This window comes from Macrotis lagotis, chromosome 7, assembly GCF_037893015.1.
Source record: "Macrotis lagotis isolate mMagLag1 chromosome 7, bilby.v1.9.chrom.fasta, whole genome shotgun sequence".
NCBI classification, from domain to species: domain Eukaryota; kingdom Metazoa; phylum Chordata; class Mammalia; order Peramelemorphia; family Peramelidae; genus Macrotis; species Macrotis lagotis.
In genome coordinates, this window is record NC_133664.1 from 183841282 (window position 1) to 184129639 (window position 288358).

A 288358-nucleotide genomic window follows, 5' to 3' on the forward strand; every position below is an offset into this window, starting at 1 on the left:
TCCCTATTTAGCAGAGAAAAAGCAGTGAGGTATAGAGAGATAGTATGAAGGGATGTTCCTGTTGCCCAGTGAGGCAACTTTTTTAAGATTTTAGGAAATCCATGCAGCAAGGAAGGAATAAGTTAGAGACTGAGAATGATCAATGGAAAAACTGGAATAGGATCCTAGAAGACTAGGAGAAGGGCCAATGCATCCCATGAGTAGAACAAAGAAGGAGATAAGAGGAGGAGGAAATGTCCAGAGCTTCTGGAGTATGGGAGGATATAGTTTATAACCCATGGCCTTAATCTCTGCAAAATACAAGGTGAGATCATCTAAGAGATCTGAGAGAGGTGAGAAGAACAAATAAAGACCTGTGGAGAAAAGAGGAAGTTTAATAGACGATGAGGGGAGTGATAGGTATTCAGAGAGGAACAAAAGGATGATAATAGCTGATCTATGAGATAATTTCAGATTTCAAGTGTGTCTGTTGCTGTTCAGATGTTATGTATAATTTATTGTTCCCTAGCAAAAAGTTTTCTTCCAGCCTTTGTCCTCCATTTAGGAGGAATAATAATGGTGTGCGTTTTCCAGATGAATATAGTTCTTTTATATATTTTTTAAAAAAATCACCCAAGGCCAGAATTTTTATAAAATATAGTTTAATTTTGCCTTTCCATTACTGATCGCATATGTGTAAGTACAAACACATAAATACAGGTGAATCAGAAAAGAGCTAAGAAACGTATAAAAGGAAAGTCTAAACTAGACCTGCATACTGATTAGCATTCAGCATGATATGACTAGGGGTTCTGCCAGAGTATATCAATCCAAGTAACACTTTCCTCTTTAAAATATTAAAAATGCAACCATTTATCAAAAATATCTATTTACACGTGACAATATTGGGGTATGAAAATAGGCTTAATTTTCTTTTTTCTATTTCAAAAGTCCCTAATTTTTCTTTAGTCTAGGGGTAGTTCATACTGTCAGACCAGCCTTTAGGGACAAAAATATATCAAATGCCAAAGTGATCTGTGGCCAAATTAGTTAGGTAAACACTGGCCTAAAATAAAAATTGAGTAAGTTAGTTGCCCCTTACATTGTCTACTTTCTAATTGATAAAGTATGAAAAAACTTATCCCAGGCAAAAGTTTCAACAGACCAAAGGTTATCTCAACATGTGATCAAGTTATTTTTAATGCCTAGTATATATATATATCTAGGCTCTTCTCAGCAAATATGTTCCACAAAATATAAATATCCATTATTTTTAAAGATAGCACAGTGAAAGTTTAACTCAGAACTACCAGATATAAATTTATAATATATAAAGGAGTCACAACTACCTTTGTAGTATCCCATCTGCCTGGGTAAATTAAATTGCCAATTAAAAAAAAATAAAGCACTATACATAAAAATGATCTAGTGGTTAACTTAGTATTTGTTTTAAGAATGACTTTTAGGGGGTACAAGTTCCTTCTAGGAGCTCTATCTGTTCTGCTCACTAATGTAAACTTAGTAGATAAATCTAATCTTTACTTCTAGAGTATAATTGTCACCTGTGTTGAAAAATAACGATTGCAAATGAAACACATGCTCTAAAAATTAGTTTTTAAGCATATTTACATGTCTGTATCACAAATATACACCTGATGAATACTATGATCATCATCACCAAATCTATATTTTTTGGTTTTCATTACTGTAAATATAACATAACTTATAGAATTCTTAAGACTTTCCTTTAACTTCTTTTGTTTACCTAAGTGTCTGTTTTAAGGTCACTTTTTTATTTTTCTTTTTTTTTCTCAATTACATTTAAGCAAATTCACTACTAAAAGACGCTACACACCCTAAATTTGATTTGTTCATCTATCCATCCTGTTAAAAAAAAGTCTGATAATTTTCAGATGGCTTAATCTTCTATAATTTTAGAAATTCTTTTACAAAAACTTGGTGCATGAATAGTTATGAATTTATATCCTGACTATGTAACATATGAAGTCTATTCTACATAGAGATGTCATTTTGGTCTTCCTTAATAACAAAGGACAAGAATTAACCAACTCTACAGAGAACAATGTTTCACAGAACTGTTATTCACAGGTAAATAGTATGAGCTATTCTTTTGGCTCACCTGAATAATATAATCCTTTCATACAATATACTGGATTCAGACCCAAAAAGCTTTGAATTCATCCTGTGACTTTGAAGATCATCTTTTCTGACCAAGTGTTTTCATTAATGAAGAAACTGAGGCTCTGAGTGATTTGCTGTAGGTCACATAGACAATTTAACTGTACCAGAACAGATTTCTTGACTTTTAATTCAGTCATTTTTCTACCCTAATCTTCAGTATACTATAAAGTAGTATGTTGTTTTCCACCAAAATAGAACATATACATCATCTGTGGTAGGAAAAAATAATAAATTTGAAATCATTTAAATATCCTACTTTCTTTTAAACAGGAACATGTAGTTAAATGCACCTTTCTAGAAAAATCCCCCTACCAGCCACGATAAAACAATATTATACTGTGCACATTCAAGCAAATGCTTCTGGTTCCAGAGCCAGAGGACATACGAGAGGTCTGTCCTGTGCAATACTGTACTCAAGTACAGGGTGAACAACTAAGAGGCAGCTAAGTATGCTGGATAAGAGTGCTGAATCTGGATTCAATGAGACCTGAGTTCAAATCCATCTACACTTATTTTCTATGTGAACCCAGACAACTCAGTCTCTCTTAGCCTCTCATCTGTAAAATGGGAATAAAAATAGCACCTATTTTTCAGTGTTGAGGATAAAATGAGAGTATATTTGTAAAGTGCTTTGCAAACCTTAATGCATTATATAAATGTTAGTTGTTATTGTTACTAATTACTCCAGAAAATAATTGTTCTTTTCCCCAATGGCCCATATGAAAATCTATACTTTTGATGGAGGAAAAGTTTTATGGTAGGTATGTAAAGCAGGGATCTTCCACACTTGAAAACCTTGCTTCATGTTCTGGCATCTTCAAGAAGTTACTCATCATGACCATTCAAATCAACCATGTCCTAGCTGGGTTCATTAAGTTTTGAGGTAAACACTGGAGCCCTGGGTAAACTCACCAAGCCAATGGGATCCTTTAGACCACCATTTGTCTTGATACTATAGCTCAGGTTGTACCAGGTTAAACAGATCCCTCTCAAGATTTTCTGTGCCTGAAAATGGGCTGGCCCTTTCCCCCCTCACAGCAATGTTATCTTTATAGTTCAAGAGAAGTTTTGTTTAGTCTATACTGTTACTCATAAACTTACAGTACTCTGTATTTCTCTTTATAAAAATGGAAATTTAGAGCCTACATGAGAACATATATATCCCCTCCCACAGAGTCAAGCCTAATATTAGCCTTTCTAAGTCAAGGTTCCATCTCCTCAGTGGGAAGTTTTTGAGGAAGTTACTTTCCACAAAATCATCCTCAAAGGCTAAAGAGGTACCCCTAAACATTTCTCCTTAATTAATTTAATAATGAATCCCAAAAATAACATACTCTATTGTATGAATCTTTGATCTTATCTGTATAGGGACCTCCCTCTTCTAATCAATTAATCAGCAATGATTAATTACTTACTTCCAGTAAAGAAACTCTCTTTGTCAAGGTCTTGGCAATTGCCCTGAAACTTAGTCTTAAACTAAGAGAGTTGCCTGGAAAGTGGAGAAATTAAGTGAGTTGCTCAGGGTCATACAGGTAGTATGTGCTGTAGGTGGGGCTTGACTTCATGTCGCCTTGATTCCAAGAACAACTTTATCTACTTGTTTTTTTTAAACTTGAGTTTCTTATCCAACTTCAATGTCTAAAAATGGTGCTTTTTTTTTTATATTACTCTGATGAGAAATGGCGACAACTTATCCCCATGGATATAATGACGATATTACCCAGGCTCTGGGTTGGTGAGTGAGGTCCACTCCTTTCTCAACATGGAAAGTCATAAGTAATTACTTTCTGTACAAATAGTTTTCATGATGACTTGCTTAATCTATACATGGGGCAAGTTACTTAATCTTAATCTTTCTGGCCCTCAGTTTCTTTATATAAGGAGAAAGGATCACTAAGATACCTTCCAACTTTAAAATTCATTTATAATAATTTCTCGTCCAAAATTGACAGTAGGAATATTTTGTAAAGCAGAATCTATTGATTTATGAATAGAAAAAAATTCACAGCCTGGCTTGAAGGCACCTTAAAAACAAAACAACTAAAAACCTGTGAATAAAACAAGAAATTTCTCAATACTTTTTGCAAACTTTGATTAAGAAGTAATTTTAGGGACAGCTAGGTGGCGCAATGGATAGAGCACTGGCCCTGGAGTCAGAAGGTTCAAATGTGGCTTCAGATACTTAATAATTAACTAGCAGTGTGACCTTGGGCAAGTCACTTAACCCCCCTGCCTTGCAAAAAACAAAAAAAAGGAGTAATTTTACTCAGAAGCATAGGATTTTGAGTTAGAAGGGACTTAGAAACAATCTGGCTTTAAGCCTGCCATTTTAAACATGAGTAAGATGAGAAATGGAAAGATGAAGTTACTTGCCTAAAATCATATAGACAGATACTAAAGAACTGGATATCAAATTCAGATCCTCTGATTCTAAATGTGCTCTTTGCACTCCTCTTCTCTGAATCTATTTCAGAGGACCAGCATCAGCCTCTAATTTCTTGATTTGGTTCTTATGCTAGCCTAAAAAGTAGGCATAAATATCTTGTGTGATTGAGCCACAAACAGCACCATGGTGGTACTCACCTTGTCCTTATAGCCTGTAAACCCCATCATTAATTCAGAGTGACACACTCAAGTATTGAAAACATGTCCAATAACACAAGCTTGCCCTTATCAATGATCCCCCCTCGCCCCAAAAGAAAAATACCTCATATAAATCAAGAACTCAAATATCACACACAAAAAAAATAATGTCATATATAGAGCACAGATACTTAATATAATGCACATTTTGTGGGTATGGGAGAATAAGGACATTGTAACATAAAATAACTAATTCATAGGTATAAGCAATCTCATTTTACAAAGGATTAATAATAAACTTTGAGGTTTTCTAATGGTGGAAAAACGGCAGCGTTTCACCTATTCCTTCATCAGCAAGTTGCAATTCAGTACAAGTCAGTAGATCAATAACTTGAAGGAAAGGTAAAACTAGTATTAATACAGTACTGAGGACTATACAGTTGTATATGAAACACTTTTACACTCCAGTCATTTGCAGAGGACAGGAGCTAGAGTGTCCACTGGATGTCACTAAAGTCAGCTGGATCCCCCAGACCTCCTTCTGCTTCTAAATAATTCATGAAGGCAGCCATGGCAGTGTCATCATTTTCACACATTGCATCAAAATCCAGTTGTGTGTTGTCACCTAACAAATTTTAAAAGAGACAAAGAGTAAATTAAGAGGATTCAATAGAATAATATGGCAAGAGAATATTATACTTGATTCAACAAGGGGGAGAGATTGGATAAAAGGCATGGTGGTCCAGCATTACCAAGAAGATATATTTTTACTGTGTATTCTGCAAATGGAAGGGAGAAGCATAAGAGAGCTTCTAGATATTTGGAAGAGGAATAATAGTGGAGAGAAACAGGAGCAATGTCATGGTAAGAATAAAGTACAGAGCACCAAACCCACAAGGATGCAACAAATGAGGAATTCTAGAAGCACATTTTTAGGCTGGGATAAAGGAATGATACAATACTATTGGGAGACTTCAGTTATCTGGGCAGTAGTTAGAGGCCCCATCCTTCTTTTGTTAAAAATAGAATAGTTTGACTTCTCTTCTTGACTTCTTGTTTGGAAAATGTAGAAAACTACAAAGGCATTCTGAAGTAGAATTGAAAAGAACTTTGAGGGGCTGTGATCACTCCCATTGTTGATAATGCACAAAGAAGGCAAAGTGAGGTATGGGCTGATGTGCATTCCAAATTTGGGAGGGAGTGGACTTCAAAAAGTTCATTGAAAGCAACCTGTACTCCTTTTTGTGTTGGCAAGACCATGACATCAGGGAGGTGATTCCGTGACAAGCACATGAAATGGATTATTGTAAGAGGGATGCTGTGCTAAGTCCCCAGCCTCACTTTATCCTCTTGAGCCATCTGGGTCCAGTGGCCAGAATTGGAAATTGAGGGTATACCCATCAATTGGGGAGTGACTGAACAAGTTGTGGTATATGAATACAGGGGAGTATTATTGCTCTATAAGAAACAATGAGTGGGCAGATTTCAGAAAAAGTCTGAAATATGAGCTGTTGCTGAGAGAAGTGAGCAGAACAAGGAGAACTTTGTATATCTTAACAGCAACATTGTACAATGGTCAATTATTAGACTTAGCTCTTCTCAGAAATACAGAGATCAAAGATAAATCTAAAGGACCTGTGATGGAAAATGCCATCCATATTCAGAGAAAGAACTATGGAATCTGAATGAAGATAAAAGCATACTATTTTCACCTTTTAAAAATTTGTCTGGCCTCAGACACTTAATAATTACCTAGCTGTGTGGTCTTGGGCAAGCCACTTAACCCCATTGCCTTGCAAAAAAAAAAAAATCTAAAAAAAATTGTGCTTTGCTTTTTCTTGCAAGTGATTTTTCCTTTTTTGTTTTGATTCTTCTTTCATAGTGTGACTAATATGAAACTATGTGTAATGCATGTATAATCTATATGAGATCACTTGTTATCCTAGGGTAAGGGAGAGGGAAGGGTGGGAGAGAGAAAACTTTACAAAAATGAATGCTGAAAATTATTTTATTTATTATTAGAATAAATAATAAAAAGGAAGAAACAAAACAAAGCAAAACAAAAGGATACTGCAGATTCCATTAGAAAGACTCTATAGGGGAGCCCCAGCTCACAGCAGCGGGGCAGTCTCCTGAGCTGCACCCCGGGGAGCACCGGCACAAAGTGGGGGAACAGCGGGGGACCTCTGCCAAAGCAAGCACGTAGAGCCCAGCCCTTAGGGCACACAGCCAGCAGCCTGGTCTTTCCGCAGCCTAGACCCAGAAACAGAAGCAGGTGGAGCCAGTAAGCGGAGCCCCCAGGGCATGAGCCCATTGAGCTGAGGGAGGGGAGTGAAGAGAGACTACAGAGCTCTGTCCTCTGCCTCTGGAACAGGACTCTGGGGCTCTGACAACATTCAGATCCTGATAGAAGTCTAGGCCCCCCCCCCCCCCCATAGAACAGCAGGCTCCCCCCACCTCAGCCCCGTGGCAGAGGGGGGCGCTTATGGTCATTCACAGACCAGGAGGGAGGACAGAGCCTCACACACTGAGACCCTTGTGGGAGTGTCCCAAAAGCTCAGGAAGCACACCCCAAAAAAACAGGCTTAGGCTGGGAAAATGAACAAAGAAACAAAAGGAAGACCATTGAGAAATATTTTGCAAATGAGCCCAAGAAGGATCAAAATACTCAGTCTGAAGATGAGGAAGCACAAGCTCCTGCATCTAAAGACTCCAAGAAAAACATAAATTGGGCTCAGGCTATGATAGAACTCAAAAAAGACTTTGAAAATCAAATGAGGGAGTTAGAAGAAAAACTGGGAAAAGAAATGAGAGAGATGCAGGAAAAACATGAACATGAAGTCAGCAGCTTAGTCAAGGAAATCCAAAAAAATGCTGAAGAAAATAGCATGCTAAAAACCAGCTTAGGTCAAATGGATAAAACAGTTCAAAAAGTTATTGAGGAGAAGAATGCTTTAAAAAGCAAAATTGGCCAGATGGAAAAAGAGATAAGAAAACTCTCTGAGGAGAATAAATCCTTCAGACAAAGAATAGAATTCAGGGAGATTGATGAATTTACCAGAAATCAGGAATCAATACTTCAAAACCAAAAAAATGAAAAATTAGAAGAAAATGTGAAATATCTCATTGAAAAAAACAACTGATATGGAAAACAGACTTAGGAAAGATAATTTGAAAATTATTGGAATACCTGAAAGTCATGATCAGGAAAAGAGCCTTGACATCATTTTCAAAGAGGAAAATTGCCCTGATATTCTAGAAGCAGAGGGCAAAATAGAAATGGAAAGAATCCACTGATCCCCCGGAGAAAGAGATCCCAAAAAACCAACCCCTAGGAATATTATAGCCAAGTTCCAGAACTCCCAAGTCAAAGAGAAAATATTACAAGCAGCCAGAAGGACACAGTTCAAATATCATGGAGCTGCAGTCAGGATCACACAGGACTTAGCAGCAACTGCATTGGAAGTTCTTAGGGCTTGGAATATAATATACCGGAAGGCAAAAGAGCTTAGAATGCAGCCAAGAATGAACTACGCAGCAAGGCTGAATGTCCTCTTCCAGGGGAAAAGATGGACTTTCAATGAACCAGGGGAATTTCAAAGGTTCCTTTTGGAATGGCCAGAGCTGAACAGAAGGTTTGATCTTCAGATACAGGACTCAGGTGAAGCATGGAGATTGGAGGAGAGGGGGGAAATATGAGGGACTTAATGAGGATGAACTGCATGTATAGAAAAATGATACTGATAATATTCATATGAACCATCTCAATTAATAGAGCAGGTAGAGGGAGCTTTTATAGTTGAAGCACAGGAGAAAGCTGAATTCGAAGATAAAATATGGTGTAAAAATGGAGTCAATAAGAAAAAAAGGGAAATGGAATGGGAGAAAGAAAAAGGAGAGGGGGAATAGTCCAAGCTATTTCACATAAGATTTTTTTTTATTACAATGAGCTATTGCAATGATATGGAAGGGGGGAGGCAAGGAGGAATCAGGGAACCTTTGCTCTCATCAGAGATGGCTAGGAGAGGAAACAGCAAGTATACTCAATGGGGTATAGACAACTGGAGTAAGAAGGAGGGGGGAGCAGGGGGAAGGGGTGGGGATGTGAATAAAGGAGGAGAGGATGGACCATGGGGGGACAGTGGTCAGATATAACACATTTTCTTTTTTTACTTCTTGCAAGGGGCTGGGATTGGATGGCCTGCCCAGGACCATAGGGCCAGGTGGATTCTGGGCCTAAGGGGTGGTATGGGGGCTCAGGGCTTCTTGGCCCCAGGACCAGGGATCTGTTTGCTGCGCCACTCAGCAACCCTACAGCAGAGTCAGAGTGAAAGGAGAGAGAACATATAGTACATGGTAGTGGAGAAATAAGAAAGGAGGGAGTTGCGATCAGCAATGGCAATGTTGGAAAAATATGGAAGTAACTTTTGTGATGGACTTATCATAAAGAATGTGATCCACTCATGACAGAGTTGATGGTGTTAGAACAAAGACTGAAACACATTTTTTGTTATTATTATTTGGGGGGAGGGTGCAGGGCAAGTTGGGCTGGGTGGCCTGCCTGGGGCCACATAGCAGGGTGATCATTGGGTGTCTGGGGCCGGATTCAGACCCAGGTGCTCCTGGCTCAAGGGCCAATGCTCTGTCTGCCACCCAGCCATCCCTACTATTATTACTATTTTATTTTATTTTTGGTCTTTTTTTTTCTTTTTGGTTTTTGCAGGGCAGTGGGGATCGGGTGGCTTGCATGTCACATGGCTGGGTGATTATTGAGTTTACGAGGCTGGATATGGACTCGGGTGCTCGTGGCTCCAGGGCTGGTGCCTTGTCCATTGCACCACCTGGCCATACCTACAATTATTACTATTATTTTTTTTTTAATTTTAATCTTTTTTTCTCCCCCCTTTACTTTTTTGCCCAAGCAAGTCTATCTATATTAATGGGGGGAGGGGTATTTTGTTTACTTGTAAACAAGTATATTTTATTAATGTAAAGAAAAACATTTGTACAAAATGAGAATAAAAAATAAATTAAAAAATAAATAAATACAAAAAAAAGAAAGACTCTATAAAGGAATTTGACTCAAATGTGAAGGTATGCTCATAAAAATGAAATTCTGAATGTACAAAGACAAATTATTCCAATGAGGAAAAGGGAAAGTTTTATTTATTTAAAAAAAAACATGAATAGTTCCTTATACAAAAGGAAAAACAAGAAGGCTTGTATATCATACTTTGATTATATTGTTAGTTTTACTGACTAGGTTTTGGTTTTTGAAAGTATATATTAAATTTAAATACTGTTATGGCAGTTTCAACACTGCCCTGCTTATTTGTGCTCCCTTCTATATAACCTCCTGCTCTCTTCTTTGTGTGTTTTAATATTTCACTGATACTCTTTTCTTTTTTGTTTTGGTTATCACTATCCCTTCACTCATTCCCTTACTTATTTGTGACCCCTTCTGAATTAATTCCTGCTCTCTTTTTTGTGTATTATAACATTTCACTGATACTTTTTTTAAAAAAATTTTGGACATCACTATCCTGCCACTCATTCCCCTTGTAAAAAATATAGTCAAGCAATACAGTAGTAACTTTGCATAATACTCTATTCTTCCTTAAAATAAAAGTCTTTCCTTGTGCATCTCTAGTCAATCATCTCAGACTTTCTGATCAACTAGCACTGAATAAGTTTTTGATAATTTAATAATAGAGTCTTTTATTATTATCCAGTTTATTTCATTTTTATGTATGTCAGTGGTTTTCACAAAATAGTTGTCTTTTACAGATGTTTTCCTATATAACATTATAGTCATTACATTAATTGTTCTCTTGGTTTTTCTCCCTTCACTCTGTATCAGTTCAAACAAGTCTTCTCAGGTTTCTTTGGCATAATTTTTATGGTAAGTTAGAAGAAGTTAGAACAGGTAGCAGAATGAAAAACAAAAATATGTCAATAAACTTAAAAATAGCTGGAAAGTTTAAGTCCAGAATGAATTGAAGCTAGCAATGAAAGCTTACATGACAAGGGGAAGTTTTTTTCTTTATGAAGGACTAAAGCATAATTTAAAAAGAGAGAAAGAGAAAGATAGCAACCTGATGTAGAAGGAACAATGAAAATAGAAAGAAAGGAGAACTACTTAACACTTTATTTTGCTTCTATTTTTTTTATTTTTTATTTCCATTATGGAGAGTATATTGGTTTATGAGGAATTTAAAATGCAGATAAGTGGAAAGATTATTAGAGAGTACCTTTTTTTTTTTTACCAAGGAGAAAGAAGATAGTTAGATAATACCTAGAACAACTAGGTGGTACAGTAGATGGAGTGCCAGGCTGTAGTCAGAAAAACCTGAGTTCAAATCCAGCCTCAGACTTACTAGATGTGTAATTCTAAATCACTTAATCTCAGTTTGCCTCAGTTTCATCATCTGTAAAAATGGTGATAATAATAGTACCTACCTCCTGGGTTGAAATGAAAAGGCTCTCAGCTCAATGCCTGGCGAAAGTTAAGTGGCATATAGATATTTCATTATCACTATTATTATTATCTAGTTGGCCTCCTTGAGTTCAAGGCCAAGATGAACTGAATTCAGAATACTGTAGGAGCTTGAAGATAATTGAGCTACTCTCAAAATTGTGGAGTACAAGAGAAGTCATAGGATGATGGACTGGAAAATATCCCAATATTTAAGAAAGAATGGGTGAAGGTGACAGTAGTATTCAAATAATGAATCAATGCCTCCTCCCACTGTACAGAAGCCTTACCTCACAGGTGTCTTGATTGCCTCCTGTTCCCCAGGGCTTGGGCATGACTAGTTTGACATTTTAGCAAATTGTTTTGTTCCCTAATTGTCTTTTAAAAAAAAATTATAGCTTTTTAATTTAATTTTAATTATTTTTTGGCTTTTTGCAAGGCAATGAGGTTAAGCGACTTGCCCAAGGTCACACAGCAAGGTAATTATTAAGTGTCTGAGGGCAGATTGAACTTAGGTCCTCCTTGACTTTAGGACTGATGCTCTATCAACTGTGCCACCCAGCTGCCCCCTTCCTAATCATCTTAACCATAAAGTGTTTCACCGGATAGACAACTATTTTTAGTTTAATACCTCACTGAAATCCTTTGTTTGTATTCTAGCCCTTTTGTGGCTACATCAATTAAGTGGGAAAATAGGGAAAATCATTTCCCTCCACTTTAATTTTTAGCAAAATTCTAGAATGTATTATAAGCATCATAAAAGGGAACCAGAGACCATGAAGCATCAGCATGGGTTTATCAGGTCATGACAGATTAACCTAATTTTTTTTAATGGGGTTACTAAATTGGTAAACCAGGAAATTTGCCATTGACAAAGAATACTTAAATTTCAGCCATTTCATTGAATAAATGAAGGCCAAAGATAGCATGGCATATTGGAGAAAGAACTGGTCTTAGAGATAGGAAGACCAATATTCAAGTCAAGTTTCTGTCATATACCAGCACATTATATAATACAAATCCTTATGTCACTTAACCATTTCACTTCCAGTGCCCCAGGCATTCTAAGAGTATGTTTCAGAGATGTTTCCAATCTGCATTAGGACAGGAAGCTCCTGACCAAGAACATGGATGTATACACAAATCCAGCCCATATACATTTAAATTCATCTGCTGCTAATTTAAATATATATAATATACATGTGTATATTTAAATATATACATATATATTTATATGATATTTAAACTTAGAGGTTGTAGACCTCTTTAAAATCCTTTGAAAAATAAAATAAGATTTTTTAAAAGTTTATTTGGGATGATTTTGATATTTTCAACAGAAGGTTCTCCTTTAGAGAGGTCTACTGGACCTAAAGTTTTAGTCATAGATAAAGTGTCTTTGTAGAATGAAAATGATCAGTAGCAGCCATAGGCAACTTACTGAGCAGTGGTTCATTGCTGGAGAAAGAAATAACGCCAAGGTTTTGCTCCAAAGGCTCATGGTTTCCTATTTCAGAAGAACTTAACTGAATCAGCTCTTTGTTTGGCACCTAGAAAGATAAAAGGAAAAATGAATGGTAAGTAAGCTTTGCAATTAAATGAAATCAAAACCTTGATGGAAGTATAATTGTGGGTGGGTGGATAGGGAACCCAGAAGGGAAGATTGGGGGTGGTTTGAGATTAATATAGAAAGGAACATGAATAATAAATACTTCATGTGACAATTACTTCAGGATTAAGACAGGAAGTAATGAAAAAAAATCAAATGTATTATGAGCCTACTAAGGTGAAATACTATCTTAGAGAAAGAAACAGAATGATCAAAAAGATTTCATAATGCTTGGGCACAAAGCACTTAGATGTTTTCATCTGTCTTCTTATCATCTCAAAGGCAGGAAACAAGGAACTGGAAGTTTCTCATCTTCCTCTCCTTTTGAGACCTGATCAGTCATTACCTAATGGATGGGGAGTAGATGGGTATCCCACCCTTTCCTTTATACTTTTCTGAAAAAGTATTCACCTGTATTATCTAGTTATTATTATGTTAAATTATATATTTGTATATAATTTATATTATCTAATTATTATATATATATATACATATATATGTATATGTATATATATTAGTTCTAAGTACTTAGTATTAAGTGATGATGTTCTCAAAGAAGATCTTTGTTCTCAAAGAAGACCATGATATCAGGGAGGTGAAGTCATGACAAACCGGATTTGAGTGACAGGGTGCTATGCTGAGGACACCTCACTTCTCTGGAGTCTTCTGGAATGTGGATCAGGATGACTGGATAAGAGGCAGTCAGGGTTAAGTGACTTGCTCAGGGTCACACAGTAAGTGTCAAATGTCTGAGGCCACATTTGACCTCAGGTCCTCCTGACTCCAGAGCTAGTTTTTTATCCACTTCATGACCTAGCTTAGTACTTAAAAAGTGTCTGGAACATAGGTACGTGGTTGATTATTTGATATTGATTTACTAATGACAGAATGTGATTTCCTCTTTGAAATTTATTTCTTGTACCTATTCTCCTCCCTTACAATTCCCTCCTAATAAAAATTTGTACCTTTTTACTTCTTAAATTGTTAGCCCACTGATACTTTAATTTCTCATTTTCTATCAAATAATATATAGGGTTTTTTTAAAGAAAATCAACAAAAATACTCTTGTATTTTTCCACATTCATGAACTTACTTGTCCTCAGCAAATTAAAAAATTGTTTTTATTATTTCATTACTATTTGAAAATATTTTACTTTCTGCTTTTTGGTCAGTTTGCTTACCTCTGGATTTTTTTTTTAAGAAATTATTTTAATTCTTCTCTTTTACTGAAGTCCATTTTATTTTTTCCTTACATCTTTACATTATTTTGGTTTTTTTTTTCTGTGTCAATTCACTTTTGCTTCTAAGAATATCATACTTTGGGGGGAGCGGAGCCAAGATGGTGACAGCAGAGGACCTTCTCTCAGTTGCTCTGGAGCAAAACTTATAAACTAAGGACTCTAACTACATTTTTGAGAGACAGAACCCACAGAGGGATCCAGTGAGGCAATTCTCCAACCCAAGGTAACCTGGAAAAGAGCATAAAGGCTCGGCCCCACCAGGTTGGAGGGGCGGCCCACCAGAGGGGTGGCCCACTAGAGGGAAGGAACTTCAGCCTGGCAGCCCACCAGAGGGGTGGCCCGCCAGAGCGAAGGAACTTCAGCCTCCCAGAGGCAGCCCCAGGGTTCTGGGAGCTGTGGCTCACAGCAGCGGGGGCAGTTTTCTGACCTACACGCTGGGGAACATCAAGCACAACTTGGGGGAACAGCGGAGGGGACCTCTGCCAGGGTGAGCACATGAAGCCCAGCCCTCAGGGCACACAGCAAGCAGCATGGCTGAAGCAGCCCAGACCCAGGAACTAGAAACAGGCAGAGCCAGTAAGCAGGAGCCCCCAGGGCATGAGCACTGAGCCTAGGGAGGGGAGTGAAGAGAGACTGCAGAGCTCTGTCCTCTGTCCCTAGAACAGGATTCTGGGGTTCTGACCACATTCAGATCCTGATCGCAGTCTAGGTCCCCCCATAGAACAGCCCCTCCCCTACCTCAGCCCCATGGCAGAGGGGGGCGCTTATGGTCATTCATAGACCAGGAGGGAGGACAGAGCTTCATATGTGGGGATCCTTGTGGGGGTGTCCCAAAATCTCAGGAAGCACCCCAAAACCAGGCTCAGGCTGGGAAAATGATTAAGCAGAGAGAAAAAAAGGAACACCATTGAGAAATACTTTGCCTGTGATCCCAAGAAGGATCAAAACACTCAATCTGAAGATGAGGAGGTATCTGCATCTAAAGACTCCCAAGAAAAACAGAAATTGGACTCAGGCCATGACAGAGCTCAAAAAAGACTTTGAAAATAAAGTGAGGGAGTTAGAGGAAAAACTGGGGAAAGAAATGAAAGAGATGCAGGAAAAACATGAAAATGGAGTCAGCAGCTTAGTCAAGGAGATCCAAAAAAAAAATGCTGAAGAAAATAACATGTTAAAACCAGCATAGGTCAAATGGATAAAACAGTTCAAAGTTATTGAGGAGAAGAATGCTTTAAAAAAGCAGAATTGGCCAGATGGAAAAGGAGATAAGAAAGCTCTCTGAGGAAAACAAATCCTTCAGACAAAGAATAGAACTCAGGGAGATTGCTGATTTTATGAGAAATCAGGACTCAATGCTTCAAAACCAAAAGAATAAAAAATTAGAAGAAAATGTAAAACATCTCATTAAACAAACAACTGATATGGAAAACAGATTTAGGAAAGATAATTTAAAAATTATTGGAATACCTGAAAGTTATGACCAGGAAAAGAGCCTTGACATCATTTTCAAAGAATTATTACAGGAAAATTGCCCTGATATTCTAGAAGCAGAGGGCAACATAGAAATGGAGAGAATCCACTGATCTCCCCAAGAAAGAGATCCAAAAAAAAAACCAACCCCCAGGAATATTATAGCCAAGTTCCAGAACTCCCAAGTCAAAGAGAAAATATTATAAGCAGCCAGAAGGACACAGTTCAAATATTGTGAGCTGCAGTCAGGATCACACAGGACTTAGCAGCAACTACATTGGAAGCTCGTAGGGCTTGGAATATAATATACTGGAAGGCAAAAGAGCTTGGAATGCAACTGAGAATCAACTACCAAGCAAGGCTGAATGTCCTCTTCCAGGGAAAAAGATGGACTTTCAATGAACCAGGGGAATTTCAAATGTTCCTGTTGGAATGGCCAGAGCTGAACAGAAGGTTTAATCTTCAAATACAGGACTCAGGTGAAGCATGGAGATTGGAGGAGAGGGGGGAAATATGAGGGACTTAATGATGATGAACTGCATGTATTTCTGTATAGAAAAATGATACTGATAATACTCATATGAACCTTCTCAGTTAATAGAGCAGGTAGAAGGAGCTTGTATAGTTGAAGCACAGGAGAAAGCTGAATTTGAAGATAAAATATGGTGTAAAAATGAGGTCAATAGAAAAAAGGGAAATGTAATGGGAGAAAGAAAAAGGAGAGGGGGAATAGGCCAAGATATTTCATATAATCAGAATTTTCTTTATTACAATGAGCTATTGCAATGATATAGAAGGGGGGAAGACAAGGGGGAATGAGGGAATCTTTGTTCTCATCAGAGGTGGCTAGGAGAAGAAACAGCAAATATACTCAATGGGGTATAGGCATCTGAAGTAAGAATAAGTGGGGGGACAGGGGGAAGGGGGGGATGTGAGTGATGGAGGAGAGGATGGACCATGGGGGGACAGTGGTCAGATATAACACATTTTCTTTTTTACTTCTTGCAAAGGGCTGGGACTGGATGGCCTGTCCAGGACCATAGGGCCAGGTGGATGCTGGGCCTAAGGGGTGGTATGGGGGCTCAGGGCTCTTGGCTCCAGGAGCAGGGATCTGTCTGCTGCGCCACTCAGCTACCCTACAGCAGAGTCAGAGTGAAAGGAGAGAGAAAATATAGTACATGGTAGTGGAGAAATATGAAAGGAGGGAGTTGCGATCAGCAATGGCAATGGTGGAAAAATATGGAAGTAACTTTTGCGATGGACTTATCATAAAGAATGTGATCCACCTGTGACAGAGTTGTTGGTGTTGGAACAAAGACTCAAGCACATTTATTATTATTATTATTATTATTATTATTATTTTGAGGGGGGGTACAGGGCAAATGGGGCTGGGTGGCCTGCCTGGGGCCGCATAGCAGGGTGATTGTTGGGTGTCTGAGGCCGGATTTGGACCCGGGTGCTACTGGCTCAAGGGCCAATGCTCTGTCTGCCACCGAGCCACCCCTACTATTATTACTATTTTATTTTATTTTGGGTCTTTTTTTCTTTTGTTTTTTGTTTTTTGTAGGGCATTGGGGTTGGGGTGGCTTGCATGTCACACAGCTGGGTGAGTGTTGGGTGTATGGGGCCGGATATGGGCTCAGGTGCTCCTGGTTCCAGGGCTGGTGCTCCGTCCATTGTGCCACCTGGCCATACCTACAATTATTACTATTATTTTTTAATTTTAATTTTTTTCTCTCCCCTTTACTTTATCGCTCAAGCGAGTCTATATTTTTGAGGGGAGGGGGTATTTTGTTTACTCTTAAACAAGAATATTTATTAATGTATAAAAAAATTATTTGTACATAATGAGAATAAATAGATATTAAATATTTAAAAAAAAAAGAAGATGGAGGGACAGCCAGGTGATACAGAGAATAGAGCACTGGCCCTAGAGTCAAGAGGACCTGAGGCAAATACAGCCTGAGACACTAAATAATTCTCTAGTTTTGTGACTTTGGGCAAGTCACTTTACCCCATTGCCTTGCAACCCCCCCCAAACCCCCCCAAAACGATGCTCTACCTGCAACATAATAGGCACTTAATATATGTGTTTTATTCCTTCTTATTTTAATAGGCACTTAATATATGTGTTTTATTTCTTCTTATTTTACCATTGTGTAAACTGAGATAGACAGAGCTTAAGTGACTTGCCTAGGTTGACACAGCTAGTAAATGACTGAGGTTGGCTTTGAATTTAGATGCAGCACTTTATCCAAATTGCCTCTAAGTAATACCACTGGAGTTGCTGTTACTCAGATCTGTGATTTCTTGGGGAGGAAATTTCCTTATCTAAGGAGACTGGTGATTCCTCTGTAATTTAAAGTTTTAAAGAATTGCCTAGAGAGCATTGAGAGGCTTAGTGACTTTCCCGTGGCTACTATGGATCCCCTATGCCCATCTTGTCAACTGTTGTACCATTTAGCGAAGCTAAAAAAAAATTCTCTGAACCTCAGTATCCTCAGATTAACACAAGAAGTTACAGAGAATTTACATGTAATATTATAAAAAGAAAGTGAACAAGCCATATAGGAAATCCTAAAGGAAAAGAAAAAAAACAACATCCTCAGTTCACATTTCTATAGATCAGCATGGTTAGAAATCACTTTATAATCTTTTTTTTATGTTTTTGCAAGGCAAATGGGATTGGGTGACTTTCCCAAGGCCACACAGCTGGGTAATTGTTAAGTGTCTGAGACCGGATTTGAACCCGGATACTCCTGACTCCAAGACCGGTGCTTTATCCACTGTGCCACTTAGCCGCCCCTATCACTTTATAATTTTACAATAACTTTGTGAGGTGGATAGAGCAGGAATTGATACTGAAGCTCTTACCGATGTGGTGTCTTTGTCAAGGTCCCACAGTTAGTAAGTGCTAAGAAATTCTGCTAAAAAATAGGACTGTAATACATTTCTTCTAACTTCCAGGTCAGGGGCTTCTACTGCTCTCCAAGAGTGCCCAGCTTTTATTTTATCTTATCCTGGAATTTTATTGCCATCAAAGGCATCTGGGTGACAGTGAATTGAGTTGAATTCAAAGTCAAGAAGATTGGAGTGGGGTTGCTAGGTGGTGCAGTGGATAGAGCATGGGCCCTGGAGTTGTGAGTACCTGGGTTCAGGTCCTGACTCAGACACTTCATAATTGCCTAGCTGTGTGGCCTTGGGCAGGCCACTTAACCCCATTCGCCTTGCAAAAAAAAAAAAAGATTGGAGTTCAGATTCTTCCTCAGACACTTCCTAGCTGATTTATCATGGTCAAGTCACTTAACTTGTAGTTGACTTGATTGCCCCCTCTATAAAATAATTGTATTATATATGTATACCTGTATATTATTACTTATATTATTTATAATTTTTAATTTATTCATAATATTATTATTAATTATATTATGCCTACCTCGAAGAGTTGATGTGAGGATGAGAAGGAGGACTGGACTGATTTTATTGAATGAGGAAGCTCTCATCCCCAATTCAAGTCTGCCCTTTTCTCTGTAAACAATAGCCTCAGATGTTAAATACATTATGGGTGGATGAAGTCAGGACATTTCTCTAGCCATCATATACCACTGCCTCTTTTTTATTTTATTAGAATAAAATGATTTAAAACACTCTGTAAACATTAAAGCTCATTGTAAATGTTAAAAATAAAATAAAATAAAATGGCCAGAGCTGAACAGAAGGTTTGATCTTCAAATACAGGACGCAGATGAAGCATAGAGAGTGGAGGAAAAGAGGATAACATGAGGGACTTAATAATGATGAACTACATGTATTCCTGTATAGAAAAATGATACTGATAATACTCATATGAACCTTCTCATTTAATAGAGCAGGTAGAAGGAGCTTTTATAGATGAAGCACAGGAGAAAACTGAATTTGAAGATATATTGTGGTGTAAAAATGGAGTCAATAGAAAAAAGGGAAATGTAATGGGAGAAAGAAAAAGGAGAGGGGGAATAGGCTAAGATATTTCATATAATAAGATTTTTCTTTAGTACAGTGAGCTATTGCAATGATATGGGGGGGGAAGACAAGGGGGAATGAGGGAAACTTTGCTCTCATCAGAGGTGACTAGTAGAGGAAACAGCATATATACTCAATGGGGTAAAGACATCTGTAGTAAGAAGGAGAGAGGGGGGACAGGGGGAAGGGGGGAATTTGAGTGATGGAAGAGAGGATGGACCATGGGGGAGGAGTGGTCAGATATAACACATTTTCTTTTTTACTTCTTGCAAGGGGCTGGGACTGGATGGCCTGTCTGGGATCATAGGGCTGGGGGGGATGTTGGGTAAGGGGTGGTATGAGGGTTCGGGGCCTCGTGGCCCCAGGGCTGGGGATCTGTCTGCTGCACCACTCAACTACCCTACAGCAGAGACAGAATGAAAGGAGAGAGAAAATATAGTTCATGTTAGAGAAGTATGAATGGAGGGATTTGCGATCAGCAATGGCAATGGTGCAAAAATATGGAAGTAACTTTGGTGATGGACTTATCCTAAAGAATATGATGCACCCGTGACAGAGCTGGTGGTGTTGGAACACAGACTGAAGCACATTTTTTTTTTTATTATTATTTTCTGGGGGTGTCGCAGGGCAAATGGGACTGGGTGGCCTACCTGGGGCCTGTGCACAGCTGGATGATTGTTGGGTGTCTGAGGCTGGATTTGGACATGGGTGCTCCTGGCTCAAGGGCCAGTGATCTGTCTGCCACCCAACCACCCTTACTATTATTATTATTACTATTTTATTTTATTTTGGGTCTTTTTTTTTTGGTTTTTGTAGGACAGTGGTGTTGGGGTGGCTTGCATGGGGTCACACAGTTGGGTGATTGTTGGGTGTCTGGGGCCATATTTGGGCTTGGGTGCTCCTGGCTCCAGGACCAGTGCTCCGTCCACTGCGCCACCTGGCCATACCTACAATTATCATTATTATTATTTTTTTTAATTTTAATTTTAATTTTTTCCTCTCCCCTTTACTTTATCACTTATGCAGGTCTATATTTTCTTGGGGGAGGGGGTATTATGTTTACTCTTAAACAAGAATATTTTAGTAATGTATAAAAATCATTATTTGTACAAAATAAGAATAATTTTAAAAATAAAAAAAGAATATCATACTTTGATTTTTTTTGTGGTTTCTTATAAACTCAGAGGGCTAGTCTGATTGTTTGGTGACTTGGAAACTGAATATCTCAAAATGTTATTTTTCCTTGTTTCCTTAAAATTTTATTCTTCGATGTTGTTCTGGAATTTGATTAGAATGGTTCTTTGTGAGCTAAACTTTGTGTTTCTATATTCTGTGGATTTTCTGGATTATACTTTGCCATCTACTTCCAATATTTTTGGGCAATGTTTCTGTTGATCCTTTGAAGTATGGCTTTCAGGAATATCCATCTAGAGTAATTTTTTGCATCCTATCATCAAGTTTAATATCTTTGGTTTTGAGGGTTTTTTTAAACTTTCATGTATTCTTTCAATCTTGAGGTTTACAATTTTTTGTTCTATTATTTTTCCTCTGTTTTTACATTTTTTTTCACTCCAAATATTTCACTTACTTTTTTTAAAAACAGACTCTACATGAAAATGGAGTCTATTTGTTCTTATCAACTTTTAGACATAATTTTTTCCTCAAGAATCTCAACTTTTTTCTTTATTTCTTTGATTGCTCTCCTGAGCTATCCTGGAGTTTCTTAGATATTCTCCAAAGCCATTTCAGAGGTCTTATAGAACTTATTTTGATATTTTCAGCTTTCTCAGGAGATTTTGACATAATTTTCCTTTTTTAAAATTTTTTACAAAATGCTTATGCATTGAGATGACACTATCTTTCAAATGTTTATTCTTTTCTATTCCTTGGGACAGCTTTTGTCTGTATCAATCATTCTGCTGATTTTTCTATGGTGTCCTTGCTAGAAACATGCTTCTTACTGCCCATTCTTTCTTCCTTTTGAAAATGAAGCATGGTTCCCTCTCTCAGTCTTTGCTACCTCAGTTCTATTATCTCAGACACCAAAGTTGGACAAAATGTGAACAAGTGCTTCAGTGAGACTCTGAAAGGCTACTGTAGTTGGGCTTATTTTCTACCTTTGCCAGTCCCATGGGTGTAACCTCTTTGCAACTAACTTTCAGTACCTAGGGAACTAATCACAAAGGATTTGTGATCTTTGGAATTAGGTGCTCAGGGAAGACCCTTGTGACTCCTCTATTTCTCTCAATATTTCTGTTGGCTGCCTCTCTCTCAATTCTTTTGCAGATTACCTTTCTCCTAATCTTATTGTCTGCTTGTCTTGTCCTCTGTTTTATTAAATAATCCTAACTAATACATTTTTTGATACCTTACTTCTTTCACAATCCTGTTCTTCAGATTCCATACTCTTCCACAAATACTTTATTCCTTCTGGAATCATGGGAGTTCAAGGTTTGTATTTGTTTTCCAAAAGAGACCCCTTGCAAGGGGTTAATAGACAGAGTACGTGGCCATGAGGAGCTCATCCTGAGAGTCATTAAGACCGGGGACAACAGGAATGTCCACACCAGAGTGCTCTGAACTCATGAAGGAGCTCTGGCCCTTCTCTCTGTTTGTTCTCTGCCTTTCATCCTTATCCTATTGAAGATTCTCAGGAAGGAGCTTTGGCCTCTATCTCTCTGCCTTTCATCCTCATCCTGTTTAAACCAGGATACACACCTTTTGTGGCATGCCCATTACTCTTTCACAGTGCCTGGAGATGAGGAATGCTGATAACAGGGGGACTAGGCATATATATATATATATCCTTACTCAACTATGTGAGTTAGAGATGTAGAGATGTAGAGATGTAGTGTCTTGTTAATAAAACCTGTTATGCATCTCTCCTGGTTGAACTCTCATTATTGAATACACTGGCTGTGTCTGGGTAGCGCCATGAAGACCTTGGAACAAAGGTACGACCCGGCTGCCCGAAAGGAAAAGTCAAAGGACTTTTCAGAGACCACTGACTATCAATTTATTATTTGCTAGCCTAATTAATAAAGTGATTATTAATTACCCAGAAACTCTGTTTCTCATGCTTCTCATTCTTTTCAAGTGGGAAAACTGGGACACTAAAGCACCGTTGGTGGAGTTGTGAACTGATCCAACCATTCTGGAAAACAATTTGGAACCATGCCCAAAGGGCTATAAAATTGTGCCCATTCTCTGATCCAACAAGATAACTGCTAGATTAGTATTCCAAGAGATTAAAAAAAGTGGGAGGGAAGGACCTATTTGTATAAAATTATTTAGAGCAGTTCTTTATATAGTGGCTAAGAATTGAAATTCAAAGAGATGGTCATTAAATGGAGAAAGACTGAACAAGCTGTGGGTATGTGATTGTAATAGAATTATGCTATAAGAAATTATAGGCAAAACGATTGAAGAGAAACCTGGAAAGACTTATATTGACTGATACAAAATGAAGTGAACAGATTTAGGAGAACATTATATACAGTGACACAATGTTGCACAATGAAGAACTATGAATGACATAGCTATTCCTAGCAATACAAAAAACCAAAATAATCCCTAAGGACTCATGATGAAGCATGCTACCCACCTTCAGAGAAAGAGCAAATATTGTCTGATTACAGACTGAAGCATGCTGTTTTTCACTTTCTTTTCTTTCATTTCATTCATTTCTTTCATTCTTGTACAAAAAGATTAACATCTTTTTGTTTTACATGATTGCACATATAAAATCTATTTAGGATTACTTACCATTTCAGGGCAGGGGTGGGGGGGGAAAAGGAGGTAAATGTAGAATTTAGAAGTTAAAACAAAAAATGTTTAAAACTGTTTTAACATGTAATTGGGAGAAAATGAAATATTATTAAAAAAAAAAGAAGGTACATTTCATACAGCATGAGAAGGCATTGGTAGTTTGTGAACAGTCAATGGAGAACTCACATATCCACCAAAAAAATCAAAGTATGCATACTTACATTACTACAGTTAACTGTTGGAGAAACTCTTATGTTAGTTGGACTTGAATCAGCAAGAGATGGAGAAGAATGTAACCTTTAAAAAGGAATATATAAAGACATTTGTTCACTGACGACTTTGAAGTGATCTAAAGTTCCAAACCTGACAGACCCCTCCCTACTTATCTTGAAGGCTCATCTAGGACTATTGGATTTGGGGAAGGAAGAGGGGAAATAGACTTACACTTCCCATCCTAGGAGTCAGGAGTCAGGACAGTTCAGGAGAGACCCTTCAAGACTATAAATTTTCCGTTGTTTTTAAGGGTCATCTGTGTGTTTAGTCCTCAGAGAAACTTGCTGCCTTTTTTCAATCCAACCTCCATTTCACCCATTATCATCCAGTATATCCCCATCTGCCTCTTCTTGTCATTGGTTTCCTATGGGTATATCAGTTTCTAACCTCTCAGGACTCTCAGGACAATTATAAACTAACTCCAACAACTTATTCAGGTCAAATGCCCCCTACTCCTAATGTATTAATTTCTCCCTCTCACCAATTATCTCATTTCTGTAGTGAGTAGGAGCTCTGAGCCTGTGGCTATGATGTACTTTGGATTTCTGCCTTCTGGGATTAGATCTCCATGGACCTTTGAAATTTAGAGTGCTAAATAGTCAAGTTGCTCTCTGAGGGTTAGGGCAGAATGCTAAACACCTCAGAGTCTGTTCTATCCTTGTCTGAACACAGCTGCTCTGCAATAGTTGGAATTGGTAAGGGGGAGCCCTAGGCTTTTGTTGTCTCCAGGTACAAAGTCCTGAAGGTGACATGAATCTCTGGTTTGTCTCAGTTTGCTTATGTTGTTATCCCTGGCTTTTCTGGTGACCTTACTGACAACGGACTTCTAGATGACTTTTTTTTTTTTAACAAGGCAGTGGGGTTAAGACTTGCTCAAGGTCACACAGCTAGGTAATTATTATGTGTCTGAGGCTGGATTTGAACTCAGCTCTTCCTGACTCCAGGGCCGGTGCTCTATCCACTGTGCCACATAACTGCTCCCTTCTAAATGTCTTTTTAATGAATTTCTGTAGTTGAAGAAGTACTTTCTTTTAGTTTCTCTTTGAATCTTTATAATCATTAATTATTTCTGACAAAATTCAAATCTGCAATAGGTAAATGAGAGCTATGCTCTGTGCCTCTATTCAGAGAGCCATCTTGGTCATTAGGAATGGAACATTCTTTTTTTTTTTAGTTTTTGCAAGGCAATGGGGTTAAGTGACTTGCCTAAGGTTACACAGCTAGGTATTTATTAGGTGCCTGAGGGCAAATTTGAACTCAGGACCAAACATTTAGTGAGGAGCAACTCACTGCTTCCCTTCCATTTTTGGATGATGATTCCAGGGCCAGTGCTCTATCCACTGCATCACCTAGCTGCCCTGGTAATAACCCTTTCATAGAGAAAGCAGACATTCCCAAGTGATTTTTAGGGTTAAAGGATTAAAGACGTCATGAGAGGTGGGGCAGAGGGGAGGCACAAAGAGGATTAGAGATCTGGACCTTGACTTCAACATCACAGGACTAATGGAAGATTATTTATTCAGTAACTCTAAAGTTCCTTTGCTTTGGTGGAAATCTAGATTACAGAATTTTATTATAAGTCTATGAAGGACTGTGTATAAACTATATATGAAAGAGAGGTTTACCGTAAATGCCTAGGGGTTTCATTCCAAGGGGAACTTATGAACTATCTGGCATCTTTTGGTGGATTGTAGTGAGTCCTTTTTGTATTTTACATTTTCTAAAGGATAAAATAAAGACTGACCTTTCCTTGTATATTAACCTCCTGAGTACCCCAATAAGAGCTAGGGAGCATGGCGATTATCATTTGGAGAAATCTAGATTTGGGCCACACTATGAACTTATTAGTGAATAGAGTGCTGGTCCTTGGGAGTCAGTAAGTCCTAAGTGGAAATACAGTCTCAGACAGTTAACAGTTACTTAGTTGTGTGACTTTGGGCAAATCAATTAACATTGCTTACCTCAGTTTCCTCATCTGTAAAATGAGCTGGAGAAGGAAATGGCAAACCAGTACAGTATCTTTGCCATGAAAACTTCAAATAAGAGTCAGACACAGCTGAACAACAACAACGAATTTATAATAGAAATTTTTTCAGGAGTATCTCTAGGTAGGGGCAGGATTTCCCCCAAAAAGAGGCTTCTTGAGGTGGCTAGGTGGCACAGAGTGGATAGAGCACTGGCCCTGGAGTCAGGAGTACCTGAGTTCAAATCCTGTCTCAGACACTTTCTAATTACCTAGCTGTGTGGCCTTAGGCAAGCCACTTAACCCCATCTGCCTTGCAAAAAAAAAAAAAAAGAGGCTTCTTTTGGAAATCAGCTTCCAGGATAGAACCTGATCTATATTAGCCATGTTAGTCCAAGACTTGGAGAAACCCGAAGATCTTGGAGAGAAGAATTCATAGAATATATACCCTAGGCATTTTTAAAAATTTATTTAAGTCAATGGGTTGAGTGACTTGACCAAGGTCACACAGCTAGGCAATTTTTAAGTGTCTGAGGTCAGATTTGAACTCAGGTCTTCCTGATTCCAGGGCTGGTGCTCTTATCTACTTAGCCACCTAGCTGTCCCCATAGGCAATTGTTCTTAAACTGGAAGACTACAGTAAAGAAGGGACTATTGTGATTACAGTTTCAAGAGCAGACAGCAAAAAAAATAAACAAATATTTTTTCAGTGCTTATCATATGAAGCACTAGAGAATCAAAGTAAAAGCAAAAATAAACATTTCTCTCAGGGAATTTACATTTTAATAGAGGCAACAACATATATATAAATAAAGACACAGTAGATAGGTCATCTTTGAGGAGAACCCATTACTAAGACATTTTTAACTATAGAGATTTGGGGAGAGGGGATTCTTGAAAAGAAAACTTCTCATTTAACTAGGAAAGTTAGGGGTTTTGGTATCACAATACTATAGAATTTCAGAGTTGGAAGGGACCTTCCATATATGTCCAACTCATAATAGAACAAAATTTTCCCATCCAATGTTCCTGAGAAATTCAGTCTTTGCCTGCAAACATTTAGTGAGGAGCAACTCACTGCTTCCCTTTCATTTTTGAATAATGGTACTTGTGGAGCTATTTCCAGTTGTCCTAATCCTTATCTGGCCACTGGATCCAGATGACTCCAGAAGAGGCTGATGACTGTATAACCTTCTCTTACTTAAATCCTAGTCTCTGCATGTCATGGCATCTTTTCCTGATGTCATGGTCTTTTTCAAGAATGAAGGACAAACAACAACAACAACAACAACAACAACAACAAATGGTACTTATAGAAATTCCCTCATTTTACCAGGAGCTAAGACAAAGATCACTGGACTGTGGCTGGCAGTCCCCATTCTCTCTTGGAAATGTTGCCCCGCCCCCCAATCCTGAAGGACTGATCTTTCAAAGCTTAATAGCAGGGGCAGTTAGGTGACAGTGGATAGAGCACTGACCCTGGAGTCAGGAGTACCTGAGTTCAAATCTGACCTCAGACACTTTCTAATTACCTAGCTGTGTGGCCTTGGGCAAGCCACTTAACCCCATTTGCCTTGCAAAAACCTTAAAAAAAAAAAGCTTAATGGCAGAGGCCCAGAACTCACATCTTTCAGGTTTCACTGCAGCTAGTGACTTTTATGATCTTTTTTTTTAAACTACTTTCTCATGTGTCAATCAATAATTCCTCAAGGTTTTATGAAGTATCTATGAAACCTCTTTATGAGGCATTATGTTGGACTCTGGGGATACAAAAGCAAAAAAAATTTTAAAAAAATTAAAAAGTTCATTCCCTTCAAAGAACTTACATTCTATCAAGTGAAACGACATGTGCATATAAGTAAATGCAAAATATATGCAAAATCAAATCAATGTAATTTTTAAAAGGGGATGCTAAAATCTGGGAGCAATCATGAAAATTCTCATGTTGAAAATAGCATTTGAATTAAACTATACATGTAGCTAGTGATTTTATGAGATAGATGAAGAAACAGTGCTCTTTAGGCTGGGAGACAGCCTGTGAAAAGGCAGAGAATAGAGGCTCATTTAAAGGGCACAGCAAATAAGCTAATTTAGTTGGAAAAGGGCGACCAAAAAGAAATAATGTTCAAAACACCTAAAAGGGTAGTCTGGAGTAAGTTTAAAAGGGTTTAAATGCCAGCAGAAATGTTTGAATTTAATCTTAGAGAAGAGTCAATTCTACTCTTTAAACATGTTACTTTTGACAGATGTGGTGGAGAAATAAATGGAGAGAAAAGAACCATTAATAAAGGAGCCTGGTCAGGAGGCTATTAACATTCATAATCCCCCTTTTTTTGGGGGGGGGGAATTCTTGGTAAAGATAGTAGAGTGATTTGTCCTTTCCTTCTCTAACTCATTTTACAAATGAGGAAACTGAGGCAAGCAGTGTTTAGTGACTTGCCCAGGATCACACAACTAAGTAGCTCAGGTTGGAGTTGAATTTAGGCCTTTCTGACTCCATACCTCCTCCAGAACTCCATCCATTCCACCACCTAGTGGAATGGTCCAAGTACAAGGAAATAAAGGTCTGAACTAAGGTCATGATCATGTGAGTAAAGAGCTAGGGACATAAGTGTAAGATGTAGAAATAAAATTGATAAGGCTAGACAAATTAATGGATATGGGAAATGAGAGATAGTAAAGTGCTGAGGATGATCCCAAGGCTGTGTAATTGGTCCCCCCCCCCCCACCCCAATCTAGTTCATCTTCTACTCAGTTGTCAAATTCATTTTCCTAAAACATAGACCTGGCAATTTACTGAATAAACTCCAGTGACTCCCAATACTTCCAGGATCAAGTATCAAAACTTTTTTTTGACATTCAAAGCTCTTCACAACATAGCCCCCTCCTACTTTTCCTGTCTTTTTATACCTCATTTCCTTTCTCTCTCCTTATTCTTCAATCCAGATATACTATTCCTCAAACAAGATGCTCCATCTCCAGACTTTAAGCATTTTTCACCAATAGTCCTTCATGCACAGAATGTTTGTGTCTATCTCCTGACTTCCTCCAAGTTCCTACTAAAATCTCTTTCTCTGAGAAGTCTTCTCTCATTTCCTTTAATGCTAATGCCTTCCCTCTGTTTATTATCTCCAATTTATATGTTTTTATATATTGTGTTTGCATAGTTTTTGATTTTTTTCCCATGTTATCTCCCTCATTTGACTATGAGCTCCTTGAAAGCAGGACTGTATTTTCTACTTTCTTTGTATTCCCCCATACCTAAGACTTAGAACTGTTCCTGAACTGATACTGTGGCTCCTTAATAAATGCTTATTGACTGAATTACCAATGCTTTGGACAGAAAGAGGGAAATCAGAGTTTGGGGAAAAGATAAATAAGTTCAGTTTTGTGCATATTAAATTGGAAATGATTATGGAATACCCAATTTGTAAAGTCCAGTAATGGGGAACTAGATTTTAAAATGGACTCTAAGTCTCATACATATTCATGTTAATTGAACTCATGGGAATCTGATGACAGAGAAAAGAGAAGAGGATCTAAAGCAGAACCTTAAGGGAATGCCTTCAGTTAGAGGGTAGGATGTAAATGATGATCCAGCATAAGAGACCAAGATGTTACCAGACAGATTTTAAAAAAAGAATTCATAAAAATTCAAATAGGAAAGGGTGCATCAGAGGAAAGAAGGGTCAACAATGTCTGATGTAGCAGAGAAATTAGGAAAGAAGAATGCAGAATGAGAAAAGGCTACTAAAGGTAGTAATTGAGATATCAATTAGAAACTTTGGAGAGAACAATTTCTGTTAGTGATTAGTTTGGAAGCCAGGTTGCAAGGAGTTAGGAAATGAAGGAGAGAAAAAGGAAATAAAAATAATTAGAATCATTAGTTTTTTCTTAGGAGTTTGATTATGAGATAGCATGATAGCTTATGGGTGTGACAGGGTCAAAGGTTTTTTTGAGGGTGGGGAAGACTTGGAGATGTTTGACAGTCACAGGGAAAGAGCAATAGATAATGAAAACATACAAATTACATTTTAGCAATTTTTGTTCTATCCTTTTGAATCCAAAGATTGTTCTTTTTGGCAGAGGAAACTGAGAGGCTAGCAGTTCTGCTTTTTTTCATGCTATCTTGAGTAGGTGTCTTTGATCATTTTCTTGACATCAATGTGTCAAAATGCAACAAAAGTGCCCTTTCAGTCATCTTTTGCTTTCTTTGTCAGTCTCAGTTCTTTTAGCACCTTTCCACCCTTGCTATTCTTCTCACAGTACTGTGTCATTTGTAATTGTAGCTTCTTGCTTCCATCTTCTGAACAGACCTTTTAAAAATCCAAGTTGATTGATAATATCCTTGTGCATTGATAAGGATCTCTTTTGACAATTTCTTTTCTTCTTCACTAGAGCTGTTTCTCTTTGTGTCTTCATAATTCAGTTTGGGGAGAATCCCATCCCTCCTGAACCACTTTCTTTATAGAACTTTAGGCTATGGAATCTTACCAATCCTTTCTCTAAACCCTTTGTAATCCATCTTCCCAAATTTAGGATGAATGTCAAGATATGTCTGGTATTTCCTCTCAATTTCCATCATAAATCTATCATATCCAAATAGCTGATAACTTCTTAACTGAATATAATGACAATTTAATCCTTCCATTAATAGAGGAGCCAACAAGGAAGATTTATTCTTGAGCTGATTTCTCACCAATAAGGATGTTCTTGTTGCTAGTTTGAGAATCATGAAGACTTGTGAGAAAGTGATCACATCACTTATTTATCCATCTTCCAATCTCATCTCACAGTCAGAATTGCCCACCCTGCCTCTTTACATTCTTTTTTTTTCTATCACACACTAACCTAGAGAGTAGAAGGGAATTCTTTAGTCCTCTTTCATTTAGTTTTTCTTCTAGGAAGGAGACAAGCCTGTACTTTGGATATAGACAACAGTTACTTGGTTGTGGCAGAAATACAAATATCATACACTCTAGCAATTTAATTCAATTTATTCATCTTAGTTGAGTACAGAAACATAATAGGAGATTATTTATTGTCCCAGGAATCACAAAAATAGACAGCGAAATAAGCAACTGTAACATAAGAAGTCATTTGTTTTAGCCTATTAATGGAAAACTACTTCTAAATCAGTACCTTGTAAGGCAATAGCCTTAGTACAATATAATTTTCGGTAATAAATTTATTTGCCACCCCTATCCCCCCAAAAGAAGTTACCAATATGCCAAATTTTCACTGTAATATTTGATTCCCTGGTTTAGGTCCTGGTTCTTCAAAATGACAAAGAGAATAATAGAAACTTAAACATTACTCTATGTCTTAAAGCACTTTAGAAACAATAATTCTCATCACATCTGCAAGAGACAGCTGAGGAAACACACTAAAGGGAGAGATAAAAGAACAACAGGAGCTAAGGATGACACAAACAAAGAAAGTACTTGTTCAATTCATAGCCTGCTACCCAGCTCATTCACACCAGTCTAATAATGGTTGGATGCTCTCCGTCATAGATTTATATCTTGAACTCGTTACCAGTACAGATTAGGTTCCACTCTGCTTCAAACCATCCTACACATGGATATCAGATTTATTTTCCTAAGGGGTCCAAAGTAACAAAGCAGAGTAAACAGGCTTTATTTTGGACCTTGGCACCCTAGTTTCCTCACCTGTAAAATAAGGGTTTGGACTATTTCATCTTTGTCTTTTGAACTTAATAATTTATGAATTTTTCTGTGAGATAAATCCAGATCTGTTAGCTTAGAATTCAAGGTCTACTACAATTTGATTTTTACCTTGTTTATCCAGATTCCTCTCCTCCAATTTGTTCATTTCATTGCAGTTAGTTGACCTAACTCATAGTCCCCTCATCTTATGCCCAGGCTCTTCCTACCCCAAAAGCCCTGATCCACCTCCTTTCTAACTATCCAAAGCCTATTTATCTTTTTTTTTTTGGTAAGGCAATGGGATTAAGTGGCTTTCCCAGGACCACACAGCTAGATAATTATTAAGTGTTTGAGGTCAGATTTGAACTCAAGTCCTCCTAACTCCAGGGCTAGTGCTCTATCCACTGCACCACCTAGCCACCCCCCAAAGCCTAGCTATCTTGCAAGATACAGTTCAGCTTCACTTTCGTTCATAAAAATTTCCTTGGCTACAATGATTTCTTCCCCTTCTCTGACCTCTTAGAGGAAATTTCTGAGCCAGAAAGAACTCTCTAGAAATGACACTACCATTTGCAGATGAGAAAACAAAGATTTAGAGAAGTGAATGTCTTACTCAAAGTCACACGAATTGTTAATGTCACCATCAGGACTAGACCTCAGGTCTTCTAGTTCTCATTTCTCTTAGATCATGATCTTGCCTTCCTGGCAAGATGTTCAATGAGGACTGGACCAAGTGATGTGATAGAATGCAAGGGAGTCAGTCCCTGGACAATCCCTTTTTAAAAGTTAACAAATAGAAGGGCTGATGAAAGGGAAAGGGGTCCCCTAAAGAAAAAAACACAAGAAATAACTAATAAAATTTAAAATGACAGAGTGCTAAAATATACTATAAATGCCCCAAAGTCTAAGTAATGTTACAAAGGTCCTTTATCCCCAGGGAGATAATGAGAAGGGATTGCTTTGTTCTAAGAACATGGGATCATAGATGTATAGCTAGGAGAAACATTAAGGCTATCTAGTCTACCTCCTTCATTCTAAAGAAAAAGGTTTAAAAAGGAACTTGTTGAAGATTGCACAAACAGCATTATATTAATTCTGCTTTTCTCTAAGAAGTCAATGTAATTCTTAGCCTACAAATGGCAATAAATAAATATTTATTAAGGTTAATTGAAAACAGAAGATAAAAATAACACTAACACTTATAAAGTCCTTTAAGATTTGCATAGCTTTCTATATACATTTTCCCATTCAATGTTTAGAACAACTCTGTGATAAAATAATACAGTAATTATTATTCCCAATTTACAGATATAGAGACTAAGCATGACAAAGGCAAAGTGGCTTGCCCAAGTCTCACAAAACTAATAAATGCGTTAGGCAGGATTGGAATTCAGATTTTCCTGACTCCTGATTTCATATTCTATCTACTGTACCAAGCTGCCTCTAGATCAAAATCACATGATAGAAAACCATCTGTGGGTGCACGCATGCACACGCATGCACACACACACACACACAAATTTTGTATCATATAGAATTACCTCTGTAAGTTGAGGACTTCATTTTCAATCTCTGTTCCTATACTACCAGCACCAAGGACTGTTCCTGAAGATATTCCAGGCACACTAATAAAAGATTGTCTGGAAGCATCTAAAGTCACCAAAAACACAAACAAAAACATGGTGAAATGGTGAAATGATTCCAGTTACAAGCATGTCATCGATGTTAATTTTAATTTAGGTTCAGATGGAATACCAGCTCTTTTTAAAACTGAAGTCTGTCTGCCATAAAATGTGTTTTACCATTGAGTTTTAACCCCAGTTATGATATATCATGCTTCAATATTTCAAAAGAATAAACAGGAATTGATTATTTAAGCATTAAATAAAGCAACTTCACTTGTTATCCTTTCCTGGTGGTTCAAATGAATGTAGAGATTGATGCAATTATTTTAATACTTTAAAGAACTCAGGAGAATATAACACTAGTTTTACCTAATTCATGATTGAGTTAATTATCTATGCTACATGATCATTATCATCATAGTTAACATTTATATAATGCTTACTATATAACACTTAACTGTATTAAGCATTTTTTAATTGTTACCTCAATTGATCCTTGAAATAACTCTGAGAGGTAGAGGTTATAATTAGCCTCATTTTTACAAATGGGGAAACTGAGGCAAACAGCAAATTTTTTTAGGTGACTTGTCCAGGGATCAGATAGCTAGTAAGTGGCAGAGACTGGATTTGAACTTGGGACTTTCTGACACAAAAGTCAGCATTCTATCCACTGTGTCACCCAGGGCAAAGTGTCCTATCTAGACAACCAGCAAAATGTAGGCAAGGGTTAACAGCCAGGCTGCTTGTAATCATCAAGGAATAAGGCAGGCAGTGCTAGAATCAGCTTGAATGGGCTCAGGAAAGGTAATTATTAAACCTTCAGTGTGAGCATTCATGTGGGCAAACACTACAAATTAGAACTTGGTTCATTGTTTTCTTGATTGTTGAGCCAAGAAAGTGGTGGCGAAAATGATAATGATACAGGTTAAACTTAAAAATGTATCATGTGTACTTTTTTCCCCCTAGAGATCTGGTTAAACATTTGTCTGCACACCTCTGAGTAAGGGAGCTGGGCATTAAAAACTAGCAGCAGAGATAATAAATTTGGTCAGAATGGGAAAACTGAGGTTCTGGGAGCCTGGTGAGAAGCAGAAGAGGGGGCAAGAGCAAAGTACCAATCAGAAAAGGAAATGAGACTAGCAAAAGTGAGCACTATTTGCTGTGCTCATTGGTCTCCAGAAAAGTTTTGCAGATGTCTGAGTGGTCACACCAGTTTCTCTTTCTTAAAGGGAGTAATAATGTACTTGAATACAGGACTGCCATAAGATCATAGATTTAAAATTGGAAGGCATCTCAGAGATTATCCAACCCAAGCCTTTCATTTTATGAGTGCAAGAATGGGGGACTAGACTTGCCCAAGGTCATCCAAGGTCATGGCTGTCAGACCTAGAAGTCTAACCCAGAGACCTTCACAGAGAGCTTCAGAGATTTTTCAAGCAACATTTCCTAACCTAATTGGCTTATGTATGATCGCATTGGCAAGGTGATACTTCAGTACCAGAAGGCATGTAGATTGTCCATATTTCCACTGGATGTTTCAATTAACCACATGGCCATTGCATTCTAACATGCTATACCTTTGATTCACTGAAAGTCAAAACACCAAGAATCTTACTGGGTTTTTTTGAGTTTTCCTTGCCTGAGTCCATGTCTTCCCATTAATGCAAGGTTGTCTTTCCTTAGGCTACTATTTAATGATTCCCCAAAGCCAAGGACCAAGATCTTAGGGACATGACAATATACCCTTTGAACTCTTAAAACCAACCAACTTTATGGTCATAGCTGTTCCTGATATGCAAAGAGTAAGATTAGTGTAACATTCCAAGGTGAATATTTCAGAAAAATGCCACCACCTACATTAAGCCTTTCCTGAGCCCAGCAGCTACCATTGCCTTCTTCTTTCCAAATTACCTCCTATTTACATATTCATATGTAACATAGCAACATAATTGTCTCTCTCTTAATTGTATGTAAACTTATTGAGGGCAGGGACTTCTACATTTTTTCTTTGTATTCCACTCATCATTATGAGAGCATAATGCCCTGAATTTTTTTCTTCCAACTAGAACGACAAAAGGAAATCCTGGTAAAGAACTTCCTCTATGAATACAGATGGGCGCCTTTTCTGCCACTTGAGTTGCTTGGGTCATTTGCCCAAAGTCACACAATGAGTATTATGTCAGGGACAGAGTGTCTTCCTGATGCTGACATCTCTAACCATTATACTACTGCATTCCTAAAAGAGACAAAAGGTAAACTCTTTGAAGTATGAACTGTTTTGTTCTTGTCTTTGTATTTCCATTCCCTAGCACAGTGTCTTACTTAATGCCTATTGTGGATTGTTATACAAATAGTTTATTTTGTGTAATCATCATACTCCTTTTCCTATTGCTCCTTGCACAGCATTGCCAATATTTAGGAATCTTGTCTCCAAGCAGAGTTTTGGCTTCTTCTTCTTCCTATTTTGATATGGTATTTGGGTCCCCATTTTTCAGTATGAAATATCCTAAACTCTAAATTCTATATTTTTTTCTTCAGCACAGAAAAAAAGATCTAAAAACAAAACTCAAAGGCAGATTGGAACAGTGGATTTAGAGATAGGAAGATCTGGATTCAATGCCTGCCTTTTGAGACACACTAGCTGCATGATCCTGGATGATTACTGTAAAAACTCAGTGTCCTAGGTAACAATCTAAAACTATCTATTGCAGAGAAGTTGCTGATCTGCATTCATAAAAGGGGTTTCCTTATATCGGTATATGAAATCACAGACTCAAACCAAAAAACCCCCCAAACTCCCTAATCTTACCTTCTGATGACTGTGAACTGCAAGTAAAGAGTGATGTTTCTCTGGATTCTTTACATCCCCTAAAATTAAAAAATGCTAAAAATTTAGAAAAAAAATTTGATTCATAAACAATATAAAATAATTTACTAATTACCTACCATGTACAAGATTTTATTTTGGGTTTTAGGGAATTAAATTTACATTCAACTATTTTGTATAATCCTATTTGAAAGTATTTGGTTAGAGTAAAAAAAAACACATAAGTTTTAAAATTATTTTCTTTAATAAGCATTTGTTCCCCTTTCCCCAACTGGAAAAATACTCCTTGTAGCAAATACAATATATGTATATATATCTATATATATCTATATATATATATATGTTTGTAAATAAATATACATATTTGACTGTCATATCTCATTCTGTATCTATATGTTGTTGTTCAGTCACTGCAGTTATGTTTGACTCTTTTGACTCTATTTGGGGTTTTCTCACAAAGATACTAGAGTGGTTTGCCATTTCCTTCTCCAGCTCCAGTTTTATAGATAAGGAAATGCAGACCAATAGGGTTAAATGGCTAGCCCAGAGCCACACAGCAAGTAAGGGTCTGAGACCAGATTTGAACTCAGGAAGCCCAGCACTCTATCCACTCTGCCACCAAATTATCTCTTGTTTTTACATATCTATATGTACATCTTTATACACACACACACACACACACACACACACATATTGCCATATTGAAGCAGATAAATTTTGAACTATATGATATATAACTTTTTTGAGAGAATTTCAACCTATTAAACAATATAACTGGATCAATGCAGATTATTCTATCACCATATGTCCTAGCACTTAATTCCATGTCTTCCTAATTATATTTGACCTAAACTATGATATCATTGTTAGGAAAACAAGAGATACGTTTGTGAGAGAAGATTAACAGAAGGTATTAAATTCTCAGCTTTTTTTACCTCTTAGATAAAGAAAAGGATCACTATTTTAGAAATCCCATTGCAATTTCAAAGAGATATTTATAGAATGAAAAAGTCTGTAGGATAAAAAAATACAAGAAATGAGGTAATAATATGAGCTTTAGATTATAAATTATTGTACATGGTTTAAAATAAAACTAAAATAAAGCATTTACATGATCTGTTGATGGTTGGGGAGTGCAGGAAACAGATGTATGGAGAGTGAGAATGAAGTTTCTTATAAAGTACAAGCAACAACAACCGTAATAATAGAATTGATATATTGCTTTAAGATTTGCAAAGCACTTCACATTTATAATCTCATTTTTGAAACTCATAACAACCCTGATAAATAGGTGCTATTATTGTTCCTATTTTAGAAACAAGGAAACTGAGACACACAGAGGTTAATTGAGTGATTTGTCCAGAGTCACATAACTGGTTAGTGTCTGAGACTAGATATGAATTCAATTCTTCCTGACTCCAAGTCCAATACTTTATCTACTATGCCATTCTGGTTGCTAAGAATATGAAATATTCAGCAAAAACCTTCCTATATGTAATATAAAAATTTTATATACCACGGGGGGGAGTTAATCAAAATACAATTATCTATATAAAAATTTTTAAAGTAATCTGGGATATGGAAGGAAAGGAAATTAGAGACAAATTGGTAGAAAATATTACTTTAGAACTTATGGGATAAAAGAAGAAATACACTGTGATATTATAACTGGAATATATCATAATCCAGTAGTATGAAGGAGATGAATAATGTTTCCCTGATAAAATATAATAAAAGATAAGATATGGCAAAGTATTTCAATTATCTAGAAATTCTATTCTACCCTGAGATAACCTGATAAATTCTGGATATGTACTACTGATAACAGCATCTCTCAGCCGGCAAATATAGAGAGATGAGGTAAATTGTTCTTCTAGACACAATTATGGTCAATAAGAGTTGTTTGGTTAAAAGTAAATGAGTGAGAGTGGTTAAGTTGTCTTATAAATTATGAGAGCCAAAAAGGGTAAAAGTATTCTAGTCTTTAGTAAGTCAAATTTCAAAAAGTTCAGAGAAAAGATGATTTGGTCTATGAGCTAAAACTATAATGAAAGTTAGCCAAAGATGAACAAAGAAGAATTAATTTCAAAAATTTAATTCTGCATACTCTCTACAAATAGAGATGTTTTTCTGATTTCCATTTTTTTCCTTATTGGCATCACCAATACATAAGCCCCAGGTACAGAGCCTGACCCATAATAGATACTTGAAAAATGTTAAGGATCACACAGTTAGTAAGAGTCTGAGGCCAGATTTAAATTCAAGAACATGAGTCTTCTTGAATCATGAATTGAATTGATGAGCTTAGATTTTTAAAAATGCCTGACAAAAAAGGAAAACTGAACAAATAACTAAGACCAAATGTAGACAACAATCTGTAAAATATGTTAAGAAGGTTGAAGCTTAGAGTGACCTGAGGGTTTTTGAAAAATAGCAAGAAGAAACAAACCAAAAAAAGGAAGGAAGGAAGGAAGGAAAAAAGAAAGAAGGAAGGAAGAAAAAGACAGACAAGAAGGAAAGAAGGGAAAAGAAGAAAGAAATGCTGATTCTTAAAACTTATATTCCCACCTGTGCTTTTGACTTTGTGGACTTTGCTACCATGATTCAGTTGCCTTCTCACCCTGGAACATCTTTCCATTATGCTACTCCTTTCTTTCATTGAAGAATTTCTTTCAGGGACCTCCTTTTTGGGGATAGCCAGCCCTACTTCATTCCCCTCCTGGATATGCTTCTAACTCTCTGGATTTTTCCTATCATCATTCAGCTACCTTCTCACCTTGGAACTTCCCTCAGTTCTTAGGACCTCCTCAACTTAGAATATCCCTGTACCATATCAGTTTCTTCTCATTGGTGAGTTCCTTTTGAAACTTCCTTTTTGGAGGTGAGCCCATCATTCATTCCCCTTCTGGTTTTGCTTTTGACTCTCTGGACTGCTCTACTATGCCTCAGTATGCTCTCAACCATGCCCCTTTCCAGTTTCCATACTAGAGTACAAATTCTTCGAGGGCCAAGTCTGTTTTTCTTTTAGTTTGTATTTATATCCGCAGTGATTAGCAAGTGCTTGGTATACATTAAGAGCTTAATAAATGTTTCTTGCCTCATCATACTTTGCCAAATGACTTGTTGTTAAAATGAAAGATCAAGGGGGCAACCAGGTAGATACAGCACCGGCCCTGGAGTCAGGAGGACCTGAGTTCAAATTTGGCCTCAGACACTTAATATTTGCCTGGCTGTGCAATCTTGGGCAAGTCATTTAACCCCACTGCCTTAAAACAAAATAAAATGGAAGATCAAGCAGCACTGCTGATCAGTTAACTTGGAGAAAGGAGCAGGTGCTCTTTTAGTGTAGTTGACTACAAGCTCAATATGAATTCAGAGTATGTTGTAGTTGCCAGAAAAGCTAAAACTTGGGTTTATCAGTAATTCTCAGTAAAAGGTAGATAACAGGCTTATAGAGCACCATATTTTAAGGGAAACATTGACAAATCAGAGTACATCCAAAGAGACAACAGAGGAAGAGAGCTTGAAACCACAGCATCAAGGTGGTGCAATAGATAAGAACATGGGAAGTTAGTGTTTGAATTTGGCCTCAAATCATAATGTCATGTGACCATGGCTGAGCAAGTCACTTAATCTCTGTTCCTCAATTTCCTTCATCAAATGATGATAATAACAGTACCTGTATCACAAGATTGTTGAGATTCAAATGAGACAAGATTTTAAGGTTTTTTTGCAAACCTTAAAACTATTGTTCTATTATTATGCCATAGGAAGAGCCATTAAAGGAACTGGGGCTTTGAGTAGATTATGGTACTAAGATAATTATTTTTAAAATTACTTACAGAACTAATGTGTTGATAGATACAATATATTCCAGTTCTTTGGTCCAAGGGTTTATGAAACTAAACCACTGACTTTTTAAAGTTATAAATGAGCCATCTTTTGCTTTGAATTTGTAGGAATCAATAAAGATTTTCTCCTTACTCTGCAGGACTAAACAGACAAGAAAAAATCAGTATACTATAGTATTCTTAAAATAATAAGTCACTTATTATAAAATTAATTTCTTTCATATTCTTTCAAATTTATGAGCTTAAAGGTTCTGTATAAATTAGGATTCAATATTATTTGAGAGAAGGGAGAAGGAAAACAAGAGAGATAAGGCAGAGAAAAGCAAAATTGGAGGAACAATTTTACAGAGAAAAATTCAATTCATTGAGTACCTGCTTTGTGTTTGTTGGTTAAATTATTGTGATCATCTTGATGGAAGTATTCATAACAAGAAGTTCCCAAAAGTTCTTGTGGAAGATAGCCTAAAATTGCTGTTGCGCTTTTTAAACAGAAAAAATAAAATTCAGAAGTGGTGAATGCACAACTCCCTTGAATACTCTATATTCATTTAAATAATAGTCTACATGAGAGGTGTCAAATTTCCTACATCATGCATGTGGCCCATAAAGCTCCCAAATATAGATGAACTAGATTAAAATGGAAATGTGAAATGTTTAACAAAATAAATAAAAATAAAATTCAACATGGATAATGTTAATTCATGGTTTTCTAAGATAATATATAGTAGCCAGTGATCTGTTTTTATTTCCATTTGACTTCACTGGCCTATTCTACTTTTATATCATCATCATCATCATCATCATCATCATTATTATTATTATTTTTATTATGGCATTAGATATTATAATGGAAAGAGTATTTGATCTAGAATCAGGAAGAGCTCAAGTCAAATATAGCCTTAGATTCTTACTGGCTATGTGGCCCTGAGCAAGTCATTTAACTACTTTGTCTCAGTTTCCTCAATTGTAAAATGGGGATAATATTAACACTTCCCTTCCAGGGTTGTTGCTATGATTAAATGAGATAACATTGTAAAGCATGTCCCATAATGACTTTTCCTTTCAGCTCTTCCCCTCTCCAATCACTGGCTAGAAGAGAACCATGGTAGGACAATATATGAGTAACAAGCAAAGACTCTTGGGAGTATCATAGGATTATAGGAAGACAGATCAAGAGTTGGATAAGACCTCTCAGGCCATCTAGTTCAACCTCCTAATTTAATAGGTGAGGAAACTGAAGCCTAAGAAGTTAAGTGACTTTCCCAAGGTCAGATAGATCAGTAAGCATGTTCTTCATATGACCCTCTAGGCTCTTCAGACTTTCAAATTTAATACTGGAATATTGTAGTACAACTGGAAATTTTAAAGTGGGATGCAGATCTTCTCATGTCCCAACCTACTCAAAGATATAATAATTTTATTATTCCCAAATCAATGAAACTGTGGCCTCAGACTGCCTCTCCATCTCATGTCATTGACTAAGATACTCTATAATGATTATGCTTCAGGTAGAAGTTTGTTGACATATCAATAGCCTTATTTTATCTAAGTTTTTCCTTTATAAACTAAATCAATCCAGATGGACTACTGAGCAACTATTACTCTTGTAATCTTCATTGGCACTTGCAATTGTAATTGTTATTGCATTCGTTACCGTTGATCCACATAGACAAACTTTCCATTTGTGGCAAAGCGGGTAACAAATTCTGTTGGTTTGACTTTAATTTCTCCGCTGTTCTGTGGGACAATATATGGATGTGATCTTCCAATGGCCACGAGGCAGTTAAAGTTATTGCTGTTTTTCTGGCTGTCATTCTCTTCTTCCAGTCCCACTACAGTCAGAGGCCAACTTCTCAAATAACCCATGCAGTGAACAGTACAGAATTTCCTGTGATCTAATATAAAGGAAGGAAGGAAAGAAGGAAGGAAGGAAGGAAGAAGGGAAGGAGGGTAGAGGGAGGAAGAGAAGAAGGGAAAGAAGGAGGGAGAAAGGGAGGATGGGAGAAAGAAAGAGGAAAAAAAGAAAGGAAGGAAGAAAGGAAGGAAGAGGGAAGAAAGGAGAGGGAAGGAAAAAAGAAAGGGAGTGAAGGAAGAAAGGAAGAGAAAAGAAAAGAGAAGGAAAGAGAGAGAAGAAAAGAAAATAAATTGAAGTCACTGGGAAAAAAATTCTAAAACTTTTTCAGTCATAGCAATAATAATTGTGTTTTGAGACTAAGAATAAGCTAGAAAATGACAGATGAACTGACCCAGTTTTAAAAGAATTCTGTTTTCTTTTCTCCTTTGCAGTCTTGATAACTGAAATGATTCTGTCTCATTTTCTGGAAATTTAGTTATTCTTTTCACATGAAAAGAAGAGGAAAAAACCTGACTAATATATTATTTCAATTTATATTAATCCAATTCTGGTTCCATAGCAAATACAATTTTTTAAATGAAGGTCTTTAACATATATTGTGAAGTTTCACAACATACCTCAATCATTTTAACTGCATGTTTAATAATTTTTTCATTAATTTCTCAGGTTGTGTAAAAATGCATTTGAATATATTATGGGGATATTCCAGGGGCATTCAACAACTAATTAAAAGTTAAAAGGTATAGTTATAATGAAGGAAGAAGATTTCTTCTCACTGTCCTGATAGCACAGCTAGACTTTTAATTTCTTAATTTGACTTTGTGAGATCCTCGACAGAAGGATTCATGATTGGGTTAAATATTTTACACAGCTCCCAGATTCATATTAACAAGAACAAAGTTGTAGTCAAAGCCAAAAAATGCTTGAGTCTTCAAAAACACCAATTGTTAGTGCCCATAGATATGACCGTCATGGGCCCACACAAATATTCCAATCATTGCATAGTGGAGTACAAATCCTATTGGTCTGACTTTAATCTCCCCACAATTCTATGGGATTGCATATAGAGAAGTTCCCAAAGTCAACAAAACAGTTGTCTTTCTTATTGCCCCTCTGTTACCATCATAATGTAAATTAATATATATTTATTATATATATATATATCTTATGCTACCTATTTTATTATATATCAATATATTTATATATGCTTAGAATAATATCAAATACGATTATAAATAATAATCCTCTATAATTATTATCAATCCAGTTGTTACTAATCATAGTCTATATTTAAATACCATTTAAATTGCTACTTGAAAAAATAAATTAGCCCCCCACACAAATTTTCCATACTTTGTCCAATCCCTATCTCCCATCCTCACATCTCAAAATATTAAAGCCAAATTTCATGCAAAAACAGAATGAATATAGTCAACAATAGTTCAGAACTCCTGTATTTAAGAGATCTTCAGAAATTGGGATTATCAGCATGTGCCCCACTGAGTCCTTTTTCCCCATACTTTTTAAATGTATTCTACAGTGGTTTGGAAGCAGGGGTTAAGAAGAGGATAAGGAGTTATTGACTCACGAGTTAACCTATTACTATTCTACTGAAGTTACTCAGAATTATTTATGTTTACCCTGTAAATTGCTTTGAGTTATTTTTCCATATTGATATGTGCCATAAAAATGACCCATTCTTCCTATTGAATTCAGTTTGATAGCATACAGTATTAGTGTGTTTCCTGCCACATTAAGATCATTTATACTCCATCAAGGTATTAAAAAGGTAAACCTAGTGTAGAATTCCTTCACATCTTTCTATTTGTGTACAAGATAATGAGATGGTAATAAGAATGCACATAGAGGAAAATATATTTCCCTAAGAAATCAATTTGTCAGAAACTGAGGGCCTTATACTCAATTTGTTTAATATATAAGCCAAAAGGCTTCTGAAGATTCCTAAATTTCCAAACTAAGTGTCGTGGATAAGAATAAAAGTAATTCAGTATGAAAATGCCCACATAGAAAATCTGTAAATAGATCACAAGGAAATATAACCAGAAATTTAACCAAACTGGTGTCATGATGAAACACAAACCTCAAATTAAAAGAAATTCAGTGAGATTTTTATATTGGTATAATTTTCTAATTAACTTTTGGAAGAAACTAAATTTCACCAAAAAATTTTCAAATTAGAAAAAAAAAGTTTTTTTTAATTAGAATAGAGGGGAGTACAGAGAAGGGAGGCAATGAAATGATGAGATAAGTACATGAAAAAAGGATTAGATTTTTTTTTGCTTGACCCTAGAGGCCAAGACTAGAACTAGTTTCTAGAAGGTGCAGAGATAGGATTTAGCTCAATGTAAAGAAAATCTTCACAACAAATCTACTTCTTTGGGAGGTATTAGGCTCCAGTTAACAAAAGGTTTTCAAGAAAAGACTACTTGCTGGGGATGTCACAGAATTATGGTGATGTTTTTGAATTATGAGTTAGAACAGATGACCACTGAGGTTCCATAACATACCATGGATACTATAATTATAAAACTGTCATTTCTATACCATCTTCAATTTTTTTCTTTTGATTCAAAGTAGATTTTCATCAGCTCCTTTAAGATTGTGGGGAATAGAATGGAGTGTTGATTTCATTCTGGAGTGAATCTTTTGAGTCCGATTAGCCAATTTGGACAATTAAGATAATATATTGTTTTTGCTTGATTGATGCTGAGATCACATCTCATTTTATGTGGTTACTTCCTAGGGACATTAATTTTATTTTCAAAAACAAAGTCACTTGATATTTCAAAAAGATACCTTTTTTCTTTGAGCTGGGTAAGTATTCCTGTTCTTCTTTGATTGATGGTCTATAAGACTTTATCCGACAAAAAAAGGACCGTCGTGCACCAGGATACAGATGAGTTGTTCCAGCAGAGAAATTTGCCTGGACTTGAAAGCCAGCTTTGACAAAAGATATAAGTGAGAGAATTAATCAGAAGAAAATGTTTCAAGTAATAATGAAATATTTATTCATTAACACCTTTAAACTACTTCTTACGTTTCTTTATAGCAAATGAAAAAAATTGCCTTTGTGCTTTAATGTAATAAAAGTCAAATATTAACAAAGTATCTACAGTATAGATTAAAAAATGGCAATCAAAGAGAAATCTATTCTAATTTTATATATCTCATTTTGAATTTTAAAAGTTTTCATTTTTTCTTTGAGTTTAAAAAAACTGTGAACCATAGAAGGAATAATTAGTTCACATTTTAAAATATATCTCAGAGATGAGGGAAAAAACTCCCAAATAAATAGATGGGAGTGATCAACTGAAAAAAGTCCATAATTTTCTGCCCATTTCATATTTTACAATCATTTTTATCCTTCAGGGAGCTATAACTTCATCAGTAAGGAGCCTCTCTCCACTAATACAGATCATGATTAATTAATATAAATCAAATGATGTCCAAGATATACTAATAAACTTGATCATGAGCATATTTAATGATTCGTTTTGATCAAATAGATTAATAAATCATATGGTAACCATATTGCAGAGAGAAGCCTTCCTGAACTTAGCCAAGCTATTCCACATACAACATACTTATAGTCTATAACCAAACATGAATACAAAGATTTTCTGGTTTGATGAAGTCTGCTCATGTTCTCCTGGCAGAACCTCTGAGAATCCATAGTCACCACAACAAAATGAGGCTATCAGAAGAGATCTTTGGTAGAGGTGTTCTTTTATATCCTTCTTTCTCTCTACCTCTCTCTCTCTCTCTCTCTCTCTCTCTCTCTCTCTCTTTCTCTCTCTCTCTCTCTCTCCCTCCCTCTCTTCTTCCGCCCCTCTCCCCCTCTTCCTCTCTCTCTCTCTTTCTCTCTCTCTCTCTCTCCCTCTCCCTCTGTCTCTATGTATCTTCCTCTCCTATAATATCTGATATAAGAATCTTCACGTGAGAAACCTCCTCTACCATACCAATGCAGACTAGCAGCTTCTGTGCATCTTAATGTTAGAGAGTTTCCTAGGGATTTGAGAGGATAGGTGACTTGCCCAGAAACCCCACAGCCAGTTTGCTTCAGAAGTGGGATTCAAACTCAGGTTTCATGACTTTGAGGTCAGCGCTCTATCTACTATCAATTCTTTTCATATTCATTTGTTATAAAAGCACAAATATTACATGATCTAAAGACCAATGAAGTTTACTACTTAAAGTTCTGTGGCTCTGGGTGGGTAAATCATTATGCATTGGTAAATAAGTATAAGAATGTCACAGATCAATGATGGTTGCTGAGTATCCTGTAGACTTGTATTCTAATTCTTGAACAATGTCTTCTCATCTTAGAAAATATGTGAAAGCAAAAATATTACTTGTTATGCAAAATGAACTACTTTTGGATAAGGCATTTAATAGATTGTTAGCAGAGTCTAACAACATATGCATATTTGAATAAGTTGGTACTGAGATGTATGAATGCTTGATCTCAACTTTTAAACAACTAATCATAGCCTTTTAAAACAGTGATCATAGTAACACTTACTTTTGGCATCTATCAGCGTCTCTCTTGGCGAGATATCAGATGAAGAAAGCTGTTCCTTTACTTTGGCAATATCTTTTGGATGTAAGTAGTCAAATAAGCTTTGTCCAGTCAAACTTGCCTAATTATAAGATAGACTGTTCATTTCAAAGCAGTATAATAAATCATCCTCCTTTTTTCCCACTCCCAGGTACATGAAATAAATATGCTTAATTTTTTTAAAGTTCGTAGTAAACAAAGAAGTTTTCATGATACAGTATAAACAAACTAATCTATTTTATCTTTGGGGTATAATATTATTCACTTCCTTTACATCCTTTCTTAAGTCCTCCCCATTACCCGTCCACCTCCCTATCAAAAGTCAAGTGAACTGATAAATATTATTTAGTACCATATACTTTTAAATCTATACACTTGCATTCTGATCACAGTAAGATATATCCTAAAGTCATTTAGACAAGAAAAGTAGGAAAGTATTGTTCATTAAAATGTGATGGAGAAAAGTAGCAGTGATTCTTTGAAGTAATTAATAATTCTGGTAAAGAATAAATTCATTTCATTAAAAAACAAAGAGACACATAATGCCATATACAAACCAAACCAAATCTATGACCAAAATAACAGTCCAGATGTCTTTTGAGTATACCATGTGGTTCTTTCTTCAGAGTAAGCTCTTTTTTCATCATCTCTATTTCTTTAATTTCTACTCATCTCACTTCCACTTTCTTTCCTGATCCCTTCTACTCACAATGATGTGTTCTGTTCTCCCTTCCTGGAATATCCTCTCCTCTCTTCTCCAATTACCTAAGTCCTAACTTTCTGTATATTTGAGATAGAATGGGAAAAACATTGAGAAAGAGCATCTGGGTTCTGATCCCAGCTCTGTGGTTCATTCCCTGTGTAATACTGAACAAAAAACATTTAACCTTTCTACACCTCAGTTTTCTCATCTGTAAAATGAGGAAAATAGAAATGAAAAGATACCTTCCAGTCCTAAATCCTGTGACTATAAGACGTAACTTCTCTCAGTATCAGATAATTTCAGAATTGGAAGGAACATCAGTGGCCCCTAGACAAACATATACTTGAAAAAAACTACATGTATGGTACAAGTGATGATCTAACCTTGCATGAAGACCTCCTTAAAGAAGGGTTTCAGATAGACCCACAAACTTCTGAGTCTATTCCATGTTGGATAGCACTTATTATTAGAAAAATGTTTTCTTCACATAAAAAGAATTTGCTTTATTGCAACATCTACCCATTGTTCTTAATTTTGCCCTTTGGAATGAGAGAACAAGTCTCATTGTTCTTCCATCAGTAGTCCTCCAGATTCTTTTTTTTTAATTGAGGCTTTATTTTATTTTTCCAATTACATGCAAAAGTAGCTTTCAACCTTCATTTATTTGCAGATTTGTGAGTTCCACCCCCCTCCTCCCCATGGCAAACAATCCATAAAAGTTGTACTTGTACAATTATGTTTACCATATTTCCATATTAGTCATGCTGTGAAAGAGGAATTAGAACTAAGGAGAAAGAAAAAACCATGAGAAAGAAAGGAAAAACAAAAGAATTTTTTTTTAACATAGGGACCGTAGGGGAGGCTAGGTGGCACAGTGGATAGAGCACTAGCCTTGGAGTTAGGAGTACCTGAATTCAAATGTGGCCTCAGATACTTAATAATTACCCAGCTGTGTGGCCTTGGGCAAGCCACTTAACGCCACTGACTTGCAAAAAAAAATTCCTTAAATAAATTCCTTAAATAAATAAAATAGGGGACATAATATGCTTTGCCCTGTATTTTGACTCCATAGTTTTTTCCTCTGGATTTGGGTAGCCCTTCAGATTCTTGAAAACAGTGATCATGTCTTAGCCAAGAATCCTTGTCTGCAGACTATATATTCTCAATTATTTGAGATGACCATTCTCTATGAGGTCTTTTCTTTTGAGACTCCCAGTACTTTCTATATACCATCCTGTATGGTTAGATGTCTTTTTATGTATATGTCTTATTTTTCTAATTAAACTGTTAGACTCTTGAAGACAAGTATTGCATCATTTCTCTTGTGTGGCAGTGCTACTGTAACTGTGAGCAGCTAAAGGATGAGCAGGCGCAGGACAGTAAAATTCTAGTGTCCTAAGCATAGGGCCTTGTATTGATGATGAAAACAATAACACTCATTTACATTTTTTCATATGTTGCTTTATCACAAATCTTAAATTATATTATTGTTGTTTCCCATTTGATGCTTGAGGGATGTTAAAATATTATCAATTAAAGTTAATGTTGAGAAATCTGGTTGTTTTCTCAATAATATTAAAAAATTTGCCTGGCCAGAGATCATATCTTATTCTTCTTTGTAGTCCTTATAGTGCTGTGGAAAAAATAGATACTTGGGAAATATTTCTTGAATGAACGATCTGAACTAACACAATTATTCAAAAGATCAATAAGTTGAGTCATTGTATCCTAATTCCACCTTCATCCATATAGTTATTCCTTTTTACTACTCCCTGATGTCATGGTCCCCTTTGAGAATGAAGGACAAAAAAACAACATTAGAGGCTACCTTAGAAAGGGAGCAAAGAGAGAAAAGGCACTTAAATCAATCTGTTTTTCTGCTTGCTAGCAACTCTATCCAAAGTTAGGAGAATTTGATGGTTAGATTTATCAATGCAATTTAAAAGTCTATTAGTATTGATGTTAGTTTTTATTTATCTATTTGCTTATTTTAAACAAAGTTGTGGGTGGCTAGGTGGTGCAGTGGATAGAGCACTGATCCTGGAGTCAGGAGTACCTGAGTTCAAATCTGACTTCAGACACTTTCTAATTACCTAGCTGTGTGGCCTTGGGCAAGCCACTTAACCCCATTGCCTTGCAAAAAAAACCCTAAAAAAAAGTTGCTATTGCTTACTAAAAATATGACAGTGACCACTACTTATGAATTGTATTGAATTAATTTCTTTATCTCGATGTCAGTGATGGAATATCACAGTCTCTGAAGAATTAAAGATGAAGGCTAATCAAACAGCAATGGAAATGTGTACAGTTTGTGTGAGTAGGTTACAAAACATTAATGAAGAGGAACTGAGCCAAAGGAAATAGAATAAAAGATATCACAGATATGCGTAATCCAAAAAGGACATGGCCTTATCATGTAATGTGAGGAATAATTTATGGATATCCAGTGTGCTCTATAAAAATCTATGAAATATCAAGGGTCCTGGAAAACCAGCAGGTTGCTACAGAGAGGTGATAAACAAGAGACATACATTTTGGACATAAATAATATATGGATGGGGTAGCTAAGTGGTGCAGTGAATAGAGCACCAGCCTTAGAGTCAGGAGGATCTGAGTTCAAATCTGTCCTCAGACACTTATTAATTACCTAGCAGTATGACCTTGTGCAAGTCACTTAACCACATTGCCTTGCCAAAAAAATAAAATAATGTATGGATTTGTTTTGCTTGACAATGTTATTGGTTATTGGAAAAAAATTTGAGGGGAGGAATAGAAGTAAAGGGGGAAATAATAATGCAAAAACAATTAATGATAAGAACATCAGTGAAGCATTTTTTTAATTGCTCAGAACAGAAAAGTTCAGAAGGAAACCCTGAGAAGCAGAAAAATTTTTTTTATTAACATGTAGAATGTATTTATCTACTTTAAAAATTTAGCTATATATGATAGAAACTTATGATTCATGAATAATCCTCTTTTTTCTGTTCTCTGATTTTGGAAATGCTCATATTTGCTACTGTTTAGCAGATTTAGATTAAAATACATAATTTTAAAAGGTGGGGGAGACCTGGGGGAAGACTTTTTGTACTTTGAGAGGATCCCTTGTGGACAATTTTTCAGAACACATAGACAAAAACCTGTACAGGATGCAAAGTTGTAAATGAATTGTGGATAGATTATAATTTGTATTATAGGAAGAAACACCTATGTAGAAGAAATCACAGAGCTATAACAGTATGGAAGTTCAGCTTGATTCTGATTAGTATAAATAATGAACTCTTGTGAAGTCACATTATTTGAATTTGTGCTATATATTCCCACTGAATTAGAACCAATTACCATCTTTCAAATAATTACAACTTCAAATAGTGAAAACTCTGAATACATGCAACCTCTCTTCAGGAGATTTGGTATTCCCATTATCTGACCTTCATGTTTTTCAAAACAACTGTTTCTCAGTGAGCAATTTAACCCAAGGGTCATTCATTAGTTCTTTAGGAATGAAGCCACTGTTATCATAGTTTTACATAAGGTCATATTTTGAAATAGTATTATGCAAGATTATTTCAGGAGCTTTCTCATAGGAATATTGCTTTTGGAATTTTGACAATAATGTACAGAAACAAGTTATTTTAAAAGTTAAAAAAAAACCTGTTGCAAAACTACCCTTTATGAAAAACACTATGGCATACCTGATCATAATTAAGTGTTTTGGAGACTGATTTAGAGACAAACAGAATTTTCCCTCGATCACATCCAACAACAAAGAGGAATCCATCTGCAATCTATAATAATAATAATAATAATAATATTACAAATAATTTTTCAATTTTTGAAAGATTTGATCTTGAAGAAACTATGTGGACTATAGAATAAATCAAGTTTTTATTTTAATTTAGATCATAAGAGAAATTCATTAAACTGTAAAGATAACCACAGTATATAAGATCCTTAAATTAAATCTAAGCTCAAGTTCATGCTTTTGAACTAGCCGGAAAGTTCAGACATGGAATACATTGCTCTGTCTTAAAGATTATCTTATTTATTTTCATGCAATTATCCTAATAAGATTTCTAATGTATCAATGACATGCATTCAAGGGTCACAAATTTTAGTTTTAAAGGGGTTAGAAAAAGTTTACTAGTCTTTCAATTAACAAAACTTTTAACTTGACCCTGTTTGTTCAGAAGACAATGGGCAATGTATTATTGTAACTGGTTCACATTTTGAGGGGTGACTGAGTCTATGTAAAGTTAACCTGAAAATCCAAATTCCATTAAATGCTCTGCATTTCCTCTTCCCTCTGACCGAAGCAAATAGAAAGTGATTGCCATCACATAAAACATCTTTGCATTTTATTATAAGTCATTAGGTGGTGCAGTGGATAGATCACCAAATTTGGAATCAGTTCAAATTTGACCTTAGTTACTCTACTAACTGTGTGCCCCTGGGCAAGTTACCCTCAAGTAGCTAAATGACATAGTAGATATTACTATTATGCTGATCTTATACTGAACTCCATTAGCCTTTCCAATTTATGCTGAATGTCTTTCTAATTAGAAAGCATTGACTATACAGAGATTTTATAATAAGATATTGTTGTTCAGTTGTTTCAGTGTGTCTGACTCTTTGTGACCCTATTTGGGTTTTTGTTGTCTGAGGTTGGATTTGAACTCAGGAAGATTTGAATTCAGACATTAGCTTGCCTCAGTTTCCTCATCTGTAAAATGAGCTGGAGAAGGAATTGGCAAACCATTTCAGTATTTTTGTCAAGACAAGCACAAATGGGGTCACAAAGAGTCAGTCACACTGAAACAAGTGGACGATAACATTTTATTATAAAATCTCTTCATAGCCAATGCTTTCTAATTAGAAAGACATTCAGCATAAATTGGAAAGTCTAATGGAGTTTAGTAAACCAGATCAGCATACTAGTATATGACAAGAAAAGTAAGAACTGAAAATAGTACCAAATAAAATTGCATTATTTTCTTTAAATTCTCTATATGTATATTCAAAGCTCAATAGGGAATGTTGTTTAAGTTTAATAACTTCAATGGTAAGTTTTAACTAGAAAAAGAGCTAGAAAATTAGGCTAATCTCTTAGATATTATCATAGCTTGAAACTGATAGTTCAGAGCACATGGGTCAAAACAATTACCAATACATGTGACCTGGCTGGAGTTACTAGTCTTCCCTAATCATAGATAGGATCAAGTATTGAGGGATAATTCTAGGGGATAACTTTTGAGAAAGGTGAACCTAAAGCCCAAACATAGGAAGTGAATGTAATAAGCAAATGTAATAAGTCATTTTCTGATAATTACTTAATAAGAGATTATACATAGAAATATAGGTCCTGAAAGAAGAGAAAATAGATGAGTGATTTTTGAGGCATGAGGCTGGGAAAATAATAATTTAAAAATAATAATAGATATATTTTTGTGGTTGTTCAGTAATTTCAATCATGTCCTACTCTTTGTGACTCCATTTTGGAATTTTCTTGACAAAGATACTAGAGTGGTTTGCCATTTCCTTCTCCAACTCATTTTACAGAGGAGGAAACTGAGGCAAGCAGAGTTGTGACTTGCTGGTATCACACAGCTAGTAAGAGTCTAAGGGCAACTTTGAACTCAGGAAGATGGGAACTGATTCCAAACTCAGCACTCTATCCACTGTGCCAACTGGATGCCATATATATATATATATATATATACATACATATATATATGATATACATATATATGCATGTGCATATATAACAATGTATATATGCATATAGTTTACTTTAATGTTTGCCAACTATTTAGATACAACTATTTAGGAAAGATATCTGGCTATCAAAGCAATTGGTGGAGTGGGGGCTTGGAAGGGAACATGAAAGCACCATAACCCTTAGGTGGAATGCTGGGCTAATAGAAAAGAACAGCTACAAACTACTCTATCTCACAATTTTGCCTAGTCTAATCTATTCACACTCCTTCCCTATCTTACTGACTCTGAAATTCATATGCTATGGGCAAACTCACATTTTTTCTTTTTCTATAATAAAGAAAGTGGGCTCATTGTTTCAAAGAGGAAGGGGTTAAAGATCTCTTCCTCCTTCTCCCCAGTCAAAAGAAAAGGAAGGGCAAATAAGGACAAGGATGGAGGAAATATTTGTCTTGACCTACCTTGAGGATTAAATGTCTCAGTTCATCATCCTGTATAAATGTAGGTTTATAATTATCTGCTGCATAAGAACTGGTAGAGCCTAAAAGTAAGAAGCAAACATTAAAAAGTTCTGAAAACACATTCTAGGATGAAATAGACATTGTTTTCCAGAAAGCTTTGCAAAACAGTGGCTTTTCATGCAGCTCATAGACAACCATATATAGGACTTACAGTGGAGCTGGTGAAAGGTATTCTGCTACTGGAGGCAAACCTGTCCTTCCCCCCGCCCCCCCATCTGAAGTGAAGGAAATATAAATGACTTACTCTGGAACTGTGATTGTATGAGATCTGAGACTGTGTGTGATTTACCTTTTAGGGAAAGAATGTACAGACAAATTGAGGCAGATTGGTGGCTAGATGGAGAGGTGTCAGAGTTCAAATCTGACCTCAGATGTTTATGCTATTTGCATGACCCTGGACAAGTCACTTAACCCTGTTTACCTCAGTTTTCTCATCTGTAAAATGGAGAAAGAAATGGAAAATCACTCCTGTATCTTTGCTAAGAAACTCCATATGGGGTCACAAAGACTGATAATAGAAACAGTCAAATGATTTACCTAAGAATAGGACCTAGAAATTTCATTTTTACCAGTATGGTCCCTAAAAGATTTAGAGCTGTAAGGGAATTTAGAGACCATTAAGTCTAACTACCTCATTTTGCAGATGAAGAAGCAGGTTGAAAGAGGTTAACTGAGGGGGTGGCTAGGTGGCACAGTGGATAGAGCACCGGCCTTAGGAGTCAGGAGTACCTACGTTCAAATCCGACCTCAGACACTTAATAATTGCCTAGCTGTGTGGCCTTGGGAAAGCCACATAACACCATTGCCTTGCAAAAACCTTAAAAAAGAGAGAGAGAGAGAGAGAGAGAGAGAGAGAGAGAGAGAGAGAGGTTAACTGATATGTCTGTCCAAAATTACAAAACAAGAGTCTGAGTCAAAATTTGAATTTATGTCCTTGCTGACTTCAAGCTCAACTCTTTATATATTGTAGTACCTAGCAACCATGCTGAAGTTATTCTTTTTTCTTTATATTTTGTGAGAATTCTTTATTTGCTTTCACATGACAAATTCATGGATGGAATGAACTATGTATTTTTTAACTCATGTGCAAACATAATGAATATTTCACATGTTAAGAAAATGTTTAGTTAAATAGTTTTGGCACATAGTAGGTGCTTAATGAATGCACATTCATTCAATATCCATATAATAAAATTAAGTCCAGCAGCATTTTTACTTCTAATACTGTTTGGCTGACTGGGTAAGTAAAGTAAGGCAGACTTGGATACACTGTTTTCCTGTGTTCAAAAATGTCACAAAGGAAAGTAGTACCATGCAGCTGTAATGTTTTCTGGATTGTACTACTCCAAACAAAAATCAAATTACCTCCCAAACATAACACAAGCAAATTGGCATCATAAATTTAGAGGTAGGAGGGATCTCAGAGAATTTCTAGCCCAACTCTCTCATTTAATTTTTAAATTTTTTTAAGTTATTACATGTTACATTCAATATTTACGTTTAAAATGTTCTAATATTAGTTTTAGTTTAGTTTAGTTATATTTAGTCTAATATTAGTTTTAGTTTAGTTAATATAGTTTTAGTATTAGCTTACATGAAAAATGATTAGAAAGTCATAAGGTCTTTCAAAAATGTTTTTTTAAAAAGCTAAATTAATTAAGGGAGAGAATGGACTTTCAAAGAAATGGAAGCTTTTAAAAATAAGTTTTCATGTGCTTTTGAAACCATGTAATTTCTCTCATTTTATAGATAAGGAATTGAGACCCTTAAATGCCATGTAGAAGGTCATGGATAAGAGTAGATATCCATCCTAAGTTGTGTCTAACTCTTCAGACTCTGTTTGGGATTTTTTTGGCAAAGATACTAGACTGGTTTGTTTCCTTCTCTAGTTCATTTTACAAATGAGGAAACTGAAGCAAACAGGTTTAAATGACTTGCCCAAAGTCACCCAGTTGGTAAGTGTCTGAGGCCAGATTTGAACTATCCACTGGACCACTGGGTTGCCCCTAATAGCTACTGTATATTTGTCTACTCTTTTCAAGATCATTCTAGTCTTCAACTGATTGAGTAATTCAAAACTCAGGAACAAAGAATGATCCAAAGAAATTTTTGTAATCTAGGTAGAAATTATTTTAATTGTATTAAAAACAGAATCACCATAAATTCCAAAGGCACAATTACAAAAATTTCCATGAGAAATAAGAGCTGGAATTGCTAAAGAGCCCATATTGGGGAACATTCCACTGAATTCACTTTTAAAAAAATAGCACATAAAAAAGGCTCTCCTCAAACTGGTAGAATGAATGGAAGCAGGGAAACCCAGTTCTCTATTAATTACTCTAGGAGGAACTAAAAAAGAAGAGCTTCAGACCAAGAAATAATCATTAAACCCAAGGAAAAGCTACAGTTAAGTGCATTTTGCTAGAAGCCTCTTAGTAACCTGGGAAGAGGTTCAGTCAGCTAAAAGGGAGCTACACAGGGCAGCTAGGTAGCACAGTGGATAGAGCACCAGCCCTGGAGTTAGGGGACCTGAATTCAAATCAGATTAACTCCCACCACTGCCATCACGAGGGGTGTCAGGACTTTTCTTCTCCCATTTGACCTATAGTGTCCCTACCTTACTATATCTTTTTGTATGGCCCACAAACAAAGTATATAGCTATTTAGATGATGAAAACTGCTTATTAGGTCTCTCATGGACAGCTTAGTCTTATAGAAACTGCACTGAATCTAGAATGAGAGGATTTGTTTCAAACTTAGTCTTTGGCAGTTAGCTACCTGTACTGGCTACACTTTCCTTCATTCCTGATCTAGACCTATTGGGGAACCAGTTCAATCTACACCATCCTCTACTTTCTAATTCCTTGCCCCCTTTGCCCTATTTCTGATTAAGCCTTGCCAAAACTCAACCCTGGATTACTTCCACTTTCCACAACCTTCAGAAACTGGAGGAAGCCACAAATCCACACTGAATGAGATTACTACAAATTGTTACATAAACTCACTTGGGCCCTCATGTCAACAGGACAATCCTTTACCCATGATGAAAAAAAGTTATCCACCTCCAAAGTGACAGCTGATGAACTCTTGAGTACAGACTGAAGTATACTTTTTCACTTTTTTTTCTTATTTATATGTGTGTATTCTTTTGTAATATGGCTAATACGGAAATATGCTTTGCAGGACTTCACATGTAATTATGCACATCATCTTGCATACTTTCTCAAGAGGTGGGGAAGGGGTAGGGGCAGGAGAGAAGGAAAGAATTTGGGATTCAGAATTTTAAAAAAAGATTGTTAAATTTTTTTTAATGTAATTGAGAAATATTTAATGAAATAAAAATATTCATTGCTAAATCTTATACCTTGCTCTCAGTTCTTATTCCCTCTAATCTCTTTCCAGCATTGGACATTGCTGATCATCTCTCAATACTCTCTACTTTCTGAGTTTTCCTGGTGCTTTCTTCTCTTGGACCTCTTACTATCTATCTGATTATTCCCCTTTTACTGGGTCTCTACCAGCAATTTTATTCCAGAATTCTATTCTGGGTCTTCTTCTTTTTTAAATCTCTGATCTTATCATCTGCCATGGGTTCAGTTTTATCCCTATAAAGATGATTCCCAGATCCATCCCTCCCTCCCTCCATCCATCCATCCATCCATCCATCCATCCATCCATCCATCCATCTATCTTTCCATCCTTATTCTCTCTCTTGGGTCCAATCTACTATCACCAAGTGAACAATTCAAACTGAATTTCCCTAAGCATCTAATACTCAACATATATCATCATATTTCTCCCCAATACTCCTCTTCAAGGATATGTGGAACACCAAGTCTCTAATCACTCAGTTTCCTCCTCCAATCTTTTCCCTCATTCACCACTCATATCCAATTAGTTGCAAAATCTTAGTGACTCTTCCTTCATAACATTGATATTTTATGTCCTCTATCTTCACACAACCACGCAATCTAGTTACAATCCCCATCACTTCTCTCCTATATTTGAGTAATAGCCTTTTATTTGGTTTCCCTGTTTCAGTTATCTTCCCACTCCAATCCAACTTCCACAATCTACCAAAGTTATTTTCCTATAGCTCAATCCTGCTTAATAAATTCTATTAGCTCCCTAATACCTTTAGGATCAAATATGAAGCTATACACTTCACATTTGACTCTAGGGTCTTGAAATACTGATCTACTTGTCATTCCTCAAATATGGTGCTCCATGTCTCATTCATCCCTTTGGCTTGTCCCTCATCCTTGGACAACTTTTGTTATTTGTTGTTGTTAGGCATTCAGTTGTATTTGACACTTTATAACCTGTATGAGGTTTTCTTGACAAAAATATCGGAGTAATTTGTCATTTCCTTCTCTAGTGAATTAAGGCAAACAGAGTCTTGATAGGGGTCGCATAGCTAATCTGAGGTCACATTTGAACTCAGGTCTTCTTGAATCCAAACCCAAAGCTGGACACTTAACTGCCCTTCTTCCTCTTTACTTTGCAGCTTTTTGACATCATTGGCTTCTTTAAAGACTGAGATGAAATGCCACTTAGACTTTCCTAGTCACTCAAGCAATAGAATCATCCCCTTTATGGTTACTTTCCTTCTATTCTTGAAAATGTCTGTTCATTTACATGTCACCTCCTCTATTCATTCATAAAACAAACGAGATAGCAACACAACTGAAAAGTAGAAATCACTAGTTCAGATCAAGAAATTACTGAAAAAAACTGAAAAAAAAATGCTTTCCCGCTACTCACCTTTTAAAGACTTCAAATGTTGTACAGCCATTCTCAATACAGTAAGTTTGTCCAGTTTGCGAGCCATGGGATTGCACTGGGGTATCATGGCAGATAGTTCTTCAATTAAGTTATTCATTTTATCTCTCCTACGTTTTTCTGTCTGACTATGAGCTTCTCTGAAAAGAAAGATTTTCATTTCAGTGTAATATTCAAAAAAAATCTCAAGATAATGCAAGAGTTGTTTTGGAGGATAATTCTAGAAAGTGCATCTATCTAACCTTTCCTTTTATGCTGAAATATTTGGACAACAGGATCATAGGTTTATATATTTAGGGCTAGTAGGGCCATTGAGTCCAACTCCATTTGATAATTGAGGAAACTGAGGCACAGATAGATTGAATGACCTATCCAGGGTCACACAGCTGCTAAGTATCTGAGATAAGATATGAAATCAGGCCTTACAGATTCAAAGTCCAGACCTCAATTCCCTACTAATGGCTTTGGATAAAAACTCCTTGGGATTTCTATAAACTCATGAAATTCTATTTTTTACCTTTTTTTCCCCATTTCTGTAGTTCTCTACACATTAATTCTCAAGTAGCTTAGACTTTCCCACTGCATTTTCTATTAGTTCATATTCATATGAAAAAAATAATGGCCACTAGATTACTGAAATGGGCATCTAATTGGTACAGTAAACAAGAGTCCTGAACCCGGAGTCAGGAAGACTCATATTAGTTGTGTGACCCAGGGTAAGTTGCTTAACTTCTGGTTGCCTTAGTTTCCTCATCTACAAAATGGGGATTTTATTATTTATAGCTATATGGGGGATATTATAATAGCACCTACCTTCCAGGGTTATTGAAAGGACCAAATAAGATAATAATTATAAAGTTCTTAGTAGAGTTCTGAGCACATAATAAATGATATGTAAATGTTGCAAAAAGGATGATGATGATGATGATGGTGATTGTGGAAATGGAAGTTTAAGTTCTAGATCTGTGTTTTCCTCACGGTAGTAACTTCTGCTGTGGGAATGCCTTCTTCCAATAAATTAGAGACTCATTGTTTTAGAGAGTGGATGGGGCACTCAGAGATTACCCTGGTCACATAGTTAATATCAAAGGTAGGGAATGAACTCAAGTCTTCCTGATCTCAAAGCTAATTCTCTATCCATTACATCAGAATTATCAAACATCCATTGTGCAATTCTTCCGAGTGCTGCCTCAACTAAATAGGATATACTTGGAAATATTTAACAGAATTTTTAAAAATACAAGAGAGCAGAGATAATGTTGGTGTATGATTTTCTCAGTCAATATGAGGCCAAAAAGGATCCTTATACACTATTTAATAGCCCCTAGTTCCATTTGAATCTGAATTTTCACTATCACACAATGTTGTTGTGGGTTATTCAACAGTTTTCAGCTGTGTCTGACTCTTTGTGATTCCATTTGGGTTTTTTTTTTCACAAAGATACTAGGTTTCTCATTTCCTTTTCCAGCTCATTTCACAGATGAGGAAACTGAGGCAAACAGGGTTAATTTTCCCAGGTTAATTGTCCCAGTGCCTGAAGACAGATTTGAACTCAATTTTTCTGATTCCATGCTAGGCGCTTTATCCACTATGCTTCCTAGTGCTTCTCAATATTTGTATATCTCATTCAAATTCTAAACCTTCATTACAGATAATTTCTGAGTAAATACTGTTATTATTGCCATTATGACTGTCATTTATTCATTTTTCTCTTTGCTTTCTGATTATGCAACTCGATTGCCTTGAACCTATGGCCACTGCAATCATCCTGATTCATATCTGGTCACTGGACCCAGATGGCTCTGGAGGAGAAAGTGAGGCTGGTGACTTAGCACAGCTTCCCCCCCCCCCCCATCCAATTCACTTGTTTGTCATGGCATCTTCTCCCCTGATGTCTTTTTTTGAGAATGAAGAACAAACATCATCATTGGTCTTAACACCAAAATGGACCATGAAGCTAGACACCAGAAGATTTATAGAAAGGACTAAGATGATTGTTTTGAGAAGAAAACTTGAAATAAACTACTTCTGTCTGAAGTCCGCTAACTTTGGGAAGTAGTCAACTAAAAAAGATTTAAGGAAGATTTCATGGGAGAAACATCACTCAATCAGTTTGTGAATTAGCAGGGCCATGGCTTTTCTTGCTGCCTATTTCTGGATCATTTATTTTTATTTTTTAGGTTTTTGCAAGAAAATGGGGTTAAGTGACTTGCCCAAGGCCACACAGCTAGGTAATTATTAAGTGTCTGAGGCCAGATTTGAACTCAGGTACTCCTGACTCCAGGGCCGCTGCTCTATCCACTGCGCCACCTAGCTGCCCAAATTTATATATTTTTTTAGGTTTATTTCTGGATCATTTAGGTGTTTATTAGCATTTTTATCAGAAAGTGGGCAAAAATGAAAAGGAAACACAAAGGAAATGACTCAGTCCTGATAGATAATAGTTATGTTACAATTAGTTTATGGTTTGATGGAAGAAAAAGACAAAAATATTTACCAAAATAATGTTTAGGTATTACATAAGAATTTCAATCATCTTCCCAGGGATATTAAAGGGCTAGCTACATAACCCAGATCTGTTTTCCCATTATAAATTATTTAAAATAGCACAGTTTAAAGCTGTTCAAAAGAATTTTTACCAAAAAAAGTATTGATTATTTAAGCTGAAATAATATCTAAAGTAATCAAGAAGGAAAGCAAGTAAAAGGAAGTCACTACTACCCAGCCTTTTTTCCCTCTCTTAACAAGAATAAAAAGTCCAAGTTCAAGGTCAGGAACCCAACCCATTTCTGACAACTTCCAAGAACATCAACTAAAGATTGTCCATTAAAAACAAATATTACCAAAACATTGACCAACTCACATATTAATGTACCTGAAGGACTTCATTTTTACTTGTTCACCATCTTCCATTCTACAAGAGAATAGGATAAAACATGAAGCTATATAAAAAAAGATTTTCACATTAATTGTGGAAGAGAAATCAAGTGCCTAGTATCATGAAATCAAGTCTAATCAACCTGAATCCTCTTAAAGTCTTGGTTATAGAAGTCATCACCCAGCACACAGAGCTCTTAACATATAATCACATTCAGTCACTTCCTTCCAGAAAGACATGACTTACCATCTATATGCAAAATTTAAGCTATTTTCAACAATCTCTTAGGAATCATTCCTTTTAACTTCTTAAGTTCTGAGATTTCTGGAGAAATCTTCTAAGATCATTTTCTCTACTTTGTAATCTCAACAATAGAAACAGAATCTCTAGGAAGGGTACTACTTCTAGAGGTAAAGTGGCAAAAATATTTGGTCAATTAAAATAAAATTTAATATCTATTTGAGCTTGTGCTATCAGAGGGAGAAAGAAAACTGGGGTGGAAGATAATGTTTTCGTAAAAAAAAAGTTAAAAGAGGGTTTTTATATGCTAATTTCACAAACATCATATACATTTTGCTGTTGCTGTTGTTCAACCATTTTTTTCAGTCTTGTCCAACTCTTATTGACTGTATTTGGGGTTTTCTTGGCAAAGATACTGGAGTGGTTTGCTATTCCTTTTCCTATTTACTCAGATAAATAGGATTAAATGACTTGCCCAGCTATTATCTGAGGCAGAATTTGAACTCAGGTCTTCCTGACTAAAGGACCTGTGTTTCATCCACTGCATATTTATTAAGCATTCATTAAATACCTACTATGTGTGAGGCACTGGAGATATAAAAGGAAACAATCCCAACTTGCAAGGGACTTAACATTTTCTAATAGAGGAATTCTTTTTTTTTTTTTTTTTGGCAAGACAATGGGGTTAAGTGGCTTGCCCAAGGCCACAAGCTAGGTAATTGTTGTGTCCCAGGCTGGTGCTCTATCCACTGCACCACCTAGCCACCCCTATTAAAGGTATTCTTAAAGAAATAAAGATGAGTAGAGTCAAATAAATAACATTTACACTCCTGAGAATAACATTCCCATTCCCCCACTGAAATAATTAATAGTTAGTTTGAAAATAGTTGATGGTTTACCTGCTTTGTAGATAGTCCATAATAATTTCAACAGCTTCTCTGTAGAAATAAAATATGGTGAACAAATTAAAATGCAATTTTTTTCTTCTTCTTTTTCCCCTCTGATTTCACAATTAAGAGTAAAGGAGAAAAACTGAATACCAATGATGCTCTCCCATAGGCCATTTGGAATCATGGACACATATGTATGGACTGATGCATACAGTTAGATATTAATTTGTTTAAATTAAACAAATGAAAGTTTTCATCACAGTTGTTCTTTAAGTTCAGAGTGAATGGGACTCCAGAGTGTGGAGGCTAAACACACTATACCCAAATGTAAATTCACTCTCAGTTATTAATTATAGTTCTGTTTTAGGCAAGCAGGTCTTAAACTTTTTGGTCTCAACAGTCAATAAAGAGAGGAATACAAAGAAAGGCAAAAGAAAGAGTCCCTGCCCATACTGCCCTCTCCCCCTCCCCACCAATCACTATAAGCTGCTTGTGGGCAGGGACTGGATTGTTTGAAAATGATAATGGTTGCTTACATTTCTACAGAACTTTAAAGTTTACAAGATGCTTTATATAAATGAGTTTGTTTTATCTGGACAAGAATCACTTTTTCTTTAGAGATAATTTATAATTTTTTTTAAATTTTTAAAGAAAAAGTGATAAGAATATTAATTGTCTGAGGTAGAGTTCAAAGCCAGATCTTTTCCCTATTCATTACTAACATGGTGCTTCTTTTGTTTTTCAGTTTGGGATTCCTAGTGCCCATAGAAGAGATTTCCCCATATTGAACTATAAACTCCTTAAAGTCAGGAACTATCTTTCTTTTTATTTGTAATTGTATTTCCAGAGCCTAGTGGCACATAGTATAAACTTAGTTAATGTTTATTGACTTTTGATGAATTGAAGCTCAAGGATAATTAATTTTTTATTTGTTCCTTTCTGCTGACATTCAGTCTTTAGCAGTGATAGATTTGCAACAATCAGATGATGATTTAAATAATAAGTCAGTCAATAATCATTTGTTAAATACTTACTAAGCAATGAGGGATACAAAGAAAGGCAAAAGAAAGTTCCTGCCCTCAAGGAGCTTACATTCTATTGGAAGAAGCCAACAAGTAAACAGCTATGTACAGTCAAGTTATATACAAGATGAATTGGTGATAATTAACATACTATAATTAAGAGGGATTGGGAAAGGCTTTCCATGGAAGGTGGGATTTAAATTGGGGCTTAAAGAAGTCAAGAGATGAACATCAGGAGGGATAGCATTCCAGGCATGGAGGGACAGCTAGTGAGAATACACAGAACTGGTAATGAGGTAACTTGTATGTAAAGTGTAAGAGTAGAGTTGGGACATGAAGGATTTTGAAAGTTAAACAAAGGAGTTTATTGAATGGGAGGGATTTGTAGGGTGATTCCTGCATTTTAGCAGCTGAATGGAGGATAAACTAGCAGGAAGATACCTGAGGTAAGGAGACCCATTAGCAAGCTATTGCAGTAATACAGGGATGAGATGATGAGGGTTATCACTAGTGTGGTGGCAATGTCAAAAAAGGGAAAGGAGAAACATGAGAGAGATGTCACAAAAGGAAAATTGACAAGCCTTGGCAAAGCTTGGATGTGGAGGGTGAAAAATGGGGAGGGGTCAAGAATGAGGCATCTTACTGAAACTTTCTCTTACGTTGTAAAATGAATTTTAGAAAGCTATTATTTCAGAGCCATTCTAACATTCAATCATATGTTGAATAAAATTTGGAGATTAGAACACACTTGGAAGACAGTCTCCAGAATCAAACTTCAAGCAACTATGAATAAGACATTTCTTGTTGAGCTTGAACCTCTTTTCATAGGAGTCCTCCATCTCAAGTCAATGACTGAGATCACAGATTTAGAACTGTAAAGTACCCTAAAGACCATCTACTTCAACAGCTTCACTTTACAAAATGAAGAAATTGAGGCATAGAGAAGTTTTGGCTTGCCCAAAAGAAGAAAGAAAATAAGCTTTTACTAAGCACTTACTATCTGCCAGGCAATAAAAAAAAATGTACCAGGCACTTTACACCAATTAATATTCACAGCGAGGTAGGTATTATTATCATTATTATTATTATTTTATTGTTGTTGTTTCCATTTTACAGTGGAGGAAACTGAAGTAGGCAGAAGTTAAGTAACTTACTCACACACACCTATTAAGTGTCTGAGGCCAGATTTGAATTCAGTTTTTCTTGACCCTAGACCCAGAGCTCTATTGCACCAACTAGCTGCCTAGTCACATAAATAAATATCAGAGCTAGTGTTGATTCAGGCTTGACCATACCAACTCAGACCTAGTGCTCTTTCCACTACACCATACAGCCTCTTATTCACTGTGTTCATGAGAATTCCCATGTACACTGCATTTTTTTACTTTTAGAAATATCTGGCATTTAATCATTCATTCAAAAAACATTTACAAAATATCTACCATAGGCAAGGTATTGGGAAAGTAACAGAGATAAATTAGACTTACATTATTGCCCTATAAGGAGTTCAGAACCTAGTAGCTGTGATAAGATATCCTGTAGATGGGATCTTAGTTGAGACTTAAAGGAAGTCAAAAAAGGTTGTAGCTTGAGATGAAGAGGAAGCACATTCCAGGCATGGAGAATAGAGAAAATGAGGAAAGCTGAGAGATGATGATGATGTTGGTCCTTCATTCTAGAAGATAACCACGATCATGTGACTGGATTTAAGTAAAGGGGGGCTGTGCTAAATCACCAGCCTCACTTTCTTCTCCAGAGTCATTTGGGTTCAATGACCCTAGATGTGAGGCAGTCAGGGATAAGTGACTTGCCCAAGGTCACTCAGCTAGTAAGTGTCAAGTCTCTGAGGACAGATTTGAACTTAGATCCTTCTGACTCCAGATGTCCTCTCTCCCATACACCACCTAGCTATCTTGTTCGTGGAACATGAAATAGGTCAGTGTCACTGGACTGAAGAATATACAGGAGGAGGTTAGATGTAAGAAGTCTGGAAAGGTAGGAAAGTACTAGGTTATGAAGGACTTTGGAAGACAAAAAAGCAAAGCATTTTGGGATGTGTGTGTGTGTGTGTGTGTGCATGCGCACGCGTGTGTGAGATGTTTGGACTTGTACTTTAGGAAAAATCACTTTAGTAGCTGAATAGAAGATGGCTGGATGGATTGGAGCCAGGTGGACCTAATAGTAGGCTACTACAAAAGTCCAGGACTGAAGTTGAAGGTCTACACAAATGTAGTGGCAATGCTGGAGGAGAGAAGAGGGTATAGATGAGAAATGTTGGGGAGGTGAAATCAGCAGATCTTGGCAACAGATTGGATATGGGGGGGGGCAGTAGTGAGAGGTAGTGGCACTGATGATGGCTGCTAAATTGTGAGTCTGAGTGACTAGGAGGATCTTATTGCCCTCTACAATAATAAGAAAGGTAGGGAGGGGACTTAGAAGGGGGGAAAATAAAGGAATTTTGTTTTTTTCTTACATTTTTTCACATATTATCCATCTACCTATCATCACCATTTCAACCTGCAAAACTACAGAATGCCTTCTTCATCAACATGTGATTCTCGGGAACTTTCACTGATAAAAGAGCTTAGAGATTGTCCTCTTTTTTTTTTTGCAGATACTCTTCATTTACTAGTCTTCTTCTTCTTTCTCTTCTTCCTCCTCCTCCTCCTCCTCCTCCTTCTTCTACTACTACTACTACTACTGCATTCTTTAGTGTTTTTTTTTTTTGCAAGGCAATGGGGGTTAAGTGGCTTGCCCAAGGCCACACAGCTAGGTAATTATTAAGTGTCTGAGACCAGATTTGAACCCAGGTACTCCTGACTCCAGGACTGGTGCTCTATCCACTGCACCACCTACCCACCCCTAAACCTAGCATTCTTATCTTTTAAGGCAGTTTTATATGAAGGTTGGTGATTGATAATTTGCATATAAAGATCGGGGCAGAAATTATTAATTCCATACTGCTGCACACAATCATACCTTTACATCGAAATGCTGATCCACACCAAAACTCAAGAAATATAAGCTTGCAGACATGCTGGATGCAATTGAAAGAACGGGCCATGTGAAGAAATGTCTTTGAAGCTGCCTAACAGCTAAATGGAACAAAGTGATAGACTGCTTAGCCCGGAGTTGCAAAGACCCAACTTCCTGAATTCAAATCTGGCCTCAGATACTTCCTAGCTGTGTGACCCTAGGCAAGTCAATCAATACTCTTTGCCTCTGTTTTCTCATCTGTAAAATGAGCAGGAAAAATGGCAAACTACTCCAGTACTTTAGTCAAGAAAATCCCAAAAGAATTGGACAAGAATGAAAATGGCTGAACCACAGCTAGAAGGTCATCATTGGAAAATGTATTGAAGGAAGTTTTTCATGAAAAAAATTCTAGTTGAGTCTTATAAGAAGGCTATATCTGTCTAATAGATTGACACTCCAGGAGTCAAATAAAGTGGAGAGGAAGGGTCAGCATTCCATAGGATTAGGCAGTAATCTTACATCTTGAATACGAATGAATATTATGAATATGGTGAATAGTACAAGTGAACAGTGTTTAGTGAAGTGTATTACATAACATTAAAGCTGCAACAAAGTCAAATATAGAATGGCATACTGAAGTTCATACCAATTAGTTTAAAATTTTAAAAGCCATCTACAGAAGATGGAATGAAGTTCAGTTCTAAAGGGTTACCTTTCTATTCAGCAAAAAAGGTTGACTTTTTTTTTGAAAAAAGTATAACATTTTTTACATATAGGTCAGAATGAGCAGAGGTGGATAACAGGTTTTTTTTTTCCCCTTGGAGTGTCAGAGCTATTTTGGGAAATAATAAGAATTAAAGATTGAATTAAGACTATTGCTTAGAGTGGATGAGTGAATAATAAACAAATATTTATTAAATGTTTACTGTGTGTCTTATAAATATGAAAATGAGTAGTTTCTACCCTCAAAATCTTTTATTTGCTAGAGAAAAACAATATGTACATTTGTAAGTAAAGTTATGCATATATATTATGTGTGTGTGTGTGCACAAAATAAACATAAGAGGATTTGAGAGGAGAACTAGTAATAAGTGGGAGGAATCAGGAGAAGACTCCTGTAGAGAAGATAATGACTAAGATAAATTTTAAAGTAAACTGGGGAACATAAGGAGAAGTGAGGAAGAAATGCTTTCTAGGCATGGAGGGTAGCCAGTGTGAAGGCACAGAAAAGAGAGATGAAATATTGCCTGTGAAAACTAGGAAGAAATTCAGTGGATCACAGAGTATGTGAAGGAATAATATATAATAAAAGTTAATAGTAGGTTGGAGAAAGTTTGTGAGAGGCCTTCAATAAGAAACAGGAATTATTATTTAATAGGGATAATAGGAAGCCACTAGAGTTTATTGAGTAAGAAAGTGACATGGTGAGACTCAAATGAGATGATCAAATTTTGCACAATATCAAGATGGGATCTAATAAGGGAAGAGTCTGGAGGGAGAATATTCTCTTTACCTCCTGTAAGTTATGCTTTTCCAAATGAAGCCCAACACTGCTTTTAGTCATTTTTGTCTGCCACATGAAACTATTGACAGATAAAGTAGCAAAGTGGATAGACTTCTGAACTTGAAATCTGAAGAACCGAGTTCACATTTTGCCTGTGACACAAAGTTACTCAATCTAAGTGATCCTGGACAAAATGCCTAATCTAAGACTTAATTTGTTCTAAGGCTCAAACTAGATAGTCTATGAAATGCATTTAATGAATTTTCAAGTTCTATATAAATGCCAATTATAATTATTGTTCATTTCTATTGAGTTTGCAGTTCCCCCAAACTTCTAACAAACCTATCTAACTAAGTATGGCTCTCTGATCTTGTTCCCTTGAAGTCCATTTCTAAAACTAAGTCTAAGACTTTTTATTTGTTACTATTAGATTTCATCTTATAGATTGTTATTTTAAAAAATTATCACTATTAAAATTAATATAATTCTAATAAGTTATTTTTGGATAAAAATTTGATTTAAATATCTGTTGAAGGTGACTAGGTGGTGCAGCGGATAAAGCACCGGCCCTGGAGTCAGGAGTACCTGGGTTCAAATCTGGTCTCAGACACTTAATAATAATTACCTAGCTGTGTGGCCTTGGGCAAGCCACTTAACCACATTTGCCTTGCAAAAACCTAAAAAAAAAATCTGTTAAAAATCCAATATTCAAAGTACATAAGGAAATAACACAAATACCTAAGACTAAGGGCCATTTTCCAGTGGATAGGGGGGCCATAATCTATGAACCATTCTCAAAAGAACTGCAAACTATTTACAACCATATTAAATATCCTTCCAAGTTATAGACAATAAGATAAATAAAAATCAAAACTAGTCTTAGGTTTAGCCTTATACCAAGCAAAAGGGCAAAAATGACAAAAGATGAAAATAACTAATATTGAAGGATTGTGAAGAAGTAGGCATGCTAATACATTATCGATAGAACTGCAAAGTTCTGGAAAGCAGATTGGAACTAGACTAGAAAAAGTCACCAAAATATCCATATTCCCTGACTCAGAGACTCTACTTCTAGCTCCAGGAAAGTTAATGTTTAAAGATACATATTGCAACACATTTATAATAGAAACCAATAGATGACTGCCAATTAGAGAATGGCTCAACAAATTTAGGGGTATATGAATTTTATAAAATATTGCTGTGCTGTAAAAAATGGCAAATATGAATATAGAAAAGCAGAGGGACTGTTCTAGATTAACAACAATATATACAAAGAAAACAATATATAAAGTGACTAAAACAACTAGCTACCATGCTACATTGACTTTTCATAAGAGAAAAGTGAATTGTCTGTCATCTTTCCTATTGTTTATATATTCATATTTCATGTACCCTATGCAGTAGTCATGTCATAGGATCATAGATCTAGAAATTTATTGAATCTTGGAGATCAATTTAGTCCAATCCTTTCATTTTAAAGATGAGGGCAAAAAAGTCCTTCTTCTTGGTCTTAATAGTCATAGCTAGTCACAATTCATTCTGAGCATTAGAACTTCTGATTGTATTCTTTTGAATTCATCTTCAATTACCAGTCTCTTTTATCTTCTACATACTTCAGCAGATTAGTGATCTCATCAATGTAGGTATTCCCTTCATCTGTATAGGTTATCTATGCTTTTTCATTCATTCTTTTTTTTTTAATCCATTTTTTCCAAAACTCTTCTATAGAAGATCCAAACAGTTTACTGGAGACCCCACCTCAAGGTCCTTTTACATTTTATAGCAGTCAGTGTATCCATCCTTCATTCTCATCACTTGAGTAACCCACCTTTTAGCTGATCACACATTTCCTCAATGAGATTTCTTAAAACTTATCACTAGAAATATGGTACAAGCAGCTAACATCCATCATGAAGTTCTCCCAAAGTCTTTGGATCACTGAAAACTTTGATTGTTGGAAGTCATTATGTTTCAAGACTCACAATCATGGACCATCTCAGGTAGAACATCCATATTTATAACATATTTTTATGTATATCTTATTAAAATCCACTTGATGTTCCTTCCCACTATACTCTTTAAGTAAGTCTCTTTTTCTTCTACCTATTAAAATTATTTATATTTATACTTTTAGAATTTCTCTTTACTAATAAATATGAGAGTGGATTTGCTTCCTTGAATTAAGATTCTAGTTCATCCTGCTTATTACCAATACTTGTTGGTACTCTTCTTAACTATTATTATTCCTTGTGATTTACTGGATCCTCTCTGCTGACAATCTTCTTCTTGAAATGAATCTGCTTTTACTTAGGAAAGCTTTGTTATCATGTAGATCATTAGAATAATTACCAAACAGATGAACTAAGAGTGGAAGGAGCCAAAATGTAGTCCATTTTAAGTAAAAAAAAAAAAATTCTATATTTGCAAAATATAATTGCATTACTTTGTTCAGCTACAAATTTGGAATTATCTCATTTTTTCCTTTAAAAGAACTGAAGTATGTGTCACATATGCCACCTCACAACAATCTGGCAAAAGGGGAGAGATCAAAATATTAACCTATTTCCCCAGAAAATGAATTATAAGGACAACTGCAATTCTAAATTATATTTACCTAAATAAATAAAGCAATTTTCCTTTCTCCTCTCTTCTCTCTATTTAAACCTGCTGAAAACAAAAGGAAGCAAGAACATTAAAAGGGAATATTTGTTCTGTAAAGCATGAGACCACTTGAATAAATAAAAGACCATTATATCATGGTCAAATTGCTTCCGATACAACAGATCGTTTCTGGCAGCATTAAATCAGGATAAAACCATTCTACTAATCTAAAAACTCTCTTTGTATATTTAGAAAACCAACTTTGTTTTTTAATGTACTTTCACTCCCAAATAGCCAGGGAAAATTTTTTCTATATTTCTTAGATAAAAATCAGAAAGAAAATTGCTTAATTGATTGTTTGTCACACACACAAAATAAGATTATTTTCGTATCCTTTGAATAACCGAATATTTACTTATTATTAAGTATTAAAGGAGGCAGCAGACATTTTGCTCCTAACTATAAAATTCCATGCACATTACAAACTCCCTAAACTTCATTTTTTTTTCCATTAGATCAGGGACTCAAGCTGGGCACTGGGAACTTGTCTTGTTTTATCAATATTTTGATAATTGTATTTCAATGCGATTGTGTTTTAATGTAATTGTAGTTTCCTCTGTGATCTTATGTAGTATTTTTATATATTTAAAAAATATTATTTTGAGCAAGAGTTCACAGGCCTCCCCTAAATATTAAAGAAGTTTATAACCAAAAAAAAAAAAATTAAGAGTCCCTGGATCTCTCTAATCTCTCTTAGCTTTTCTCCATGTTTTCCAACACCAATTCTTTTTTTTTAATTTAAAAATTTTTTAATGTATCTTTATTTTACTTTCAGGTTTCTTTTTTTTTTTTGCAAGACAATGGGATTAAATGCCCAAGGCCACACAGCTAGGTAATTATTAAGTGTCTGAGGCCAGATTTGAACTCAGGTACTCCTGACTCCAGGGTCAGGGCTCTATTCACTGTACCACCTAGCTGTCCCTCAACACCCAAGTCTTAAATTTAATAAATTTAAATATGATACCTAGCTTACTCTAGAACTTCACTTTAAATATTCAACCTTAATTTTCTTTTCTAGAAAACAAATACTTCATTTTCCTCTGATTTTGAGATAATAAATAGAATTGAATCAAAACATAAGTAAACCAAAATCTAGGAAAGGATATTGTGTTAAATTAACAGCATTTTTAGCCAGTTTGAGAGATTTGTTTTCTATAGTTATCCCTTTCATATAGCAGTTTCAATATATCATGGGTCCACATAAGAAATTAAATGGAGGGGTAGCTAGGTGGCGCAGTAGATAGAGCACTGGCCCTGGAGTTAGGAGTGCCTGAGTTCAAATGTGAACTCAGATACTTAATAATTGCCTAGATGTGTGACCTTGGGCAAGTCACTTAACCCCCATTGCCTTCAATAAAGAATTTTTTTAAAAAAAGAAACTAAATAGAAATGGGGGGGGGGGGGAGTGTTATGGAAGCCACAGATGACATGTGAAGGTCAGCAGATGATACCAAAAAAGTTCAGAAACTCAGAAGTACATAAAATATATGTTTAGTATTATATAAGGGGGAAGGAAATAAGGAGAAGTCAGAAGACTTCTTCTCTAATACAAAAGGTGAGTCAAAATTTTACATGGATTTTCCAGATCTCAGGGATCTTCAGTCCTAATTCCTACACTGTGGAAGAGGTATTTTGAAATGAATTTCATTGATAGAGCAGAGTCTGAAATTGTCACATACTTACTGTATGTAATTTAATTAGAGAAGCAGTGGAAAATGAGCTAGATCCACAATTAATAAGAAAAGTACAGGCAAGAATACATTTGAGAAATTATGGGGCACTTCCAATGATCCTAAATTGCTCCATGACCTGAAATAAAAAATCCCTTCTTTAAGTTCATAAAAAAAGGGGTGGCTAGGTGGCGTAGTGGATAAAGAACCGGCCCTGGAGTCAGGAATACCTGGGTTCAAATCTGGTCTCAGATACTTAATAACTACCTAGCTGTGTGGCCTTGGGCAAGCCACTTAACCCCATTTGCCTTGCAAAAAAAAAACTAAAAAAAAAAAGATCAGGTCACAATGCAAATCCACCACAACAAATAGAAAAAACAATTAAAGAGAATCAACAGTGGCAATTGCTTTTACTAAATTGCTTTCTTTTCTTTTATTCATTTATTTATCTTTATTACAAAGGTTCCTTCTCTAAGAAGGGGAAGCCACTTATAACCCTGTTTGCCTTGCAAAAACCTAAAAAAAAATTATTAAAAAATCATTAAAAAATTAATTAAAAATTAAAAAAAAAGATCATAGATTTTGAGCTGGAAGGGACTTCTGAGGGTATCAAATCCAACCCTCCCATTTTATAGATGAGGAAACTGAAGTTGAAGGAAATTGTGATTTAATCAAATTTACATGGACAAAGCCAGGACAAACCAGTGCTATCTACCTTCATATTTTATTTTTTAAGTTTTGAGTGAGCTATGATTTCAGAATATAGACAAATCCAATTACCTGACAACTACTCATTAAAGGCATAGATAGTCCTGTGTGAAAAACTAATTCATTATTAGTAGTCATACCAGGAACTCAGCATAGAATTAAAGCACTTCAGTCAGCAGTGTATTATTTATCAATCAGATCTCAAGACTATTTTAAGTTTAATCTACATCATTAACATTTTCTCCAGCCCTTTCTGAAGTCTAAACAATCACAAAATATCCAGCCCTGATTTGTGTATTGTTTACTGCTGGATTTCCTAGGTAAAAATACCCAGAAAAAAATTTAACAGTTGGCTCTTGCTAGCTGATTTAAGCTGCCTTCAATTGGTTGGAGAGGAACCTGAACTTATTTTTCCTTTAGAGGAATTTCTTCTATTTCAATATAATATCCTAGGCAGAAGTAAAATAATCTACCCAGCATCACATTGCTAATAATTGTCTGAGGTCATATTTTGAATTCAGGTCTTCCTCATTCTAGGTCCACTGCTCTATCCACCATACTAACCAAATATAAATATGTACAACGAATCTCTTAGGTAACAGTTACCTAGTGACATGTGTTTTTAAAAGATCCTAACTTTGGGAAGAGACAATTTCTGAAATGGAGTCAGGGTTTTTTATTTTTTTGTTTTAACCAAAAAGTTTTAATGATAGATTAAAAATGGAAACTCTTTCCTTTAGAGTATTCTTCTGGATTTGAAAAGAAAAGCAAACTTCACATTTTCAAGTTCTTTTTCAACTGAGATTTTTGTAAAGCACTTAGTACAATAACTGGCATCTAGCATGCACACAATAATTGCCTTTTCTCTTCCCTAAAAAAAATACCTGGTTCATTTATCTCTTCTTAACCTACATAATTCTTAGTCATTTTCTTCTAGCAGTGTTCCAAAGAATACCTAGGATACTAAAGATCTTCTTTTATCTCAAAAGCTCCTAGGAATGTGAAATCAATTACTTCCTAAGGAAGCCTATTCTATTTCTGGACAATCTAATGGTTGAGAAGTTTTTTCCTTAAAAAACTTCAAGGCTAAAATTCCATCTCTTCATTTTTTGTTTATTAATCTTTCATCTTCACTCTGGAGTCAAGAAGGATCCTTCAAAGTACTTGAAGATCATTATGTCTCTTTTTAATGTTTTCTTTCCAGTTTATTCGATTGAACCTCGTGTAGTATGGTGATTAATTTCATCATTCTTATCTTACTTTAAAATGTAGCCCATAAAATTAAACAGTCTTCTACCTTTATTCTGCCATTTTGGCTCCACCTTCTCAACAACAGTATTCTAGATATGGTCTGACTATGGCAGAGCATAGTGTAACAATCATATTTGGTGTCCTAGATACTACAATTATCTTAACAAATTACTCACTTTGAATTTATTGTCCATTAAATTACCAGATTATTTTCCATGCAATGTTGTTATGCCATTATCTATCCCATACTATACTTGTTAAAGTGATTTTTTTTGAGTACAGCACTTTGCATTTATCCTTATTAAATTTTACCTCGAGAAGCAGCTTAAAATGAAGATCTGTGTTCAAGTTCTTCCTTAACCCATATTAGCTATGTGACCCTGGGCAAGTCACTAAACTTTTTTAGAATCCCCAGGCAATATTTAAGACTACATTTTAGATAAAATGCTGACCTGCATTGGTAGAAGGAGTTTCTTTATTGGGATGAAATTACAAGTCCATTCTCTGTCCCTAAATTTCATCTTCTTAGATTCAATCATCATTCTAATCTCTTTTTAAATCCCAAATTCATCATCAAATGTATGTTACCTTTCCCAATTTTGTGTCTTCTGCAAATTTTCAGGCATGCTTCTGATGCCTTTATCTAAATCATCAAGATAATAATGATGAAAGTGTAGCTACACAGGACATGCCACTAGACTTCATTTAAAGTTGACCAAAAGAAATCACAAACTGGAGACCATTTAAGTTTAGCCATTTGACCAACTTCAAAATTACCTAGCAGTACAGCCGTCTGACCTACCACACCGAATCATGTCTACATGGGATATAATATAACTTTCTCTTGAAATATTATTCTCTTGAAATCCCAGATATATTATGTTCATAGCCTTCCCTTGATTCACCTGTCCAGTTACCTTAAAAAAAAAGCCACAGAATCAAAAAATTAAATGATAGTATTTTGGCATATACTGTTTTTGATGAAGTTATATTTAGTGGCTACCACTTCCATTTCTAAATGATCAGAAGTTATCCCTTTGATAAAATTTTTTTATTGGTAATCGAACGACTAGCAATTCTTACTGTGAATTAAGGAACAATCACGAAATTCATGTTTGAAGGAAAATATTTTTAGGGCAGAATTAGAAAAGCATGCAATTTTTAGAGATCTATATTTTAAATTATAGATTTCCTCTTTTAGCGTAGCATGCCTATTAAATAATATCCCCATGAGCTCTGACAAGAACATGAGCTTTTAAATTATTATATCCACATATGCCCTCATTAAATTCCAATTATCATTACTACAGGGCATATGACAGATGAGCTGAATGAAGCACACATTAAATTTCAACTTACTTTAAAAATAATAATCAGAATAATATTCTGAAGAATTTATGTGGTATTACATACAGTACAGGTGGTAGTGAGCCAGACTCTAAGTTACAAAGACCTGGGTTTAATTCCTGTCTTTGGGTATGACACTTGGCAAGTCATTTAGCCTCCTGATGTGATGACCCTAGACAGCTATCTAAGATTTTTAATTTATAGAGCTAGTACCCATATGCATTGGGGGAGAGAATTTTCTCATTCAAAATTCTTCAAAAGGATGAAATAAAAGTTTGGATTCATAATCCTTTTAAGTGTTTTAAGAAGATCTTCTATATGCTTAAAACATACCCTATGGGGATAATATACCCTAGAAAACAATAAAGAATATTGTCCTCATTTTACCAAGGCATCAAAATCCAAATTAGGCAACAAAAACAATTTAATTACATTTAATCACAATTTAATTCCAAGATAAATATAATGACAATAATTGATATTATTTAGCATTTAAAGTTTGCTAAGACATATTCATAGACATTCTTTTGAATGATCCTTGCAATGAGCACTATTTGACAGATGAAAAAATTAAAAAGTTGAGAAGGGTTGACTTAAATGTTTAAGGTTGGATTTGAATCCTCAAATATAGTGCACTCTCTTTACTATTCCTTAATTTGTGCTAAGTTCTATTGAATATACACATGATGCCACACATCATCAATACCAACAGGGTTTTTCCATAGGCAAGCACAAACACTGAATTCATTTATCTAAACAAGATGATCTACACCCACATCATTAAATTGCATGCCAAAATACAAGTTGTGAGACACTATGAAATGATAATATGGACCACTGCCAGAATCAATTAATTTAGGGAGTCCAAAAAATCTTAGTGCACCTTTTTTTTTTTAGGATTTTTGCAAGGCAAATGGGGTTTAGTGACTTGCCCAAGGCCACCCAGCTAGGTAATTATTAAGTGTCTGAGGCTAGATTTGAACTCAGGTCCTCCTGACTCCAGGGCCCGTGCTCTATCCACTAAGCCACCTAGCCACCCCAGTGCAGTTTTAAAGTAACTAAAGCTTAAAGACTTCACTAAGACTTTTGGGATTGCGTGTATTTATTAGTCAGTTAGTATATGTTCAATATATTCCTTTAAATTTATGAGTTTCTAAGAAAACTAATTTCAGAAATGCGACATCTTCAAAATTCCCTTTAGAGAAATGCTTCGTGATTCATAAGAATATTTGCTACTCTGAATAAAAGTTGATTATTCCATAAAGAGCAAGAATGGAAAAAAGAGAACCTAATATTGGATGACAGATGTTCAACTCAAGAAAGACAAAGAAAATAAATCCTGAAATAAAATGTTGTAAGGAAATTGTTATCGTTGTTTGTCTTTCATTCTTGAAGAGGTCCCTGATATCAGGGAGATGACACCATGACATGCATATGAATTGGATTTGAGTGAGGGGATGCTTTGCAAAATCACAAGCCTCACTTTCTCCTCTAGAGCCATCTGGGTTCAGTGGCCAAGAATGGATCAAGACAACTGGAGATGGCCACTGTAATAATCATAGTCAGAAATGCCCTCATGTTCTTTCTGTAAAGGTAACCTCATTCAAACTTAGGATCTTAGTTTGAACATTGGAAGGGTCCTAGAGGGCATCCATCTAATCCGATCTCCTCATTTTATGTATGAAGAAGCTGAATCTGAAAAGTTAAGTTTGGTCATACAGATAGCAAGCCAAGTTTTGGAAGAATTTAATCAAGTAAAACACTAGTTTTTTTATTATATTTCCCTGAAAATCAGGTTTGTTATCTTTCTAGTTATGTGTTGTTGCCAGGGAGATGTGTCACAAAAGAAATGGTGTCTCTTAATGTAATACTTCATTATCTTCAAAGGAAACATGAGCACATCTAGACTTGTTTATTTGTTTTTTTTTTCCCCCTGGTTAGCAGCATGTCTGTCATGTCACTTTGAGAGATCAAGAAGGATATATAGCCTATTCCTTCTTGGAGAATGAAAAGTTGCAAAGATTCTGATAACTTCTGTCAGAATGAGACTATGATTGGATATCTGACATAATTCAATTCAAATTTTCCTCAGTGCATTATAATAACTTGAAGACCAGATCCTCATATTCTTTGCAGGGCTACCTCTTAGATCATTATTTTTGCATACAAATTATTAGAAAATATATCTATGTCTTTGGTATTCCCTAGAGTTATGAGACCTAGTTGTCTCCATTTATTCTCTTAGATTGGAGGCATAATATTATCTAGTTTAATGTTCCTACTCCTTTTTAAAAGGAAGTTCTGAGTCTTAAACTAAGAGATAGATGAATGTTCTCTGATGACCACAGACATATTCTCCATGAATCAGATCAGGAACATGTTTGAACATTATGAGTGCTGAATTCCTTCCTATTTATAATCCTTCATTATGCAATTATGCTGGATGTGGAGTGTGTGGGTATTTTTTCCTTCACTCTTTGTCCCTCCCTGGTTTTATAAGAAGGATCTGTGAGATTTTTTACCTAAATGGAACACATGTTCACCCACAAGGTACATGAGGGATGGAGAGATATTTTTCCTTATGATATTATAATATAACTCATTATATTTCAACAGCTTTGGGTAGCCCAAATGTCAGCCCTTCACCAGGCTGTGGTAGTGAAAAATAAATGAAACACATCTCATGTAATATCCTAAGTTTCTCAGAAGAAAAAATACAACTTAAGTAGGTGGATTTTAATTGGTAGAAGCAGACTTTTTATGGAAGAAAAACAAAAGAGAGTCAAGAAGAAGAATGAAAGTAGGAAATGGGAAGATTGAATCAGACATCTATTTGATTCCTATTAAAGCCTCTGCTTTGTGATTCCCTATTTAACCAGGAATAAAAGCTATGCATATCCTTTCTAGGGGATAGGACAACTTTGATGCTGAAGACTAACCAACCAAAAAGTGAATGTTTTCTCTTTCTGGAAGAGGTAAACAGTAATCACAATGCAAGTCAATCTTATCTTCTTTCATGATTCCCCATGTTATAAAATAGACCTAGCAAATAATGGTCAAGCTTAGTTTGTAATATAGTTAATCAATAGACAAGCATTTATTAAGCACCTAATATTTGCCAACTATTGTACATTTGTATAATGTAAATGAATCATTTCTTTGATGCTGCAATTTCTTTAGTTAGTTCATTTCAACACGTGCTCAAGTGCCTGCCTCTCTCCCACCTCCACCCCACTCTCTCTTTTTTGTTAAGGTTTTTGCAAGGCAAACAGGGTTAAGTGGCTTGCCCAAGGCCACACAGCTAGGTAATTATTAAGTGTCTGAGGCTGGATTTGAATTCAGGTACTCCTGACTCCAGGGCTGGTGCTCTATCCCCTGTGCCACCTAGCCGCCCCTACTTCACTCTCTTTTTTTCCACTTCTGTGCTTAACAACCTCATTACCCTTAAGACATATCCATTCCAGTATCCTCCTCCTCTGATTGGTAAGTTCTGTCCCAGGACTACCATTTCAGGAAGTGCCTAGGCCATTCATGCTTACTTCTTCCTTGTCTTTGCTCTGAACACTACACCTGTGATTTTATAGAAAGAAAACTATTAGGTAAGGAAGAAATGACATTTTGCTACATTCAAGGAGAGGTATTTTAGGAATAATGCATTCTAAATTGAACTTAAATTATAGTTCATCAATAATTAATCAAAAAATCATTATTGTTTCTACCTTAGAAAAGATGGACAGAAGATTTGCTGTTATTTTTTTAAGGCAAATGGACAACTGTGTCTGGCAGTCAATTCTGCACAAATCAGTTCCAAGAATGAAGTGAAAATATAATAATATTTATTCTTTTTTTTTTTTTTTTAGATTTTGGCAAGGCAAATGGGGTTAAGTGGCTTGCCCAAGGCCACACAGCTAGGTAATTATTGTCTGAGACTGGATTTGAACCCAGGTACTCCTGACTCCAGGGCCGGTGCTTTATCCACTGTGCCACCTAGCCGCCCCAATATTTATTCTAGAAAGAATACTTGCAACAACTCTTTTTTATTGCCATCTAATATAAGTATATAAGAGGCAGGTTGCTCTAGATTCCAGTGAACTTGGTTAAGAGAACCAAAGTCTTTGGTTGAGTTGCTACACAAAATCCATGCTCTGAATCTAAGAGGCAAAGGTAAAGAGGAAATGCCCTCTAGGTATATTGGATAATCTGTGCAATGTCATGAGGTGAGGGATGAAATTGTTGTACACAAGTCAATTTGACTGAAAAAATAGATGGGGAGTTATATGGGGAATAAAAATGGGGAGTGATATGAACTAAGGTAGGATAGAATCAGATTATACAGGGTTTTAAATTACAAACAAAAGAGGTTTGTTATTTTATAATAGGTGCAAAAGGTAGCCATTAAGCTACTTCAGCAAGGGAATGACAAGGTCATACCTGTGATTTAGTCTTATTTCCCCCCCTTTTTTTTGTTTTTGCAAGGCAATGGGGGTTAAGTGACTAGCCCAAGGTCACACAGCTAGGTAATTATTAAGTGTCTGAGGCCAAATTTGAACTCAGGTCCTCCTGACTCCAGGGTCAGTGCTCTATCCACTGCACCACCTAGCTGCCGCAATTTAGTCTTTCTGATTTACTATCTGCAAGCAAGATAGAATGGAGAAGGAAAGGAGAGAGATGGGGTATATTCCACATAGTGGTGGTAAACTTCCTGGCAACCATACATTACCAGTGCAAGTAGAGAAGGGACAGAGGGTCAGAAAATAAAAGACACTTTCATCATTCTTCCGAAAATAAACTATATTTTAACACTGCAGATAAATTATACTTTCTCTGCTAATGTTTCAAGTTATAGTATAGACCTTAAGGATTATTTGTGAAAGACAGTTTTGTGCAAGACAGATTGAAAAAACAAAAAAGACTGGAATTAGGGAAACAAGAAGCTATTAAAACAGTTCAGGTAATGGTTCCCATAATGATGCCTACACTGCTAGACTATAGTTTAGTATTATTTTGTATCATGAGACCAAGAATTTCCAAGTTATTGTAAATAGAATAATTGAAAAGCAATAAAAATTTTATTGAACAAGAAAAATGTCCAGGTAAGAGGTAAAGAAGAAAATTTCAAGTAGAACTTAAAACTTCTTGGTTTATCTTAAGTTAATTAATTTTTTTGCCACAATAGGCCTGGTGTTTTCTCTGATATACTGTTTAGTCTAATGATTGGGCTGGGTTGCCCAAGGATGCATTTCATGTATGTTATCTTATTTGGGCTTCACAGCAACTCTAGGAGGTAGGTACTTTTACTAACTCCATTTTACAAATAAGGAAATTGAGGTTCAGAAAAGTTAAGTGTTACATCTAGGGTCATACAACTAGTAAGCAGTCTAAGGTGGGAATTTCACCAAATTTTCTTGGCTTCAACTCCAGAGGATGTATGTCACACTCACTAGAAAGTGCTAATTTTTAATTTGAAGGTGTAAACCATACAAAATTTGTTTTGATAAATGTTGATTTTTTTCATCTCTGTCTACTAATATTTCAGTATCTGTAATGAAAAAGAAGATTCATGCCATTTTATTTGTCTATAGAGTTAGACCATTTTATTTTTGGAAAAAATGGTTTGGGGTTAATATCTTGGGGAGCTAGTATGAAATGTTTCAGTACAAATGAATATTAAGTCTTGAAAATCTGGATATGAACTCTTCTAATTGACTCCTGTGATAATTATTCTGACAAAATCCACTATTTTTTTGTTTCTCAAAAAAAATCTCTTTCCTTCTATACTTTTTTTAAAAGAGTGCTCAAGCCTAAATTCCATACCTCTGAATCAAAAAAAACATACTTCTGCAATTTTTTATGGTTAGAAGAAGCAATTTTAATTCTACAGCACAACTCACTTGATGGGAAATAGAGTAAAACATTATTGATAGGAGAGATTGTGACACAACATACATCAAAGTTGTCTGTCATCTAAGTTGTAAAGCTTTGGATGTCATTAAACTCAATGAACTTAAAGTAATTGTCTCTCATTTTGGTAAAGGATATTTGGATAACAAGAAAGCAATGCCATCTCTGACTCAAGGAAGTGAATTTGACATAAGGGAGTTTTGTTACTCCCTAGGTATGGGGGGTATTTGCTACCTCAAGTCCAAAAAGAGTTCAGGTCAAAGAACAAGTAGTATAGTGTAGTGTGTATTTCAGTGCTATCATGTCTATGACTGAATGATGAGTCTGTGTGTGTGTGTGTGTGTGTGTGTGTGTGTGTGTGCAAGAGCAAGAGAGAGAGAGAGAGAGAGAGAGAGAGAGAGAGAGAGGAATGAATATTAAAGACTGTTCTGCTTATCCATGACAATTAATACCAACTTTCATTATTATAAACCTCAATTAAATTCCTACTCTAATGCCTCATCATGGAATGGAGGAGCGTACCTTGACTTCTCCATGGTTGTACCAGTATTAAAGCACAAAGTTATACCAAGTTATACTAAGTTAGAGCCACATCAACAACAGTTTAGTGAGAGACATGTACACCAAGATGGCTCCAGGATGATGAGTATTTTAGTTAAAGTAATTGTGAAGATAGTCTGTCAAATCAAGGAGGGATTGTGATCAGAATACCGATACCAAGGAAAACATGGATCACTGGTTATGAGTACAGGTGGCAAAATGCAGATAGAAACAATTCACTAATCACCGTCTGAAAGAAGGCCCCAAAGAGAAAATACTAGGAACTTAATAACCCAAATCTAGACCTCCTATCTTAAACAAACAAATAAGTATGGGGGATGAAGGGTGGGAAAGTGAGGAGGTAGCAGCATCAGTACCAAGAAGACATAGTTAGGAACATACCAGACCTAACAAGTTCTACTAAAGATAAGAGAAGACCTTGCAATACAGCATTCCAAAAGACAAAAATAGATAAGTTTATAATAAATAACTTATCCAGTAAACCTAAGTTTAATCCTACAGGGAGGGAAATCATTCTTTACTGGAATAAAGGACCTTAAATATTTTCTAATGAAAGATCAGAGTTGAGCAGAAACTAGAAATAAACAGAGAAATTAAGAGAAATCTAGAAAGGTAAAATAATTTGAACAATGAGAAGGAGTTCAACAATGAGGTAGTGCCAACATTCTAAAAGAGGGAGAAAAAACAGTATTCTTTCAGAATCTCAATGTTTTCAAAGTTATCAAGAGATATCATAAGAAAAACTGTAGACCTGAGCATAGATTGATTTTCTTCTCAAGGGCTTAAAAAGGAAAAAGAGAAGTATGGACAAAAAGAATAAACAAATATAGAAAAGAAGAAGGGAATGCAACTTGCTATTTCTTATAATTAAAATGTATGAGAAGAGTATACAAACATGAAGGACAGATGGGTAGAGCAGACATCAGATTGTAGGGTAATTCATGTGCAGAAATCATTTGGTATAGAAATATATGAAATTCAAAAAGGAAACAAGGCAGGTAAGATGAAGGATAATGAGTAGGAGAGTAGAAAAACAAACTTCCTGATCTTGGAGATCTTTCTTCCCTTCTGTGGAAGAGTAGAAAAGATCTAGAATCCAATAAAAATGGCTGAACACACTTTAGTATGTGAAATGTAATTAAATATTATTGTGCTGTAAAAAATGACAAAAGTGATAATTTCACAGAATCTTTTGTGGCATGAACTGATGCAAAGTGAAGTGAGAAGAATCAGGATTACAGTTTGGTTAACAGTAACAACAATAGGGGTGGCTAGGTCCACCAGCCTTGGAGTCAGGAGTACCTGGGTTCAAATCCGACCTCAGACACTTAATAATTACCTAGTTGTGTGGCCTTGGGCAAGCCATTTAAACCCATTGCCTTGAAAAAAAAATCTAAAAATAAACAATTTTGAAAGAAAGTATAAATTTTTATCAATGTAATGGTTAATCATGTCTTCAGATGTCTTATGATGAAATATTTCTAATAATTTCCTGACAGATAAATGATGGGTTCAAGGTACAAAAAAGAGGCATACATTTTTTGGACATAACCTCCATATAGATTTGTTGTTATTCAGTTGTGTCTCTTTTTGATTCCATAAACTCTGTCTATAGGGTTTTCTTTTTTTTTTTTTTAAGGTTTTTGCAAGGCAAATGGGATTAAGTGGCTTGCCCAAGGCCACACAGCTAGGTAATTATTAAGTGAGTGAGGTCGGATTTGAACCCAGGTACTCCTGACTCCAGGGCCGGTGTTCTATCCACTGTGCCACCTAGTGGCCTCTTATGGGGTTTTCTTGGTAAAGACACTAGAGAGGTTCTCCAGTGGATAAAAGCAGAGAGGCTTGCCCAGGCTCACAAGCTATTAAATGTCTGAGGCCAGATTTAAATCCAGGTTTTTCTGGTTCCAGGTCCAATACTCAATCCACTGAGCTGCCTCCTATATAAATTATTTTTGCTTGTTTGTACAAGATTGTTTTTTCTCTGTTTTTAATGGGAGGGGCTAAGATGGGGTTTGCAATAGTAATATCAATATCAAATAAAAGTTATGGAAACTTTTTTTTAATGTGTGGCTAAGAACAGAAAATTCAAAAGGAAGCACAGATAAACAGATAAGTCAGTTTTGAAATTAATCAGTGAAAAGAGTATTTTATTTTTTAAGGCAAATGATATAAAATGGACATGCATAGTTTTATATACAAATCTTTTTTGAATTTTGTGAATATGAAAATGTTCTGCTTTTTCTAAGTTCAGAATTAAAAAAAGGGCTTTTTAAAGATGCAAGATTACACAATACTTGGTCACATTTGACTTTCATACTGATCCTGTGAGGGAAGTAGATATGGTTATCCTCATTTCACAGACACTTGTTATATAGTGTTTACTAGATTCCAGGTACTGTTAAGCACTTTACATTTATAATATCATTTGATTCTCACAGCAGTGCTGGGAGATAGATGCTATTAATAGCTTCATTTTATATATGAGGAAACTGAGCTCCAAGAGATGAAGACATTTGGCTCTGCCAATTCACTAGTTAGATTATCAGGGGCAAGTTTTAATTTCTTTGTGACTCAGTTTCCTTATCTGCAAAATAAGCAGAGACATTTTTGTCCTTGTATCCATAGCTCCTAGAATAGCGCTTTGCACATGATAGATACATAATATATGTTTGTCAAATTTGTTGCTGATGATGACTAATGACCTAGATCTTCTTTGGCCTTTAACTATCAACAATAAAAAGTGGAGCTCAATCAAGTAAATAGGTCACTTATTTTTTTAACTATAAGAAATGATCTTTTTTATAATTCAATCCATAATTCCATAACAAAATTTTGTTTTTTCCTCATTTCTTTTAAGGAATCTGTTTTAATCAAGTTTCACAGCACAGACAAATATTGGGTGTATTCACTATGACATTTTAGAGCTACTCATTTTGTTCTATAGCTTAAATGATGACTAGGCTTCTTTTCTTTATATTTCTGTGAAAGGTTATCAGACGCAGCATGGTGTGCTTATAAAAGACATTGGACCAAAACAGTAGAACTGAGTAAAGGTCTTGGATCTGCCATTATTGAATTTCTTTGGGCATATCCCTCCTCTTTCATCTATAAAATGAAGGATGGAGACAAGATTTTCTCAAAGGTCTTTTCTTATTCTAACATTTTGCCATTCCGTGGCAAAATGTTCTAGATTGACTTGGTGAATGTGTATCAAGGAAGAGATATCCTAACCCCAAACACAAGTTTATTTAGGATTAATTAAAATGGTTTCTGATTGCTGAGTCATGAAAAAAATGAATTTTAAAGCACAGCAATTACAATCTACCATGCAAAATGGTATCATTCCAGAACTTCAAGGTGAAATTAAGAAGAGATTAAGAGCAAAATAGTTTTACTAGGAACAAGACAGCTCTGTCTCCACTGTATTCAAGGCCCTCTCCTCCCATCAGATCTCAGTCTACTCTGCTCTCCTAGATGATGTCAAGGTCCCCAATTCCAGGAATTCTGAAGTCATCCACAAAGAAGACACTCACCCTAAGCTGGCAGAGTCTTTCTGTTTTTTCTTAAGTCTATCAAATAATGTTCTCAAAGGAAATGACTACCTGTAGTTTTCCCCAGGGGATTTTTGTGGGCTAGAAAGATTTCTTCCCTAAGATTCTACAGTCCAAACACAGAAGACATCTCCCTGCCCTCATTGCTTTCTTTAGACATTTTACCAATAAGGTCCTAATAGCAGATTATTTAGATGTAATCATACATTCAGTAGTTCTGCAGATGGAAGAAATGGAAATAAATTCCTGGAGTAGAGATCTGGTAATAAGGAACTATACATCAAAAGTTTCCTAAAACATCTTTTTCACCCAAACTGATGAAATAGACAAGTAGTCTGAAAGTGTTAAGTCAAGGAAGACCATGAAGTAAGATTAAAGGCAAAGATTTAGGTTATTTTATTAAGATATCTTAACAAAATGGCACACCTCTCTCATGGTGGGAGAGAGGGGCCGATTTAGGTTATTTTGAATGTGCCTCTCAGGTAATATAGAATGGGATTAGATCTATGATTTCATTAATAGCAGCTACTGAGTGAGGAAATACAATGGCTATCTGAAATCTGTCTCAGTCCCAAGGCATACTCAAGGGGCTAGATCAATTTAAAACAGTTTCCTGTGATTCAAAGTAAAGAGAATTGGGGATTGGCATTAAATGAGATGCAATCTTCATTCAGAATTTCAGAAGGGTGAACTTTCATTATCATAAACCACCAATCCATTGTTTATGCATAGTATTTAAACTTTTCTAAGCTAAATCAGAAGGATCATTTTAAACATGTCTTAACTTCACATTTAGTTTTCAACTGAACAATAATGTTAATTTATAATGAAAATAGTTTAAAGGGTATCTTGTCACTAAGGTTCAGGCTAGGCCATATGATTTAATCTAGAATCTGTGCTCACCTGGATTAGAATATATTGAAAGAATCCAAATGCCCCCTGGATCTGGACAAAACTGCTTACATATTTTCACAAGTATGGACAAATATTTTATCAGGAGACCAGTCTTATGTAAAAATAAATAGGAATGATGAGTTAAGAAATGGTTTATTCCATTCTTCAGCAAAATACATGGTGAAGTATATTCTGATGATAGTAAAAATTCTCAATCTGAGAATGCTAATGGTTTTCTCATCTTACAGTCTACTTTGGCAAATAATTGAATATAATTTTTTTAGGTTTTTTTTTTTTTGCAAGGCAAACGGGGTTAGGTGGCTTGCCCAAGGCCACACAGCTAGGTAATTATTAAGTGTCTGAGACTGGATTTGAACCCAGGTACTCCTGACTCCAGGGGCGGTGCTTTATCCACTGTGCCACCTAGCCACCCCTTGAATATATTTTTATTATATTAGGTAAAGCTTGTAGAAATCTAATCATCTAATGTTTCTGTAAACTCTCTTATAATACTTTTTTATTTCTCTGCTTAAATTAAGTAACAGATATAATGATGATTCCATCATTTTCACTAATGTTGGACTGACCACAGACTCCTACAAATAATTATACTACATGAAAGAAAACTGTGTAACAGAAGTTTTGTTGGTTTTTTTAAACAACAATAAAAGTACGGAAAGACAATGTATCAGCATTATAAAGTGAAAGAAGTACTAGTGTTACAGTGAGAGAAACTGGATTCAAATCCTGCTGGTTACTTCCTGTCATTCAAACACTAGACTTCAGTTCCCTAAACTGTAAAATAGAAGGGATTGACTAGGTAGTCCTTGCAGTTTTAAATTTACACCCTCTTCCTTTACAAAAAGGGTGTATTGGCTGTCTCATCATATTTTATGTTTCTTCTTTAAGGATATGATTTCTCTCTTATCACATTCAACTTGGATCAACGTATACCATGGAAACAATGTAAAGACTAACAGACTGCCTTCTATGGGGGTGGGGGTGGGGGAAGGGAAGCAAGAATAGGGGGAAATGGTAAAATTCAGAATAAATAAAATCTTTTTTTAAGGGTGTATTTGGGGAGGGGTATAGTTTGGTTTAATATTCTTGGGGCAGGAAACATAGAGGGAGAAAAAATGGTGTTTGTTTGTTTTTGTTTTTTCCTCATTTCTTTTAAGGAATCTGAACTAAAGCTCTCTTGCTTTTTAGCCTCAAAGTTGGTAAGTTCCTGAAGCCAGGAAGAGAAGAGAATACTGCTTGTTTTTCCTGTTCTGGAATGGCAAAAAAAAAAAATCTTTTTTATGAATGATGATGGCAGAGGGCCAAAAGAATCCAAGTAGACCATTCAAAATGACAGACAGAAAGAGGGTAGTAGGCAGGAGATCTGTGACTACAGATTTGCTCTGAAATAACGGAACAGATTTTCTTTCAGGGTTCTATCCTCATTGCAAGACTTACATCAAATCTGCAAAAGCAGTTCCAACACAACTTCTAACGTGCCTCTCAAGAAGGTATCCTGCCACGGGCAGCACCTGAGGCCAAAGGGTCAGGCTGTACAAAGAACAAAATCAGAGCCTGTTTCCCCCTTTTTGTGTTCTCTGCCCATTTCTTCATCTTCATTTGCAGCGGGTATCTCAAGTAGCGATGGGAAGAGGCAAGGTCCTTTCAGCCCCTGCACTGGGGCAGTAAGAGCTTGTGGCAGCAGAAGAGGCAGCAAGTCCCCCAGCTCCGGGTAGAAGGAGGGGGTTAAGCTCTCAGATCCCCCCAGTACACACACTCACTCACACACAGACACACACACAAGCATACCCCCCCCACCCTCTTGCCAGGAGCTGTCAGCTCCCCCCGACTCCGCCAGGCGGTCTCCCGAAGGGACTCACCTGCCTCTGCCCCCCGAGCGGGCTGGCTCCCTGCAGCCTCAGTCTCTTCTCCCCCAGCCATAGCAGGGGCCGGCCGGCGGGCTCTCGAGTCCCCGGGTCGGCTGCATGGAGGGGCCCCGAGTGCGTGCCGTCCACGCCGGAGGAGGCTTGTCCGGCCGGGCGGCGGCCGTGGGCACACCTGCGGGGCTGCGCCCGGCTCCGCGGCCGCCTCTGCAGCAAGCCGCCCCTCTCTCTGCCTCCCTGCTGCCGGAGCCAGCCACCGGAGCAGGCAGAGCTTCAGACTCGCCTCCCAAACCTGCCGGCTACTGAGCATGCCCAATCGGGCTGCCCGGGACCCGTTCAAGGGAATGGGAGGCTGCAGATTCCACTAACCGGGTTTTAAGGGTAACTGGGAAAAATGTGGAGGAGGAGGAGGAGAGGATGGAGCTGGGGGGGAGAGATGCCTGCGGCAGATAAAGTCTTTGAAAAAGAGATTATAGAGTCCGAGAGCTCGGGAGATAGAAGTGTGACAAAAGAAACAGACAGATCACAGATGCACTGCAGACTAGGCAGGCAAGGAAAAAAGGGATTCAAAGTGGCATCCTTGATCTCGGTATTAATGTTGCCCAAAGGGATCACTTAGAAGCGTAGAATTTAGAAATGGAAGGGACCCTAAACATCATCTAAGAAGCTTAAGTCTAACCCTTTCATGTTTACAAATAGGGAAAGTGAGGATTAGACGGGTTAAGAGACTTGCCCAAAGTCTCTTAGTTACCAAATAGTAGCAGAGATAGAACTGAAACCTAGATCTTTTAATCCCAGGTTCCAATATTCTTTCTATTGTGCCCTGCTCCATCCATACAACTGAAATTAATATCAATGAATGAGAGTTAGAAAATGAAATTTCTTAAAGGCATTCTAAAGGCATCCGTTGGGGAATGTTAAACCAAGCCTGACATAAGAATGTAATGAAATATTACTTTGCTGTCAGAAAGCAATGACTACGATGGAAACAAAGAAGCATGGAAAGATTGTTTCTTCAGACTATGGAGACAATCCTTAGTTCGAAGATATTTATTATCTCTGTGACCCTGAGCATTTATCCTCTCTTTGTCTCTTTTCTTTTTTTCTATGGGGGGGGGGTTGGACTTACTGACCACCAATGACCCTAAATCTATGGTCCTATCACACAAAGTGATTTAAGCAGAATTGGGGAAACGATACTCACAATGGCCACAACATTGAAAAATGGAAAGAACTACAAGAAAAAAATATTAAAAATTGAATACTCAGCAAGATGAGCAGAACCAGAAAAACATTATACATCCTAACAGCAACATAGGGATGATGATCAACCTTGATGGACTTGCTCATCCCTTCAGTGCAACAATCAGGGACAATTTAGGGCTATCTTCAACAGAGAATACCATCTGTATCCAGAGAAAGAATTGTGGAGTTTGAACAAAGACCAAAGACTATTACCTTCAATTTAGGGGAAAAAAAAACCCGTTATCTTATTATGTAATTTTGCTATCTCTTATACTTTATTTTTCTTCCTTAATGATATGACTTCTCTCTCGTCATATTCAACTGAGATCAATGTATACCATGGAAACAATGTAAGGACCAGCAGATTGCCTTCTGTGGGGGATGGGGAAGGGAAGCAAGAATAGAGGGAAAATTGTAAAACTCAAAATAAATAAAAATCTTTCTAAAAAACATTGAGTACTCAGGATCTTTAATGACCAACCTGACCCTAAAGAAGAATTATAAGGAGGCACTTTCCCCTATGCCCTTCTTTACAGAAGTTGGTGGTTTGGGGTATGTAATACTGGATATAAATAATGTCAGTCTTTTTTCAAAATGTATGTTAATTTTTTAAAAATGTGTTAATTTTGCTGAACTATTTTTTCCTGTTCTTTTATTCTTTTTTTTTTTTTAAGTAAAGGAAGTCCCTGTGAAAGGGATAGGGATACATTGTCAGGGTAAGTAGAACAAGAAAAAATTATTTTAAAATTAAAAAGAAAAAGAAAATGGCATTTCTTTTTCATAGTTTAACCCTTCCAATACTTTGGTCTTATTTTTAAGTTCTAAAAAAAAACTTTTGTTTTCACATTACCTTCATTTCTAGATATATCTTCTTTCCTCCTACTCAGAAAGTCCTTCCCTATAATAAACAATAAGAAAAAATGGGGAGGAGGGAAGCTGTTCAGCTAAATTAACTAACACATAAATTGGTTCAGAGAATATATACAATATTCTACAACCATAGTATTGCACCACTGCAAAAAAAAAAAGAAAGAGAATGGAAAAAATACTTTAGTTTGAAGACAATTGCAAAGAATTGCAAGGATGATGCTATGGGGTACAGGGAGAGGCAACAATGGCCATTGTAGTGAAGCTGTAGTATAAAAAGCTGATTTTAAGTTCCAACTTATCTGTTAATTATATTTAAGTAATAATGATATATAATTTATAAAATAATTATATAATAAGTAATATATAATTTCCTTGTAATTATGTGTAACCTTGGACTTAACCTTTCTGTGTTTAACTACATATATATACATATAATTTAAATGTATAAAAATCCTTTGTGATAATAATTTTTTTCTTTTGGGAAACTTTTCTGAATACTGATGGCTAGCTAACTCTGCTTTGGACCCACATCTATCACTTGTTTGTTTATTTTTTTCCTGGAAGAAATCCATTTCATGTATCTCACTGGCCAATTCTCATTCTCCCTTTGCATTTGACTTTAAGAATAGGAAACTTATCAAACCTGCCTGAGTGAAAAATCATGTTCTTTTACCCCTCAATAAAATCCATAGGCATCCTTCCTATCAAGAAGGAAAAGCAATGAGTTTGGTAGACCCTGGGTATGCTGGGTCCTCTTTCTCCTGCTAGAGTCTGAGGACTATTAAACCCAAGGTTCTAGTGATCTCTCAAGGTGTAGTCTTTTTTTGTTGTTATGCTTGCCCTTCCTTTTTTTCAACTCTCCTCTTGTTCCCCTTGCCACCTCAATAACCTGGTTTCTTATTTTAGGCTTAAAGTTTTCCCTTGTTTGAATTGTAGCATACTATTATAATAGCCCATGGCTTCATGTAGTTTTGGCTTCTCTTTCTTTGTCATTCATAGCCTTAGGTTTTCTTTTACTTTTTTTGGTTTTTGTAAGGCAGTGGGGTTAAATGACTTGCCCAAGGTCTCACAACTAGTAAGTACCAAGTGCCTGAGGTCACATTTGAACTCAGGTCCTCCTGACTCCCAGGCTGGTGCTCTATCCGCTGTACCTTTGAGTTCTCTTATGAAACCTGCTTTGTCTCCAAAACTGCCATTATAGACTATAATTTAACTGAATGGATAACATATGATTAATAGTTGCTCTATATCACTGAACCAAAAGAGAACAAAGATGCCACCGAGTCCAACCTCTTTATTTTACAGATGCAGAAACTGGGGCAGAGAGTTGAAGTGACCTGTCCAATGTTTGATTGTGAGGATCAAGTGACATATACTATTTATAAAAATTGTTGGGAGGAGGAAAAAATCCTATAGAGGTTTAAGGTATCATGCTTTGATTCTTCACAGCAAAATTAATGAAAGAAGGTTGGGTCAATCATAAGGAAAATCAGGGGATCATAAGAGATAGAACTAGAAGGAATCTAAGAGATTATCTAGTTTAACTACCTCATTTTAGAGAAGAGAAGAGAATAGTGAGGCTAAATGACTAGTCCAAGGTTGTATAGGTAGTGAATATGAGAGTCAAGATTTATATCCAGGTCTTCTGATTGCAAATCAGCATTCTTTTGACTGTACTGCAAGGGTTCACTTTAGTCTTCTCAGAGATAAAAATCCTGAAAACCAATATGGGGTAAATGAAACCTGTCCTAAAATTAACTGATTTTAGATTAAAACTTCAACTTGCTAGCTATGTGACCATAGGGAAGTCACAGTCTCTCTAAGTCTATTTCTTTAAAGTACAGAAAATCATGCTTTGTACAGTCCACCTCAGAAGAAAAGGATTTTGTTGAACCTTAAAGTGCTAAAAAAAAATGTATTATTCCTGGTCTGATGGGAATACAAATTGTCCCAAAAGTCTTAGTGTAGTTTAAAGTTTGAATCATTTAAATTGCCTTAAACTGCATTATGATTTGTGGGATGCACAGTATGTTATTGAACAAGTCAATCCTTTTCACACCTTAGAAAGTCTTTATTGACATTGATAGATACCTATCAAGTAGAACACTTTATGCAAAGTAGAGCATTGGGCAATGACACTTTTAGAAATCACTTACAGCATTAAGATCCTATGATGACTTTTCTAGAGATACAATCCAAGTTTAGAATATGCTATTTCATAGTCCTTAGGTTTCCTTGGTTACAGCTTTCTTAGCTGAGGTAGTGGCAAATGAAAGAGCCTAGAAAAAAATTCCAAAGCCTTGTATACAAACCAGATGACATTTGATAATTATGCTTCTGTGAATCTAACCTTAATCATGGGGTTCTAAGTTACCCATTAAGACTGGAGAACCTATTCATTAGTCCTGAGTGCTACTTAAAAATAAAGCCATGCTGGGGAATATGACAACTGAGGGCTCCCTTTTCCATTCTTAGAATCAAAGACCTGCACCAAATCTAGTAAGAAGGTGACATGGCTTACAAAATGGGATACAAGAGTTTAAGCTTTGGCAGGCTCTATAAATCTGAAAATGTTTTAAATACGGTGCCATTGATAGATAGGATGTTTTAAAGTAGAAGATTGACCTGGTCAGAGAAGGTCAGAAGGGACTGATATTAGAAGGATGGTCATCAAGTGATAATTTTTTCAGACACAATAACTCAAGGATGCCAGCTTCTGAGGCAAAAGAAGCTATGATCTACCATAAGGAGTACCTACACAGATCAATCAATTAATGAACAAACATCTATTAAATACTTAATTATATGTTAGGGACTGTACTAAGCCCTGGGTATACTAAGTAAATCAAAAAATTTTGCAGATGGATCCATCAAGAGTCCTTGACTTCATATTTTCCCTCCTGTCCCCCACTCCTCTACCAATCTCATCTTATACTTTGACATTGCTAATAAGGAACTCCTGGGCCAACTAATTTTCAAACTCTTTGTAGGAAAGATTGCAAAGAGCAGAAAACTTCCATGATGACAATTTGTATTGTCTGGATCCAACACAAATGGTTTCCTGTTTTTCATCTCTACTACTAAGACTGATCGGTTGGATGGTAGGCATGTAGTCTTTGATTAGGTGAACCATGGAAGCAATGGAATCCTTTGGACTTCATGATGCCAAGACCAGATAGTAGATCATCATTGCTGACTATGGACAACTCTCATAAGATTTTTTGGTTTTCTTTTTTGTCTTAACCAATAAACTATTTCTTTGTTGCTGGGGACAGTACCCCTGAATCTCATATGCTCTTGTACCCTATAAACTTTGTGCTTTACTTACTGCAATTCCCTTTAGATTTCATTTCTCTTTTCCTTCTAAAAATCTAACTAGAGTTAAGTTTATGATTATGAAATTAAAAATAAACTACAAACCCTCCCCCACAAAATCAAAAACATGCCCTTAAGAAGCTCCCTTTCAGTACTGGGAGAAAGGGAAAGGAAAAGTAGAATGGGGGGTAAGTTATTTATATAAAAGAGGCAAGAAAAAACTTTTGCAGCAGAGAGGAAGAGGGGGAAAGGGAGAGAGAGAGTGAGCAAGTCTTACTCTCATCATAAGTGACTCAAAGAGGAAATAACATATACATTTAATTGGGTATAGAAATCTATCTTACCCTAGAGGAAATTAGGAGAAGAAAGGGATAGGAGAAAGGGGACAAGGGGAGGGGAGGGAGATGTAGTTGATAGAAAAGAGGTTAGACCATGCAACACACTTTTGAGGAGAGACAAAGTAAAAGGAGAGAGAGACAGAGAGGGAGAATAGAATAAATGGGGGCGAGGGATAAAGTGAAATACAACTAGCAATAGAAACTGTGGGAAAAAATGTTGAAGCAATTTCTGTGATGGTCTTATGATAAAGAATGTTATCTACCCCACAGACAGAGCTTATGGTAGCTGAATACAGACTGAAGTATACTTTTTTTCCCCTTCAGTTTATTTCTCTTGGAGACATTGATGAAAAACTTTGCAGGGTGGTGGGGTACTTTTTACAGCATGACTATGGTTAGTAATGCTTTTCATGACTACACATTTTTAACCCACACCAAGTAACTTGTTTTTTTCAGTGGGGAAAGTGGGGTGGGGGGTGGAGAAAGGGAGAGAATTTGGAACTCAAGGCTTTGAAAATAAATATTGAAATGTGCCTTTGCATGTAGTTGGGAAAAAATTTAAAAATAAAAATAATAAAATTTAAAAAAAAGAAGCTCCCATTCAAATGGGGAAGACAACACACAAGCAAGTGTGTACAAATAAGATAAATATACTGTACACTCCCACTAGCAGTGAGAATCTAAAAGGGAGTCTTAAAGGAAAGTATGAGGCAGAAGTGAGTTGGGAGAGACAGTCAGAGAAAAGATACAGAATGAAACCATGGATTCGGAAAATAGGAATCATAAATGTTGTTGCCCTTAGAGTGCATCCAGTTCATTCTCCCTCATTTTATTGGTTTTTTTTTTTTTTTTTTTTTAGGTTTTTGCAAGGCAAATGGGGTTAAGTGGCTTGCCCAAGGCCACACAGCTAGATAATTGTTAAGTATCTGAGACTGGATTTGAACCCAGGTACTCCTGACTCCAGGGCTGGTGTTTTATCCACTGCCACCTAGCAACCTCTCTCCGTCATTTATAAAAGGAAGTCATTGAGGCGCTAGGTGGTACAGTGGATAGAGCACCGGCCTTGGAGTCAGGAGTACCTGGGTTCAAATCCGACCTCAGACACTTAATGATTACCTAGCCCTGTGGCCTTGGGCAAGCTTCTTAACCCCATTGCCTTGCAAAATCTAAGCTAAAAAAAAAAAGGTCATTGAGGTTGTGAAAGGTGACTTGTCTAAGAACAGGGGTGACCAAGCTACTCCTCAGTTCTTTTTCTTTTCTTTTCTTTTTTTTAAGGTTTTTGCAAGGCAAATGGGGTTAAGTGGCTTGCCCAAGGCCACACAGTTAGGTAATTATTAAGTGTCTGAGGCCACATTTGAACTCAGATTCTCCTGACTACAGGGCCGGTGCTCTATCCATTGTGCCACCTAGCCACCCTCCCCCAGTTCTTTTTCAATGATGACTTACCAGTAGGTTATTGCACAATGCTTCTGTCTGGTATTATGAAGTCTTTGACATTTTGATTAAGCATTACTTCCCCTCCTTATTCCATATTCTAGGAAAACTGGTATATTTACTGTGACTAGTCTAAGATGCTCCAGCTCTGGTTACTCTTAGGCAGTCAATAAGCATTTATTAAGCACCTCTAATGTAATGCATTGTGCTAAGTGCTGAGTATGCAACAGAAGTAAAAGCCAGGGTTCTTGTCCTTGAGGAGCTTATATTCTAATAGAAGAAATAGTATGTATAGAATTACACACACACACACACACACACACACACACACACACACACACAGAAAAACACAAACACACAGACATATATATATATATATATATATATATATATATATATATATACTTAGTATGTGGGAGGTAATATGGAAAAGGGAAAGGAAGAGCAGTAAAGACCACCTACAGAAAGTAAGATTTGAGTTGAATCTTAAACCAGGGAATGCAGGAGGCAGAAATGAGAAAGGAAAATATTCTAGGCATTGGGACAACAAATGAAAATAGCCTGAGATGGAAAATGGAGTGTTACAGGATGGTGGAATACCATTTTCCTGATCTTTGAAATTCATGAGATTAGTGTCTCTGATCTCTTCATCTGAAACAAAACAAAAGAAAAAATGCTTAGTCAGGCAAAGAACAGTTTTACAATAACAGACCACATAACAATGTCAGAAGGGAGTTCCCAAAGTTTCTTTCTCTACAGCATTGTGCCTTACTGGACACTGTCAACCAAGAAATTCTAAAGATTTATCAAGAGTGCAGGGAGAAAAGAAAATGACCAAGGCTTTGGTTGCCAGTTTTCCATCAATGTCCCCATTGTCCATCAAAGAACCTCCTGTTCACCAAGTGGTTCATAGAAATAATCCAGTTACCAAATGTCTACACATGCTCCATAAGTTATCCAAGAGACTTCTACCAAGACATTATAATATCTCCCTCAGAAGCAAGTTCTTCAGTTTCTTCCATATGGGGAATTTGAGTCCACCATATATATATATATATATATATATTTCTGCATATCCTGTCCCCTGTAATACCTAGTTAAGATGGGTTGATTTTAATGCCACACTTACGTATTCATGTAACACAATTTGTTGAACCATTTTCCAGTCTATGGATATCCACTTAGGCATCTAGATGGGATAATAGAATGTTAGAGTGGAGGGAGACTTGAATTCAAAGCCTACCTCAGCCTTTGCTTTGTCACACAGAGAAAAGTCATTTAATACCTCTCAGCCCAAATTTCCTCATCTGTAAAAGAAGAATAATAGCACCTGCCACATAGGATTATTGTGAGGATCAGATGACATACCATATGGATAAAATACTCTGCAAACCTAAAAGTGTTATTTAAATGGTAGTTATTGTCATTTACAAGTTTTCCTCTAAAATTTTTTCTATCAAGCACATCTATCTATTGAAATATACATAATACTGGGGTGGCTAGGTGGCACAGTGAATAGAGCATCAGCCCTGGAGTCAGGAGTACCTAAGTTCAAATCTGACCTCAAACACTTAATAATTACCTAGCTGTGTGGCCTTGGGCAGGCCACTTAACCCCATTGCCTTGCAAAAAAAAAAACAAACTAAAAAAAAAGAAATATACGTAATACACAGGTACAAATATGTTTATGTATGTGTGTGTACATACAGAAGTATATACGTATATATTTATGAAGTACATCGTTGACTGCTATTTATTAAGTATTGTTGACTGTGTAACAAAAGATAATGCTTTTATCTACTACACTGGGGAAAAATCTAGTGATAGAATTCTAACCAACTTCTTTCAATTCAATGCTCTTTACGATAAACCAAGCTAGTTTTATAATTCTGACTTGAATGATATCTTGGACTTTTGGAGTAAGAAGCTGGAACATTAAGACTATTCTCTCAAAAATAGCCAGATTATATCCTATCTGTAGTTGTTTTGGACCTTTGTGTCTATGTGTGTGGGAAGGGTAGGAGTGGGAGGAGAGTAGCCCTCTATGCTACAGCCTAGGCTTTGTATGACTGAACTCTGCTCATTCACTCCAACTCCCACCAGCCTCAATTTCTGCTGGCAAAGTTCTGGAACAGTAAATCAAAATAGAACTAAGGAGATACAATCCTTTAAAGCAGAACACAGCTTCCACCAAAGCTTTTATTCGAGAAGTCCATCTAGGGTAAATATACACAGCTAGGATTCACATTGACTGAATTATCAACTTAGTCCAAATAAAGTTCCATTGTTGTCATCATTCTTGTCTGTCCTTAAGTATATGGGATCTTCCCAAACTGGAATCTTGATTATTTTTGCTCTACAATAGAGCAGCAATAACAGTACTCAAGGAGAAAGGAATGAATGATAATTCTTTAAGTATCTATGTGTCAGACACTGAACTAAGTGCTTTCCAAATATTCTCTCATTTGAGTCTTACAACAACCCTGTGAGATAACTGCTATTACAATTTCCATTTTACATTTGAGGAAACTGAGGCATACAGTAATTATTTACTTAGGGTCACACAGTGTCTCAATAGTTAAAATACTCTTTATGTGTCACTTCATATTTTGCAAAGAGTTTTTATAACTATTTTTTTGATTCTTAAAACAATCCTATGAGATAGTTTGGACAGATATTCTCATTTTTCAGGATGGAAAAACTGAGTCTCCAAGAGGTAAAGTGGCTTATGAAGAGCATAGACCTAAGTGATGGAAAAGGAGTCTTCTTTTTTTTTTTGCAAGGCAAATGGGGTTAAATGGCTTGCCCAAGGAAAGGAGTCTTCTTGACTCCTAGTCCAGTGATCTCTACAATAAGACAGCTTCAGTGATCCACAAACAATCAACAAAAAGGGTCACATTTTTTAAAAGGATGATTCATCCTCTCACTGCAAGTCCTATTTCAATAGCCTAGATTCTAAAACAACAGAGTGGATGGAGAGAAGCAGGCAGTACTTAACATTTCAAAACATCCTTCATGTTCATTACATGTATCACTACATTGGTAAGATTTAAATGATACTCATTCTTTGTGTTTTAAAATGTTGGCTTTTTTTTTCTTTTCAGAATAACCAATTCTTTCCTTCATATAATAATATGAAACTAAGAGAGCCAAAGAATATCTTAACAGATGGTTTAGGAACATGATCTCTCTTTTTTAAAAAATGATTTAGTATTTTATTTTTCTCCAGTTACATGTAAAAACAATTTTTAACATTTGTTCTTAAAACTTTGAGTTCCAAATTCTCTCCTTTCTTCCCTCCCTACTCCTCTTCATAGAGAAGACAAGCAATTCAATATAGGTTATTGATATTGATAGACAATATACTTGTGTATAACCTTGTGTGTCATGCAAAACATTTCCATATTCGTCATGTTGTGAAAGAAAAAATAGAGCAAAAAAACCCCCCAAACCTCAAGAAAAATAAAGTTTTTTTAAAAAATACTTCAATTTGTAGTCAGAAACTATCAGTTCTCTCTCTCTCTGGGAATGAATAGCATTTTTCATCATAATTCTTTCAGAGTCGTCTTGGATCATTGTACTGCTGAGAATAGCTAAGTTCTTCACAGTTGAACATCTTTCAATATTGCTGTTACTTTGTACACAGCACATTTCATTTGGTATCAGTTTAAGTCTTTCCAAGTTTTCTTGAGACCATCCTGCTCAGCATTTCTTATGCCATAATAGTATTCTATAATAATTATATATCACAAGTTGTTCAGCTATTCCCCAACTGATGAGCAACCCCTTAATTCTTTGTCACCAGAAAAGTTGCTATAAATATTTTTATGTCTAAATATATATATACATATATATATATATATATATATATATATATATATATATACACATACATACATATATTTTTTTCCTTAAAAAAATCTCTTTTTGGGATACAGACCTACTAGTGGTATAGCTAGGTCAAAGGGTATGCATGAGTTATAGCTCTTTGGGTATAGTTCTAAATTGCTCTATAGAATGGTTGAGTCAGTTCACCACCTCACCAACAGTGCATTAATGTCTCATTTCTCCCACATCCCTCCCAACAGTTGTCATTTTTCTTTTCTGACCCAATACCTCAGAACTGGGTTTTTTTTTAGGTTTTTTTGCAAGGCAAATGAGGTTAAGTGGCTTGCCCAAGGCCACACAGCTAGGTAATTATTAAGTGTCTGAGACCGGATTTGAACTCAGGTACTTCTGACTCCAAGGCCGGTGCTTTATCCACTACGCCACCTAGCCGCCCCCAGAATTGTTTTAATTTGCATTTCTCCAGTCAATAGTGAGTTAGAACATTTTTTCATATGGCTATGGTAGCTGATAATTTCACCTGAAAACTGTTCACATCTTATGATCATGTATTTATTTATTTATTTATTTATTCATTTGTTTGTTTGTTTATTTTAGTTTTTGCAAGGCAATGGGGTTAAGTGGCTTGCCCAAGGCCACACAGCTAGTTAACTATTAAGTGTCTGAGGTCAGATTTGAACTCAGGTACTCCATACTCCAGGGCTGTTGCTCTATCCACTGTGCCACCTAGCTGCCCCATGATCATTTATCAATGGAGGAATGACTCTTATTTTTATAAATTTGACTCCACTCTCTATATGCTTGGGAAATGAATTTTATCAGAGAAACTTGCTACAAATTTTTTTCACTTTGCTAATTATATTGAAAACTTCATCCTATTACCCCCACCTGTTTATTCTCTCTCTCTCTGTCTGTCTCTCCACCACATCCTTCCCCAAAAGTGCTTTGATTCTGACTACCTATCACCAAATCTGCCCTCGCTATTATTCTCTCCCCCTCTTTGATCCACTTCCCCTCCTATTTTCCTGTAGGATAAGAAATTTCTATACCCAATTGAATGTGTGTTCCCTCTTTGTATCATACAGTGGAGGGCACTGTAAGTTTCTTCTTGTTTCTTTTATGTGAGATAATTTATTCCATTCTAACTCTCCTTTTTCCTTTCTCCCAGCACATTCCTCTACCACCCCTTAATTTTATTTTTTTAGATATTAATTCACACTTGTGCCCTTTGTCTAATTGAACTAATAAGGAGAAATTTCTTATGAATTACAAGTATTATTTTGCCTTGTAGGAATGTAAACATGATTTCTTATGATTTCTCTTTCCTGTTTGCATTTGGAAATCATATTTTCTATTCAATTCTTGTCTTTTCATCAAGAATGCTTGAAAGTGGGTCAGCTAGAGCACCAGCCCTGGAATCAGGAGGATCTGAGTTCAAATCTAGCCTCAGACACTTAATAATTGCCTAGCTGTGTGACCTTGGGCGAGTCAATTAACTCATTGCCTTAAATAAATAAATTTTTTTAAAAAAAGCAATTCTTGAAAGTCTGTATTTCATTTAATATTTATTTTTCCCCTAAAGGATTATACTCAGTTTTTTCCTGGGCAGGTAATTTTTGGTTGCAATTCTAGTTCTTTTGCTCTCTGGAATATCATAATTCAAGTCTTGTAATGCTTTAATGTAGAAGATGCTAAATTTTGTTTTAGTTAGTCTGACTCTGACTGCATGGTACTTGAATTGCTTCGATCTGACTGCAATATTTTCTCCTTGACCTAGGAGCTCTGGAACTTGGCTAAATATTGCTGGGAATTTTTACTTTGAGATCTCTTTCAGAAGGTGATCTGTAAGTTCTTTCAATTTCTATTTTATCCTCTGGTTTTAGACTATCAGGGAAGTTTTCCCTTGATCTTTTTTTTTTTTTTTTTTTTTTTAGGTTTTTGCAAGGCAAATGGAGTTAAGTGGCTTCCCCAAGGCCACACAGCTAGGGAATTATCAAGTGTCTGAGACCAGATTTGAACCCAGGTACTACTGATTCCAGGGCCACCTAGCCTCTCCTTCCCTTGATTGTTTCTTGAAAGATGATATCTAGGTTCTTTGATCATGGCTTTCAGGTAGTCCAATCATTTTTATTTGTTTGTTTGTTTTTGTAAGGCAATGGGGTTAAGTGAATTGCCCAAGGTCACACAGCTAAGTAATTTTTAACTGTCTGAGTCTGGATTTGAACTCAGGTACTCCTGATTCCAGGGCTGGTGCTCTATCCACTGTGCCACCTAGTGGCCCCAGTCCAATAATTTTTGAATGATTTCTCTTGGATCTGTTTTCCCAGTCAGTTGTTTTTCTAATGAGATAGCTTGTTGTCTTCTATTTTTTCATTCTTTTGGTTTTAATTTTTTAAAATTTCTTATAAAGTCTTTAGCTCCCATTTTCTCAATTTTAATTTTTTAAGGAATTATTTTCTTCAGTGAGCTTTGTACCAACTTTTCCATTTGGTCATTTCTACTTTTTTAAAGGCATTCTTTCCTAATTGGCTTTTTTGTACCTTTTACCATTTGGCCAAGTCTGTTATGTTCTTCACTATTTTTTTGTGTCTTCTTAACCAAGTTGTTGACTCATTTTTCATGACTTTCTGTACCACTCTCATTTCTTTTCCCAATTTTTCTTCTACTCTCTTATTTGATATTCAAAATCCTATTTGAGTTCTTCCATGGCCTGAGACAAATTCAAGAGCTTTATTATCTTCTTCTGAGGCTATTTTGATCTTCCTTGCAATATGGTAACTTTCTATGGTCAGATTATTTTTTTGGTTCTTTGATCATTTTCCTAGGCCACTTACCTCTTTCTAAAAGTAGGATCTACTTTTAGGCTGGATGGAGTACATACTGTCCCAAGGTTGATGTATTTTGTGCAACTATCTGAGATACTTGTAGGGATCTGTAAATTTTCAGTTCTTTCAAGGTGGTATGTGTGATCTAAGGAGAGGTGTGCTAACTAATCTCCTGGCCTGTGCTCTGGTCTGTTGAGTTACCACAGGCACATTTTTCTGCCATAAAACTGTGAAGAGGGTCCCAGCTCCCCCATGGCCACAAGCTTTGGTATGCTAGTATTCCTCTCCACCCTGGGACTGACTCCCAAGACTGTGATCCCGATCTGAGTGTCCTGACTTAGAGCTAGCATAGAGATCCCCTGTAATATTCTGACCATTTGTTTGTCTTCCTTTCTGTCAGTGGGTTGAGAGGTCTTGGAGTAGCCACTGTTAGTTTAAGAGCTCTCCACATCTGCTGGGTCCTGGTCTGTGCTGACACAGCCTGCACTGGAACAGCCACTCTTTCCTGGGTGCAATAGATCTTTCAAGTTGTCTTTGGCTAGAAAATTATTTCATTCCATCTTTTTTTGTGAGTTCTGATTTTTAGGAATTGTTTTATGTTATTATTTAAAGGTGTTTGGAGAGATTTTAGGGACAACTCAGGTGGGTCACTGACTTTTCTAGCTATCTTGACTCTGCCCTCAGAAACAGGTCTCCCCCCCTTTAAAAAGTGGTCTGTCTTCTCTTGGTGCTTGGAGCTGTGATGTCATTGGTAGAGACTTTCTGGTGAGTTTACTCTCTCCACCCATATATATCTCTGCAACTGTTCTGCCTCATAGTCTAAGAGTAGGGGCAGGGAATGCTGGCCGCAGGCCCTTTGGTCTGACACTATCATGGCAATTGCAGGTGAGGATTTAAAATTCAATAAATGTAGGAGTTTTGGGGGGTTGAATTAATTAACGTTTGACTAAATATAACAGGTAAAGTTATAAATATCCAAATGACCCTTCACAGAAAAAAAAGTTCCCCACCCTTGTCTTAGAAGGTTACCTTGAACACTGGGAAGGTAAGTGACTTGCTTTGGGTGTCATAGTCAGTTTATGTCATAGGTAAGATTTGAACCCAAGTTTTTCTTAGACTGAGGTTGACCTTCTACTCATTATGTCCCGGGTTTCCTTTATACATAAAATGATCTATCTGCCAGTAAAAATTAAATGAAGAAAAGCATACTACATTCCTACATGTCAACAAGACTCCTCCTACAAGAGTATAAAGTACTCTTTAGAAAGCATGTACTCACTTTACTGAGGGAAGTTGGTGTATGATTTCTTTGGTCCTGATGGTTATCATACTTATCAGGCAAATAGTGATAGCGATATGTCCATGTTGGGGAAAATTATGTAATAACAGTGATATGTCCAAGACAAGGAAAACTATAGGTAGACAGATATAAGCAAAGCTCTATCTACCTACCTGCCTGCCTGTCTGTCTTTTGTCATCCAAATTTTATAAAGCTCATTTTTTCAGTATTATTTAGAAAACAACTATTTTTGGAAGGCATTAGGAATATAAAGACAAAAAGCATGTTAAATCCCTGCTCTCCAGAGAAGAAGGATAGTTAATAGACTGGCAAGGTCATTAGTTCAATAAATCAATCAGTCTCTAGTTATTATTAAGAACCAGGCACAGTGTTAAGTACTGGGAAACAAAGAGACAAAAGACAGTCAGTCTCTGCCTTCAGGAAGCTTGCAATCTAATAAGGGGAGACAATGGGTAAATATATAGCCAAAGCAGGGTATTTCAGAATAAATAGGAAATAATTAACTAGAATTAATCAAGATTGGATTTTAAAGGAAATTACCTCATTTGGTTGATAGAAAGGATCAGTGAGAGTTTACTAGCAAATTAATTAGCCAAAGAAAATGCCCAGAAGATAGCACCTAGTACCTTTGTTTGCAGATAGGGAGTATTTATTTAATGTTTGTGAATTTAGAAGTTTCCATTGGTGCCTTTTTATTGCCTGAGGCAAAGATTTAAAGTGGTGTCTTGGAGTCACCAAGTCTAGAGATCAAATCCTGATCCTTAATAGTTGTGACCCTGGGCAAGTCTTAATTTGCTTGCCTTGGTTTCCTCAACTGCAAAATGGGACTGATAGCACTTACCTTAGAGTTGTAAGGATCAAATGAATATTTGTAAAGAATGCATAACACAGTGGCTGGCATAGTAGTAGGTTCTATATAAACACATTCCCATCCCTATTAAAAGATTTGGGAGAATTTTAGATAAGTTGAGGAGTTTGACTTTTATCTTAGAGGCAACAGGAAACTATTGAAGAGTTTCTGTACTGGGAATGACCTGGTCTGATTTCTACCTTGTGAAGATTATTTTGGCAGTTGTGTGACAAATGGATTGTACAGGAGAGAGACTATGATTAATAAAGTATTATAATTTATGCTAAAGATGATGGGGACCTGAAGTAGGAGGGACTGTGGGTGGAAATACGGGAACAGATGAAAAGATACGGTGTCAAGGTAAAATCAATGACTTGTAAGTGATTGCATATGGGAAGAATGGAAAGAGAAAAAAAGTCAAGGATGACCTTAAGGTTAAAAACCTGAATGACTGGCAGAATGGTGGTATCCTCAACCGAAATAAGAAAATAGTTTTTATTGGAAGGATGAGTTCTATTTTGGACATGGCTGAGTTTGGGATATCCACATAATACCCAGGAGGAAGGTGGTGATGCATCGCTAGCATTTGGATTAAACCAGGGTTACTTAGTAGCACAATGGATGGAGTGCTGGGTCTGGAGTCAGGAATCCTCATCTTCTGGAATCCAAATCTGAGTTTAGGCACTTACTAGCTGTATAATCTCAGGCTTATTATTTAACCCTTTTGCCTCAGTTTCCTTATCTATAAAATGAGCTTTGAGAAAGAAATGGTAAACCATGCCAACATTTTTGCCAAGAAAACCCTAAATAGGTAAGAAAGAGCTGGACATGACTGAATAGCAGAGATACAAAGACTAAAGCTAGTTGAATATTTAGAGATAGTCACCATGTACTACATAGACAGAAGTCAGAGAAGCATGCAAGTTTAGGGGGCAGGACGACACAACAAAGGAGATTGAGGAGTGATCAGTCAAGATGGGAACCAAGAGAGATGCTTTTTACTTTATTTCTACAGAAAGACTTTGAGTTCCTTCAAAAGGATTTTGATTTTCATCTCCATATATATATATATATATATATATATATATATATATATATATATATATATATATATATGTATGTTAGGTTTTTGTAAGGCAAATGGGGTTAAGTGGCTTGCCCAAGGCCACACAGCTAGGTAATTATTAAGTGTCTGAGACTGGATTTGAACCCAGGTACTCCTGACTCCAGGGCCGGTGCTTTATCCACTGTGCCACCTAGTCTCCCCCTTCATCTCCTTCTTTAAAGTAACCATTTGACAATCTGTTTGCTGTAGCATTAAGTCTGCAATTTCATTTCAGAATATAGTATGTATAGTAATTTTTATTATATTGGTACAATCTAATACTGAAAATGGAGCTGTTAATTTATTGTCTTTTATTCAGTAAAAAGCACCTTACAATCTTATTTACAAAAATTCTGAATGTGTCTTGGTATATTAACCACATGTTCAATAGTTTCCTATTGCCTCTAAAATAAAGACAAACCTCTCAATATTCTCATTTAAAATTCTTCACAATCTAACAGCAGCCTCACATTCTGAGTATATCTCACATTATTTTCCTTCCAGTACTGCATATTCCAGCTGAACTGACCAGAATTTGACTTTCTGCCTTCTAGTTCTGATGTTACATAGTTCCCCCCCCCCCCCCCAACGAGGTACTCCCTTCTCACCTCTGCCAGAGACTCACCACCTTACCGCAAGGCTCAATTCATGTGATTCTTTCTATGAGAAGCCTTTCCTCATTTCCTGAACTGTTAATGATCTTTGGGGTAAATTAATATTGATATACTTATTTACCTGTCATATTACCTGTCCCTCTTTTTTTCTCTCTCAATACTCTTACCTTTGATAATCTCATCCATTTCAATCACTTCAAGCATCAACTCAATGCAGATGACTCCCAATTCAAATCACTTGCTTCAATTCTTCCTTAAACTCCAGCTTAAAACTGCTAATGGTAATGTTCAAGCCAGAAGGGTGGTGGTGGTGATGGTGTAGTTAAATAGGCATAGACTTAGCTCTTTTGGACAGTGTTTTATGTGTGTGTTCATCCATATATAAGCACATATCATATATGCTATATGATCATAGATACTATATGATATTTTATGATATACTCTTACATAGGTATGCAACTATCCTGCATTATTAGAAAATAATCTCCACTATTTTAATGTTATAATGAATTACAATTTGAACATATAATTTTTTTCCTATTGAGTTGAGAAGCATAAACTGCCCTCCCAAAAACCCAAGACCAACTCAAAACAAACCACCATTCATCAGAAGGAATTTTGTAAACATAGCTTTTTATTCTTGTCTGACTCTTGAAAAAGAAACCTAAGCCCCACCAAAACCAGCATTTACAAATCTTAGTAACTGAACACAGAACCCAATGTTCCGATGATTAGTTTTCTACACAATTACTAAACTATGTTTTCAGATTACTTTTAAGAATGGAGGTCTATTTTTCTGTTTGTAACCTTGTTCTCATTTAAAATAACAGTATCACCCTCAAATAGTAAACTTTCATAGAAAACTGAAGTATTGCCTCTAGAGGTCTGAATGTCTTTATTTAAGTTTATTTTGAGTATTCTCATGTACATCTTTCAGAAATAAGTGCACTTCTAAAGGGAAAAGAAAAAAGTCTTTAAATAAAAATAAAGTGAAAATATTGGGACAAGAAGAAAATATTTATCTAAGATTTTTATGGGATTCAGAGAAGAGAATGCGTTTAGGGGAACAGAATCTCAACTTGTCAATACAGAGATCTCTACTTTCTTTGGAAATTGTAAAAAACTGTAGGGGTTAAAAAACAAAATAACCCAGAACATTAGACTTACATTTTAATTTCATTAATGTTTTGTATTGATCTGTGAAGATCAAAGAATATTTCCAATATTTTACAACTTATTTCTCATCATCACCAAAATAATTTTATTAAAATCAGTTTGCTAAGAAACCACATATATATGACTTCCAAGCAATTTCAATATTTTCTGACAGCTCTACATTTTGGTAAATTTAAAGGAGATTTAAAGCTGTTTTAATAAGAAATGTATATAAAGAAAAATAACATAATACTTTAATATAAAGGTGGGTTTTTTCCCAATAAAAAAGTCAAAGTCTACATTAAAATCAAGATATCAAGAAATCTGAGTTATACAGTTTTATATATATTTAGGAAAAAATAATTTATAGTAAAACTTCTGTTAATTCAAAATCATGGCAAATTTCAAAGCAAGTACTATAACCCCATTGTTTAGTGTTTTGCCACTTAAATGATGTGGTTTACCTGAAACATGGTACATGTGTAATAGTGAAATTCAGCCTCAATAGTACTTTGCAAATCACCTGTTTAATCTGCATCATTAATCAAATTGTAGGCTCACAAAGGACTGAGTCTTTAATTGCTTTTAGATAGGCACTTAAGAAATGCTTTTGATGAGATGATCCAATGAATTGTAAATCACCCTGTTACCCAGTGAAGGTGAGAAAAATGACAAGTGATAAGCTAAACAAAGTAAACTTTTTATGACTTCCACTGACAACGAATCAAAAACATTTATAGATTCTTTCCATGAAATAATCTGAAAGAAGCACATTTGTTAATTTTTCTGCTTCCTTTCTATTAAAATGAGATTGTGGACATTTCAGCTCCTTCCACTAGACATTATTATTTTATTTGGCTTCTGAATCTTGAATTAACAATGTTTTACTGTGCTAGTTACTAAGGTAAAAGGGGAAATTAAGAATTGGATAAGGTTGCAATCTCCTTGAATCTTACCAAAACTCCTTTATCCTATTAGGATAGCTCTTTAAAAAAATCAGCATTATCTAGTAAAGGATCCTGGAAGCTGAAAATATTTATAAAAGGCAGTTTTAGCTTTGAAAAATCAGAAAGTTAAGTCAAATTGAGATAACCCAAATCAAAATTTTAATAGCTTTCACCTTTAGGATACTCAGTCAAATGACTTAGACATAAAATAGATAAAATGAAATTATGGATGAACACATAGCAGGGGTTCAAATACTGGAACAGAACATTAGGTGGCAAAAGTAAAAGCCAGATGTTCTTGAAAGAGATGTGGGGGTTACCTAGCAGCAACAACTATAAAAGTTTTAAGCATTTTACATAATGTTTATATGTAATTTTTCCTATTCAAGAGCAAGAAACCTCCTAAGAGCAAACTATCAGTCTAGATTCTGGGAAACGGTCAGTTACAATAATTGTAGTTGTTGACTGCTTTCACTGTCTAGAAACAAATTATTAGGACGTTCTTAGATAACAGATTACTCTTTAACTTTTAGGCCCCTTATGAAATGCTAAAATTTTAGATAGTCATTTCAGAACTAAAATAGAGAACTATAAAAGATTATCTAACTTTCAGGCAAGACAGATTACAGGCCACATCATTAGAGTATGAATCCTTACATTCCCTCCCCCCAAGCCGATTGATAAAACCTTGGCCACCATTCACTTCCTGGAACCCATATACTTAAAACACAGTGATGAAATTAAATGTGAATAATATTGCCCTTGAATAAGTTAAACTCAATAAAAACCCTTTCATGTCTTAATATATTTCCAATGGAAAATAAAAATTCCTCTTAGTCATGAACACCCACTCAATTCAGGATCTTTGGTACATTTGGAGTATAATGACTAATGGCACAATAATACAAGTACTACCAAAGGAAAGACTTTCATTCAATGAAAGAAAAAATAACAGTTATGATATGTATCAACATCTTTCTGGAAAGCCAAAGTAAAGAGTTCTTGGCATCTCTGTAAGTTCATTATCATGATCAGAAGGTGGACATTTAAAAAAATAGTTTAATAAAATACACAAATTCTACAGACAAGCAGCTCTCATAGTCATTTCTTAACCAATTTGCTTTAATTAAATGAAAATAATGCCTTATTCTCTGTTAAAAAAAATCCTTCTGCCTTAAGGAAAGCAAATGGATGTTCTCTATATTATATAATTACATCTTCCTAAGTCAACAGTAATTCTGAATGAAAAGGAAATGGAGTAGTGTTGTGTTTGAGTGGAGGTGTTGTACTTCCTTATCCAGCTCATAAACTTGTTGCCCTGTATGGTGGAGTCTGCACAATAACTTGATGATAAACCTAATTAACTTTAAATAACCAGTATTTCCTATTTCTATTAAAATCATTATTTAAATTGTCTTCATATATGCTCTATGGATGTTTAAACCAATAGGGCAAATGTTCTAACAACAACTATGGAAGATGGCTTTTATCTTGATTATCTAAACCCAAAAAGTTTGCAAGAAAACAGCAATACTGCACCATGACCTACAGGTTAGCCTATGTTGCTTTAAATGATATGTGTTTCTCCTGAATTGATTAGAAGTGTTACAGTACAAAGCCACAGTACACAGAGGCAGAATGGACGTAATATGCGCGAAGGCAGTGCAGTTACAAAGGGATGTACACTCTTTTTATTCCAGTACCTTTGTATAATAAAGTTAACAAAAATAGTCAAATATTAAAAAAAATCCAGCTGGCACTGCCAACTAATTCCTGTAGAAGTCTTAGAAATCCTAATCCTGTAGAATTTCCTCTTGAAGTCGATGAGCACCACCGTCCTTGGGAATATTTATTTCAGTGTATTGTTATCTACGCCAAGCAAGCCTTGGTGATGCAGCTACCTGAGTTCTTTTGGGGTATGGGCATATGTGAGCTTCATTCATAATTTCCCAGCTTTCATGTAGGAAGGGATGGAACCACGCTGAGTCAGCCCTTCAAACCGCTTATAGGTATAATTGAGAAAAACCCAGTCTTTGGATTTGTAGTCCGGTTCTGTGGTATTTGGCACTATAAAACAGAGACAGCAAGTTAAGTACAAAGGAATTTCAAAGAAATTTTACAATGAAAGATAAGAATGTTAAAGAGAAATACATTTTTGTAGTCTTTACAATCAAGAAAGTTCAAAGTAGCATTTTCTCACCTGGTTGTAAGATATCAGATTCAGGAAATTCATCAAAATTTGATGTATCATCAATACTTTTGATTTCTATGGGAATTGCAGCTGGTCTTTCCCTACACATGACAAAGAAGAGCAATGAGCAGCTATAATCAATATTAATTTACATTTACTTGTCCATGAACCAAAAAGATCCCACTCAGGAACTCTGTATGCTATCCTCTGGGTTTTATAATAGAGATATTAGAAGGTCTGTGTTAGAAGTCAATCAGCTGTATGATAGAATCAATTAGTTAAATGCATTTTTAAATTTGTAAATAAAAGTCTTTCTATAATTTAAAATAATAGGCTTTATTTACTTGATAGTACTACTGAATACTGTCATGTATTCTGTTTCCATAACTGCTATTTCATCCTCACTCTTCCCATGGAAAGAAAGGAAAGAATGGAAGAAGAGGGTATTTATTGAATTTGCAGCAAATTGAAGAAACTCTTCTCCAGACAATGTCAAATTGTGCTTATGACCTGTTAGGTGTTAAGTAGTAGAATAGCTCCAATGTCATAACTAAGATTAGAACATTCTTTAATCTGGAAAGTGATTTTATCCCTTAGTAAATTTTGATCAGAAATGATCACTTCTTTTTAACATCCCACTTCTTTTTCACTAGCCTACTACCGGGGAAAGGGTGGTTTAAGGAAAAGAAAAATGGAATTACAAAGTTAAAAAAGGAAACTGAAGGCATCAGTTGGTTAAAAATACATGCTTACAGGGATGGATAGAAGAAGAGAATTTGGAACTGAAAATAAAATTGAATTAAAAAAATAAAAATAGGAAAACAAAATGCAAACATAGGATCATAGCTCTAGATCTGATAAAGAGCCATATAAGCAAGCTACCTCCTTGTACAGATGAGGTCTAGGGAAGTTAAATGACTTGCCCAAGGTAACCTAGGAAGAATGAGAACATAGGTTCCTCTATGTTCTAGATTCAATATTCTTTTTACTGTATGTTAGCAGTCATGCAGATTAGGATAAAATAAAATTATACAGCTTCATGATATCTATATATGCCAGTTCTCTTATATGAAACAATATATTTTAAAATGAGTAAAATGTAACATTCTTTAGTTCTATACTATTAACTTCCACTTAACTAATGTAAAAAAAATGCTGAAATTATTCTGAATAACAGTAAACTGAAACTCACAGAGAGAGAAAAATAACAAACAAATTAATCTAATGTGTTTCTAATGGTATTTTTTTACTTCAAAAGTGAATTGTTTAAATGAGATTTTATTTTTATAAATACACAGAAGTATCTAATGAACCCATTTCCTTGGTGAAAAATATAGTAACCATCACATCTAAATATATTTTCATGTGCTAATAGTCTTAATCAAGCAGAAGACCTTACTTAAATCAATAAAAATAGCTCTATTATAAAAAGCTCAACAGAGGCACAATTGTACACTTTCAGATTACTGAAAATGATACTTGGATTTAGTCAAATAGTTTTAACTATACATTGCAATGTGAATGTAATTATGAAAGCATGGATTTAATATTTTTAAAATTTGTTAATTATCTCCTAACATAATGAAATTGCTTATTTTGGTTCTGACAGGATATGATCAAACTGATTGTTAGAGTATATTGATTTTCTTTAGCTAACTTTTAAAAAAAAATCTTTCATTTATATTGGATGAACATACCTGATATGTCCCCAATCAACTCCTTCAAAAAAGGGATGATCCTTGATTTCCTCTATTCCACTGTTTCCAATTCTGTTTTCTGAATCAATACAAAATCTACAGTATGGAAGCAAGTTATTAGTATAACAATCAAGACAGCTTCAAAATATAAAATTATTATCAAATACTTTAACTGAAAAGCACAAAAAATTCTATATTTGTAAATTTTGAGGAAAAGCAAATATGTGGTTTTTTTTAAGGTTTTTAGAATTTTATTTTTCCATTTCCTTCTAAAACTTTCTTTGTTCTGTAAATCTCTAACACATTTAGTCGTGGGTCACATTGTGCCAGGCTATTGATGCTCTGGATAAGAAAATCTTGGTAGTGGAGAATGAAATCTACATTATCAGACGCAGTATTACAAAAATCCTATTTTAGAGTGTCATTAGCAATTAAAACTAAATGATTCCCACCCTCCTTTAAACAAAATGGGGGAAGGGGAGAGGAGAAGAAAAATAAAAACATCATGTAACAATTAAAATCAAAACATGTGTTTTTGGCAGGTAGACGTATTTAGTGGATGAATTTTGAGTGAATGGGCAAATTAAGAGGCTGCAGAAATTTATAATAAGGAAGTCCAACAAATTTACCTTTTCCCTTTTCCTCTTATAAATTTGGGCCATAGTCTTATATAGATACAATTTTCTATATATTTACTTTTTTAAAAAAATTTCCTTTCAAATTTAATTATTTTTCCATTTTTCTCATTTCTTTCCTCATTTACCTCCAAACAATATAAAGAAAAATAAACCTTCAGAATAAATGTACCTTGTTGAACAGAATAAAATTTCCTCCTTTATCATCTTTGTCAGTCTGATAGATATGATGCTGTACTTCAGAACTGCTTTAATTTTTATTTCTCCCAATATTAATAATTAAGGGAATTTTTTATTTGGACATATTGATAGCTTGAATTTCTTCCTTTAAAACTGCCTGTTTATATCCTTTTGCCCTTTATTATTGGGGAATGAGTCTTAGTCTTATAATCTAAAATAATTTCTTCTTTATTTTGGATATGAGATCTTTAACAGAGAAACTTACTACAATGAGTTTTTTACACAACCATCTATTCCTCTTTAATTTTAATTACACTGATTTTATTTGTAAAAAAAGACTTAATTTTATATTATCAAAATCATACATTTTATCTTGTAAGGCTTCTTATCCCTTGTTTGGTCCTGAACTTCTTCAAATCCATAGATCTGCCAGAGTTGATTTAAGAATACAGAACAAAAAGGGGAAGGGGGGAAGAGGAGACTTTTTCGAGAGGGAGGAAGTATACAACCAGTATGGCCACTAATGGCCACAGAAAGAAGAAAAGAATGACTGGAACCCAGGCTTAGATGCAGTGGGCAATTGAGGCAACCATCAATTAGGGCAAGTTGTAGGCATGGATAAAATTATTATCTAGTATGGTGATTTGGGAAACAGTGTTATATGTGATTAATGTCTGGTTTGTAGAAAGGGTGTGTATTGAGCTAATTCCTTGTGGTTCCTCTTACAATGCTAGTAACTTTAAAACCAAAAATATTCTTTCCTCTTTACTGTTCTCATATGCATTGTCTCCCCATTAGACTGTAAAATATATGCATTATCTCTCCTGAAATTCTAAACTTCTTTAGTGTAGAGACTGTCTTTGCTACAGCTACAAAATATATTTTGCTCTTAGCACAGAGTTCAGTTCTTATAAATATAAGATTATTCATTCATTATTTCTTTCTTTCATGAGATTATATCCATTCATAATATCACTGTTCTTTATCATTCCAATTAAGAGGCAGATAAGGTTGTTCCTGAAAGTAAAGTACATTCTTTACCATTATATTCTAAGTCCCAATTAGAATGTTGAAAAAATTAAAATAACCTGCTACATTTTAATTATCTTTAAGATTCTAATGGATCAACAAGAAATTATCTATCTGTTGGATCTATGGAAAGGGGAGAAATTTATGACCAAACAAGAAATGGAGAACATTATAAATTGCAAAATGGATGGTTTTGACTATATTAAAAAGTTTTTGCACTAATAAAATCAATGAAGCTAAGATTAGAAGAAAAATGGATAGCTGGGGGAAGCTAGGTGGTGTAGTGGATACAGCACCAGCCCTGGAGTCAGGAGGACCTGAGTTCAAATTGGACCTCAGACACTTAATAACTCCCTAGCTGTGTGACTTTGGGCAAGTCACTTAACCCTATTGCCTTGCCCAAAAAACCCCAAAAGAAAAATAGAAAGCTGGGAAACAATTTTCACAGCTATTGTTTCTGATAAAGGACTCATTTCTAAAATATTTAGAGAACTGAATCAAATTTATAAGATTGCAAATCATTCCCCAATTGAAAAATTGTCAAAGGATATGAATAGACATTTTTCAGATAAAGAAATAAAAGCTATATATAATCGTATGAAAAAAATGTTCCAAATCATTATTGATTATAGAAATGCAATTTAAAACAACTATGAAGTACCACCTCACACCTATCAGATCAGCTATGATGACAAAAAAAAAAGAAAAATGATCAATATTGTAGAGGATGTGGAAAAATTGGAACACTAATGAACAGTTGGAATTGTGAACTGCTTTCTAGAAAGCAAACTAGAACTATGCTTGACCTAGCAATATTAATATTAGGCTTATATCCAAAAGAAATCATTAAAATCAGGAAAAATCTCATTTGATCAAAAATATTTGTAGCAGTTCTTTTTGTAATGGCAAAGAATTGGAAATTGAGGAGATGCCTATCAATTGGAACAATTGTGGTATATGAATGCTATGGAGTACTATTGTTCCATAAGAAATCATGAATGGTTGGACTTTAGAGAATCATAGAAAGAATTACATGAACTGATGAAGGGAATCAAACCAAGAGAACACTGTACACATTAACAATAACATTGTGAGATGATCAACTATGATGGATACAGTTCTTCTTAGCACTTCAGTGATCAAAGACAATCCTGAGAGACCTCCTATGGCCACCCACACACAGAAGAAAAAAAAAACAGAATCTGAATGCATACTATGTTCACCTTTTCAAAAACTTCTCATGTTTTTCCTTCCTTTCTCATGGTTTTTTCTTTTCCTCTTAGTTCTAATTCCTCTTTCACAAAATGACTAATATATAAATATGTCAAACACATATGTACATGTACTAGACTGTTTCCCCTGCCATGGGGAAAGTGGAAGCAAAATGTGGAACTCATAAATTTGCAAATGAATGAATGCTGAAAAACTACTGGAAAAATAAAATAAGATTTCAATTAAAAGAAAAGATTCCAATGGGTCATTTATATGGATTTAGGCACTAACCTGAGAATAAGATCCTTGGCTTTCTCTGATATAGGTACCTCTGGTGGAAATACTAGAGTTTCTTTCCAGTTCATAACTTTCCTGTAAGTTTCTTGTGGTGTTTCAGAACAGAATGGTGGGTATCCTACATACCAGAAATAACAAAGTTTTGTCTGATTTTTTTTAATCAAACAAGAGTAAGAACTATTATTACAAACTTAGCAGGCTTTATTATTTTTTTTTACAATTATTACATATAAATCTCAAATTCTCTTGACTAGATTATAAGGACAGGGTTGCATCTTAACTAAATTTCCAAATTCTAATTCTAAAACAGAATCTTCCTTAGTCCTTAGCACAGTGATCTGCATACATTAAATACTTAATATGACTTAATATATCATGTCATGTGGGAAGAAAGCTTAATCTACTTGGCTCTGTAGGGTAGAAGCAGACTTCAATGTACAAAATCTTATTGTTAACTTTTTTTTTCATTTATTTATTTTATTAGCCAACATATATCTAAAATACAATATTAATTTTTTAAGTTAGAGTATATATATATATATCTCTGAATGGAAATATAATCTGTATTATAACTATAATTAAATGTTTTTATAGATAATACTTAATTCAAAATTCACAAAAACATCATGTTTAAAGATTACATGGCTACAAACATATAAGAATTTTTTAAAATTATATTTCAATATCTTCAATGGAATCTCTTGAAATCACTATTATGAATTTTGCCTTCTTTTACTTTATACTGATACATAATCACTTATTGGAGGTTTGTTTTCAACATTTCTGCTTTGCTATATTTTAAAAACAGCTTTAGGGTTTGTAGTTCTAATTCACTCATGTACATTTTACTGGGGAAGGATCACAGAAAAAAGCATTGCTATCACCAAAGCACCAGGGTCAATGTCACCTCGCTAAGCATTGCACATGGGTCTGCACTTATTTATTGGGTTCACACATTAAGAACATTTCAACTTGGTCTACAACCTTTTTATATGTTATGAGGAAGAAGATCAAGATGGATACAAAAGGACTGAGACTAATGGAGATGCTGCCAGTGTACAGACTAATCTGTATTTAGTTTCTTGGATTATTGGAAAGACTTTCTAATAGTCCTGCCACAGAGGGGTTGAACAGGACGCCAGTTGTTTTGCATGCTTTTCAGAGGACATTCATCAGCAGCAGTGAAAGAAAGGTCATAGAAAGTCATAGTTGATCATGGCTCACAGCAATGGGGTCCTTTAAGACAATCCAGGTCACACATTCCAAGAAAGGAGGAGTAGTCAGTGAACCAAGATAAGTATAATAACATTCCAAAGACTCAGGAAGAAGACAAAGTGGATTAAAGTCTTGGAAGACTGAATTTTCACCCTTTGTTTGAATTTTATTCAGAGACTCAACAATTTTCTGCATTCCTTGGTTATCACTTCCAATCTCTAAAAAGACCCCAACAACAGCTAATCCATCATCCTTGGTCACAGCAACCTGGAAATCATCATATTTTGTATTCCAATGAACCAAGTGAAGCTCAGCTGCATATTTGTTTCCATCCACAATATGCTCACTGCCTTTTGGGTTGTTACTGCCACCCCAGTGAAAATGTAACTAGATCAATCTGTAGTTACACTCCAGGGGTCCTCCACTTAGCACTGCCATGTCGGAGCAGTCCTTGAACTCGACGTTGAAGGCATGGCCGTTGTTGACGATCCTCTTGGCCATGCAGCCCTCATAGCTGAACTTGAGCGGTGTCAGGACGGAGTTGTAGTGCGCTTTGCTAGTGTCGATTTCCATGGGGGACTGTCGGTTTCCTTGGGCAATGGGGAAGATCTTGTACCAGTCTTCTGGCCCTTGAGGACCCGGCCCGTATCCCCAGGAGCTAGACATGGCCTTGCCAGCTGGTGCGGGTTTGAGAATTAGCTCTCGGACCGCACCTCTGCCCCGGTGACAGCCAGCCTCTCTCTTATTGTTAACTTTGATCCATTTCTGGATTTTTTTTAATCTCATATATACTTACTTTAGCAAGTACTTCTTAAATCTTAAATCTAATTCCTTCTCTCTATTCCCACTGGACTCATAATTTTTGCCTTAGCAACTTTCTTCCTTTGCTTTTCTCTTTTATCCAGTCCTTATATCCGGCTGGCCAGATTTACCCTCTTAACTGTTCATGTTACTTTTTTTTTGCTAAAAACCCTTCAATTGCTTCCTATTGTCTCTTTAGACAAGTTCAGACTTCTCTGTTCTGATACATTCAAGCTCCTTTATGATCTAATATTATTCTATCGTTTAAAGTCTTATTTTAAATTGCTTCCCCTCACTTCTTTTACTGAAGCCAAAGCAACCTCTTTCAGATCCTGGTATATATACCTGTACCCTTCCAACTCTCTGCCTTTGTCCATTCTGTTACTCTTGCCTAATATAAGATAGTCCTCCTCCTACTCAATTCCTACCCATCCACTAAAGACCATCTCAAATACCACCTAATCAAAATGGCCCCCTCTGATCTCCTCAGTTGGAAATGACCTTTAACTCTGCTGCTATTAAAGTATCACTTTATTATAACTGCTATTATGAACTTAATAAGCATTATTTTATATTATTTACAATTATTATATGTAACAAATTCTCTTCACCAGATTTATAAACTTTACAAGGGCAGGGCTGCATCTTATCTAAATTTCTAAATGCTAAAAAAGAGTCTTCCTTAGTACTTAGCTCAGGGATCTGCACAGATCAAATACTTAAGAGATAAATGTTTATTGAATTGAATTAATAGAATTTTAAAGTTAATAGGAAGCTTTGTGTTCATCTAGACCCACCTTTCTTAAGTAGTTTATTACAACATCTCAGATAAATGGTTAATCTGCCTTCCTGCTTGAAAACCTTCAGACTGTCTACAAGAAGAGCATGAAATGTGGAGCAAAGAAAACTTGTATTCTAGTCCTAGTCTGAAGACTATCTCTATGACCATGAACAAGTTAATCAATCAATCAGCATTTATTAACTATTTTCTACATGGCAGGAACTGTCCCTGTTTTCAGGGAATACACATTCTATTGAATGAATGTCATTTAAGATGGTATAACCTCAGTTTCATTGTCTATAAAATAATTACCTAGCTGTGTGACCTTGGGCAAGTCATTTAACCCCATTGCCTTGTTAAAAAAAAAGAGGATAATGGGTGACACATACATATGTGTGTATGTATCAACAATGTATGTTATATATTTATAAAATATGTACTTATATATGTCTGTCCTGACTGAGACATGCTGATCAGAGGACACAGACACTGTGGGAGTGTATTTGTTGCAGGAGTTTTTTTTTTCATTTGTCAGTGGTAGGTAATGACAATGAGTAATGAGTGGTAGGGTGGCCTCTCAAGAGAAAAAAAAAATTAAAAGGGTCATGGAAACACTCTTTGTAAAAGCAGAGAAGGGGACAGAAGAAAATTCAAAAGAAAGTAGAAATATTTGAAATATATATATGTTAAATTTATTATGTGATAAAAAAAGGAAAAGCAAGCTGCAGGAGATAGAGATCAGTTTTATGTTCAATCCTCTTTTCTATTTTTTACTTTGCATGAGGCAAATCATTTTATGTGGTCTATGCATTTCAAAATAAAACAACTTTAAAAAGGCTTCTACTACCTATAGGAATTTTTTGTGAGGAAAGTAAATGATGGTATTGCTATTGCAGCTGAAATTCAAGTCCTTTTACTATTAAATAATGAAATATTTGTGAAACAGTAGTATACTTGGTACATAGTAAGTATTTTTAAAAATGCTTCTTTCCTTCCTTCCTTATCAAGCACAGACCACATACAAGTTAATGCAAAAATTGAAGCTCAAAAGACAAAAACACAATGGTTTCTTCCCTCAAAGAGCATAGATTTTACCAATGGGATACAGCACATACACAAATAAACATATGTGAGATATGAAAGTTTAAGAAGAGCTCCAAATGTTCTAGTCATTGGGCAGAGAGAGAGGGAGAGATTACTTTTTGCTGAGGGAATCAGGGAAGGTGGCACTTGAACTGAATCTTGAAGAAAGAAAAGGATTCTGAAAGGCAGAAAGTAAAGGAGTCCATTCCAGGCGGAGAAGCCTGTGTGAGGTCATGGGGACAGGGAATGATATGCTGAATTTGGAGAATAGGTAATAGTCCATTTTAAATAAGAACAGAGAGTGTATTATGACGAGTAATGTGAAAAAAGGGTATAAAAGGAAAGTTGGAGACCTATGAGGCTGAAGAGTTTTCATTTTATTCTAGAAGCAACAGGTAGCCCCTGAAGGACCAACTAGCTGTCTTCAATTCCTACTAAATATGGGATTTTCATTAGATATTTTACACACACACACACACACACACACACACACACACACACACACACACGATAATTCAACTCAATGTGTTTGTTTTTGTTTGGGTTTTTATGCAAGGCAGAGGGGCTAAGTGACTTTCCCAAGGTCACACATCTAGGTAATTATTAAGTGTCTGAGGCCAGATTTGAACTCAGGTACTCCTGACTCCAGGGCTGGTGCTCTACAACTCAATGCATTTTAAAAGAGAATAGAGAGGGCTAACTAGGTGGCACAGTAGAGAGAGAGTACCAGCCCTGGAGTCAGGAGTACCTGAGTTCAAATCCAGCCTCAGATATTTAATAATTACCTAGCTGTGTGACCTTGGGCAAGTTATGTAACCCCATTACCTTGTAAAAAAAGAGGATAATGGGTGACACACATATATATATGTGTATGTATAAACAATATGTTATAGATTTATAATACATATACTTATATATACATGCATACATAATGCATGTACAAATATGTGTATATGTATGCATGTGTATTATAAAATATATAAAATAGGGACTAGACCCATCATTTCATTGGTATAAATGCTTGCTCACTTGACTGGATTTGACTATAGAGAATTTCCAGATATGGAAGTTTCCTTTACCAATGTAGTTTATCACCTTCTCTGCAAAATATAGTCTTGATGTTGAGGTTGGCTCTCTATTCACTATACCACATTGTTTCTCAAAATATATAAATATTTTTTAAAGGTACTTCTATCTCTGTTTTACTATGGTTGCATAAATAATCTCCCTAAATTCTATTCTTAGAAAAACATTTAGGGTATTAAAACATATTTAACATATTTACAAGCATTTAAATATGTTGAAAACATGCATATCCAAAAACTCCCATTATTATTTTACCATAAACAAAAATAGAATTAACAAATTTCTAAAAGTAAAAACAAAAACCACAAGATGGCATATTTCTTATGGTAAATAGGAATGTTTAGCCTGTTCTGTCAGAATTTCTTAAAAATATTTATATACTGCAGATTGAAATTAATAATGAAAGACATACCTATTAGCATTTCATACATAATCACTCCCAAAGACCACCAGTCACACAATTTATTGTATCCAGTCTGCATGAATACTTCTGGAGCAATGTAATCTGGAGTTCCAACAGTGGAATATGCCTGAAAGAGAATACTTTGTCAAACATACACTAATAGTATTCTTACTATTCTTTGAAAGTTCTTTATATAACTTGGAATAAACATTATAGGAAATTAAGAGCACATATTAGTTCTTTCAATCAACATTTACCTTTAAGAAGACACTATATATTAGGGTACCTATAATATAAAGATGAAAAAATATACACATATTCATGCATATACATTCATACACACATGTATATAAATAAAATTTGGTCTAGTATATAAAGAGAGGAAATATAATAAACACAAAATAAATAGAATGTAATATAAAATGTGACTTTGGGCTGAAGCTGAAAGTGCTCTTGAAAAATGTGTAGATCATTTTTATCTGGAGTGAGAGGAAAGTGGGAAGCAGGAACGCATTGAGACCATAGAAAGATTCCAACAGTAGGAGAAGGGGAGGGAGTGAGATCCAAGCATGAGGCATAACTGTGAAAAAATGATGAGTTTAGACTGGGGAATGGTAGCGCTACTTCCAAAAGACTAAAGAGGAAGACAAATCTTGAAGTATGGAAAAGGAATGATCAGAGGCTGGAACTAAAAATAGAAAATTCAGTAACATGGAAGCAAAAAGGGAGAAATAGTAGGAAAGATAGGATAACAGTGTTAATGCTACAGAGAGGCAAAAAGGAGAAAAGGAAATGATTAAAGAAGGAAAGAAACTTTCTACTAATTGTTTGATAGATTAATTGTTGGGGTTGTGTCCTAAGAAGGTAGAATGGGATAGGAGTCTATAGGATTAAACATACAATTGGAGTTATTTCTGTGGCAAATTCTGCTTTTAAATTGGGTGTGACCTAATGTACTTTATCACTACTATTGAAAAATAAAGGGCAGCTAGGTGGTGCAGTGTATAGAGCATCCACCCTGGAGTCAGGATTTCTGAGTTCAAATCCTGCTTCAGACACTTAATAAATACCTAACTATGTGACCTTGGGCAAGTCACTTAACCCCACTGCCTTGAAAAAAAAAACCCAGAAAAATAAACAGGAAATTTTAATGTCAGACACAGAGATCTTAGAAATGTATAAGCTAAATTAATCATGACTCTGACACCAGGATAGCTTATGAATCTTGGATATGCATAGAAAAATGAAATTAAATGACAACTTAAAAATATTTTTGTCAAAAGAAAATACTATGATGTTAATTCTGAGACTTTAATACAAAGGTGAGAACAGGTAGGGATAGTGAAAAATATTGGAAATAATGAATCAGGGTAAAGGAATGAAAAACAGGTAAACTACAGAGAAGCCTTCTATCTATATAGATCAAAAACAATTTATTTAAAAGAACTGAAAGGCATTAGAAATGATAAAGATAAAATGGTATCATGAAATGAGAATAATAAGATTTTAATGATAGGATATAATTTAACACAGATACAAGAATCATTCCTGAATCAGGGTCTGTGTATAATTAGACCACTAACTTATTAGGAATACAAATTAAAAATTTGTGCAAAGTTAGAAGATAGAATTAAAATGAGTAAAGGATATGGCATACAATTAAAAAACTGTAACCTGACAGTTATTTAAATACATCATTGATGACAAAATGATATACAGATGGATGGCATGATGGATTCTAATGATTATAATAAATATTATAATAAAATAATAACAATAAAACAGATTATAATAATTTCATACAAATGTTCAAGTGGTATAAGATGCACTAACTGATTTACAAAAGCAAGGAATAACCTCTGGGTAGCTTGTCTGCTCCACTAGTATTCTTTTTTTTTTGCAAGGCACTGGGGTTAAGTGACTTGCCTAAGGTCACACAGCTAAGTATTTAGCGTTTGAGACAGAATTTGAAGTCAGGTTCTCCTGATTCCAAGACCGGTGCTCTATCCATTGTGCCACCTAGCTGCCCCTTTCACTTGTATTCTTGCAAGGTTAAAAGAAATAGAGGAAAACCCTCAGAATATTGGGAGAACCTGAAGCTTCCATATTAAGAGAGGATATGGACAACAATTGACAAGGATGATGGGATTTTGAACTGTATCATTAGTGGGGAAAGTCACATCAATAAGAAAAATAACTCCACTAGAACCAAAGGCAAAAAATTCCTCTATCAAGTCATTTAACATTCCAAATAAATAAATAAAATGACAGAGCATTAAATTATACTTGTACATAGTAGAAGCTTAGTATATTTTGAAGTAACAAAACTTGTTTTTGAACTCATGTGAAGACACTATAGAAATGACCTGCAAATAGCAGGAGAGGAGGGCATTTCTAGAATTACTATGCAGTAACTATTAATTAGGTAGCATGACAATACTTTCTGCTTATACTTGTGACTTCATCATATTTTTTAAGTACATACTAGGAGTGGGACACCAAGTTAAGTGCTGGGGATGTTAAAAGACACAGAGGAGTCCCTATCCTCAAGGAGCTTACATGCTAATAGGAGAGCCAACAAAGCAAATAAAGATATAAAGAAAGCAGATAATTAACAGAACAAAAGAACTAGAATTAAGAAGGGTTGGAGAAAGGGTCCTGTAGAAAGTGAGATTTTAAAGTGGAATCTTAAAAGAAGCCAAAGAGCAAAAGAGGCAGAGAACTCCTAATATATAGACTACTTCCATTGATATTGATAAACAGTTCATCAGTAATATGTAATCTTAAAGTTCTTTCTACACTCTCCCTGCCCCTCCTCCATGTCACATCTCTCCATTAGTATCCCACACAGTTTCCTTATGCAAAGCTATGGAACAAGTTCTTTCTTGGCTATTTACTTCAATATTTCATGGATCTGTTTCAATAGTGGGGAAATTCTTTCCAGGGATACAAACTGTAAATCTCTCCATGTTTTAGGAGACATGGTAATTAATCACCAGATTTTGATAGAGTATCTGCCACTCATTGATGTTCAGTCGTTTTCAATTGTGTCAGACTCTTCATGAAGGAAACCAGAATGATTTAACATTTCCTTCTCCTGCTCATTTTAAGGTTGAGGAAACTGAGGCAAATAGGGTTAAATGACTTGCTCAGGGTCACACAGTTAGCAAGTATTTGAGGTCAGATATGAACTCAGGTCCTCCTGACTCTGGGGTCCCCACTCTATCCCTGAGTATCTACCTAGGTCATGCTAAACAGGGGGGAAAAAATGAAAAAATTCAAAAAATGAACAACCCCCCCCCCATTTACCATAGTCTCAAATCAGTACAACTACATTTATTAAGTTGAAGCTAGTCAGATAGCATGAAGATCCTTGTTTTGAAAAGTACTCACCAATTGTCGTCTATTTTTCTTCCATGTTTCTGCTTTTCTTTTTGAATTCATGTTCTGAAATGCTAATTTCAACAAAATAAGAATTGAAAATATAGTGAAAAAGACTGAGCAGAAAAACTGAACACAAAGCTTTGACTTAGCAATTTCATACTAATAACATAAACTTTTACAACTTAAAGCAATTTCATTTTGAAAAGCAACTTAGCACCAAGTCCCTGACAATAATGCACTGAGTTTGTTTACTAGAAAACTCCAAAACTTACAGAAATCACTTGGTGGGTTATGTGTGAGGTTCCTATAAAATTCAGTCCTATGAGCTTTCTTTAATCCTGTGCATAGACCAAAATCAGACAACTTTACATGACCCTGAAAAAAAAAAGGTCCAGTAAGTCTCAAAGGAACATTTTGAGATTTATTTGTCTTATTAGATTTAATTTGAAAATATGCTTTATAAAGTATCTGGCTTAAGACATTAAATACTGTGTGATGATCTGAAAGAGTAGAGTACCATATAATATTAAAAGATATTCATTTATTTATAACAGGGTAAATTTCAACAAATTAAGATACAAGAGTTAAAATGACTTTTATACTTTGGAAGCTATGAATGATTTTTAAATATTTTAATATAATGAAACTTTAAAAAATCATTCTTAGTTCTAAAGACTGACATACAGGCAGTTGGGGGATTTGGGTTTGATCCAAAGGTTATAATTTGCTGATCCCTGATTTATTAGCTTGCTAGATACTCATATTCATATTCCCATATTTAGATCTTTGATATCATATCACTCATATTCCCTCCCCCATCTGCCTCATTCTGTGAAATAAAGTGGTTTATTCTCAATTAAAATTCAACCTGCCCATTTCCATTTGGAAAGATCTATAGTTAATGGAAACAAAAGAAGATGGTAAATAAAGGGGTGGAGAGTGTGCTGTGGGAAGACAGGTATGCTAATGCACTGTTGATAGAACTATGTAGTGTACCAATTAGTCAGGAAAACAAATCAGAATTATATTTTTAAGTTATTAATTATATATTGTAACACTTTCAAGATACCATTATTTAACAAGACTTCAGGTATGTCAAAGATGAAGGGAAAGTTTCCCTATATTTATAAAAAATAAAACACTGCTCTTTTTCTGTAGCAAAGAAGTGAAAGCAAAGTAAATTCCCATCAGTTAAGGAATAGTTAAAAAGTTGTGGCATATGAATATAATGCAATATTACTGTATTATGAGGCAGATAGGATAAGGCAATAGATAAGATTAGGTATGTGATTTCAACTGTCTCACTTTCCTCAACTATAAAAATGAGAATCATAGCAGCACCTTCCTCACAGAGTTGTGAGGATTACAAATGAGATAATATCAGTAAAGCTCTTAACACAGTGCTTGGTTTCTAGTAGGCACTTGATAAATGCAGGCTCCCTCCCCCTCTTCATAAGAAATTTTAAATATAAAGAATTTAGAAAAATTTGGAAAATCTTGAAGTCTTCCCTAAAGAGCAAAGTAAGCAGAATCAAAGAACAATTTAAACAGAAATCATAACAATGTAAAGGAAAAGAAGTTCAGAATTCTGATCAATGCACAGACCAATCATGACTTTAGAAGACTGATAGTGAAGTCAGCCTCCTATTCCTTGGCAGAGGTAGTGGACTAGAAGTGTGGAATAAGGCAAATATTTTCAGATATGGCCAATATGTTGCTTTGTTTTGCTTAACTCTATTTTTTATAGAGTGCTATGGTACAGTTGCAATTGGGGTAGAAAGTCATTGGAAAGTGACAATGAAATATAAAAAAGAAAAGACCATTATTATCAATAAAAACATTAAGGGGTGAAAACCAACAGCTCCATTTCTTTACCAAATAATAACCAGCAGGTTAAGAGCTTATCAGTTCATTCACATGCCTTGGCATCCAATAAGAGGTTGTCTGGTTTGATATCTCGGTGAATGAACCCCAACTGGTGAATTGCATCGATAGCCAGAACAGTCTCTGAAATATAGAACTGGGTTTCTTCTTCTGTCAAGGTATCTTTCTTCATTAGTAATGTCATCATGTCTCCTGAATGGTGGAAATTAAGAGGCATGTTATATGAAATGCCTCAAAAAGGGAATTAATTGTACTTAGAGAGTATTCTCCAAGATCTCTTACAGTCTAAGTTTATGATCCTATCATTCTGAGATCCTATTTGTTCAATTTCTGTAAAGTTCTGTATGCACGCTCAGTCCTATATATCATTAACAATATCTGGGGGAAGGGATGTTTATACTGTAGCTATTTGTTCCTAGAAACCCACCACCTCCTTGGTGATTAAATGACTATTGGAACTCAAGCTAACACTAGATTCAGGGATGTAGCCAGAGAGAAAAGGCTAAGTCAAGTCAAGCTATAACCAAGTCTTCACTGAAACCTCAAACTCTCTAATGCAACTTTACATAAAGGCAAAAATGGACAACAGAATTGATGAGGCAATTTCCTATATTTTCCTGGGGCTATTTTATTTCCAATCTTTTCCTGGGGCTATTAGACTGAAGCAAAAGCTGAAGACAGGAATCTATTTTCTGAAAGCTCTATAACCCTGTCCTTATCTCTTACTCTCTTGAGATTTATAACCATTTCCTTTTCACTGAAGTTTCAAGTAAATTGCTGACTCTTTCCTTTCCTTTGGCTGCTGTTCAAATTTCCACCTCTGGGAGTCCCACCTTTTCTTTTTCTCCCTGCCTTTTTTCATAACTCTCTTGATTCATTTGTTCCAAATTTCTTGCTTTTCCATTATTTTTTACTTGGATACTAAGACCCACAATTGAGATTTTTTCCAGGACAGTTCTGCTTTCAAATAATCTCTCCATGTCCCTTTCTGTCTCTCTCTCTCTCTCTCTCTCTCTCTATGCATATGTATGTATGTATGTATATATAAAATACATACTCACAGAGAGATACACACTAACTAAAAAAATTAATAAAAACCTTTAAGAAAGCAAAATCATTTTACCATGCCATCCCATTAAAGTATCACCCTGTATCTGTTTTACACTCCTTCAAAGAATGAACCGTGCTATCTTTCCTTCCACAACATTGACCATTTGCAATCTAGGTTCTGACCCTTAAACTACAGTAAAATGCATTCTTTGACAACAGGGACTATTTAATATTTGTCTTCATATCCTCAGCATTTGGTAGTGTTTTGCATGTTTTGAGTGCATGTTATAAGATAAATGTTTGTTGAACTAAATAGATTTCACAAATCAGATAAATCCAAACATATACATCATTGACTGTTCTTAGAATGCTACATTATATCTCCTGCTCCCAAGCCCCAGATAGATTTATTTGTGGTTATTTTGGAGTCTTTAAGTTCAAGGTTTAATGTAGGTGTCATCTCTGTGAAGCCTCCTCTAATATCTTTAAATCAAAAGTTTTCTCTCCTTCTTCAAATATTCCTAGAACTCTTTATCTGGTTTCTCCTTTATCCTTCCTCTCCTGTAAGGATATAGCTATGTGTGTATCAGCATGGGTTTTCTAGAGGTCTTTTGATATTTTCATTATTTGATTTTGGTCTTTGCATCTCAATGCTTAATAAATGTTTGTTGAAATGACTTTATGTTATAAAAATTGTTAGCCCTTGTATCCCAATTTTTAGTCTCTTGGACCTCTCTTAGAGAGAGAATTTGGATTCAGATTTAAAAATTAAAAAATATTTATTAAGTACCTACTATATTCAAGGGATTTCACTGGAGAGAAAAAACAAGAATAACAATCACTATCTCTCAAAATGCTTTCATTCCTTCAGAGAATATTATGTTTTATTGGAGGAAGAACAATCTCTTATATCCCTCTATTTATATATATTTTTTTCTTTCTGTTACATTCTGGTAAGCAGAAATGGCCACAAGCTAATGACAAGTTTCCCTCACTGATCTCATGGAAGATTATAGTTAAGGAAGAAAATAAACCTAATTCTTAGAGAACTATCTTTTTTATGTTTCATTTAAAATTAAAATGAAAAGTCAAGTTTGAAAGATATAAAGGGAGAATGAACTCTGGAATTTATTCTCTTTTGCAAGCAGATCAAAGACACTCTAAGAGTCAATAGAATGTTTTCTTTTTACATTGTCTGTTTATTATGTAGCCATTATTGGCAGGCTTAAAAAAATACTCCTTAAAATTTTACTGTAAAAGTTCCACTAAGTTTTATCTAAAGAAAAGGATCCATCACTGAAAAAAACTTTGAGAACCACTCCTGAAATATTTTCATGGTCAAAGAATCTGAATAGTTATCATTGATTAGAAATAATATTCATTGAAACAATTCTTTACATATCAAGCTAGAAATGATTCTAGGATATAAAACAGGCTCCCAATTCAATAATTCTGTGGCCTAATAACTAAAAGTTCACAAGCCAACTTCTATGCAACTTAATATTGCACTTTTTGAAATCATCCATAAAAGTGGCATGGTTTCATCCATTTGTAACTGCTTTTGTGTTTTTATTTACCTCCAGGGAGAAATTCCATGATTAGATAAAGATTCCTTTTATCTTGAAAACTATAAAACATCTTCACAACCCAGGCACCATCTGCTTCTACCAAAATATCTCTTTCTGCTCGGATATGGGCCACCTATTTGTAAAAAGTAAATGCAATACGTATTAGTGTTTAATTTGGATAAATTAGTGACTTTTGGTAATGAAAGAGATCCAGTATGATTTCTGTCATCACATTCAATTGAGATCAATGTATACCATGGAAGCAATGTAAAGACTAACAGAATGCCTTCTACGGAGGTGGGGGGAGGGAAGCAAGATTAGGGGAAAAATTGTAAAACTCAAAATAAAAAATCTTTCTTAAAAAAATGAAGGAGATACAGGATTAAAAGAAAAAAATGAGAGTCTCTTTAAAATATCACATTTGAAAATAGTATATTATTATTATTCAATTTATTTAAGAATACTTAAATCCAAACACAGAACATCAGATTAGGAATCCTTAACTATTGCCTTGTTTCTTAGCATCAGATAAGTGAATTGCTTATCAAAATAAGAATTTCTAATTATAAGTCTTTGAAAAAGTATTTTTAAGACAACAAAAAAATCAAACTTTTTTAATGTATTGGGTATTGGCTCAGGAAATTATTATATTAATGTATAAAAAATAATGTCTTGAATAAATAAAATAATGTCTTGAATACAAATGTCTTGATTATTCATAAATGTCTCAAAGCCAACTTAGAAGTTATATTTCCTGAAAGGGATTTAGAGGGTAAGTAGCACAGGAAAGATTAGAATATGGTACTTTGTTTAACTAGATGTAATGGTAAACACTACTGTTGCCTGGTTACAACACTGGACAAAATAGAAACATGTGTTTGTGAGTGTAGCGTGTGTATCCATTCTCAAATCTATCTTTTCATCAACATAGGGAGGAAACTCCCTCTGCCAATTCAGATCAGTAATTGGTTTGCAACTTATGGTATATGAATTCCAGAAGACTCAAGTGATGGTACAGGAACATAAGCAAAGTCATTAAAAATATGAGGAAATGGAGCTCATTAAGAAAGCCTTCTATTTTTCCTATAGAACAGAAAAGATGGTTGGAGACTGCTTTTTATTTTGACAGAATACCCCCCAAAAAAATAAATAAAAGGAAAATTGGCATATCATGCAGTTATTGTTCAGTTGTTTTAGATTCTTTGTGAAAACCCATGTAGGGTTTTCTTGGAGAAGTCACTAGAATGACATGCCATTTCCTTCTTGAGTTCATTTTCCAGATGAGGAAACGGAGGCAGATGGGTTAAGTGACTTTCCCAGAATCAAACAGTCAAGTGTCTGAGGCTGGATTAGGACTCAAGAAGATGGGGCAGCTAGGTGGCACAGTATAAAGCACCGGCCTTGGAGTCAGGAGTACCTGGGTTCAAATCCAGTCTCAGACACTTAATAGTTACCTAGATGTGTGGCCTTGGGCAAGCCACTTAACCCCATTTGCCTTGCAAAATCCTAAAAAAAAAAAAAATGCAAAACCAAAAAAAAAACCTCAAGAAGATGAGTCATCCTGATTCCAAACTGAGTGTTCTATCCACTAGCTGCCCTACATCTTGCAGTAGCAATTAAATATTCAGAAGACACTTTATACCTTGTGATAAGTTTAGGTAACAACAACTGACCAGATTACCAAAATAGTAATCTGTTACTCAGAGGTTCCAATGTCATTTCTCCAATTTGCTTTAATTAAAACAATTAATATCTAACTTCTAGTACTGACTTTGCTACCTATATGACTTTGGGCACATCATGTAACTTTCCTTCTTCATCAAAAAACAGGAAATAAGATTAAATAATTTATAGCTCTATAAAGATTTGTGAATTTTTCATCCTAGATTCTCCCACTACCATTTTTCTGAACCTCAAATTTATTTTCACCTAGGCAATACATAATGATTACTTTTCGATGGATATAAATGTGGTACAATACATACTTGTTCTTTTTCAAGCATATCGGCCTTTCTCAATATCTTCATTGCATAGATATGGCCTGTGTCTTTCTTCTGGACAAGGCGAACCTAGGAACAAAAGGAATATTACTACTTTTTCTTGGTTAAATGATGAAATTTACTCTTTACAAAGTAAAGTAGGGTTTAATTAAAAAAAGCATGAGTTTACAATGAAGAATTACTGCTACCAAAACACAATCTGCTACATAGGAAATATATGACTATTAATTTAATGTCAGAGCAAACCAGAATAAAATACAATCTATAAAACCATCAATAATAGCAATAAAATTATTTTTAGCTTTATCAATATAATTGGCATGTGAATGATACTATTATGACTATGTCAACATGTCAATAACTTATGATTTCACAGACTTGGGAATTTCCTCCATCTACTGAGTTATCAACACTTTTAAAATTTAAAGTCTTAAGAGTGTTGCTTGAGGCTCACTTATTTCTGATGTCTTCCTTACAGTCACACAACTGATTGAGTGTTAGAGGTGGGATATGAAATTTTCTGAGGCTATGTAAATAGCAGATAGCTTTAGAATCAGGAAGCTCTGAGTTTGTGTCCTTATTCTGATTTGTTCCACCTATGTGATCCTGTCCAATTTAAATAGCTCCTCTAAGTGCCCCAGGAAAATTTCTGAGATCATATATGGTAAGGAAGATGCTGCTATCCACTGGAAGAAGTTCCTCTCTGGCACATCCCTATGCCAATGAAACCATAGAGCTAATAAAAAGTCCTACCATATATCTGTCTATAGAAATACAGATATTAGATCTATTTTCTCCTAGGATCCTAGGCACACATGCTAAAAGACATGTCCATCTGCAAAAGATAACCTTTCTGAAATGGAAGGAACATTTTTTCCTACTATAATCACCTATAATAAATACAAAAAAATCCAGAAATTCTTCTAAAATGGCAAAAATTCATTATACTACAAAGAAGTAACTTTTGAAATATTAGAAAGTCTGTTTTAATACAATATTTTTTACTTCCCAAATAAAAAAAATTAATACATGATATTAGATTAATAAATATACCAAAAGACAAATCAGGGACTCAGGAGAAAAGATGGGTTGAATTATCAAGACAGGACTTAAGGAAAGACATGAACCTCTCCAAAGGCTCCTCTCCCTATAACTTTCAGGGATTCAAAGTCATCCAAGCCAAGTCTTGTCCTCTTGAGTCGGAGAAATTCAGTTTCTTTGCGAGCATGCTGTGATCGACGTAATTTTTTCTATGGGAAAAAAGAAAAAATGATAAATTACAAGATCAATTCATTTTAAAAGTTGTTCTTTTAAAGATCTATAGCATAAATTTAGAAATAAAAGTTCTGTGAAATAGAAATTTTACTTATAATTAGACATTTATAGAACTTTTATCTATATAACTTAATTATTATCTTGGCTTACTACTGTCTATGTAATTTTGACAACCAAATTAACTTCTTGAGGTCTAGGTGTTTGTTGTATCTGTAAGAGATGGGGCTGAACTAGTTGATCTCCAAGTTTCCTCCCTTTAGCTCTAAAATTCTATGAGCCTATTTGTCTTTTCTACATTTAGTTTAAAAATGGATAGAACAGAAAAATTTAAGGAGCTTCTACATTTATTCTCCTTCCCACCACATAACACCACCACCAACATGCTCCTTGCACTCTTTAGGGCAAAGTAAGCAGGGGAAGGGGGGTGGGGAATGTGTGAAACTCAAAACCTTATTGAAATGATTACTGAAAACTGTCTTTGCATGTAGCTGGGAAAATTAAAAAGAAAAGAACAGTGCTACTTATTTGAACCCTATTTATTATAGTAGTAAATGGAAATGGAACTGAAGAAAACAAAGATGTTTTGGAAAATCAACTAGGCTAGAAAAAAACATAGTAAGAGGAGGTTGAGATAGAAGGTGACATGATTCTGAGGGCTTGATTTCAAAGAATCTAAGAGTTGGGGGGGGGGAAATCAGTTCTTATTATGAAAAAGAAGACTAAGATATTTTATAGTCCAAGAAAGCCAGTCCCTAGTCTTCTTTCCAATTTCTATTTATTTATTTTTATAATATTTAAATCATATTTATAGTATATTATATTTATAATAATTCTTGATGAAGAAATGAGAAAGCAACAGTCAGGGAGTCAAAATTATATATATATATATTACATTTTTTAAAGTGTGTAAAGAATACAAGATCCTTCAATATTTTGCTTGTTGGTTTTTTTAAAAAAAGCATTTGATTTGCTAGAGAAAATGGCTCATCTGCTACAAGTTATTCCACATACAGATGACAAAATTATATAATATTAATTAAAAGTGACTTTCTTGGGGCAGCTAAGTGGCACAGTGGATAGAGCAGTGGCCCTGGAGTCAGGAGTACCTGAGTTCAAATCCAACCTCAGACACTTAATAATTACCTAGCCGTGTGGCCTTAGGCAAGCCACTGAACCCCATTGCCTTGCAAAAACTAAAAAAAACCCCACAACTTTCTTCAATGACCCTTTGATTATTAATGTTAATGGGCATAAAATGGTAATATATCTGTCACTGTCATTGAGTCTGTACAATGTAGAATTTAAATCAAAACAGAATTTCCAGGCGGCTAGGTGGCGCAGTGGATAGAGCACTGGCCTTGGAGTCAGGAGTACCTGGGTTCAAATCCGGTCTCAGACACTTAATAATTACCTAGCTGTGTGGCCTTGGCCAAGCCACTTAACCCCATTGCCTTGAAAAAATCTAAAAAAAAAAAACCCAACAACCCCCCCCCAGAATTTCCTATAGATGGTGAAATCCTCTGAATCTTTACAACAAGCTCTGAAATCCTCTATGAAATTCATTCAAAAGAGTTCAGTCTTACTCTACCCAGGAAAAACCTATGGCAAGCAATTGAATAGACAACCCAGGGTTTGTCATCTAGTCCAAACATCTGTCATAGAAAGACAATGCAAGTGGACAATGAATTAGACTTGTAACTGAAGTAGAGAGAAATAACCCACTGGATTGTTTATGATAATATGCAAGTATCTAAATCAACCCAAAAGGAAAAGCTACATTTCAAAAGACACTTCCATTTCTCTCAACTCTGGAAACTTCTAGGTCGCCAAACCCAAATAAAAACAAAGGCTCCCTGTACATAGATTCAGAAAACTTAGTAATCTAGGTTCTATTGTGTATTTATTTATTTTGTTAAGTATTTCCCAATTCCATGACACTCTGGTTCAGGGCACAATGGCATTGTTGTTGGATATCTATAGCTGGAAGACAAAGGTTTAATTGCACATTCAAAATCTCACTAGCCATATGACCCTAGGCAAGTAGCTTGAATAACTAGCTCAAAGGCTCAGTTTCCTTACCTGAAAATTGGAATAATATAACAGGACTAACTATAAATAGTCAATGTAAGAACTATATGAGAGAATATATATGCTAGCACTCTGTAAATCTTAAATTGTTATATAAATGTTAGTGATTATCACTAATCATTATTATTCTGTTTAGGGAGAAAAAAGTCAGGGGAATTTACTAATAGTTATGAGGTATGAGAGACTTGGGTATGTGATCCTATAAAAATTTTTGATATGTATGGATACAGAAGAAAAAGATTTCATTTTTAAATAATTTTAATAACAATGCTGAAAGCATTAAAATATTTTGTGCACAATACTTCAGATCTGACCTAACCAGAAGCTTTTAAAAAAATAATAAATATTAATCATCTAAAACACAAACCAATAATTTGTTATTCTAAAATCTCAATTATTCACAAATTCCTTGAAATAGAAGAGCTCTGGGAAACAACCAGTCCAACTCTCTACTCAACAGATGAGTCTCCTCTACAGCCTGACATATTCATTATATGATTTGAAGGATTTGAATTATGTGAATTGAAAGAATGGGCCAAGATGATAAGACTTTACAGGAACACTGCAATGATCTTCAAAAATTTAAAGTGTCATATAGAAGGATTAGAATTAGTCTTTAGAAGAAAGATCTAGGACAAATAAATGAAAATTATTTATGGAATAAAAAAGTACATTTATGGAATGCCTCAAAAATTAAACCCATCACTGAATGGGCTCAGAGAGCTGAAGACCCCATCAAAACCAGAGACGCTAAGAGGGTATGCATGCTATGAAGAGGCAACTGAATTAGATGATTTCTAATACTTTTATTGCAGCTTTATGATTTTATTAATGATGTTTGAAATAGTATATTGTTATTATTTTATATATCTGATTGCCAGTTACTTTTTCTTGAGCTTATTTATCAGTTCAAGTATTATCTACTTATTAGTACTTATGCTAGAGTTAAGTCACTTGATCTGTAATTGTGTTTAGGAATACTTTAAAACTACATTTTTTGGGGCAGCTAGATGGTACAGTGGATAGAGCACCAGCCCTGGAGTTAGGAGGACATGACTTCAAATCTGGCCTCAGACAAGTGATATTTACCTAACTTTATGACTTTGGGCAAGTCACTTAACACCATTGTCTTGCCAACCCTCCCCCATGACAAACCAAAAAAGCCCCTCCCAAATCCTACATTTTCACAGTGCCTGATTCTGAAAGTGTCTGGTGTACTCTATTAAGGATGCTATAACTAAAAATTCTAACACTAAAATAAACTGATAACATTAACAGAGAAATCTGTAGTAATTGGATTTTAGTAACATGGTTGTACCACAGCTCCACTGAAAATTTATTCAACAAATATTTATTGAGCATATATTATATATGTACAAAGTAACATGGAGAAATAAGCATGAAGAAGACATTGCTTCTAAGCCTTCCAATATATAATATACATTGTCATAAAATTTAAAAACCAATGAAACAAATCATTTTCCAAGTCAAAGATTTCAGAATGTACTCACCGTAGAACAATACTTCTTTTTAAATTTAAATATAAATAATCTAAGAGGCTCATGATAAAAAATGACTTGGGTTCTAAATTAAATTGTAGTTTAGCCTAGCTAAATTAACCTGCTCACTCAAATATCAAAAGTTAAATCTACATGATTTATAAAATCAACTAAATGCTTGATAGTGAGTGATGATAAAAATCAAGTATTAAAATGGAGCAATCTGTGTTCTGATAGCCTACTCCATATACTCTTCTCACTGACCATACAACAAAGTACAAGTGTATTACCAAGAAATATAAATAATAAAATTTAAAAGTTTGAATATGGCATAAAAGTCAGCTAGTAACATAAACAGGTCATAATACTCTAGAATTTAAGATTCATCTCAGACAAATTTCAGTATTCTGGGTTAGTTTCAAAACTGATTTGTTTGTTAACAGCAAACGATGCTAACACTATAAATGACTTCTTTTAAACCACATTGATTTTTGACTATATCAATTAAACCACAAGGTGGCATCATAGAACCATTTGTTTTAAATATTTTTGATTGTTTTAAAAAGTACAGAAATGAATCAATACAATAATTATTTGAAGTAGCTGAGTTTCTGCCTCTATACTATAGAATTAAATGTAATTGGGTGTAGTTGTGAAAATTTGGCCTGTGTGAATAGAATGGAAAAAAAAAGACTTCAATTATTTCTCAAAATTGAACTTCACCCACTTCCAAAAAAGGAAAAGGGCAGTTAGATGGTGCAATGGATAGAGCATTGGCCCTGGAGTCAGGAAGACCTGAGTTCAAATCAGACCTCAGACACTTAATGATTGCCTAGCAGTGTGACCTGCGGCAAGTCACTTAACCTCACTGCCTTAAATAAATAAAATTTTTAAAAAGGGAAGAGGGAACAGAAAACATTATCCATTTGATGTCTACATTCCACAAATAACTTCAGTGCAGATATTTCATGTATGGACCATCATAATTCAAAAAGTAAAAAATTATAAACCTAACACTTAAATTCAGATTTTTAAAAATAATGAAAGTCAAATTCCCCAGTAAAAGATGTAAAGTCATCTACTCAAAACCAGTCTTGCAAATTATATACTTAAAGCAGATATGTATTTTAAAAAACTAGAAATAATGAATGTGTTTTTTTTCTTTACTATTCATATCAGATTAAATATTCAGGAAAGGCTTGTTTAAAACAATTTTATGGGCCAGTAAATGTCCAATACAAGGATGGAGACAACTAAAATCAGTAAGATCAGTTCTCTTGCTTCCTCTTTTCCGGTTTGATTAAACAGTCTTTTAAAATCTCTACTACTAATATTTCATGTGAGTAAAGCTTATGGTATATATGATTAAGAGTTTCCTAAGAAAGGGCAAGAATATATATGGTTTTCTTAAGTTTCACAAATGCTTGCAATGTACATACACATTATATACATGTACCATAGAAATACACACAAACTTTCATGCTAGGGTAAATAAAAAGTAATTTTTAAATTAAAAAATTTGTTTAAAATGCATTTATGTTTCAAATTAAGGCATAAATGGATAATAAATCTGAATATTTTAGTGTTCAAATCAATGCTATTTATGTATTTTTAAATAGCTTTATAAACAAGTTATAATAGGTTTGTGATAGATATTATCAAAGGAGATTAGATTTAAAGCCAGATAACCTGGGACCTGGTTCTGCTTTGCCACTGTGTGAGCTTGTGCATGTCACTTAACCTTCTAGGTCCTTATTTCCTAATTTTGGCTAAATAATCCTGAAATTTCCCTCTAAATCTAAAATCCTGGAATGTACAGAAATGAAACTTCTCTGCATTAGATTATTATTTAAAAGGGTAACTAAAAAGTACTGTAACCAATGATAGCTAATAGTCATTTAAAGAGATCTTATATACAAAGATACTTTGCATTAATTTCCAAACTGTAGATTTTTTTTAATTTATAGAAGCCTTTTATTAGCAATAAGTAGAAATGAAAGCATGAGTTCCATTAATCTTATTGTCTTTCCAAGTGTTGTCCTAAGTAATTTTCTTTTTAAAATATCAAGACCATAAATAATTGTAGTCATAAAATCAAATGAGTTGTGAAGATCTATCAAGGTCAGACATTGCTCTAATTCCTCCTCTAATACTAATTGAGGATTTTTAAAGAAGCTCAAATTTTGGCACATCTTACCAATTTAGAAAGACTTTGAGTCCAAGTCAAGTTAAGGACATAGAGTCGATCTATGGACATAGAGTCTCTGATGACCAGTCTATATAATAATAACTTCCAAGAGACCCATTAACATTGGTAATGAATTTGGGGGATCCTGTAACTCATTAAATTATTTTGGAAGGGTTAAAATCTGTATTAATAAAGGGAACACCCAAACTGATAAAATCACAGATTCCTTAAGTAAATCAAAGGGAAGAAAGTATGGGGGGGAGAGAAGTGATTGGGGGAAAAATGAGTTTCCCTGATTGGCCATATAAATTAATTTTATTAAATAAATCAACCCACTTCTATTTTAAATTAAACAAATTATTTTTGTATATGTTATAATATTAAAACTATATTTAGAGGGCATAATCTCAATTTATAAAAGAACAGATTAGGTAATGCCTGAATCTTCCTTTTGGTGACTATTGCTAAAAATGGTGGTGGTGGTGGAAAAATTATACAAGTAGAGGCAGCTAGGTGGCGCAATAGGTAAAGCACCAGCCCTGGAGTCAGAAGGACCTGAGTTTAAATCTGGCCTCAGACACTTAATATTTATCTAGCTGTGTGACCTTGGGCAAGCCACTTAACCCCCATTGCCTTGAAAGAAAAAAAATTACACAAGTAGTAATCTGATTTTTTCCTTTTTTAAAAATAGATTTATGACTAAAGTGATGAAATGTAAAGTCTATAAGTGATGGCATTCAAAATTAGGCAGTTATTTGGAAGTATAAAAGTCCATGGATTATAGCAGCAAACCAGAAAGCTACTTTACCTCTTCATCTGCCAAACCTTCCTCTTCCATGGCTACTTCTAATTTCTTTTGCCTATACAAAGAAAAAAGACAATGTTTATTTTTAGGTTGGCCTTTATACTTTATATTTTATCCTTTATACTTCAAAAATTAAGCAGTAGCCTTATAAGTCATGAGACATTGTCACAAATATACCATACCAAGTTTTAGACCCCCAGGAAATTCAGGGATATGCTGTGTTTTAGACCTCATCCTGAAATATTAAATGAAACAAGGATAATGATGAGATGACTAGTTTTTAGGAATGCAATATTCATCTGGGATTTTTGGATTGTTTTCATAGACAATATGTAGAAAGAAAAACTAATTAAGCTTAGCAAGTGCCCTTAAGTCTTCCTTAAAATGTGTTCTCAATGAAATAATTCAAGCAAGATCCAAAATTGTGTTTGTCTGTTTTCCAATAAGAGAGGTGATAGTCTACTATAAATCTAAGCCAAGACTAGATCAAAATATGAAAATGATAGGTTCTATCAGAAAGAATATCATATAGTTTATGTTGAGGGGAACAAAAAAACAAATATTATATTAAGTTCTTACTATATTTCAGGCACCACACAAAGCTGTTTACAATTGTCTCATTTGATCCTCATTGCAACCGTGTTATTATTTTCATTTCACAATTGAGAAAACTGAGGTTACACAGTTAAGATCTGAAGTTGGATTTGAACTCAAATACTCCTGGCTATAGACTCAGCTCTTTATAGAATGCACCAACATTTCCTGAGAACTAGGACAACCCTGGAAGACCTGATGTGGATAACACCATCCACATCCAGAAGGGGAAAAAAAACCCCCAAAACCCCAAAAAAACCCCATAGAATCTGAATAAACACTATGGTCACTTTAAAAAAAATTTCTTGTATATATTCTTCCTTCCTATCCCTGGTTTTCTTTTTTTCTCTCTTAGTTCTAATTCCTCATACATAAAAAGACATATATAAACATGTTAAAAACAAATGTACATGTACAATATTCACTTGACTGCCACTGAGGGGAAGGGGTGGGAAGGGAGGATGGAAGAAAATTGTGTAACATAAATATGCAAGTGGATGAGTGCGGCAAAACTTTCATAACATGCAATTTGTTCAAGTAAAAAAAAAAGAATGCATCAGCAGAAGTACTGACATATATTACTGGGCTATTAAAGATTGTTCCAGGGGCAGCTAGGCGGTGCAGTGGATAAAGCACCAGCCCTGGAGTCAGGAGGACCTGAGTTCAAATCTGGTTTCAGATACTTAATAATTACCTAGCTGTGTGACCTTGGGCAAGTCACTTAACTCCATTGCCTTGCAAAAACTTAAAAAAAAAAGATTGTTCCAATCCTAATGACCAAGTTGGCTCTCTTAATAGAGGCACAGAGCATAGCTCTCATTTACCTACTGCAGATTTCAATTTTCTCAGAAATAATTAATAATTATAAAGATCCAAAGAGAAACTATAGAAAGTGCCTTCTTCGACTACAGAAATTCATTAAAAAGTCATTTAGAAGGGGGCAGTTAGGTGGCTCAGTGGATAGAGCACCAGCCCTGAAGTCAGGAAAGGACTGAGTTCAACTCCAGCTTCAGACACACAATAATTACCTATCTGTGTGATCTTGAGCACTTAACCCCACTGCCTTGTAAAAAAAAATTACCTAGAAACCCATTATCAGTGAAGTTGCCACAAAAGCCAGGGACAACAACACAAACAAACTGAGACAAGCTAGAGATTCATGTCATCTTCAGGACTTTGTACCTGGAGGCAACAAAAGTCAAGGGCTCCCCCTTCCCAATTCCAACTATTGCAGAGCAGCTGTGCTCAGACCATGACAGAACAGACTCTGAGGTGTTTAGCCTTCTGCCCTAACTCTCCTGAGAGTGACTTGACTATCTAGCACTCTAAATCTCAAAGATCCATGGAGATCTAATCCCAGAAGGCAGAAATCCAAAGTACATCACAGCCACAGGCTCAGAGTTCCACCTCGTTACAGAAATGAGATAATTGGTGAGAGGGAGAAATGAATACATTAGGAGTAGGGGGCATTTGACCTGAATAAGTTGTTGGAGTTAGTTTATAATTGTCTTGAGAGTCCTGAGAGGTTACAAGTTGATATACCCATAGGAAACCAATGAGAAGAAGAGGCAGATGGGGATATACTGGATGATAATGGGTGAAATGGAGGTCAGATTACATTGAGACAAACCTCACTGATTGTAGAACATTTAGAGATGATGTGACTAACCCAGTGTTAACCAGTCAATATGTATCTGGGGAGGATGCCAACACTCAGGTCTTCCCAATAGAGAGATCAGTTCTCTATCACCATGATGCCTCTTTAAAAAGATAATAATGATAATAAGATAAAATTATAAAGAAAAGAGGTCCAGAGAATAATTCAATTTGAAGGGAAATTAAATATTTATCTCTTTAAAAAGAATTTTTAAAAAAATTAGCTCTAATAAGAATATGGCACTATTTTTATTCATTTAAAAATTCCTTTTTATTTATTATTTTTCTTCCATATGAGACTATTAATTGAGAATTCATTCACTAATATTGACACCAATTAAATAATAACTTACTTATGAATTCACTTATTTACTTTACTACTTAGAGTTATTTGCTAACCAACATGGATAACTAAAATGGTGGTAGGGAATGTCCACAATAGGACAATCCTTAGGTTGTTGTTGTCCAGTCATTCAGTTAGATCAGGCTGTATTGATCATAGCATAGAAGCTTCTGTCCAAGATCATGTTCATTGCTTCCTTGTCACCACCTATCTCATTCTGTGCTGTCCCTGTGTCCTTCTACCTTCACTCTTTCCTAGCATCAGAATTTTTTCTCATTATGTGGCCTAAGTATTTAAGCTTCAGCTTTAATATTTGTCCATCCGATGGATAGTCAGAGTTAAATATTGACTGATTTGATCTCACTGTTGTCCTAGGGATACTCAAACATCTTCAGTTCAAGTGTCAATTCTGAGGCTTAGGTACCCTGAGAAAATTTAGTCCTTTTCTGAGAAATTAGATCTGCTGGTGTAAGAGTAGACTGAAATGAATAAACCATCCCCCAAAGCAAGGAGGTATAATGGCTGTATGAGCCATTACAACATGGGTAAGTAGCATTTGCACCTATTAAATTTACAATAGCAAACCTGAATAAAAGCAAGATCTTAAAGTGCCTTCTAAATCATCAGGCAAAAAAAAAAAAAGTCAGGTTAAAAACAGTTGGGAATCATAAGTATTTTATAGTATTTTAATTGTTTAAAAATTATAAAAACATGGAGTCATTCTGATGTAGTAGAGAGTTGACCTCAGAATGAAGATGATCTGGTTCTAGGGTCAACTCTGACATATGGGCAGGAATCTTGTAGTATTTTAATTGTTTAATAATTACAAAGCCTTGGAGGCAATATGACATAGTAGTGAGCTGACTTCAGAATGAGGAAGATCTGGTTCTAGGCTCAACCCCTGTTGTGGGACTCTGAGTCAGTCAAAGGCTTTCAGGGCCCTAGGAAACTTCCCCAAGACTGGAAATAATAAAGAAAAATTTAGAGCATCATTGGTAGAGGGAAGTTACTCATTGGAAGAGGGAGTTACTCATTGGTAGGTAGCTCTTTACACTAAAGAAACTACAAGTCCAGACAAAGGGAGCAAGGATAGGAGTTTGGGAGGCAATGGTATCTATGCATGTCTGTATGTCAAATTACTATTGACTAGAATATTTAATTAATTGAAAGCCTAGTCACCATCATGCCACATAACAGAATTTATGCTAATATTATTTCTACAGGTATCAAAAGTGAATTATTTATGAAAAATGCTTGAAGGACATTAATAAATTAAGTGAAGTCACTCTACATACTACTGTTGATAGTTTTGTTATTATTGGTGGTGACATATATGAATGTGTCTATGTGTGTGTGCAAATATGCATGCGTGTGTGTATGTGTATGTGTATGTGTATGTGTGTGTACTGGTGTGAAGAAGCAGAAAGGAAGTAACAAGGAAGAAATTTTAATATTTCCAGGGAGGAGAAATAATAAATAAAAAGGAATTTTAAAATGAAGAAAAACTGTGCCATACTCTTATTAGAGCTAACTTATAAAAAAATTTCTTTTTTTAAAGAGATAAATATTTAATTTCCCTTCAAATTGAATTATTCACTGAACCTCTTTTCTTTATAATTTTATCTTATTGTCATTATTATCTTTTTAAAGAGGCATCATGGTGATAGAGAATTGATCTCCCTATTAACATTTCCAAGTAAATACTTCATATTAATATGAGAGGACAACTCTGTCTAAGGAAAAAGAAGGAAGTCACATACCAATAGGAGTTAGAATGTACTAAAATAAGACTGGCCTCTGCCTTAAAATGACTCAACCAACTTGGGATAAAGATAATGCAGTCACACAAATCTGGGTAGACACAGAATGATAACATGGCACAAAGTTTCCTTTTTTTTTTTTCCCAGTTTTTGCAAGGCAATGGGGTTAAGAGGCTTGCCCAAGGCCACACAGCTAGGTAATTATTAAGTATCTGAGACTGGATTTGAACCCAGGTACTCCTGACTCCAGGGCTGGTGCTCTATCCACTGCACCACCTAGCTACCTCAAAAGTTTCCTTTTGAACCACATTTTCAGTCACTTAAATTTGTTTTCTGTGAAATCAAATCTATGATTAGAATATTTAAAAATCTAGTGGAAGACTATCTGATACCTGCAAATTTTCCTTTAAAAATGCAAACATGAGGGGGAGGCTAGGTAGCTCAGTGGATAGAGCACCAGCTCTAGAGTCAGGAAGACTTGAGTTCAAATGTGATCTCAGACACTGAATAATTACCTAGCTGTGTGGCCTTGGGTAAGTCACCTAACCATAATGCCTTAAATAAAAATTAAAAAAAAAAGAAAACACTATTTCTCTCAGGTGGTAGAAAATGTCACACAAATGTGGACATTGAGCTTAAAAAATTTGATCTCTGCATAGTCAATCAACATGTTATGATTTAAAGGCAAGTCTAAAAGTTGGATATTTCTTCCTCAAACCTTGTAGAAGATGTATTTTTTCTAATTTACTTAATATGAATTTAGTGTTCTCAAAGGGACCTGAAATCAACTTACTCATTTATAGACAAATGTATATGTATTATAGTATGTATAGCATAATGTATGCAAATGTGAGCTATTATTTTTTCCCTAGTATTCTAAGATTCATAGAAAAGTCAGTAGGTTAAAAAGGTATGGATAGTTTAATCATTTTTCTTTTTTACTCAAATTGATATTCAGAAGAGTATAGATGATAGTTATATATTAATAATGGATAAGAAATCAGGTTTAGCGTTGAAAAGACTTAGCTTCAAATTTTGGTTGAGGAACAACTTCCCTGTGCCTCGATTTACTCTTGAGTTTAAATATGATCTCAGACACTAGCTGAGTAACCCTGGCTAAGTCAGTGAAACTTGTTGCCTCAGTTTACTTGTCTGTGAAATAAGTTGGAGAAGGAAAAGGAAAACCACTCCAGTATTTTTGACAAGAAAACATCAAATGGAATTGTGATGACTCAGACACTATTGGAACAACTGAACAACAAAGAATGACAACAATATGTAATAGTATAATATATGACATGAACTATAAGGCAGAATTCAAATCAATAAAAATTTAAGAATAATTAATGTACAAGATACTATGTATGGTTTTGGGGATACAAAGTTTAAAGAGCCTGCTCTCAAGGATTTTAAAGTCTTATAGAAGGGAATATATGTGCCAAGCAAAGGGCCAAAGTTCTCCATGAAAATTCAAAAAGCTAATAATCATTATTTAGCAATGGAGTGGTGGGAGACCACAATACTTCAAGGCGAAACTAGGCCTGGAAGAAAAAGACGGATTTCAATAGACATATGAAGAGGTAACAGATTCCCCAGGCATGGCAAAGGCAGAGATGAAAAGCACTGGGTTTTGATAGAGTAGGTTTGAAAGATTAGAGGAAGTTGTCTCAGTATAGATCTGAAATTCCTGGCTAAGGCATATTTATTTTATCCTTACAGACAATAAGGAATCACTAAAGGTTTGTGAGGAGGAAAGCAACATGCTCATACCTATGCATTATTCATATTATTTTGGCAGCTGTGAAAAAGATGGATTAGAAGGGAAGATACTAGAAGGTGGAAGAAGAGTTAAGAAAACTATCCTAATAACCCAGAATAAAAGTAATAAAGACCTGAAATAGGGTAGTAGATGAGTTAGGGCAGAAAAGAGGACAAATGAAAGAGAGATTAGGAAGTAGTAACTGGCAACTGAAATAGTGTAGCAGAAGGAAAGGTCCAAGATAGCACTAATCCTTAAAGGATAGTAAAATCATCAATAGCATAAAAAAATAGCATCAACAATAATAACAAAAGAAGGAGTCTGGGAAAGGGCAAGTTTCTTTCTTTTTTTTTTTTTATAAAGGTTTTTGCAAGGCAAATGGGGTTAAGTGGCTTGCCCAAGGCCACACAGCTAGGTAGTTATTAAGTGGCTGAGGCCCAATTACAACTCAGGTACTTCTGACTTCAGGGCTGGTGCTCTATCCACTGCGCCACCTAGCCGCCCTTTGGTGAAAGAGGGCAAGTTTCAATAGAAATATGAATAATTCAATTTTCAATATAGAGTTTGATGTACCAGAGAAATATCCAGGTAAAGTTATCTAACAAGAAGTATTTGACCAAGGGGCAGCTGATAGTACAGTGGATAAAGCACTGGCCTTGGAAATCCCTTAACCACATTGCCTTGCAAAAAAAAAAAAGCATTTGACCAAGAAAAAATTTTTGCAATGGAATTGAAGCAGGGAAGGTGAAGGGGATGAGAGAATCTTCATTCTCATTGGAAGTGGCTCAGAGAGGAAATAACATACACGCTCAATGGGGAATAGAAATCTATCTTACCCTGGAGAAAAAAGGAGAGGAAAGAGATGGGAGAAAAAGGACAGGGGTGTAGATGATAGAAGAGAGCAAAGATCGTTGAAGACGGTAGTCAGATACAACACACTTTTGAGGAAGGACAGGAGAGAGAGAACAGAATAAATGGGAGTGGGAAGGAATAGGATGGAGAGAAATACAGCTAGCAATAGCAACTGTGGGGAAAAAATATTGATGCAACTTCTTTGAAGGACTTGTAATAAAGAATGTGATCCATCCCAGAGACAGAGCTTATGGTATCTGAACACAGAATGCAGTACACTTATTTTTCCTCTCACTTTATTTTTCTTGAGGTTTCTTTATCTTTGTGAGGCGAGGAGGGGTTATGTTTACTTTTACAAGACTATTGTAGTAATGTGAAAATAAACAAATTAAATGTAAAAAATAAAAAGTATTTGACCAAATTACAGGAATGTTTTTAGACCTCAGAAAATTGAATTATTCATTCAAACTGATAATAAATAAGGAACTGCACTATTTACCAATGTTAGCTGAAAGATATGTCTAAGACAATAAGATGGTATAATATTTTCCTTTGGTAAGCTTGTGCTCCAGTGTGTTTCACCCAAAAAATAGCATTCTATCCTCAACATTTATCGAAGGTTACCATATTTGTATCAATAAGACATTAGTCTCTATCCTCAAGAAGTTGACAATTTGTTAAGTAAAGGAAAGGAGTAAAAAATGCTATGTTAACACTTTTGACAGGAAGGATCAGAGAAGGATTTGTGGAGAAGATCTGAAGGATTTTAATAGACAAATGTTGGAACTCTGATTTTCCCCTGAGTATTTCTAAATCTAAAACTGACATCAACAAATACTTTCCACATTGCCTATAAAGACAGCAGGCAATATGAACAGCTGTAAATTTTCTCAATTTACTATTACTATATACTCCCTGTGTCAGGAGAGATGGTTGGCCTAAGTGGCCCTGTAAGCCAGAATTCCAAGTTGTTCAAAAGGTTAGCTACTGTAATCAATATTTTTAAAATGACTTGGGATTATGTCCACCCAAAAAAACCCACAAAAAAATACTACCAAGGTACAATGCAGTATTCCCAAGTAGAAAACTTTATGTGTGTTTAGTTTGTGTTTGATGTGGTTACTTGTTTAATCGGAATTGAATATGTCTAGAGAGAGCATTTCTGGAAACCAAATCAATGAGTAAAAGAATTTCCACTAAGTGTAAGCTATTCAGAAGTAGCATGGTTTGTTCCATGTTGTAACACTTTTTAATGGAAAACATGATTGTATTCTGACCAATCAATTTAACAGTCCAAACTAAGTAAGAAATTGGCTTGGATCAGTTTTTGCCATACCTGGTTTCTCTTTCTTCATGCTGTAAAATTAGGTTGCTGTAGAAATTCTCCAATGTGAGTTTAGCTACAGTCACTCTTTCTCGGGTGTGGTTGCTCATGGGAAAAGTTGCTGTAGTCCCCGCAGTCATTGCCATAGTAACAGATACTGAAACAGAATATATTTTAACAAATTATTCAATAGAAGAAACTTTTTTGACAAACTCCAAATGTTTAACTTCTTTGCAAGAGGGTTCTAACTCTGAACAACTCAGTAAATCTAAGCATTTCATAGCATAAAATTACCTGATACTAATGGAGTAAGAAATACTACCCACTCACCTAAAATAATAAAGATTAATGATCTACAGCAAAACAAAGAATGAATTGCAACAAAGCAGCAAGGAGAACACATGAATTGTTTTATGTATTCTATATGCCTATATACACAGATTCTATAAACAAATATATATATAATGTATATACAGATACATATATACACAAATGGCCAAGTAATAATTCAGTTTCTTGAATACTAAAAAACATACAAAGCTGGCAAAGCAAAAACTGGACTGCTTTCAAATAAAACTCATTTGCTATAATAAAACAAAGGTCCAAAGTAATTGGTTTCACACCCACAACAGCAAAACAATGAAACAAAGATCAGTGATGTAGTAGAAAATAAATTCATCAAACTATCTTCTATGTATTTATATAATAGTTTACACAAATTATCTCTATTACTTTTCACAACTGGGGGGGGGGGGAGAAAGTCAGACAGGAAAAGCACTCTATCCATTTTATAGATGAGATAATAAGATTTAGAAAAGTTCAAGTGACATGTTCAGAATCATAAAGAACCTTGACCTACTGTCTCAATTAATAAGCACCAATCCTATGTCCAGGCACTATTTTAAGAGGTAAGTATACATGGGTCAGCTAGGTGGTACAGTGAATAGAGTACTGGTCCTGGAGTCCAGGCTTTCACACAGCAGCGCAGGCACACACACACACACACACACACACACACACATACACACACACACTTTTAAGCTTTTAATAGCTATTAAAACTCTCTGTGTTTGAGAGAAACATACCATACTATAAGAAATAACATTTTAAATGAGACTGAGTACTCTGCTGATGAAGTATGGTACACTGGAAATGTCACTGGATTAGGTACTTAGGGTAAATCCCCAATGTCTTTGCATAGTTTAAAGCCTTATTAATTATTCTACTAGTTGGTATGTATGTATAAGATCTATACTATAGGACTAATATTATATTCCTTCAATTAACAAGCTTGTTGACTACTTAACCTGTACCAGGGCCTGAGTAGATTAGATGATATGGTTAGATAATGAATTCTCCCCCTAGTACTTTGGTAATAAACTCTGACTTGTCTACAGAACAAATATTCCTCATATTGAATTCCAATGAATAGGAAGTAGGACAAATGTGTTGCAAGTATTTTGGCCCAATTTCTTTCCTTAATTCTCTGATGATTTAGAATTGATAAAGGCTTGGTTTTTTATTTTAAAAAAGAGAAGATAGCTGGGATAACTCAGTGAGCAAGAAATGTCAGAATGATAATGGAGAAGGTAACAAAGAATGGAGCATTCATTACATTCTCATGAAGCTAACAGAGTCAGATGATGTAAGGGAAAAGTTATCAACTTCAATGAGACAACCCTGGGTTCAAGTCTCAACTCTCTTATTAGCTAGATGACCCTTTATGCAAGTCATTTAATTTCTCTTAAATCACCTTATTTGTCAGTGAAGGTAATAAGTGTACTACCTTTCTTATAGATCTGTTATTGTAAGAGTTAACCAAACTTAACACAGTCATTTTTTTGCCATATACACATTCACATATACACTACTTATTTCTTCTGAGCTCCCTTCATACATCTCTCTCAGTCAGAGAATAATAATCGAAGCAATATAAAACTACCATTCCTGAAAAGGGAATGTCAAATGATACCCCGATAATATTTTGATTTCTCAAACTAAAACACCCTTTCCTGTGAATATTCCTCCACATATTTTTTCTTTCCCTATTATGAAAAAACTTCTTGAAGACAATGATTATCTTATTTTTTTGTATTTGTATCTCCAGTGATTAACACAAATACCTATACAATAATAAGCATTTAGTAAATGTTTTGTCATTCAATATATTTCAGTTATTATTAGTAAGTTGTTTTAGGAGGGTAATATATCCAGGTATTGGAGATCTAGTTTGGACAATTCATAGGTCATTAACAATAGATCAGGTTTTCTTTAGTTTAGAAAGGTTAAAAATATCATAAATGAAAAAACACGGTTATTTTTGTCAAAAAAAAACCCCCAAATAGTCACTGTTAACTTCAAGTAGATTTGAACCCCTAAGCTTCCAGAGTCCTTTAAACCACTAAGATTTCTTCTTGACTAGAATTACCCAGAAGGAGAAGAAACAAAAATGATTAAAATAGAAATTCAAAATTAATTGGTAGATATAGTAAGAGTACCTCCTTTAAGAGGAAAATGTTCCAGGGGGGAAAAGTATATCTAACCTTGTCAGAGAAGAAACCAAAGTTTAACTAACTCAGAAATAGAGCTGTCAGTTCTAGAACATCAAAATGAAAGAATCTTGCAAACAACAAAGACTCTCACAAATCAAGGGAAACCAGTTAAACCCATGTAAAACTATGAGGGGAAACAGAATTGAACAAGACATTTGGCAATTCATCAAACAAAAGAAAACTCTTAAAATATAAACAAGTCTATGAAGGCAAAAAATAAATCAAATATATATATATATATATATATATATATATATATATATATATATATATATATATATGTTAATATTTGCAAGGTTCAAAGAAAAGACAAAGCTTTTTGTCTTCCAGGATTTTCATCTTATCTAAAAGTATAGACAAGCCAAATTCTCCATGAAAAGTAAAAGAGATAAAATTATTTTAAATGAGGCAAGAAATAAGAGGAAGAAGTGAGTTGATATTTTTATTAATGAATTAGGGAATATGAAGATCATTAAAATGAAGAAGTTGGTAGGGGCAGCTAGGTGATGCAATGGCTAGAGCAGTGAGTTCAAATAAATTTCAGGAACTTGGCACTTATTAGCTCTGTGACTTTGGGTAAATCACTTAACCCACTGCCTGGCAAAACCAAAAACCAAAAATAAAAACAAAAATAAAATGAAGAGGAAAATGGAGAGAGAAGAGATCAAGTACCATTTTCATATCTCTACTAGGGAAAGAAGGAAATAAGGCAGTTGCTTTTAGAAGTCTTATTCCTGTCTTAGGAACATTTGTGCCAATCACTGTGGTAAGCACCGAGATACTGACCTAAAAGTAATCTAATGACAATAATCTAATCTAAATAATAAACAGATAAAAGGATATAGCATAGAATCCATGAATAAATCACACAGAAGTAAATTAAAACCAATATTTATGAGTTAAATTCTTAAAATAAAAATTTACATATCTGAAAAATATATTAGCAAAAGAAAAAGATAACTAATTGAGCTTGCAATTAAAAACTGTAAATTAACAAATGAATAATCTTAAAAGAAATATAAAAAAATATGTTGAAAACCACTGGGGAAATTGAAAACAAAATGACTATTGAATTGATGAACTAAACAAAGAGCTATTCTCTGAAAAGCCAAACAAAATTGGCAAAACATTAGCAAATTTGACTTTAAAATTAAAATGGACAAAATTTTAAAAGCTTAAGAATAAATTCACAATGAATGAAGTAGAAATAAAGAAAATTATCAGAAAAGTTCTGAAATAAATTATTTGTCAAAGAATTTGAGAACTTAATGGTAACATATGATTATTTATAAAGATTGATCCTAAACAACTCAATCTCAAAAGAAGATATTAAGAAACCCTAAACTCCCAAAGGAAGGACTGCAGAGAAAGTGAACTAGATAGATTTATAAGTGGATTGAATCAAATATTTCAAGATCAATTAATTCTTTCCAAAAAGTATAGAAAGAAAGCACTCTACTAAACACTTATTAAAAAAACAAATATTCTCCAGAGGAATAAGAAAACTCCTACATCATTCATGAATATTGTTACAATATATAAATAAAATACTAGCAAAGCAACTACATTAATATATGCATTAAAATGTTACAGAAAAACTATACTAAGGGTTCAACAATAGAAAAAATCATTATTAATAAATCTACATTATTATATCAACTTATTTAGGAAAAAAACCTTAAAATATGTCACTCATTTGTATTAAAAAGTGCTTTTGCAAAAAAGCATTAAAATGGAAGTTCCTTTGCTTAAAGTTATTATCTAAGTATTATCTAAATCACTAGTGTTATTTGTAATTGAGAAACATTGGGATCTTTCCCAATAAGATAAGAGAGATTTCTCCCCACTCCCCACACAATTATTTGGGAGAGTACTAGAAATGCTAGTTATAGTGATAGGAAAAGAAAAAAAAATCAAGAGGATGAGAATTGGCAAAAAGGAGGTAAATGAATTATCTCTACTGGAGATATAATGAATGGTTCACTTGGAAAAATCCTGAAGCAGGATTTTTTTAAACCATTTTTTTCTGTCACAGATTTCTTTAGAAGATTGGTAAAACTTGGAACAATAGAATATTTTTAAATGTATAAGACAAAAGACATAGGATTACAAAGAAAACCAATTATATTGAAATAATTATAACTAAATTTTTTTTTAGGTTTTTGCAAGGCAATGGGGTAAAGTGGCTTGCCCAAGGCCACACAGCTAGGTAATTCCACCTAGCCGCCCCCTAAATTTTTTTTAAATGCTTGGATGACTGCCTAAGAACATTAGAGCATAAGTTAAACACTGAGATGATTAATAGCATCATAAAAGTAGCAAGATACAAAGTAAATCCACACAATCTACCAATGGATGTGGGACTGATATAAATATAGCCACAAAATAAGGTTTACATAAATAAAAAAGGTCTAAATAATTGGAGATGTAATTCAGCATTTGTGACTGAGGTATATGCCAATATAATAAAACTAACTACCTGCATTACTCTACAGATTTCATGTAATTCCAATCAAATTATCAAGGGGATACTTTGTGGGACTAGACAAGAAAGAATAAAATTACTAAGGTGGGACAAAAAGTCAAGAATATCATGAGAGAAGTTATGAAAAAAAGGAATTAAGTGAAACTAGCATTACCAGATCAAAAATTATATTATAGAATAGTAATGGTAAAAAATTACCTAGTATTAGATTAAAAAAAGAAAATTAAATAAGTACAGTAAATAGAAGAAAATGAAATCTAGTGTATGATAAGTTCAAGAACACACACTTCTGCAAGATTTTTTGATTTCTAAATTTTTTTTAAATATCACAAAAATGAGGACAATATGAGGCAACTAGTTTGTGCAATGGATAGAGCATAGACCCTGGAGTAAGGAGAAATTGAGTTCAAATATGACCTCAGAGATTTGATACTTGGGAGCTCTGTGACCTTGGGCAAGTCACTTAATCCAACTGTTTCATACCTTCCCTTCACCCCTGCCAAAATGAGAGGAGTTTAAAAAAAAAGGAAAGATTTTACATATGTGATTGGGGAAAAATTCACAGCTAGACATGTGGAGAACAGGAAGACAAATTAACTAAGAGGTCATGTTATAGTGAAAAGAACACTGTCATTTGAGTCAGAATAGCAGTCAAATTTTGATGTTCACTAGCTCTGTGGCCTTGGGCAAATCATTTAACTTCTTTGGCCCTCAGTTTTCTCCTTTACACAATACGAGGGACTTGGATTAGATAATCTCTGTAGTCCTTTTCAACTCTAAATCAAACAATCTAATATGTTTGCATATAATGATTTACAAAAATTATCTCTTTTACTTTTCACAACTGGAAGGGGGAAGGTCAGAAAGAAGAAGCATTGTACCCATTTTTATAGATAAAAATAATAAGATTTAGAAAAGTTCAAATGACATGCTCAGAGTCACAAACAAGGACCTTGACCTATTATTTCAAATAATAATCACCAATTATATGTCCATATCTTAGAAAATGAAGAAAAGATATAGATTAGAGGGAAGAAGATGAATTCAGCTTTCAAAAAAACATACTTTTGATACACATTTGAAAAACTTTTCAAAACTACTCATATTAAGATAAATGCAAATTAAAACAACTTTGAACTATCACCCCATACCCATCAAATTGGCAAGGAAGAAGGAATGCTGTTGGAAGGTAAAAATCACTGATTTGCTGCTAATAGGATTGTAAATTATTCTATCATCTAAAGCAATGATTTAGAAATTATGTGTTAAAAGTTTCTAAATTACTCGTGCCCTTTGAGATGGTAATGTTGCTACTAGGTTTATCCCCAATCTCCCAAGGAGGTCAACTTTAGAAAAAAATCTCACATGTAACAAAATACCAAGAACAGCACTTTATAATAGCAAAAAGATGGAAACAAATTATGTGCTTATCAATGGAGAAATGGTTGGATAAAATATTATGACTGCAATGGAACCTTACATCTTATGGAATGAAGAATATAGGAAATTCAGAGATATGTGGGAAGATGTGTATGTCCTGGTGCAGAACAAAGAAAGCAGACGCAATTTAAATGAAGACAATGCTAAAAGGCAATAAATTATAGGTCAAATTCCAGGGTAATTTTGACTTTAAATTATTAAAAAAAAAAAAAATATATATATATATATATATATTTCTGTGAACAAACAGCATGCAACAAAAAAGGAGAAATTATATGCTTTCACTTTTTTTTTTTTTAGATTTTTGCAGGGCAAATGGGGTTAAGTGGCTTGCCCAAGGCCACACAGCTAGGTAATTATTAAGTGTCTGAGATTGGATTTGAACCCAGGTACTCCTGACTCCAGGGCCAGTGCTTTATCTACTGGTCCACCTAGGGGCCCCATTGCTTTCACTTTCAATCATTGTATCTGGGAAAGAGAGAAGGAAGTGCCCCTAATTTTAAGTATTTTACAAATAATAGCTCATTTGATCCTTTCAACAAGGTTGCAAAGAAATTACTACTGTTTTCCCCTTTTTACAGAAGGGGAAACTGAGGCAAACAGAAATTAACTAGCAGAGTCGTTCACACAACTATTAACTATCACCTTGCTTGGCAAGTAGTAGGTACTTAATGTTTATAAGATCAGATTTGAACTTAGGTCTTCCTGACACTAGGCCCAGAGTTTTAGTGATTATATGACCTACCTGCTTCATATTATAGTCTTAACAGTTTTTTAATTTTAATTTTTAATTTTTTTTTAGGTTTCTGCAAGGCAATGGGGTTAAGTGGCTTGCCCAAGGCCACACAGCTAGGTAATTATTAAGTGTCGGAGGCTGGATTTGAACTCCAGTACTCCTGACTCCAGGGCTGGTGCTCTATCTGCTGCACTACCTAGCTGCCCCAACAGTTTTTTTTAATAGGAAAGTACCACGTAAGGTTTATGGAAAGTACCTATATCAAAACAAAACTTATAAATCACCAACATATAATCAATGAAGAAAGAGAACATAGTAAACCTAACTTTCTAAACCAGAAGTATTTGCGAAATGATTATGATTGTAAAATGTAGTCAATGAGCAGGCACATGGTTCCATAGCTATCCCATGTGATTTATACAGGTTAGACAAGGAAATAGCAAACCACTTCAATATCTTTGTCAAAAAAACACCCAAGTGGGGTCATGGGGACACAACTAAAACAACTGAATGAAAAAAATTATATAAGTATGTGAACCTGCTTTTTACAAACAAACCAATCTCCATTGCTGATTTTCCTGAAAAACTAGACTCATTAGTTTCAAATCCAGTAAAGTTACAATGAATGATTAAAGTTACTTTCAGGACTAAAATTATTCTTGAAATGCAAAAATTCAAGAAAGTTCCAACTCTTTAAAATAGTTTTGGCCAAATGGTGTTCTGGGAGTTTAAGCAAAAAAGCAAACAAAAGACCACATATACACAGATGTACACCAACATACTCAGTTGTTTACCATCAAGCAGTAGTTGTAACTGAGCTTATAAGGACTCTAATAATGAATTCCAAAGGATGAAACAATAGGGTCTAACATCTGCAGATCCAGCCAGTTGAAAGACACTTAGTATCTTATAAATTCATTCCCCTAATGGATTTAACATTGTATTTTCCTTAATAAAGGTTTTTCTGAAGGTAGAAAAGAGTAGGATACAATTTGCAAGAGTATTGCTCTTGAACTGATAAAAACAGCTTTGGGTACTCTTGAATTTCCTGCTCAAGTGTTTTCTCCAGACTTTCCTATCACCAGGAGACATTACCAGGGGTTAAGTCCAAAATTCTTTGATTTTATTAAGCCTGAAGAGAGGTGATAACAAACCTGGCACTAAAGCAATGACCTATAAATAGAAGTGGTAACTCCAAAGGTTTTACTAGTGAGTCTCTAAAAGAGAAAAATAAAGCATCTGTGTGGTGAATATGACTTGTTTGTTCTGGGCCAGTGAGGCGGTACAATGGATAGAGCAATAAACTTGGAGTCAGGAAGACCTAAATTCAAATCTGGCCTCAGTATGTAACCCAGTAGGTTACTTCATCTCTGTTTGCCTTGGTTTCCTCAACAATAAAATGGGGATAAGAATAAGCACTTATTTCCCAGAGTTGTTGTGAGGTGTTTAATAGAATCCAATGTGCTTTAAAGTATCAGATTTTTTTTTTAAGGTTTTTGCAAGGCAATGGGGTTAAGTGGCTTGCCCAAGGCCACACAGCTAGGTAATTATTGTGTCTGAGGCTGGATTTGAACTTAGGTACTCCTGACTCCAGGGCCAGTGTTCTATCCACTGCACCACCTAGCCTCCCCAACGTATCAGATTTAAAAAACATTTTTTTTTAGTGTGAGGCATGTGTAAAATAGAGTACTACATAAATGTTAGCTATTAGCATTGTAGTCTGAGAAATTTGAAATAAGGTAGAGAGGGAATGGGTCCTGAAAGAAGTAATTTGCCCATAGTCACAACATCTAGGATTTGAACTCTGGTCTTTGTGATTTGTTCCTTATACAGTACTACTACTTAATGCTTAATACTGGGTTAGTTAACTTTTCTATTCTTCTTTTGTCCTCGTTTGTAGCTGTTCACTTTATAGATGAGGAAAATTAGGGACAAAAAATGTTAAGTGGCTTATCAACCTCTCACACATTATAAGGCACAAAGTCAAGCTTCAAACCTAGGGGGTCTTGTCCAGAGATCCAGACTTTTTCCATGACCGACCCTAAGGTAACTGTCCTGTGAGGTAGGCAAGATAAGGATTATTATCCTTATTTTATATGTATATAGAAAGAAACTGCTGTTTAAGAGGGGTCAGGTGACTGAAGAACAAGAGGGCAAGTTATTATCATCTGATATAAATAATTTATCTGCTTAGATTTGATATTGAAGTTTTATGTATGCTTGAAAATAGTCCAGGGGAAAGAATCCTGCTCTGCAACCATCATTTTGTCCACCGTTTTAAGGAACTTTCCTTTCCTTTGGGGCATGACCTGTGATTATTAGAGGAAGGAATTTCTCAGATATTTTCCTAGTCTTTGTTGCCTTAAAAAAGCATGAATTTGAAGGTGGCAAGCACAATAAGTCATTCAAAACCTTTTGAAACAGGTCACTTAATCTCTGGCCACAAATATTTTCATGGGTTGGGTCCTCAATATATTATAACATATTAATGCTATATTGTTGATGGAAAAATAATATATTATAGTGATCCAAATAACTTTTTAAAAAAACAAATCTATATATTCCTAATACTTTTAATAGAAAAAACAGTTATCAATCAAATATAAACATCTAAGCAGAAAAATAAAGTCTTCAGTTCAGGACTCTGACTAAAAATAGACTTTGAGGATCTCAACATATTAATGTGAGTGTTTAGGTAAGGTGCCACCCCATGCTTCTTGGAAATGACCAGAAAAGAATCCACCCAATAACACACTACTTACATAATGGAATCATTCTATTTCTGCATCCTTAATCAGTAAGGCATTCGATTTATGAGTCTTTTTAGACTACAAGAATGAAATCATCAAGTTATATTTGGTTAAGTAAGTCTCCTGGTCAAACTTGTCAGACTTTTTATACTATTTCTAGACTTACAGTTAAGGCTGGGGCAGAGGGATGCCACTAAGACTAAATCAGAAAAAAAAAACAGAAAAAAAGACTAAATCAGATAAATCTTTAAAATCTCTTTGTTAATTATGAAATGAACAGAGGAAGACCTTAGAGTCAGAGAGAACTGAATTTGAATCTTTCTATGGACACTTGCTAGCTATGTCAGTGAGCAGACAAGTCACACCTTCTCCGTCTCAGGTTCCTTATCTGTAAAATGGTGATAACAGCTCCTACTTCATGGAGTTTTTGAAGGATCAAATGAGCTAATACACGTACAAAGAACTTTGTAAATCTTAAAAAACCATTTTATTATTTTTAATAGTTACTACTATTATTTTAATAGCTACTGCTACTACTATTGCTGTTGCTTAAAAAAAACACTATGATACTAGAATTTAGAATCAAAAGGATGGTAGAGAAGTTGCCCAACTTAAGTTTGAAACCAAGTTCCAGACAGGTTCAATGACTCTTCCAAGGTCACAAAATCAATAAAGGGCACAGTCTAGAAATAAACTCAAGTTCTCTGACCCCAAATGTAGTGACTTTGCCACTAGGCTATGTTGACTATACCTCTTTCCTCTTCTCCCCCCCCCAAAAAAAGACAAAATCCATAGAGAATCTTAGAATTTTGACTACCAGATTGATTACTAATCCGATTCCATTTGACAGATCCTTACTAATGATTCACAATAACACTGAAATGATCAATTAGAATGGTTAAATATTCAGAATTTCAGGGAAAATGCGGTTATACAGAAGAGTAACTTTATCAAAGATAGATTCCCCAGAGGATACTGCAGAATCAAAAGAGCGAATTCCTATAGCCATTACCTATGTTCTTATCAACATCAAAGTCAGTCTTCAGAGACAGAATCCCTTTGGTCTAGGAAGGATTGTGGAGAAAGATTGCCAGGTGGAGTTTCTAGTTATACCACAAGTTAATAATGTATAAGACCTTTGTAACATTATGGATCCAGTCTGCTGAAACTCCAAAGACCAAACTGTATCAAAAGAGGTTGGGTATAGGCCAGCATAAGCACTGCCAGGTGAAGCCCTGAAAACACATTGAATGTTGTCTGTATATGGATATCAATTTTTTTGTTAGTAGTTTCCTATTGTGCTTAGGAACATGGAATAATGCAGATGTATTCTACTCCATCTTTTATCTCCATCTACCCTTAAAATACAAAACCATAATGCTACTTTTTACTACAAACATAAAAATTTCTTGATAAGCTCAAGAAAGGGGAAAAGATTTAGACACTATAGAATATAATATAGGACATAATATAGGCAAAAGTATCAAAAGCAATTATGTAATCATATAATCTGTCATAAAACTAAGGACTTTCTTTGACTGAGGAGTTAAAAAAAGTACTAATTTGTAACCATAAGCTAATTATATGTACTTCTGTTTCTACTTAAATTAAATATGTTAAAAGAACAACTGGGGGGGGGGTGGCTAGGTGGCACAGTAGTGTGCAGTGGATAAAGTACCTGCCCTGGAGTCAGGAGTACCTGAGTTCAAATGTGGCCTCAGACACTTAATAATTACCTAGCTGTGTGGCCTTGGGCAAGTCACTTAACCCCGTATGCCTTGCAAAAAAAAAATCTAAAAAATCCTCAAACTATCTTTGCATGTATACGGAGGGAAATAAAAAGGTGAACCTACAGGAAATGTTTTGACCTAGAAGGGCCTCAAGAATATGTAAAACTGGGACAGCTAGGTGACACAAGTCACTTAACCTTGATTGCTCCCCACTTAACCCCATTTGCCTTGCCAAAAAACCCCCCATAAAAAAACAAAATAAAACAAAACAAAACAAAACAAAACAAAAAGAACAACTAGGGTGGCTTGCTGGTGCAGTGGATAGAGCACCAGCCCTGGAGTCAGGGAGTACCTGAGTTCAAATCCGGTCTCAGACACTTAATAATGACCTAGCTGTGTGGCCTTGGGCAAGTCACTTAACCACATTGCCTTGCAAAAAACTAGGAAAAAAAAAAGAACAACTAGCAAATAGCCTCAGCCCAAGATGCTGATGTGCAGTCTTTTCCCTAGGAACATCTGAAAAAAGGCTCACCAAATACAAGTTGCCCTTTCAGCATAAAGTGTGCTTCTGGGTATCATTGTGCCTAGGCTTTTGTCCATGGAACCAAAGTCTTGGTTTCTGTTTAATGGATTATGGTGAATAGAAGTAGAATAACCATGATGTCATGGTACCAAACTAAAGGGAAACAGGAAGAACAGCTTAACAAGGGGAATTCTGAAGCAAGTTTCAATCTTAGCACAATATACACAAAAAATAAAAACTCAAAATATAAAAACAACTATTTTTAAGGATTCATTTTGGCTGTGTGCATTCAGAAGGACATTCACATTCAAGCATGATCTTTCATTTCATTTAAGTTAATAAAACTTGTGAACTAAAACTTTTGAATTGTTGTTTTGTTTTGGGGTTTGAGGTTTTGGGTTTTGGTTGGTTTTTTTGTTTTTTTTTTTGGTTACAGGAATGTCCTCACATCAAAACAAATGGCAAGACAGAGAATGAAAGCTGGGCTGCATACATTGAAGCTCAAATTACATCCAAACCTTATACTTCAAGGGAAATGCTAACCTTCTCCCCTCTCTCCACCTCCTAAAAAAAAAAAGGCAACATTAAGGAATAAAACCAGAGCTTATTAACTTTAAATGAAAAGATCCCCACCCTTTACTCCTTCATTGTCTACAATTTCTTGCCAGAAGCAAGAAATCAGGAAGCCAAAAAGAATGTTTTTTATACCAAAAGGCGGAGGGGTCAGAGTGACCAGAACTACCAATGAATGAACAAGGAAACAAAAAGGCAAGTGGTATGAGGTGGTGTGACATGCTAGTAAAGGAAAGGGGAGGAGCAGGCTTTTGGAGAAACTGTGGAAGCAATTTGAAAACATAAATCACTTAGCTGTCCAAATATAAAAAATTTAACCATCTTGAAGACTAACTTCACAAATTGGGGGGTGGGTAGGTGGGGGGGAACAGAAAGTTTAGAGAGGAGAATTCAGAGAGCATAATTGTAAAATTGTAGTTTAATACAAGAGAGTAGGAGACAATTATAAAATTCACATAGAAACATTTTAGATAATATTTGTAAAGCACTTAACACAGTGTCTGGCAAATAGTAGGCACCATATATATGCTGGCTATTAAGATTTTTCACCTGTAAATGTATACTTCACTTTTAGCATACAACAAAAAGCAGTATTAGGAACTAATAGTTGTGGAAGATAATCATTTCTTTTTCTTCTATTGCTTAAAGGGAAAAGAAAGAAGATATGTACACTCTTTAAATCTACCTACTCATTTCAATTTTTTTACTCTTTTTAAATTTTATGTTGTTAATATATTTACTCTTTACCTTTAAATAAAGCCCAGTGGATGAAACCAATCAAATTTATTAGCTCATAGAATAGGATTAGTTCTATTCTTAGCAAAAGTCAAGCATCTTTAAATGACATCACTAGGCTTATTTAATATTTGAGAAGCTATGGGTTTCTTTTAGCTATTTCAGGGTCATTTATTACTCTCCCTAGGGGTTGACTGACCATCATGTGACTCTGGAGAAAACTATTCACAACCAGAAGCAGACACAGTTATATGACTCACTGTTCATCCTAAATGCTGTGCCAACCGTCTGACTTTAAAAACCATGAGAAATCTTCAGAAAATTATCCATGTCCATCAGGACATAAAATATTTGTCTTACAATTCAAACAAAGTAACATATACTGAGTTCTATACTGAATAGCATGTCTTATCCTATCTTATTATGCTACTTTAGAATGTCCAGATTTATTTAAAAAGCAGGTGATAAAAGAGAGACAGACACTTCCAGATATATAATAAAAATTGAATATTTTCAGTGTCAAAGCACAAAGACAAACTTTTCTACAAATTTGGTCTATGATTGAACTCTATTCAGCTTTTCCTAGTCAGTTCACTGGAGAATTTCAAACTTCAAATTTAGTTTAACTAATAGTAAAGGAGGTTGAGAAGTAAAGTGTAATTTCTAAAAATAGAAAGTTACTTTCTATTTGATAGTGAAGACCACAGTTTGATTGATGAAACTCTTAAGAGTTTGCTCCTGTATTTCATTATTTGACTTTCAAGAACCATGAAACCATCATCAAAGTGGTTTCCATTCCTATAACTTAAGAAAGGAGTCATTTAATACAGTGCACAATTAGTTCTAGTGGTGACAGTGACACTTTTTTTCCTAGAAATCAATAGAGGTACACTGACAGAAGGCAGAATTTCAGGGAGAAATCAAAATAGCTAAACTGAAAATTATAGAAGTAATTTTTAACAGGCAGGAATAGAAGTAGCATGGCCTAATAGAGAACCAGGATAGTGTGGTAAAGCCCAATGTTTTTTGATTGAACACAACCATCAATAAAAAAAATGTGGGAGGGCACATCTGGTGATATTTATATTTACTTATAAATAAGCATGTAGTGCTACATTAAATATATTTATTATAAAACATATAAATTGAAATCTAAAGGGGAAGAAATAAATATAAGCAATATTTTTTAAAGTATTTTCTTTTATTTATTAATGTAAACAAACATTTTGTTTTTACTAAAAATTATGAATGGAGGGACAGGGTAGGAGGTGTAGTAGTTAGAGATATAAACTCTAAGCTGAGAAAATCTGAGTTCAGGTCCTACCTGAAGGTATACTGGCTGTGGGGCAACTAGGTAGAGCTAGAGCACCAGCCTTGGAGTCAGGAGGACCTGAGTTCAAATCTAGCCTCAGATACTTATTGATTGCCTAGCTGTGTGACTTTGGGCAAGTCACTTAACCCCATTGTCTCAAATAAAATTTAAAAAAAAGATATAATGTCTGTGTGACCCAATTTAACCTCTTTATGTATTAGACAACTTTCTAAGATTTTAACGTACAGAGAAAGTCGCATAACCACTATTGGAAGAAAAAGTTATCTTACTGGGAAGTTCTCTATACCCATAGTATCCCAAGATCTTTTCAGTACATAGGAGAGGTCATAATTATTTTTACACTAATATTAACAAAATTATTTTTAAAAACCATTTTTATATTTTATATTTTGACTATCTAATACAGAAAATTTCAATAGATATAAATTTACATAAAGAAAAGCTTTTAGGGGTATCCTCAATAAATGGTAAGAGTTACAAAAGAGGTCTGAGACCAAAAAGTTTGAAATTGAAATCTTGTAACAATAAAATCACAGGTTCAGGTTCTATACCTAAAAACAAGTATAATTATATTTTTAGGGGAAAGCAATATGATTGAACTTTCTTACTTAAAAAAATCATATGTATAATCTGGGGAATAGAATGGACTTCTAAATAATAATTAATTAATTATTCAGATAATTTGCTCAATGTAGCTTGTCAAATGAGTAATTTTAAAAAAAATTGTAATCAAAAGATATACATAACAATCAAATAACAGGTTTCCAGTAGGAATCTTATTTCTCTGTGTACATATGTTCATTGCAAATAATACAAAACAACAAATGAAAGTAAACTGTCTCTGATTTCAACTAGTTAAGTTCCTATAATCAATAAACATTTATTAAGCAGCTACAATGCCAGAAATTATGCTAAGTACCACCAGCAGAATAGCACGGAATCAGAATCATACTGATGACTGAATGATAATGGTTCTGCTAAATGGATGGTATGATATCTTAATTTCCTAGCATATTTGAATATTTTAGTTGTATTTTTGTATGACTATGAAAAGCAGCAAAAAGGTCCATTTGACTAGAGCACAAAATGAAGGAAGGGGAGTGATGTATATAATAAAGCTGATAAGGTAAACTGGGGCTGGCTAGGCAGGTATTTAAATGCCAAAGAGAGGAATTTAGTTTTGATCCAAAAGTAAACAAGAAGCAGATAGGTTACAGAGTAAAAGGGGCGTGCTATGGTCAGATTTGACCTTTTAGAAAATCACCTTGGCTTCTGTGGAGAGATAAGGAAAAGAGATTAATTCGAAGGTCATCAAATTAGGTTAGTAAGAACTAAAGAAGTGCTAAACAAGAAAGGCTGTGTAAATAGGAAGAAAGGGACAGAGGTGAAAGATGAGAGAAGAGAACACAAGCTCCAGTAACTCTGGATGAAGAAGAAAGGATAGCTAAGAGTGGCACTGTTAAAATGGAGAGATACCTTTTGAACTGGTTTAGGAGACAAGAGGATTGTTCTTAGAAACAGATGACCTCTACTGAAGTCCTTGACTGCCTATGTGATAAGCCCTCATTGTCTTGGACAATTTTCTAAGATTCTAAATTCTTGAGATATTCCAAAGGAATTCCCTAGGCAGATTAAATCACAAAGTCTGACAAAAATAAGAAAAAAAGTTTAAATTGATCACCTTATTAATTAATTTATTCATCATCTATAGTCTGGTGCATTGAAAAAAAATGGCTGTATTTCAGAGCCAGAGGGCTAAAGATTAAAATTCCATCTTTACCACTTATTCAAAAATCATTTATTAAACAACTACAATGAATCAAATACTATGCTAGAACCTAGGGAAACAAATTCAAATGCTATGGGGAGAAACAATATGTAAAAATACTAACAGCTGGGAGAATCCAAAAAGACCTCATGTAGGAAGTTAGAGATTCTAGCTTCCTTCAAGAGACAGGAAGTATGAAGAAAGTATAAGCATTTCAGTCATCAGAGACAGTCATGGAGATGAGAGATGGAATGTCTAATGCCAGGAACAGCAAATAAATCTGAATTTTAAGTGTATCAGTGGAGATTATTCATCCCACTTATTGATATTGAAATTTAGGCCTAGAGCCAGATGGGGAAGAACTTTAAATGCCAAATAGAGGCAGTTATATTTTATCCTGGAGAGAATGGAAGCCACTGGATCAGGAAATTGATACAATCTTAAACTTATGGTTTAAGAAAATTACATTGGCAGGTTCATGGAGAAAAGAATGAAGTAGAAGACTTTAGACAGGAAGAACATTTTTCAAATAGCCCAGATCAGCGGTGATAAAGAGTCTGAACTAGGTGGTGAGAGAGAAAGGAACAGATGTTAGAGATGTTGTAGCAGGAAAAATGACATTTTGGGGCAACCAATTTGACATGCAAGATGATACTTTTTTTTTTTTTTTTTTTTTTTTTTTTTTTTTTAGTTTTTGCAAGGCAATGGGGTTAAGTGGCTTGCCCAAGGCCACACAGCTAGGGGTAATTATTAAGTGTCTGAGGCCACATTTGAACTCAGGTACTCCTGATTCCAGGGCTGGTGCTCTATCCACTGTGCCACCTAGCCGCCCCTAAGATGATACCATTTTGGTAAACCTGGGTGACTAAAAGACTAGGAGTACCCTGGACAGCTAAATAAGGGAGGTTGGAAGCGTGGTATGTTTGAGGAAAAATAGAGTAAGTTCGGTACCAGCAGGACATTCAGTTGATGGTATCAAACTAAAACCCAGAGAGAATGGGGTTAAATACACAGATGTAGGAGTCATTTGCATAGAGACAATAATTGAATTCACTATAGCTGACAAGATCATGAAGAATTTGTAGAGAAGAAGAAGGAGCCCTGTAAAAATTTTGAGAACATCCAAAGTTAAGGGGCAGGATTTGGATGATGACCCAGCAAAGGATACTAAGAACCAGAGGATGGACAGAAGAGAGTAGAGTTGCAAAAACCCCAAAAGGAAAAATATCCAGGAAGAGAGGAAAGTTAACCCTCAAGGATTAGGATAGTCAAATGCTACAAAGAAATCAGGAAAAATATGAGAACTGAGAAAAAGTCACTGAATTTGGCAATTAGGAAAACAATGTTATATTTATTTATTTAAGAAATGATACATGAGAAAATTCAGAGAAACATGAATTTTTTGAATTAATACAGAATGAAATAAGTAAAACCAGAAAAACAGTAAGCAAACAACAATCTTAATTAGAAAGGGCACTAAAATAAAATTGAATGACACAAAACTATAATGGCCAGAGGAGATTGAAAAAAAAAATCTCTAGTTCAGTGCAGTTCATCTATCATCAAAAGCAACTGATGTGTTGGTTTTGTTGAACTTCCTTCTTTTTGTTTTTAAATCTTTGTTAAATGAGATGGCTTGCTGGGTTAGGGAGGGGGCAGGGATATATTTGAAAACAAATGTGGTACAATAAAAGTTATCAGTAAAATAAAAAAAGATTTATATGATCTTTGGAGAAAGTAATTTCAGTTGAATGAAAAGAGGCTAAGACAAACTGCAGGGATGAAAAAAAGTTAAGGCAATGAATACAGAAAGTTTATTGGGCTTTTATTAGGAGTTTGATTGTCAGAGTGAGGTGAAGTTATCAAATGATAGCTTTAGGGATTGATAGGATAAAGTGAGGGATTTAAAATTTTATTTATTTTATTTTAATTTTTAGAATAAAGCAAGCATTCCCATAACATATTAAATTAAAAAATATGATTGCACATGAAATTGAAAAACTATTATATATTTTCTTTCCTTTTAAATATAATAAAGTTATTGTTTCCAATTTTTTTAATTCCCCCCCAAAAACAATAAAGTTATTTTGGAAATGTAGGAGTAGGGGAAAGAGCCAAAAGAGAGGAAGGAATTGAAGGTGATAATGAGAGGGACTGAACACAGTATATCAGAGAAGAGAAAAGGGGATAAGATGAAAGGTACAGGCAGAAAAACTGATCTTGGATGGGACATCTTCAACAGAGATTAAAAACCTTTATTAGTTTCCTCATGGATAACAAGATGACCTCTAAGGTTCCTTCCAACTTCAATGATCCTATTTTTCACAAGACATCAACTTAATCTCCAACAAAAACCTTATAGTTCAATTAACTTCCCCTAGAAAATGGCAATTTACTCCTACATTGTTTAGTTAAACAACTAAAGTCAGTGAGTTTCTAAATACAAAGAAAGAGAACTATTCTTCTTTTTCTCATTGATCTTTTGGAACCAAAAAGGGAACAGAAATACTACCTCTGCTGGCTTGTGTACACAATATTTATTCCAAAGGATAGGTACTAGAACTAATTTCAATGTCACAGGGAACTTCTTATACCAATGCCAGCTGGCACTTTTTGAAAATTTATAGCTTTAAATAATTGTCTGGAACAATGGTTTTAAAAACAAGGGTCACAAAACTACTCATAGAGCCCTGAAGACTGCATCCTGACTGAGAAGCATTTCAACCAACCAATCAATTAATTAATTAATTAGTTTTGTTAAATATTTCCCAATTACATTTTGATCTGGTTCTGCATGTTTGACACATCTAGTCTAGAACCCTGAGAGACTGTCAGTCAGTTAATAAATATTTATTAAATTCTTACTATGTACTAGGCACTAGAATAAGAGCTGGGAATACAAAAAAAAAAGACAAAAAAGATAGTCCCTGCTCTTAAGAAACTCACAGTCTAAAGAGGGAAATAACATATTAAAACTATATACAAATAAGATAAAATTGGAGATAATGATTTTCACACCTGACTAAGGTCACACACCAAAATGTGTCTAAAGCTAGACTTGAACCAGGGTTATCTCCACTTTGGAGTCAGTTCTTATTCCGGTCTTTAACTATAGCCAATGACTCACTTGAAATTACATAGTTCTTAGACTCCAAATAGATTTAAGAGGTCAATTACTACCTCTTCCTATCTAAATTTTACCCAAATCACCTCAGATTGATCATTTGTAGACCTGGAAGTCTTCTAACCTAGCCCCTAAATTTAAGTGACCTGCCCAAGATTTTACTTTGACCTTGTATTTAAAAAGATATTCAAGGAGTTTCAAGACCTAATTGGGCAAGACTTACAGATAAACAGTTTTAAAATATTTATTGCCAGTCCAGTGAAAAGAATTTTTGAGAAAAAAGGAAAATTAATGAATTCTAAATGCCAATCAGAGATCCTGAAAGAAGATGCTCTTAAGGAGTCACATTCAGGATTGAGGCCACCATCCCACAGTGGTGTCATAAGAGTCCAGAAATAGCCATGACAGTCTACGAAAGTTCCTCTGGCACTGTTTCTGGGTAGAAGCAAATGCATGCCTTTTATCTGCCTGGCTGCTTTACAGTCAGAAAGTTCTCCTTACATCTAACCTAAATCTCTCATGCTGAAATTTAAACCCATTTCTTTCTTTTTTCCATATATATACATATATATAGTGGAGATTACTTTAAGGGGAAAAAGAAATTAATGCTCAAGTTCTCATACCAGTCAAGGAAGAAACAAGAACTTGTCTTTGACCTTGTTCCTCTTGAATGAATAATTACCTTTTGGGATCATTTTCATTGAGGAGAAGCAGCACTTCTTTCTATAAATAAAACCATGAGATGGATCTACAAATAAATGTGGCCTTCTGCTGCCTCTATGAATTGTGAATAAAATGAGTTGTGAAAAGAACACAAATAAAATTAATAACCTCATATTTGACAGGTGTAAAGACTTAAAATTCTGGGATAAGAATTCATTATTTGATAAAAAAAAAATTGCTGGGAAAACTGGAAAGCAGTATGACAGAAACTGGGAATAGACACAATATCTTGCACCATTTACCAAGACAAGGTAAAAATATTGCCCAATCTAGATATAAAGAGAGAGATTACAAGAATATTAGAAGAACATGCTATTTATCAGACTTATGGATAGGTGAACAATTTATGAATAAACAAGAGAGTAAATTTAGGTAAAAATGTATAATTTTGATTACATTAAAAGTTTTTGTACAAATAAAACAAATGTAGCCAAGATCAAAAGGAAAGCAGAAAATTGGGGGGGGGGGGATTTTAATAGACAGCTACTACAGTACCTCCAAAGAGGGTTTTATTTGATTTTGATTACATGTTAAGGTACAGCATGTCACTGTACAGAAAAGACATGGCTAATAAACCATCTCTATGAGTTAAGTCATATTTTCTCATCTACTTCCATGACAAAATTGAAAGTTTACTCAAACAAGAAAAAAATTTCACCAAACTATAATGAAAATTATGAGTGCAGCAAATGTTTGAAATTGCAGAGAAGGAAATTAATATTACTCAAAGGAAGGTCAAGTACAAATGCTGTTCTGAAACCTAAGATATACCTGGTCTTATACTGAATAAAAAGCTTAGAGTACTTTTGTGACAAGGTAAATATAACTTATGTGATCTTCTATTATCATTTGGCTATTTAATATGATCTTATTTGGGTTTGCTAGAGGCCTAATTGCATTGTCTAGTACCTTTTTTTTTTGCAAAAGTTGGTATATATGGGGTTAAAGGATAACAACAACCATAAATTTATTTTTATAGTACCCTTTCCTTCTGCAAAGTAGATGGTGGCTGTTCAGTTGTTTTTGATTCTACATGACTCCTGTGGACTTTGTCCAAGGAATTTTCTTGGCAAACATACTGGAGTGGTTAGCCATTTTCTCCATTGTGCCCCCATTTTTCAGATGAGGAACTGAAGCAATAGGGGGTTAAATGACTTGCCCAGAAAACCAGCAGAACATTGTACACCTTAATATCAATTTTGTGTGAAGATCAACTATGATAGACCTAACTCTTCTTAACAATTCAACTGATCAAGGACAATTCTAAAAGATTTGTGATGAAAAATGTCATCTATATCCAGAGGGAAAAAACTATGGATTCTGATTGAAGACTAAACTATATTATTTTCATTTTTCAAATTTGTTTTATGTTTTTCCCCCTTTACTTTTTTCTTTTAGGTTTTTTTGCAAGGCAAATGGGGTTAAGTGGCTTGCCCAGGGCCACACAGCTAGGTAATTATTAAGTGTCTGAGGCTAGATTTGAACTTAGGTACTCCTGACTCCAGGGCTGGTGCTCTATCCACTGCGCCACCTAGCCGCCCCTCCCCTTTACTTTTGATTCTTCTTTCACAACATGCCTAATATGGAAATATGTTTGTATTTTCTATCTATATCAGATATATATTGGTGTAGGGAGGGGGGTGGGAAAAGAGGGAGGTAGAAAAAATGTGGAACTCAAAAACTTACAAAAGGATAAATGTTGAAAACTTTCTTTGCATGTAATAAGAAAAAATAAAATAACATTTGAAAGCAAAAAGGAAAAATGTGTCCAGGTTTATATCATTTGCAAGTTTAAACTCAGATCTGATCGACTCCAGGCTTGGTGTTCTATCCACTGCACTACCTAACTGCAAAGTAAGCACTGCTTACCTAATTTTCCTAATTTTACAAATGATAAAAGTAAATCTCAGAGGTAAGATAGTATATCCAAGGTCACACAGCAATTGTCAAAGCCAGAATTTGAACCCAGTTTTTCTGATTCCAAGATCAATGTCCAAATTATTTTTTCTAGTAATGATTCCTGCATAAAAGATTTCCTGTTGGGGCAGCGAGGTGGGTAGTGGATAGAGCACCGGCCCTGGAGTCAGGAGTACCCGGTTCAAATCCAGTCTCAGACAATAATTACCTAGCTGTGTGGCCTTGAGCAAGCCACTTAACCCCATTTGCCTTGCAAAAACCTAAAAAAAAAAAAAGATTTCCTGTCTTAGATATTCTAGGTTTGAACTTCAATTTATATATGAAGAATTCCTTCTAATACACCCTAGAGAATGGTCATCCACCTTTTTCCTGATGGCTCCCAGAAAAAAAAACAAGCCATATAAGAGAGTGCATATTTCACTTCTGTATGGCTCTAATTGTTGGGAAGTTTTCTTTACACCAAACCACAAAACGTTTTCTACAACTTCTACCTCATTACTGAGGTCCTGCCCTCTTGGTCTAAAACTGGACAAGACTAATTCCTCTCCCAAACGTTGTCATCAAATACCTAAAGATTAGTATTATATAGCTTCTTCAGTCTAAATAGCCTTTCTTCAAATAGAATTTAAATCCATATGGTATGATATAGAAGCCCTGCACTATCACAATAACCTTTCTTTTGATGTTTTCCCATCTTATGAATGTCATTCCTACACATAGCACCAGAACTGAAAATAACATTCCAGATATGGTCTGAACAGATCTGAGCTTTCTAGAACTATCATTTCCCTTATTTTGTTTTTTTTTAATTTTTATATTATTTTTTCAAATACATTTTATGAAAGTTTTTCAGCACTCATCCACTTGCATGTTTATAAGTTATATAATTTTCTACTACCTTGTCTTCCCACCACCCTCCCCTCAGGGACAAATAGTCTAGTAAAAGTTGTACACATTCATTTGTATCATTTCCCTTATTACATACATTAATGCCTCTCAATGCACCTTAATATCAAGTTAGCTCCTTTCAATGGCAAGGGCAGGAGGAATTAGAAAAGTGTTAAGAGAGGGCAGCTAGATTGCACAGTGGAGAGAGCACCAGTCAGAAAGACCTGAATTCCAATTAGACCTCAATCCCATTGCCTTGCAAAAAAAAGAAGGTAAGGAAGTTAGGGATTGGAAAAGGAGGGGAGAGGCATGGTGGAATGAATGATCTCCTCCTTCCACTCTGTCCACTGACCTCTCTGACTATCATAAAATCGAAACTAAACTCTCACCTTCTACAAAAAACTTCCCTATACCTCCCAATGGCTAAACAAGTTACAGTATATGAATGCTAATGGAGAATTATTGTTCTATAAGAAACCATGAATGGTTTGACTCTAGAGAAGCATGGAAAAAATTACAGGAACTTATGCTGAGTGACCAGAGTAGAACTCCTTCTCAACAGTTCAGAGAGCTAGGACAACCCCTGGAACGCCTGTTATGGACAACACCATCCACATCTCAATGGAAAAAAGAACCACCACCCACCCCAAAAGAACCACAGAATCTAAATGAACATTATATTCACTTTTAAAAATTTCTCATGCTTTCCTTTTCTATTCAATGGCTTTCTTTTCCCTTAATTTTACTTAATTCCTCATATACAAAATGTCTAATATGTACACTTGTTAAATACTTGTATAACATTCACTAGACTGCCACTGAGGGGAGGGGGGGAGAAAGGAGGCTGGAAGAAATTTGTGTAACTTAAAAATATGCAAGTGAATGAATTTTGAAAAACTTTCATGACATGTCATTGGGCAGGGGAAAAAAGCTTCCCCAGCCCCTCTTAATTTCTGTGCTTTCCCCCACTATTTATCCTAAATGTGGCTTGCTTTATATGTATTTGTTTGCATGCTGTCTCCTCCTTTAGGTCATAAACTCCCCAATGGCAGGGGCTGTCTTTTGACTCTTTTTGCATCTCTAGAGCCTAATTAGCAGTGCCTTGACACAAGGTAGGCACTTAATGTTTCTTGATTGATTGATTCAAGTAAAATTCTTTTCTGTTAAACTTTAAATATGGAAATTACTTGTTTAATTTTGTGTTTGGCAAATTCAAAACTTGTTCTTAATCAAGACACCATATTTCACTGCTGACCCTTATAGAACTTGCAGACCACTAAAATCCCCAGATCTTCATCTTTGTACTGTTGTTAATTTTTTTTCAACAATTAGGGTTTGTATTTGTCCCTCCTATTGATTCATTCATTCAACAAGAATTTAGTATGCAACCTTTATCCAAAGCACTGTATTAGGTTTTAGGGATTTAAAGAGAAGATCAAACATTCCCTACCCTCAAGGAGTACATATATAATACTTGGGTATACAACACTTATACAGATCAGAAAATACAAGCTATTTCGAGGAGAAAAAACAACCCTGGAAAAGTCAAAGAAAGACTTTCCATAAGAGGTAGGTCCTGTGTGGAGCTTTGAAAGAAGCCAAATGGTTCCAAAAGGCTGAGATGGCATGTGAATTCTATACATGTGGGAGAGGATGTGAAATGCTCATGAGACCTAGTTCTTGGATAAGGAGAACCAGGAAGCTCCCATCCTTCACCCCCCATATTAGAATGTGTACTCTTGAGGGTAGGGACTGTTATTGCCTTTCTTTGTATCACTAGCACTTAGCACTGCATTGGTATGAAGTACATACTTAACAAATGCTTGTTGACTATTTATCCAAGAGTCAAAAAGGGAGCCAATGGAACTTTTTAAATGATAGTCACACATGTGCTTTTAAAAAAACTGTGCTAGCTTCTTGAAAGAGGAGAGAAATTGTAAGTATTGAAAGTAAATAGAAGGCTATTGCAATAGTTCAGGTAAGAGAACTTGGGTAGTGGCTCTGTGAATGCAAAAATTCTAGCTAAAAATGCTAAAAATTGTAAATATTCCCCTCAAACTGAAACCTGTCCAGATTTCTCTGCTGTAATCTATCATGCTACTGTCCCTCTTATGTTTTATCTAAGCCCTACACACAGCCAAACACAGTAGTTACCAGCCACACCAACAGCTTTTAATTAATAATAAGAGCTAGCATTTTATATAGGACTTAAAAATTTTTATAAAGCACTTTATAAAATATGATTTCATTTCATCATCACAAAAATCTTGGGATATAGTTACTCTTAACCTCATTTTACAGGTGAGGAAACTGGCAGATGGCATTAATATTATTTGCCTAGTTTCACACAATTAGTAAGGATTTGGGGTCAAATTTGAACTTGGATTTTCCAAACTACAGGACAAGTGCTGAATTCACTGCAGTATCTAGTTCTTGTCCACAAGAATGACATATTCTTATCAATACAGTGATCCAAGACAATTCCAAAAGACTCCGAATGAAAACATGCTCTCCACCTTCAGAAAGACATAGGAATTCTGAGTGCAAATTGAAGTGCAAAATTATATGGAGGGCATATCACATATATAATTGGAATAATATTGCTTGCTTTCTCAGTCCGTGGATGAGGGAGTAACAAAGAGGAATGAGAGGGAGGGAGAAAATTTGGAACTCAAAATTTAAAAAGAAAAGAATAAGAATAAATAAATTGCAAATTTTTAAAAAATAAATAAAAAGAAAATCAGGTTAAATTGGCATAAACTATTTGTGATAACATGTTGCTGCTTCTAGGATTACTTTTTTTCTAGATATTCATCCAGCAATCATCTAGACTTTTTTTCAGAAGCCTAAAAAAATCAAGTGCACTCATCTTCAGCTTGTAAACTTCACTCTTTTTTTTTTTGATTTGGAAAACATTTGCTCCTCTCCTAGCTAGTGGTACTGTTACCACTCTCCCTGATCCTTTAAAGAAAAGCTGACAAGGACTTAGGGAAGCTAGGTGGTGCAGTAGATACAGGACTGGACTTGGAATCAGGAAGACTCAACTTCATGAATTCAAATCCAGCCTCAGATATTTAAATACTAAGCAAATCTCCTAACCCAAAATGAGTTAGAGAAGGAAATGGAAAACTATTACAGTATCCTAGCCTAGAAAAGCCCAAATGGTGTCATGGAAAGTCAGACATAACTGAACAACAAATGACAAAGACTTAACAACCATATCAAGGTACAGAAAGAACCCTGGGATATGATTTACTTGCGCTTAACTAGAGGACTTCTATTCTTATTTATCCTACAGTATAGCATAATGAATTGAGAGCCAATCAAACCAGTTTCAGTTCCTATCCTTATAAGCATCCTATTAAGAATTTGGGGGCAGGGTGATCATATTTTTTCCTGGTCCAAAGATCATTATTAGTAGGGGAAAAAAAATCAAAGATTTGAACTCTACAGCAGATGTTACTGTACAGCAGTTCTTATCCTTTTCATTCTCCTCTTTTCCCACTATAACTAAAAAACCAAAACTTATTATTTCTTCCTAAGTCTCAGCTCATTTTGAGATTTCGGGATTCTACCTCTATTCCTACTGAACTTTCATGCTTTGTGCTCATTCTTCTCTACCTGTATTTGTTTATTTATTAACCTTGGGAGTTCCCTGAGCATTCATCAGTTTGTTTAAAGAAACAGTCTTTTTTTCTCTTTGAGTCTTCAGAATTTCATTCTTGAGTGCTTTTTATTCCTCCTGAACTGACTTCCCCTATAGAATTTCACCTGTCCTATCTCTGAACACTTTGAAATTTATTTGCTCACCAAAAATCTAGAATATATGTTAAACTGTGCTGTTTCCTCACTTTTTCTAGGAGGGCAATGCATTGATATCTGTAAATGGTTGGAAAATTATTTAAAACCAGTATCACTATCAGTAATTAACACATCAAGCAAGCTACAAAAGAAATCATTTAAAATCATCTATACAAGAATCTTACTCAAAATATCCTGATTTATTAAAAAGATAAAGGATTTTTCATATCTAAGTTTGTAAACTTTGCAAAGCATTGCTAGATCAACTTGGTTGAGACCATTAACAAGTTAAGAATTATCCTGTTTTTAAAAAAATTAAATTAGACACCAGAAGTCATCATTTCATTTTTCTTTATGAGAAACTATAAAAAATTATCTCCTTCAAATTGGGAGAAAAAAAACTCAGGGGGTTTTATGTTCTCTGTGGCAAGATGCCTCATGCAACTGTCTCTTCTACAAGATGAAAGGAAAGTATTAGGGGTAAGGGATAGGAAAGATATATTCTTTTCCTTTCTAGCACTTCAGTTCAGAATACAGACATGGAGAGACCATGAATTCTCTGAGGTGTTGGAAGCAACATAAAGGCATTCCAAAACCAAAATACTCAAGACAATATGGAAAATAGTGGCAGTTAAAGGAGAGGCAAAGAAAAGCTCAACTCTTCAATAGCTCCTGAAAAGGAATTCCTGAAGAAAGGTTTTAAATTACCAACTAGAATACTAATTCAATTTAGGAATTAGGTTGATGGCTAACTCTTGAGTCACCTCAAGAGTCATAGCATTATAGTATAAAAACAAAAAAAATGAAACCCTAATATATATTAATGACATTGAGTAATCAAGAAACTGATAATAATTTAACTATGCTATTTATAATACTAGTAAAACACAACTTTTTTTCCCCCAATCTTTAGTACTTAAGGATGAGAGAACTGGGGAAAAACCTCTTAATCTAGAATTAGGTGACCTGGGTAGGAATCTTAGCTCATCTTCTTCTTACCTGTGAAATGTTGGGAAAGACTTCTCTGTATCTCCAAATATTAATCTATAAAATGGGGGATTTACTCTGGTTTTCTAAGTTTATTTAAGGTTTTAAAATCCCATGAGTCTATGGTTTATATTTTTAAATTAATTAGAAAAATCACTTACTCAGAATATATGAATTCAAGAGGCATTATTAAGAACTACAATTTATGGAGTCAAGAGGGCGGTGTGAAAGCAGAAATTCCCGGAAACTCATTCCCCAAAAAACTCTAAAACCCATCAAATTATGACTCCTAGCAAATATTTAGAGGGGCAGAACCCACAGAAAGACTGAATGATACAATTTCCCAGTCCAAGACAACTCAGAAGTTCTGGGGGAAAGGCCTGTTTCACCTGGACTAGGGGTTAGAAAAAGCTGCTATGAGAGCAGCTTCAGAACAGCCAGACTGGGTGCCTAGATCCTTGAGAGCACCTGGGTCCCTGGCAGGGGTGGGGGGGGTCCAGACTTCCTGGCCCAGGGATCACCAGGAACAGCTTGAAGGGGTGGTGAGAGCAAGTGCCAGCTTCAGAGCAGCCCTGTGGTGAAAACCTGAAGCAGGAATCAGGGAAGCCAGCCTGTATCTCCAGAGCACAGCCCACAGACAGTAAGGGGGGTCAGACAAGACTGCAGAAGTCTCTCTTCTCTCCCTGGGGCATGATTTAGCTGTTTGCCCATACTCAGATCCAGGTTGTAGTTTGGGCTTCCATACCACTATAGCTGAGTAGGGACCCTCCTCACAGCTCCTGGGCAGAAAGGAGGGCCTGTGGTCATCCACATACCAAAACACAGGCAAGAAAGCAGTCAAAGCCTCTCATAAGACTTGGAGGAATTAAGGTCCCATTGGGTTGTTGAAACCACCTCCCCCAAGGCTTAGAAGTGTGGTAAATCAATCATAGGTTGAGGAAATGAGCAAACAAAAGAAAAAGAAGGATCTGACGATAGAAAATTACTTTGGTCCCATGGAAAATTCAGAAGATGACAAGCTCAAAGCTTTTGTACCCAAAACCTCCAAGGGAAATAGAAAATGGGCTCAGGCTATGGATGAGCTCAAAAAAGACTTTGAAAAGCAATTAAGGGAGGTAGAGGAAAAATTGGGAGGAGAAATGAGAGCAATGCAGAAAAATCATGAAAATCAAATCATCAGTTTGGTGAAATAAATACAAAAAAACACTTCAGAAAATAATATATTAAAAACCAGTTTAGGCCAAATGGAAAAAGGAACAGAAAAGCAGAATTGGCCAGCTGGAAAAGGAGATAAAAAAACTCTCTGAAAAAAAATAACTCCTTCAAATGCAGAATGGAACTAAAGGAAGCTGATGACTTTGTGAGAAATCAGGAAAAAATAAAACTATTCCAAAACAAACAAAAATTAGAAGAAAAATATCTCATTGGAAAAACAATCAACCTTGAAAATAGATCCAGAAGTGATCATTTAAAAATTATTGGGCTACCTGAAAGTCAAGACCAGGAAGAGAACCTAGACTTCATTTTTTCAGGAAATACAGCAAAATTGCCCTGAGATGCTAGAAGCAGAGGATAAAATAGAAATTGAGGGAATTCACCAATCACCTCCTGAAAGAAATCTCAAAAGAACTACAATTTACCAGATACTGTGTTAAAGAGACAAAAATGAAAATCCCCTTGTCCTCATAGAACATATTTTTTTTTTCCAGGAGAAATAACATGTACACAAAATTTACAAAAGGTGCTGAGTTCTGAAATCTGGGTTGCTAAAATGCAAAAGGGAGAACATTCCAAGCACTAAGAAAGTACACAGGGCAACAAGTAAGGCAATTAGGACAGAATTTAGAATTTGTAAAATCAGTCTAAGCTAGAGAGAGATTGTAAAGGACTTGAGTACCCAAACAAGGATTTTGTATTTTATGTTAGAGACAAAAGGGAACTACTGGACCTTCCTGGACAAATAAGTTAATAGGGTCAGACCTGAGCAAGAAAAGAGATGGGGTAGATAGACTTTCCCCCTGATCTTACTCTTTCAATCCAGAATAACAGAGATGAAGATAAAGTCATTTAGGTGATAATTATGTTTAAAGAGTGTGAACTCCTAAATAAAGATGTCTCCTCCCGATCTAGTAACAAAGATGAATATACAAATATTGGGGGGGGGGAAGAAGGAGGGAAGAGGAATTTTATGATCCTCATTCTTAACTTAATTGAACAAAGGAATGTTGAATGCACATACATACACACACACACACATATATATGGATTATCAATTAATGATTAACTATGTTAAACTCAAAAACTAAAGAGAAGAGAAAGGTTTAAGAGGGAGGACAGACTGAGGGAATAATCACATGCCAAATCTCAAGTTAGCTCAGAAGCAGGAATTGGGGGGGGGGGAGAGGAAGAAAAACAATATAAGAAGTAGATAGCAATGCAGGATCTGTAAGAGAAACAGAAGAGGAGTAGGAACAGACTAATTATAAATATTAATGCTGATTAAACTTGCTTTTTTCTACTTTCTCTCAAAAAAAGCAACGTGGGAAAAATAGAAAAAAAATAAGATGTTAAAAAATCGCACAATAAATAGTCAAAACTGGAATGGCTGATAAAAAAATTACATAAAATGGAAGAGGATAAAATGGATTAGAAAGTGGAATCAAACACTATATAAGAAATATAATTTTCATTATTTTTTATTTTTATTTTTTAACATAATATTTATTTATTCTCATATTGCACAAATGTTTTTTTATACATTAATAAAATATTCTTGTTTAAGAGTAAACAAAATGCCCCCTCCCCCCAAAAAATATAGACTCACTTGAGCGATAAAATAAAGGGGAGAGAAAAAAATTTAAAAAAATAAGGGCAATTTTCCTATAGTAATTCTTTGAAAATGATGTCAAGGCTCTTTTCCTGATCATGACTTTCAGGTATGCCAATAATTTTTAAATTATCTTTCCTAAATCTGTTTTCTATATCAGTTTTTTTTAAGGTTTTTGCAAGGCAAATGGGGTTCAGTGGCTTGCCCAGTGCCACACAGCTAGGTAATTATTAAGTGTCTGAGGCCAGATTTGAACTCAGGTACTCCTGACTTCAGGGCCGGTGCTCGATCCACTGTGCCACCTAGCTGCCTCATCAGTTGTTTTTTTTCAATGAGATGTTTCACATTTTCTTCTAATTTTTCATTCTTTTGGTTTAGAAGTACTGAGCCCTGATTTCTGGTAAATTCAGCAATCTCCCTGAGTTCTCTTCTTTGTCTGAAGGATTTGTTTTCCTCAGAGAGCTTTCTTATCTCTTTTTCCCATTTGGCCAGTTCTGCTTTTTAAAGTATTCTTCTCCTCAAGAACTTTTTGAACTGTTTTATCCATTTGACCTAAGCTGGTTTTTAGCATGCTATTTTCTTCAGCATTTTTTTTTTTGGATTTCTGCTGACTTCATTTTTTTTTTTAGGTTTTTGCAAGGCAAATGGGGTTAAGTGGCTTGCTCAAGGCCACACAGCTAGGTAATTGTTAAGTGTTTGAGACCGGATTTGAACCTAGGTACTCCTGACTCCAGGGCCAGTGCTTTATCTACTATGCCACCTAGCCACCCCTTGCTGACTTCATTTTCATGTTTTTCCTGCATCTCTCTCATTTCTTTTCCCAGTATTTCTTCTAACTCCCTCATTTGATTTTCAAAGTCTTTTTTGGGCTCTGTCATAGCCTGAGCCCAATTTCTGTTTTTCTTGGAGTCTTTAGATGCAAGAGCTTGTACTTCCTCATCTTCAACCTGAGTGTTTTTATCCTTCTTGGGCTCACAGGCAAAATATTTCTCAACGGTGTTCCTGTTTTTTCTCTGCTTGCTCATTTTCCCAGCCTGAGCCTGGTTTTGGGGTGCTTCCTGAGCTTTTGGGACACGCCCACAAGGATCTCAGTGTGTGAGGCTCTGTCTTCCCTCCTGGTCTGTGTATGACCATAAGCGCCCCCCTCTGCCATGGGGCTGAGGTGGGGGGGGGCCTAGATTGCAATCAGGATCTGAATGTGGTCAGAACCAGTGGTTAGTCCTGTTCCTGGGCAGAGCTCTGCAGTCTCTCTCTCTTCACTCCCCTCCCTAGGTTCAATGGGCTCATGCCCTGGGGGCTCTTGCTTACCGGCTCCACCTGCTTCTGTTTCATGGATTTGGACTGCCTTGGCCATGCTACTTACTGCTCTCTGTGTGCCATGGGGGCTGGGCTTCATGTGCTCGCTCTGGCAGAGGTCCCCCGCTGTTCCCCCAAATTGTGCCCGGTTCTCCCAGGGGCGTAGGTCAGGAAACTCCCCAACTGCCGGGAGGCTGAAGAAGTTCCTTTGTTCTGGCAGGCCACCCCTCCAACCCCAGGGAGCAGAGCCTTTCTGCTCTTTTCCAGGTTACCTTGAGTAGGAGAACTGCCTCACTGGGTCCTTCTGTGAGTTCTGTCTCTCGAAAATTTAGTTAGAATCCTTAGTTTAGAAGTTTTATGAGGGAGCGCCTAAGACATGATCCTCTCTTGTTGCCATCTTGGCTCTGCCCCCCCCCCAATATAATTTTCAAAGAAAGTTAAACTGAAAATCTGGATCAGAATTTATTATGCTTCAATTAAATTTTCAAAAACAAGGATAGTAATCTTAGTCTCCCATAAGGCACTGAAGACTAAAAAATAACATTGATATTTGTACATTCCTTAAATATCAAACCATCTAAATATTTAAGGGAAAAAAAACAAAATTCAGGGAAAAATTGAAAGCAGAACATATAATTATTCAACCAAGCATAAACATAAGTAAAAGGTAAAATAAAAGACATAAAGAACTTGAATAGAATTTTGGAATATGCTGTCTGGGAATTACAAAATGGTAATATGTTTTAGAACAAGGCAATTTACAAAAATTGATCATGTGGAGTGTATTCTAAAGAATAAAACTTCATAAGCAAATACAGAAAAGTAGAGAAAACAAATACAAAAATATCATTCTATGCTGACTTCAATATAATAAAAATTACATTCAATAAAGAATATTTGAAAGAATTTAAACTTGGATAGAGACTAAATAATTTAATCCTAAAGACTTGGTGAGTGACAGAATAAATTATAGAAACAATAGCTAATTTCATCAAATATGAGACAACACAGCAAAAATCTTAGGATGTAACCAAAGCAATGTTTAGAGAAAAATGTATATTTCTAAACATTTTTGTCACTTAAAGAAGATCATAAAAATGAACAAACATGCAATTTTAAAAAATAGAAAAACAGATAAAATTAATCAAAAAAAGTCACAACAAAATGAATAAAGAAAATTATTAGAAACTTTTGCCAGATTATATGTGAAAAAACTGATACTTTAAGTGAAACAGTTGAATATTTATAGAATACAAAAAAATCCACATTAATGTAACAAGAAATCGAAAATTAAAATATCTTGACCACAGGAAAAAAGAAAAAACAAAAAAAAACTAAGGATCAAGTGGATTTACAGGTAAATTCTATCAAGCAGAGGACAAATAATTCAATTATTACAAAAATCGTATACATTACTAACAAATTCCTAACAAACATCATATACATTATCATATATATTACTAATAAACAAGGAGCAATAAAGCAGTCAAACTTCATTATTATATCACTCACTGAATTTATCTTTTCTTCCTGAATATTTTATAACATAATTGTGATTTGATGTATAAAAATGAGTTTTTATAAGTTTAATCCTACTTTAAATGCTTTGGAGGAAGAGGATACTTAAAAGAATCCTGCTATCACCCCTTTTGTAATGCAGATAATTCACTTCTTAATTTATGTGTTCCATATGTTCATGTTTTAATAATCTCATAAAAGCAAAGAATACTTGTAAAAGTCATTTCAAGACACCTGCTATGGAAACTGCCTACAAGAAAGAGTGCACTGTGAGTGAAAAGGAAAAGAAATAAGTGAATGTAATTAATACTTTCCATATATCAAATGATATTTGAGCATAATTAAAGAACCTACATGGTAGCATTCTCCAATAATCTCAGCTTTTAAAACAGACACATAACCAAGGAAGACTATAGATAGAAGTGTGATAGTACAAAATATAGTGCAAAAATACTTCCAGAAAGGTACTTATCTTAGCTATCACTTCCCTATTAATTATTTTTGATCTGTGGAAAAGAAAGAAAACAAGTATATATAGGAATTTAGCTTTTATCTCTATTTTCAGTTTCCATCCCTGTGACCAGTTCCTCTCTTCTATTAAAAATCAGATGGGGGGGGGGGTGGCTAGGTGGTGCAGTGGATAAAGTACCAACCCTGGAGACAGGAGTACCTGGGTTCAAATCCGGTCTCAGGCACTTAATAATTACCTAGCTGTGTGGCCTGGGGCAAGCCACTTAACCCCATTTGCCTTGCAAAAAATAAAACAAACCTAAAAAAAAAATCAGATCCAGGATAGAATTTACTCTTATTGGAGATAGTGTTGTTTTGCTGGTATTAGTTAGGGACTTTTCTACTCAGCTTTTCCCTGGGTTTTGTTTCCTGTGAACTTCTGTGAGTTCTCTCAACTGCTTTTCTTTCATTGTATTTACTCTGTATGGCATCTTGCTTGGGAGGCATATACACACATATATATATGTGTACACACACACACACACACACACACACACACACACACACAGAGGCAATCTTCTTTTTGATTAAAAGGTTTTTTTGATATTTTGTCATTAAATATTTATTAAGAACCCAAATCCAGCCTCAATCATTTAATAATTGCCTAGCTGTGTGATCTTGAGCAAGTCATTTAAGCCTATTGCCTTAAATAAATATAAAAATTTTTTTTTAAAAGAACCCCTTATATACTACACAATGTGCTTAACACCTGCTCACAGTCTAATGGGAAGACAAGAAGAAAGAGATCTATACAAAATTGAAGATAATTGAAGGAAGGCAACAGAATTAAGGTGGATCAAAAAGTTTTTCTGTAGAAGGTGGGATTTTTGTTGGGACTTAATGAAAACCAGGAGGCAGAGATGAAGTAGGAGAGCATTCCAAGCATGCCAGGAGTTACGAAATGGATTGTCTCCTTTGAGGAACAGCAAAGATGACAGTGCTACTCGATTGCAAGTATGTGTGAAGCATAAGGAGACTAGAAAGGATGGGCAATTTATAAAGGACTTTAAAAGTCAAAAAGAGGATATTTGATCCTGGAAGCAATAGGGAGCCACTGAAATTTATTAAGAAGATGCAGGTTAAAACAGCATTCAGGAAGAACATTTTGAAGCTGGAAGACCAACAGTCCAGTTGTAAGATGCTGTGAACCTGTACCAAGGTAGTGGCAATTTAAGAGAAGAGTAAGGGATATATATGAGAGATGTTACAAAGATAAAATTGACCATCCTTGGCAACTGATTAGATTATGGAGGGCGAAAGAGGGTGAGGTGTTAAGGATAACACCTAAGTTGAGTATATTTGCAGGAAAATTCATTCTCACTACCCACTGTTCATTATACTCCATCTCTGGAATGACAGGAATCTGTCATCCCTCAATTTTATGCCATCGTTTAGAAGTCCAAATTAACTTCTCAGATATCACGTTTTGATCCTGTTGCTCATTTCTCAAAGTTCCCTTGCCTTCATTGGACAATCATTAAAGAACATACAACTTATGTTTCAATTTATTACCCAAGATTTTATAATATTTAATGGATATAATGTAAGCACCTCCTAGAAGTATCATCTGTGCCTACATGAATCACCAAAAGGGGGTAGTTGTCATTTATTTGAATAAATCTTGGGAAGTTCTCTGTCAAAGATCTGAGTCAACCTTGGAGGAAAGTCTCTGGCAGATGCCTAAAAGGCTGGATCCTCAGCTCTATCTACCCTGTCATACCAATGACTTAGTTGAAACCACTGATGTCACAGTTATCAAATTTGTGGATGACAAGTCAACTGTAGAAAAAATAATGAGATGGATAACAGAAAATAGATCTAAAAAGTGGTCAGAAGCCTAGATTTGAATAAATTGATTCATTTGCTGTTCATTATGTGTTCTTGATAGAATAGATATTTGGTATAGAGCCTGTGATCCTCTTCCCCCCCAAAATGACAGTGATCAAAAGTTAGCTAGAACTCAATTGAATTCTCTAAACAATAATATTTAATGGAGCAGATAGATATACTTCTAGTCTAGTATCTTCTATTCTTTTGAGGAAAGCAGTGGGTAGCCTCTGACCCAAACCCCCTACTTGCCGTCCTAGTAGAAATGAAAGTCCCCTTGGAAAAGGATAGGGAGAGAAAAAAGTAGATGTCTATGCTCTCTCCCTCTGAGCCACATACAATGACAGGCTCCTTGCCATGGGTTTGTGTCACCACATATGTGGGGCCTTCCACTAATATTACTACAGTTAAATGAACTAGGGATATGTAATCTAGAGAAAAAAAGAGGAGTGATAAAATAGTTGACTCCAAATACTTAAAAGGATTTGAATAACAATTAGATTTATTATGTTTGGCTCTAGATTGGAGAACTTAGATGCTTGGATAGAAATTATAGGGTGATGAGATTTTTTACTCAATAAAAGGAAGAAAATTCTAATAATTAGGGCTGTCTAGTAATGCACCTGACTGCTTTTTTAAGTTGTGAATCCCCAACACTTCAGATGCTAAAAAGAGCTCATGAAACTAGAATGATAGGTGAGCTATAACAATTTCATTTAAAATGGGTAGTTTTAGGAGCCAGTTAGATGTTACAGTAGACACAGCACTGGTCCCTGGAGTCAGGAGGACCTGAATTCAATCCTGACCTCAGATACTTGATACTTATTAACTATGTGACCTTGGACAAGTCACTTAACCCCAATGCTTCATATACAAAAAAATGGTTAAATATAAGGTCCTGCATTTAAGTTTTTAAAAAAACTGCAATAAGTCAGTTAGTCAACAAAAATTTATTAAGTGTTAAGAACTGGGGATACAAAAAATAAATAAACAGACAAATAAATAAATAAATAAATAAATAAATAAAAGATGGTACCTGTACTCAAAGAGCTTACAATCTAATTAAAGGAATACAAGGCATAAAAAGAAGATGAAGAGCTGGGGCATCTAGTGGAAAGGCATGATAAAGTCAAGATTATTGGAGCATTCAAGCAAGCTAGATAAAAATCTGGCAGATATGTTGGAAAGGGGACTTCTGACATAAGGTACGAATAGATAAATAGTAAGATCCCTTCAAACTCCATGATTCAATGGCTCTATAATAAGATATACTGATAGAATAGGAAAGTCAGAGTTATTAATACCATAAAATACTCAGTATTGGACTGACCCAGGGAGAAATCAGTAAATTGCACATGACCCAAAAGTTAGCCATTATATGGAGTAGACACTCAAACAGTAACCTCATTCTCATTATTGTTTAAAATGTCTCTTGGGGGGGGGTGGAACAGAGCCAAGATGGCAGGAGGGGTACATTCTCTTCTAGGTGCTCTCTCCAAAATATTTCAAAAACCTTAAAATTATGACTAAATTTTCGAGAGACAGAACCCAAAGAAAGATCCAGTGAAGCAATTCTGAAGTCCAAGGTAACTTGGAAAATAGTGGGAAAGCTCTGTTCCATTGGGTAACAGTGCACTGGAGTGAAGGCTTAGAATGCTCTCTACCCTCTGCTCTGACCACTGAACTTCATGGCTTCATTCAAGTCCCAACTAAAATCCCACTTTCTGCAACAACCCTTCTCCAACTTTCTTCCAGTGCCATAAGTCTGATAATTATTTCCCGTTTATCCTGTATGTAGCTTGTTTTGTATCAATGTTGTCTCCTCTTAGATTGTAAGCTCCCTGAGGTCAAGGACTTTCCTTTTCCACTTTTTGTAACTCAATACTTAATAAAACCCCTAGAAGACAAAAAAAAGTCTCATTCCTCAGAAGTCCCATCCTTAAACTATCCACTCAATTCTCCAGTCATGGAAATTTACCCAGTTTGCTCAGAGGACTGAATATGTAAATCTACTTGTGGGAAGAGGATGTTTTCTTCAGAGCCACTAAGATTTTTTTTCACAGAGCTAGATTTATTTTTGAAAGAATAAAATGCAACATTATTCTTTTAAGATGAAAGAGGTGAAATACTTTCTCTGAAAGGTCAGTGAAAATCTTGAAATTTCGCTGGGCAGCATTAAAAAAATAAGAAAGAATTAAGCAGAAATTGAAGTCAAACAAAACATAATTGAAAGATTCTTTTTTTAAATGCCAGAGTATCTCACTTCTTCTTTTACACATCTGAGATTCCAGAAAGATTTACCTAACACTTTCTTCAAATAGTTTTTAAAGTACTAGTCAGCCTTTTATGAGCAGGTTTAATCCATGGAAAAAAATTGACCATCTAAACCATTTTCAGTCCTAGGGTTTTATATTCAGAATGTTTTTTAAAGGTAATTATTAATATTTTTAACTGGGAAGAGAAATATGACTTTGAAAGTAAAAAGATTCAGGTAAAATGTTCAGGAAAATGCTCTAAAAATATAAATTTTTGAAATAACATTCATTTCATTTGTTTAAAAAAGTATATATTCTACATTTTTAATCAACATTTACTTAATATATGTTCACATATTTGAGGATAACTTTTATCAAAGAATAGTCATGGAAAGGTAACCAGGTATAATGGTAAAAGAAGAGAATCCAGAGAGGGTTGAAACTTAAAAACCTAATTATACTTCTTAGTATCTTATGGATTTAAACATCTCTCTAGGACTCATTTTCATCTATAAAACAAAGGGGGACAGACTTGATCTTGGTCTCTTCCAGCCCTACATCCTTTGATCCTTTGAATCAAAATGAAAAATTATAGAAATAACATTGTGTAACAGGGTACTTGTCAAGGGGACTTAGAATGGCCAATGTTCTCCTCTATTTCCATGAGGAGGTTTCTTAGCTACTTCTGGAAATATGTGATGAGTATTATTAGAACAACCCTGCCCTTCAGGGATTCAGAGAACGTACATACATTCTGTGATGGTTTCTTATAGATTTACCCCAGAACGAAGAGTATGAATTAGATGAAATTTTTTTTTCTCCCTGGTCACTTCACTTTTGAGGGAAAGGAAGGAAAATGTCTATAGGCTAATGAATAGGGGAGAAGCCTTCCCACTTGAACTGCCATGTAGACTTGAATACATGGAGTTGTTGCTTTTGTCTCTGTTGTTATTTCTTTTTTCTTGATCTAATGTGAATTAGAGACAGAATGGATTAGGTCATAAGCTGGTGAGTTTCAAAAGATTGGAAAAATCCTTAGAACAAAAACAAGAGTCTACAACTGAGTCTGCAGAAAAGGCCCCCAGTGAAAAATTAGCATCTTGGAGTGACTTATTGATCTAGTTAGAATGGATCAATCAACCTGGCAGAGATCAGGTTCAACAATCAAGGGAGCAGCTCATTCATTTGTCTATGCCTTAACCAGAAGTGAATGTGGTGGGAAGAAGTCCATGAAGATAAAAAAGGGGTCGAGAAGTTACCCCCTGAGGTGTGGGGATGTTTATAGAAATCACCTTAGTTTGAGCCAGCTCTCTCCAAGAAGCAGGGTGTAAATGGGACAGTCATGTGTTTGTTGTTTCAGTTCTTGCTCTATCAAAAAACAGTCCTTTCTAAAAGCTAATTGATGTTATTTAGTTAATCAATATTAAGAAAGTAAATGGTCAAAATTGATGTTAGGGCAAAAACCACTGATTAGATGACATTAGGGAGATGTTAATAGGTGCAATAATAGTGAGAAGAACATTTTAAATGGGGAGTTTAGGAGCAATAATATTAGAATAATAGTGGATAACATTTATATAGTGCTTTAATGTCTGAAAAACACATAACATCATATCCCTTAGAAGTACCTTCAGTGGGGGGGGGCAGAGTCAAGATTGCAGCAGGAGAAGAGCCTCTCCTGGGTGCTCTCTCCATAATATTTCAAAAATATTAAGATTATGACTCTAACTAAATTTTTGAGACACAGAACCCACAGTAAGATCCAGTAAGGCAATTCTCCAGACCAAGGTAACCTGGGAAATAGTGGAAAGGCTCTGCTCCATGGGTTAGAGTGGCGGCCCCACCAGAGTGAAGAAACTTTAGCCTTCTGGAGGCAGCCCCAGGGCACCTGTGGCTCACAGCAACAGGGGCAGTTTCCTGATCTACACCCCTGGGAGCACCAGGCACAACCTGGAAAATCAGCTTGGGGTGGACCTCTGCCAGAGTGAGCCACTCAGGGCAGTTGCAGCAGTCAGCAAGGTCAGCGCAGTGGTGGCAGCCCAGGCAGCCCAGATCCAGGAAACAGAAGCAGGTCCGGCAAGGAGAAGCCTCCAGGCAACTGAGCCCTAAGTGCTCAGCCCATGGAAGGTAAGGGAGACTTTTGAGGTTTGTCCTCTGTACCTGGAACAGGACTCTGGGGCTCTGACCAGATCCTTATCACAGTCTAGGCCCCCCACAGAACAGGATACCACCTTAGCCCCATGGCAGAGGGGTGCGCTTGTGGTCATTCACAGACAGAGGGAAGTCAGAGCTTTACACACTGAGATCCTTGTGGGGGGGTGTCCCAATAATGCTCAAAAGCTCAGGAAGTACCCCCAAACCAGGCACAGGCTGGAAAAATGAGTGAACAGAGAAAAAAGAGGATCACCATTGAGAAATACATTGTCTGTGATCCCAAAAAGGATCAAAATACTCAATCTGAAGATGAGGAAGTACAAGCTCCTGCATCTAAAGACTCCAAGAAAAACAGAAGTTGGGCTCAGGCTATGACAGAGCTCAAAAAAAGATTTTGAAAATCAAGTAAGGGGGCAGCTAGGTGGCACAGTGGATAAAGCACTGACCCTGGAGTCAGGAGTACCTGGGTTCAAATCTGGTCTCAGACACTTAATAATTACCTAGCTGTGTGGCCGCGGGCAAGCCACTTAACCCTGTTGCCTTGCAAAAACCTAAAAAAAAAAATGAGAGAGAGATTTCTATAGGTCTTTAAGGTTTACAAATTCTTTGGGGCAGCTAGATGGCACAGTGGATAAAGCACTGGCCCTGGAGTCAGGAGTACTTGGTTCAAATCCGGTCTCAGACACACAATAATTACCTAGCTGTGTGGCTTTGGGCAAGCCACTTAACCCCGTTGCTTTGCAAAAAAAAAAAAAAAACAAAAAAAAACACAGTCATTGAGGAGAAGAATGCTTTAAAAAGCAGAACTGCAGATGGAAAAGGAGAGAAGAAAGCTCTCTGAGGAAAACAAATCCCTCAGATGCAGAATGAAGCTAAAGGAAGCTGCTGACTTTATAAGAAGTCAAGACACAATACTTCAATACCAAAAGAAAGAAAAATTAGAAGAAAATGTGAAACATCTCATTGAAAAAAAAAGTGATCTAGAAAACAAATTCAGGAAAGATAATTTAAAAAATTATTGGGATACCTGAAAATCATGATCAGAAAAAGAGCGTTGACCTCATTTTTAAAGAATTCCTACAGGAAAATTACCTAGATATCCTAGAAGCAGAGGGCAAAAATAGAAATTGAGAAAATCCAACGATCTTCCCTGGTAAGAGATCCAAAAAAAAAACACCAACAAGCCCCAGGAATATTATAGCCAAGTTCCAGAACTCCCAAGTCAAAGAGAAAATATTACAAGCAGCCAGAAGGACACAATTCAAATATTGTGGAGCTGCAGTCAAGATCACACAGGACTTAGCAGCAAATACAATAAAGGCTCATAGAGCTTAGAATATAATATTCCAGAAGGCAAAAGAGCTTGGAATGTAACCGAGAATCAACTACCCAGAAAAACTGAACATCCTCTTTCTTTTATTTATTTATTTTTTAAATTTATTTTTATTAAAGATATTGAGTTTTACAATTTTCCCCCCAATCTTACTTCCCTCCCCCTCCCCCCACCCCCACAGAAAGCAATCTGTCAGTCTTTACTTTGTTTCCATGTTGTACCTTGATCCAAATTGGGTGGGTTGAGAGAGAAACTATATCCTTAAAGAAGAGACAAGAAGTCTAAGAGGTAACAAGATCAGACAATAAGATATCTGTTTTTTTCTAAATTAAAGGGAATAGTCCTTGAACTTTTGAACATCCTCTTTCAATGAACCCAGGGAATTTCAATTGGTCCTGTTGAAATGACCAGAGCTGAGCAGAAAGTTGACCTTCAAATACAAGACTCAGGTGAAGCATAGAGCACAGAGAAGAGTAAAATATGAGGGACTTAATGATGATGAACTTCATGTATTTCTGCATAGAAAAATGATACTAAAAATACTCATATGAAACCTTTCATTTAATAGAGCAGGTAGAAGTAGCTAATAATGGGTGAAGCACCCGAGAGAGCTGAATTTGAAGATATAATATATTATAAAAATGGAGTCAAGGGCTAAAAGGAAATGTACTGGAAGTAAGAGAAAGGAGAGGTAGAATAGGCTAAGACATTTCATATAAAAGATATTTTTTTAATGCAATGAACTATTGCAATGATATGGAAGGGGGAAAGGTGAGGGGTAATGAAGGAACCTTTGCTCTCATCAGAGAAGGTTCAGAGAGGAAACAGCATATACACTCAATGGGGTACAGCCACCTAGAGTAAAAAGGAGAGAAGGGGAAAGGGGGGAAGGGGGGGTATGGGTGATGAAGGAGAGGGTGGATCATGGGGGAGAGTGGTCAGATATAACACATTTTCATTTTTACTTCTTGCAAGGGTCTGGGATTGGTTGACCTATTCAGGACCACAGAGCCAGGTGGTTTCTAGGTCTCAGGGGTGGTATTTATAGATACCACTTCACACCTCTCAGACTGTCCAATATGACTAGAAAGGACCACGATCAATGTTGGAAGGGATGTGGGAAATCCGGGATACTAATATACTGTTGGTGGAACTGTGAGCTCATCCAACTGTTCTGGAGAGAAATTTGAAACTATGCCCAAAGGACAACAAAAATGTGCATACCTTTTGATCCAGCAATACTACCACTGGGCCTAGACCCTGAAGAGATTATGAAAAAGGGTTAAAAACATCACTTGTACAAAAATATTCATAGCAGTCCTATTTGTGGTGGCAAAAGAACTGGAAATTAAGTGAATGCCCTTCAATTGGGGAATGGCTGAACAAACTGTGGATGTTATGGAACAATATTGTTCTATTACAAACCAGGAGGGATGTGAATTCAGGGAAGCCTGGAAGGATTTGCATGAACTGATGCTGAGTGAGATGAGCTGAACCAGAAGAACATTTTACAACCTAACAGCAACATGGGGGTGATGACCAACCTTAATGGAATTGCTCATTCCATCAGTGCAACAATCAGTCACAATTCTGGGGTATCTGCGATGGAGAATACCATCTGTATCCAGAGAAAGAATTGTGGAGTTTGAACAAAGACCAAAGACTATTACCTTTAACTTAAAATAAAAATCATTATTGAGGCGGCTAGGTGGCACAGTGGATAAAGCACCGGCCCTGGAGTCAGGAGTACCTGGGTTCAAATCTGGTCTCAGACACTTAATAATTACCTAGCTGTGTGGCCTTGGGCCTTGCAAAAAACCTAAAAAATATATTATCTTATTATGTAATTTTTCTATCTCTTATACTTTATTTTTTTCCCTTAAGGATCTGATTTCTCTCTCATCACATTCAACTGAGATCAATGTATACCATGGAAACTATGTAAAGACCAACCAACTGCCTTCTGTGGGGGTGGGGGGTGGGGGGAGGGAAGTGAGATTACGGGGGGAAATTGTAAAAATCAAAATAAATAAATCTCCTTAAAAAAAGAATTTCAATCATGGAAATTAAAAAAAATAAAGTCCTTCATAGTCTTGCTCTTACCTTTCTTTCTAGAATGATTCTTTTTCATTACTCAAAAACTTTATGCTGCCAACAAAATGATGACCTTTTAGTAACATTCCATCTCCTGCCTCTATGCCTTTGCTCAGGTTTTTTTGCAGTGCCTAACAAGTCCACCCTCTTTCCCTCTGCCTCCTGGAATACCCAACTCCCTTCAAGAAAGCACCTCTTCCTATAAAAGGTCGTTTTGAACACACACACACACACACACACACACACACACACACACACAAAATCACAATGACTTTACATTTGGTTAACTCATTTCTCCTAGGAGAATGTAAGCTCCTTGAGGGCAGGGTAGAGAGGTGAACACATCCATTATTTCATTTGATCTCAACAAAAGTCTCCTAGGATATGGTGGGTACTATTTATACCATTTTATGGATGAAGAGACCAATGCTCAGAGAGTTTATTTGAGGTGAAAGAACTTAGTGCTTCAACACTAGCTTCATTTCCTTAGTACAAATGTTCCCATGCACTCTGCTTTTCTTTAAAGACCAAAAATGTATCCCGAATAGGATCACATAGCTCCATCCTTGGCAATTCTCTGCTGAGATTTCCTGTGTCCCTAAACAACTTGGCCCAATACTGTAGGCCAATCCTGGTTAAGAGGCAATACCATTTTTCGATATTCAGATGGAGAAAAGTATGCAATATCCATTCTGCTTCACAAGTACTGCAAAGTTCATAAATGGAGGATTTCTGTGGATTTTAAAGATATATATATATATATATATATATATATATATATATATTACATATATATATATTTGTATGTATAACAGATGACAACCTAAATGATTTTCCCAGAGCACTGTACATAATTATACAAGTTCTGATGATAACTTAGAAAAAGAAGAACAGTGTATTACAACAGTATTACTTCCTTTTCTGCTCTAATAACTTATAGGAGAGGAGAGGGGGGAAAAAAGGATTTTGGAAGTTAGGAGAAAGAAAATATCCATGAAATGAAAAAACTCACTAATGAGACAGAATCCTTATCCTAAAGTGTAAGTTTCAGTAGTGTGTAGATTGAAAGAATCTACAATTTTTAGATTGTAGGATTTAAAGATATAAGAGACCTTAGTGGGTCTGGAGTCAAGAAGATTCATTTTCTTGAATTCAAATCCAGCCTCAGATAGCTGTATGACCCTAGGCAAGTCACTTAACCCTATCTGCCTCAGTTTCTTCATCTGTAAAATGAACTGGAAAAGGAAATGACAAAACACATCAGGATCTTTGTCAAGAAAACCCCAAATGGGATCACCAAGAGTTGAACACAACTGAAAAAATTTCAAAACAAAAGGACTTTGGAGATCATTCAGTCCAATATTCTAATTATCAGATGAGGAAATTGAGTCTGTAAAAGATAATCATTCTTTTCCTTTCCCCCATAAGTTGAAATATGAGCATGTTCACACTCCATTCTCCACATTCACTAAATTCAAGTGGTTCCTTATAACCTAAAGGACTGTATAAAAAATGCTTTGTATGGTTTATCAAACCCTTTACAACCTGGTGCCTTCCTATCTTTCTGATGTTCTTACTTTCCTCCATATGCTTTATGATCCAGCAACACCCAAATGACAAAACATCTGGCCCCTTCCTCCTTTTCAGTCTTCTTACACTCTCCTCTCCTCTATATACTTTATGATCCAACAGCACCTGCCTTCTTGATACTCCTCCCACAGAAAACTTGATCTATAGATGTGTGTTTTACATGGCTGCAGGTCATGCCGGAAATGCTCTCCGTTCGTCTCCTACCTTCTCTCATTTTCTTCAAGATTCAACTCAAATCCTATTTTTATAAGCGGCCTGGGTCTTCTACCCAGTGCCTTCTCTCTTAGTCTACTTCCAATTTATAATGTATATCTTCTATGTTAAGAGTTATTTTCATGTTGTGTCTCCCATTAAAATATGATCTCCTTTAAGCTCAGGTTTTTTCCTTTCTTTGTATCCCCAGCATTTAGTAAGTAAGTAAGCTCTTATAATAAATGGTTCCTGATAATTGATTGGTAATTTATACAAAGCACTAATCTATATAACATCTCTCATCTTTTGTGGCTAATGCAGATACTTTTTCAATGATAACATAAAATAGGAGTAGCACAAACATTCCAATAACAGGTATTAGATAACTTCTGATTAGTCCAATACTTCTTCCATTTGGTCAATTCATGGTCCTTGCTCTGTGATAATTTTTTACTGATGACCTGATAACAAGCACAAAGGAAGGGAGACTAGAGAAGCACATCTGGGAGTGAGGGATAACTGCCCTTTGATATTCCTTAATCTAAAATCAACCTTGAGTGCACCTATTAGCATGGATTCTTACTGGTAATCCCTAAGAAAAGTACAAAAATACCAGATAGCTACATTTATTTGAACCTTTTAACTGTGCTTACCACTCACATATACCAAAGTAGAAATTAATAATCTTTCATGATATCTCTCATTCAAAGTACCTCAGATTATTTTATAGCATTTTAAGCTTTGCAAAGTAGTCTACAGGTCATCTCACTTGGTCCTCATGACAAACTTGTGAAGTTGATGCTAACATAGCTCACATTTACAGAGTTTTAAGAAATACAAATCACTTTCCCTTACAACAAACCTGTGGAGTGAGTAAATAATGTAAACACCATTCTCCCTATATCCCAGGTGACACAACAAGTTCAGATTTCAAGTCAATTCATTTCAATAACCTTTGAATTTATTATACATCTATTACTAATCTTGCTAAGCACTCATATAGTAATTGAGGCCTTTGAAATCTGAAGATTTTTCACTCTGGAGTCCCTTATTACTTTTACAGGTTCAAAGTGTTTTTTTTAATTAAAAAAAAATCATGGGGCTGCTAGGTGGTACAGTGGATAAAGCACCCATCCTGGAGTCAGAAGTACCTGGGTTCAAATCCGGTCTCAGACACTTAATAATTACCTAGCTGTGTGGCCTTGGGCAAGCCACTTAACCCCATTTGCCTTGCAAAAACCTAAAAAAAAAATCACAAATATCAGAGCCTGCATTCCCATTTAGTACAACATTCTCTTAAGACCTGACCATACAAGAATAATAAATATATCAAAAGCATTCAAGAGATTTTTTTAAATTGCAAAAAAAAGAGGAAATCAAGTTGTAGAATCATTTCTGTCCTACCCACAAATGAAAGTAATCTATATCTCACCATATAGCATCGTTTGCTTCATTTTTACCAAGTTTCTCTGTATTCCTCATATTTATTGTTTCTTACTCAAATAAAGCTGTTATTTTATCAATGTGGATGTTTCATTCAATGGTGGAGGATAAAACACATCTATGTTTACCCAACCTATACGAGTATTGTCCAGGTTCATTGGAGGTTCACTATAAGGGAGTCCATACATTATGTTAGTAGCCTTCATCATTTTCTCCTGATATTTCAAGGATATTAAGTGAAGCTTGTGAGCTGTCTATCTGCTATCCCTTATTCTTGGCACAGGTTCAGTCTTATGTTCTGTTTTGATCACAAATTTCCCTGATAACATCTCTTACTCAGGTTCTTCTTTAAAATTTCTTATCTGTTCCATGTACATATTCACCATTTTCCTTTCCATTACTCTCTATGTGATATTAATTTTAATTCTCTGGAGACTATAGGGTTCTAAGGCTCGTGGCCACATGATGTTTGGGTGAAAAGAGCAATTATATAAAGTAGGGTGTTTATTTCCAAGAAAAGTTTGGAATCATTAAAGGACTTAGTGAGTCTAGCCCACTTTTTTTTTTTTTTTTTTTAGATTTTTGGCAAGGAAAATGGGGTTAAGTGGCTTGCCCAAGGCCACACAGCTAGGTAATTATTAAGTGTCTGAGACCGGATTTGAACCCAGGTACTCCTGTCTCCAGGGTTGGTGCTTTATCCACTGCACCACCTAGCTGCCCCTCTAGCTCACTTTCATTTGACTATTTAAAAAAAAAAAAGATGATTCACTGGGGACTACTGTATCTTAAAATCTTTGGTCTACTAAATGTTCAAGATATAGATATCAATGGAAAAGCTTTATAGTTCTTCCCTCTAATGGCATGTCATAATGTTTATAGCAGACATTTATTACCCACTTTGTTCTTTCTTTCTCTGTGGAGCTTTAGGTTAAATACCTTTGAGTGATTATGGACTCAATGCATCCAGCATGATGGCATTCACAAACAAGAGAACCTTACCAAGATTAAGGAATCCCTCCCTTATTATTACTTCTTAAAATTATTATTAGTAATACTTCCATTTTGTCAACAGTCACTGAATTTGTTGCATTAATGGAATAATAGAAAATACTTTAACAAATTATTGTCCATTTTCAGATGAGGATTTAAGAAGAGAATTGTTAATAACCAACTTAAATGCATTCTGCAAATTATATGTTAATCTGAAACTAAGAATGCTAATTTAAGATCTCTTTTTGGACATTCCCATAATGAGACAAAAGTACACTTGAACATAGCAGAAAGTCCCAACTATATTTTACTTAGAGTTTTGCATTCACTCTACAAGGAATTCTGGATAACACAAGAAGATGTATAAGTTGATGCAAAACCAATTAAGCAGAATCAAGAGAACAATGTACATAATGATCAAAGTAATTTAAATTAAAACAACACAAAAAAGCAACTAAACTCAGATAAACTTTAAGGACTAATTTTGATTCTGGGGGACAGATAATAAAAGAAACATTTCCCTCTTCTCTGGAGAAGGTGAGAGACTGTGGGTGTGGAAATGTTCCAACTATTGTCAGATGAGGTCATTTTGAAGGTCAGTTTTATTTTAAAAAAATTTTGCAGCTATAAAGGAGATTTCTATATTGGTTGTTCAATGTGGGAAACCACTGTGGTATAAGAAAAAGAAAAGATGAAATTTAGTTACTGGGATATAAAAATTGAAAGTTTTGTTATCTGTTGGGTATTTTATTAATCTCACCTCTCCAATTCTTTATTCTCTTTATCCCTCCTACCTTCACCCTTTCTTTGCATGTACAATTTCCCTTTGTCTATCAGTGACTTGCAACAATGACATTCATTCAAGGGGTCAGAGGAGACCATTACCTCAGGACTTTATAGCAGACAAGTGCAATGCACTAGTTCTACCATCTTGTGGAGGGAGGGTTAGTGGAAAGAAGTGTTAAAAAACAAAACAAAACCACATATAAGGGGGAAGAAGGGGTTTCATTTCTTTTAAGTGACCTCATCTAAGGTAATTGCCTGTTGACAAGATGATCCCACCCTTGAATAGAAGGAAGTTGCACCCAGTCTCACAAAGTACAGATTCAATCACCCTAGACAGAAATCTAGACTTCCGTCCAAGACAAATATGGAATTCAATCTCCAAGATGATCTAAATACAGCCTGCCTTTTAGTGCAACCCTCTTTAAAAAATATTATACAATTGGGGGGGGGCAATCAGATAGTCTTTCAGTGTGGGTAAAGGAGAAGATATAATATTTCAATGCTATAATTAAGCTGAAAAGATTTTCCATTAATTTATCCAAACTGATTATTGGAGTTCAAATCATAGAGACTCAGTTTAAATCCTAATTCTACCACTTACCATAATGTGTAACTTTGGCCGTCATTTAATATTTATGGATTTCATATGTGGGTGTTAGATTTGATGACCTCCAATAACCATGATCATATAATTTACTTTATAGACCCAAAACATACAATAAGTCCAGGTCACACAAGAGACTGTGCTGGAATGCTGAGAAAACAACCTTCCAAATGGGCTAAAATCTATCTAATCATAACAATATAATGAATAATCACTGAAAGGAATGTGATAGTTAAAATTGCAATGGTATTTCCTTCATAGACATATGAAGAAAACACCCCTAAAAAATACACACACACACACACACACACACACACACACACACACACATAGACAAGAAATTATTCATAGTTATTCTTTACCCTTAGGTGAATTTGTTTTGTACAAAATTATGGGTAACCTACTTAGCTCCAAAGGGAATCCTTGCTGGAAGACTATCAGAAAAATGTACTTGTTACCCAAAATAAATTATAACCTGTTCCTAAAAAATGTTAAGCCTATTGATTTAGAAACTGAACTAAATGTGAATAGCCATTTAATCTACAAGAACATACATAATCATTTCAATGAAAATTATTATTTTAGATTTTAAATCATCAATTTAGAAAATGACTACACATCTTATCTACCCCCTTATTACTATTTCTCCATTTCCCCTCAGTTTACATTTGTTCATTCTTTTCCAAATTTAAAAAATTAACAACACCAGAGAAATAAGAAGTTAAATTTAACTAAGACTGAGGTAGTAATGAAGAATTTGTGGATCCCAAAGAATTTCAACTTGATCAAGTGCTAAAGCAACTACTAGCAATATATTGTTTTTAATTTTCTTGTGGATTACTATACAGAAAAACTCAATAGACTAAACTGAAGGAATCATTTCATTCCCTTGTCTCCATCACATTATCTCAGACCAATCTTAACTTGGCCAAAAAAAAAAGTTGCTTTTTTTTTTTTTAACAATGATGAACTCCTGTTTTACTGTTGCCCTAGTTTATAGAAATCACATTCTCAGCCTAATGGAAAGAACAGAGATATAGTACAAAACCACAGCTGGACTTTCTGTTAATTTGTAAAATCTCATTATTAGTTTCTTCACTTGTAAAACATATAAAATTGCAATGTTGTACCAGCTACCTTTGAGATTTAGTGAAGGACTTTGTAAATTCTAAGACACTAAATCCTTAAATTATTGTTATTTTATATAGAGTTTCATCTCCCTCTTCTGCTATCCTATAATCCCAATCTCAATCCAATATCTAGGAGAAAGTCTTAATGTACAATATTTTTCCATAAGACATACAGGCAAAGGATGGATGGATTTCCATTAACCAGAAACAAATTAAGACTCCTATACATAATTGGTCCAAATTTGCCCAAAACATCAAGGCAGTTTTTCAATGTGCATCATGAATGTGGTAGCTGTTCCTTTCTGAGAATTGTCCATGTTCTAAACCAAACTTCCAGGTCATCTTGGATCCTGAAATAGGAACTAAAGGTAAAATCTAAGGAAGTACCAACCCCAGGACTACTACTGTCTATACTTGGAGTTTAATGATTCTGAATATAAAAGATTTTTGTTTATTCTTCAAAACATTTTTAAGAAATAAAAATTTATCTTTCTGGTTTTTAATCCATCAGGGCTTCCATAAACCTGACAGAAGAATGATTCCAGACTTGATTTTGCTACAGCCTATCAAGAAATTCTCAAAAAAAAATTTAAATCAAAACTAGTTTAAATAAATTTGATTTTAAAATAATATCTTCGGGGTGGCTAGGTGGCGTAGTGGATAAAGCACCAGCCTTGGAGTCAGGATTACCTGGGTTCAAATCCGGTCTCAGACACTTAATAATTACCTAGCTGTGTGGCCTTGGGCAAGCCAATTAACCCCATTTGCCTTGCAAAAACTTAAAATAAAATAAAATAAAATAAAATAATATCTTCTAGGTGGTGCAGTGAATAGAGCACCAGGCCCTGGAGTCAGGAGTACCTGAGTTCAAATCCGTCCTTAAGACACTTAATAATTACCTAACTGTGTGGCCTTGGGCAAGCCACTTAACTGCATTGCCTTGCAAAAAACTAAAAAAAAAAATCTTCTAAATTGTTTGAGGGTTTTTTTTTTGAGAGATAGATCAGAGACATCTATAAATCAACCAAAGATGGATTGTAAAAGACTGGATAAGAATCACAGCTGTAAAGACAAAAGACTATCACAGAGAATGAAATTCATTTAAAAAAATAACAGAAAATAAAGATAAATTTGTATAGAGTTGGGCCATTTATCAGGCTTCCAGTAGGGCCACATAACTTGGAGAAAAGGCAGAACAGGAGAGTTGTTTTCAAGTATTGCAAGGCTGTCACATGGAAGAAGCATTAGATTTGTTCAACTTGGCCCAGAGAACACAAAGGAAAACAATGGATGGAAGTTGTACCTTTCCATATTTGGGTTTGATACAAGGACAAACATTCTTAAAAAAAAAAAAGAGCTAACCAAAAGTGGAATGGGTTGTCTAAGAAAGACAAAGGTTCCCCCCTAGGATAGAAGACTTCAGTAAAAGGCTGGTCAGTCAACTATTAGCTTCTTAGATTCTAAGAGCCATGACTATGTGCAAGATAATACCTATCCAGATAGTTTAGGGAAGATCTTACTGAGACATTCAATTATATACACTTAGATGTAAAACCCTAAAACTTTTCTTTAATGAGTCAAAAACAAACTAATCAGGGCAGTTAGGTGGCACAGTGGATAGAGTATTGGCCCTGGAATCAGGAGGACTTAAGTTCAAATCTGGCCTTAGACACTTAATAATTGCCTGGCTATGTGACCTTGGGTATGTCACTTAACCTCACTGCCTTAAATAAATAAAATTTAAAAAAAAAGAAACTAATCTACATACACACACACACACACACACACACACATACATACATACATATATATATATATATATATATATATATATATATATAAATGAAACATTTGAAAAACTATCAGACAGACCTTGAAAAAATAAATTAAGATTTAGCTGATCCAAATAGCTGGCATTCATAGAAAGGGAGTGACATGGATAGGTCAATGGCAGGCCTAGTAGCCAATTCTATGTATTCTATAACTAGATAAGATTAATATTTATGAACAACTGAAAGTATTTAGGAAGCGAATAAAAAATATTTTATTTATTAGTAGAGAGCATGACTACCTGGTGTTCTTCCACTCAATTGTAACTAAATAAGATGAAATGTGCTTAAGATAAAAGAGATGAGGTTTAGGATAGATACAAAATAGAATTTTATAACTTTGATGGCTCTGAATCAAAAGAACAGCCAACAAAGTAGATTACGCAATGAACTTTTGCTTCCCTTTTAAAATGAACATTGTTAATTCATTTATCTGGAAATAACTTTTTTCATCATAATTTACCTTATTACTTTCCCAAAATTAACAGATACCTTTATATCCCAGATAAGTTTTCTGAGTTGTAGACAGTATACAAAAACATTTAAATATCCATCTTCCCATGGAATAAACTATAAATCTTATTTTGCCTCCCCCCCATATGTTATCTATGTTATTTTCTTTATAGGATTGATTGCAGTATACTGAGCAATAAACTTAGCAAATATTAAGGAGGACAGATACATAGAATAAGTTATCCATTGTTCACACTATTCATAAAAAAAGATATTAAGGAGGACAGATAGATAGAATAAGTTATCCATTGTTCATACTATTCGTAAAAAAAAAGAAAAAAATACCAAAGTACAAGCTCAAAGATTCTTTTCATTATCTTTCTTCCCTACCATATCTTTTAGTAAGCAAATATTCTATTTGGGTTTCACTTTTCTTTGCCACTGCAAGCTTCTAAGAAAAACAAACCTGTAATGTGCAATGAAATGTCCAAAGGGGTAAGCAGAAAGATAGTAGAGAAGCAAGAGATTTGGGGAAAACCATAAAATGGATGATCAGTCCCTTAAATATTGAAATGATTTTATGTTTTATGTTAATGTTGGTCATATATCTTGAGTAATAGAAAGAGACTACCTATTATTTCTGGGTAAAGTCTAGATTTAGAATATTGTTTTCAGGTCTAGGTACTATATTTTATTATATTGACCTCCTAGAGTATATCCTGGGAGGGAAACCAGAATGGTGAAGGTTATTGTAAAAAAAAGATGGATTGAAGGAACTAATGATGCTTAACCTAGAGCAAAGGATAACTTGGAGAGGGGCCAAATAAAGGGGTTGTGCAGAGAGACAGAATAAAAGTCTCCCAATTATTTCAAGAATTCTCTTCTGGAGTTCTGATTAAATTTATTTTCATTGGTTCTATATGTCAAAACCAGGAGCAATATTGGAAATCAATTGCAGTTCAATATTAAGAGGAATTTCTTTAACAATCAGAGGTATCTAAAAACAAAACTGAATGACTTTAGAAATCTTCACCAATGAAGTTCTTCAAATGAAGGTTGGATGATTACTTGTTGGGTATGTTGATCAATCAACAATCATTTTTTAAGTACTTACTGTACTTAGTACAGCACTGTGCTAAGTTTTGAGGGATATAAATACAATAAATGATACAATACTGGTTCTAAAGAGTTTATACTCTAAAGAAATACTCTAGAGTTAAAATTCTGGAAGAAACAAACTCCATAATAGTTAAAAAAATTTAGAGCTTGGTCATAAAGACCAACACCCTCATTTTATAGCTGGAGAAATTGAGATTCAGTTAAGTCAAGTGATTTGTTCAAGGTCACACAATTAGTTTGCGGCAATCATAATTTGAATGACTCTACAGTATTATCTTTCTATTTTACCAAGCTGGAGGTTCTGGAATCATTTTATGTGTGCATAAATTGGAGTTGAGCGCAATGATCTTCTAGTTCCTCTTCCCCTTTAAGATTTTACTTTTCTGAGTATACAACAGATATGAGGAATAGATGAAAAAGTGAGTTGAAAAGCTGAAAAGCTTGTTCTAACTGTGTCAATTTGAAGTCAAAATACACTATAAGGCATATTAATATATTAAGTTTGAACTCTAAGAGAAAGATATTTTAGAAACTGTTAGGAAGTATACCTAAATTTGTTTGGAACTAAACATATGCTTGCTATGTAATATTTTTTATAATTACATTTTAAAAATTATCCTACTATTCAATTTTTTATTTAAAATCTACTATGATTTTACTAAGGATTTTCTATTTTTCTTTTTTACCTTTAATCTATATCCCATGCTGAGGAGGTATATATATATATATATATATATATATATATATATATATGAAACTAAAGTTCCAGAGAAAATATAATTGGATGGTGGTGGACAAAATGGCATCCTTAGAAAACAATGAATTTAAATTTAATTCTCTTTGGAGGTGAAATTACAACTTTGAGTCAATTTCTGATCTGGAAATTCTATAAACAACTAAAATCAGTGGTAAAATAACCAATACTCTCACATCAAAAATCCCAAGATTACTTTGTCTATATTCTACATGTCATCTAGAAAATTATTCTTTGAAAGATTCCCAACAAAGTCATTTAACTTTAAAACATGAGAAAGAGGGGGCAGTTAAGTGTAGGGCTAGAGCACTGGGTCTGGAGTTCAAATCTGAGTTCAAATCCAACCTCAGACACTTAATATTTACTAGCTGTGTGACTGTGGCCAAGTCACTTAACCCTATTGTCCCACACACACCTACACAAAAAGATATGAGAAAGTCACTTCCTCTCATTGCATGCAAGATTGTCAAATCATCAAGATTTTATATGTATGGGAATTCCCTTGTAATGGCAGTGTAGTCCAAAAAAATAACTTAAGAGATGTCATACAGAATTGCCTGAGCTGAGAGAGGCTTTGTGATTGCCCATGGTTATGTATCTAACATGTCAGAGAACCCAGGTCACAAAATCATAGGGCTCCAAAGAAAAGAATCAGAGCAATAGGAAACTCTTATCACAGACTAAAGAAGAGGACAAAGAATGGCAACAACCAGTGTGATGTCCTTATATATGTGTGTGTGTGTGTGTTTTGTGTGTGTGTGTGTGTAGAGCACAGAGAGGGATACCCTCAAGGTCCCTCAATATCCAACACTCTGAATCTCAAAGATGGGAGAAAGGAAGTATGCAATGTAAAAATTTTAAGAAGATGGAGATCAGCAATGGAGATCGTATCCCACCCAAAAGTAAATTAGAAGACAGAGACAAGTCTAAAACACAGCCCTAGAAATAAGCTTTAAAAAGATGTAAAAGCACATGAAGAGACAAATGACCATAAAGACATTGATGTTGTTTGTCTTCTCTAAGAGGATCATGACATCATTGGGGGGGGGGGTGATACCATGATATACAAATGAATTTGAATTTAAATGAGGCAGGGCTGTGCAAAGTCTTCAGCTTCTTTTTCTCCAGTCATACATATATTCATGTCCAGGACACTGCTTCAGTCAAAATGAGACCTATTAAAGACCTTAGCTTAAAAAGACCAAGGTCTCCCATTGCATCCATGGTCAGCTCCAAGTTTTCCTGATGCAAATCTGGCCTCTGTACCTACCTTTCTTGCCACCCACCTTCCTTACTATTTTCTTACCTTCCTCCTTCCTGTTCTTTCATCTTTTCTTTCTTTATCTCCCTTTTCTCTTTCTCCTTTCTTTCCTTTCTTTCCCTTCCTTCCTTCCTTCCTTTTCCTTCTATTCACAGAAATCTGGCAAGATATCACTGGCACTCACAGATTGGCCAACAATAGGTTCCAGGCCAACCCTACTTGGTCATAGTTTGGACCCAGACTAGCTTAGAGTGAATATAAATAGAAATTATTTCTGTCTTGGTCAGAAATTCCAAAGGTCTTCCCCTCCCAGATAGATTTTTTTTTTACTAAGCAAAAGGGGTCATTCTTTGCTTCATTTTTTTCTTACCTGCCTTAATCAAGGAATAAGTGTTGCCTCAGTCAAACTGAGACCTGATTAGCTTAAAAAGGCCAAGGTCCTTCACTGCATCCAGGGCTACCTCCAGTTGTCCTGATCCATATCTAGGCATTTATCTCAGGAAAAAGTGAGGCTGGTGTCTTTGCACAGCCCTCCCTTACTTAAATCCAAATCACTTGCATTTCATACCATCACTATAAAGATGTATGGGGCAGCTAGGTGATGCAGTGGATAGAGCATAGGCCCTGGAGCTCTGGAGACAGGAGGATCCAAGTTCAAATCCAACCTCAGACACTTAATAGTTACCTAGCTGTGTGACCTTGGGCAAGTCACTCTTAACCCCATTGCTTTAAAATACATTTTTTAAAAAAAGATGTATGATAGGCTCAGATACCAAATAATCTAATGTAAAAGGAAAAAAATAACAACTAACAACAAAGAGAAAAATAGATCTTCTATAAAAACTACATAATTACCTAAAAGAAATGAAGGGGTAAAAAATTAAAAAAAAATAAAATTTGAAAGAAAGAATTGGAAGGAAAATAATAGTTTAGAACAGAAAATGATTTACCTAAGTAATGGACTCTATAAAAATCAGAAGAGACCAAACCAAAATCAATGACCTCTAAAAGATAGCAAATAATATTGGTACAAAATTTTCAAAGAAAATTTATTGAAAGTACTGTATGACCTGAAAATGGGTGAAAGAGAGATAATATAAAGATCATGAGGTTCCCTGAAAAACCTGCATTTTTTAAAAAGCCTGGATACTAGTTCATGAAATGATAACTGAAAACTGCCCAAATCTATTAGAACTAGAAGTCAAAGGGAAAACAGATCCATCAATCACCTCCTGAAAGAAAACTCCAAGAGGAAAAGTGACAGGAATGTCATAGCCAAATTCCAGAGCTTTCAGATCAAAGAAAATATATTTAAGGCAGCCCAAAAGAAAAAGTTCAATTTCAAAGAAGAGTCAGGATTACATAAGACTTAACAGCTCTTACTAGTTAAGAAGAGATCTTGGCATTCAATATTTTAAAAGGCAATAAACAAAGAATGACAATGAAGATTAATTTACAACATTGATTAAAATTCTAATGGAAGAAATTGGACTTTCAAGAAAACTTTCAAGCATTTCTGATTAAAAAAGACCAGAGTTGAATAGAGATTTTGAAAAGCATATAAAAGTCAAGAGAAAAGCAAAAAAAAGAAAAGATAATACAGATGAAGTCAGAATTCTGAGAAATATGAACTAATATGGAATGAAACAGAAATAGAATAATACAATGACAACAATGTAAACAAAAACAATTTTGAAAGGCTTAAGAATTCTTATCAAAGTAATGGAAGATGAAATATGTTACTTAACCTTCTGTCAGAGAACTCAAGACTCAATAAGTGGAAGGAAATATTTTTTTGACCACAATGAGAGTATGTTTTGCTCTACTACACTTACAACAAAGATTTTGGTTTTCTTTTGTTAGTAAGAGTGAAGGGGAGTAGCTATGGTGATGACAAAATAAAAGAAAAGAAACTTTAAAAGAGGAAGGCAATTAACAAAAAGTAAAATTTTGCTTTTACGACAACCAAAATGGAAAAGGTGTTATATATAAATGGTTTCATATACAAGTTTTAATACTCCATCTTTTTTATGTTCAGCTTTGTATACTGAAATGCTCATTTTTTTGCATTTGTAAATAATTTTTTCATTACTGGCAATAAATTAATGAATGCCAGCAAACTTGCTACGAGTCAACTATATGTGAAATAATGTCTTTTATATTTTGACCTTGAGATTATAGCCCTGGTAAAACACAATGTGTGTATATGTGCATGTGTATATTTATACGTACATATACATAGATTGGGAGAAAAGTGGTATTAAGAGACAAACAGTGGACAATATATTTGCCATCTTGTAGTCACCATGATTTTGATGCTAATGGAGAAATAGAACTTTAAAAGGTCTAACTTTATCATTTCCTCATTATCGAGTGGAAGTTGGGGAAATACAGGGGCTCAAAAGACCTAAACATTCTTGATCTTGGAAATCATAGAGGGTAGGGACTGGTTAATAGTTAGATGGGAGACTACTTAGGAATACTGGATGCTCTAAGTTTTTAGCTGATTTCTGTAATGCAATGGTATCATATTTAGAAAGATTTTATTTATTTTTGAGTTTTACAATTTTCCCCCTAATCTTACTTCCCTCCCCCCACCCCCCACCCCCCACAGAAGGCAGTCTGTTAGTCTTTACATTGTTTCCATGGTATACACTGTGTATCATATTTACCTAAAAAAAAAGGGTTCCCTAATTGGAGACCTGGTAAAAAATAATGCAAAATAATAGGTTATGCTTTGTGGGACTGCATGACAGGAGTCCACCAAGGTCCAGAAAGTGAAACCTGAACCAGAGTAAAATGCAACTGGGAAATATTAAACAGAATGAAACTACAACAGAACACTAGTAACAATGAACCAGCAAAAAATCCTCTATACAGTTTAGTCCCTGTTTCTATTTGTGCCTGACCTCACTGGTTTGTTTGACAGAATGCTAGACTTGGATTCAGAAAGACTGAGTTCAACTCCCTTATCAGACACTGTGTGACTCTGGACAAGTCCTTTAGCTTCTCCTGGCCTCAGTATCCTCGGAGGTCCCTTTGTTCTAGACCTCTGATCATCTGGCACAGTTACTTTTCCTTTCCTAGGATTCCTTTCACCTTGTCTAAAAGACTAAAGGGCTGCCATGAGTTTCATTCCTTTATTCTCTCTCTATACTTAAGTGATCATAAAGGAGATGAAGTAGGAGGTTGAATCAGCACAATCCAGCACTGGAGAAACTTAAGGTAACCATTGTAATAGTGAGTCAGTAGTGTCTAAAGATAGAATATTGGCATAGAGAAGCGGTAATATGCCATCAGGGGCACCTAGGCACATAACTCCCCAAATGGGGTTATGAAGAATAGGTAATGATTGAAATCATTGAACAGGAACAATATGCCACCAAGCATGAGAATATTTATTTGATTTTAAATTGATATCTGGATCAAGTCAAAAATAGAGTCTTTGGGTGACTTGTAGTAGTATTTCTTGTAATAGCTAATCTTAATCCTGTTCTTATCCCATAAATCAACAGCTTCATTTTACCTGGCTTCTTACTATGAGATCTGTTCCAGTTCAGTGAGGTTATAATGTTTCTCAGTGAGGTTATAATGTTTCTCCTTTATTCTCAAAGAAGACCACAAGATCAGAGAGGTGATGCCATGACAAGCTCATGAATTGGATTAGAGTGAGAGGGGGCTGTGCTAAGACACCAGCTTCACTTTCTCTTCTGGAGTCATGTCTAATGACCAGATATGAATCAGGATGACTTGAGATGGCCCCTGGATATGAGGCAATTAGGATTAAGTGACTTGTCCAAGGTTACACAGCTAGTTAGTCTTATGTCTGAGGATGGATTTGACCTCTGTCCTCCTGACTCTAAGGTCAGTGCTCGATCCACTATGCCACCTAGCTGCTCTTCAGTAAGGTTACCAGGGCTTGAATAGCCCCCAAGGTCAACCCTATTTGTTATTTCTGATCTTTTCAGTACTGGATACATAAGGAAATGAGTTGTTAGAATGCTTAGTTTATTGTCATCTAGAGAAATTTCTATTGAACCTTTCCCCCTTTCTTAAGGTTTATTTTAGTTTTATGGTGAAAAAGGGAAAGTTTTCACTAAAATCACAAATGTTACAAAACTATGGGAAGAGAAAACAAGGACAGCAACCAAGAGTTTTCTTTATGAACAAATCTTACTTTTCAAACTTCTAATATTCCCATTTATTAAGAAAAATTTTTGCTTTTTTTTAATGCAACAAGTATTTTACAAATTTAGCATATCAAAATATCCCCAAAGCAATGCTTTTCATTTATAAATCTCTCGCTAAGTATCCCTCAGATCTGCGATATTATATCTTTCCACCTGGTCATTCCAGCAACACAAAAAAAAATGAATTCACTTATTTTCTTCCTTAGGGTTTATTCATTCCAATAAAGACAATGTTGCAGAAAAAGAAAAGCTTTGACGGAGAGTAAGAGGAACTATCTCACTTTAATTGAGTCAAATCTCACATGTTCTACATCCACTTAATTACTTTTGTTCCTCGGTGAAGTTTGAAAGATGCAACCCTGGTTAGCCTCAAGTTCCAGTTTTATAACTACTGAAGATTCCCAAAAAGGTCTCCCAATCCCATCTAAACAACTAAATCTTCTGTCACAAATTATTCTCTGGGCATTCAAGATATGGCCCTGGAAACTTCTACTAATATGTAAAAGTTAAAGTTAATATTCTTCAGTTTCTGTTTAATTCTAAATGAAATTTTATATTATTCCAAAGACATGCAATGGTAGTTTTTCAATATTCATCCATTTGCAATTTTATAAGTTCCACATTTTTCTACTATCTCCCCTTCACTCCCTCACTTCCAATGGCAGGGAAAAGTCTGGTAAAAGTTGTACATTCATATTTAAGATATTTACATTTTAGTCATATTGTGAAAGAGGAATTAGAACTAAGGGGAGGGGGCAGCTAGGTGGAGTAGTGGATAAAGCACCGGCCTTGGAGTCAGGAATACCTGGGTTCAAATCCGGTCTCAGACACTTAATAATTGCCTAGCTGTGTGGCCTTGGGCAAGCCACTTAACCCCATTTGCCTTGCAAAAACCTAGGGAAAAAAAAGAACTAAGGGGAAAGGAAAAAACCATGAAAAAGGAAGAAAAAGATGAAAGTTTTTTCAAGGCAAATGGGGTTAAGTGGCTTGCCCAAGGCCACACAGCTAGGTAATTATTAAGTTTCTGAGGCCGGATTTGAACTCAGGTACTCCTGACTCCAGGGCCGGTGTTCTATCCACTGTGCCACCTAGCTGCTCTGAAAGAAGTTTTTAAAAAGTGAACAAACTCCATAGTTTTTTCCTCTGGATGTAGATGGCATTGTTCATAGCACATCTCTCAGGGTTGTCCTAGATTTCTGAATTGTTGAGTGGTCTGTCTAATTCTAAAAAGTAAAAAGTGTGATACCGGGGCAGCTAGGTAGAGTCAGGAAGACCCGAGTTCAAATCCAGCCTCAGACACTTATTAATTACCTAGTTGAGTGACCCTGGGCAAGTCACTTAACCCCACTGTCTTGCAAAGACAAAAAAAAGTGTGATACAGAAACATGTTGACGAACTTTATCAAGGTTAGTTTAATTTTTTTTTAATTCTGAAAATTGAAACTAAGATTTACCTCAGATACAGACACAGATTGTCAGCAGAGCAAACTAAATACAACTATGCTATCACTAAATGACTTCCAAAATAGATGATGGTGGCACCTGCATATTTACTGTCTATTATAGAATATTCTTTAACCATCCAAAACAACAACAAAAAAATCAAAAAATAAAACCAAGAATTAAGTGCCTACTTCATGCCAGGTGCTACAGATGAGGAAACTGAGGCAAAAAAGTGAAATGACTTGTTCAAGGGCACACAGCTAGTAACTGAAGGATTTTTGAACTCAGATCTTTCTGACTTCAGACCCATCCACTCAACACTTGGTTACTACCATTCTTCTAGTCCATTTTCCTTTTATTTCTTTCACTTCCATTCTCTTCAGGACAAAAACAATGTTTCTGAACCTTTCTAATCACATTTAGAGATAACATAACTGTCAACATTTGGTCTAGAAATTCAAAGGATATGATTCTAATTCAAACAGCCCATTAAATTGTGTCACATAACTATATTCTACTTTGGCTTTCCAGTCAGCAAGGCAGAAAAAATAAGATCTGCAAAAAGAAGACCTGTGACAACATGGGGGTGATGATCAACCTTGATGGACTTGATCATTCCATCAGTGCAACAATCAGGGACAGTTTGGGGCTATCTGTGATGGAGAATACCATCTGTATCCAGAGAAAGAATTGTGGAATTTAACAAAGACTAAAGACCTTCAATTTAGAAAAAAACCATTATCTTATTATGTAATTTTGCTATCTCTTATACTTTATTTTTCTTCCTTTAGGATATGATTTCTCTCTCATCAATGTATACCATGGAAACAATGTAGAGACTGGCAAATTGCCTTCTGTGGGGGGTGGGGGGATGGAGGGAGGGAAGCAAGATTAGGGGAAAAATTGTAAAACTCAAAATAAATCTTTGGGGGGGAAAAAAAACCTGTGAAAAGGGAAATGTTTGATAACTTCGCATCCTGCAAATTTACAACTTACATATTGCAACATCTTCATATATCCTCTTTCTCTCTTTTCAGTCTATCACTACCTGGTACAGACCACTGTAACCTCTCAATTAAAATACTGCAAGAGCCTCTTGGCTGGTTTCCTTGCCTGAAGTTCTTACCACTCTAGTCCATCCTCCACTCAGCTGTCAAACTGATTTTCCTAAAGAGCAAGCCTGACCATATTATCACCTTATTCTATAAACTCCAGTTATGTTCTATTACCTTTAGGGCTAAATATAAAATCTTCTATTAGGTTCTTAAAGCCTTTTTTTGTTTTTAGTTTTTGCAAGGCAATGGGGTTAAGTGGCTTGCCCAAGGCCACACAGCTAGGTAATTATTAAGTATCTGAGGCTGGATTTGAACTCAGGTACCCCTGACTCCAGGGCTGGTGCTCTATTCACCAATCACCCCACTTAAAGCCTTTTATTAACTGAACCTTTCCTACCTTTCCAGTTTTCTTAAACCTTCCTCCCTTCTAGATATTCTGAGATCTAAGAACAATGACCTCTTCATCTCCTAGCTTTCTTCAAATAACAGCTAAAATTTCACCTTCTGCATGAAACTTTTCATGATCTACTAAGTGTTTTCTTCTTTTGATTATTTCTAATTTCCTTGTCTATCTTATTTGTACATGGTTTTTTGCATGTGGTCTCTCCCATAAGACTGTGAGCCCCTCAAGAATATGGGTTGGTCCTTTTTAGCAGTGTCTATGCATAGTAGGTGCTTAATGAAATGCTTGTTGAATTGATTCTATATGCATGGCACTGAATCCACTATTGTGGATACAAACTAAAAATATGGCATAGTCCTTGCTCTCAAAAAGTTTATATTCTAGTATAAAGAATAAGGTATTTATAAAAAGAATTATGATATAAGGTGGATAAGAGCCAAGAAGGGGTCAATATAGCAGAGGAAATCACCTCTAAATGGAGTAGGGAGAGAGCAACTTCATAGGATCATAGAATATATATATAGATGAAAGGAAATTTAGAAAGTGTCTAATTCAAATCCCTTCATTTAATTTTTTTAACTTTTTTTTTAATTAACAGACATTTGGTTTTTTCCTCCCTCTCATATATTCTTTCAAAAGGGGAGAGGGAAGTTGGGGGTGGGGAGAGAACCTCTTGTAACAAATATGCAGTCAAGCAAAATAAATTCCCACATCTTTTTAAATCCTCAAATGTTTCTTATTCTGAATCTTGAGTCTATCATTTCTTCTATCAGGAGGTGGGAAACATGCTTCACATCTGTCCTCTGAAATCAAATCACACAGAAGCAGTAAGATGACACAATGCATGGAATCAGGAAGAACTGAATTGGAATCTTGCTTTAGACAACACTGGTTGAGAAGAAGATTTGAGTTTGAGACCTGACTCTGAAATACCACTAAACAGGCAAGTTATTTAACCTCTCATTGCCCCAGGTAGCTCCTTACCATAAATTGAACAGGAGTTGCCCAAACACTATAAGTAGTGGATGTGTTTCTATTTTGCATCAATGGAAAGACTTGTAACACTAAGTATTCTCTGCACTGATAAAATCACTGGTAAAGCCCTCTCACCTCTCCACCTTTCTGCCTCTTTCTCCCTTGTTCAAACAGAAGTTTTATGAAGTAATTTTAAGTGTTGCTACAGATTGTGGAAGAAGCAAGAAGGTTTCTTGAGAGTAACATTACAACATGCCTAGTAGGGCTTAGTTCCAGGGATTTCTACCTTTTTATGAGAAGTTATTTTTAATTTCTTCAAAGCCTTATTATTATTATTGAATAGCTTAGTAGGAGGAAAAAAGTACTGTTTCAGGATATAATTTACTATAGATGGAAAGAAGGTAGAAGGAGATGTTGCTGGCTATGCCACCTTCTCCACAAAAATACCTTGTGGAGAATCAGTCAATAAGCATTTACTAATGTTCAATAATATATAAATACATATTAATATGTATAAGAGAAAGATGTGCCAACCAGTTTGGGAACCCACCCAGATAAATCTTCAAGTTGTGCAAAATATGCCCTTTACTAACTACTTACCTCCTTCCTGAATTGGCTCCAGCCTCACCTAAACCCACACCTACTATGTTCCCACCCACATGACAATCCTTTCCTTCCTCACCAAAAAAAAATCTGATCCCCACCTCTTTTCAGCTTTTCATTATTCCAGAAGGAACCAGCTAATCTGGTTTGCTCTCCAGAAGTTCAATTGTGGAGATGACACCAGAGATGACCAGTGAAGGAAGGAAACAATCTTAATATGTAGAGTTGTGGGGGAAGTTCATTTTAGTCATTTAGTTAGAACAGTTTGTGTGACAAACAGCTTGTGAAATGCAAAGACAGGAGAGGAAAAGCATGAGGAAAACAAATAATTGCTTGAAGGGTGTAGTGTTAAGTCTGGAAAAATAGGTCAGAACCATGAATGTCAGGCTAATAAATTTGTATTTCATTTAAAAGTCAACCTGAAGTCACTGAAATTTTTTATCAAGTGGGCAATATGAACAAGCCAGTGCATCAGAGAAGACTTTCTAGCAGTTATGTGAAATATGAACCAAAAAGCTGATATGGAGAGCACAGTTAATATGACAATGATATTCTAGAATAGTGCTAATGAGGGTCCTGAACCAAGATGATAGCAGTGGGAGTAGAACAGAGGGAAGATATGGGAGAAAGGTACTGATAAAACTAGGCAGAGAAAGTTCAAATACATTATATGTAAAAAAAAAAAGTTAAAGTAATTGTTCAGCCATTTACCAATTGATGGGCATCCCCTCAATTTCTAATTCTTTGCTACTACTAAAACAATTTTTTCCAAATCTTCTTTAACACAACATTTTTCTTTTCTGTAGAGTTTTAATTTGCATTCTCTAATTAATAATAGTGATTTAGATCATTTTTTATGTTATTATATCTTTAATTTCTTTATCTGAAAACTGCCTGTTCATATCCTTTGACCATTTATCAATTGGAGAAATTATCTTTCATTCTTTAAAAAAAATTTTTTTTTAAGAAATATTTTATTGGGGGCAGCTAGGTGGCAAAGTGGATAAAGCACCAGCCCTGGAGTTCTTGAAATCTGTATTTTTCCCACTTAACTTCACAAAGATAAAAGTAAGAGGCAATTTATCATATCAGCATCCACCTTCAAGCTAAGGGATTTCTATCATATAGGAAAAGTGCCAAATATCAGCTTCTACTAAAGCTTTCAAAAACTATTAAAAATGCTACCCAATAAAGCCACAGAATTTTAGCAACAGAAGGGACAAACATATTTTTTTAAAAGGAGGAAAACAGATACAAAATAATTTCCTGAGGGGAAGAAACTCACAACCTTTCTGGGCCTCAGTTTCCTGGTCTATTAAAAATTCAATTTGATTTGATTCAACAGATATTTACTATGCAGAACATCTAGGAGATACAAAGTTTGGGTATGAGAGTACACAGAATAAGGGAGTTGAACTATGTGGTCTTTAAGATCTCATCCTGAGGTGGCTAGTAGATAAAGCACCAGCCCTGGAGTCAGGAGTACCTGGGTTCAAATCCGGTCTCAGACACTTAATAATTACCTAGCTGTGTGGCCTTGGGCAAGCCACTTAACTTCATCTGTCTTGGAAAAAAAATCTCATCCTTTTCTTAGATTTACAGACTTTTATTCTTTCCAAACTCACCAGAAGAGAAAAAAAATTTATCCTATCTTGTCCAAGGAATAAATATATACCATGAAATCATAGTTGAGACTAAAAAAGGAAAAAATTTTAGGAGGTATTATTATCAACAAGTTAGAAAAATTTTCTAAGTGATAGTTAGGAGAAGAGGATTTCTGAAGTTTCTAAGTGCTAGTGGGAAGAGGGGAATTTCTAAATAACTAACAGGAGGGCTGGAGTCTATAAGCAAACACAGGGACAAATAGGATAATAGTTCTAAAATTCCTATCTTACAATTTTAGTCAACTTGCTTTTAAAAAAGAAAATCTTTAACAAAAAACCAAAATTTTACAAGTGACAAATATATTTCACAATTGGCTCACAAAGTGAACTGACCATAACACAACCTCTTTTGTAAAGCTTTGAGAGATCACAACCTTGCAGGAAGTAATACTACTTTACCACTTCTTATCAGTTCTAAGAAACATAAAACTGGGCCAATGCCAATTGTCTTGACTTATGTCTTGCCACTGGACTCCAGTGATTCTGAAGGAGAGAGTGAGGCTGATGACTTTATAAAGATCTACCTCACTTGAATCCAATTCACTTGCAAGTCAAGACATCATCCTCCTGATGTCACTTGTCCTCTTTAAGAGTGAAAAACAAAGACTAACAGAATGCCTTCTGTGGGGAGTGGGGGGATGCAGGATTGGGGGAAGAATTGTAAAATTCAACATAAATAAAATATTTCTTTTTTTTTTTTAGATTTTTGCAAGGCAAATGGGGTTAAGTGGCTTGCCCAAGGCCACACAGCTAGTTAATTATTAAGTGTCTGAGACCGGATTTGAACCCAGGTACTCCTGACTCCAGGGCTGGTGCTTTATCCACTTTGCCACCTAGCCGCCCCCAATAAAATATTTCTTAAAAAAAATTTTTTTTAAAGAGTGAAAGATAAATTCTCCAATTGATAAATGGTCAAAGGATATGAACAGGCAGTTTTCAGATAAAGAAATTAAAGATATAATAATATAAAAATGCTCTAAATCACTATTATTAATTAGAGAATGCAAATTAAAACTCTACAGAAAAGAAAAATGTTGTGTTAAAGAAGATTTGGAAAAATTGTTTTTGTAGTAGCAAAGAATTAGAAATTGAGGGGATGCCCATCAATTGGTAAATGGCTAAACAAGTTGTAGTATATGGATGTAATGGAATATTATGGTTCCATAAGAAATGATGAGCAGGTAGATTTCACAAAAACCTGAAAAGACTTATATAAACTTTTGCTGTGTGAAGTGAGAAGAACCAGGAGAATATTGTATACAGTAGCAGCAACATTGTGTGATGATCAACCATGATAGACTCAGCTCTTCTGGATGATACAATGATTCAAGACAATTCCAAAAAAATCATGTTGGAAAGTGTTAACCTCATCCAGAGAAGGGACTATGGAGTCTGAATGAAGATTGAAGCATACCATTTTCAGTTATATTTGTTTTTGTTTTTTTCCTTTCTTGTAGTTTTTCCTTTTGATTCTAATTCGTCTTTCACAATATGACTGATGTGGAAATATATTTAATATGATCATACATGTATAACCTACATCAGACTGCTTGCTGAATGGGAAAGGGGGTGGTAAAGAACAGAGGGAGAAAAATTTGCAACTCAAAATCTTACAAAAAAATGAATGCTGAAAACGTTTTACATGTAATTGGAAAAAATACTATTAAAATTATTTCAAAAACCAAAGACATGTTACCTCTTAGACTTCTTGTCTCTTCTTTAAGGATATGATTTTTCTCTCGTACCCAGGATCAAGGTACAACATGGAAACAAAGTAAAGACTTACAGATTGCTTTCTGTGGGGGGGTGGGGGTGGGGGGAGGGAAGTAAGATGGGGGGAAATTGTAAAACTCAAATATCTTTAATAAAAATAAATTAAAAATAAAAAAGACAAAGACAAAGATGCATAAAACTAAGAGTTTTCTTAAGATATATCACTTATAAGGCACCTCAACAAACTGCTTGACTTTGCATTTTTAATGACTCATTCCCCCCCCTTATCTTAATTTTTTTTTCAAGTTGAGAACAATCATTTTTTGGAATCTAGCAAGTTAAAAGAGACAGACAACAAACATTCACAAAGCTATCTGCCATTCCTCTAAATCAAAGGTATTAAAAGGGATTTTTTTCCTATGTGAAATAACCTCTTCTGAGCCAAAATCCTAAATCCTAACAACCAACTCCCAACTTCACAAATTCAGAAAACCTATACCTATTAATAACTTTGTACTATTAATGATATTTATCTGATTCTCCTCTACTGGAACTCATTAGAGATAAAAAGTATTATAACATTCACTTTTGCATGTAGGTTGCTGGAAGGTAAGGACTGTGTATAGGCAATTAATTTCAAATAGTACTTCATAAGTACAGTACTTCTATTGACATTTTTATCCTTAGAGGGATTAAGGTTATAGGAATTCTGCCTCTGATGTTTGAGCTAAGCCCAAGTCAGTGGAATCAGGGAATTCAAAAAGTAACCCAGGAATCTTGATCTTAATACTGTCTGGGAAGTACAAGATGAAGAAGATGGCCAATGGGATAGAGGAATCAAAGGGCATTTTTGGTAGCGTAGCTCTTGCTAATACACCTCTCAACTAAAGATGTTTCTGAACCCTGCTCAACTAGATACGAGGACTATAAAATCAGTCAACAAACTGATAAATCAAGAAACACAGAACTATAACATCAAACATTTTAAGAGCCTACTGTATTCAATGCTATAGGAGATAGAGTTCCCCCAGGAACTGACAATTGAGCAGTGGAATAAAAAGACTAATCCAGAATGCCATGATATACCTTTTCATCCAGATGAGTCTTTTGAAAACCACAATACAATGTGTTATGTGCAGGAGGCAGGGAAATGAGGGAAGACCAGTAGAATTCATAGGATTGTAGATCTAGAGCTAGAAGGAACCTCATTTTATAAACTGGGAAACTGAGGTAAGTTAACTAGACCAGGGTCATAAAGTCTTTTTTTTTTGAGGTAATCAGGGTTAAATGACTTTTTCAGGGTCCCAACTAGTATTTGAGAACAGATTTTAATTCTGATTCTCCTGACTCCAAGCTGGGTATTCTATCATCTACCTTCCCCCCCCACCCCATAAAGTCTTTTAAAGTACTGAATCAATAGGCTGAAATGGTAAGGTGGTCTAAGTTCTACTTTCTTATAACAATATGAAATTTCTTTTAATTCCCCCTAGGTAGAGATGATCTCTAATGTCTCAAATTTTTCATATCATTTCAATATCTCTAGACACTTAAGCTCTAGCTTAAATTATAGTTATTTGTCACTCTCTATATTAGAAAATTAGTTTCTTGAAAGAAAAAAATATATCATACTTCATCCTCTCCAATAATTTGCCTCTTAAAGACTGGGCCACCTCACATCTCTTCAGTTTCTCCATCTCCATTAGGAGAATAAAAGTTGTACCTCACAAAAATGTTTTTAGTATTCAGGCCTTCATAAAATGGATGTTGTTATATGGTTGTTTCCAAGTCTTCATGATCCTATTTTGGGGAGTTTTTTTGGCAAATGGTTTATCATTTCTTTCTCCAGCTCATTTTACAGTTGAGGAGCTGAGGTAAACAGTTAAGGGACTTGCCCAGGGACACCCAGCTAGTAACTGTCTGAGGTTTGATATGAACTCATAAATTTGAGTCTTTCTGATTCCAAACCCAGTGCTCTATCCACTTTGTCACCTAGCTGTCCTTCATAATCTTGATACTACATTTCATTTCAGTCTAATTTTATATTACTCCTTTTCATGTACTCTTCATTCCAGTCAAATTAGCCATGATATTCCAAAGTCCTATTGTTCTGTCTTTGCACAAATAATCCCAAATCTGGAATGCATTTCCTCTTCACCTCTACCTCAGATTCTCTCCTTCAAGGCATGACTCCTGGTACCACCTCTAGAGCACTTTCCTGATTTCCTCCCCATCCCATCTCCATCCTAGGTGTTATCTACCTTTCTCTTGAAATTACTGTATATTGTAAGTTCCTTATAGACACAGACTTTGATGCTTTTGTCTTTTTATATTCAGAGCCAGGTAGAGTGCATTGCATACTGTAGGTACTCAATAAATGTTTACTGGATTTGATTAAACAAGATGAGAAACATGGGGTTATATCTAGGCCATCTTCAGCATAAGAAACAATAAATGCTTGTTGAAATCAACAAGCATTTATTAAATGCCTACTGCATATCAAGCACTGTTCTAGGTGCTGAGATACAAAGATAGGAAAAAATGAGATTACAATCTAATGGGGAAGATAAAATGCAAACCACTATATACATGAAGTTATATACAGAATAAACATGGCTAATCTTAGAAGGAAAGTACTAGCATTAAGGTGGCCTGGGAAAGGCTTCTTGACTGTCTAATGATCTCCCAAATGCCTGTTAATGGTCACAGGAAGGTCCTTGAATGGATCATAAGAATACTAACCAATTAGCAAAGAAAACAGTTTATAATTCATGTTAAAATAAGAAGATAAACGGGTCATAGACTTAGAGTAGGAACTTTTAAGTTTGTCTTATTCAGTCCCCTACCTTTACAATTAAGGAAGTAGAAAGTCAGCAAAATGAAATGACTTAGCTAGATTATATATGTAATAAGTGATCAAAGTAGGATTTCAACCCAAGTCCTTTGACTCCAAATCCAGTGCTCTTTCTAATGTATCATATTCCTCTCTGATGAAAAATACATTTAAATAGAAGTCAATAAGATGGAGTTTTACATCTCAGACTTGGGACTAATTTGTATGACCATGGGCAAGTCTCTCTATGTCTCATTGCATCTGCAAAATGGACATACTGCCATCTGCCCCACGGGGGGGGGGGGGGAGGGTTTGGAAGATTAACTCAAGCAAGAGAGTCAATTTCATTCTATAAACATTTATTGGGGTTCTGTGCAAAGCACCCTTCTGAGCAGTAAGGAAAACAGGAGATAAAGATCCTCCAGAAACTTAAATTGAAACAGGGAAACTACTTTAAGAGTTTTAAAAATTTAAAACCAGTGTCTACATATGAAAAGAATATGGCAACATGCAAATCATGAAACATTTGAGTCTATTGCATAATTATATTCTTCAAAGAAGACAACCTAGTGTATAGTGGAAATAGCCCTAGGTTGAGAAGCAAGATTCAGACATTAACAAGCTGTGTGACAAATGGACATGTCACAACATTTAGGGATTTAGCTTCCTCTATAAAATAAGGTAGAGTTGGGTTAAATTCTAGTCCAGGGCATCCTAACATTTTTGTCATGGACCAGATTGCCAAAGTTCAGGTTAAGAGCACTTAGGGTTAGATCAACTCTAAAGTTCCTTCCAGATCTAAGATTTATAAAAACAAACAAATGAGTGTCTAGTAAGTTCCTGATTAACAGTTACTATGTACTTTACAAATATTATTTCATTTTATTCTCAGAACCCTGAGAGGTAGATGCTATTATTATCCCTAATTCAACCCTTAAATCTGTTGAGATGTTACAGAATGGGTTATCTTCTTTTCAACCTATGCCACAACAGACCCTTGGCAGAACAAACCACAACTTCTATCAAACCCTTCACTGCCCAAGCTGATTTTGTTATGAGCCTGTTTCCAGAAGTCTTACTATTGTAGCATTGTATTTCTTTGTATTAGCAAAAAACAATGATGAAAACAAATGATAGATGATTGATGACAGAATCTATCATCCCTTTCCTAGGGAATGATAGAAAATGGCAAAGTCTTCCAGAGGTTCCTTATCTTTTAGTTTTTTCAATAAACAGTATAAACATTTGGAAGTTTCTTGGAAGAAATACTTTTTAGAAGTCTTCCAGTATAGATCTGTGACTCCTGAAACTCCCAAAACCAATAGGTCTCATCTACTTATGACTGGATTATTTCAATTCATCACTCAAAGACCATACTTAACTACTGTTATAAAAATAACTGAAATTTATCTAGTGATTTGTAAACATGATCTCATTTCTTACAATTCAGTGGGATAGGTAATAAATGTTGTCCTCATTTTGAGTAAACTTTTAGCCTCAGAGAGCTCAAGTTACTTGACTAATAGTCACATCAAAAGTAATGGTATCTGGGGGCGGCTAGTGGTGTAGTAGGGGGTGGCTAGGTGGCCTAGTGGATAAAGCACCAGCCTTGGAGTCAGGAGTATCTGGGTTCAAATCTGGTCTCAGACACTTAATAATTAAGTAGCTGTGTGGCCTTAGGCAAGTCACTTAACCCCATTTGCCTTGCAAAAAAAAAAGTAATGGTATCTGAACAGAAGTTTTCTGGATTACTCCTTCAGGATTCAGGAAGGGAAAAAAATCACAATTAGTTCCCCATCCATCCAATTCCAATCACAATTGTGCAATGTATTATTTCTATAGTGCAAATGACAACAAAACTATTCTTTCCTGAAAGCTTTAGAAATAATAAAAAAATACAAAAATTTTTTTTATTCTAGTTTGAAAAGATCTAGTAAAGTTACCAGCTAGGAGCGGCTAGGTGGCTTGGTGGCTCCAGCACTGTCCTTGGGAGTCAGGAGTACCTGGGTTCAAATCCCACCTCAGACACTTAGTAATTACCTAGCCATGTGGCCTTGGGCAAGCCACTTAACCCCATTGCCTTGAAAAATCTAAAAAAAAAAAAAAGTAAAGTTACCAGCTATGAAAAAAATCCACTCCTTTACATCTGACATCTGTTCAATTCTGAAACTATTCAAAGTCTTATTTCAGTTTTTTAATTTATTTGCTTAACTAAGAACCAAGAGCACTGATATACACCTATTAATATTCTAACTTTAGAGTTTAGTGAAAAAATTCTGAAGATTCAATAGTCTGACAAATTGTGTAAAGCAAAATAATTAATGCTTTAAGATTTTCATTAGATGTAGTGGAGTTAATACCTAAAACAAGTCTAATTTCTTGTTTTAAATTCAAATTGGCAAGTGTCAATAGGGGTTCTCACAAGTCTCAAGGAAGGACTCTATTTAATCTGCACCACAAAGAGCAATGTCTAAGATGAATTAACATCTAAAGGTACCTGAAAGATTACTTACTTGTCTGGGCTTTCATTGTTTTAAGCTTACTCCTGGAAAATTAATCCTTTTGTGGCTAAATTTAGTTAGAGCAGTACAACAGCACAAATTAATAATTCCCTGAAACTATAGACATAAGATTAACCATTAAGAATTTGACCATCCATTTCATCTGCTATCATCTGACTATCCTGAAATAATTTAATCTGATCAATTAAAAGCTCTTTCTATGGAGACTGGTTTTAGGTTCTATAAAGATTTAAGCAAGTACCATGAAATCTCATGTTCAATATTTTTTTAACTTAGGAAAAAAGAGAAAATAATACAAAGGAATGATTCAAATTATATTTTTGAAGTAGTGGCAGCACTGTCATTGCAGCTATGTTATATTTTATCTAAGGCCTTAAAAGCTAGCTTTGTTATCCATTCACAAAATCCGGCCTATTTAAAACAGCAGTACAGTAACAGTTTTTGAAGATGTTAACTCTAACTAAAACAACTGGTCCTTCCCGCTCATTTTAATGTGATCACAATTAGTCATAATATTGTTTGTCTGATTTGTACCTCAGCAAGACAAAAGACCCATAAAATTGAAAGTAATTTCAGCATTTGATTTTGCATTGTTACTTTATGCTATTATACTTTACCTAATATCAGAACTGATTTGATATTTTTATTAAACAAAGTTTTCTGAAAAGCACAATTTCTCTTTTGTGCTGAGAACCTGAAGCCTGTCCCCTTTCTCTAAAGCAACCTTTTGGCATAAAAAACTGGCAAGAACATAAACTCTATGCTTGCACAAATACTTCCAGTCACCTGAGTTTTTATTTGTTTTAACAGCAAAAAAATTACCTATACAAATTAAGTTTATATTTGTTTATCAATTTACAGTATCTATTTTGACCTTGACAATGCTCTTGAGAGTTGGCAATGAATCCTCATTTTACAGATATGAAAACTGAGGCTTACCATTTTTGTGATTTGGCTTGGGTCAATTCAACAAACATTTTTTTTTTAATATATCAGCTATAAACAAAGCACAATGGTAGGCAGGAGAATCCAAAGCAAAAACAAGTACTCAAGGAAGAGTAATCAAATAAATCAGTGCTAAGGTTGAGACTAAACTCTAGTCTTCAAGTATAAAAAAGCAAAAAAAAAAAGAGTAACTCCCCCATCTAGTATATAGTTTTATGAAGTCAATGATTTTCATTTTCCAATGCCAGGAGAGCTTTCAAAAATTCAAATAAATCAAAGCACAAAACCTAAATCTATTTGGTTATTTTTGAGGGATTAGTGTAGTCTAGTGTAGTAGATAGTGCTGGCTGAACTTGCAATCAGGAAGACCTATGTTCTAATTCTACCTCAGACACTTGTGACAGTAAAAAAGTCAACTAAAGTCTCTAAGGGAATACCAATACTCCTACTGATCAATTTTACTGGATAGTTGAGAGGATCAGATAAGATAATGTTTGTAAAGTGCTCTGACAAACTTTAAAGCATTATAAAAATGTTCTTTTTTTTAATCTTAGATTCATCTTATACAATTTGAAAGCTATCATCAGCCATCTTAACTCCTGACCAGGAGAACACAAATATGTGCTAAATTAAATTTAGCTTTTCTAAATGATTAACAGTAAAGTAATCCTATCTTCTTTTTTTTTTAATGGAATTAGATATTTCCGTTCCAACAGTAGATATAAGGTTTTAGGCAAATGTTATACTTTGAACTCACAGAAGAGGCTATTTCACCTAAGGTAACAGAGCTACAGAGGAGAAAGGCGGAGAGCAGGCTTTAAAGGAGGTATAATAAGCTTAATTGTTGTATATATCCTGAGGCAGGCAAAGAGAATAGCTAACCAAACACAAAGGGGTTTCCAGTGTCCTGTAGTCTTTAAACAAAGAACATTCAAAAAACTGTAGCTGGCAAATAAAACTAGGAATTTCAAAAAAGCAAATTTCAAGTAGAGTGACCTGACAGGTTAGAGCACAGAAAAAGACATTAAAACTATCTCAGTACATCTCTCACTTTCAAGTTTGAAAAGAAAAAAAAACAACCCATGAATCAGACATGGAAAATTAGTATAACCAAGCCATGTTCAAATGATTTGTTCCCTTCAACAACTTAACACAAGCTAGAAGAAACAGGTAGAGGTTTTGTTTTATTCAAGTTTGTAAGAAAGTAAACAACAGCATCCTACTTTTGTACAATTCACTCTCCCCACCCAAATCTTTAATTTTGTTTTAAATGCTCCAAAACACTAATTCCTAACAGCATTACAAATCAGAGTTTAACATGGCTAAGCTCAAGAGCACCTGGCTTTTGGGATAGTTTGTCCTATAGACATCAATCTGGCAACTTTTTAAAGATGACAAGCTCCCTAGACTCAGATCCAAGCTTTTCCCCCCCTCCTGCCCCAACCAAATGCTTCAACCTTTCTCCCTTTTATTAAGGATAAGAAAAAGAGAGCAAAGGGATGGAAAGTGCTGTTAAAAAAAAAAAAAGAATAAAGGGTTCCTGTATCAAGGGGTGAATTTTTAAGGTAGGCTTTGATATATCTGCTGTTTCTGGGAGCCCGAGGATTTTTTACTGTGGGTCTATCAGTGAAATGTTTAGCAATCTGACGCATCAGTTTTTAGAAATCATATCAAGCAGCCCCCACAACTGGGAGCTCATGCCCAGCATCCGTCCCCTCCATTAAAACAAACAAACAAACAAACAGCTGGGGCGTGGGGGGAAGGAAACCCGGGAGGTTAGAAGGAAGGAGATACTCTAATGAGGGACAAACAATTGTTTATATTATAAGGGACTTGCGGGGAATAGGGAGGATGGTGGAGTGGGGAGGAAGGGAGGAAAGAGAAGCGTTAGAGAAGGACAAAGATACCTCCCGTACCCTTCAGGTTACCTCTCCAGACAGGCAGGAACAATATCACCCCCCAGGGATCTGGAAGGACCATGGCCCTAGCTGCGGCTACAGCTTGGCAGGGATGAGCTAGGCTCTGCTCTCTCTCTCTCTCTCTCTCTCTCTCTCTCTCTCTCTCTCTCTCTCTCTCTTTCTGGGCGTCCCCCCCCCAAAAAAAAAGCACAAAGAGAATCTGCTTCTTGCTCTGAGCAGAGTTGGGACTAGTAAGGGGGGCACGGGAGAGACAGCTGGCGGGGCGCGGGGGGGAGCACAGAGGCCAGAGGACTGGGTAAGGTGGGCATCTCTGCGGGACTCACCTCCTCCTCCTCCTCCTCCTCCTCCTCTTTCTTCCTCCTCCTCCAGCTCCCTCGGAGGCTGCTCGGCTGCTGCCGGCTCCCAGCTCCCCTAGACTGCAGCGGTCTGTGTGTGTGTGCGTGTATGTGTGTGCGTGTGCTGGTATACTGGTGTATGAGTGTGAGTGTGCAGGCTCACTTCCTCCCTGGCTCCCCCTCCACCCTCTCCCTCTCCCCCTCCCTCGCTCCGCCTCCCCGGGAGGTGGGGACTTGGGAGCCGGAGCCCGAATCTCAGAGCTGCCTCCTCCCAACCAACTCTCGCGAGCTGGAGTAGCCCTCTCCCCCCAAAACTCCCCCACCCCTCTTTTATCTCCTCCTCCTCCTCCTCCTCCTCCTCCTCCTCCTCGCCCTCGCCCCTGGCACTGGCAGCCTCTGAATCCTCTTCCCTCCGGGCGGCCCTCCCCGGCCCGAGGCACCCCTCAGCCACCCAGCTCTTTGGGGCCTCCCCTTCTACCCTTGGCCACCTGGAGAAGCGCAAAGCTGAGCGGGGTGCTGCCCAGCCCACCGATGCCTCCCCTTTCTTTCTCAAAGCCAGTCAAACTACTTTCCTGGGGTTAAGTTCAAGAGAGATAGACTCTGGAGGTGACAGGACTGCACCCGGACCTGCTTGTATTCTGTTTTGATTTGGTTGGGATTTTTAGGGGGGGGTTAGTTATTTGTGGGGGAAGAGGGGGTTATTTTGGGTTTTTTGTATAGTAGAATTTCCCAGCCAGAAGTCTCTCAGGAAAGTGCGAAGTGGAAGTCCTCATTTGATTTCTGAAGAAGCATTGATGAGGCAGCAAGGTTTAGGGAACTCTAAGAGTCAGAAGTCCTAGGGTTTTTTAAATTACGTTTTATTAATTTTTTCAATTATCAGACATTTTTTAAAATCCCCCTCCCCCAAAAAAATTTCGTTATAAGCACAGTCAAGCATAGCTACCGTGAAAATACAATCAGCCAGGTCAATTCCAAAGAACTTATAATAAAAATGCTATCTACCTCCAAGAAAGATAATTGATTAAAGCATAATTTCTTTTCCCCTCAATATGGAAATGTTTTTTGCATGATTTCATATATAATAAGTATTATTTCTTGCATTCTCTATAGTAGGGGAGGGAATAAAATTCAAAAATAAAGATAATTTTTTTTTAAATTGGAAAAAATCAAACCAAGTATAGTCAAGCAAAAAAACTTCCCATCTTGACAAGATCCAAAAATGGGTTTCTGGTTCTATATATTTAGTCTGTCGATTCTCTGGAAGGAAATGGTCACCATTCTTTATCCTTTGTCCTTTGGTGTCACTATTGATTATTGCACTGATGAGTCTTCTTCCATAGAAGACCACGTTTTAGCTCTGCCACCCATTGGTTAGGTGACTTCAGTTAATGCCTGCCAGGTAGGAGAAGGGAATGAACATTTATGTAATACCTACTATTTGTCAGGCAGAGTACTAGGGCCTTTTGACAAATATTATCTCATTTTCACAACAATCTAGCAAGGTAGAAGTAACCTCTACAAATTTCAGTTTCTTTGCCTAACAAATGAAAATCTTTTCCTTGACTACAAAGGAATCAATCAAAAAACATTTATTATTAAGCACCTTCATTTCAGGTGCTGATGATACAAAGGCAAAAATGAAGCAGTCCCTGATCTTAAGAGTTTACCATTCCAAAGGAGACAACAAAATACACAACAAGATAAAAATATATACATCAAAGCAAAAATTTTAAGAAAATAAATACAGGGGGGAGGGTGTGGTAAGATTCAATAGCAGTTCAGGGGATGAGGAAAGTTCTTATATATGATAAAACTCTTGATCTAAACTTTGTAGGAAATCCTAAAAGACTGAGATGAAGAAGCATAAGGAAACATCCTGCGCAAAGATGGAATGTAAGAATCAAAACAAAGTTAGGGTGACTAGACTGTGGAGTGGTATAGTTTGTTTTGGGAAAAGTCTGGCCTTTGAGCAAGCCAAAAAAGAATATACTCCTAACGTCTGCTGTCCTTTATTAAGTATTAAAGTTCTTATAAAATACACAATGTGATAGTGGCAGTCATATTTTTGCCTTAAAGAAGCAATGAAACCACCCTTGATTTTTAAGATCCAAGAGATTAAGGCTCATCACACCCTTCTGACCTGGTGAGGAGAAATGAATCAGTACTGTTGTTCAGTCATTCCTTATGTCCGACTCATTTGGTGTTTTCTTTTTTTGTTTTGCTTTGTTTTATTTTAGTTTTTTTGCAAGGCAAATGGGGTTAAGTGGCTTGCCCAGGGCCACACAGCTAGGTAATTATTAAGTGTCTGAGATTGTATTTGAACCCAGGTATTCCTGACTCCAGGGACAGTGCTTTATCCACTGCGCCACCTAGCCGCTCCTGGTGTTTTCTTTACAAAGATACTGGCGTAGTTTTCTATTTCCTTCTCTAGTTCATTTTACAAATGAGGAAATGGAGACAAATGTCAGTTAAGTGACTTACTTAGGGTCACATGGCTAATGTGTTTCTGTGGTCATATTTGATCTGAGATATTCCTGTGTCCAGATTTTATACACTGAATTACCTGGCTGCTCAGTACTGTATCTTTACTAAATATCCTTTCCATGCTATTGTTTAGTAATTTTTTTTGTAAGAATCTTTATTTCTATCAGTGTCTGATTTGATACTGAATTTGAACCAAAAAAAAAATCCAAACAGAATTATCACTTTGTCCAGGATGTCACAATATATGAAGTTGTCATTGTCTCCAGATAACCTTATTTAGAGAGTTCAGTCCCAGTACTGAGGGCGGGTTGTTAGTACAAGACTTACTACTTCAGGAAACATACAAAAAAATTAGAAAAGAGCTTTTCATTCAATGATTTTTTTCCCCTCTTTTTTTCACTTTTGTTCCTTTTCCCTTTTCTCAATATTGTAGTGTAATGAGAATCAATTCTGGGACCTATCATCCATCTCCCTAGTAGGATCTCAGTTTTTCAGTTCATCTTGCCAATATGCCAACTGCCAGAGCAGTACTCCAGTCCACTGTGTGCTGCTTCTATGATGAGGCCCCATTGCTAATAGCAGACCAGGGAGAGAAAGAAATCTTTCCCTTTTCTGCACTCTTCAAGAGAATTCCGTGTAAAGATGAAGGGCAAAGTCTTGAGATCTTCCTTGAGAGTTGGGCTCTTCCTTTTGGTAAGTTCCTCAGCCCAATTGCTAACATAGTTGGTTGTTCTACTTTTACACTCTCAGTTTTTCCTATCTACCAACGTCAGTAGTGAAAGCAGTGAAAGAAAAGACACAAACGGGTAAATCCATTATTTGTATCCAACCTCAAACTAGTTTCCTGAACATTTTATATAGAAAACAGCGCCTTTTTTACCTGCTTCTTACTTACCTCTTGTAATTTCATCAGTGGATTTGGATGTATCTATTGTTCAAAAATTTTATCTTATCCTCTTCATAAAAACCTTTTTACTAAACTCCACCCTCCCACATACTCTTCTCTCTCTCTCTCTCTCTCTCTCTCACACACACACACACACACACACACACCAACCATTAATAGTGGGCAAATTAATGAAACTTCAATTGTGCATTCAAATGAGAAAAGGTGGAAAGAACTAATATACTGGACGGACCCTGCAGTTTATGAAGTGAGATTTTTTTGTACACAAACTCTCCCAACAGGTTTTTAAGGATACTTGATTTGTAGGTAATGAAGAGCCATAATTATGTATACTTAGATAATTATTAATGGGACCATTTGAAATAATTATCACTTTCTAAACTTAGAGAACAAAAGTAGAAAATTATTCCCACAGATAATAAAAGAGTCATTTAACCCCCAAATTAATTGAGTATTAAATGTGTAGGAATTCCAGGACTTAGGGTAAAAGCAATGAAATATGATGAAATACAAAAGGGTTTCTAAAATGGAACTGTCCCTCTGCCTTGTTGAAGTAATCTAGAGATAGAAGTCTTGGAAGTTAAGAGGCCAAGGAGTTATGAAGGAAGACAGAGTTGCATGAAAGTCCATAGATATTAGTAACAAAGATCTAGACAAATAGTGAACTTTGAAAGAGCAGAGAGCATTACTAAATGGTGGCAGCATGAAATTATGAAGGGGTGTGTGTGTGTGTGTGTGTGTGTGTGTGTGTGTGTGTGTGTGTGTGTGATTTTAGAGCAAAAAAAATTCTGATTCCTTGAGGCAGCATAGTACAAAAGAATACTAGGGTTGGAAGTCAATGGACTGGAATACAAATTCTAGCTTTCCCAAACAGCATTAACATGAGAAAATCACTTTGTTTCTGGGGCTTCATTTTTCTCAACTATATGTAGTAAATTATACTCCATATAGAGCCAGGATGATACATTGGCCCTCCAACAGTTGAGAGTACCCTGATGGGTTGGGTTATCTTTCTTCTTTAATCCATTGACTTGAGCCCTCAACTTTCTGTATTTTCACTTCCTCTAGGTACCAATGACTAATTTCCCAATTTGCACCAGTTATTAGTTGGTTAAAAGATATTTACTTCAAAAATATAATAACAGATGTACAAACATTTTCCTCCAGCACCTCAAAGGTAGACTCTTCCTCGAGATAAGTATATCCTTAGTCTCTGGGAAAGAGTACTCTAAAAACTTAACTCAGTTTCCTTATAGCATTGGTCCCATCAAGTTCATGTCCAGATCAAGCAAAGCTGCCAGAAGAATTTTCATCTCTGCTTCTGTCCTGGGTGCAGAAGGTCATTCTGTAAAGTCTTTCCTTTGTCCTTGAGGTATCAGTACTACACCAGCTACAAAAATAAGTCTCTGAAATGCCCCCTCTAGATCTTTCTAATTCACAAGGTTGGAGACTTTATTCCCTCCATCTAAAATGGAAAAGAACAAATACAGACCAAGATCTATTTCTCAAACCCACATGACCTCAGTGGGGAGACAACCCCAAGCCACAAGACTTTTCCCTTACTGCATGAAGTCTGCCTAACCAGATTGATTGCACATTTATCCCAAACCTGGATCTCCAGACCAATCAACTTGTTGGAGAGGAGAGGGGATTCTGTCCCAATGGGAGGACAAGCCTCTGGAAAGGGACATGATAGCCATAAAACCATGATGAGTGGAGACCTTAGAGTCCAAAGAGGGAACAAGAATGGGGGAAATGTTGCGTAGGGAGGAGGAAAGGAACACTTGGAACTCCATGTTACAGTACCTATACCAGTGCTTCTGCTGTCCTGTTAACACAGAGAATTTGTGTTAACAAAGCAGTAAGTGGTAGTTCTGACTATTCACTATACAATCAAAGGTGAACTCTAGTCCTATTCTGCCACTCACTCTTCTTTGAGCTAGTATCAAATGGACAGAACCCCTATTACCTTGGTAAACTAGACTGGGGAAAGAGAACTTATTAAATTATGGTGAAAAAACATTCAACATCCATTAGGAGCACCAACCAAAAGCAAAGCTAAGAAGTTTAAGTTCTTCACAAAACAAGAATTGTGTTATGCTCCCAAGACTAAATACATAATAAAATTTCAAAAACCACTTGTTGGAAGAGTTTGAGTTATCAAGAATGATAAACTTCTCCTAAAGAGGTACTTCAATATCTCACCTTGGTGCAAAGGTTCTGGAAGTCTTTCAGTTAAGTTTAAGTTTTGTCAGGTTCTACCAAGCAGAAATAAAAAAAAAATTAGAGTGCAAGACCAATGATATACAGGGCTGTTATGAGGATAAAATGAGATACTATTTATAAAGTATTTAGCACAGTACCTGATACCTAGTAGATGTTCTCTAAACACTAATGGTGATGATGGTGGTGATAATATTGATGATGTCTTTTTCTGAGGAAAAAAATCCAACTTAATTCAGATAGTGTCATTACTTAGTTGGCCTCAAACTGATGATGAATTTCCAGCAACTTTCAAAATTCATCTAACAGGTCAAAATTCCATTTATAGAGCAACATCATTTGACTAAAATCACAAGTCCAAAAGTATCAATAATGATGAGCAGAGTCTATAACTAGGAATTCTGTTCCCTTGGAGTAAGTCCCTCAAAATGAGCCTTGAGTCATACAATATGGAAAATGCCCTGAGATTAATTTTCACAAACAAATTCAGTTGGAGGGGTTGACCCTCAATCAAAACTTTAAACCTCAGAACACTCTTCTGCAGGAATGAGATATAATCCTTGGCATCCTTCTAGGTCAGAATTGAAGAGGTTATTTTTGAAAGGAGAAACTGGGTTGAGGAGAAGCACACCTGGGGTAAGGTAGAAGGAAGAAATATACCATCTAGTAGCTTTCTATTTTAACATTAGTTTTTGCTAACTAAATACTATTCTAATTTTCTTCTACTTATGAAAGGAGTCTTCAGGGGACTCCATTTCTAACATCATAACTCAGAACCCCTCCCAATGTACTTCTAAACAATCATCCAGTAGCTGCAATTATCATTTTATGAAGACATATGTGCAACATCTATGGAAAGAGTGGGCTCCAACTTAGATCAAAATGATAAGCCATAGGTATAAGAAAACAAGCCACTTCCCAACTTCACCTTAGGGTTGACAAAGCCCTCTTAGGAAGGTTTGATCTAGTAACTGTACTGGCAGCTATGTGGAGAGATTCCATTACTTTTAGATGATAGTAAGAAAAGGGCTATGTGGTGCCCTATTGCTCATGCTAATGCTCATCCTACTGGATTAATATCCATTCTGCTGAACTAATGTCCCTGCCTACTCTACTGTCATGGTGGCTCATCACTGTCCATTGTCACTGGAGCCATATAATTGTTTGCAGCCACTAGGGTGCCAGTGCCATTTATTCTTATGCCGGAGTCTGAAAAATTCCCATCTTCTCAGACTATTCTGGGGCATTAGTACTGCTCCCTCCTCCATCCTGAGACTGAATGCTACTATGGACATAACCACCGACCACTTAAACCAATGCTGTCTCATGTTGTAGGACCTTTCCCAGAGTCTGAGCACTTCAAGTCAGTGGTGGCTTGATGCATTGGGTACTGTTACCACTCCACTATACTGATGCGTATTAGTAGCCCCCTTTTTCTAGGACTAGAGTGCTGCCTCACTGCACAATGTTAGGTATTGATCATTGTCCCTATATCCCGGTGCCTGTGTTAGAGCTCTTGCTATTTAGAAATCTCCCTTTTTTTCTTAGGGGCCTTTCACAGGAAATCAGAAGGAAAAAGATAAGTAGACTTCTAAATAGCAAAAGCAGAAACTGTTCCTTTTTGACTTACACAGATACCCTGCTGTCCTCAGCAAATCAACTAAGGTGGCATACCTGGACATGTTCCAGGAATGTTTCTGGAGTCCTAATGAGGATCAAGGGTTTTCTTTTCTTTCTCTTTTTTTTTTTAGGTTTTTTGCAAGGCAATGGAATTAAGTGGCTTGCCCCAAGGACACACAGTTAAGATAATTATTAAGTGTTGGAGGCTGGATTTGAACTCAGGTACTCCTGATGTGCCAAGGCCAGTGCTCTATCCACTGCACCACCTATCCACTCCAAGCATTTTATTTTCAAACACAACCCCTGTTCCAGTGCACAAAGAGTTTCCCCAAAGTCCATGTGGCACAGTTCCCAAAGGTCTCCTGAATGTAATATAAAAAGTCCAAAGCATTTCATTTATTACAGTTCTTAGATAATCCCCAAATTATAGTCTTTAGGAAGAAGTGAGATCCAGTGCAAATGGTTGATCAAAATATCATTATTATCACCAAAAGCAAAAATTATGCAAGTTCAATTTGTTTTGTTGTTCAGTCATATCCAATTCTTTGTGACTCTATTTGGAATTTTCTTGACAGAGAGAGGGGAGTGGTTTACTATTTCCTTCTCCAGCTCATTTACCGATGAGAAAACTGATGCAAATAGGGTTAAGCATCTGTGGCCACATTTGAACTGAGAGAGCAATCTTTCTGACTCCAGTCCTAACACTCTATCTCCTAATTGTCTTTTAATAGTTTACAACATTTCTAACCTTTTTGTTCCCAAGGATGCAACACACATTCATATCCCTCTCTAGTTTACTCTCTAATTTCCCTTAGATCAGTGGGGGGAATAATTCACAATATGCATGCAGACAGCATCCCCAAAAGCACCATCAGGAGCCACAAGCCTTCTACAGCTCACCCTCCTTTGCACTATTCTTCTCTCACTTTCACAAAGTCAAATCAATCCAATTATTCCAAATTCACCACTAAATAGTGTAGGCTAGGCCTTCCTTCTCAGACTGGTGGTTCAGACTTAATAATGGAGTGAAATGAGCCATATAAGTCATCTAACAGTTAAGAAAAGGAAGTTGACTTAGTCATAGCATAAAAGGGATAGAATTTTGATTTGGTTGGATGCGAATTTCCTGCCTCTGTGTTGGCCATGCTGGTCCACTGGGCAGAACCCTGAGGGGAGGAACATCTGATTTCCTGTAAGCAAGCCTTGGATTTAGGCCACTAGAAGGTCATGTCATAAATTTTAATCCTCTAGGCCAATTAAATATTGAGGGTGGCTTCAGTACCTTTTAAGGAAAAATGAGAATAATGGTATAAGCTAGCCTAACCCTCATAGTAGATTCTTGGGAAAAATTGCTCACAGAGATTTATAAAATTAAAGACAGGACATAACAATTGAACTAATAAAGAGTTGGTCTTTAAAAGGTCACTATTCTCTGATTTTATAGAAAGAAAAGTGAAAACAAAAACAAAAATTGAAGAGAGGGAATTCACAACATATGAAGAAATAAATAAAAATCTAAAACTCTACTACCATACTGGATTATCATGGCAACAAAATGGGAAGCCTAAACAAAAACATGTTAGATGTTTATAAAAATATAAAATACCAAATTTCCCAAATTAGATTATAAGTGACATAAATACATATCCTGGAAAGAGAAATCAAGCCAATCCTGGATAAATTACCAAAAGAAAAAAAAAAACTCCAGATCCTAATGAATTTTCAAAAAATTTTCATTATATATTTTAAAAATAAAATGATTCCACATAGCACTTTCAAAAATAGAGAAAATAATCACTCTACTAACATCTTTCTATGAGATAAACATGATCTGGACTCTCAGAACCCAAAGGAGTAAAATAGTGAAAGAGAGCTATGTAGACCAATATGGTTAATAATAAATTGACAAAAACATTTTAAATATTTGGAAAGAGATTGAAGCAATATAGATTTTTAAATTATTCATTATGTTCCACATTAGGAAAAATTCACAAAAAAAGTCATTATTAAGGGGCAGCTAGGCGCGTAGTGGATAAAGCACCGGCCTTGGAGTCAGGAGTACCTGGGTTCAAACCCGGTCTCAGACACTTAATAATTACCTAGCTGTGTGGCCTTGGGCAAGCCACTTAACCCTGTTTGCCTTGCAAAAAAAAAAACCTAAAAAAAAGTCATTATTAACATAAAATATTTGAAGAAGATAACCAGCATTTACACAGTTTCAAATACTGTTTCATTTGATTCTCACCACAATACAGGGAGATAGGTATATTATTACTATCTTTATTTTATAGATGGAGAAATTAAGACAAATAGAGGTTAAGTGATTTGCTCAAAGTGAAATAAGTAGTAAGTGTGTAAGATCACATTTGAATTCAAGTCTTCCTGACTCTTAAGTTCCTCACAGCATGGAGCTGTGATATGATTTTATCAACAGATACAGAAAAGACCTTAAAAAAAATTCAGAATTTATCCTAGCAACACTAAACACATAAGAATGAGAACACATTTCTTTAATGTGATAAAAAACATTTATATAAAACCTAAAGTTAGCATTATGTGTAATGGAGAAATACTGGAAGCTTTCCCAGTGAGATCAGGAGAGAAGCAAGCATGCCCAAGTGTCGTCATTATTTGACATAGTACTAGAAATAATACAAGAACAAGAAATCCAGTGAGTAAGCATTGTCAAAGAGGAAATAAAATTATATTCATAGGATACATGATATATAATATATATATATAGGATATATATAGGATACATGATATTTAATACACACACACACACACACATATAATTCTCTTAAAAACTAGAAATCAGGGCAGCTAGGTGGCGTAGTGGATAAAGCACTGGCCTTGGAGTCAGGAGTACCTGGGTTCAAATCCGGTCTCAGACACTTAATAATTGCCTAGCTGTGTGGCTTTGGGTAAGCCACTTAACCCCATTTGCCTTGCAAAAACCTAAAAAACAACAACAAAACTATAAATCAGAAGAAAATTAATAGAGGCAACTTCTTCTGCAAAATCCACAAAGACAATGGCATTTCTGTGTAATTGCCACCAGTAGTCCTTGGATATAGAAGAAGAGCAACTAACCAATTGATTGGAGGTGTTTATTATAATGAGGGGTTATCCTGTGCAGTTGTCTTCTCACTTGTCTTTACCAGAATCATTACATTGCAGGTTCTGACTTATAGTAAATAGGACCATTGGAAATGTTCTACTGCTGAGTGAGTCTCTTGACCTTAAATGGATTTTGAATCCTCGCTTATCTGTGTGGCACCACAGCACATCACCAACACTAGCTTGTTCTGTCTGGTGATAGAATTCTATGACTAAGTACATCCTATTGGGCTAATTGTCACCACAGTCTTTCCTCTCAAACCTTCTATATTTGACTTGTGAGTTATCACTATGATACAATTTGAAATAGCTTACCTAAATTCGAGAGGATAAAATAGAGAATATAATTTTTTACAACTTATCATTTTTATTTTTCAATTAAAACTAATTTTAAGTCATCTGTACCTCCTGCTATTCCTCAACCAAGCAAAAAAAAGAAAAAAGAAAAAACAAATCCTTCAACACATAGCTATATAGTACCATAACACAAAACCCTACATTAGCCAAGTTTGAAAATGCTTATTTCTTTCTACATTTAAATTTATCTCCTCTTTTTTCAGTGACATGAGTGACAAAATTTATCTTCATTCTTTTGGACTTAGAGTTTATCACTACATTGATCAGAAATTATAAAATCTTTCAAAATTATTTTTCTCCATAATATTGTTTCAGTTGTATAAATTGTTCTAATTCTACTCAGTTTGCTCTGTACCAGTTCATAAAGTTCTACTTAATTTTCAGTGAAATTGTCCATTTCATTTTTAATGGCATAATAATATTCCATTATGCAATTTTACTCATAAGCCAGAACTTCTTCAACCATCCTCAATAGGAGGATATCCACTTAGTTTCCATTTTGGGTTTCCATGAAGAGAACTAGTATAAATATTTTTGTTTGTATAGATCCTTTTTCTTTTTCTTTGATTTCTAGGTCTAGGAATGATATAGCTGAGTCAAAAAGTATATGCAATTTGGGACAAAAAAATAGCTTTTAAGATAGCAATACAATGTTATAAATGTCTACAAGTTAATCTACAAAAGCATACACAAGACTTTCATGAATACAACTTCAAAAGACTTTTTGCATTGCATAGGACCCAGACCTTATTCTTTAAGATCTCTGGACTCATGAGCTTGGGTTCCATCCTGGAGGCTGTTCCTGAAAGGAACCAGTTTCTTTTTCACTTTTTTTGCTATCCTCTTTAGCTCATGTCTAGGTTTTTCTATAATTCCTTCCCAATTCCTAAATTTTTACATTATGGGTATCATGTATGAGACAACCTTTGTTTTGATCACCACAGAAAATGCAAAAGATAAATAGGACTCATTTGAAAGACATGGACACAAATTGCCCATTAGAATTGTTGGATGCCTTCTAGAAGATAAAGATAATTTGTGGAGCTATTGGACCAATATTCCTCCTTTATTAGAATTAACCACAAAGTAAATCTTTTTTGTTTGGTTGCTTTTTACAAGGCAATGGGGTTAAGTGACTTGCCCAAGGTCACAAAGCTAGGCAATCATTAAGTGTCTGAGGCCGGATTTGAACTCAGGTGCTCCTGACTCTAGGGCTGGTGCTTGGTCCACTGCACCACCTAGCTGCCCCCACAAAGTAAATATTTTTAAAAATTCAATAGAATTGGGTGGGGGCAGATGTGGGGCACAGTGGATAGAGCACTGGCCCTGGAGTCAGAAGGACCTAAATTCAAATATGACCTCAAACTCTTGTCACTTACTAGCAGCGTGACCTTGAGCAAGTCAGCCCCATTTTCTTGCAAGAAAAAAATTCAATAGAATGATTTTACATATATCTATCTCTATACCTATCTCTCTCTCTCTCTCTCTCTCTCTCTCTCTCTATATATATATATATATATATATATATTTACAACTAACGGTAGCTATTTCAGGAATGGGAAAAGAAAAAAGAAATTTACATAATATCTTATAAATTTAAAAGGAAAAGCAAATTGTAACAATGGATTTGCAGTTTCTGTGTCATCTTTTTTTAAATTATATTTATGGAAATGCTTATTTTATTCTATAAATTAAAAATAAAATAAATTTTCAAACTCATATGAAGGGTCAACTATGGGGTACAGTGGATAGTGCACTGGCTCTGGAGTCATGAGGACCTGCCTTCAAATCTTAGACATCTACTAGCTGTCTGACCCTAGACAAGTCATTCCAATTGCCTACAAAGTTTTTTTTTTCAAAAGATCATATTGGGGGGCAGTTAAGGTGGCGCAGTGGATAAAGCACCAGCCCTGGAGTCAAGAGTACTTGGGTTCAAATCTGGTCTCAGACACTTAATAATTACCTAGCTGTGTGGCCTTGGGCAAGCCACTTAACCCCATTTGCCTTGCAAAAACTAAAAAAAAAAAATCATATGAAGGAGCAGCTAGGTGGTGCAGTGGATAGAGCACTGACCCTGAAGTCAGAAGGACCTCTGTTCAAATAAGACCTCAAACACTTAAAATTTGCCTTGCCTAGCTGTGTGACCTTGCCTTACAAAACAAACTCCATTGCCTTACAAAACAAACAAAAAAGATCATATGAAGAAATAAAATGTCAATATACTCAGGGAAATAATGGAAAATATTATGAATTAAAGAGGTTTGGTATTATTAAACTCTGTGGTACTAAATTTTTTTAAAAAGTTGCTCAACAAGAAAATTAGACATTGTCACACAGGCAGTATGTGTTAGAGGCAGGACTTCAATCCAGGTGTTCCTAACTGAGAACCCAGTTCTTTATCCATTTCACAAAACTTTCACTCGTATACTGGCTATGTGACCTTGACAAGTCACTTAATTCCCCAATGCCCCCAAAAATTATAGGACTAAGAGTGAATGAGCAGATATTGACCTACATTAATAGAAGGGGGTTTCTCTTTATACCAATGAAATCACAAGTCTGGTTCCCCCAAAAAACGTAATGCACATCTAAAAATGTGTTTATCAGGACATTTTTGTTTTCTTGTTATATTCTTTAGTTTTAGCAAAGGTCTCAAGGGACTTATAGTTTAGTATGTGTTTGATATGGGAGAGATTGTCAACTAGCCACAGTCAGGAGCAGCCTTGCTTTCACCTTGTTGGTAGGTAAGATCTCTGAAGCTCCATCCAAAAACAGCAAAGGACAAGGCACATTCAGAAGATAAGCTGAGCATAGAATGACCTAACATTTAGATGCAATTTCCTTTTTTTCTCCCATTTTCATTTCTCATAAAATATGGATATTAACATGATTTAGTACCAGTATGATGGTCATTGGAAAAAAAGATCTCACATTTATAAAGTAACTGATCACAGATAAGCTGAAAAATGTGATTTTTAATCTTCTCCACTTCCTTTTTCTACTACTCTGTCTTCATTCCTGGAAAAATAGAAAAGAGCTACACAAGATTGAGGGACATTTTTTCATTCATAAAAGAACTCACCCACCACCCTGTGCAATAAGCATCTTGGTAATAGGCTAAGCTGGTCCTAGGACAGCAGACTTAGTTTATTATAAGTATAGTTCTCAAATTCAGATACAACAAAGAATGCAAAGTGCTTTATAATCCTTAAGATATGATACAAATTTATCATTATTGATGATGATATCATATATTGATGATGATATTATATATTGATGATTATCATCACTGTCATCATCATAATTTCATCTTCCATCTTGTTTGATGGCATTCAGATAAAAACTCTTCTTGAGCAAGTCACTACCCTATTATTATTCCTTTATAGTTAATGTTCTGTGGATTATTGTGTGGGTAGATAAAATGACTCTTTTTAAAAAAATTTGGGGCAGGTAGGTGGTACAGGGACAGCTAGGTAGTGCAGGCAATAGAACACCTGTCCTGGAGTCAGGAAGACCTGAATTCAAATACAGTCTCAGACACATAATAATTACCTAACTGTGTGACCTTGGGCAAGTCACTTAACCCCACTGCCTCATAAAAACAAAACAAAACAAACAAACAAATAAATAAATAAATTCTTAAAAATTTAATAAATATATTGAACTATAACTTCATGGACAAAGCAATCCCATTAGGAGAAAGGACAATAGAGATGAAATGTAACATGGTTTTGATTTCTTCTGCTGTGTTTCTATGTTTTGGAAGTTTTTAATTAAATATAGTCTAGAGATTATTAGAATTTAATACTACGATATCTTTTAATGATGACACTGTCTTTAAATTTATTATTTAATATTAGGAGTAGGAGCAGTGTCATTTTCTCCTAAGATAGATCCTCTCTGAGCTCCCTACTCCATTGTCATAGTCTTCAAGATCATAGGGCCAGGGGCAGCTAGGTGGCACAGTGAATAATGCATCAGCCCTGGAGTCAGGAGTACCTGAGTTCAAATCTGGCCTCAGACACTTAATAATTACCTAGCTGTGTGGCCTTGGGCAAACCCCATTGCCTTTCAAAAGCCTAAAACAAAAACCAAAAAAACCCCCAAGATCATAGGGCCACCTTCAAGACACTTTGAATCAGTCTCCACTCTGAAATATGTACACACACATTTAGTAGGTACAATTATGGATTTTTTTAAAATGACTTGTTGGTTATTTTATCGCAAGCATAGAACATATTTTTGGCTAAAATCTTCATAGTATCCTGACAATAGACATGCTATTATCAATAATTATTTATATGAACATATATACCTACCTGTATCCAATCTACACTATAATACACACAATTCAAATTTGTCTTATGGAAGCAGTAGAGATTTGAATCATATGGAAATAACGCAAACTGTATGACTCCTGATTGCAAGCCCCAGACTTCATATTGTGACTTTTTTGAAATTCCATGTTCCCAGATTACTTCAATTTTGTGTAATTATCATCATTCTGTTTAGTTTTTTTGTTACATAGCCAATTTTTGCTCCTAATAATGAAAATACACATACATAAAACAGTGTGAAGAGGCCATATTGTTAACTACTTAAAAATTCTATAATTATTAATAGTAGACTCTCCCAAGAAGCAGAAGATTTTTTAAAAGTAGTGATGTAATCATTATAGATTTAGTCAATGTCAATGGGATCTTACAGGATCCTTCTAAGTACAAGGTTCTATGAAGCAAGAATTGTTACTATAATCCAGTAATCCTTAATAGTCATATGGGGCTTTTATCAGATGATCTCAGAGCAGTTTACAAACAGTAAGCATTCCAATTTCCTTATGATCCACTGCACATATTATTACCCTCATTTTAAAGATGACTCATCTGAGGTAGTAATATTAATAAGTAATATGAATACAAGTTGTTATTATATGAGATATAAAGTTAATTAGAAACCAATTTAAGAATTCTACTTAGCAATTAATCACATAGGTTTACTTTCTTTTTTTTTTGTTATTATCACTTTAGTTTTTGGCCATCCTCTCTAATTTCTAGCAACACAGTAGATTGCATAATCAAATCCTTTTGTTTTATATCTTTATCAACAAAAATATTAAGCAATCTCAGGGGCTTGAAGGCTGTGCTTGTTTCTACTACACTAAAGGAGGAATATATTAATTGGATTAGGTTCTAAGGAGGTCTGACCACCTAAAAGAAAAATCAGATTCTTTTTTCCTGTATTTTTTTCTATGCAAAGCTGCAGGGAATGTTACAAATTAGTTTAAGTAATCCAGGATCTCACCAAAATGGAGACTAGAAAACTATTCAACATAACATAAATAAGATATAGGACAGCTATTTATTTCCTCCATACAAAAGAAATGCTAAAAATCACAAAAGACTCACTACTGGCATTGACAAACACTTAAAACATAAGGCAGTTAACTACTGTCATATTCTCCTAGTATGGAAAGACATATATCAGACATGCAAAATTTGAAGAATCTATAAATAAACTTTGAAAATTTCAATGTGTCTACACTTTTACACAGAAATAACACTGTCTATACCCTCCAAGAAAACAATGAAAAAGGGAAAGGATTAACATGTACAAAAATATTTATAACAATTTTTTGAGGGGGGCAAAGAATTGGAAACTGAGGAAATGCCCATTAATTGGAAAATGACTAAACAAGGTTGGTTATATGAATGTGATAAAAACTATATGAAGGGTATGCTTTTAGAAAAATATGGGAAGACTTATATGAACTGATGTGAAATGAACAGAACAGAAAAACAATTTACATAGTAAGAACAATATTACAAATAATCAACTGAGAAAGACTTAGAAACTCTGATCAATATGATGATCCATCATGATTCCAAAGAACTCTTTTTTTTGAAGAAAAGAATTCAATACTTTTTTGATAAAGTGGAAAACATAAATTACCTAGGGGAAAACTTCTTTTTTGATTAAAAAAAAGAAAAAACAGCCTAACTTGGGGGAAACAAATCAGTCTGACAGAAATTAGATTTAGATCAAGACCTTACAACATATTCCACATGCATACTAAAATAGTTATTTAATTTTATTAATAAAGATCAAACTATAAAAAAATTAGAAAAAGTAACAGATCATATGCTTCTCATAGTCATTGCAGAGGCAATGGGGAGGAGGGGAGAGATTTGTTAAATATTTTATTTTCTCCAATCATAGATAAAAACCATTTTCTAACATTTGTTTTTAAAACTTGAGTTTCAAATTTTCTTACCTTTTCCCCCTCCTCACACTCCCTTCCCCCCTATTGAGAAGGCAAGTACTTTCACATAGGTTATATGGTAGTCATGCAAAACAATATTAGTCATGCTGTGAAAGAAAACTTAGACAAAAAAAAACGGTCAAGAAAAATAAGAGAGTAAAATTAAGTATGCTTCAATCTGTATTCAAACACCATCAGTTCTTCCTTTGGGGATAGACAGCATTTTTCATCATAAGTCCTTCAGAGTCATCTTGGATCATTATATTGCTGAGAGTAGCTATGTCAGTCATAGTTGATAATCTTACAATTTTGCTGTTACTTGTCCTCTACATTTCACATTGCATCCACTCATTTAAGTCTTTCCAGGTTTTTCTGATAGCATCCTGCTCATTATTTCTTGTAGCAAAGTGGTATTCCTTCATAATCACATGCCATAATTTATTCACCATTCCCCAACTGATGGGCATCCCCTCAATTTCCAATTCTTTGCCACAAGAAAAGAGCTGCTATAAACAATTTTTTGTGCATATTTTTCATCCTTTTTTTTTTTATCTTTTTGGGAACACAGACCTAATGTTGATATTGCTAGGTCAAAGGGTCTACATGGTTGTATCACTCCAAATTGCTGGACAGAATGGTTGAATCAATTTACAACTCTACCAACAATACATTAATGGCTCATTTTCCCCAAAACCCCTCCAGCATTTGTCATTTTCCTTTTCTAACCTATCACCCAACTAATAGGTATGTGATAACCTCAAGTTGTTTTAATCTTCCAATCAAAAATGAGTTAGGCTGTGTATACCCTTTGAGCCAGCAGTACCACTACTAGGTCTCACTATATCTCAAAGAGATCATATAAAAGGGAATAAGACCCATAAGTACAAAAATATTTATGGCAACTTTTTATAGTGGCAAAGAATTGGAAATTGAATGGATGACCATCAGTTGGGGAAATGACTGAAGAAATTATTGTATACAAATGTGGAATACTATTGTTCTGTAAGAAGTCATGGAAAGACTTGCAGTTCAAAAACATGAAGAACATCAAGGAATCTAGGGCAATTCTAAAAGATTTTTCATGGAAATTGCCATTCACATTCAGATAAAAAGCTCTGGAGTCTGAATGCAGAGCAAAAGCATACTCTATTCACTTTTTAAAACCTTTATTTTTTTTCTTTCTTTTCATTTTTTCCTTTTAGTTCTGATTATTCTTTCACAGCATGACTAGTATGGAAATCTATTAAACATGTTTCTAAATATACATCCTTTATCATATTGGAGAGGGCAGAGAGGGTGGTAGAAAAATGGGGAACTCAAAAGTTTATGAAAAGATGAATGTTGAAAATTCTTTGTATGTAACTGGAAAAAATGGTGAGTTAGAACAATTTTTCATATTACCACAACTATTACTGATTAATTTATCTGGAAATTATTTATATATTTTGCTCATTTATCAATTGGGGAATTGCTCCTATTTTTATAAATTTGACTCTATTCTCTATAAATTTGAGAAATGAGACTATCAGAGAAACTTGCTTCAAAATTTTTTTCACAGTTATTACTAATCGCATTTCCTCCCATTCTATTTCCCATTCATTGTATTCTCTCTCTCTCTCTCTCTCTCTCTCTCTCCTTTCACCTTGTCCCTCCTCAAAAGTGTTTTGCTTCTGCCTACCCTTTCCCCCAATATGTCCTCCTTTTTATCACTCCCCCACTCCCTTATCCCTTTCCCCTCTTATTTTCCTGTAGGGTAAAACAGATTTCTATTCCCAATTGAATTGTTTATATTATTCCCTTCATATGAGAGTAAGTTAAACTCTCTTCTCCTCATAACCTTCCTCTTCCCCTCCATTGAAAAAAACTTTTTCTTACCTCTTTTTTTGTGAGATAATTTGCCCCATTCTACTTCTTCCTTTACCCTTCTTCCAGTACATTCCTCTGTCCTATATTTGCAGACATCATTCCTTCATATTTAACTCAAGCCTATGCCCTCTGCCCTGGTTCGAACAGAACTAAGAATGAGAAAATTCTTTTGATTTACAAGTATCATCTTCCCATGTAGGAATGTAAACAATTTAACCTTATTAATTTCCTTATGATTCCTTTCCTGTTTACCTTTTTGTCTTTCTCTTGAGACTTGGTATTTGGAAGTCATATTTTCTATTTAGCTCTACTCTTTTAACCAAGAATGCTTGAAATTCCTGTATTTCACTGAATACCCATCTTTCCCCCTAAAGGAGTATACTCAGTTTTGCTGAGTAGGTGATTCTTGGATATAATTCTAATTCCATACTTGAAATATGGAATATCATATTTCAAACCTTCTGTTGTTTTAATGTAGAAGCTGCTAAATCTTGTGTTATCCTGACTGTGACTCTATGACACTTGAATTGTTTCTGACTGTTTGCATTATTCTCTCCTTGAACTGGGACTCTGGAATTTGGCTATAATATTCCTGGGAGTTTTCATTTTGAAATCTCTTCCAGAAGTGATCATTAGATTCTTTTAATTTCTATTTTAGCCTCTGTTCTAGAATATCAGAGCAACGCTTCTTGATAATTTCTTGAAAGATAAGGTCTATGCTCTTTTAAGGATCATATCTTTAAGTTAGTACAATAAGTTCAAATTTATCTCTCCTAGATCTATTTTCTAGGTCAGTTTTTATTTCCAGTGAGATATTTCACATTGTCTTCTTTTTTGTTAGTTTTTCTTTGGGTTTTGCTCATTAGCTTCCATTTGCTCGATTCTAATTTTTAAGGAATTATTTATTTCAGGGAGTTTTTGTACTTGCCATTTGGTCAATTCTGTTGACCATTTTAAGGCATTCGTTTTTTTTGTTGTTGTTTTTTTTTAGATTTTTTGCAAGGCAATTGGGGTTAAGTGGCTTGCCCAAGGCCACACAGCTAGGTAATTATTAAGTGTCTGAGACCAGATTTGAACCCAGGTACTCCTGATTCCAAGGCCTGTGCTTTATCCACTACACCACCTAGCTGCCCTAGGCATTCTTTTCTAAGGCATTCTTTTCCCCCACAGACTTTGTGTATCTCTTTCCCCATTTGGTCTAGTCTGTTTTTTAAGGTGTTATTTTCTTCAATTTTTTTTGTGTGTCTTCTTTTATCAAGTTGTTGATTCATTTTTCATTATTTTCTTGAACCACTCTCATTTCTCTCCCCAGTTTTTCCTCTATTTCTCTTACTTGATTATCAAAATCCTTTTTGACCTTTTTCCATAGCCTGAAACCAATTCATAGTTTTCTTTGAGGTTTTGGATGTAGGAGCTTTAACTTTGTTATCTTCTTCTGAATATGTTTTGATCTTCCTTGTCACCTTGTATCTTTCCATGATCAGAATTTTTTCTGTTGTTTACTCATTTCTCCAGCCTTTTTCTAGGGTTCTACTTCTGTGGTGTAGAGTACTCTGTCCCAAGCTTCTGGAGTTTTGTGTAGCTGTTTGCAGAGATACTACTAGGGACTATAAGTTTTCAATTCTTCCAGGGTGATATAATAAAAGAGAGGTGAGTTTTCTATTCTCCTGCCCTGTGCTCTGGTCTGTAAGTGACCATAGGCACTCTATTCTGCCCTGAAACTGTGACAAAGTCCCCTGTTTCCCTATTACTGCAAGCTCTGGTGTGCCTAGCCTAGGGCTGCCACCCTGGACTATGATTGGGATTTGAATTTGGGCAAAGGAACAGAGTGCTAGCAAAAAGACCCTTGTAATCTCCTCTGGTCAGTTGTCCAATTCCCCATATGGTCAGTAGACTGAGAGCTCTGAAAGCAAAAGTTGTTGCTGCTGATTCCAATTCCAAAGAACTCTTTTTTTTGTATGTTTGTTTTTTGGTTTTTGCAAGGCAGTGAGGTTAAGTGGCTTGCCCAAGGTCACATAGCTAGGTGACTAATAAGTGTCTGAGACTGTATTTGAACTCAGGTACTCCTGACTCCAAGGCCAGTGCTCTATCCACTGAGTCAACTGGCTACCCCCACCCCAAAAGAGCTCTTCTACTTCTAGTTAGAGAGTTGATAAAAAAAATTTTCTCATTATCTTTCTTGTTCCCCCCAATAGAAAATGACTAATGTAGAAATGTTTTGCATGACTTTACATGTATAATAGATGTTATGTTTCTTGAGTTCTCAATGGGTGGAGGAAAGAGTAGAAAGAAAGAGAGAATTTGAAACAAAATAAAATGTAATAAAAAAATTAAAATAAAATTCATTTTGCTCCAAATAATCCTCTCAGGTCAATTATCTTCTAACAAGTCAGGCCAGTGAATAGACAGATCCTCCCATTGTTAGTCATTTTCTCTTCCTAGAAGCTCTGTGTATTGAGAGTAACTAATGCCTTACAAAGAAATCCAGGAACTCTAAGATAAACTCAAAGGTTCCATCTCAGGACCACTAATTGGACACCAGAAAAGAAAAATAAAGCTTCAGAGACAACCAGAGAGGTTCATCAAAGTGAGGCACTGCTTTACTGGTCCACGGGAGCATATTGTTACAGTAGTGGATTTGTGGTTTCTTTCTGAAAACTCTTAGTAAGAAAATTACTTGCCACATATCCCAGAAAACTGAAGTAAGAAAGGGAGCAGAAATTGTTTCTTGTTTATTAACAGTTTTAGACCCTTCCCTCTCTGCAGATGTCAGATGGTGAAGGAAGGGAAAAGGCCAAGGGACTGCTCACTACTGGTTCTATCATCTCAAGTACTAATCCATTCAATGTCAAGTCATACTGACCCTATGAATAGACAGAGGAGAAAAGCATATGAGATGGTAAAGCTCCTGTTGCAAATATTACTAATTAGGCAAAAAGAACTTTATAAATTAAGTATTAGATTAGAAGTAGAAATTAGTAGTTCTAATGATCATTTTACTTGGTAATGAGAGTTCATTGTATTACCTGAGGCACCTTAATTTAGCTCTCCTATTTTCAATCTGGTTTTCCTTATTAGCATTTTTTTGAACTCCAAAGATGTGCAAGGCAGCACAGTATATTGATCTTGATATATACTTTGACCTTCTTTGTTCTGAGACTTTAATTCATATTACTGAGAAACATAAAGTATTCAGAATTTAAGTCATTTCAAGCCTCAGATAGTTAATGTCATAGAGATAAGGGAAAAAAAATCAAAATGTTCAGAGTTATCATGAGGGATAATCACTGGAATCTGGTTTCATAAACTCAACATATATAGGTTAATAACTTCCTACTATAATAGGACAGCTAGGTAGTCCAGTGAATTAAGTACCAGATCTGGAGTCAGGAAAACTCATCTTGAGTTCAAATCTGGTCTCAGACACTTACTAGCTGCATGACCCTAGGCAAGTCACTTAAATGCTTGTTTTCTTTAGTTTCCTCATCTGTAAAATGAGCAGGAGAAAGAAATGGCAAATAACTGCAATATTTCAGCCAAGAAATAATGAAGATGTCTCATGAAGAGTCAGTCAAAACTGAAAATTACTAAAATGTAGAACTTAATATTAGAAGAATTTTGTTGTCATTTATATGAGTAATTAGCTATTTGAGAAAATTCTTTTTTTTTGCTGAAGATTTAAGTAAAAGATTCCCCAATGTGATTGTTTATATTTCATTTTAATTCTGTAAATTTACTGTCCTGTGTTTAAAAATAAGAATACAGGTTATTAGGAAACAACCTACCAAGACACACTATGACAAAAGTAGGGGTAGTTAGGTAGTACAGTGGATAGAGCACCAAGAGACCCTGGAGTCAGGAGTACCTGAGTTCAAATGTGACCTCAGACACTTAATAATTACCTAGCTGTGTGGCCTTGGGCAAGCCACTTAACCCCATTGCCTTGCAAAAAGACCTAAAAAAAAAAAGACAAAAGTAAAAGTCTGAGTTCAAGAAACTTTTGGAATATGTGTTTCCATAACAGTGCAGGCAGTGTCTTGAATAACTTTAATAGTAATATATGTGTACTAAATGGATGCTTTTTTTGGTAGTGGTGATGGGACAGTGCTAAGATTGGAATGATTAAACTCTCATCTTGCAATTGAAAAATAACTAATCCTTGAGACACAAACCTGGTATAAACCAGCTTTAGTTTGTGTTTCCTTAACATAAATGGAGGGAAAATAAAGAACTTAAAACCTTGGTACAGGACAAAAGATTTGTTATTGTTGTTGTTCCCTTCCCAGACCAAAAATTAGGTCATGCTTATCTCAATTCTAACCTAGTCCTTAGTCATTGAATGGGTGTTGCCTTAGACCAACTGAGATTTTGGAAGGACCTTCATTTAGAAAGGCCAAGGTCACCCACTGCTTTTATGCCATCACCAGTGTCCAGTCCTTTTGACTTTCGTCTTATCTCTAGACTTCAATGACTCTGGAGGAGATAGTGAGGATGAGGCATAGCTCATCCTCACTTAAATCCAATTCTCAAAAGTCAACCTTGTGCTCTCATTGGTGTTTTTCCATAACAAAGGTTGAACAACAACAACAACAACAACAACAACAACAATGAATTTTACCCAAGACTTTAAAAAATAGAACTCCAAGAATAGGAACTATAAGTTTTAGAAATTCCAGCTTTTAAGATGCTTCAGTCTTAAGAACTTAACAATAGTGATACTTCCCTCCACAATTTTTTAAATATAAATTTCATTGATATCTTTTGTTTTTATATTACTTAGACTTCCCCATCCCATTTAACAAGAAAAAGACCATGTTTTAAAAACTAACCAACAGAGGAGCAGAGCCAAGATGACGACAAGAGTGGATCCTGTCTTAGGCGCTCTCTTATAAATCTTCGAAACTAAGGACTCTAACTAAATTTTCAAGAGACAGAACCCACAGAGGGACCTAGTGAAGCAGTTCTCCTACTCAAGGTGACCTGGAAAAGAGCAGAAAGGCTCTGCTCCCCGGGGTTGGTGGGGTGGGCCACCAGAGGGGTGGCCCATCAGAGCGAAAGAACTTCAGCATGTGAAGCCCAGTGCTCAGGGCACACAGCAAGCAGCAGAGCCAGTAAGCAGGAGCCCCCAGGACATGAGCCTATTGAACCTAGGGCGGGGAGCTCTACCCCTGGAACAGGACTCTGGGGTTATGACCACATTCAGGTCCTCATCATAATCTAGGCCCCCCCCCCCATAGAACAGCAGCCCCCCTCCCCACCTCAGCCCCGTGGCAGAGGGGGGGGTGCATATGGTCATTCACAGACCAGGATGGAGGACAGAGCCTCACACACTGAGACCTTTGTGGAAGTGTCCCAAAAGCTCAGGAAGCACCCCCAAAACAGGCTTAGGCCGGTAAAAATGAACAAGCAGAGAAAAAAGAGGAACACCATTGAGAAATACATTATCTATGATCCCAAGAAGGATCAATATACTCAGTCTGTAGATGAGGAAACACAAGCTCCTGCATCTAAAGACTCCCAGAAAAACAGAAACTGGGATCAGGCTATGACAGAGCTCAAAAAAGACTTTGAAAATCAAATGAGGGAGTTAGAAGAAAACCTGGGAAAAGAAATGAGAGAGATGCAGGGAAAAAATATGAAAATGAAGTCAGCAGCCTAGTCAAGGAAATCCAAAAAAATGCTGAAGAAAATAGCATGCTAAAAACCAGCTTAGGTCAAATGGATAAAACAGTTCAAAAAATTGAGGAGAAGAATGCTTTAAAAAAGCAAAACTGACTAGATGGGAAAAGAGATAAGAAAACTCTCCGAGGAAAACAAATCCTTCAGACAAAGAATAGAACTCAGGGAGATTGATGAATTTACGAGAAATCAGTACTCAATACTTCAAAACCAAAAAATGAAAAATTAGAAGAAAATATGAAACATCTCATTGAAAGAACAACTGATATGGAAAACAGATTTAGGAAAGATAATTTAAAAATTATTGGAATAACTGAAAGTCATGATCAGGAAAAGAGCCTTGACATCATTTTCAAAGAATTACTATAGGAAAATTTGCCCTGATATCCTAGAAGCAGAAGGCAAAATAGAAATGGAGAGAATCCACCGATCCCCCTAAGAAAGAGATCCCAAAAAACCAAACCCTAGGAATGTTATAGCCAAGCTCCAGAACTCCCAAGTCAAAGAGAAAATATTACAAGCAGCCAGAAGGACACAATTCAAATATCGTGGAGCTGCAGTCAGGAACACACAGGACTTAGCAGTAACTACACTAAAAGCTCGTAGGGCTTGGCATATAATATACCAGAAGGCAAAAGAGCTTAGAATGCAACCAAGAATCAACTATGCAGTTGCTGCCCAGGCCCGAGCCCCATGGCTCCCCGGCCCTGCCTGGAGCGGGCCCCCTGGCAAGGGCCCAAGGCTGGGCGGGCACCCCTCATCCATCCGGAGAGCGAGCTTCCAGGCTGTGAAGGAGGATGCAGCTGACTCTCCAGTCTCCAGGGCAGCATGGTCTGTTGGATAGAGCACTTACTGTAGCTGGGGTCAGGTGGATCCAAGTTCTTCTCCCTTTAGAGCATACAAGGACCATGAGTGAGCTAAAGGACTGCCCCCTGCAGTTCCATGACTTCAAATCCATGGACCACTTGAAGGTATGTCCCCGCTATACAGCCGTGCTGGCCTGCTCAGAAGATGATGGCATTGGCATTGAGGAGCTCGGCACCCTGCAGCTAGAGCTGGAGAAACTGCTGTCTTCAGCCAGCAGACAGCTTCGGGTGCTGGAGGCTGAGACCCAGGTTATGTTTTGCTTCGTTCTGCCCAGAACTGGCTCAGAAAAGATTTTCATACAGTGCTGAATTCAAGTTAAAAGGATCCAGTTTGCAAAAGTGAATGGAAATCGTGCTGCTGAGTGTAAGTTCGGTCTTCCTCCAACTAAGAAAACAATCTGAGACTGTCTACTGGAAGAAGAAGCCTACTGAAAATGCCCCAGCAGAAGAAGGCCATGAGAGGCAAGTCAGCCAAATGGCCTGAGTTAGAGAGAGAATGGAAGAGATGGATTGAAGAGTAAAGGGCCAATGGAATTCCTGTGTCCACAAAGATGGTTCAGCAGGAGGCCAGAAGAATTGCCAATAAAAAGGAAGTTACTGATTTCAAAGGACGACACAATGGTGCTTCAGGTTCATGAAACAGAATGGACTAAGTATGTACATACACACCAGACTTGCCCAAAAGATGCCTGAAAGCTATGAGCAGAAGGTCCTTGAATTTCATGATAAATAAAACTTGAGTTCAATTAAAAAAAAAGAATCAACTACCCAGCAAAACTGAATGTCCTCTTCCAGGGAAAAAGATAGACTTTCAATGAACCAGGGGAATTTCAAATGTTCCTTTTGGAATGGCCAGAGCTGAACAGAAAGTTTGATCTTCAGATACAGGACTCAGGTGAAGCATAGAGATTGGACGAGAAGGGGAAAATATGAGGGACTTAATGATGATGAACTGTATGTATTCCTGCATAGAAAAATGATACTGATAATACTCATATGAACCTTCTCAGTTAATAGAGCAGGTAGAAGGAGCTTTTATAGTTGAAGCACAGGAGAAAGCTGGATTTGAAGATTAAATATGGTGTAAAAATGGAGTCAATAGAAAAAAGGGAAATGTAACGGGAGAAAGAAAAAGGAGAGGGGGAATAGGCCAAGATATTTAATATAATAAGATTTTTCTTTATTACAATGAGCTATTGCAATGATATGGAAGGGGGGGAAGGCAAGGGGGAATGAGGGAACCTTTGCTCTCATCAGAGATGGCTAGGAGAGGAAACAGCATATATACTCAATGGGGTATAGACATCTGGAGTAAGAAGGAGAGGGGGGACAGGGAGAAGGGGGGGGGGTGAGGTGAGTGATGAAGGAGAGGATGGACCATGGGAGGAGAGTGGTCAGATATAACACATTTTCCTTTTTACTTCTTGCAAGGGGCTGGGACTGGATGGCCTGTCCGGGACCATAGGGCCAGGTGGATGCTGGGCCTAAGGGATGGTAGAGGGGCTCAGGGCCTCTTGGCCCCAGGGCCAGGGATCTGTCTGCTGTGCCACTCAGCTACCTTAAAGCAGTCAGAGTGAAAGGAGAGAGAAAATATAGTACATGGTAGTGGAGAAATACGAAAAGAGGGAGTTGTAATCAGTAATGGCAACAGTGGAAAAATATGGGAGTAATGTGATGCACCCGCAACAGAGTTGTTGGTGTTGGAACTGAAGCACATTTTTTGGTATTAGCAGGGCAAATGGGGCTGGGTGGCCTGCCTGGAGTCACATAGCAGGGTGATCTTTGGGTGTCTGAGGCTGGAATCAGACTCGGGTGCTCTTGGCTCAAGGGCCAATGCTCTGTCTTCCACCCAGCCACCCCTACTATTATTAGTATTTTATTTTATTTTGGGTCTTTTTTTTCCTTTTTTGGTTTTTGCAGGGCAGTGGGGTTGGGGTGGCTTGCATATCACATGGCTGGGTGATTGTTGGGTGTATGGGGCCAGATATGGGCTCAGGTGCTCCTGGCTCCAGGGCTGGTGCTCCATCCATTGCGCCACCTGGCCATACCTACAATTATTACTATTATTTTTATTTAATTTTAATTTTTTTCTCTCCCCTTTACTTTATCATTCAAGCGAGTCTCTATTTTGGGGGGGGAGGAGGTATTTTGTTTACTCTTAAACAAGAATATTTTATTAATGTATAAGAAAACATTATTTGTACAAAATGAGAATAAATAAATATCAAATATGAAAAAAACCTAACCAACAAACATCCATAACTGTAAGTCCCCATCTCTGCAAAGAACCAGAGTAAAGGACACATGTCCTAATTTTCAGAAAAGAGAACCATTGTCTATAAACTGTTGACCGATGAGGTTAATTTCAATTACTGGAAAAGTTCTAAAATATTATTGAAGAAATGGCCAGAGAACATAAAAAAATGAAGCTATGTTCACAAAAGGTTGGTGTCTTTAATATTCCAAAATATTATTTAATATTCCAAAAATATTTTTTTTGACAGGGTTGCTAAAGGGTTCAGAAGAATATTATAGCATATTATTACTTAAAGTTTATCAATGCATTTTATAGAGTCCTGCTATATCTGTGAAAAAGAAAAGGAAATGATAACCCAGTTAGGTATATTCAAAATTATTTAAATGACTGACCTCAAGGATTTAACATTAACTTGGAAGGAATAGTCAAGGGGTGGGTCCTTAACTCAGTGTTATTTAACAGTTTTGTCGATGACTTGGATAAATATGTACATAGAGTGCTTATGAAATTTCCATGACACTACTCTTTCATCCAGCAATATCACTACTGGGTCAGGGTGGCTAGGTGGTGCAGTGGATAGAGCACCCGCCCTGGATTCAGGAGTACCTGAGTTCAAATACAGTCTCAGATACTTAATATATTACCTAGCTGTGTGGTCTTGAGCAAGCCACTTAACCCCATTACCTTGCAAAAAAAAAAACCCAACAAACTAAAAAAACCCACAGTATCACTACTGGGTCATGAAAAAGGGCAAAAACATCACTTGGTCAAAAATATTCACAGCAGTTCTGTCTGTAGTGGTAAAGAATTGAAAATTGAGGGATGGCCATCAGCTGGGGAATGGCTAAACAAATTGTGGTATATGTATGTGATGGAACACTATTGTTCTATTAGAAATCAGGAGGGATGGAGTTTCAGAGAAGCCTGGAAAGACTTGCATGAACTGGAAAGACTTGTGTGAGATGAGCAGAACCAGAAGAACAGCAACATGGGAGTGATGATCAATCTTAATGGACTTGCTCACTCCATCAGAACAATAATCAGGGACAATTCCATGGTATCTGTGATGGAGAAAGAATTCTGGAGTTTAAAAAAGACCAAAAATTATTTATTATCTTCAATTTTTAAAAAAAATTCATCTTATATACTACATAATTTTACTATCTCTAATATTTTAATTCTTCCTCAAGAATGTTTTTTCTCTCAAGACATTCAATTTTGAACAATGGATATCATAGAAACAATGTAAAGATTATCAGATTGCCTTCTTTGGAGGTGGGGGGAGGGAAGGGAGGATAGGGGAAAAATTATAAAATTCAAAACCTTACAAAATATCAATTGGTAGGGATGGCTAGGTGGTACAGTGGATAGAGCACTGGCCTTGGAGTCAGGAGTACCTGAGTTCAAATCCAGCCTCAGACACTTAATAAATACCTAGCCATGTGGCCTTGAGCAAGCCACTTAACCTCATTGCCTTGAGAAAAAAATCTAAAATATCAGTTGGTAGAAACTACTATCATATATAATTGGAAAACAAATAAAATATTTATATAATTAAAAAAAAATTTCCATGACACAGAGCTGGGAGCAATAGCTAGTATTCTGGATATTTTGTCTTACTCAATAAACTCCTGTGTCTTCAGGATCAAAAATTAAGATCCTTTGGCATTCAAAATCATTCATGACCTAACTCCCCTCCCCGCAACCTTCCGGTCTTCTTACTCCCTACTTTCTACCTTAGGCTACCAGACCCTCAATTTCTCAGTTCTGGGCATTTCCACTGGCTATCCACCATGTCTAGTATGCTTCCCCTTCTCAACTCTGCCTCCTGGCTTCCTTCACATCTCAGCTAAAAATCCTACCTTCTACAAGTAGCCTTTCTCAACTTTTCTTAATTTTAGTGCCCTGCCTCTTTTAATTATTTCCCATTTAACCTATATATTCCGTATCTCCCCACATATTAAGAGGCACTTTAATTTTGGGGCCTGGAATTTGAAAAAAAATATTACATAAAGTTATTGAATTCAATTTTTTTCATAATGAAATTCAAGGACCTTCTGCTTGTAGCTTTCAGGCATCTTTTGGGCAAGTCTGGTGCATGGGACACATGCTAAGTCCATTCCATTTCATGAACCTGAAGAACCAATTGTGTCCTCCTTTGAAATCTGTCACTTCTTTTTCATGAGCAATGCTTCTGGCCCCTTGCTGAACTTTCTTTGTGGACACAGGAATTCCAATTGCTCTTTGCTCTTCAATCTATCTCTTCCATTCCCTCTCTAACTCAGGCCATTTTGCTGACCTACCTCTCCTGGCCTTCTCCTGCCAAGGAGTTTTTGGTAGGGTTTTTTCCCTCCCCTAGCCAGTCTTGGATTGTTTTCTTAATTGGAGGATGACCAAACTGATGTTCAAGCAGCACAATTTGTATTCACTTTTGCATACTGGATCACTTTGAATTTGAATTTAGTGCTGTACAAAAATCTTTTCGGAACCATTTCTGGGCAGAACGTGGCAAAACATCACCTAATATATTGGTAACAAATGTGAAACAATGAGCATAAAGACCACAAGTTTGGAAAAATGGGAAATACAAGAAAAAAATCTACAATCACTGTATGAGATGCTTCCAGTTTTTAGACCCCACATTTTTCAAAAAAGGATGTCTTATACATGAGGAAATATGATAGTTGCTTGTTTGTTGCCTTTTGCTTCTTTTTGCTTCCCCAGACTCTGGCACATTGTAGGTGGTTAACAATGCATTGACTGGTTGGTTGACTGGAAAACAAGCATCAAGCAGAAAGATCTCAAGAGGCTAAAATGTTAGCTTGAGTGGAATAAAAAGAAATTCAGTAAGCAAATTTTTTTTCTTGCATTCTCACTTCATCGTAATTAAGGCAGGGCAAGAGATCAGTTTTTCTGAAAAAGATATGAGGGTATTAGTGGATTGCAAGTTCAAAGTGAAAATTTGTGTGATATGATAGTCAAAAGAGCAAAATTCTTTGATCTCAGGGAATAATAAGTTTCATGAATTTCAGGTTCAACTGGTGTTTTCCCTTGATGAACTTTATATTATACATTAGCACCTTTGAGAATCCAAAGGTAATTTGATATTGTATATTTATTTGGGTAAAGACCAGTTTTGACAAGACATTGGGGGAACAAAGGCAGTCATTTCTTAGACATATTATTTTTTTCTAACTTTTTTGGCTCAATCTTGCTCTGTAAACATCTCTGCACTGCCAATTAGATAATTGTACAGAAGCTTATTATTATATGCAGTTGCGTGTCTGTAAGGACCAAATAGACTTGTCAGGAGAAGGGGAGAAGGACACTTGTCTGGATCTGAGAATTACAGCTGACATTTAACAGGTATTTTGAGGTTATTGTCTTTTGGTCTCATTTGATCTGGGGTAATGGATAGGGTTTAGAATAGTCAGGTCATGAATGAAAACTTAGCATCTTTCAAATGATATAATAGCCAAGTCTGTAATCAAACAAGTTGGGGCTACCCTGTTCAAGGTAAATTAACAGAGGAGAAGAATTTGGGGGAATCCTGTAACCACCCTGTCATTTACCCACTGATTCTCTTTATCCACTCTGCACAGATTTAATATTCAGATTGCCACTCAGGTCAGTAAGCCCTCTGCTCACCTTCTCCCCTTATTGTTAGTTTCAAGGTATAAGAACCTTTAAAAATAGAAACATCAAATCCAGGATCAAAGAGGATCACAGTCGAATAGACAAAACTATTTATGATCCCAGAGGATTCCATCCTATACAGTAAGTTCCCAGTTATAATTGTTGAAAGAAATTTTGTGTTATCTGTATAAATATTACATGGCAGGCTATCTATTTACATTCAATACCCATATTAGTGTTTAATTAGCTTACAGCTGTAGAATCCTTTGATTATTATGATCAGCAGACTCTTCATTCTTAATATCCATTAAACTCATACTCTCTCCAAAACTTCCAACTCTTTTCTTTTTTTTTCTTTTGGTGTTTGCAAGGGTTAAGTGACTTGCCCAAGGTCACATAGCTAAGTAATTATTAAGTGTCTGAGGGCAGATTTGAACTCAGGTCCTCCTGACTCCAGGGCTGGGGTTCTATTCACTGTGCCACCTTGCTGCCCTTTTTTCTTTTCTTTATAAGTTTCTAGTTCCCCATTTCATTTATTTTTTTCCCCTGAGACTGATCTTTATTGTTTTTGCTTTTTTTTTGCAAGGCAATGTGGTTAAGTGACTTACTCAAGGTTACACAGCTAGGTAAATATTAAGTGTCTGAAGCTGGATTTGAATTCAGATCCTCCTGACTCTAGAGCCGGTGCTCTATCCATTGTGGCACCTAGTCACCCTCCCCATTCCATTTATGTACATTATGCTACAAAATCATCATTACATATGCCAGGGAAAATTAATAACAAGGAAAGAAAAATAGTATTATAAAATGTGACATAGAAAGTAATAGCCATCATATGTATAATAGGTACCATATTTCTTGCCATCTTAATGGGTACAAGAAAGGTAAGAAGAGGGAGAGAATTTGGGTTGACAATAAAAATTTTTAAATTTTTTAAAAGAAAGTAATAGTTATCTAATGGTACGGGGATAGAGTACTAGATTTGCAGTCAGAAAGAAGTTAGATCAAATCTTGTCTCAAATACTGACTAGATGTATTATACTCAGCAAGTCCCTTAACCCCTTTCAGTCTCAGTTTATTCATCTGCAAAATGGGGAGAATATCACAGACATTTTGTGAGGATCAAATGAGATAACATAAATTACTTTGCAAATCTTAAAGCTTTATATAAAGAATAGTATAATTAGAGAGATTCACCTATAAAAGTCTATTGGAGGACTAGCAAGGACAGCTGACATAGAGAATAATCTTTCTCCAAAACTGAATGGGAGATGATAAAATATACGAAAATGGGGTCAAGCTGGGCTACTCATTTATATCCCCTTCACACTTTCCACCTCCCTTAACCATATGTTTTTTGTTGACTTTCTTCAGAATTAATAAACAGATGCATGGGCCCAATTTACATATACAATATTGTTTAATGCCAAAGGGAAAGTGTTCCTAGCAAAGCTACCAAACTAATCCCATTATGAAAATCACTACATATCTCACCAAGTCTACAAAGCCTGTCTCTCCTGGGGGCATTTTCCCAATGACTGACAATTCCAACTAAGAGAATGAAAATCTTTAACAAGCTCTTTTAACTAGTGGCTTTGTTCCTCTCTCCTTCCTGCTTCACTTCCTCTAACCATATGCTTTATTGCATTGTCATCTGAGCCAGATCAAAAGGGTATTCATTGTCCCAGGAAAGCAAGGGGAAAGAATGGTGCTCATAAATGGAAGTTTGAGAATTTACATCAAAGAAAATCACGCCCTCATTTGGTTTAGAATTGTTAACAAAACACTGATCTTGGGGGAGGGTGCTTCTGCACCTAGGACTTCAGAAGGAGACTTGTTATTTCATATTTGCATGGCTTAAATGGGCAGTGGCAGGATTACTTAATTTTCCAGTTTTCAAAGATTCGTAGATTTAGGTTTCCCTTGGACAGTGGAAATTCTCTCCTATCTTTTGGGGAAAGGGGGAAGCTGGAAGTGAAGGCACTTCCTAAAGAATAATTCTATCTCCCCCTAGCCAATCCTACAGAGGAGGGAATGGAATTTATGCTGTTCTTCACTAGGTCTCCCAAGCACCTAGGAATCATTTATCATGATTCCAATTCCCTTCATCTTTAATAACATTCATCCTTTGTGCTTGATGAGTATCTAGTACTTCTTAAGTATAAGCTACCTAAGTGGACATGAGCAATGACCAATTGGGCTATCCCTGGAGATGATCTTAGTTTGTACCATGGTGGCAATCCTTTATCATAGTTTAATATTGTGTTGATGCCAATAATTTCTTTTAAACACCATATAACACTACTATTTTTTGTAGTGATTACATTTTGAAATATCTTCAATTCTTATTTTCTGCATTATTTTCAAGAGAGATTCTATGCTTTTATTTTGATGTCCTCAGAGGGAATGCTGAATATTCATCTAGATAAGATTTGCATGATTTTAGAATCAAGTGAAATTTTTAAAAACTGCTTTAAAATGACCATCTTCGCATCTGGGGGGGGGGTTCTCTGATAGCCTTAGGTCTCCTATAGAGAAAATATTCACATAAACTCTTTGATGTATAAATTGACGAAGTTCACATCTTGATGGGAAGCTTCCTGGAAGATGATGCCTCCACAACATTTCCATTGGACTTCAGGAGGGTTTGTCATGCCACAGAGGTGACTATTGATCAATACACTAGAAACATGTGAATGAAGTAACAAGTTAAACTGATAAAAATTGATTAGATGTAAAAAAAATTAAATGAAAAGAAACAACTTTTAGTTACAATATAGAATAATAGAATAGTAGATAATGGGACAACTAGGTCACACAGTAGATGGAGGGCTAGATCTCTAGTCAGGAAGATCCAAATTCAAATCCTAATTCATAAACTTTGATTAATTGAAATATTGTCCAAAATGTTTCTGAATTATGTTAAAGTGACCTTTGAATTTCCATTCTAATATGTAAGAGTTCCTTATTTGCTTTTTTTCCCAAGTTCAATGAAATTTCATTTAAAGTTTTTCTCACAGAATCAAAATTCTAATTAATATATTTTCATACTTCTCAAGTCTCTTGTTCTTAATAACTGCTAGAGAACTACTCAGATCTTAAGACCTTGGATGCATCTACTTTGTGTTCAAAAATATTTTTAGCAGCTCTTTCTGTAGTGGCAAAGAATTGAAATTGAGGGTATATATCCTTTAATTGGGGAATGGCTGAACAAGTTATGAAGTATAAATGTGATGGAGTACTATTCTTCTGTTAAAAAATCATGAGCAGTTGGACTTCAAAAAAGTCTGAAAAGACTTGCATGAATTGTTGGGGAGTGAAATGAGCAGAACCAGAAAAACTCTATACAAATTAATAGCAACATTGTAAGATGATTAATTATTACGGACATAGCTCCTCTCAGCAATTTATAGATCAAGGACAATCCTGGGAGACCTGTGATGGGAAATGCCATCCACATCTGGAGAAAAAAACTACGAATTCTGAATGAAAAGCAAAGCATGCTTTTGTTCACTTTTTAAATTTTCTTTCCTTTTTTATGGCTGTTTTTTTCTCCTTAATTTATAACTCTTCTTTTACAATATGACCAAAATGGAAATATGTTAAATATGTTAAACATGATTGTACTTATATAATCTATATCAGATTGTTTGTTGCCTGGGGAGAAAGGAGGGAAGGGAGCATGGTAGAAAAATGTGGAACTCAAAAACTTGCAAAAGGATGAATGTTGAAAACTATCTTTGCGTGTAATTGGAAAGAATAAACATAGACATAAAAAAAACATATTATAAGCAAACTAGAAGACCAAGGTTACCTGTCAGATCTATGGAAAGGGAAGCAATTTATGATAAAGAGAGATGGAGAACATCATTAAAAACAAACTAGATAATTTTGATTACATTAAATTAAAAAGCTTTTTTTTGCACAGATAAAACCACTGTAACCAAGATCAAAAGAAATGTAGTAAATTGGGAAACAATTTCTACAACTAGTATTTCTGACAAAGGACTCATTTCTAAAATATACAGAGAACTGAGTCAAATTTTCAAAAAAATAATCCATTCCCCAATTGACAAATGGTCAAAGAATATGCAAAGGCAATTTACAGAAGAGGAAATCAAAGCAATTCATAGTCATTTGAAAAATTGCTCTAAATCATTACTTATTAGAGAAATGCAAATTGAAGAATCCCTGGGGTACCACCCCAGACCTCTAAGACTGGCCAATATGACCAGAAAGGTCAATGATCAATGTTGGAAGGGATGTGGGAAATCTGGGACACTAATACATTGCTGGTGGAGCTGTGAACTCATCCCACCTTTCTGGAGAGAAATTTGGAATTATGCCCAAAGGCAACAAAAATGTGCATACACTTTGATCCAGCTATACCACTACTGGGTCTATACCCTGAAAAGATTATGAAAAGGGGTAAAATCATCACTTGTACAAAAATATTCATAACAGCCCTGTTTGTGGTGGCAAAGAATTGGAAATTGAGTAAATGTCCTTCAATTGGGGAATGGCTTAACAAACTGTGGTATATGTATGTCATGGAACACTATTGTTCTATTAGAAACCAGGAAAGATGGGAATTCAGGGAAACCTGGAAGGATTTGCATGAGCTGATGCTGAGTGTGATGAGCAGAACCAGAAAAACACCGTACACTCTAACAGCAACATGGGGGTGATGACCAACCTTGGTGGACTTGTTCATTCCATCAGTGCAACAATCAGGGACAATTTTGGGCTGTCTGCAATGGAGAATACCATTTGTATCCAAAGAAAGAATAATGGAGTTTGAACAAAGACCAAAGACTATTACCATTAATTTAGGGGAAAAAAACTATTATCTTATTATGTAATTCTGCTATCTCTTATACTTTATTTTTCTTAAGAATATGATTTCTCTCTCATCACATTCAACTTAGATCAATGTATACCATAGAAACAATGTAAAGACTGCCTTCTTTGGGGGGAGAGGTAAAGAAGATTAGGGGAAAAATTGTAAAACTCAAAATAAATAAAATCTTAAAAAAAGAAAAAATAAATAAGAGCCAAAAACAAACAAATAAATAAATACACGAACAAACAAACAAATAAACAAATAATGGATGATGAATGACCATTGGTTCTGAGACAGGCAATTCTAGCCTTGGAGGCAACCTTAGTATGATGGTTTGGGAGTTCCTGGGTCTCTTGGTCAGAGCTAACTGGCAACAAGAGTTGCTGTTTATAATTACTAGAATTATTTATTTATTCACTTCTTTTTTCAAAGAAAATGACCAACAATAGAATGATGAGTTCAAATCAAGACCTGGCTTGCTAAAAGACTAATGTCTAAAGAGAGTTGCCTGGATAGTGAAGAGCCAAGGAGAAGATAAAATAGTTCTTCAGAAGTTCCCTAGAATATTTTATGATTTGGAGTTTTAATCTGCCTCCTGAGACTGTAATAACTATAGATAACTCTTTCATGTTTTAAGTCTTTGTTGACACATGCTTATGAATCTTTTGTCTTTTAATGATTTTTTGGGGAGTGGAGGAAATAAATAACTATTTCACAACTTATCTACATTGTACACTGAATGCCTTACTATTCTGTTTTGGGGAAACTCTAGACAAGAGTCATATCCAAGGTTTAAATTATTTCCCCTAAGTTCTTGAGTGAGGGAATAAAGAGTCAAAGACAGCAAGAAAAAAGTCTGATTCCTTCATTTAGAAGGCATAATTCCCTCAGTTTCAAATCCAGTCCATTGCATGAACCAAGAGATGGGAGCTCTTAGTGGGAAAAGGAACCTCAGACATTTTAGGCCCTCATTCTTCTGACATTAGGCAAGTAGTAAAAAGAACAAAATAAATAATTCAACATAATCAGAAATTATTCTATACAGACTTGATGAAAAAAGTAAGCACCAAAGGGAAGATTTAGAAAATTATTTTGTCTAAAAGAGAAATTAGATCAACTGTGAACCAGAAAGATTGAAAACTGATAATATAATGAATGAAAGAATGGTTTTGTCAAGGTAAATGACTTAAACTCTAGATTCTTTGTAAAGTTAGAAAGCTGCAGAACTTCTTAAGAGTCATAGTAAGGACTCTAGAAATTCACAGTGGTTCATGAATTATTAGCAATGTATTTTGGCAATTTCTTCTTTTATAGAAAATTAATTTCCCATCTCTTAAAAGAAGGAATCACCTTCTTTTAGTACCAAAAGATATGAATACAAGTATTTAAATATTTATTTGCTGTTCTGCAGACACTAGTAAAGGGCCATGTCTTAGGAGGAATGAGGTGGAAAATTTGGTAAAGGAAGGGTATTATAGATAGGGTGAAGTACAGCATGGCTGAACTTATGGTTACTGTGATGAGATGACAACAACTCTGAAATACTGGTCAATTGACCATCTTCTCTTCATTCCCATCATGACATGGGAAGTCTTGTCTGTAATAACAAACAGGTTCAAGTACTATTTGTTGCTTGAGGTCTCTAGAATATTTTAAAGTCTGTGGTTTATAGACAATAAAACTATGAACCCATGAAAGATAGAAGTCTTTTGATCTGTAAGTTTAGCTTTCAGGTTCTAAGTAATTCTTAGTAGATATTTCTTAGTAAGTAGATACTAAAGATAGCCAGTAGTGGTGTATTTCACAATTTCAACCATTTTCTTGCATAATCTGAATTAACCACTTAGTCTAGTTTTCTTAACATTAATCCTTACATAATTTCTTGTGATTTATGACTTGGTTCTGAATAGCTGTCGTGAACCCCTCCATTTTTAAAACAAATCCACATGATTCATCCATTTGCTTCAGGCTTCTTTGTTAACATATCACTGGCTGAATTCCTGTTGGTATAGCCAACAGAGAGTCTTGTGCTTCCATTTTAGAATCTTAGCCACTTCATAGAGGGAATCACTTTTAGGTATATTGACAAATACAAAGGTATGTGTCTATGCCTTGACCTTTGCCTGGTAAAGTTATATCTGCTTCTCCAAGAAATATTTCATTTGTTTTAGACCTATTTATCAGGTGCTCTAAGAATGATCACCAATCCTTTTTTTTTTTCCTTTTTTGAAGAGGAAGTTCTGTCTACTTATCTCCACCGGTTGGCTTTTCTGACTTCCTGTAAATTCTGGCTTCTTGAGGGTAGCCATGGTCTTTTTCTTTCTAATCCTTAGCATTTTACACAATTCCTATTTGGCACATAGAAGATAATTGTTTACTGACTAGCTAATATCCTTTGGGATAGCTTTCTTTATGTCATTAATTATGTCAGGTATAATTTCTGGAGTTATCATTAAATAAATATTTTCAGTGACTACAGTCTTCCATTTTTCCCTCTTCAGATGCTTGTAGTTTCACTATTTCACCTCTGGTTTCTTTTGTAACTATGATTAGGAATGAAAATTTATGCTCACCCTATTCTGTTTGGTAATATATTGCTTTGTGACTGGGAACTGAAAATACCATTAACAAAAGAGTATGAAGGCTTGTCTATCACTGATGAAATCTATTCCAATTTTGTTATAACCTACAGTAGTTGTTATTGCTTATAGTTATTGCCTTCAGTTCATTTCACACACTTAGAATTTGTTCTCCTCAGTGGTCAATACCATCTTCATTGAAACTTTTCTAGCAAGTATAAATCTGGAATTATTGATTATTCCAGGATATTGCCTTCCTGTGGTACCAGACCAAAAAAGAAATAGTACTTTCTTTGTCACCCTTTATTTCAAGTTGATCATTATGGTAGTTTTGAGTAGAGTCCATCTGTTGCCTAAAGCTGCCTCATTTCTTAGATTCATAGAAGCAGTTTGATCACATTGATTAGGGTACTAATCAATAGGGTATTGTCAGAGACCAATTCTCCAATGTTTAGGGTTGTAGTAGAAATTTGATTGGACTGTTGACATAGTTACAGCTGTTGTAACCTTGCCTCAATCTTTTACCTCAGCCCTTATTTCATTCAGCCCTCCTCTATTACTATGACACTTTTATGGAACCAAACCACCACTGTACATCACTCTGATTCACCTTCCCCTGCTTTACCATTACCCTCACCTAAGGACATGGACTTTGAGGAAGTTATTATCACCAGTACTATCATCAACATCATCATCATCATAATCACCATCACCATCACCACAATAAGAACCATCTAAAATTTACAAGTATGGTTTGTTGTTATTGGTTTTTGTTGTGCTGTTGCTACCTTCTGGAAGAGGATCAATGACATCATGAGGATGATGTCTTGAGTTGCACATAAATTGGATTTAAGTGAGACAAAGTCAACAACTTCACTCTCCCCTCCTTCCCCAGTCTTGCCTAGTGACAAAACAAAAGTCCAAATGACTAGCACTGTCCTGGGGTACAGTGGGTGACCTTGACCTTTATAAATTAGTTCTTTCCCACATCTCAGTTTGTCTGGGCCAAGCCTATCTAGTGTCTAAAGGTAAGGTAAGAATTGAGACGAAAGATGGCCCAGTTTGCCATCACAAAACTATCAGTTTGGGAGAGGAAAGAACTTTAGAGTTTCTGATTAGAACAGAAAACAATTGCTATTTGCATTCATTCTAAGCTATCAAAACCAGTTGCGGGCTTTTACTGGCTGTTCTAGAAAAGCCACAGTGATTCAGGTTTAAAGGCATAGTCAAATAGCCTCTTCAGATGAACAATCTGAAATACAAAAAAGGTTAAATGTAGTTTACTCAAAGACTCAGAGCTAATATGTGACAAAGTTGGGTAGAGCAGAAACTGAATCTTCTGACTCCAAATCCAGTGTTCTGGAGAAAGTTATAATAGAACTTGGGACTATCAAAAGTATATAGAGAGAGAAAAGAAGAAAGGGCTAAAGCCTGAAACTCAAGAAAAATTCATTTCAGGGGATAGGAAAGAAAGTCAACGGATGGATGGATGATTAATTAAAAAAACCAGTTACTTAAGGACTTACTATGCACCAACCACTGTGCTAATTGAGAATACAAATAGAAAAAGCAAGACAGTTCATCATTTCAAAGAGTTCGTGTTCCAGTTAGAGAAGACCACATATCAAAGAAAGTTCAGCTGTAGGGCAAAGAAAAAGCCCCAGGATTTGCAAGGACACATCAACCAACCTGGTGGCAATAACCTTCGGTTCTTAGGTCACACGGGTAGGTCATGTAATAGTGCTAAGGGGTGGGGAAGGGTGAGTCTTGAGAATGTAGAGAGGTAGGGCAGATGGTAAGATCTGAAGCACCTTAGCACATTGTGGCAGAACAGATGATAAGACCTGTTGTTCTCCATTTCCCTTGAAAGGATAAGAGTAGGTGACTTCTATCTCACCCCAGTGATCTGGACAGTCAAGGAATTAGAATGGGATCTGGGCTCCCTAGAGTAGCAAAGGAGGTGAAGGGAAGGCAAGGAGGGAAATGTCCTTGATGGTGATGGAAGATAGGAAAGAAGTCAGAATAGGAAGAACCATTTATCATGGAATCAAGTTAGGTGAGAGCTTTTACTTTAAAGTTCAAAGAAAATATTTATAATAGTCAAAATTACTTAGTTGCTCAATGTTTTTAAAATAATATTGCTGTCACTGTATACAATGTTCTCTTGGCTGTGCTCACTTCATTCTTCATTATTTCTAAATGATGCTTGTTGTTATAAACAACAGCCCTTCCTGCCAGTCATCTCTTCCTGAAAGACCCAGGAGCTCCCAAATCATCAAACTCAATGATTTTGTTGTTTTTTGTCCTTCATTCTTTTTTTTTTTTTTTTTTTTTAGGTTTTTGCAAGGCAAATGGGGTTAAGTGGCTTGCCCAAGGCCACACAGCTAGGTAATTATTAAGTGTCTGAGACCAGATTTGAACCCAGGTAATCCTGACTCCAAGACCGGTGCTTTATCCACTATGCCACCTAGCTGCCCCTTTGCCCTTCATTCTTGAAGAAGAATATGACATCAGGGAGGTGATGCCATGACAAGCACATGAATTGGATGAGTGAGGGGGATTCTCTGCTAAGTCACCAGCCTCACTTTCTCCTCCAGAGTCATCTGGGTCCAGTGCTCAGATATGGATCAGTATTGACGTAGAGAATTATGAATGGAGCTTTAATGATGTTGAAATCTTGTTAATTGTGGAAGGCTGTTTGCTCTTGAGATGTAAACTGACCTTGATTGTTGATCTTATCCTGTCATCCCTTGACCCTGTCATTTTGTAATTTGTCCCTTGTTTTCCCCTTCACCTAACCTTGGCCATAGACACTGGCATAACAGGAAATGACATGTTGAACTTGGGGGTTGAGCACCTTGGGGCAATATGGACCAGTACATAGCTTGCCATTGGAAGATACCTGGTCTAAAGTGTAAGACCACTCCCCAAGGGCCACCCCTTGCCCAACCTCCACAGAGGAGTAAATAACAGGAAGCACCAGCACTGAGGCCACTTCTTTATTTTTCTTTCCTTCTTCTTTGACTCTAACAGAATGGGTTTTTCTCCCACTTTTTCTTAGACCACTTGGAGCACCATGGGTCTGCCCTTTGCCATGTGACCAGGCTAAGCCAAGTCTCATGGCTGCCTGCCCTTTTCTCTCTCTTTTTATCTCTTTCTCTCTCTCTCACTTTCACTCAAACTTCACCTAGCCTATTCTTAAAGTGTTTTACTGCTTTTCTAGAAGTTTTAACCTGAATATTTGTAATAATTTGCTGTAATAAAATCCTGAGCAGTCTTAACATCTCAGAGAGCTCGAATTCCTTTGTCCTTTCAGTGGCCCTTGATTTCTTGGTTTCCCCAAATTCTACCTTTAATTGGTGACCCCCAAAATCCCTTTGGCAACAATACAACTGGAGATGGCTCTGGATGTGAGGCAATCAGAGTTAAGTGACACACAGCTAGTAAATGTCAAGTGTCTGAGACTGGATTCAAACTGCCATCTCCTGAATCCAAGGCCAATGTTCTATTTGCTTTGTCACCTATCTACCCCTGAAAGTCTCAAGGCATAGCATGTACCAAAGAGTTTGAATAGTGATAAATTCTTGACTAAATTTTCTGAACCCTCTCCTGATCCAGTGAAATCATATTTATCAAATTTTTTTCAAGTCTTTGATTGGAAAGTTGTTTTTTTCTGAGACAACAAAGGGAGTTAGGAATATCTGACTTCAGATCTTGCCTCAGATTTTACAAGCTGTACTTCCTTGGGGAAATCATTTAACTTCTGTTATCTTTTTTAACAAAGACCAATATCCTGCCAGCTAACTAAAACCTTCAAGCTTAGTCTTTTCTTTGGATTCCTCTTTCTGGTTATGGCTCTTTGGTCCTGTTTTCAGAGATCTTGTTAAAAATTTATGCCGATTATTCATTTTTCCCCAATAATTTTAATCTCTGAAGACTAGACTATCAACCTAGTAATGCTTCGACTAGTAATTACCAAGCAGCATTGGTGTTCTCAAGCAACGAAATCCTATCTCTTCCATTTTCCAATGAAAATGACTGGGTGAAGTAAAGGCACTAAAGACAACTCCAAGGCCAAGGGCAAAAATCTTTGACCCTTTAATTTAATTAATCAGACTTCCTAGCCTCTTCATGGCTAGTTTCCTCATCTCCAAACTTTACAGGATCTAAGTTTGCCCTCCCTCCAAGAAATGAGGAAATGAATCACCTACCCTTCATTGTAGATATGAAGGAATAGAGGTTTGGAAGAGTAAATATATGGCTAATATGCTAATTAGTTTTGATCAACTATTTATTTTTCTCTTTTTAAATCTTTGTTACCAAGATACCAAAATCTTTGTTACTATCTAGGTAAGGGAAAGGAGAACATATTTAGACATCAAGGTGATATAAAATCAAATGGAAACAAGGAGAAAAATAAATATTTATACAGTGCTCCACTATGTGCTGAGCACTTTGCTAAGTACTTTATTAAAAAAAATTAAAACTAAAAATAAATAAAATCTTTAAAAAAAATTAAAAAACTAAAGCAGATGGGGTGGCTAGGAGGTGTAGTGGATAGAGCACTGGCCCTGGAGTCGGGAGGACCTGAATTAAAATCTGGCCTCAGACACTTATTAATACCTAGCTGTGTGGCTTTGGGCAAGCCACTTTAACCCCATTTGCCTCACAAAAACCTAAAAAACAATGTACTACAAAGAACTAAAGCAGAACAATTCTCTTGAAAACAGTATAACATGTTTTTGAACATAAAAATCCATAATCGCATCTGAATAATGAAAGAAATATCAAGAGACCACATAAGAGAAAATGAATTGTGGGTTTGGAGATTTTATTTTCTGCCTTTTAATTGTTAAGTAGTATATTAACTGTGAGTTAACCTGTGTTTTGACAATTAATAGGGAAAAAAGAATAAGCACACTCACATGCTAAGCATATACAGACACAAATACAATGCATGCACTCATATACATCATTGAGGGAACTTCCTCCTCCTAGTAGGCTACTTACTTCCAGAGTAGCTGGATTCAGCTAACTGGTCACTACATCATCAGGTTGTTAATTCAGAGAGGGGATGATGGGGGAAGGAGGGCAGTAGGATGGGAACAATCATTCTAATTAAATATAGCTTATTGGTTCTCTTCTGTTTTGTGTTTTGTAGTCCAATTATAAACCATACAACCTAATAAAAGATCTCTTTGAAAGGAAAAAAATTAGGTATAACCTGAAAAATAATAGCATGAATTTATGGTAAAATTATTTTTAATTAACATAGTGTTAAACATTTTAAAATTCAAACAAAAATGTTTTACATACCACACAGAGAAATATAGCTAGATAGATATATACAGTTAATGTATTCTTCGTTGCTTATTCTTTTTTCTTTTGAATATTATATGGCCATTTGGAACTACCTATCAATCCTTGATTTTATCTTAACTTGCCTCAGTGATGCTGAGGTTGTCAAATTTGCCTCTCTGCTTTATCACCCCTAGACATTCTTTTGGGTTTTTTTAGGTTTTTTGTGAGGCAATGAGGTTAAATGGCTTGCCCAAGGCCACACAGCTAGGTAATTATTAAGTGTCTGAGGCTGGATTTGAACTCAGGTCCTCCTGACTCCAGGGCTGGTGCTCTATCCACTGTGCCACCTAGCCACCCCTCCCCTAGACATTCTTGATGCTCCATCTTTGTCTCTATATTATCAACTGCTAATACTATTAGCTAAAATAATGAGGTAGTTAGGTGACACAGTAGATAAGACACTGGGTCCAAAGTTAGGAAGACTTGTGTTTAAATGTGGCCTCAGATAATTCCTAGCTAGGCAAGTCATTTAACCTCTGTTTGCCTCAATTTCCTTAACTATAAAATGAGGATAATAACAGCACCTACCTTCCAGAATTGTTGTGGAGATTAAGTATGATAATAATTTACATAGGGTTAGAAAACTTAAGTGGCTGAATCTATATTTGAACTAAGGTCTTTTTTCATTCAAAGATATTTTTATATGGAAATATTTGCTGGTTAATTTTTTAAAACAAATTTATTTACTTTTTTATTTATTTACTTTTCCAAATACTCACAAAAATAGCTTTCAACAACTATTTTTTGTAAGGTTTGGAGTTCCACATTTTTCTCCTTCTTTCCATTCCCTTCTACCTCCCCTTGATAGTGAGTAATCTAATATAGGACATACATGTATAATTATGTTAAACATAATTCCATGTTAACCGTGTTGTGAAAGAAGATTCAGAACAAAAAGAAAAAACAAGGGGGGGGGGAAACATGTAACATAAAAGAATTTTTAAAGAGTGAAAATAGTGGAAAAAGTGAAAAAGAAAAAATGCTTTGGGTCATTCCCCAATTAAAAATGGACAAAGGATATGTAGGGGCAATTTGCAGATAAGGAAATCAAAGCTATCCATAGTTATATAAAAAATGCTCTAAATCATTACTTATTAGAGAAATACAAATTAAAGCATCTCTGAGGTATTATGCCCAAAGGGCAATCAAAATCTGTATACCCTTTGATCCAGCAAATAGTCCCACAACTGGGTCTATACCCTGAAAAAAGGGTAAAAATATCACTTGTACAAAAATATTCATAGTAGCCCTGTTTGTGGTGGCAAAGAATTAGAAAATGAGTGAATGTCCATCAATTGTGGAATACCTGAACAAATTGTGTATGGTATATGTATGTTATGAAACACTATTATTCTATTAGAAACCAAGAGGGATGGGAATTCAGAGAAGCCTGGAGCGATTTGCATGAATTGATGCTGAATGAGATGAGCAGAACCAGAAGAACATTGTACACCCTAACAGCAACATGGGAGTGATGATCAACGCTGATGAACTTGCTTGTTTCATCAGTGCAACAATCAGGGACAATTTTGGGTCATCTGTAATGGAGAATAAAATCTGTATACAAAGAGGGAATTATGGAGTTTGAACAAAGACCAAAGACTATTACCTTTTATTTTAAAAAAAGTTATCTTATTATGTCACTTTTCTATCTCATATTTTATTTTTCCTTAAGGATATGATTTCTCTCTCAACACATTCAATTTTGATCAATGTATAGCATGGAAACAATGTAAAGACTATCAGACTGCCTTCTTTAGGGGATGGGTGGAGGGAAGAGAGACTGGGGAAAAAACTGTAAACTTCAAAAAACAATTTAAAAAAAGAAAAATGCTTTGGTCTGCATTGGATGATATTTTCCATCACAAGTCATTTAGAATCGTCTTTGATCATTGTACTGTTGAGAAGAGCAAGTCATAGTTGATCACACAATGTTTTTGTTAAAGTGTACAATTAAACTCAGGTCTTCTTAACTTCAGGTCCAGTGTTCTAGTCCCTGGGTCACTTGGGTGTCTCTAAATACTTGGACTATTAGAGGAATGGGAAAGCTGGACAGCCATATGTCTGTCAATCAACAAGCATGCGTTAGGCTCTATGCTAAGTTCTGGGATACAAATAAAAGCCAAAAAAAAAAAAAAAAAAAACCCAAAGCAATTTCTGCCCTCAAGAAGTTTATATTCTATTGTGGGAAGACAACACATAAAAGGGGGTAGTGATGGGGGTAAGAAGCTTAGGGGAAGGTACATGATGGAGGAGTCCAGAATTAGACCTGGTAAAAAACAGAGATGGCTGCCTTGGGCATCCTTCTTAAATAGAGATTCCAAAAGGAACCATCCAATCAGAGGGAGAACCATGCTTCTGTGCATTTAAAATAGAGTGGGAAAACATTGCTAACTGAAATCCAGAAGGTCAAACCTCCCACCAAACAGGAAACTGTAAAGTCTCCTGAGAACTCCCAGAGAAAGTAAGTTGCTTGTTGAAAAAACAAATAACATCATCAGTTGCCTCTGAAAGGAGAATGAGGCTGCCAGAAAGCTGTACTGTAATAAATGACTTTCATAGTTCTGGAAATTGAAATCCCTTGGTACACAGTTTCAGGGCAAATACACAAATAAAAGGAACCAAGACAGACACCTGGCTTTAGGGTGGGGAGTAGGAGGGAATAAATAGTTGGAAATTCTTTTTTTTTCTTTTTAAAGAAAATTCTGTGACTATTCCTGCACCAAATCTTTAAAAATTAAATCCATCAAATATTTGAGTCTTGAAGTAATGAAAGAAAAGACAGTCTGTAACCTCCTGGGAGCTTGGAACCTAGAGGGGGAGGTTAAAAAGTGCACATGTAGTTAAACTACAAGACAATATAAGCACTAACATACTACAGATGAAAGATTACCTTTTATTGGAGTATCTGAGATGGAGAAGGAGGGTAACCAGGCTTCTGTGGATTTAGAGCATTTACTTAAACTAAAAAAAGCTGCTATGTCAACACATTCTAGATTTGCCATAGTAGAGGTTCAGTGCTAAGGATATGCACCATTATATTTTCCTTATTAAAAATAAGTCAATTTTGGAAGGATCAGTAAAGAGGTAGCCAGGTGGCATAATGGAAAGAGGGTTGGGTATATAGAGTCAGGGAGATGTTTGTTTAGATCTTCTCTCAGACAATTAGTAGCTATGTGACCCTGGGCAAGTCACTTAACTCTGCCTGTCTCTGTTTCCTCATCTATAAAATAATAGCAGCTACTTCCCAGGACTGTTGAGAAGATCACATTGTTGATGAATGATTGGTTCATTCTAAGTGAAAAACTCACAGACCCTCTGACCCCCCAGAGTGCATGTGTAAAAATGAAAAAATAAATTTATGAAAAGGTTGCTACAAACACAAGAGAAAGTAAGAAAGTTTAGAATTCTTTAAAGGTTATATAAATATTAGTTATCATTAGTATTTTTGGGACATAAATTCAGGAAGACTGGAGTTTGAATCCTGCCCTAGCATGTAACCTGGGGGCACATCCCTTTGATTTTCAGTTTCTTCATTTATAAATAAGGGGTTTAGACTCAATGGGCTCCAACATCCTATTTAGATCATAATCTATGATGCCCTTTATCACTTTTTCTTTTTAAATTTTTTTTTTTTGGCAAGACAATGGGGTTAAGTAACTTGTTCAAGGTCACACAGCTAGGTAATTATTGTGTGTCTGAGATCAAATTTGAACTCAGGTCCTCTTGACTCCAGGGCCAGTAATCTATCCACTGCGCCACCTAGCTGCCCCTCCTTTATTACCTTAAGTCTTATTTTTATGGATAAACTATATTTGGGAAAGGAGTCCTGGGGATGACACATTATATTTCCTTTATAATGATAACTCTCTTGGAGACAACCATTTGCAGGCAGCTAAAAGAATGGGATTCAAGTCAAAACACTGACTCTGCTGACTGTACTGCTTGGATTAAGTCACCTAAGCCCTTAGTGGCTTTGTCAAGACCATAAATTGCAAGAGGAAGGGCTGACTTTCATTGGAAGCTCTATCTTATTTTTAAAAAACATTTGTTTTTATTCCAACCAATCAATAAACATTCATTAATTGCTTAAGAATCTGCCCTGGGGGGGGGTACAAAAAAAGGCAAAAGACAGCCCCTGCCCTCAAGGAGCTTATTTATTTCTGAATATATTTTTCTTTCTTCCCCTTCTTAGAGAAGGAACCTTTGTAATAAAGATAAATAAATGAATAAAAGAAAAGAAAGCAATTGCCACTGTTGATTCTCTTTAATTGTTTTTTCTGTTTGTTGTGGTGGATTTGCATTGTGACCTGATCCTTTTTTTTTTTGCAAAGCAAATGGGGTTAAGTGGCTTGCCCAAGGCCACACAGCTAGGTAATTATTAAGTGTCTGGGACCGGATTTGAACCCAGGTACTCCTGACTCCAGGGCCAGTGCTTTATCCACTGAGCCACCTAGCCATCCCAATGAGGAAAATCTTGAGTGCAAGCCCTTACTCATACTAGCCATGTAATCCTGGGCAAATCCATTTACTTCTTGATGCTGTAGGTGACTCTCTAAGACTATAATTTGAAGAAGAGGTGTGGTGGGGTTAACTGGCTTGCCCAAGGTCGCACAGCTAGGTCATTATTAAGTGTCTGAGACCGTATTTGAACCCAGGTACTCCTGACTCAAGGGCTGGTGCTTTATCCACTGCGCCACCTAGCCAGCCCATGACCTGATCTTTCTTAGAATTCCTAATTCACATAGTCCTAAAATGACTGATAATGGGAGTAAATGTTAATGTTGTCATTATGAGAAATAGATCCATGATATTGACTTGATTGGCATCTTGTTACCATGTGAATTGGATAGGGATCATAAAAAAAATGTGCACTTGTATAATACTATATAAGGGTATATTTATATTACTAATATACATATATATATGTTTAATAAATTTGATATTCCAGGAGAAAGAAAGTAAGTTCCTTCAGGGCAGGTATGTTTTATTTTGGTCATCACATTCCCAATGTAGCAAATAGTAAGCACTTAATACTATTGAGTTTTTGCTTTATTATTTGAATAATAATCTAGTCAAACTGGTCTCTTTTCTGTCCTTCCAGCATGACATTCCATCTCCTATTTCCATATCCTTGAATAACTTGTCCTTATGACTGAAATGCCATTCCTCCTCACCTCCAGCTCTTAGAATGTTTGCCTTCCTTTAAAACTCAGCTCAAGGGGCAGATAGGTGGCGCAGTGTATAGAGCACCAGTCCTGGAGTCAGGAGTCCCTGAGTTCAAATCTAGCCTCAGACACTTAATAATTATCCAGCTGTGTGGTCTTGGGCAAGCCACTTAAGCCCATTGCCTTGCAAAACTCAGCTCAAACCCAACTTTGGACTTGAAATTATTCTTAATTTTCCACACCACTCTCCAGTTTCTCATTTCTTTTTCCCCTACCCTGTATTTATTCTGAATACATTTTACATATTCTTATATGTATATATACTGTTCTCCCTGAAAGAATGTTAGCTTCTTCAGACCAGGTACTATTTTAAATTTTTTGTTCTTTGCATACCCTGTGTAACAAATAATAGCCACCTAATAAATGCTGTTGGGCATTTGATTTATTAATTGAGAGTAAGTCTTTTATAGGATAGGTAAGTGGTCTCTTGGATAGAGCACTGGGCCTGAAGTCAGGAGGACATGAGTTCAAATTAGACCTCAGTCATTTACCAGCTGTGTGACCCTAGACAAGTCACTTAATCTTGTTTGCCTCAACTCCTCAACTGTAAAATGAAGTAAAAAAGAAAATGGCAAACTACCCCAGTATCTTTGTTAAGAAAACCCCCAATTAAGGGGTGGCTAGTTGGTATAGTGGATAAAACCCTGGCCCTGGAATCAGGAGTACCTGGGTTCAAATCTGGTCTCAGACACTTAATAATTACCTAGCTGTGTGGCCTTGGGCAAGCCACTTAACCCCATTTGCCTTACAAAAAACCCCCTAAAAAACAAACAAACAAAAAAGAAGACCCCTAATTGGACCATAGAGTGTCAGACATGACTAAAGCAACAAGAAGTTCTTTATAAATTAATTATTAAAAATTAATTGATGATTGTAACAAATATTTTCCTTTGATTCCAAGCTCTTCCAGAAAAAAAAGCACATGAGGAAGGTAAGACTTCTAGACAGGAGCTTGTGCCAATCTCTCCTCTTCTCTAGATTTCAATTGCTTTAACTTTAAAATAAAGCAGTTGAAATAATGGTATCTAAAATCCCTACTAAAATTCTATTATCTGCTTGTCTGTGAATTTTTCATGTTGCAAAGTCAACCTTTTAAAAGATTAGCCAGAGCTGGTGGGGGGGGGTGTCTAGTTCTCCAGGAAATATATGCCAGTTTTGAACAGTGCCCAAATTCATATGGGCGTTCCAACCTGCAGAAGTAAAAATGTCAGCTTCCAGAAATAGTAAGTTATAATATAAATAGAAAGATTTGTCACTGCCTATTAGATAAATACATATGGGTTTCCTAATAACAAAAACTGACCATTGCACAGCTTATGAAAAAAACAACAACAAAAAAAGTGTAGTCAAAGAAAACCAATTTGAAACAAGAACATCTAGGTTTGCCTAAAGCCAGACCCTATCTATACAGAAAGTCGGAAACTTTTATTTCAAGCACTATGATTACCTTCCCTAAAATGTGAGACATAGATTTAGAACTAGAAGGAACCTTAGTTGCCATCTTGTCCAACAACTTCATTATTTGCTTAAAGAAACCAAAACGAAATAGTTTACTCAAAGTTACACAACCAGCAAACTAAAGAACTAGGATTCAGATACAGCTTCTTTGACTCAATTATCTTTTCCCACTGTATAATGTATAAAACTAAATATCGAAACAATTCTGTTATCTCAGTTGGGTGGATGTTACCAGTGATGCAGATTGTTATGTAATCCATCAGTCCTTGTAAAGCCCGTGCAACCCTTCTTCACATCCTCCCATTGGTTCCCCATATAGGGTTCACTCAATGTTCAGGGAGCCTTCCTCACTTTCTTTTTTTTTTTTTTTTAGGTTTTTTTTTTGCAAGGCAAATGTGGGTTAAGTGGCTTGCCCAAGGCCACACAGCTAGGTAATTTTTAAGTGTCTGAGGCCAGATTTGAACTCAGGTACTCCTGACTCCAAGGCTGGTGCTTTATCCACTACACCACCTAGCCGTCCCCCTTCCACACTTTCTTCTGAAATCATGAGGATACCAGTGGAGCACTCAAGTTGACAAATGGATATTCCTTGCTTTTGCCATATGACTATTCCATTTTCTTAAATGTTTATTGCCATCAGGATAGGAAAAGATAGAATTCTCTTGTTTTTGCCAAAGGTCATTGGAAGATTAATAGAGCAAAAGGAAGCTATAATCCAAAATAGATTATGAAGGTCAAATAGGAATACAGTTGAGAATTAGTTTGAATGTTAGACTACACAATATTTTAAGTTTTACAATTTTCCCCCTAATCTTACTTCCTTCCCCCCCCCCCAGAAGACAATTTGCCAGTCTTTACATTGTTTCCATGGTATACATTGATCCAAATTGAATGTGATAAGAGAGAAATCATATCCTTAAGGAAGAAACATAAAGTAAAAGAGATAGCAAGATCAGACAATAAGATATCGGGGTTTTCCCCCTAAATTTAAGGTAATAGTCCTTGGTCTTTGTTCAAACTCCACAATTCTTTCTCTGGATACAGATGGTATTCTCCATCGCAGATACCCCCAAATTGTCCCTAATTGTTGCACTGATGGAATGAGCAAGTCCATCAAGGTTGATCATCACCCCCATGATGCTGTTAGAGTGTACAGTGTTCTTCTGGTTCTGCTCATCTCACTCAGCATCAATTCATGCAAATCCTTCCAGGCTTCCCTGAATTCTCATCCCTCCTGTGTTTCTAATAGAACAATAGTGTTCCATGGCATACATATACCACAGTTTACTAAGCCATTCCCCAATTGAAGGACATTTACTTGATTTTCAATTCTTTGCCACCACAAACAAGGCTGTTATGAATATTTTTGTACAAGTGATGTTTTTACCCTTTTTCATCATCTCTTCAGGGTATAGAACTAGTAGCCACACAATATTTTAAAGATCATTCCACAAAAGTAAAAAAAGAACAGTGGGGTGGCACAGTGGATAGAGCACCGGCCCTGGAGTCCAGAGGACATGAGTTCAAATCTGACTTCAGACACTTAACAATTGCCTAGCTGTGTGACCTTGGGGAACTCACTTAACCCCATTGCCTTAAATAAATTTTTAAAAATTTTTAAAAAGAACAGTGAATTTGAAGTTAGAAAATCTACTACGATTTTGTGGCCTTGACCAAGTCACAGTTCATCCACATCATGGGTGTAATGAATTCAGTTGGTGGACAAGGTAAGACTTTCCTTACCTTTCCCCCACTTCTTTTACCCCAGTTCTGAGAAATGGACCTAGAGGTGGTTGGGAAAATTGGCTTTTTTTTAGTTATTGGTCCATTGTTTCAGATAGTGAAGGTGATCCCCACAAGTCTCAGGAGTTCAAGTCAATGGGAACATTGGAATCAATCAAAAAAGGCTGCCCCCACCCACATAGTAGGGAATGAAGAAGTTTCCATGTTAAGCAATCTGGACATGCTCCCAAACCTCTCAGGGTGCCTCCAAACTAGGTGAACTGGACATACCCAGATATGCCCAGATTACAGGAACATTAAGAAAATACTTCTCCAAATACTTAAATCTTTTCAAGATAGGTTGCCACTTAGTCCAATCATTATATTAATATTTATTAAGTAAGATCTTAGGAGAGAACCTGTCTCTGACTAACCTAACTTTTTTCTAGATTGACTGAATAAGAATTATTTTTCAAATTCTGATTCATTGAAAAAGTTTCTGTTATCAATCAATTATGTACCAGAAATACTAGGGATATATGTGCTGCTCAGGATACAAATTAAAAAATGGAATGGATTCTGTCCTCAAGGAGCTTGTTATAAAGAAGATTCTAATGATATACATTCTGTACACTTAAACTTGAAACACCTTCATGATGTCAGTGGTCCTTTTCAAAGATGGAGGATGAATCCCAACAACAACAGTATTTTATACCCATCAGGACAAAGGAAGCTGATACTTCTAATAAATACACTATTCTAAGATAAGCAAATTTAAAACAGCACTCCATCAAGTTTTTACTCTGCTACCTACCTGAGGAAAGTTCCATTAATTTTTGTGTGTTACTACAACCAACTAAAATATAAAACCCAAAAAACCCTTAGGTTCTAATATCATATGATGACATTAAACGTATGATGGTATACGCTCTACCATTTTGTTGCTGTTGTTCAGTCATTTTAATCATGTCTAACTCTTTGTGACCCCTTTTGGGGTTTCTTGGCAAAGATAATACAGTAGTTTTTCATTTCCATCTCATGGTCATTTTATAGATGACTAACTGAAGCAAACAGGATTAAGTGACTTGCCCAGGGTCACATAGCTAGCAAGTGTCTAAGGTGGAATTTGAACTCGGTTTTTCTTGACCTATGTCCTATGTCACATGGTTATCTCTGTCTATTTTGTATTTGTTCTTTCCTGACTGCAAGTAAAGGAATAACAGGGTGAGCATGCCCAAGTCTAATGGTGGATTCCAAAAGGTCCAAAAGTCCTATAAGTCCCTGGAAGTAGCCAGAGGTGAATGTAGCAGAGGAAGGGTCCCAGTAAATGACTTCAGTCAGTGTTCTTGGAGCGAAGGGTCATTTCCAGAAGGAAGACAAAGCCAGTTCTACTTAAGCAGAAATGCTGATCAACCTGAGCCTAGGTGAAATGTCAACTGCTAATTAGCACCATTTTGAACTGATTTATGATGTAATAGACTTAAACTACCAGCCTCTCCACAAATAGTGTTAGCATTTATAAGTTGTTACTGGTTCTTGTTTAAACAGTTCTGTTAATGTATACTCTGATTCTGTGTAGCATCTCTTTCTATAGTAATGAACTATGTTTTCTATATTCAATTTCTATATCCAATTTTCTATATCCAAAATATCATTATTTTATTACTTTGGAGGAGATCCAGACATAGTTAAAACTTAAACCATATTGTTCATAGAATGTTACAATACGGTTGTTAGGGAGCTGAAGAGAATAAGGAAAGGGAAGTAATCCTCCTAACACTAAACCCAGTCCAGAATCACATGGCTGAGTACAGGATAGAGAGGGGGTTAGCTTTATCCTGCATAGATAAAGACCGGCTACCCTAGCCTTTATATTCCACCCAGCAGTTCTTCTTTGCTAAGCTGGCATTATCTGGTCTTAAGGAAGTCACAGTGGCTCTTTGTGGTCATTGCTTATTTTCCTAGACATTCACTAACCATCCCTTTAATAATACATTGAGGGTTTTGCAAGAAATCTAAGTTAAACTCACCGACCTGCAATTTTTAGACTTAGAAAAATAGAATAACTTTTGCCTTTCTCTAGCTTTGTGACACTCCTCCCATTCTCCAAGCTCTTTCAAAGATCATCTCCAGGACTGGCACCTTTTCCAGATCTTTTCATACTTTGGGATGTAGTTCATCTGAGTCAGGAGACTTGAACTCATCTGGGGGGAATAGCTCTTTTGTTACAATCTTCTATGTATTTTATACATTTTAAAATGTTATTCTGAGAAGAGATCCATAGACTTCATCAGATTATCAAAAGGTATCACGACACATAAAAAGATTAATATTGTGCTTTATTTCATGAAATCCAAGAACACTCAGTGACATTACATGGAATCAGTTTAACCATACATACAGGGAAAAACAATTCTATTAAATAAATGGCCAGATCAGCACATACAATTGTATGGCCAGCTCATTGAGTTAGTCTATCAATATATAGAACACATGTGCATGTGTTTACACCCACATATACATACATACATGCATATATATGTATATGATAAGTACCATATATAGATAATGGCCTGGGGTCAGAGTTGGGTAGAAAGAAGAGAGAAAGAAGGATCAAATTTAGGGAAAGTGTAGTACTTTCAATGATCCCAAGCAATATCTTGCTAAAAATATCATACTTTTCAAACATCATTATTCTTCTGGTACTGCTATATCATTGTAAATCACTGAATAGCATAATCTTGGAAAAATCAGAATCATGGGTGACCTAAAGGGTAATGGAGAGACACTATATATATATATATATATGTATATACATTCCAACTATATAGTTGGAAATAGATTGCAGTGTGTTATCAACAATGATACAAGAAATGTTATAAAATAAATCATTAGTGACATTAATGGGCTGGTAGTGCAGCTAGGGAGAGAGATAATGAGTACACAGTAGGTATTCTGCACTGTTATATACATCTGTTAACATTTAATATATATTAATAGAGGATCTCCAACATGTGAAAGAAATACTTAATCGAGGGAAACATAGGAACCCAGAATTGACATCCAAAATTAGAAGACATATGAATAAGATGTTATCTGCATTAGATGAAAATATTCTTATCAATGAGATTATGAATCCAATGAAGTATCAAAGGACTATGATTCAATAAATATTGTCTAAGACTGACCATGATGACCCAGGTAAAGCTTTTTTTTTTCCAGTTAGCAGCCAACAGATATTTATTGTACATTGAATTATTTGGTGATAGTAACTAGAGAAAGAGGGAAAGTACCAGGTTATTTACATGCAGTGAATTCCAGATACTTTCCAATGGCAGTATCTTTTAAGAAAGGGTGAGATAAAGTTTTTAAAATTATTCCAAATCATTCTCCATTGCTACTTTTAGAATATTCCTCTACTCATGTGTCTTGCTTGAAAATTCCCCTTCAGTGGACTATTCAAGGTTCCTCTCAAAACAAGAGTTTCATCATGATAGCAAGAAAGAGTACAGGGAACTTCAGATTTAGTTTAATAGTCAAACTGGAATATTCACATTCATGCAGTCTGGGACAGCTGCCAGACAAAAACATATTAGCTCCTGCTGCAAAGACACTCCCTTTCCCCCACCCAGACACCTGTGGTAATTATAGAAAACAGAAAAAAAAGGAGGAAGATTTATATAATCTGCTAGTGTAGATTACCTGATATTTAGGGGTTTACTCTGCTCAGCACCAGGCTTGGGTCCTAGACATCTGGGTGCCCTATCAGTGCTATTTGAGTTGAAGTCCTGGACATGGGACATGTGAGACCATGTACTGTTCACTGTGTTCCTGATCCAGACAGTAGTTTTTTTTACTTATATTAATCTTGTTTTACATTATTCATAGCTTTCATTGATAAGGACTCCATATTATTATTATTATTATTGTTATTATTATTTTATTATTATCTTTTACTGATAGAGATTTTTGCTAGGAAATCCACATTATTTATGGATTTTAACGCTAAAAAAGGTCCACAATATGATATTCCACTCTGAAAAAACATCCATACAGTCTTTCTGAAAATCTTCCACAAAGTCCCTGGGGTGACTCTCTACTGGGATTTGGGGTCTTTTGGGCAGAAAAGACAATCCCATTTGTAAGCATAAACTGCAAAAGCAATGCAAACAGCAATAGCAAAAGAGAATATCAAGACAGAGAAGGATAGATAATAAAAATAGTATTTCATGAGCCTGGTAAAGATTTGAGCCAGTTGATGATTGGATCATTGTATCCAGAATATATCTTGTGGCAGTTCCCCAAACTAGGCAGCAGCATTCTTTTCAGAATATTGGGTATCATTGTGTGGTAGCCAGGAATATTATGCAAGTACTCATGTTTTCTCTTCTCCACTTGTTCTGATTGTAGAAGCTTGCTATAAAAAGAAAAAGCTGGGAAGTGATTATAACAATATCAAACTGGTCCTTGATGACTCAACACATATTCAGCAGGATAAAATACAGACTTAGCTCTGATTGACTTCAGGTAAGAGTCATGGCAAACAACCAACCATGCCATAACAATTCCACCTTATAGTCAGACTCAGGAATAATCGCATGGGAAAGATTCCTGTTCAAAAGGAACACAATGGGGAAACTGAGTCAAAGGGGTTTTACCTTAGGCTTAGATTAAGGTTGTTTTCTCAGCTTTTTTTCCCAAACATATACCTCCACCTGCAACAGTTCAGGATCACATTCTTCTAAGTAGCTTGTGACATTTCTCTTGAATGGTAGACTACTCACTTGGATCCATCAGATAATTATACCTGAATTCAAATCTCAAAACAAATCCCAAGAGCTTTTACCTCAAATGACAAATTTCACCAATCACAGTTTAGGGCTAGATACAGTTATTTTTTTTCCCTTTCATGGAGTTGCAATGTTCAATAAAAATTTACCAGGACTCAAACTTATTTAATAGATTTCATGAACTTAAATTTTTTGATTTGTTCTTTTCTTCCTCTCAAGTTTAAATTTGTCATTGTGAAAACCAATCATTAGAAATTATTTCTCTTTTATACATGAACTTGCAAATCCTCAGAAATTCAAGTTCATTGTTTAGGAATTTCATAGTCCAAAGCTAACTCATTTGCCAGGGCTTATGATCTTGCCCCCAAAAATGATTTCCAGGAAACTGGCACATTTACAAAATAAGAGGCATCTACAGGGATGCCAGAAAAGGGACTGAATCTGTTGTTCCTGTCAGCTCATCTCATCTATCCTGTTGTGGGCTGTGTTCCTTGACACCCCCATCCCCCATTTTCACACACAATTATCAATTTCAGGTTTCAATATTATGACAAAAGTTTCAAATAATTTACACTTTTATAACTGATCACCAAATAGTTGTAGATGTAACTTTCTCTTAATTTCAGGCAAAGATGGAAATATTCAGTGTCCTAAATTGCAGTTATAAAACAAGGTTAGGAGGGCTCATAAAAACATAACTGATTTAAAATAATTTTTCCACTATCTTTTAGTTTCTTTCAGCTCATACTCTAATAACATCCATGTTATAAAAAGTTGATATAGTTTACCAATTTGCATAATAATATGAAAATTATTATGTATTTGAAACTTGAAACAAACCCATTACTGATAAGGTAACTCCAATCCAATTGAATGCATTTCCAAATTACCTTACACAGAATATCAGGCATATCATCACCATTGGCATTGTATACTCTACACATTTAAAATCCCATATACAATTATCAAGTATGAAGTAATTATATCTAATTAAGAAAATAATGATAACACTTAACATTTATTTATTTTCCCTATGCCCAACAGCATGTTAGGCACATTACAATTATGTAAACTGAGGCAAATAGAGGAGAGGTAACTTGCTTAAAATCATTCAGTTAATACGCCCAAAGGGCAACAAAAATATGCATACCCTTTGATTCAGCAATATCACTACTGGGGCTATACCCTGAAAAAGGGTAAAACCATCACTTGTACAAAAAATATTCATAAAAGCCCTGTTTGTGGTGGCAAAGAATTGGAAATTAAGTAAATGTCCTTCAACTGGGGAATGGCTTAGCAAACTGTGGCATATGTATGTCATGGAACACTATTGTTCTATGAGAAACCAGGAGGGATGGGAATTCAGGGAAGCCTGGAGAGATTTGCATGAACTGATGCTGAGTGAGAAGAGCAGAACCAGAAAAACACTGTACACCCTAACAGCAACATGGGGGTGATGATCAACCTTGATGGACTTGCTCATTCCATCAGTGCAACAATTAGGGACAATTTGGGGCTGTCTGCAATGGAGAATACCATCTGTATCCAGAGAAAGAACTGTGTAGTTTGAACAAAGACCAAGGACTATTACCTTAAATTTAAGGGGGAAAAACTGATATCTTATTTTCTGATCTTGGTATCTCTTATACTTTATGTTTCTTCCTTAAGGATTTGACATCTCTCTCATCACACTCAATTTGGATCAATGTATACCATGGAAACAATGTAGAGACTGGAAAATTTCCTTCTGTGGGGGGAGGGAAGTAAGATTAGGGGGAAAATTGTAAAATTCAAAATAAATAAAATCTTTAAAAAAACATTCAGTTAATAAATTTCAAATCCATGCATTTTCCAAATTTGTTTTAATGCCAAATAACATAATATATACTGACATCTTAAGCATAAAATTGAGAGACACATTTCACTTAAAATGTGACCAAAATGAATTTCATTATTCCTGGATCTATGTTCCAAATGGTATTACACAAAATCTTGGACTATAGTGCAATATTTATACTGTAATATTATATTTTATACAAATGCTTTTTATTTCAAACATTTCATATTATGGGGTCTACTATTTTCAATCAATCCACTGCCAGAGATTATAAAAGTGGCAATCTGATATTGGTATTTAATTTATGCAATTATGACACTTATGAGCACATTTTAATTTAATTCAGATCTGGGTTTCATGATCTCAGAAGAAATCCATAGCTCCCTAAAATTTTTTCTATATTGACTTTCAAATAAAGTTGCAAAATTTTCATACTCAATCTTTCTACCTAAACAAAGTCAGATTTCCTCATACTCTTTCAACATCCTTAAAATCATCTTTCATTTTAATATCCCTTGTAGTTCAAAAAACTCAGTATATTTTTTTAACTAGCTCCTGTGCTTTTTAAAATATTGTATTTTTTAATTCCTCAGTTATATGCAGAAACAAGTTTCAACATTCATTTCTTAGGGGTTTTTTTTGGCAAGGCAAATGGGGTTAAGTGGCTTGCCCAAGGCTACACAGCTAGGTAATTATTAAATGTCTGAGGATGGATTTGAACTCAGGTACTCCTGACTCCAGGGTGGGTGCTCTATCCACTGAGCCACCTAGCTGCACCTCAACATTCATTTTTTAAAAGTTTTTTTCAATTTTTTAAAAGGCAGTGGGGTTAAGTGACTTGCCCAAGGCCACACAGTTAGGTAATTATTAAGTGTCTGAGACCATATTTGAACTCAGGTCCTCCTGACTCCAGGGTCGGTGCTCTATCCACTGCGCCACCTAACTACCCCCTCATTTTAAAAACCTTGAGTTCTTAATTCTCTCCCTTCCTCCCAACCCAACTCCCTCATTGAGAAAGTAAGTTATTTGATATAGGCTAAAAATGTGTAGTCATAAAAAACATTACCACAATAGTCATGTTATAAAAATACATATATCCCCCTCCCCCCCAAAAAAGAAGCCTCAAGAAAAATAAAGTAATTTTTAAAAGTATGGTTTAACCTATATTTATACACCATGTCTTTGAGATGGGTAGTATTCTTTATCATAAATTCTTCAAAGTTCTCTCCATTCACAGCTTTACTGAGAAAAGGTAATTCATTCATAGCTGATCATCCTACAGGGTTGCTATTATTTTGTATATAGTACCTTTCACATTGAATCTGCTTGTGCAAGTTTTTTTTTTTTACTGAAGAAACATTAAAGTATAAGAGATAGCAAGATCAGACAATAAGTTTTTTATCCTATTCATCATTTCTTATAACTGAATAGCAGTTCTTAATCATACCTCATTTTGTTCAGTGGTGCCCATCCCCAACTGGTGGTTATCCTCTCAATTTCCAGCTCCCCACCACCACCACCAGAAAAGAGCTGCTATAAATATTACTATACCTATAGGTCCTTTTCCTTCCTAAAACCCAACCTTCTTATACTTTTTATATTTTACTGCAACTCTTTATTATTTTTCTTTCCAAATCTTCCAAACCAGTTACTAAGACTACAAAACTTTCCTTTTCTCGTTCAATCATATTTCAGGCTTTCTTCATTCCATTGAATATCTTTTTACAATTTTAGCACATGTTATTAAACAAACCCAGTAACCTAGTAAAACCTTATTTTCCCAGTTGTATAGTCAATTTAAATTCAAGTTATCTAGGGGCAGCTAGGTGGCACAGTGGATAGAGCACCAGCCCTGGAGTCAGGAGGACCTGAGTTCAAATCTGGCCTCAGACACTTAATTATTACCTAGCTGTGTGGCCTTGGGCAAGCCACTTAACCCTATTGCCTTACAAAAAAAAATTCGAGCTATCATTTTATATTAATTTGCTTATCATACCATAATTCTTTCTTTTGATTTGTCACAATTCAAGTATTCCTTAAGCAAGGCACTAAAAATTCCTCAAAAATGCATTTAACCCTTTCAAAAATCTTTTACAATTTACAAAACTTGGTCTATTAAAGTTACAGTTAGGTTCTGATATATTATTTAAAAAGTAGCAACAAAACTTTTTTAGGTTACTTTCTTAAATAAGTTCATCTTGTATCGTAAAGAGAAAGACATTTCTTTAGATTCAAATACAGAAATTTGTGACAAAATGAAAAGGAGTCATAATTTATAGCATGATTAATGATTTCACAGTACACATCTCAATTCAAATAGTTATATTTACATTGATAAGAGCTTAACTTTAACTTGTATGATCCTTGAATACCAAACTAGATATCCAGGCAAATTCAATTACTTTTTTGGTTATTCTTGGTTCACAAAAAACTTACGTTTTTTTTCTTGAGTCAGGAAAGGGTTAAGTACCAGACCATTTCTGAAATCTTGAAGCGTTCACTGGCATAGTCCTCAAATCTGTACCTCTATAATCAGTGAAATAACTTTCTTCTGTAGCTGTAAAACAAATAAATCAGTCATTTCAGGGGTGGGGGTGGCAATGGAAAGTTCAGAACTGGAAAGGAAAAGGACAAAATCTTTCTAAAATGACAGTGTTTAAAACCGTTATCTTATTATGTAATTTTGCTATCTCTTATACTTTATTTTTCTTCCTTAAGGATATGATTTCTCTCTCATCACATTCAACTGAGATCAATATATACTATGGAAACAATGTAGGGACTAACAGACTGCCTTGTGGGGGAGTGGGGGGGAGGGAAGCAAGAATAGGGGAAACATTGTAAAACTCAAAATAAATAAAATCTTTCTAAAAAATAAAATAAAAAGATAGTGTTTTAACATATTTTTTCTTCTTAATTACCTGCTCCAATTGTACTTTTACTAACCTTCACTTTTGTGGTAGGTTTCCCAAGCAAGGGGGATTCACTGTCATCCATCTCTCTCTCTCTCTCTCTCTCTCTCTCTCTCTCTGTCTCTCTCTCTCTCTTTTAAGTTTTTGCAAGGCAATGGGGTTAAGTGGCTTGCCCAAGGCCACACAGCTAGACAATTATTAAATGTCCGAAGCTGGATTTGAACTCAGGTACTCCTGACTCCAAGGCCGGTGCTCTATCCACTGTGCCACCTAGCCACCCCTATCCATCAGTCGAATGAAGCAAATCTCTGTAAGGAGGGTCTCTAGATTGATAGGTATTTTCAGAATATCTCCATACTCACATGTCCAATATATGGCTCACTCCACCCCACAACAAGGTTCTAGGCCATCCTGGGATTTCTGCTTGTTTTGGCCTATCTCCCTTTGGAGTCTCCAGAATCCTGTTACCTATACCAATTATCTTGCCTAAAAATTAACTTTTAGTAGGGCATTTAAGGCTCTTCCCATAGTACGGGGTCCAACATAATACCAAAGAAAGTGTCCTGGAAGATCCAGTTTGATTATAATCAAAATTATTACAATAAATATAATTATAATAATCAAATTATAATCAAAATTATAATAATCAAAGTGTGATTTTCACATTGGGGCAGTCTGGGGCAAATGCCAGACAACAACAAATTGATTCCTGCCACAAAGACTCCCCAAGATCACTGTGAAAAAAAAAAACTAGTCAAAGGGAGGAGGAGTTATAGGGTATTTTAGTGTCTACTGACTGATATTTGAGGTTACTCTGCTCAGCACTGAGCTTGGCTTCCAGACATTTGTGTACCTTATCAATGCTGTTTGGGCAGGAGTCCTAGATATGTGAGGCCTTATACTGATCACTATGGTCATGCCCCAGTCAATGTGTTTTCTTTTGGCTTAAATTAATCTTGGCTTAAAATAATCTTACATTATTCATAGTTTTCATTGATAGGGACTCCATATTGTGGCTTTTACTGGAGACCCACATTATTTATGATTTTTACTGCTAAAGGAGCCCAAAATATGACTTTTATCAATAAGGAATCAGCAACTTCTCCTTTGAGGTTCAAAAATCAAATTTATCACACAATACAGATCTTGGTAAATATTTTCTATCAATACAATCACCTTGCTTTCTCAATGAGTTTAGTACTTGACTCACAGCATCTTCCTCTCCACCTTTTAAAGTCCTGCCTTTACATCAGGAGGCTTAACTATAAACCTCGAAGTTTCACCAAAAACCTTGACTTGCCAGTTCCTAAATCAACTTTACTCCCACTACCTACTCCTCCACCACACCTCAGTTATACTTACCATTCCATATCCATGTTCAAGAACTATGAATTTCCATTATATGATCATACTATTTTTATAGTATACTATAGTATACTATATTTTTATATACTAATTTTATTCTTCAATCTCTTATTCCTGATCCTTTCAAACTTCACTACTTATGCAATTATCATCTCTGTTATTATCTCCTCCCATCCCAATTACAACTTCCTTGTGAAATAGTTTAATTTTATAATTTCCTCTATTCTAAAATCTCTTATTCCTTTGTCCTTTTTTTTCATAATTTTTTTAGTTGGTTTTTTTTTTTGCAAGGCAATGGGGTTAAGTGGCTTGCCCAAGATCACACAGCTAGGTAATTATTAAGTGTCTGAGGTCAGATTTGAAACTCAGGTACTCCTGACTCCAGGGCTGGTGTTCTAGCCACTGTGACACCTAGCCGCCCCCAATTCTTTGTCCTTTTGCTGATCACTCCTTGACAAATTCCAACACTGTATTTATTACCAGCAGCCACCTCCATTGCTCCCACTTACAAGTTGCTGAGTAGACAAAGAAGAAGTCAACTCAGACATGATTGTGTCTGTGTCAAATTTCTGTTATTTAATCTCAACTAGAAATTCACTATAGCAAGGCATTCTCCTAATCAATTCTCTATTGTACTCACCACTGCAGTTTTTCCAAACATTTCTCTCCATAAGTCTCCCATAACATATCCTCTCTCCATCCTTAGCAGAGGATTTTACTTCACACATTAATCCCCAAAGTGAGGCTATTCACCAAGAGCTTCCTCTTCTCCCCTTCTTTTTTATTATTAAAAATAATTTAATTATCAATAATTTTTAATTCATCTGTCTCTTCCTTTGAATCCCACTGAGTATTTTTTTAAACTCCAAAATAAACCCTCACTATGACCCTGCCCTCTCATCCCAGTTTCCAAAGTTAACCATGTCTGAAAATTTATGTCTCTGTATTTGAAGTTCATCACCTCTCTATGAAGAGTTGAGTGACATTTTTCATCTTCTTTCTTTGGAATCCTTCTTTATCATTGCATTTATCAGAACTCAGCCTTTCCAAATTGTTTTTCTCTATTATGTTATTATTGAATAAATTGTTCTCCTAGTTTACTCATTTCACTCTACATTCATTCATAGAGAGATCTTCCCAGTTTCCTCTGAAATTATCCTTTTCATCATTCTTTTTTTGGGGGTGGGGTGGGGCAGGGTGATGAGTCAATCAGGGTTAAATGATTTGCCCAGGTTCACACAGCTAATAAATATCAAGTGTCTGAGGCTGGATTTGAATTCAAATCCTCCTGAATCCAGGATTGATGCTCTATCAACTGTGTCATCTACCAATTGCTCCTTTTCAGTATTCTTATACCACAGTTTGTTTAATTATTCCCTATAGGAAGATATCCCATTACTTTTTGGGTTTTGGCTATGATGAAGTGCTATAAATATTTTTGCAGCTATAGATACTTTCCCTGTTTTTTTTTATTCCTTTGTAGTATAGTTGTAGTGACCATCTACAGATTGTCCCTCCTATCATATATTTTCTCTCTGTAATATTTTGTGTTTCCTTATCTTCTGGTCTTTGCTGCCTACAAACAGATTCAAGTCTCCTCCATCTTGAAAACTCCTCACTAGATTCCACTCTCTTGCCTTCCCTTCTCAGCTAAACTTGAAAAAACTATTTATACTTTGCTCTCCTACTTTCTGTCCTCTTACTCTCCTCTAAAACTTTTGCAATTTGTCTTATAATTTCATCACTAAAGTGAGACTATTGTAAAGTTAACAGTGGTCTCTTGGTTTGCCAGACCTAATAGCTTTTTCCTTAATCCCCATCTTTAATGACTTCTACAATCTTTGACATTTAACCACCTTGTCCTTTCCTCACCAGGTTTTTGTGACATTGTTCTCCCTATTCAATTTTTTTTTCTGGATATTAATTTATGAAATACCTACTAATTGTGGCTATCCCCCAAGGCTCTTTCTTGCATGTTCTAGTCTTTTCTTCTCTACACTTTCTTGCTTGATGATCTCATCAGCCTACCTTGTATTCAATTATTACTTCTAAGTAATTGATCCTAGACACAGATATCTAGCCCCAGACTGTCTCCTGAACTCTAATCCTCTATCACTGTCAATGTATATAGTAGAACCTCAGTTTTTTAATTTAATTTGTTCCCAGATTCTGTTAGACATGTGATCTGTTCATATTGCAAAGTGAATTTTCCCGTGGGAAATAATATGAAGTCAGATGATTGGCACTACATCTCCAA

At 35.6% G+C, this 288358-nt stretch overlaps 2 protein-coding genes and 1 pseudogene across 4 annotated transcripts; all 3 read right to left on the reverse strand.

Moving 5' to 3' along the window:
• Positions 1 to 624: 624 nt before the first annotated feature.
• Positions 625 to 87890, reverse strand: BMAL2 (basic helix-loop-helix ARNT like 2). Of its 2 annotated transcripts, none has more exons than XM_074194192.1 (16): positions 87621 to 87890; positions 61704 to 61742; positions 60562 to 60600; positions 57669 to 57826; positions 52845 to 52924; positions 50364 to 50456; positions 45933 to 46050; positions 44207 to 44350; positions 41189 to 41429; positions 39907 to 40013; positions 39526 to 39676; positions 35666 to 35724; positions 32773 to 32881; positions 23548 to 23623; positions 12678 to 12786; positions 625 to 5389 (listed from the first exon to the last, which is right to left on the reverse strand). In XM_074194192.1, the coding sequence occupies exons 2-16, from the start codon at positions 61721 to 61723 to the stop codon at positions 5253 to 5255; spliced, it is 1641 nt and encodes a 546-aa protein (XP_074050293.1). In that variant the 5' UTR covers positions 61724 to 61742; positions 87621 to 87890; the 3' UTR covers positions 625 to 5252. The 2 variants fall into 2 exon arrangements, with proteins under 2 accessions (XP_074050293.1, XP_074050292.1); XM_074194191.1 differs by having other exon boundaries at positions 60550 to 60600.
• Positions 87891 to 105981: 18091 nt separating this feature from the next.
• Positions 105982 to 222896, reverse strand: STK38L (serine/threonine kinase 38 like). 2 transcript variants are annotated; one of them, XM_074194193.1, is made up of 14 exons: positions 222721 to 222896; positions 146119 to 146263; positions 137822 to 137873; positions 131091 to 131213; positions 129949 to 130032; positions 127973 to 128096; positions 125383 to 125537; positions 123734 to 123836; positions 123471 to 123532; positions 120087 to 120204; positions 114703 to 114826; positions 111356 to 111451; positions 109668 to 109759; positions 105982 to 109534 (listed from the first exon to the last, which is right to left on the reverse strand). In XM_074194193.1, the coding sequence occupies exons 2-14, from the start codon at positions 146250 to 146252 to the stop codon at positions 109407 to 109409; spliced, it is 1395 nt and encodes a 464-aa protein (XP_074050294.1). In that variant the 5' UTR covers positions 146253 to 146263; positions 222721 to 222896; the 3' UTR covers positions 105982 to 109406. The 2 variants fall into 2 exon arrangements, with proteins under 2 accessions (XP_074050294.1, XP_074050295.1); XM_074194194.1 differs by lacking the exon at positions 222721 to 222896 and adding an exon at positions 162440 to 164083.
• On the reverse strand, positions 115761 to 119197 carry LOC141493202 (carbonic anhydrase 2 pseudogene; annotated as a pseudogene).
• Positions 222897 to 288358: the final 65462 nt, after the last annotated feature.

Coding starts and splice junctions, on each gene's coding strand:
- BMAL2 (XM_074194191.1), bottom strand. CDS start 61,723: ATGGACTATCTACAAAGCAG. Junction 50,457..52,844: donor TGAGACATTTAATCCTCAAG/GTAGGTCAAGAC, acceptor TTATTATTATAG/ATTGCAGATGGATTCCTCTT. Junction 12,787..23,547: donor CAACAGTTAACTGTAGTAAT/GTAAGTATGCAT, acceptor TTATCTTTCTAG/GTGCCAAACAAAGAGCTGAT.
- STK38L (XM_074194193.1), bottom strand. CDS start 146,252: ATGGCAATGACTGCGGGGACTACAGCAACTTTTCCCATGAGCAACCAC. Junction 123,837..125,382: donor ACCTCTTATTGGATGCCAAG/GCATGTGAATGA, acceptor TTTTTTTTTCAG/GGTCATGTAAAGTTGTCTGA. Junction 109,760..111,355: donor GTTGATTGGGGACATATCAG/GTATGTTCATCC, acceptor TGTCATGTGTAG/GGAAAGACCAGCTGCAATTC.